Source organism: Lepidochelys kempii, chromosome 8 (genome assembly GCF_965140285.1).
Source record: "Lepidochelys kempii isolate rLepKem1 chromosome 8, rLepKem1.hap1, whole genome shotgun sequence".
NCBI lineage: Eukaryota > Metazoa > Chordata > Testudines > Cheloniidae > Lepidochelys > Lepidochelys kempii.
The window spans coordinates 108,345,526-108,565,403 of NC_136387.1; the positions used below are offsets into that span (position 1 = coordinate 108,345,526).

A 219,878-nucleotide genomic window follows, 5' to 3' on the forward strand; every position below is an offset into this window, starting at 1 on the left:
CCTGCTATGCCTTAGCATTCCCAAGCCTCATACATCTAAGTTACATGGAAAGGGATTTGAGTAGCACAGCCCTTTTTTCTGGCCAGCAGAGCCTCCGCTTGCTTCCTGCTTCCTCTGGGAACACTAACAGAGTATTAGCAGCCATTAAGGAGGCATTTGCTAAGTGACTTATAAGTTGCCTTGAGTAGTCACTGTGCTCACTCTGAGGCAGAGAACAGTCAAGTGCTTACTTTGCCAGCGAGGAGGCCTAGAGAATTTTTGACACCTCTGTGGATCAGAGATTATATCGGGATTTGAGGAAAGTTAAAAATTAACTCTTTAATCCAAAATCCACTTTGTTCCTTCCCACTGGATTCATTTCCAAACACATGATTAAAGAACTGCTGTTTTGCCTGCGGGGGGTGTTGAACAGATTTGGGATAAACGCCATGGAAGATTATGTGCAATAGTGTAGCAAGTCACTAGTGAACAAGTCACTGATATTTTATCCATGCACATTTTCTGCTCTAGGAAAAGCAAATGTGAAAGACAAAAGTAAAGCGAGTGGGAGTGCATGACTCTGGGATTATGTCTCATACATGCTGGATAATGTGTATTTGCACTGCTGTGCTCTAGGAGCTGACGGAAGTACTGTTTCTACCAGCAGGTTCTTTAGCTTACCAGGTAGAGGCTTTCATCTGCAGAGAAAGATCCCTATTTCTATCCCCAGTACTGTATGTTTGCAGTACAGCTGATGCATAGGGTGGGACAGGTGCAATCATAAATAAGGCTAAGATTTTGTCATGCATATTTTTAGTAAAAGTCACAGGTCATGGGCAATAAAGAAAAACTAACGGAAGCCCGTGTGTGACATTTACTAAAAATATGCATAACAGCTCAGAGCTGTGAGGCCCCCCCCACTGCCCGTGGCTCCCAGTGTGGGGCACCCCAGCTGCCCGTGACTCAGAGCTCTGGGGCACTGCCCCCTTCCCCACCCCCTAGCAGCTGGGAGCTTGGGGCACCTGCAGTTTCCAGCCACCATGGGCTGTGGGGGGACACTGCAGCTCCCAGGAACCACGGGGTCAAGTTATGCATTCCATGACCTCTGACAAAATTGCAGCCCTAATTGTGAGCTGGTTCTAGTCTCACTTGGGGGCAACACATGCCCTGGTAGGGCTCAGCCTCGGAGGCTCAGGAAAAGGGCTGGTATTCGTAGCAGCATAGGACTGAAAGGGACCTCGACAGGTCGTCTAGTCCAGTCCCTGGCACTCCTGGCAGGACTAGATATTAGCTAGACCATCCCTGACAGGGGTTTGTCCAACCTGCTCTTAAAAATCCCCAATGATGGAGATTCCACAGCCTCCCTGGGCAATTTATTCCAGTGCTTAACCACCCTGACAGGACATTTTTCCTAATGTCCAACCTAAACCGCCCTTGCTGCAATTTAAGCCTTTTGCTGCTTGTCCTGTCCTCAGAGGTTAAGGACAATTCTTTTCCCTCCTCCTTGTAACAACCTTTTATGTACTTGAAAACTGTTATCATGGCCCCTCTTAGTCTTCTCTTCTCCAGACTAAACAAACCCAGTTTTTTTCAATCTTCCCACATAGGTCATGTTTTCTTGACCTTTTAATCATTTTTGTTGCTCTTCTCTGGACTTTCTCCAGTTTCTGCACATCTTTCTTGAAATGTGGCACCCAGAACTGAACACAATACTCCAGTTGAGGCCTAATCAGCATGGAGTAGAGTGGAAGAATTACTTCTCATGTCTTGCTTACAACACTCCTACTACTACATCCCAGAATGATGTTGATTTTTTTGAACAGTATTACACTGTTGACTCATATTTAGCTTATGGTCAGAGATTCCTTTCCGCAGTACTCCTTCCTTGGCAGTCATTTGCCAGTTTGTGTATGTGCAACTGATTGTTCCTTCCTAAATGGAGTACTTTGCACTTGTCTTTATTGAATTTCATCCTGTTTACTTCAGACCATTTCTCCAGTTTGTCCAAATTATTTTGAACTTTAATCCTGTCCTCCAAAGCACTTGCGACCCCTCTCAGCTTAGTATCGTCCACAAACTTTATGTGTGTACTCTCTATATCATTATTTAAATCATTGCTGAAGATATTGAACAGAACCAGACCCAGAACTGATTCCTGCAAGACCCCACTTGTTATGCTCTTCCAGCATGACTGTGAACCACTGATAACTACTCTCTTGGAACGGCTTTCCAATCAGTTTTGCACTCACCTTTTTGTAGCTCCATCTAGATTGCATTTCCTTGGTTTATGGGATGGTCATGTGAGACAGTATCACAGGCTTTACTAAAGTCAAGATATACCATGTCTAGCGCTTCCCTCCCCCCCACCCCCCACACAAGGCTTGTTACCCTGTCAAAGAAAGCTATCAGGTTAGTTTGGCATGATTTGTTCTTGAAAAATCCATGCTGACTGTTATTTATCACCTTATTATCTTATAGATGTTTGCAAATTGATTGCTTAATTATTTGCTCCATTATCTTTCTGGGTACAGAAGTTAAGCTGACTGGTCTGTAATGCCCCGGGTTGTCCTTATTTCCCTTTTTATAGATTGTCACTATATTTGCCCTTTTCCAGTCTTCTGGAATCCCGTCTTCCAGCACTTTTCAAAGCTAATTGCTAACGGCTCAGATATCTCCTCAGTCAGCTCATTGAGTATTCTAGGATGTATTCCATCAGCTCCTGGTGATGTGAAGACATCTAACTTGTCTAAGTAATTTTTAACCTGTTCTTTTCCTATTTCAGCCTCTGATCCTACCTCATTTTCACTGGCATTCACTATGTTAGCCGTCCAATCACCACTTCCCTTTTTGGTGAAAACCCTATTTATACAGAAACCCTGAGGTTAAAATCACATATAGGAACACAGGCTGCTTTGCATCATTCTTGTGAGCTCCCTTGGGGACCAGGGCAAGGTGTCATGGGTGAAGCGGACGCAGAGTGCGCCCAGGTTAATGGAAGATGAAACCTGATATACACAGGCCTGCATTACATGAAGGAGGGCATGTACACAGATGAAATGGGGAGGGAGCATGTGGGGGGAACAAGTCCATGTGTTTGAGGGAGAGGGGAGACAGGTCTGTCAGCAGGGCTGCCACGCCCTATTCAGACTTTCCTGTATCATGCTTACCCCTCCAGGAGACTGACTTGAAACTGCTGCCAGATTAAACTGAAGCCTGCTAGACTCGGCCATAAATCATCCCAGCTCATGCTTCTCATTCAGGCTGACTCTGGTGCAGAAGCGTGCAGCCCCTGGGCTGAGCCCTCTCATGCAGGAATCCAGCACATAGTCCCAGACTGCAACATGCAGTTTCAGTACCACTTTATTATCTTTCTATTCACACAACACAGGGGCGGAAAAACCCGAAGTGAATGAAACAGTAACACTGATGCCCTAGGAGGGGGTCTGTTGCTGACTCAGGGATGCCTGCCCCCAAGTCAGATGTGTCCAGGGAAACAGCGTCTCACTATCTTTTGTGAGTGGCCTGTTCAGTTCTTAGTGCACATGCGAAATGTACAACTGTTATATGGCCCCCTGACTTCCAGTGGGATCGTCACAGACACGTGTATGGAGAGATTGGGTGCCGCAAGCAGGGGCAGACTTGAGTGTTCATGCAGGTGTGAATGCAAGTAGAGACACAGACCCGTATGCACACAGGTGCAACTGCATGGGTATACCGATGGGTAGAACCATGCACAAGCAGGAAGACATATGCACACACATGCATTCATACACAAACCATAATAAGCAGAGCGTAGAGAGACATGTGGCTATGGCTCAGCTGCAGTGTGGATGTTTTTATAAATAATAGATCTTGCCAGACAAATGGCCAAGATTCTATTCCCAGCTGTGTCATGAGCTCTGTGTGACCTTGAGCAAGTCATTGCTGCACTGGGCCTCTGTTTCCCTTCCTGCCCTTTGTCGTGTCTATGCAGACTAAGCTCTTTGGGCCCAGACTGTCTCACTACAGTATGTACAGCATTTGGCACAACAGGGCCCCAAGCTCACCTGAGGTCTCTGAGTGCTAAGCTAACAAAATGGCTTGCTTTTTTTGACAGACGTACATTGGTGGATGAAGGGAAGGCAGCATCTGGTGGGAGCATGCAAAAGGTGAGTTTTAGGACTTGTCTTAATTAGTGACGAAGAAGAGGGAAGAAACAATATCTTAATAAAAGGTGCAGATGATCCTAACCTGGAAAGAACTGCAAGCCCCAGGCAGGCTGGAGAAATGACTGAGAGGGACTTGCAGCGCTTAGACTCAGACAGAGACTAACAAAATGAGAGTTTGCCTGGATACGTGCAAGTAATTAAACTGGCAAAACATCACAGAGTGGTTCAGTGGCAGGGAGAGAGCTGGGAGAGGCCAAGTGATACAGGAGTTTTCATTAGGAGCTCGCGGCATTATGAGCCAGCATGGTTTGGGGTTGTACCCAGAAGTATCGTTCCAAAGTAAAGCGGGAATAGTGCTCCTCTATACATGTGTATATGGCTCTGGTACAATTACTCCTGAAATGCCACACTCAGTTCCAGGAACCACAACCCCCACAAAGAGTGCCTGCAAACTGAAGAGATTTCAAAGAGCATCAGTGATCAGGGCAGAGGGGACAAGTTTGGGGGAGCAATTGAGACAGCTAAATCTGTCTTGTTTAGCTGCTGGGGGAAAGGGGATCCTGCTTAAGGGCTGCAAATATACCTCACTGTAATCAAGCCGTACATGTCAGGGCATGTGCTTACTACACAGCTATAATTTGCAGACAGGTCACACATCCCCTCAAACACAAAAAGACATCACACATACAGATGCATTTTTGCACATATTCAGCACTTGGACTCATCTGTGCCACTCACATCAATGTATCCACCCCATCTGCACTGCTATCTACATGCACAATCCCTCCCCAGTGCCAGCTCCCCACAGTAGGGTGACCAGATGTCCCGATTTTATAGGGACAGTCCCGATTTTTGAGGCTTTTTCTTATATAGGCACCTATTACCCCCCAGCCCGTCCCGATTTTTCACACTTGCTATCTGGTCACCCTACTCCACAGTCACGCATTGGGATATGCACATGCACACAGCGCTGCACGCACACCCAGCAGGCAACAGGGTGCTTGGGCCCACGTCCCCCTCTTTGTTAGATATCAACGCTTGCAGCAGGCTGCTCACCCTTCTAGCGGTGGGGACATGGCTCCATGCTCAGCTGCTGGAGGGAAGCTTGGGACAGGTCACCCAGCAGGCTTGGTGTCTCAGGGACACGTGCACAAACTCACAGTGGCACAACTTGTTTGGAAACAATCCGTGCTAGGACTTGGATCCCCAAGGAGCAGCTCTACCCCAGAGCTGTAGGAGACTCCTCCACCACCAGCAGTCAGAGCCCTGCCAGCCAGTAGAGTGCAAGACTCTTACATGAGAAACAGATTATTTTAGCAGCAAACACTTCAGGATCTCCCCAGAGCAGCAAGGGCTTCTCAACAGGGCCAGGCCCAGGACATGCACACTTCCTCTTCGTCTTTCAGAGCAGGGATCCTGGTGTGTCAGAGGGATGGACAGCAAATGCCACAGAAGACTTTGCTGAGGTAAAAAATAAAATAGGACCAGTGTCCTACTTGTAAAGTTCCAGTTAAATCAACTCAGGAACTGCCTTGTCTTTGCCAGGGTTCAGGCCGATTGGCCTGAGTAAAGTGCAAATGCCAGTCTGCTTTCAATGATAACTGCAGTCGGGTCAAGGCAACACTCAAATTTCAGCTCTTCCCCAGGTTAAGATTAGCTTGACCCTGCTGAAAGGGTGGCGGGCATGGGCTTGCCCTGCCCCAGGGTTAGTGCACATTTGCCATACTGAAGGGCATGTTGGCTCTGCCCAGGCCTTAGATCAGGTTGGCCATGCTGGAGGTGGTGGCGAGCCGGCGGTTCACAGCGAGTCGGCTGGAGATGGTGAAGATGCTAATGTCACCTGTGCCCAGTCTCCTGGGAGCAACTGGGCAGCAGGAGGTGCTGAGCACATAAAGCAGGAGGCAGAGTAGAATGGCAGCCCCAGCAGTCATGAGGATGACTCCACTGGAGAACATGCTGGCCAGAGGCCGTGAGGGGCTGAGCTGCATGGTCGTAGTGGAGAGGACAGTGAGGACCACGCCACAGACCAGCAGAACCAGAGCGCTAAGCAGCATCATCACACAGTCCGAAAAGCCACCACTCTTCAGCAGCTCAATTTGGTTCCGGCTCCGGATGCAATTCATGTCCTGGATAGCAGAGCTCAGCAGCTGCTTCAGCAGCACTAGCAAGGCCAGGAGGCAGAGCGTGGTGCCCACAGCCAGCCGCCACTCCCCGGACCGGCTACTGGTGCTATAGAGGAGGACAATGCCCCCTGTCCCGCAGGCCAGAATTAGCACCACGGCCACCCCATAGCACAAGATGGATTTCTTAGGGTCCTTGAACCACCACAGCTCGACATGCTCCTCAAGGATGTTCCTCTGAATACGGCCAGCATCCGCAGGGGGCCGGGGCACACTGAGTTGCTCCAGCTCAGGCATGGTGGGTCCTGAGGGGCCTCTAGGCTGGGCAGGATGTGCTGCGATGATCACACAGATGGCGCCAGGTCCGTGGCCGGGGAGGTCAAAGTCACAGCAGCTGTGAAGGCTGTGGCATTTCCTTGTGAGGCAGACAGCTTGTGTTCTTGCCCTCTGATGCCCTGTGGCCACTGAATGTCAGAGCTCCAATACAGCAGGGATGCCCATCACTGCATCCCCTAGTGAGTTACGGGCTGCACGCCAGGGGAAGTGCCAGGAAAGACTCTGGCTGAAGGGCAGGACAATAGAGCCTGATCTGCGGTGTCCACTGTAGTGAGCTGATGCACCTCCAGAGTGTCATGGGGAGTGGCTGGTACTGAGTCCTCCAGCCCCCTCCTTGTCCTAGTTACTTCATCTGAAAAAGGCCAGAAAAGAACAAAGTGTAATTGACCAAAGCCCCTGCTCCCAAATACCCCCCACCTCACCCCCGTCCCCAGTTCCCAGGGCTGGGGGTCAGAGACCTTCCTCACTGAAACCCACGCTCTGTGGCACAGGCCAGGGGACCTCCCCCCGTGCTGAGGCTCCACTCACTGATGCATCTGGGCATCCCTGTTCAGTGAAGCTTGTCTCAGGTGATACTGCCGCTTTGGGTCTTCTGTCTCTCCAGACTCAGTGGCTGCAGCGCTGCTGAGCCCAGAGACTGCTCAAGTGTCCCTGTGCGTTCCTCGGCAGGACTGCAACTGCAGCTGGGCACCGGCAGCACGGACAGAGGCAGGTCCCATGCTGTGATAAAGCCCCATTCACTGCCCCAGCCTCACATGCTCTCTCATCAGCAGCTGCCTCTTGTCACCAACTGGCTCTCCAGCCCAGACTGTCAGCAAAGGGTTGGGTCCTGGGCTTAACTCTTACAGTCTAGTCCCAACCAATGGAGGAAAAATGAAACAATGAATAGTAACTGCTGAATTGGCTGTGCCTTTCCGTCACCCCAATCCTTGGGCTGAGCCACCAACACACTTCCCTTGGATCATTGTCTCAGGCCATTAGCCCAGCCTGGATTACTGCCCAGGATGACAGTAAAGGCGCTCACGTTTCCCCAGACACTGCACCACATACAATTCATGGTTATTTCTCATGTTTCCACTCCCCACATCCCTGCAGTTTCCCTGGAGAGAGCTCCCTCTGCCTGACAGACAGGTTTGCAATGTGCGCACGACGGGAAGACTCAGCAATTCTGCATGCATTTTCTAGAGTCTTGGTGCGCCCCCGCCTACTTGAACACACACTTAAAGCATGTGGGGTGCAGAGGGGAAGCTACGTAATCTTATGGACTTGACTATGCAAATAAGCCCTCAGCTCCTCCCTGCCTTGCCCTTCCCTGACACCTCACAGCCTTTCCCAGTGGCTAGGGACATCTGTTGAGCAGAGTCTGCACTGTAAGCAGAAACCACCTTCATTACTCCAGCAGCAGATTCCCAGCCTGTTAGAGGCCTCAGTGGGTGTAAAAACCAGCATGGGGGTGCGCCTACGCTACCCACCATACGAGGTGTGCTGGGAAACGGAGGGGCATGCCAGAGCTGTGGAGAAGAGGATGCCAGGTATGTGTTATGCTATGGCCACTGTTCCCGCTAAGTTGTGCGCATCCTAAACCCCATGCACACGGTGAAACACCGCGTGCACAAAAATTTGCACAGAAGCACAACAGTTTGCACAGAAGAAATTTTTTGCACACACGGCCTGTCAAAAATTAGAGGGAACATTAGCTATGACTATGCTCAGTTGTGGTTAACAACTTGGGATCCATGTTCAAGTTCCACTTACACAGGTTAGCGCAGTCCCAGGGGACCATCCAGCACTTTAGGGAGCCGTAACTGGACTCCCAGCTAGCCCCCTCTTTCCTACTTAATTGACACAGAGACTCTGGCTCATGGTATCTAAACATCTCAGAGACAGTAATGGAGACACCCTCGCAACCCCTGTAAGGCTGGGCATTATTAGCTCCATTTTACAGGTAGGGAACTGAAACCTGAGAACCTTGTGACATTTCCCAGTCAAACACAGGGAATTTATATCAGCGACAGGACCCGAAGCTACAATGCCAGGGATCTAGCTGGGAAACTTACCCATAAACCCAGCCTTCATTCCCAATTACAAATTCTCCTTCCACCCAGCCTTTTCACCAACTGTGAAAGGTCCTTGTACCCCCCTACCCCTGGGTCCTTGCACTGGGCGTTGTCCAGTTAGCTGTGTCTGGCTGGGACTGAAGGGGACGGCCACATAGAAACTAGTCAAGCATCAGCTATAGAGCAGCAAGGAATCATCTCACATAGCACTCTGCCTGTTATACAAATAGCACTAAGACCATATGACTTGGTGCTGTGTGTGCTCCACTGGCTCCTATTTTCAGTCTCAAATACAATTCAAGGCTCCAGTCCCAGTTTTGAGGACCCTTATAGAACAGAGGGCTGAGCACATGGTTGGGTCTGCAGGCTGAGCTCACTGCACACACTAGAGGCTCCTGGCAGCTCTCCATTCTCCCCCACAAGCTCCCAGTGCGCCACCCTGCCATCCCCTTCCATGTCTGGGCCTCTCTACAATCCTCCTCCCTACCCCACCTGCATGCCAGGGGCTCTGTGTAGCCCCCACCCTCCCCTACCAATGTGCCCCATTCTCCCTCCAAAGCTTGGGCTCTATGTACACTCTATTCACCCCTTACCATCCCAGACTCGTGCCAGGAGATGGGTGAGGGGGCTGCACCATTCTGGATGCAAGAAGTGATTTCCTTGGCATCTTAAACAGTGGCCACGTGAAGCATCTCTTCAGCTAGGCCAGGTGGGCAGGGAGTGGGGGGTGCTGGAGCCAGACACTGCCTGACAGTGTCAGGGCAAACGCTTCCACGTTCCGGCCCTGGCTGTGATGGAGCATGAGATCACTGTTAAAGCGATAAGCACAACAGCCATTGTTCAAGGCTCTATACCAGCTGGTCACATGGCAGGGCGGATTCTGAGCGCTGTTCTGCTTACAGGCATGTAGCTAGTTGCGCTGCATGACCTTTGCTCTGTGATAATCCTCTGCTGCAGCTGTGGAGTTTGGACTCTCCTGTGAGTGACTGGATCCAGAACACAGAAATTCCTAGTCTGAGAATTTTTGCTTGGTCTGGAGGCATGTAGTATTCTTGATCAGACTCACAGTCTGGCTGTATTCAAAACAATTACAATCCTCCAGTTAGTGGCCAGCGAAGCAGCTGTGCCTGCCTGGGACCAGCTCTGCTATTCGCAAACACAGCAACAGAAAAGACATGTGCTGCCTGCCCCTATACGCTGTATGTTGCTGGGATGCATGCACCCTGCAAGGTAAATGCACTCAGCCCTGCAAGGGCCTGTTTGACTCCAGGGGACATTTCTGAGCTGGTTAGTTTAGATGGGGGCTGAGCTGTGCAGGGTTAGGGGTGAGCTCTGGGCTTCTGTCTGAGAGCCCCCTTGCAGTTTCAATATTATTCTAACATCCAGTCTCATAGAGCCCAACTACACCAGCACCATAACTGCATGTCCGCATCAAAAGCACAGCACCCTTTTCCCCTCACATTGTGCTCTAGGCACAGAACTATGCTGTCTCACCATTACGCCTTTCACACAGCTTCCTTGAGGCCTTTGGACTGCAGGAGTTGCAGGAGTTGAACTCTTTACATTTTATTTTTCTCCTTTGTTGTCTCACTCATCACATCAGAATAGTCTGCTTGAGCACGGGGGGGGGCGGGGGGTGGGGATGGGGATGTGAATCTCCACACCTCCATACAGGAGGACAGCTTCTTTCCACAATAGACTGGAAATGCTGAAAAGCTCTTTCTCTTTGCAGCAATTCCCCGCTTCCTCCAAACTTAGCATGGAATAAATAGGGACACAGACACTCTTCAGAAAGTCATAGATTTTAAGGCCAGAAGGAACCATTAGACCATCTATTCTGTCCTCCTCTCACAGACCATTAAATGTCACGCCCCTCCCTTGTATTGAGCCCAGTAACTTGTGTTTGAGTGAAGACTTTTGACTTCAGTGTTTCCGGCTGTTATACATGGGACAGGAAGAACCAGGGGCCCAGACCCCATAGAGTGAAAGAGATTTCAGCTCAGCTGCCACAGATGGCTCAGTTGTTAAAATACTTCCACACACTCTCCTGTTGTATGGTGTCAGGTCAGCCCAGGAGACATTCAGAGGTGCTTTCCGCCCCTCCCCAACCCAATGTACCAGAGGAGAGAGACTACTAGGTTATGGGATTGTTTCCAGTGCTGCTGTTGGCTTTTGGACTCTTTTGTACAGTTTTATGTGCCTGATAAGGAATATAGGAGTGTGTAGGGATGCATAGTTATTCTAGCTCAGAATCCCAGAGGAATTTGTTGCATAAAATTCTTATTTTGCAACATCCTACCATTTTCTAAGCTGCAGGAAGTTGCACCAGTTATTTTTAAGCTTCCAGTCATCATGGTGTCAGTCCTTAAATATGGCCCCTCCTCCCTCCCCGCCCCATATAAAATTTTTCCTTCTTGGTCAGGGCTGGGTACAGCACATATGGGGATGGCAGTCATGACCCCTGGTCACACATACACACACTTTGTGGATTGATCATGCCCGAGGTGGGGCTTAGAGTGGAGGGCTCATGGTGATGGGGCTCAGTATGTGGCAGCCTTCTATAGCCAAGTAGATTAGGTTTGTTTCACTTAATCAAAAAGGTTCATGATTGCTCTGCTGAGCGCTTGAACAGACCCCACCATCATGATGCCAGAGCACCTATTCCAGTGCAGATCTTGCTGAATGAGGCCCATTAAGCAACAAGAACCACCTGAAGCTGAAGTGTCAGGCAGAAAAGGGTGAGGCAGGATAGAGGCTACTCCGGACAATCGGCGGTCCTAGGCAGACTTCAGTACGCAGAGCCCCGCCCCGCTGCAATCCCATAGCCATCATTTAAGATAGATGAATTGACCATAAATCGTCTACATGAAACGGGCCTAGATCAAAGCACACTAAGGACCTGTTAGTGTGGGCAAGCAGGGGTACACCCTGCATAAATTCCTTACCACAGGCAGGGGCAGAAGAGCCTTCCCAAAAGTGGGGGACCCAGGGGCCTGCTGTGGTCCTAGCCCTGCCCCTCCTTTTCCCCCTGAGGCCCTGACCTGGGCCTGGCCGGGGAGCCCCAGACCCTCCACCTGCTGAGGGATGGGGGGACGGCGAAAGCAGCCCCCCCAGCCCATGTCCCTGACTCCTGGGTCCCTCACCCAGGGCAGGTGGAGGGTCTGCAGCTCCCCACAGCTGCAGGGGCTCCCCGGCCAGGCTCCAGCTGCTGGCCTGGCCAGGAGGCGGAGCCTCAGAGGGAAGAGGAGGGGGAGGGCTGAGGCCCATGATGAAAAGTGGATGGGCCAGGCCCATCCAATGGCAAAAAGTGGGAGGGCCATTGGCCCTTGCCCTCCCCCCCTCTGTTCTGGTGTCCCTGACCATAGGTGCTGGTTTGTAACATATTTGGTACAGCCCTGTAGTGAGTCTGGGGAGGAGTGAAGCCCCTCAGGTAAAAGAAAAATTTGAATTTGATTGGCCATAGAAAAGGAGGACTTGTGGCACCTTAGAGACTAACCCATTTATTTGAGCATGAGCTTTCATGAGCTACAGCTCACTTCATCGGAGGCTCATGCTCAAATAAATGGGTTAGTCTCTAAGGTGCCACAAGTCCTCCTTTTCTTTTTGCGAATACAGACTAACACGGCTGCTACTCTGAAAATTGGCCATAGACTGGCTCGAACTGTTATACTAAACATGGCTACAGCCCTGACCTGAGTGGGTCAGTGACCCCTCCCGGACCTGGAAAGGCTATATGGGATCTAAGCAGCTTCTTTAAAACAGCACCCACAGGTCAAATGGGACGCTCCATGGGACAGGAGTGATCTCATTCAGCACTCCCTCCCACATCGGTCAGTCCCCCTTTTGGCGTGACAATGCAGCAAATATATCAGCATGCTCCTCCATAATCAGATGTCCCTGGAAGGATGACACCCCTCCCAGTGGGGTCCCCCACCCCGAGGAGACAGCAGCCATGCCCAGCCCCGACATTGGGGTCTATCCCCAGGTGCACCATTTGACCTGTGCTGTGGGGCTCTATCTTCCCTCCCCAATCCCAAGTGAGCCCCTCTGGGTGTCAAGGTCAGGGGTTGGTCCCTAACATAAAGCTGCGAGGGAAGGGGGTGGGAAAGCCATGCATCACATGGATGTTTTTCTAAAAAATCTGCTCTAGGAATTATTTTGGGGACGTTCACTGACCTGTGCTATACAGGATGTCAGACTGATCACAATAGTCCCTGTCGGCCTGGATGCCATGAATCTAAGATTGAAAGAATGAAGTGTGTGTGTGTGGGAAATCATACAGTGGGACTGGAGTCTGCACGGGGTGGGACTAGGGGCAAGGACCTGGGAAGAGACCAGGACCCAAATGAGAGATGGGGTGGGGGTTCAGGCCTCAGGACCCAAGAGAGAGATGGGGTGGGGGTTCAGGCCTCAGGCCCCCAAGTAGTAGCTGGGCTAGGACACAGGCAGAGATGGGAGGGGGGCAGGCAGACTAGGGCAGGGGTGTTAGGACATGTGGGAATGGGAGGCAGGAACAGATGGGGTGTGGGAAGAACACAGGGGAGCTGAGAAGGGAAGGTGGGTTAGGTCAGGGGATGGGGGGGCGGCAAGGGGGTGCCACTTACCTGGTTGCCACTCACCTGGGGGGGAGGGGCCCTGCTGGGTCCCTCATTGTTCAGCTTTTCTAGAGGGAGGCTACTGTGGGCTGGGCCAGGCTGTGGGTTCCCCACCTTGGGGCTGCCTGTGCTAAGCTGGGCACATGGTCCCTGTCGAGGCCGCTGCGCACACCCTGCTGATGTGCATTAACCGTTCATTAAAGTACTTTGATCTAGTCCTGGTTCAAAGCGGCCTACGGCAAAGTGCATTAAGGAACGGTTAATATGTGCAGGGTAAACACGGCAAGTTAGACTGCACCGCAGCAGGTGAGTACAGACTAGAACACACCCAGCTTGCAATTAATCTACCACACCAGGGCCCTGTACTGCAGGAGGCAGCTGCCTAGCTTGCCTATGCCTAGAACAGTCTATGCGTGTGAGAGGGGCAGACCACAGCATCAGTTTGGCTAGCTTTCATGAAGCAGCCCATAGCCCCACACACCCGCAAGTGGGGATGATTATGAGCTATGTGAGAGACAGAGCTTGACACAAACAGCTCGCGTGCAGCTACAGATTTTACTCACCCACAGCTGACAAGTAATCACCAACTTGAGGCACAATTCAGCCACCTCTCCGCCTTTGCCTGAGTTCCTAGCTGGCAGCTGAGGTTGTGCCACACTCTCCTTCCATTGGAATCAGGCTGACATGGCAGGTCCTGGGATATGGCCGAAGGGTAAAATCTTCCAACAGCAACGACCTGCCAGGCAACAGGTGTAACTTCCAGCTCTCCTTCCTTGGCCTGTTCAGCCAGCTACCAGCTTCTGATAGGCTGCAGCAAGCACAACCCTTTCACTTGGACTGGACAGGTACATTCCCCAGCAGGGAGGGGTCTGATACAACCTGTTGTCCTGGAAGAGATTCCAAGGCTGTAACTGTGGTGTGTGGGTGTCGCCCTCCCCACTCAGAGCAGGATGTCTCATTTCACATTTCCTCCCTGGCTCAGGTGACAGAAGCGGTGGGGAGTGGTGAAGAGGTGGAACAAGACTTCTGGCTGAGCTGGCAGAGCCAAGCAGGATTACCAGAGATGCTGGCTGAGCAGAAGACATTTGACCCCTTCAGGACTGGCCCTTTACAGAGTGCTCTGGAGTCAATCTGGGAGTGCTGTGATAGGCAGGAAGCAAAGCCAGGCCCAGAGACACTGAGCCATTCCCAGCATGTCCTTTTCTCCCTTGCTGCAGATGGCTTCTTCTTTGGGCAGCCTGCCTGCTCAGCCCCCTCTTGGGACAGAACAGCAGGTGGTTGGGGCCGCCTGGCGTGCAGCCCAGCAGATCCCATGTTGAACAACAGGCAGGTAGGGAACAGGAGACATCTCTGCCTGTTCAGTTGGGAAAGGGGGCTGCTCTGTTGTTTGCAGAGGTCAGGGAACCAGAAGAGTTTGTTCAAGAGAGGGCACAGGAAGAGATGGGGCTGCTGCCAGGCAGGAGGGAGTATAAAGCATACACTCCTTTATACTCACACAGCACTGCTGCAGCTGTTATCAGCCCTTTTGCTCCAGGTTATCTTATTCTTCTTTGTTGTTTCTATGTGTTTGTGAGCATAATAAAACGTAACGAGAAAAGGCTCTTTATCCATTCAGCACACTGTGGTTAGTGATGGTGGCGTTTACAGGGGAGAAAATGCAATAAAGGGACAGCTCGGTAAGGAACAACACAGGTAAGTGTCACATTACTGTGGGTCATTGCTGAAACTGGTTTTCAAAGCCTCACACACATGCAGAGCCTCTCAGTGTGCTCTTCTTATTGCCCTGGTGTCTGGCTGCTCAATATTGGCTGCCAGGTGATCTGCCTCAACCTCCCCACCCCACCGGAAAGTTTTCTCCTTTTGTTTCACAGAGATTATAGAGCAAAGAGCAAGCAGCAATAACAATGGGAATATTGCTTTCACTGAGGTCTAACCTAGTAAGCAAACAATGCAAGCAGTTTCAGAGTAACAGCCGTGTTAGTCTGTATTCGCAAAAAGAAAAGGAGTACTTGTGGCACCTTAGAGACTAACCAATTTATTTGAGCATGAGCTTTCGTGAGCTACAGCTCACTTCATCGGATGCGTAATCCGATGAAGTGAGCTGTAGCTCACGAAAGCTCATGCTCAAATAAATTGGTTAGTCTCTAAGGTGCCACAAGTACTCCTTTTCTTAATGCAAGCAGTCTTTTAAGTGCCCAAAGGCACATTCCACCACCATTCTGCACTTGCTTAGCCTATGGTTGATCCACGCCTTACTGCTGTCCAGGCTGCCCGTATACAGCTTAATGAGCCATGGGAACAAGGGGTATCCCATGGGAAACTGGCATTTCAACGTAACAGCCGTGTTAGTCTGTATTCGCAAAAAGAAAAGGAGGACTTGTGGCACCTTAGAGACTAACCAATTTATTAGAGCATAAGCTTTCGTGAGCTACAGCTGTAGCTCACGAAAGCTTATGCTCTAATAAATTGGTTAGTCTCTAAGGTGCCACAAGTCCTCCTTTTCTTTTGGCATTTCAACATCACCAATGTTTTTTTTTGCAGTCTGGAAAGAAAGTCCTTGTTTGCAGCTTTCTGAACAGACTGGAGTTCCTAAAGATGCATGCGTCATGCACTTTTCCCAACCATCCCATGTTGATGTCAGTGAAAGGGCCCGTGATTCACCAGCGTTTGCAACACCATTGAGAATTACCCCTTTCGGTTTATGTACTCTTTGGCAAAGTGGTCTGGTGCCAAGATAGAGATATGCATTCTGTCTATAACCCCACTGCAGTTAGGGAACTGCATCGTGGCAAAACCATCCATTATGTCCTACACGTTGCCCAGAGTCACTACCCTTCTTAGCAGAAGTCTATTGATTGCCCTGCAAACTTGGATCACAACAGATCCCCCCAGTAGATTTACCCGCTCTGAATTAATTCCCCATTGACCGGTAGCATTCTTGCATCGCAAGCTTCCACAGGGCTATCGCTACTCACTTCTCAACTGTCAGAGCAGCTCTCATTTTAGTATTGCTGCACTTCAGGGCGGGGGAAAGCTCTTCACACAGTTCCATGAAAGTGGCCTTACACATTTGAAAGTTCTGCAGCCACTGCTTTATCCCATAGTTGCATAATGATAGGGTCACCAGTCACTGCTTGTTTCCCGGGCCCAAAAGCGGCACTCCACCATGTTAAGGTGATGCACAACTGTTGCCAACAACTGCGAATTGCTCCTCTCTATGGCATCCAGCTTGCATGGTATCACATTGTTCCGTGCAATGGCTCTTGCTTCAGCTGAGTAAATACTGCAGGATAAGGCGTGAGGTGTTTGTAATGCTCATAACAGTGTACAGCTGAGGAGGGTCCATGCTTACCATGCTATGGCATCTGTGCGGGTAACCCAGGCTTAGGAAAAAAGGCGTGAAAAAGGCTTGGTTTGTTTGCCATTGATTTCAGGGAGGGAGGGAGGGAGAGCGGCAAGTGCAGCATGGGAGGCTAAAACCATGTTCCCATAACCACCTGCGCAAATGTTTTGGTCCCATAAGGCATTGCAAGACCAACCTACAATTCCACATAGCTACCCACAGTGCAGCGCTTTGTGCATCGATGCAAGCCCTGCTAGTGAAGATGCACAACACCAACACAATAAGCATAGTAGGGACATGCAAGATTGACTTGCTTAAATTGGAGGCTCAATGTCAACTTACATAAAGTTGACTTAACTTTGTATCGTAGACATGTCCTGAGGCAGGTATTTGTGTGCAGTTTGTTGTTTTTCAATAGATCTGTACGCTGTCTAAGAGTAAAGTGTGGTTATGTTTTAGAAAGCCCTTTGCAGAGTTTGTGTGTGTAACTTTAGTGCCCTCAGGGCCAAGATGGAGTGTACTCTGCAGGCAGCTCTGGTCAGCAAAAGGGGTGCACAGGAATGCAGCAGGGAAAGACCCTTCTACCCAAGCGGCATCTGTTCCAAACCCCTCCCCCCCAAGTGAACACACACACACACCAGAAGAATGCAATGAATATAAGAACCTAAGAAGGGCCATACTGGATCAGACTAAAGGTCCATATAACCCAATATCCTGTCTTCCAACAATGGCCAATGCCAGGTGCCCTAGAGGGAATGAACAGAACAAGTAATCATTAATTGATCCATCCCTTGTTGCCCATTCCCAGCTTCTGACAAACAGAGTCTAGGGACACCATTTCTGCCCACACTGGCTAATAGCCATTGATGGACCTATCCTCCATAAATTTATCTAGTTCTTTTTTGAACCCTGTTATAGTCTTGGCCTTACAACATCCTCTGGCAAGGAGTTCCACAGGTTGACTGTGTGTTGTGTGAAAAAATACTTCCTTTTGTTTGTTTTAAACCTGCTGCCTATTAATTTCATTTGGTGACCCCTAGTTCTTGTGTTATGAGGAGTAAATAACATTCCCTATTTGCTTCTCCACACCAGTCATGATTTTATAGACCTCTATCATATCCCCCTTTAGTCTTTTTTGAAAGCTGAAAAGTCCCAGTCTTATTAATCTCTCCTTATATGGTAGATGTTACAGCACCAAAAGTAAAATCCCTGAAAACTGCATGGAAACTTTTTAAAGACACCATAATACAGGCTCAACTTAAATTTATACCTGAAATTAAAAAACATCGTAAAAGAACCAAAACAGTGCCACTGTGGCTGAACAACAAAGTATAAGAGGCAGTGATAGGCAAAAAGGCATCCTTTAAAAAGTGGAAGTTAAATCTTAATGAGGAAAATAGAAAGGAACATAAACTCTGACAAATCCATTTTGAAGCACTTGTAGGAGAGGAAGGTGATCAGGAACAGTCAACATGGATTCACCAAGGGCAAGTCATGCCTGACAAACCTGATTGCCTTCTATGACGAGATAACTGGCTCTGTGGATAAGGGGAAACTGGTGGATGCGATAGAGCTTGACTTTAGCAAAGCTTTTGATACAGTCTCCCACAGTATTCTTCCCAGCAAATTAAAGTCTGGATTGGATGAATGGACTATAAGGTGGATAGAAAAGTGGCTAGATCGTCAGGCTGAGCGGGTAGCAATCAACGGCTCGATGTCTGGTTGGCACCTGGTATCAAGCGAAGGGCCCCAGAGGTTGGTCCTGGGGCCAGTTTTGTTCAACAGCTTCATTAATGATCTGGATGATGGGATGGATTGCACCCTCAGCAAGTTTGCAGAGGATACTAAACTGGGGGGACAGATAGATACGTGGATGATGCTAGACAAATTGGAGGATTGGGCCAAAAAAAATCTGATGAGGTTCAACAAGGACAAGTGCAGAGTCTTGCACTTAGGATGGAAGAATCCCATGCACCGCTCCAGGCTGGGGACCAACTGGCTAAGCAGCAGTTCTGCAGAAAAGGACCTGGGGATTACAGTGGATGAGAAGCTGGATATGTGTCAACAGTGTGCCCTTGTTGCCAAGAAGGCAAATGGCATATTGGGCTGCATTAGTAGGAGCATTGCCAGCAGATCGAAGGAAATGATTATTCCCCTCTATTCGGCACTGGTGAGGCCACATCTGGAGTATTGTGTCCAGTTTTGGGTCCCCCACTACAGAAAGGATGTGGACAAATTGGAGAGAGTCCAGCGGAGGGCAACGAAAATGATTAGGGGGCTGGGGCACATGACTTATGAGGAGAGGCTGAAAGAACTGGGCTTATTTAGTCTCCAGAAGGAAGAGTGAGGGGGGATTTGATAGCAGCCTTCAACTACCTGAAGGTGGGTTCCAAAGAGGATGGAGCTAGGCTGTTCCAGTGGTGGCAGGTGATAAAACAAGAAGCAATGGTCTCAAGTTGCAGTGGGAGAGGTCTAGGTTGGATATTAGGAAACACTATTTCACTTGGAGGGTGGAGAAGCACAGGAATGGGTTACCTAGGGAGGTGATGGAATCTCCATCCTTAGAGGTTTTTAAGGTCCAGCTTGACAAAACCCTGGCTGGGATGATTTAGTTGGTGTTGGTCCTGCTTTGAGCAGGGGGTTGGACTTGATGACCTCCTGAGGTCTCTTCCAACTCTAATCTTCTATGATGGTGTCTAACTTATCTGTTACCACTCAAGAAAGAGATCTTGGAGTCATTGTGGATAGTTCTCTAAAAACATCCACTTAATGTGCAGCGGCAGTCAAAAACGCAAACAGAACGTTGGGAATAATTAAGAAAGGGATAGATAATAAGACAGAAAATATAATATTGCCTCTATATCAATCAATGGTACGCCCACTTCTTGAATACCACATGCAGATGTGGTCACTCCATCTCAGAAAATATATATTGGAATTGGAAATCAATATAGGAAAGAGAAATATTTACTTACAGAGGAATGAAAAGAAAAAACAACCGGGCAAAAGCTAAGGGGAGCAGTAAAACAGGGTAGCATTCAACATAAGGCCCCTCAACCCCAGTGGTACCACAGTCTGACAGGGCAGACACCAAGCAATGTGTCTGTACTCAGGGTTCAGGAGTCCTGGGAAGAGTTCCAGTCCAGTGATGAGTCTTGGGTGCCCCTAGTCGTCTTTGGTGGCAGTGAACTTTCCCCAACAAACCCCTCTGGTGCCCTCTTCTGCTGCTCTCTGCAAAGGCACAAAGAGCCACAACATCCCCAGTTAACTAGCTAACAGCCTCCCTCCTTATTCCCAATGCAAAGTCACAAGCCCCAGTACTCAGAGCCCCATACAGCTCTGGGTGTCAGTGATACTGGGTCCAGCTCTAGTTTGTCCTTCTCCCTGGTACAGTGCCTCTTCTGACTCCTGTCCTGGAGGGTCTCCGATCTGTCCCTCCCAGGCTTCAGGCAGGTTCTCAGCTGCTTCACTCTGTGAAGACCTGCTTGCTGCAGCCCTCTTGTCTGAAGCTCTCTCTGTTCCTCCCCACCTCCAACAGCTCTTCCTCTTCCTGGAACAATCAGCACTTCCCCCCTCCGGAGAGAGATTTAAAGGGGCCATGCTGTCTAAACCCCAAAGAGGTTACACGTGTTACTTGATCACACTGTCACATGCCCCTGAAGGGTTTAACTATCAAAACGGTGTAACCCCAACAGTGGAGCTCTGGGGAAGGTATGCTTAAGTCACTGGGGAGATTTTGAGGTCCAGAACTGGTTGAGGGGCCTACGTCAGCTACCATCTGTACCCAGAAGTGAGCCTGAGAGGCCAAAGTCTGAGTCTGAAAGGCCAAAGTGTCTGGATGTTGCTCAGACACTGTGGGCTTAGAAGCACACAAGATCCAGTGCTGGGATCCAAACAGTGGCCTGATGTGTGCTCAGCAGAGGACGCTCATCCAGGTCTGATGCATTGTAATCACAGGTTGTTAGCTATCCTTTTCTCAGTGGATCCTTTTTGAGAAATCAAGGCTGGCCACTATCAACTTGCAGGGGACTTACTAATTTCTCTTGTGTACAGTGTGGTAAAGAGGGTGCCAAGTTCAATAGCCTTTAAAAGGAACAGGAAAATGGTACTTCTCAAACATCGCAGTTCCTCAAAAACTGTTACCCAAGTGCACAACTCTATAAGGCTGTGTCCATTCAGCAAGAATTAGTCTTTGACTACAGTCACAGCTTTTAAGAACCAGAGCTTTTCATGAGATATTACAGCACCTAACGGGCTGGTATTGTCAAAGGTGGTAGACTCAACAGTGTTCAGAAGTATATCTCCATGCAAAACAAAGTAGAGCACTAATATAACTTCATCACAAAGAGTACATACCTCAGGGCACTTCAATAGCATATGCACAAAAGACTAGCTTGCTGTTTTGCATTCCCAGTACTCGTCTGAGGATGTCAGTACAACTATTTTGGATTTACTAAGTATCTGGTGTGCTAAACAGTCTCCACTATAAACACTTCAGGTGCAAAGTCCCACCCAATATCTGACTCCAACACCCACCCTAAATACGATGTCTTGATTTCCCTGAGTGTTCACTGTTTACATCAGAATCATGTGGTAGGCTTTATATTACCTTTGGAAATCGTATCTTTCCAGAGAGGCTGACTCATAAGACATGCCCTTAAGTTTCTTCATCACCACTGTGAGACAGCTCTTCAGCTGGAAATACTTCTTACTCTGAGCAGGATGAGATCCTTTTTCTTTGTAAAGATTTTGATTCAATCTCGCTAAATGATGCCCCCCAAATGGCATTTTCTTCTATCACTCCATTTATACCAGCCAAAGGGAGGGCAGAACTACAGCATAGTGGGCCCCAGCAAACCAGAACGTGTATGTTCCGAAGACCGTCAGAAAGAAGCTAGTTTCAAAAACACCTTCAGTCAGCAGCCACCACTCTCCAGCCACCCAGCTGGTCTTTTGTGTGTTTTTACCTATACTACACAGATTTCACGGGGGAGACCAGTGTTTCTCTAATTGGAGGTCCTGACCCAAAAGGGAGTTGCAGCGGGGTTGCAAGGTTATTTTAGGGGGTCACAATAGTGCCACCCTTACTTCTGCACTGCCTACAGAGCTGTGTGGCCAGAGAGCAGTAGATGTTGTTGCGGATGATACTAAACTGGGAGGAGTGGTAGATACGCTGGAGGGGAGGGATAGGATACAGAAGGACCTAGACCAATTGGAAGATTGGGCCAAAAGGAATCTGATGAGGTTCAATAAGGATAAGTGCAGGGTCCTGCACTTAGGACGGAAGAACCCAATGCACAGCTACAGACTAGGGACCGAATGGCTAGGCAGCAGTTCTGCGGAAAAGGACCTAGGGGTGACAGTGGACGAGAAGCTGGATATGAGTCAGCAGTGTGCCCTTGTTGCCAAGAAGGCCAATGGCATTTTGGGATGTATAAGTAGGGGCATAGCGAGCAGATCGAGGGACGTGATCGTTCCCCTCTATTCGACATTGGTGAGGCCTCATCTGGAGTACTGTGTCCAGTTTTGGGCCCCACACTTCAAGAAGGATGTGGATAAATTGGAGAGAGTCCAGCGAAGGGCAACAAAAATGATTAGGGGACTGGAACACATGAGTTATGAGGAGAGGCTGAGGGAGCTGGGATTGTTTAGCCTGCAGAAGAGAAGAATGAGGGGGGATTTGATAGCTGCTTTCAACTACCTGAAAGGGGGTTCCAAAGAGGATGGCTCTAGACTGTTCTCAATGGTAGCAGATGACAGAACGAGGAGTAATGGTCTCAAGTTGCAGTGGGGGAGGTTTAGATTGGATATTAGGAAAAACTTTTTCACTAAGAGGGTGGTGAAACACTGGAATGCGTTACCTAGGGAGGTGGTAGAATCTCCTTCCTTAGAGGTTTTTAAGGTCAGGCTTGACAAAGCCCTGGCTGGGATGATTTAACTGGGAATTGGTCCTGCTTTGAGCAGGGGGTTGGACTAGATGACCTTCTGGGGTCCCTTCCAACCCTGATATTCTATGATTCTATGATTCTATGTTGTCTGGGCACCCAGCTGTGAAGGCAGTGCCCCGCCAGCAGCAGCGCAGAAGTAAGGGTGGCAACACCCTACCATGTCATGTCACCCTTACCTCTGCGTTGCTGCCTTCAGAGCTGGGTGGCTGGAGAGTGGCGGCTGCTGACTGAAGGCCCAGCTCTGCAGGCAGCAGTGCACAATTAAGGGTGACAATCCCATACCCCATCCTTACTTGTCTTCAGAGCTGGGCTCCTGTTCAACAGCTGCTGCTCTGCAGATGCCCAGCTCTGAAGGCAGTGCCGCTGCCAGCAGCAGTGCAGAAGTAAGGGTAACAGTACTGCAATCCCCATAGCTTTGAGAGCCCCTCACAACACCTTTTTGGGTCAGGACCCCTACAATTACAACACCGTGAAATTCCAGATTTAAATAGCTAAAATCATGACATTTGTGATTTTTAAAATCCTATGATCTGGAGAAAGGGGTAAACAGTGAGGTGACGAAGTTTGCAGACAATACTAAACTGCTCAAGATAGTTAAGACCAAAGCAGACTGTGAAGAACTTCAAAAAGATCTCACAAAACTAAGTGACTGGGCAACAAAATGGCAAATGAAATTTAATGTGGATAAATGTAAAGTAATGCACATTGGAAAAAATAACCCCAATTATACATACAATATGATGGGGGCTAATTTAGCTACAACTGATCAGGAGAAAGATCTTGGAGTCATCGTGGATAGTTCTCTAAAGACGTCCACGCAGTGTGCAGTGGCAGTCAAAAAAGCAAACGGGATGTTAGGAATCATTAAAAAAGGGACAGAGAGTAAGACGGAGAATATCTTATTGCCCTTATATAAATCCATGGTACGCCCACATCTTGAATACTGTGTACAGATGTGGTCCCCTCATCTCGAAAAAGATATATTGGCATTAGAAAAGGTTCAGAAAAGGGTAACTAAAATTATTAGGGGTTTGGAACGGGTCTCATAAGAGGAGAGATTAAAGAGGCTAATACTTTTCATCTTGGAAAAGAGGAGACTAAGGGGGAATATGATAGAGGTATATAAAATCATGAGTGGTGTGGAAAAAATGAATAAGGAAGTTATTTACTTGTTCCCATAATATAAGAACTAGGAGCCACCAAATGAAATTAATGGGTAGCAGGTTTTAAACAAATAAAAGGAAGTTCTTCTTCACTCAGCGCACAGTCAACTTGTGGAACTCCTTGCCTGAGGAGGTTGTGAAGGCTAGGACTATAACAGGTTTAAAAGAGAACTGGATAAATCCATGGAGGTTAAGTCCATTAATGGCTATTAGCCAGGATGGGTAAGGAATGGTGTCCCTAGCCTCTGTTTGTCAGAGGGTGGAGATGGATGGCAGGAGAGCAATCACTTGATCATTACCTGTTAGGTTCACTCCCTCTGGGGCACCTGGCATTGGCCAGTAGACAGGATACTGGGCTGGATGGACCTTTAGTCTGACCCAGTATGGCCATTCTTACGTTCTTATGACTGTGAAATTGACCAAAATGGATCGTGAATTTGATAGGCCCCTATTTATTGCCTATGCACTGACTGAACCATTCAACCTTAGCAGGAATAGCATTCTAGTCCATAGGCACACCCGCAGTAAATTATCTAAAGAAGTATTGGTCTGGTACAGATTATGGTTCCTCTAAAAAGTAGCAAGCCTAATAAGTAAATCAGTTTGGGCATCATATTCATCCTTAAAGATATTATTATTAGTATTACAAGTATTTAGGGGGCACCTGCCTCTTCTCATTTCCATTTCCTGTCTTGAATTGTTATGCACTAACTCTCAGGACACTGACTAGGCCCCCAGATGCAGCTCCCCCAAACCCCTGTAACTCCTTGCCCCAAAACCTCATAAAAATACCTGCCACCCTTCCAATCCACACTGCTCTTCAGCTAGTGTAGGCACTGCAAGTCAGACATCATGCACTGAGGAGATCTGAAAATGTAGAAATCTTGTGGTTTTTATTCATTGTTAGGTTTGTGACGGAACTTTAAAAAAAAGGGTTACATTGAGAAGTGACTCTTCAAGAACAGTTTGAAAAAAGCAAGAGTGGTTGCCCTGTATATTTGTGACAAAAGGGAGCTTTAGATGTTAGCAGGAAGGCATGGAGATAAGCAGGAGATCAATGTAACAGAAGAGGTGAAACAAGAGGCTTGGGTTGAGATGCAGATTTTGTACGCTGATACTGGGGCTCTTTCCTGACTCACGGCATATTTTGTGGATGATGACTGCTCTGCAGTGAGTGAGCTGATACATTTATAGGAGGTACCAGACCATACAGACTGTTGGCTGATTTTGTCTGACCACTAGCTAAAGACCATCTTTACAGGGCGATACATTTTTGCCAGTAATTTGGGAAGTTGCTTAGAACAGATTTCACTGTTCTTATTCCCATCTCTCTTATGTCCTATGTGGATGTCACTGCGCATTAACTAGTCATTCAGCATTTCAGAATAAAGGGCTCTGGAGAACCTGCCAACACTATATCACACTAAACCAAAAGAAGTTTACCGTATTTATCTAACCCCTCTGAACTGTGGCATCTAATTTTTCAGTGACCCTTGCTTCCCCAGAGATCTGCACACACACCAGTCAGATGGCACTATCTGCATTTGCATGTTTATTATTTTCGTTCCTCTCAGCTCAGCTTCTGTTCAGAGGGGAGAGTGCAGCAAAGCGTATGTGTGTGTGCGGGGAGCCTCCTGTTCAGAGGGGTGATTGCAGCACAGAGAAGGTGTGTGTCCATGTTTGGGGTGTCTCTTTCTCAGAGGGGAGGAGATTAAGGCACAGAGTGTGTTTAGTGGGGGAGTATTTGGTTAACAGAGAAGGTTACAGGACAGAACAGGCAAAAATAGTCTGATCTGGTTCCAGGATTTCTAATCCTGTCAGTAGAAAGCAATCTTGTAGAATTTCCTTAGATTGCATCACTGTGGCTGTGTCCCATGGCTGCTTTCAATCTCCAGCGTGGGAAGCCTCCCACCTGACAGAGGCCGAAGAGCAATGGCTTGCTCCTGCCCTTGGATTTGGTCTCGAAGGCGTTTGATTTCCAGCCGTTGCATTTCTATGATTCTTTCTGTTTCCTCCTCTACATTCAACCTCAGCACACTGGGACTGGGCAGCAGTTCACGGGAAGGAACTAGAGAAAACAGTAGCCAGAGTGTATAACAATGAGAGTTCCAGCTGTGACGTTGCACTCTATATGATTTTATGAAAATATGCTAACGAGTGTGAATATAATGTAAGTGGAATATGCTTCATGCAAAACGTCTCTTGTAAGGTATCATTATAAAACTTATAATCTACTGAGTGTGGTCATCCTATTTGTATAAACGTATCACTCTTGTATCTGAAACTAGAAATATGAAATATAACTCTGAGGGCCTATTGTAATTATGCAAAGTGTGGGCCATTAATGGTAGTTTGGAATCTTGATGGCTCCCATCAAACAGGACAATTGACTGCAGATGGCTCTGTTTTACTTGTAAGTCTTCCTGTATACGTGTGTGCTGGCAAATGGGTAATGAAGTCTTACAGTGACCTGTGATCATGTCACCTGAACTGGAATCCATCTTTAACCTGGTGCTTTTCCACTGAGAAGGAGGGGTGGGAACCCAGAGGGACAAAGGATTCCCGCCTTATGCAAAGGATATATAAGTGGGTGGAACAGAACAAGGTGAGACAGTCATCATGAGGAATCCCCTAGCTACCACCTGAACTGGAACAAGGGCTGTACCAGGGGAAAGGATTGTGCCCAGACTAGAAAGGTGTCCAGTCTGTGAAAGAAACTTATTGAAACATCTCTGAGGGTGAGATTTTATCTGTATTCAGTTTTATTACTGTATTAGGCTTAGATTTGTGTGTTTTATTTCATTTTGCTTGGTAATTCACTTTGTTCTGTCTGTTACTACTTGGAACCACTTTAAAGCCTACGTTCTGTATTTAATAAAATCACTTTTTACTTATTAATTAACCAAGAGTATGTATTAATAGTTGGGGGGGCAAACAGCTGTACATATGTCTCCATCAGTGTTATAGAGGGCGAATAATTGATGAGTTTCCCTGTATAAGCTTTATATAGGGTAAAACGGATTTATTTAGGGTTTGGACCCCATTGGGAGTTGGGCATCTGAATGTTAAAGGCAGGAACACTTCCTAAGTTGCTTTCTATTACGCCTGCAGCTGTTAGGGGATGTGGTTCAGACCTGGGTCTGGTTTGCAGCAGGCTAGCGGGTCTGGCTCAAACCAGGCAGGGCACTGAAGTCCTAAGCTGACAGGGCAAGCAAGCAGGAGCAGAAGTAGTCTTGGCACATCAGGTAGCAACCCCCAGGGGGTTTCTGTGATCCAACCCGTCACACCAGCTAGCCAGGCTCTATTTACTCTTGAAGAAAGAGCTAGGACATGCATCTCTTGGGACAAGGGAGAGAGATCTAAAGGAGAAGGCTCTGAAGTGCTTAATAAGTGAATAGTTGAATACCACTGTACATTGTATAGGCATCTTCCAGGCAACCAGAGAGTTTAATGACTAATACCAGCCAAAGGGAGAGAAACTCACATGCTGGCAAAGGGAGACAGGAGGCTTTAAGATGAAAGCTGATAATATGGAGAGATACAGGGAGAACTGTAATAATCACCTGTGTCTGGGATCCCTTGCTTCTTGTTTTTTCTGTTTAGTCCTAGTGCTGATTGGAGATCATGCACGTGGGTGCGTGTCACCTTCAGTTCCCTCCGCAATTCATTAATTTCCTTAATCAGGCTCACATTTTCCTGTAGCAACAATATGCTCAGATTTTCAATTGACATATTTGTATCACACTATCACTGTGGGAAAGGGCACTAGGTACCTTCTGATTAGGAAGACCAGATGTCCCGATTTTATAGGGACAGTCCCAATAGTTGGGGCTTTGTCTTATATAGACATCTATACCCCCGCAACCCTCTGTCCCAATTTTTCACACTAGCTATCTGGTCACCCTACTTGTTTTCTTGTCTTGTCTGGTCACCCTACATCTGGGTCAACAGTCCGTAGCACCATACCCATGGAGGAAGGAATACTGGGTATCATATGGGTCAGAGCTGTAACTGAAACATAGGGATTGCTATACTGGATCAGACCTGAGAGTCATCTAATTTAGACGTCTTTCTCAGTGAGTAGGCAGTACCAGATGCTTCAGGGGAAGGCACAAAAACCCTTGCAATAGTCAGGTATGAGATAATTTGTCCCCCCATATTAGGGCTCATCCGGATCCCCAATAGTTAGAGATTGGTTTAGGGCCTGAAGCATGACATTTTTGTTATAAAAATAACTCTGGATATTCTTGTTCTTCACGTAAATGTCTGATCCCTTTTTAAATATTGCTAAGTTCTTGGTCTCAGCAACTTCCTGTGGCAGTCAGTACCAGTCTAATTACACATTCAATGAAAATGTATTTCCTTTTATCAGTTTTGTAGTGGCCATCTTTTGTAGTTTCAATAAATGTCGTCTTGTGTTACAAAACAAGGAGAATTGTAGTTCTTGATCTACCTCCTCTAGATTGTTCATTACTTTATATACTGCTGTGTCTCCTGTTATTCCTCTCCTAAGATAATTCAAACCCCATCTTTTCAATTTCTTCTGGTGGGAATTTTCTAGGCCCTTCATCATTCTTATCACTCTTCACTGAACCCCCTCTAATTCTGCAATATTCTTTTTGAGATGGGGTGACAGTCCTGCACACAGTATACAGATTAGGCCACATCACTGGTTTATATAAAGGCATTATAATATTCTCTGTACTATTCACTACCGCATTCCTTATGCATCAACATGTGGAACTCTTTGCTAGAGGATGTTGTGAAGACCAAGACTATAATAGGGTTCTAAAAAGAACTAGATAAATTCATGGAGGATAGGTCCATCAATGGCTATTAGCCAAGATGGGCAGGGTTGGTGTCCCTAGCCTCGGTTTGCCAGAAGCTGGGAATGGGGAACAGGGGATGGATCACTTGATGGTTACTGTTCTGTTCATTCCCTCTGGAGCACCTGGCATTAGCCACTGTTGGAAGACAGGATACTGAGCTAGATGGACCTTTGGTCTGACCCAGTATGACCATTCTTATGTTCTTATCCTAACATCTGTTTTGTTTTTTTGACCACGGCTATACATTGAGCAGAGGTCTCCATTGACCCAACTACAGTGGTCCAGGTCCTTTTCTGGAGTTGATACAGTTAATTTAGAACCATGCCCCGTGTATGAAAAATTCATTTTTTCGCCTGCAATGTATATTATTTTGCATTTATGAACAATGAATGTCGTTTGCCACTGTGTTGCCCACTCACCTATATTATTTAGGTCTCTCTAATGTTCCTCATAGTTCTCTCTGATCTCGACTAACTTAATTAGCATTGTAGAATCTGCAAATTTTGCTACCTCATTACTCACCTCCACCTTTCAAACTCATTAATACATATATTTAACACAGGACCTAGTACGGAAGCTTGAGACACCTGGTGTTAACCTTTGCCATGATGAAAACTGATAGATTATTTCTATTCTTTTGTTTCCTTCTCTTGGCCAGTTTTTGATCAATGACAATGCTTTAGCTCTTACCCTCCTGACTACTTAGTTTCTTTAGTAGCCTCTTGTAAGGCATTCAAGTAGCCTCTTGTAAGGGAAGATGTTAAAAAGCAACTATTAAAGTTAAACATTTTTAAATCAGCAGGACTGGATAACTTGCACCCAAGAGTATTTAAAGAATTGGCAAAGGAGCTCTATCAACCATTAGTGCTGATTTTAAACAAGAACAGTAGGGAAATTCCAGAGAGGGGTTAAAAAGCTACCACATGCCGATCAAAGGTAACACTGGGCTGGTTAGTCTGACATGCATTCGAGGCAAAATCATGTAAAGCAGTGGTTCTCAAAGCCGGTCCACCGTTTGTTCAGGGAAAGCCCCTGGCGGGCCAGACTGGTTTGTTTACCTGCTGCGTCCGCAGGTTCGGCTGATTGTGGCTCCCACTGGCTGTGATTCGCCGCTCCAGGCCAATGGGGGCTGCGGGAAGTGGCGTGGGCCAAGGGACATGCTGGCCACCCTTCCCGCAGCCCCCATTGGTTTGGAGCGGCGAACCGCGGTCAGTGGGAGCCGCAATTGGCCAAACCTGCAGATGTGGCAGGTAAACAAACTGGTCCGGCCTGCCAAGGGCTTTCCCTGAAGAAGCGGTGGACCGGCTTTGAGAACCACTGATGTAAACGATGATCTGGGACACAATCAAGAAAGAAGAAAAGGAGTACTTGTGGCACCTTAGAGACTAACCAATTTATTTGAGCATGAGCTTTCGTGAAATACAGCTCACTTCATCGGATGCATACCGTGGTATGCATCTGATGAAGTGAGCTGTAGCTCACGAAAGCTCATGCTCAAATAAATTGGTTAGTCTCTAAGGTGCCACAAGTACTCCTTTTCTTTTTGCGAATACAGACTAACACAGCTGTTACTCTGAAACCAATCAAGAAAGAATAAGGGTGGTGGCATAAACAGATCCAAGCAGTATGACTGCATGGAGAACAGGTCACAGATTCATAGATTCCAAGGTCAGAAGGGAACATTGTGATAATCTAGTCTGACCTCCTCTATAGCACAGGCAAGAGAACTTCCCCAAAATAATTCCTAGAGCAGATCTTTTTGAAAAACATCAAATCTTGACCTAAAAATTGTCAGTAATGGAGAATCCACCGTGACACTTGGTAAGTTGGTTCAGTGGTTAATTACCCTCACCGTTAACATTTACACCTTATTTCCTGTCTGAATTTGGCTAGCTTCAATTTCAAACCATTGGATCATGTTATACCTTTCTCTGCTAGACTGAAGAGCCAGTGAGTAAATATTTGTTGCCATATAGCTATTCATAGATTGTAATCAAGTCAGCCCTTACCCTTCTATTTGAGTCTATCACTATAAAGCATATTTTCTAATATTTTAGTCATTCTCGTGGCTCTTCTCTGAACCCTCTCTAATTTATCAACATCCTTCTTGACTTGTGGACACCAAATCGGCACAGTATTCCACAGCAGGATCAGTTCCAAATACAGAGGTAAAATAACCTCTCTACTCCTACTCAAGATTCCCCTGTTTATGGATCCCAGGATTGCATTAGCTCTTTTGACCACAGCCTCACACTGGGAGCTCCTATTTATCTGATTATTCATCATGACCCCCAAATCTTTTTCAGAGTCACTGCTTCCCAGGACAGTTTCCCATCCTGTAAGTATGGCCGACATTCTTTGTTCCTAGACGTAAACGTTTACATGTAGCCATATTAAAACACTGTTTGCTTGTACCCAGTTAACCAAGTGATTCAGATTGCTCTGTAACAGTGACCTCTCCACTTCATTATTTACCAGTCCCCTAATTTTTGTGTCATCTGCAAACTTTATCAGTGATGATTTTGTTTTTTCTTCTAGGCCATTAATAGCACAGGGCCAAGAATGGGATCCCACTACAAACATATGCATATGTTGATGATTCCCCATTTTCAGTTACATTTTGAGACCTATCAGTTAGCCAGCTTTTAATCCATTTAATGTGTGCCATGTTAATTTTATATCATTCCAGTTTTTTTAATCAAAATGTCATGCAGTATCAAGTCAAACCAAGGTGTTGTCAAGCAAATTTGATATTGTTTTTGATAAGATTACAAGTTTGATTGATAAAATCTAATAGCGTTTACATAATATACTTAGACTTCTGTAAGGCATTTGACTTTGTCCCAACATGACATACTGATGAACAAAGTAGCACTATATAAAAAGCAGTGTTGTTCAGATGAGATGGATTAAAAACTGGTTAATTGATAAATCTCAAAAAGTAATTATAAATGACTAACCATAATTGCTAGTAGGATCCTGCAGGAATCTGTCTTTGGAATAATGCTATTCAATATCTTTATCAATGATCTGGAAGAAAATATAAAAACATGGCTAGTAAAGTTTACAAATGACAATAAGATTGGCAGAGTGGCAATAATGATGGGGACAGGGCAGGTGTACAGAACAATCTGAATCAGTTGGCAAGGTGTGCTCACTTAAATATGTATTTTAATACAGCCAAATGCAATGTCATACATCTAGGAACAAAGAATGCAGGTCATACTGTATCTTGAAAAGGAATTAGGAGTTAAATTGGACAAACAACTGAACAAGAGCTCCAAGTACAAAGCTGAAGTTAGACATATTCAGACTAAAAATACAGCACAATTTTTTAACTGTCAGGGTAATTAACCTTTGGAACAACTTACGTAGGGATGTGGGTGGCTTCCCCATCATTTGAAGACTTTAAATCAAGCCTCCATCTTTCTAAAAGATCTGCTTTAACTCAACCAGAAGTGACTGCATGAGGCTCTGTGGCCTGTGTTATGCAGAAGGTCAGACTAGATGATCATAACAGTCCCTTCTGGCCTTAAAATCTATGAATTCTAATAGAATAATGAGACATTTTCCTTTGCAGAGATCAAGCTGGTTACACCCTATCATATCATGATCTTTCAGATGTTTTACTATTCTGTTTTTATCATTTCAACCAATTTATCTAGTACAGAGGTAAGGCTTACTGAACTGGGATGCCATCTGGGTCAGCACCATCTTTCACTGTATATCTGTCAGGAGGGGCACAGGGTACCGTTTGAAATGATTTATTCCTGTGCCAGAAGAAAACCTCTAGCTTTCTCCAGACAGGGGAAAAGGAAATAGCAACAGTGCCTGGAAAGATAAGAAAGCTGCCTGGGGCTGCAGGAGGATTACTATAAAAGGGCTAAAAACAAAGGAGTTAATGGAATGGAGAAGGGCCACAAGGAAAGGGATTGGGGTATATGGAACCTGACGAAGCAGGTTGAAGTGATAGTGGGGAAAGTACTATTGGGGGGAGGGGTGAGGTTTGAGGAAGAAGATCAAGTGGCAGGGCTGCGCTAAGGAGGTAGTGTCTCTCAAGTTGCTGCTATGGGGCACTGGACACTCTAACTTAGGAGGACATGAGGAATTTGGTTCCATTGGCCCTAGGTTTATTTTGTTTTAGACAGCACAAAGATTCCTCATAAACAAGATTTTGCAACCAAGGGGCAAATTCACCAGCTGTTACCGAACATCCTGAGAAAATCTGGATGCAGATTTTAAATAAATAAACACCATAGAGTTAGTATAGCTTGGTATTCAGGCTTGTGAAACTTTGCTACCATGGAAATCACAAATGCTGTTTGTTTTATTATAAATTGAAGGTTATTTACCTGTAACCAGAGCTCTTTGAGATGGACTCTGCATATTCACACTCCTGGGATGCTCTGACCAGTGCAGCTGGACAGTAGAACCTTAGCTAGCAGTGCCTGTTGGAGCACTTATGTACCTCCCTCACCGCTCCCCTCAGTGATTGTGAACAAAACTTAGCATTTGATCTAGACTCTAAGTCTAACGGATAGTGCTTAGTAAACATCTGAACTGAACTCCATGGAGCTGCTACGCAAATCTCCACTAGAGGAATGTGTTTAGTAAAAACCATTGAGAATGCCTTTGCTGTAGAAGACAGGTTTCAGAGTAACAGCCGTGTTAGTCTGTATTCGCAAAAAGAAAAGGAGTACTTGTGGCACCTTAGAGACTAACCAATTTATTTGAGCATGAGCTTTCGTGAGCTACAGCTCACTTCATCGGATGCATGCCGTGGAAACTGCAGCAGACTTTATTTATACACAGAGAATATGAAAAAATACCTCCTCCCACCCCACTGTCCTGCTGGTAATAGCTTATCTAAAGTGATCATCAGGTGGGCCATTTCCAGCACAAATCCAGGTTTTCTCACCCTCCACCCCCCCACACAAATTCACTCTCCTGCTGGTGATAGCCCATCCAAAGTGACAACTCTTTACACAATGTGCATGATAATAAAGTTGGGCCATTTCTGGATTTGTGCTGGAAATGGCCCACCTTAATTATGCACATTGTAGGGAGAATGGTCACTTTGGATGAGCTATTACCAGCAGGATAGTGAGTTTGTGTGTGTGGTTTTTGGGAGGGGGGTGAGGGGGTGAGAGAACCTGGATTTGTGCAGGAAATAGCCCAACTTTATTATCATGCACATTGTGTAAAGAGTTGTCACTTTGGATGGGCTATCACCAGCAGGAGAGTGAATCTGTGTGGGGGGTGGAGGGTGAGAAAACCTGGATTTGTGCTGGAAATGGCCCACCTGATGATCATAGAATCATAGAATCATAGAATATCAGGGTTGGAAGGGACCCCAGAAGGTCATCTAGTCCAACCCCCTGCTCAAAGCAGGACCAATTCCCAGTTAAATCATCCCAGCCAGGGCTTTGTCAAGCCTGACCTTAAAAACCTCTAAGGAAGGAGATTCTACCACCTCCCTAGGTAACGCATTGCAGTGTTTCACCACCCTCTTAGTGAAAAAGTTTTTCCTAATATCCAATCTAAACCTCCCCCACTGCAACTTGAGACCATTACTCCTCGTTCTGTCATCTGCTACCATTGAGAACAGTCTAGAGCCATCCTCTTTGGAACCCCCTTTCAGGTAGTTGAAAGCAGCTATCAAATCCCCCCTCATTCTTCTCTTCTGCAGGCTAAACAATCCCAGCTCCCTCAGCCTCTCCTCATAACTCATGTGTTCCAGTCCCCTAATCATTTTTGTTGCCCTTCGCTGGACTCTCTCCAATTTATCCACATCCTTCTTGAAGTGTGGGGCCCAAAACTGGACACAGTACTCCAGATGAGGCCTCACCAATGTCGAATAGAGGGGAACGATCACGTCCCTCGATCTGCTCGCTATGCCCCTACTTATACATCCCAAAATGCCATTGGCCTTCTTGGCAACAAGGGCACACTGCTGACTCATATCCAGCTTCTCGTCCACTGTCACCCCTAGGTCCTTTTCTGCAGAACTGCTGCCTAGCCATTCGGTCCCTAGTCTGTAGCTGTGCATTGGGTTCTTCCGTCCTAAGTGCAGGACCCTGCACTTATCCTTATTGAACCTCATCAGATTCCTTTTGGCCCAATCTTCCAATTGGTCTAGGTCCTTCTGTATCCTATCCCTCCCCTCCAGCGTATCTACCACTCCTCCGAGTTTAGTATCATCCGCAAATTTGCTGAGAGTGCAATCCACACCATCCTCCAGATCATTTATGAAGATATTGAATAAAACCGGCCCCAGGACCGACCCTTGGGGCACTCCACTTGATACCGATCACTTGATCACTGTAGATAAGCTATTACCAGCAGGACAGTGGGGTGGGAGGAGGTATTTTTTCATATTCTCTGTGTATAAATAAAGTCTGCTGCAGTTTCCACGGCATGCATCCGATGAAGTGAGCTGTAGCTCACGAAAGCTCATGCTCAAATAAATTGGTAGGTCTCTAAGGTGCCACAAGTACTCCTTTTCTTTTTGCTGTAGAAGAGTGTGCTCTAACTGCTTCAGGAAGTGGGACAGTCATTAGTGTATACACTTCTTTAATATAGAGTCTCACTCATTTAAATAGAGTTTGAACAATAACAGCTCGGCCTTTGTTTCTTTCCTTATAAGAGATTACCTTACTGGGTGATTGTCTGAAATGATTAGTTCTGTCCAAATAGCATGCTAAAACCCTCTGGCATCTAATATATGCAGTTTAGCCTCACCCATATAGGTATGAGATTTGGCAAAAAACACCAATAAATTAATCGATTAATATAAAAATCAGATATCACCGTAAGCAAAAGCCTTGGGTGAGTATGCAATGTTACTTTGTCTTTATAAAGGACAGTAAAAAGGTGGCTCTGCCATTAACACATGTAACTTGCTTATTCATCTTGCTGAGGGCACTATCTATTAAACAAAGCTTTTATAATAGGTAAATGGAAAAATGTGCAATCCTGCGAGTTCAAATGGTGTTGCATCCATTGTATAAAAACTAAATTAGAGCCAAAGAAGGTACAGGGTCTCTCACCAGTGGATACAGATTATTAAGACCTTTAAAGAATTTCTTAATTACAACATGAACAAACACTCATTTATTGTCTACAGGAACACAGTATGCTGAAGTTACACACAGATGGACCTTAACAGAGGGCAATGAGTGACCCTTCCTCTTGAGATATAATAAATATTCTAGGATATAGTTTTTAGGTGCTATATAAGAATCTACGTTACTGATATTAATCCATAATAAAGTTGTTTTCTATTTATGAGCATAACATTCGTACATTCTTGAATTAACTGAAACATTTTGCACTTCTAATGAAAAAGATGGCTTAAAAAGTCCCAGAGTCCTATTACCCAAGCACTGATGTGAGGAAACTGAGGAACTCAGTGATACATCTTCCCTTGCTTTTGTGACAAGAAGTCCAGAGAAAAGCCTATATATTCCCCTGGACAGGTGATAAATCCAGACACCACTGTTTTTTGGTTCAAGGTAGTACTATTAAGATCATTTGGGATCTCTTCTGTTAATTATTTTATCACTCTCTTGGAGAGAGGAAATTGTGGAAATACATACATGAGACCTTGATGCCAATTTATCAAAAAAGCATCCGATATTGACTCCTTGTCTCTCCCTGCCCTTCATCAAAACCTCAAACATTTTTTGTTGTGCTTGGATGCAAATAGTTTTCCACTGCATGCATCCGATGAAGTGAGCTGTAGCTCACAAAAGCTTGTGCTCAAATAAATTGGTTAGTCTCTAAGATGCCACAAGTACTCCTTTTCTTTTTGCAGATACAGACTAACATGGCTGCTACTCAGAAACCAGTTTTATTATGGATTACCCCACAGTTTGAAGATTTAAATCACCAAGAAATCCTCCAGGGACCAGTCGTGGATTGAGAGATTATCCTGCTCAAGTTATTTGTGAGGTGGTTGTTTTCCCAGACCATGTGAATTGTCACTGGGTGAATGTCCTGCTCTATACAGTATTCCTAAAGAGACACTGCTTTCCTGCACAACTGAGAGAAATAAGTCTCTCCCTGTTTGCTCAACTAGTACAATGAGTGCTGTCATATTGTCTGTTGCCACCCAAACCACTATGTGTCTGATCTAAATTAAGAACTATTTTAGAGGCCACTTTATGGTCCTCAGTTCTAGTATATTAATGTGCAATGTCCTTTCTGCTGGTGATCAGTGATCTCTTATCACCAAACTGTTGTCCAAATGAGGCCTCAGGCCTGGACAGGATGCAACTGAAGTGACTATTATTGAGGGCATAGGAGAGTTCAAGGATATACCCGCCCCATCACCTGCCAGGGAATCACTAACTTCCTACACATGTTCTCTATACTAGGTTTGTACTCGTGCACTAACTAATGTCGCAACACTCTCATTCAAAGACGAACATATAGTATTACAGAGGTGGTTGATGTAAGAGCCCTTAGAAGACCATATGTTCTGGAGAATGATGGAGGAGAAGTACAGACAACCTTATTTTCATAAAGCTTTCCTGTGGCAGAAAGACTGTGCTGATAACTCAGTCCAATTTGGCCCCTGTGAAAGGAATCCATTGTGTGGGTTCCAGAAGTGACTTTCTCCATGGTATTCATACTCCAGATTGGCAAAAACTATCAGCCTTATGTCCAACAACACCTAACATAAGAATGGCCATACTGAGTCAAACCAAAGGTCCATCTAGCCCAGTACCCCATCTTCCAACAGTGGCCAATGCCAGGTGCTTCAGAGGGAATGAACAGAACAGGTAATCATCAAGCGATCCATCCCCTGTTGCCCATTCCCAGCTTCTGACGAACAGAGTCTAGGGACCCCATTTCTGCCCACCCTGGCTAATAACCATTGATAGACCTATCCTCCATGAATTTATCTAGTTCTTTTTTGAACACTGTTATAGTCTTGGCATTCACAACATTCTCTGGCAAAAAGTTCCATAGGTTGACTGTGCATTGTGTGAAGAAATACTTCCTTTTGTTTGCTTTAAACTTGCTGTCTATTAATTTCATTTGTTGACCCCTAGTTCTTGTGTCATGAGAAGGAGTCAATAACACTTCCTTCCTTCCTTCCTCCATACCAGTCATGATTTTATAGACATCTATCATATCCTACCTCAGTCGTCTCTTTTCCAAGCTTAAAAGTCCCAGTCCTATTAATCTCTCCTCATATGGAAGCTGTTCCATACCCCTAATCATATTTGCTGCCCTTTTATGAACCTTCTCCAATTCCAATATATCTTTTTTGAGATGGGGCAACGAAATCTGCATGCAGTATTCAAGATGTGGGTGTACCATGGATTGACATAGAGGCAATATGATATTTTCTGTCTCATTATCTATTCCTTTCTTAATGATTCCAAAACATTCTGTTCACTTTTTTGACTGCCGCTGCACCTTGAGTGGATGTTTTCAGAGAACTATCCACAATGACTTCAAGATCTCTTTCTTGAGTGATAACATAGACTCATAGATATTAAGGTCAGAAGGGACCATTATGATCATCTAGTCTGACCTCCTGCACAATGCAGGCCACAGAATCTCACCCACCCACTCCTGCAATAAACCTCTCACCTATGTCTGAGCTGCAGAAGTCCTCAAATCATGGTTTAAAGACTTCAAGGTACAGAGAATCCTCCAGCAAGTGACCCATGCCCCATGCTACAGAGGAAGGCGAAAACCCCCCAGAGCCTCTTCCAATCTGCCCTGGAGGAAAATTCCTTCCCAACCCCAAATATGGCGACCAGCTGAACCCTGAGCATGTGGGCAAGATTCACCAGCCAGATACCCAGGAAAGAATTCTCTGTAGTAACTCAGATCCCACCCCATCTAACATCCCATCACAGGCCATTGGGCCTATTTACCATGAATAGTTAAAGATCAATTAATGCCAAAATCATGTTATCCCATCATACCATCTCCTCCATAAACTTATCGACTTTATTTTTGTTAGGCTAAACAAGGCAAGCTCCTTGAGTCTCCTTTCATAAGACACGTTTTCCATTCCTCGGATCATCCTAGAAGCCCTTCTCTGTACCTGTTCCAGTTTGAATTCATCCTTCTTAAACATGGGAGACCAGAACTGCACACAGTATTCCAGATGAGGTCTCACCAGTGCCTTGTATAACAGTACTAACACCTCCTTATCCCTACTGGAAATACCTCGCCTGATGCATCCAAAGACCGCATTAGCTTTTTTCACGGCCATATCACATTGGCAGCTTATAGTCATCCTGTGGTCAACCAATACTCCAAGGCCCTTCTCCTCCTCCGTTACTTCTAATTGATGCATCCCCAGTTTATAACTAAAATTCTTGTTATTAATCCCTAAATGCATGACCTTACACTTCTCACTATTAAATTTCATCCTTTTACTATTAGTCCAATTTACAAGGTCATCCAGATCCTCCTATATGATAGCCTGGTCCTTCTCTAAATTGGCAATACCTCCCAGCTTTGTATCATCCGCAAACTTTATTAGCGCACACTCACTTTTTGTGCCGAGGTCAGTAATAAAAAGATTAAATAAGATTGGTCCCAAAACCGATCCCTGAGGAACTCCACTGGTAACCTCCCTCCAGCCTGACAGTTCACCTTTCAGTATGACCCGCTGTAGTCTCCCCTTTAACCAATTCCTTATCCGCCTTTCAATTTTCATACTGATCCCCACCTTTTCCAATTTAACTAATAATTCCCCATGTGGCACGGTATCAAACGCTTTACTGAAATCTAGGTAAATTAGATCCACTGCATTTCCTTTCTCTAAAAATCTGTTACTTTCTCAAAGAAGGAGATCAGGTTGGTTTGGCACGATCTACCTTTTGTAAAACCATGTTGTATTTTGTCCCATTTACCATTGACCTCAATGTCCTTAACTACTTTCTCCTTCAAAATTTTTTCCAAGACCTTGCATACTGCAGATGTCAAACTAACAGGCCTGTAGTTACCCGGATCACTTTTTTTCGCTTTCTTAAAAATAGGAACTATGTTAGCAATTCTCCAGTCATACGGTACAACCCCTGAGTTTACAGATTCATTAAAAATTCTTGCTAATGATCTTGCAATTTCATGTGCCAATTCCTTTAATATTCGTGGATGAAGATTATCTGGGCCCCCCAATTTAGTCCCATTAAGCTGTTCGAGTTTCGCTTCCACCTCAGATATGGTAATATCTACCTCCATATCCTCACTCCCATTTGTCATGTTACCATTTTCCCTAAGATCCTCATTAGCCTCATTAAAGACTGAGGCAAAGTATTTGTTTAGATATTGGGCCATGCCTAGATTATCCTTAACCTCTACTCCATCCTCAGTGTTTAGCAGTCCCACTTCTTCTTTCCTTGTTTTCTTCTTATTTATACGGCTGTAGAACCTTTTACTATTGCTTTTAATTCCCTTTGCAAGGTCCAACTCTACTTGACTTTTAGCCTCTCTCACTTTATTTCTACATGTTGTGACCTCAAAAAGGTAGCTTTCCTTGCTGATCCCTCCCATCTTCCACTCGCTGTAAACTTTCTGCTTTTTCTTAATCACCTCTCTGAGACGCTTGCTCATCCAGCTTGGTCTACAACTCCTGCCTATGAATTTTTTCCCCTTTCTTGGGATGCAGGTTTCCGATAGCTTCTGCAGCTTTGACTTGAAGTAATCCCAGGCCTCCTCTGCCTTTAGATCCATAAATTCTTCAGTCCAATCCACTTCCATAACTAATTTCCTTAATTTTCGAAAGTCAGCCCTTTTGAAATCAAAAACCCTAGTCACAGCATCCAATGAAGTGAGCTGTAGCTCACGAAAGCTTATGCTCAAATAAATTGGTTAGTCTCTAAGGTGCCACAAGTACTCCTTTTCTTTTTGCGAATACAGACTAACACGGCTGTTACTCTGAAACCAGATTTATTTTTGTTTATCCTTCCATTCAGTTTGAACTGAATTAGCTCATGATCACTTGAACCAAGGTTGTCCCCTACAACCATTTCTTCTATGAGGTCCTCACTACTCACCAAAACCAAATCTAAAATGGCATCCCCTCTTGTCGGTTCAGGAACTACTTGATGAAGGAATCCATCAGCTATCGCATCTAGGAAAATCTGAGCCCTATTATTATTACTAGCACTTGTCCTCCCAGTCTATATCTGGGAAGTTAAAGTCTCCCATGATCAAGCAGTTTCCATTAGCATTTACTTCATTAAAAACATTAAAGAGGGCTCTATCCATATCAAAATTAGTGAGCTATTAGCTATAGCTATTAGCTATCTTCCAGTCATTTGGTACAGAAGCTGATTTAAGTGATGGGTTACAGACAACATTTAGTAGTTCTGCAATTTCACATTTGAGTTCCTTCAGAACTCTTGGGTGAATAACATCTGGTCATGGTGACTTATTACTGTTTAGTTTATCAATTTGTTCCAAAACTTCCTCTAATGACACCTCAATCTGGGACAGTTTCTCAGATTTGTCACCTAAAAAGAATGGCTTAGGTTTCGGAATCTCCCTCACATCCTCAGCTGTGAAGACTGATGCAAAGAATTCATTTAATTTCTCTGCAATGGCCTTTAGCATCTTGATCGTCCAGTGGCCCCCAGTGGTTGTTTAGCAGGCTTCCTGCTTCTGAGGTAGTTAAAAACAATTTTGCTACTACTTTTTGAGTCTTTGGGTGGCTGTTCCTCAAATTCTTTTTTGGCCTTTCTAATTATATTTTTATGTTTCATTTGCCAGAGTTTATGCTCCTTTCTGTTCTCCACACTAGGATTTAACTTCCACTTTTTAAAGGATGCCTTTTTGCCTTTCACTGATTCCTTTACTTTGTTGTTTAGGCACAGCGGCACTTTTTTGGTTCTCTATGTTTTTTAATTTGGGGTATACATCTAAGTTGAGCCTGTATTATGATGTCTTTAAAAAGTTTCCATGCACCTTGCAGAGATTTCACTTTTGGCACTGTACTTTTTAATTTCTGTTTAACTAAGTTTCTCAATTTTGTGTTGTCCCCCTTTCTGAAATTAATTGCTACAGTGTTGGGCTGCTGTGGTGTTTTCCCTGCCACAAGGGATGTTACATTTAATTATATTATGGTCATTATTACTAAGCGGTTCAGATATATTCACCTATTGGACCAGATCCTGCACTCCAGTTAGGACTAAATCAAGAATTGCCTCTCTTCTTGTGGGTTCCAGGACTAACTGCTCCAAGAAGCAGTCATTTAAGGTCGCAAGAAACTTTATCTCTGCATCCCATTCTGAGGTGACATGTACCCAGTCAATAGGGGGATAGTTGAAATCCCCCATTATTATTATTGAGTTTTTTATTTTTATAGCCTCTCTAATCTCCCTGAGCATTTCACAGTCACTACCACCATTCTGGTCAGGTGGTCAGTAATAGATCTCTACTGCTTATTATTAGAGCATGGAATTACTATCCATAGAGATTCTATGGTACAGTTTGGTTCATTTAAGATTTTTACGTCATTTGATTCTACGCTTTCTTTCACATATAGTGCCACTCCCCCACAAGCACGACCTGTTCTGTCCTTCTGATATATTTTATACCCTGGTATTACTATGTTCCATTGACTATCCTCATTCCACCAAGTTTTTGTGATGCCTATTATATTAATATCCACAGGCACTCTAGTTCACCCATCTTATTATTTAGACTTCTAGCATTTGTATATAAGCACTTTAAAAACTTGTCACTTTTTAGCTGTCTGCCATTACATGATGTAATTGAATGGGACTCCTTTTCATTTGACTGTTTCTCATCAGATCCTACCAGTATTTTATCATCTTCCATCCTCTCCTCCTTATTAGGACACAGAGAATCTCCATTAATAGATGCTCCACTAAGGGATGTATCTGTCCAAACCACATGGTCCTCCACACCTCTCGGCTTTCCCCCAGCCCTTAGTTTAAAAACTGCTTTACGACCTTTTTAATTTTAAGTGCCAGCAATCTGGTTCCATTTTGGTTTAGGTGGAGCCCATCCTTCCTGTATAGACTCCCCCTTTCCCAAAAGTTTCCCCAGTTCCTAATAAATCTAAACCCCTCCTCCCTACACCATTGCCTCATCCACGCATTGAGACCCTGAAGTTCTGCCTGTCTAACTGACCCTGCACGTGGAACTGGAAGCATTTCAGAGAATTCTACCATGGAGGTCCTGGACATCAATCTCTTACCTAGAAGCCTAAATTTGGCCTGCAGGACCTCTCTCCTATCCTTCCCTATGTCACTGGTTCCTACATGTACCATGACCACCGGTTCCTCCCCAGAACTACACATAAGTCTATCTAGATGTCTCAAGAGATCCGTAACCTTTGCACCAGGTAGGCAAGTCACCATGCGTTCTCCTGGTCATTGCAAACTCAGTTATCTATGTTTGTAATGATCAAATAGCCCATTACTAATACCTGTCTCTTCCTAATAACTGGAATTCCCTCTCCCAGAGTGCAAGAGGATACCACGACATCATCTGGAAGGAGGGTCCCAACTATGTGATCGTTTCCCTCTGCTCCTGTTGGATGTTCTCCTTCCCTGAGCCTTTCATCTTCCTTAACAGTGCAGGGGCTGTCTGACCAGAGGTGGGACAAATCTACAGTGTCCCAGAAAGCCTCATCAGCATAGCTCTCTGCCTCCCTTAGCTCCTCCAGTTCTGCCACCCTGGCCTCCAAAGCCCATACACGGTCTCTGAGGGCCAGGAGCTCCTTGCACCGAATGCACACATACACCACCTGCTCATAGCGCAGGTAATCATACATGCTGCACTGGGTGCAATAAACTGGATAGCCCCCACTCTGTTGCTGGACTTCTGTCTGCATTCTCTTTTTACTCCTGCAGCTTATTCCTTTGTTGATGTTTTGTTTTTATCAGAGGGTGTTTTTGGCTTTAAGTGTCAAGAATGTTAAATGTACCTAGCCCCCCTTCACACTTCCCCTCTAAACACGCACACTACAGACAACACTTACCCCAAGGGTCACGTAATCATTCCTCCTTCACTGGAGAACTCCCTTGCAAAACTCCTGTGTTATCCGCTCCTATTCACTAGCTCCTCTGGTCGCTTAGGAGTGGGCTTTTTAAAGCCCTGGTCTTCCTGAGTAGTCCCACCCCCTGGCTAAGGGTTGATGGGTGCTAAAGGGCTTAGGGATCAAAACCTCGTTAAGAAGCTCTCAGCCTTGCCTAGCAGGCCCCTAGGCTTGGCACACGGTCCCCCAAACAAACAGACCACACGGTATATTTCAATCAAACAGCAAGCACATCACAAACAGCAATAATGACACTGTGTCATGGCATATCTTGCAGATAATAGATGACTTCAGGGAAGTTGTAAGTGTACAGAAGAATGTCTAAGTGATCTTCTTGGAGATCCTTCCTGTCCCACAAATAAAGGAAGACAGAAGGCAGAAATTCTGGAATATCTGACTAGTAAGTGGTGTAGGGCATAGGGTTTTGGTTTTGTGGAGCACTGGTCCACTTTCTAAAGGGAGAGGGAGCTGTATAATTTGGATGACCTCAGTAAGAGGAGGGATCAATTTCCTTGGGCTAGAGTAGTTAGGAGCGGGTTAAACTAATAGCAAAAGTGGAGGGTAAAAAGAGAAGATATGAGAACTCAGCAAAAAATCAAGATATTGAGAACAAAATTAATCAAGGAGTCAAAGGACATGAAGAGAAGAAATTCTTGAAGGGTTAGAGCCTGGCAGCCTTTGGCAAGGCAGCCTGCTTACTCAGAGCCTACACCACATACATAGAGAACAACAAACAGTCAACCAAACTATGCTCAGACAGGCCAAACACACCACTCACCAAGTCCCATTACCACCCAACACAGAGTCTGCAGCTAGTCCCTCCAAAACTCTCCTTTTAGCTGCCTCTATTTGCCTGCAGGCTATTTTGCCTCTCCTTCACTTGTGTCATGAACACAGAGCATACTGAGCATTTTGATGGAGAATGACCTCTTCCCAAACACAGAAGATATCTAGTATGAGTATCGCCTGCCAGGAACCTGATGGACAGGAAACCTATTTCTTAAAGCACAGCTTCTTAGTCTTCATTTCTGTCATCCTGGTACTAACAGAATTTATCTAGAACTATTCAGAACTACTTAAATTTTAAACTAACTATGACTGAATTAACTAGAGTAAAACTAATCTAACTAGGCACTTGAAGTACAGATCCAGGACAATCCCAGAGCAGTTCCTAATCCATCAGATGGTCATGGCTGGAAGGAATTGAGGTGAGGAACTGAGGAACATCTTTTATACCCTCAACCTCACAATCACTGAGGGGAGGAGCAAGGAAGGCACTTGACGGCTCTAGTGGGCACTGTTAGCTAAGATTCCATCACCCAGGCTGCACCAGTTGGAGCATCCCATGACTGGGAATATGCAGAGGATACTTGAAGAAGAATTACATTATACAAAGAAAACCCTGATATTCACATATAGCGGAGACCCCTTCCTCCTGCAATTTACACCGTGAAAGTGTAAACTTTCACACAGAGACTGGAAATAGCAACTGTTCCAGCCATCTCTTCCCTTACAGATCCCACTCCACCCCATCCATCACTTTGAGAAAACACGGCACTTTTAAACACCTTCTCTTCAGCAACTTAGAAAACTTCCAGAGTTCCAGTCTAAGTGGAATTCTGGGAGGGTATCAAACAGAAATCTTCTCAGACTCCTGAGAATCTACTGCAGCAAGGAAGCCTGAGAAAGAGGAATTCTCTGGTGTGCAGCTTCTCCCTCCATCTGCCCCTGCCAGGAGCAAAGAAAATGGGCCATGTACCTGCATGATCCGCACATTATCAGCTCGGTGGATCTCACTTTCCTTCACCACCTTCTTCTTCAGCGTTGCCAGATTTCTCTCAAGATGCTCTCTCTGCCGGGTGTACTCCTGCTGCAGATCTGTGTCAACCCCCACAATCTCCACCTGACGAGAGACAATACACAGGCTCAGAAGATGTGACACCAGAGATGCGCTCATCTACCATGGAGAGGAAAGACCCTTAACTCACCATGTCTGCCTGCTGCACGTATTTGCCGTAGAGTTCCCGGATCCCCTCCTTCAGTTTTTTGGGCTCCTGGATGAAGCCCACACAATTATGAAGATCCGTTTTAAACCGCTTCACAAGAGCTTCCATGTCTCGCTCCTGCAAGAATTATACATGAACAACCACTCAGGGAACACTGTCATGCATGAGGACCTCCTGGAAGCTCTAGCTGAATTGTTGAGAATCCTCATGTGTTCTTATTTTTTGTTTTTAAGAATGTGCCATCTGGACATCTCCCAGTTGGAGAGAGAACCTTCTTGGCCTTTGAGTGCTGTCACACTTAAGACAGTAACAAACCTTGCCAATAACTAACACTTCTCACCCCATGGGAATTGCATTGTTACTTGTACTGCACTAGTACTTGGAGGCCCCATTCAGGTTAAGGATCCTATTATCTTGGACACTGCACAAACACTAGGGTGACCAGACAGCAAATGTGAAAAATCGGGATGGGGTGGGGGTAATAGGAGCCTATATAAGAAAAAGCCCCCAAAATCGGGACTGTCCCTATAAAATTGGGACATCTGGTCACCCTAACAAACACATAGGCAGATGTAGTTCCTGCCCAAAGAGCTTACAATCTTACTAGAAACAAGATGCAACAAGTAAATGTAACAGGTGACAGGACAGAAAAACAGGTGCCGATGGTAGCTATGTTCTTAACTTGATGGCTTCATATCAACACCCTCTCCTCATTCTCTCTGGCGCAAAGTTTCTTATTTGCTCACTCTATACACGGATGGGTAGGATCTCCTGGAGGACTAACATGAAGGGGAAAGGAGTCCAGGAGAGCCGGCTGTATTTCAAGGAATCCCTGTTGAGGTTACAGGGACAAACCATCCCGATGTGTCGAAAGAATAGTAAATATGGCAGGCGACCAGCTTGGCTTAACCATGAAATCCTAGCGGATCTTAAACATAAAAAAAGAAGCTTACAAGAAGTGGAAGGTTGGACATATGACCAGGGAAGAGTATAAAAATATTGCTCGGGCATGTAGGAATGAAATCAGGAGGGCCAAATCGCACCTGGAGCTGCAGCTAGGAAGAGATGTCAAGAGTAACAAGAAGGGTTTCTTCAGGTATGTTGGCAACAAGAAGAAAGCCAAGGAAAGTGTGGGCCCCTTAATGAATGAGGGAGGGAACCTAGTGACAGGGGATGTGGAAAAAGCTAATGTACTCAATGCTTTTTTTGCCTCTGTCTTCACGAACAAGGTCAGCTCCCAGACTGCTGCACTGGGCATCACAACATGGGGAATAGATGGCCAGCCCTCTGTGGAGAAAGAGGTGGTTAGGGACTATTTAGAAAAGCTGGACGTGAACAAGTCCATGGGGCCGGACGAGTTGCATCCGAGAGTGCTAAAGGAATTGGCAGCTGTGATTGCAGAGCTATTGGCCATTGTCTTTGAAAACTCGTGGCGAGCGGGGGAAGTCCCGATGACTGGAGAGAGGCTGGTGTGGTGCCAATCTTTGAAAAGGGGAAGGAGGAGGATCCTGGGAGCTGCAGGCCAGTCAGCCTCACCTCAGTCCCCGGAGGGACCATGGAATCATAGAATCATAGAATATCAGGGTTGGAAGGGACCTCAGGAGGTCATCTAGTCCAACCCCCCCGCTCAAAAGCAGGACCCATCCCCAAAGAATCCTCAAAGATTCAATCCTGAAGCACTTACATGAGAGGAAAGTGATCAGGAACAGTCAGCATGGATTCACCAAGGGAAGGTCATGCCTGACTAATCTAATCGCCTTCTATGATGAGACTACTGGTTCTGTGGATGAAGGAAAGGCGGTGGATGTATTGTTTCTTGACTTTGGCGGGGCTTTTGACATGGTCTCCCACAGTGTTCTTGTCAGCAGGTTGAAGAAGTATGGGCTGGATGAGTGCACTGTAGGGTGGGTAGAGTGTTGGCTAGATTGTCGGGTTTGGCGGGTGGCGATCAGTGGCTCCATGTCTGGTTGGCAGCCGGTGTCGAGTGGAGTGCCCCGGGGGTCGGTCCTGGGGCCGGTTTTGTTCAATATCTTCATAAATGATCTGGAGGATGGTGTGGATTGCACTCTCAGCAGGTTTGCAGATGATACTGGACTGGGGGGAGTGGTAGATGCGCTGGAGGGCGGGGCTGGGATGCAGAGGGACCTAGACGGATTGGAGGATTGGGCCGGAAGAAGTCTGATGGGGTTCAATAGGGATAGGTGCAGGGTCCTGTACTTGGAACAGAAGAACCCAATGCGCAGCTGCAGACTGGGGACCGAGTGGCTAGGCAGCAGTTCTGCGGAGGGGGACCTGGGGGTGGCAGTGGACGAGAGGCTGGATGTGGGTCAGCAGTGTGCCCTTGTTGCCAAGAGGGCCGGTGGCATTTTGAGATGTGTGGGTGGGGGCGTGGCGAGCGGATCGAGGGGCGTGGTCGTCCCCCTCTATTCGACATTGGTCGGGCCTTGTCTGGAGTGCTGTGTCCGGTTTTGGGCCCCTCACTGCAGGAGGGATGTCGGTGGACTGGAGAGAGTCCAGTGAAGGGCAACAGAGATGATTGGGGGTCTGGAGCACATGGCTTGTGGGGGGAGGCTGGGGGAACTGGGATTGTTTGGTCTGCGGAGGAGAGGAATGGGGGGGGATTTGGTGGGTGCTTTCGGCTACCTGGGAGGTGGTTCCGGAGGGGATGGTTCTGGACTGTTCTCAGTGGTGGAGGAGGACAGGACAAGGAGTGGTGGTCCCGGGTTGCAGTGGGGGAGGTTTAGGTTGGATATTGGGAAAAACTTTTTCACTGGGAGGTGAAACACTGGAGTGCGTTGCCTGGGGAGGTGGTGGAATCTCCTTCCTTGGAGGTTTTTGGGGTCAGGCTTGACGGGGCCCTGGCTGGGATGATTTGGTTGGGATTGGTCCTGCTTTGGGCAGGGGGTTGGACTGGATGGCCTCCTGGGGTCCCTTCCAACCCTGATATTCTATGATTCTATGATACCCTGCCTGCTTCCCCAATCCTATCCTTGGCTACTAAATTCCTTCATGCCCACTTTCAAACCTCTTGCTTCTTCCTCTCTGACCTTTCATACACCTCTGACATGGTTCCTTCCACTATAAGTATGCTTTGATATCCATCCACAACTCCTTCCCCGTACCTTTCCTGACTAATTACTGCATGTCATTGCAGAGGTCCAGCCCAGATGGTACTCTTGGGAGGGAATAGGTTGCTGAGGCCATATATTCCCAAACTCTCTGCCTTGGGTGTGGCAGAGAGGTTCGTTTAGCCCTCTCCCCAACTACTCTATGAATCCTAAGTGAATACACAGATCTTGCAGCATATCCAGAAGGACAATGCACACAGGCTCTGTTAGACCAAATGGCTGGAGCTTCGGTACTATCTACCTCTCTGTAATATCCAACTCTCCCACAAGCCTTCATACTTGGAATGCTTGTGTCTCTGATCCCTCCTGCCAGAGCCTCTCTTCCCCTTCACTTCTGCACAGTACCCAAGAAGGGAAACTCTGACCCCAAAGCCATGCATCTATACTATCCATGTTCCTGACAGCTTGCATTTTGAATGACTTGAGATCTCTGCCATCAAGGTTGTGCCCCATACCTTCTGCTGCTCCTTGTGCATCTCACGGTCAGTGGCCTTTAGCTTCTGTCGTAGCTCTGTGATGTTCAGTTCCAGCTGCATGTTCTGCTGGTGGAAACGTTCCAGTTCTCCCTCCATCTGCAAGGAAGCAAAAGAAGGGGATTGGGACTGTGAAAGAGACATGAGTGAAGGAAAAACACAGATTACAAAACCGAAGGGATCTAATACACAGGCCACAGAACTTCCCCAAAATAATTCCTACAACATATCTTTTATACAAACATCCAATCTTGATTTTAAAATCGTCAGTGGTGGATAATCTATCATGACTCTTGGCAAATTGTTCCAATGGTTAATTACCCTCACTGTCAAAAATGTAAGCCTTATTTCCAGTCTGAATTTGTCTAGCTTCAACTTCCAGCCATTGGACTGTGTTAGACCAGAGATGGGCAAACTACGGCTTGCGGGCCACATCCAGCCTGCGGGACCGTCCTGCCCGGCCCTTGAGCTCCTGGCCAGGGAGGCTAGCACCCGGCCCCTCCCCTGCTGTCCCCTCTCCCCCGCAGTCTCACCTCACCGTGCCACCAGCGCTCTGGATGGTGTGGTTGCGCGCTCCTGCCGAGCAGAGAGGCAGTGTGTCTAGCTCCGGCCAGGGGGTGCGGCTGCCAGACACGCTGCTTTGAGTGGCATGGTAAGGGGGCCGGGGGTTGGATAAGGGGCGAGGGGTCCTGGGGGGCAGTCAGGGGACAGGGAGCGATTGGATGGGGCAGAGGTTCTGCAGGGAGGATGGAGAATAGGGAACAGTGGGGGGTTGGATAGGCATGGGGTCCCGGGGGGGGCCTGTCAGGGGGCGGGGTGTGTGGATAGGGGGCAGAAGACTGGGAGCAGTGGGGATTGGATAAGGGGTGGGACGCTGGGGGGCAGTTAGGGGCGGGGGAACCTGGGAGGGGGTGGTTAGGATGGGTCGGGAGTTCTGAGGAGGGCAGTCAGGGGGCAGGAAGTGGGAGGGGGTGGATAGGGGGTGGGGGCCAGGCTGTTTGGGGAGGCACAGCCTTCTCTACCTGGCCCTCCATACAGTTTTGCAACCCCGATGTGGCCCTCGGGCCAAAAAGTTTGCCCACCCCTGTATTAGACCTTTCTCTGCTAGATTGACGAGCCCATTAGTAAATATTTGTTGCCCCATGGAGATACTTTTAGACTGTAATCAACTCAGCCTTTAACCTTCTCTTTGTTAAGTTAAATAGACTGAGCACTAGAAGGCAGGTTTTCTCATCCTTTAATCATTCTGGTAGCTCTTCTCTGAACCTTCTCCAATTTAGCAACATCCTTCTTTAGCAACGGCAGGCACCAGCACTGGACACGGTATGACAGCAGTAGTTGTAGCAGTGCCAAATATAGAGGTAGAACAACCTCTCTACTGTTATTCACGATTCCCCTGTTCATGCATCCCAGGATCACATTCACTCTTTTGGCCACAGCCTCATACTGGGAGCTCACGTTCATCTGATTATCCACCATGATCTCCAAATCTTTTTTTTAATCCATTAATTTAACATGTGCCATGTTAATTTTATATTGTTCTAGTTTTTTAAATGAAATTAACATGTCACACATTACCCAGACAGTTAGATAGTTAGCTATCCTCATGTTTAAATAAAATGAAGAAAATAATTTTCTTCCCAAATAATCTAATTTTTTCCCTCTTTGTCACTGGGGGTAGAATGTAAATATCCTGTTCTTGATCACTGCAGCTATTACCACAGAATTAGTGGGAGAAGGGAGGTGGAAACAAGAAAAACATTATCAGATCCTGTACGAGGAGTTAACTGTTTTTTTAACAATTGGTGGACAGGAAGTCAGAGTATATACCACACTGATTTTGCTGGCTGTCAGCGACCCTCCAGAAAGGGCAGAGAAACCTTGTAGAGGTATTTCCAAGGATTTAAAAGACAGGATGAGACATTTCCACCAGTAAAACAGGGTAATTTTAAAGTAGAAACCCTTCTGCTAACTAACTCAGAAAGTGAGGAAGCTGAGCCTACTCCCACATTTTCATCTGGAGAGTTCCTGGTCCTGATGCAAAATCTTGATTTCTAGAGGTGTATCACCTTCCTCTGCTTCATCATATAAGATGTTTTGGATCAGTACAAGGGACTTATTGCTTGGTATCAGATCCGAGTGTCCCAGATCTACAGAAACATCATTGCCTCAATGCAGAACCCAGGTCGTACCTCTTGAAGGAGCTCGATATGGAAATCCTGGAGTTGGACAGTATGGCCAAGGCATCAGTGGAGGCCCTTGCCACTCCTGCCAACTTGCCCAGTCTGGTATAATATCATAGTTAGAAGAATGCATGAATTTATGATAGTCTGATTAAAAAAATACCCCTCAAGATTGAGCCTCTGGAAAAACAGTTTTCAGAGTAGCAGCCATGTTAGTCTGTATTCGCAAAAAGAAAAGGAGTACTTGTGGCACCTTAGAGACTAACCAATTTATTTGAGCATAAGCTTTCGTGAGATACAGCTCACTTCATCGGATGCATTCAGTGGAAAATACAGTGAGGAGATTTATATACACACAGAACATGAAAAAATGGGTGTTATCATACACACTGTAATGAGAGTGATCATTTAAGATGAGCTATTACCAACAGGAGAGCGTGGGGGGAGGGGGGGAGAAAACCTTTTATAGTGATAATCAAGGTGGGCCATTTCCAGCAGTTAACAAGAACGTCTGAGGAACAGTGGGGGGGGAGGGGGGGAATAAACATGGGGAAATAGTTTTACTTTGTGTAATGACTCATCCACTCCCAGTCTCTATTCAAGCCTAAGTTAATTGTATCCAGTTTGCAAATTAATTCCAATTCAGCAATCTCTCGTTGGAGTCTGTTTTTGAAGTCTTTTTGTTGTAATATTGTGACTTTTAGGTCTGTAATCGAGTGACCAGAGAGATTGAAGTATTCTCTAACTGGTTTATGAATGTTATAATTCTTGACATCCGATTTGTGTCCATTTATTCTTTTACGTAGAGACTGTCCAGTTTGGCCAATGTACATGGCAGAGGGGCATTGCTGGTACATGATGGCATATATCACATTGGTAGATGTGCAGGTGAACGAGCCTCTGATAGTGTGGCTGATGTGATTAGGCCCTATGATGGTGTCCCCTGAATAGATACAGTTGGCAACGGGCTTTGTTGCAAGGATAGGTTCCTGGGTTAGTGGTTCTGTTGTGTGCTGTGTGGTTGCTGGTGAGTATTTGCTTCAGGTTGGGAGGCTGTCTGTAGGCAAGGACTGGCCAGTCTCCCAAGATTTGTGGGAGTGATGGGTCATCCTTCAGGATAGGTTGTAGATCCTTGATGATGCGTTGGAGAGGTTTTAGTTGGGGGCTGAAGGTGACAGACATTTCACATTTGGGGACAATGTATACCTTCAAATCAGCGGCGCTGCTATGGGTACCCGCATGGCCTCACAGTATGCCAACATTTTTATGGCTGACTTAGAACAATGCTTCCTCAGCTCTCGTCCCCTAATGCCCCTACTCTACTTCCGCTATATTGATGACATCTTCATCATCTGGACCCATGGAAAAGAAGCCCTTGAGGAATTCCACCACGATTTCAACAATTTCCATCACACCATCAACCTCAGCCTGGACTAGTCCACACAAGAGATCCACTTCCTAGACACTACACTGCTAATAAGCAATGGTCACATAAACACCACCCTATACCGGAAACCTACTGACCGCTATTCCTACCTACATGCCTCCAGCTTTCACCCAGACCACACCACACGATCCATCGCCTACAGCCAAGCTCTACGATACAACCACATTTGCTCCAACCCCTCAGACAGAGACAAACACCTACAAGATCTCTATCAAGCATTCTTACAACTACAATACCCACCTGCAGAAGTGAAGAAACAGACTGACAGAGCCAGAAGAGTACCCAGAAGTCACGTACTACAGGACAGGCCCAACAAAGAAAATAACAGAACGCCACTAGCCATCACCTTCAGCCCCCAACTAAAACCTCTCCAACGCATCATCAAGGATCTACAACCTATCCTGAAGGACGACCCATCACTCTCACAAATCTTGGGAGACTGGCCAGTCCTTGCCTACAGACAGCCCCCCAACCTGAAGCAAATACTCACCAGCAACCACATACCACACAACAGAACCACTAACCCAGGAACCTATCCTTGCAACAAAGCCTGTTGCCAATTGTGCCCACATATCTATTCAGGGGACACCATCACAGGGCCTAATAACATCAGCCACGCTATCAGAGGCTCGTTCACCTGCACATCCACCAATGTGATCTATGCCATCATGTGCCAGCAATGCCCCTCTGCCATGTACATTGGTCAAACTGGACAGTCTCTACGTAAAAGAATAAATGGACACAAATCAGATGTCAAGAATTATAACATTCATAAACCAATCGGAGAACACTTCAATCTCTCTGGTCACTCGATTACAGACCTAAAAGTCACAATGTCTCACACATACACACACACTTTGTCTCTCTCTCTCTCTCTCTCTCTCTCTGTCACACACACACACTGTCTTTCACACCAATCTCCCAGCACATACTTGTGGTGGTGGTGTTGTTACTACTTGATACTTCCTGCAATGCACGCACACTCTGTAATTGTATTCTTTCAAAGTGCTGTTGTTTGAGTTTTTTGACTGGTCCATGCCATTTATAATTTCTATTTCTCTCTTACGCTTAAATTTAATTCTTTGAGTAGTGAGTACTAAAATGCCTAACCTGTCGTGGCTGAAGTAATTATCCCTATGGTAAATTTTTAAATATATATATCTAGTTTTTTTGTTTCTGTTGGTGGCACACATCTGCACATTACCACGATAATTTGGTGCACATAACAAAATTCATTCCACATATGGATGGGAAAAATTAGAGGGAACATTGCTAGGTACCACTGAATTTTGGGGAGAAGGGAAAGAAATTATGATGACTGGTGTGTGTTGCCTTCCTGGTTCTTGTTCCTGTTTTGTTGCCCGGTTCCTTCTCCGTGAACTTGGTGTTCCTGTCCCTGTTTCTTTTGCAGTGGGGAAAGCTACTCAGGGTCTATTGCTACATATCTCTTGTTCCGACTGTTATATCTTTGTTCAGGCTGTTGCTGACATAACCAGGGCCAAATCGCACCTGGAGCTGCAGCTAGCCAGAGATGTCAAGAGTAACAAGAAGGGTTTCTTCAGGTATGTTGGCAACAAGAAGAAAGCCAAGGAATGTGTGGGCCCCTTACTGAATGAGGGAGGCAACCTAGTGACAGAGGATGTGGAAAAAGCTAATGTACTCAATGCTTTTTTTGCCTCTGTTTTCACTAACAAGGTCAGCTCCCAGACTGCTGCGCTGGGCATCACAAAATGGGGAAGAGATGGCCAGCCCTCTGTGGAGATAGAGGTGGTTAGGGACTATTTAGAAAAGCTGGACGTGCACAAGTCCATGGGGCCGGACGAGTTGCATCCGAGAGTGCTGAAGGAATTGGCGGCTGTGATTGCAGAGCTATTGGCCATTATCTTTGAAAACTCATGGCGAACCGGGGAAGTCCCGGATGACTGGAAAAAGGCTAATGTAGTGCCAATCTTTAAAAAAGGGAAGAAGGAGGATCCTGGGAACTACAGGCCAGTCAGCCTCACCTCAGTCCCTGGAAAAATCATGGAGCAGGTCCTCAAAGAATCAATCCTGATGCACTTGCATGAGAGGAAAGTGATCAGGAACAGCCAGCATGGATTCACCAAGGGAAGGTCATGCCTGACTAATCTAATCGCCTTTTTTGATGAGATTACTGGTTCTGTGGATGAAGGGAAAGCAGTGGATGTATTGTTTCTTGACTTTAGCAAAGCTTTTGACACGGTCTGCCACAGTATTCTTGTCAGCAAGTTAAGGAAGTATGGGCTGGATGAATGCACTATAAGGTGGGTAGAAAGCTGGCTAGATTGTCGGGCTCAACGGGTAGTGATCAATGGCTCCATGTCTAGTTGGCAGCCGGTGTCAAGTGGAGTACCCCAAGGGTCGGTCCTGGGGCCGGTTTTGTTCAATATCTTCATAAATGATCTGGAGGATGGTGTGGATTGCACTCTCAGCAAATTTGCGGATGATACGAAACTGGGAGGAGTGGTAGATACGCTGGAGGGGAGGGATAGGATACAGAAGGACCTAGACAAATTGGAGGATTGGGCCAAAAGAAATCTGATGAGGTTCAATAAGGATAAGTGCAGGGTCCTGCACTTAGGACGGAAGAACCCAATGCACAGCTACAGACTAGGGACCGAATGGCTAGGCAGCAGTTCTGCGGAAAAGGACCTAGGGGTGACAGTGGACGAGAAGCTGGATATGAGTCAGCAGTGTGCCCTTGTTGCCAAGAAGGCCAATGGCATTTTGGGATGTATAAGTAGGGGCATAGCGAGCAGATCGAGGGACGTGATCGTTCCCCTCTATTCGACATTGGTGAGGCCTCATCTGGAGTACTGTGTCCAGTTTTGGACCCCACACTTCAAGAAGGATGTGGATAAATTGGAGAGAGTCCAGCGAAGGGCAACAAAAATGATTAGGGGACTGGAACACATGAGTTATGAGGAGAGGCTGAGGGAGCTGGGATTGTTTAGCCTGCAGAAGAGAAGAATGAGGGGGGATTTGATAGCTGCTTTCAACTACCTGAAAGGGGGTTCCAAAGAGGATGACTCTAGACTGTTCTCAATGGTAGCAGATGACAGAACGAGGAGTAATGGTCTCAAGTTGCAGTGGGGGAGGTTTAGGTTGGATATTAGGGGAAACTTTTTCACTAAGAGGGTGGTGAAACACTGGAATGCGTTACCTAGGGAGGTGGTAGAATCTCCTTCCTTAGAGGTTTTTAAGGTCAGGCTTGACAAAGCCCTGGCTGGGATGATTTAACTGGGAATTGGTCCTGCTTCGAGCAGGGGGTTGGACTAGATGACCTTCTGGGGTCCCTTCCAGCCCTGATATTCTATGATTCTATGATTCTAACCAGTTCATGGTTATTACATGTTTTGACTGACAATCTATTTGTGTTTCTTACTTCATTTTTTCATCAGGGGATTGCTTTTCTGGGGTGCATCAGAATGTAACCGTCATCTAAGAGAACTCTATCACCTCTGTTGCTGTTGTGGATCTCTACCTGAGTGGTATCCCCAATTTATTTTCTTATCGGATCTGGGCTCAGATCTGCATTGAGAGGAAGAGAGTGATCCAACTGTTCTTCCAAAAAGAAAAGGAGTACTTGTGGCACCTTAGAGACTAACCAATTTATTTGAGCATAAGCTTTCATAAGCTACAGCTCACTTCATCGGAAGCATTCAGTGGAAAATACAGTGAGGAGATTTATATACACACAGAACATGAAAAAATGGGTGTTATCATACACACTGTAAGGAGAGTGTAGCAGATGACAGAACGAGGAGTAATGGTCTCAAGTTGCAGTGGGGGAGGTTTAGATTGGATATTAGGAAAAACTTTTTCACTAAGAGGGTGGTGAAACACTGGAATGCGTTACCTAGGGAGGTGGTAGAATCTCCTTCCTTAGAGGTTTTTAAGGTCAGGCTTGACAAAGCCCTGGCTGGGATGATTTAACTGGGAATTGGTCCTGCTTTGAGCAGGGGGTTGGACTAGATGACCTTCTGGGGTCCCTTCCAACCCTGATATTCTATGATTCTATGATTCTATGAGAGTGATCATTTAAGATGAGCTATTACCAGCAGGAGAGCGGGGGGGAAGAAAACCTTTTGTAGTGATAATCAAGGTGGGCCGTTTCCAGCAGTTAACAAGAACGTCTGAGGAACAGTTGGGGGGCGGGGGGGAATAAACATGGGGAAATAGTTTTACTTTGTGTAATGACGCATCCACTCCCAGTCTTTATTCAAGCCTAAGTTAATTGTATCCAGTTTGCAAATTCATTCCAATTCAGCAGTCACTCGTTGGAGTCTGTTTTTGAAGGCTTTTTGATGTACTAAAATAGGGCATAGGAAGCCCACCTATGTATTGAGAGAGGCCAAAGAATGAACATAAACCATTATGATCAGTGGGTAGGGTAGTGAAGCAACAACTTGCAGCTGTTCAGGTGTCAGTTTCACACCATCATCTGACAGAGAATGTCCTAGAAACGCTACAGCATCTTAACTACACTTGGCTGCATTCAACTTTATGTCAGCTTGTTGGAGTTGGGTTAGTACCTGATCCAGAAAAGAATCATGTTCAGGAAAGGTCTTAGTAAAGATGAGAATGTGATCCAAATAGCAATATGCACCCTGGATATTATCAAAGAGCTGAGAGACAACTCTCTGAAATACCTCCAGAGCAGAGACTAAGCCAGAAGGAAGTCACTGCTAGCAGTACCTCCCAAATGATGTGCTGAAAGTCAATAGTAGCTGCAAACTCTCTGTCACAAGTATTTGCCAATAACTTGATTGGTAGTCCAACAGACAGAAAATTCAAGATCCACTTACCAAGCAAATCTCTTTGAAGATTGGCAGTTGAAACTGCTCACATTTGACATATTTATTAAGTGCCTGTGACACAGTGTACCCGGTACACTGCTGGAGGCCCTACAATCCTACTACATCCAGCCCCAGAAAGGAGTAGCAGAAATGGGTCCTCTAGGCCTGCCTAGAGATGCCTTGTGGAAGCAGCCAATCAGAATGGAAGCAGCCAATGAGCAGGCTCAGCTAAGAGGAGCAGCAGGGCTGTTCTTGGCTGGGACCAGAAGGGCGAGGAACGGTGCTCCTCTCTGGCCAAAGGAGCTTTACAGGCTGCATTTACTGGACCTGGGAGAGAGGACCTGAGAACTTTAGCCCTAAGGTAATGGGAAAAGGTAAAGGGTCCAGGTGGGAAGAGGCCCAGGGAATGCAGCAGCAATTAAAGGAAGCCATACATGGTTGCTGTTTATAGGGTCTCTGGATTGGAATTCAGAATAGTGGGTGGGCCCAGGTTCTCCCAACAGCCACTTGCAAAGTGGCCTAAGCCCTGAGAAGGGTACAAAGCTCTTTCAGAAGCCCAAGAATAGGCTGGATTTAAAGGGCCCGGAGATGGGGCTGAAGACTCTGGTGAGGGCAGACAGTTTAGTGAACTCTTTGCTACCGTGGAAGGGGTATATTTGTGACTCTGTGACTTGAATGGAAGGCTGAGCCATTGAAGATCCACCTAGTGAGGCTGGCAACCTACAGGGAATACCAGGAACAGAAAAAGACTGCAGTACCGCAACAGCCACTAGAGGGCACTTAGGAGGTGAGTGCCGCCTACCACAGTGCCCTAAAATCTGTGCGCAGTTGAATACTGGCATCCTACTTATACAAGATCACTGTGGATGAGCTCCAGTCTGTAGACCCTTCCGTCTCCACCATTATCTTTCATGTGCTGCAGTTCTGCTCAGATCTTGTCCACAAGTGCAAGGAGGTAAACAACGTGCAAGTGGTATACAATGTGCAGGTGGTGCAAAGGGCTTGGCATTCAAAGGTAACGCAGAGAGAACACACACTGTCTCCGTTAAATAATTTCTGGTGTCTCTGAACAATACTTTGGGCATTCCCTTCTATTCTAGCCAACATAGCCACACCTGAGGTGTCCTGTGCAAATTCATGTATAATACCAAGCTGTAAGCACAGATCATACAACAATAATGTGACAGCATTAACAACTGAGCCTTTAACAATGTAAAACTATGACGTCCAGGCTATGACTTTGTAAAGCACAGAGGATACAGCTTCACCCACTGTCTGCAAGGCATACAAATTCCAAGCTTTTATCACCACTGTACTCAGACAATGTCCAAACTGGGAACTAACTCAGAGGGGAGAACGTTAAGTTCAGCACCCATATCCACCATGCACTTGAGTGGTGTACCGTTAATTTCCACAATACAGGATACCAGCTCCAGCACTTTGCCACATGAGAAGACTGTAGTAAAGGAAATATTAGAGTCTCTGGTAACAATAGTCTCATGTGGTTCTACATTCACAGTATGCACTTCAGGCCTCCTATCTCTGTGAACCACTGTACCATGTCACCATAACTTAAAGAGGCCTTCCTTCCCACAAGCCTGGAACACAGTAGTTCTAACTGGGCAGGTAGGGAAACTGGCAAAGTGACCTATACTACCACAGCAGAAACAGTGAGGAACTGACAACTTTAGCTGCTGAGGCCTTGGAGAGAGAGAGTAGGTAGCATTGTATGACTATGGGTGATGGAAGTAGGAGGAGCAGCTGATGGTTTAAATGTAGACACAAAGGTTGCAACAGGCTGAATCATAGAACCCTTTTCAGCTCTAGCCCTCTCAAATGCCTCACTCTTAGCAACCGTGACATTAAAAATTAGCATTCTAACATCTTCTGCCAGTAGCCATTTGCCCAAGCAGTCACTGACTACATCAAATCACAGAAATATTCCTGAACCTGATCATAGAATCATAGAATCATAGAAGATGAGGGTTGGAAGAGACCTCAGGAGATCATCTAGTCCAACCCCCTGCTCAAAGCAGGACCAACACCAACTAAATCATCACAGCCAGGGCTTTGTCAAGCCAGGCCTTAAAAACCTCTAAGGATGGAGATTCCACCACCTCCTTAGGTAACCCATTCCAGTGCCTCATCACCCTCCTGGTGAAAGTGTTTCCTAATATCCAACCTAGACCTCCCCCACTGCAATTTGAGACCATTGCTCCTTGTTCTGTCATCTGCCACCACTGAGAACAGCCAAGCTCCATCCTCTTTGGAACCCCCCCTTCAGGTAACTGAAAGCTGCTATCAAATCCCCCCTCACTCCTCTTCTGCAGACTAAACCACCCCAGTTCCCTCAGCCTCTCCTCGTAAGTCATGTGCTCCAGTCCCCTAATCATTTTCGTTGCCCTCCACTGGACTCTCTCCAATTTGTCCACATCCCTTCTGTAGTGGGGGGACCAAAACTGGACACAGTACTCCAGATGTAGCCTCACCAGTGCCAAATAGAGGGGAATAATCACTTCCCTCGATCTGCTGGCAATGCTCCTACTAATGCAGCCCAATATGCCATTGGCCTTCTTGGCAACAAGGGCACACAGATGACTCATGTCCAGCTTCTCGTCCACTGTCACCCCTAGGTCCTTTTCTGCAAAACTGCCGCTTAGTTGGTCCCCTTCCTATAGCGGTGCATGGGATTCTTCCATCCTAAGTGCAGGACTCTTCACTTGTCCTTGTTGAACCTCATCAGATTTCTTTTAGCCCAATCCTCCAATTTGTCTACCTCACTCTGGACCAACATTCCCTCTAATTTTTGACAGGCCGTGTGTGCAAAAAATTTCTTCTGTGCAAATTATTGTGCGCACAGTGTTTCGCCGTGTGCACGGGGTTTAGGATCTGTGTGCACACGCACAGCTTAGAGGGAACAGTGCACTGGACCCTATCCCTACTCTCCAGCGTATCTACCGCTCCCCCTAGATTGTTGATCTGTGAACTTGCTGAGGGTTCAATTAATCCCATCATCCAGATTCATTAATAAAGATGTTGAACAAAACCAGCCCCAGGACCGACCCCTGAGGCACTCTGCTTGATACCAGCTGCCAACTAGACCGAGCCGTTGATCACTACCCATTGAGCCCGACAATCTAGCCAGCTTTCTATCCACCTTATAGTCCATTCATCCAATCCATACTACTTTAACTTGCTGACAAGAATATTGTGGGAGACCGTATCAAAAGCTTTTCTAAAGTCAAGATATATCACATCCACCGCTCTCCCCATATCCACAAAGCCAGTTATTTAATCATAGAAGGCAATCAGGTTGGTCAGGGATGACTTGCCCTTGGTGAATCCATGTTGACTGTTCCTGATCACCTTCCTCTCATCATGATGTCCTCAAATTCCTGGGTCAACTGCCACAAATGACATGCAAACTCACACAAGGTTTTGTTGGGTGGCTGGTGAGCTTCAAAAAACGTTTTCCTCTTTAACAGAACAGAATTGCCAGTGCCAAAATACTCGTGACACTGAACAGTTACATAAAAGGAGAACCTGGGCTTTGAGAATCCATCATAAATATCAGTGCCATTATGGCGTAAGCAGTTCTGCAACAAGGGTAACCTAGCAACCTCACAGTCAGCACAAGCTGCATATAGTTCAAAAAATTCCTAATAACGTATCAATTCAACAGGCTGCATGGGTTTCAGAATAGATATAGGTTTCAGAGTAGCAGCCGTGTTAGTCTGTATCCGCAAAAAGAAAAGGAATACTTGTGGCACCTTAGAGACTAACCAATTTATTTGAGCATAAGCTTTCGTGAGCTACAGCTCACTTCATCGGTCAGTAGGTTTCCGGTATAGGGTGGTGTTTATGTGACCATCGCTTATTAGCATTGTAATGTAGCACAGCTTATGCTCAAATAAATTGTTAGTCTCTGAGGTGCCACAAAGTACTCCTTTTCTTTTTGAGAATAGATATACTCATCACCATAATGTTACACTCTGATACATCCCAGAGCAGTAATCCCAAAAGCAAAAACAAACAAACTAAGCAAGACACACAGGTAGGTTGTCAATCAAAACATGTAATAACCATAAACTGATTAGGTCAGCAACAATCTCAACAAAACATAACAGTTCAAATAGCAGATATGTAGTAGCAGGTCCTAAGGAGCTTTTCCCTGCAAAAGAAAAAGGAACAGGAACACTGAGTTCAGGGATCAAGAACCAGGAAACAAAACAGAAACAGGAATCAGGAAGACAACACACACACCAGGTTGTCAAGGTGACCCTATAGGTGTCCTGGGAGATGGAGGTAACATAATCAAAGACTCATGTGGTGAGGAAACAGCTTTGTGTCACTTGTGAGAAGGAGAGCTTTGTGACAAATCCTTATCCAAACATCTTTCTTCTTGTCTCAGCGAAGAACCTAGAAGATCCAAGTAACACAGTTACACATGTACCTGTGTGGTAACCACATAAGATGGTGCTGATGGAATACCTGGATCTGCTAATTTCTTAGGAACTAAGCAAAGAAGATAATTTGATGATACTGTCTGTTTTAGATCTCACCTCTGTGGTGCATCGAGGATCCACATACTTACAATCTGGAGGATCCCCAGAATGAGAAACAATGCCACACACCAAAAGATGTTTAGTCTTGGCCTTTTTTCTCAAAACTGAAGGTCCCAGTTCTGCAGAGGCCTCAGGTATAGACTGTCTTTTGTCCAAGACTGTTTCAATTACTGTCTGTACCCTTATTAGAAATGGGTCCAAGGGTTTTGTTACCAAATGCTCAATCTTTTCAAATCTGGAGCTTGGTGCCAAAGTTGATGCTTTGTAAGTAGAAGGTTTCCTGATACCAGAAGGTCCTGAAGTCTATTCAGGCCTCTTATCTCTTTTATCTGGAGCATTAAGAACCTCAGATCCACAGGTTTTAACTGATAAGGCTTCTTCCAGAAAGAGGGCCTCAAGTCTGTTCTGCCTCTCCTTTCTAGCTTGCAGTGTGAAAATCCTGCAGACAGTGCAATGAGAAGGGGGTGCCCTTCTCCTAAGCACCATGCATAGGTGTCTGATGCCTGGAAAACTGCAGGACATGACAAATATCTTTTAAATCTGTATTTCTTGTTCTTCAAATCTGCCATTGCTAACAGTAATACTAATAGTTGTTAATACTTTAAGTGTTAGTAACTATATAATTATTAAAAGAGTAAAGATCTTGACACTGAAGAAGGCTCACATGAATCCATGGTCAGTGGTTGGAACTGAGGCAGCAACTGCTGCCATGCCTGTTTGTATAGCCCCACCCTCAGAATGTGCTTGAACGCTGAGAGTAGGGGTGGGGATGTGTGAGTACTCTAACAGGCATAATTAATAGAAGACTACACCATTCAACAACATCAATGGGCACATATCCCAAGAGTGGCCACTCCAAGAAAAAGGTAGTCTATACCATGGTGGCACTCTCCACTCCAACCAATAATCCACGTGCAGATATGGTTCACTGTAATACAAAGAGTTCTCAGGGACTGTTTGAGAGCCCAAAAGTTTCATCCCAGATGAAGGCTGGAACCAAGTGGTCCGTGATACAATTCCAACTGTTGTTCTAATCTAGGATCTGAAACAGAAATTATGGGTGATAATAAAGGTTCCAGAACTGAAGACAAATATCTAGCTGGGGAACTGGATGGTATCTTAGGACAAGACAGGTAAGTTAACAACTGACTTTCTTCTACTCATCTTCTCATTTCCATAGGGCACATCTCTGTTCAAGGAGAGCTCTCTTTCCAGAGTCAGTAATATTGGAGCCGAATGTATGGGAGACATTGGATCTGAATAATGAATCTGAGAGTGCACTATAACAGAATTGCTTCTCCTTGGGCTGCCACCCTAACGTGGTGGAGAAGCTTGTATGTGCTAAAGGTCCCAAGAACAATGCCATCGGGAGCCTTGTACTCCTGGTAGGGTCACCCAATAACTGAACTCCAGTAGGCAGATGATTGTGCTGTAGTTGCACACTCAAAGGAGGATCTAAATAGCCCTTAACTGCTTCTCTGAAGCTTACAAAAGCCTAGGGCTAACCCTGAACATTGGCAAAACAAAAGTTCTCCACCAGCCGGCTCCCAGTCAATCATCAGACTCGGCAAGGAAGTTCTACATTGACAGAGAAGAACTGGAAGAACTGGAAAAATAACACTTTGCCTACCTTCACAGCCATCTCTCACAGGGGGCAAACACAGACATCGAGATTCAGCAAGCCTTGCCTTTGGCAGACTGTCTCGACAGGAGTTCAATAATCACAACATCAGAACACACACTAGACTTTCAGTTTATAAAGTGATGGTAATCCCAACTCTCCTCTATGGCTGCAAGACTTGGGTGACCTACAGAAAACATCTGAAAAACCTAGAATGCCAGCACCAGCACTTTCTCCGGAAGATCTTCAACAAGAAGTGGGAGGATCACCGCACTAACTTCAGTGTCCTCACGGAGGCCAACACCTTCAGTATTGAGGCCCTGATTATCTAGCATCAGCTGAGATGGAGCGGGCACTGTGTGCACGTGCCTGATGCATGCCTACCAAAACAATTACTGTACCAACTTACCAAAGGAGAAAGGAAAAGGGGAGGCCAAAAGAAATGCTTTAAAGACACCCTTAAGACAAACATCAAGAGATGTGACATTGATAGCATGCACTCGGAGACAGTAGCCCAGAACAGGGCTAACTGGCAAAGACTTGTCAGAGAAGGGATGATCACTTTTGAGGAAAATTGCCTTGCCCTGGTCGCAGAAAAATGACAGAAAAGAAAGGACAGATGACTGTTATGCAGCAATCATGGCCCAACCCTGTCTTCCAACATCACCTGCAATGTTTGCCAGTGAATTTGCGGCGTAAGGATTGGACTCCTCCAGTCACCAAAGGACACGCACAAAAAAACAACCTGTGGAAGAGATCATCCTCGACCCTGAGGGATCACAGACAATGATAACAGAACGGCCAGAGCTGTAGTGGCTCTCTCCTTGTTTCCTCAACTAATGGGTCCAGTACATGAGGATCTGGTATAATGAACAAGTCTGCTGCTGAAAGAGGATGTCTGGAGTCTTTACTGCATGCTTGTCTGCTTGGTTCCAATATAATGGGATCTGGAGAGATCGGCAGTTGTGGGGCAGCTCTGCTAACAAAGGGTCTATCCCCTGAACACTTTTTAGTCTTAGCTCCCTGAGATAAATGTTTTGGGTCCTTTTTCTGTTTCTTTGAAGTTGTGTCCAGCAAACTAGATTGCACCAATGCAAATACCTTGTATTATTTAGTTCCCAACTTTGAGGCATTTGATGCTGGAGCAGGTCTAAGATTTTTTCTGGAGCCACCTGTCTTTTCAGCACTGACAGGTTTTATTGCAAGGGCTTCCTGAAGCAGAATGGCCTTCAGTTTGTTCTGCTTCTCCTTTCTCGTCCTTCTTGTAAAAGCAATATATCTAGAACACCTAGAGAGTGTCACTCTCCAAGACAAGTCAGGCACCAAGTGTGTCAATCTGATGACAGATATGGCACTGGGCTTGAGGCATGCTGATTGAACCCTGATCTCTTTGCTTTTAGATCCACCGTCTCTCTTGGTTCTGAAGATAATTTAAAAGTAATCTAACATCAAAAACTTTAATAATAAAACCAAAAACCTACACTAAAATATCTAAAGTAAAGTGATTTAAACTATTATGTAACCACTAAGCACACTACATAAAAGGGGCCTGGGGTTCTTCCTGGAGCTGTTCCTGATCTGTCGCAACTGGTGGTGGGAAGGAATGAGGTGGTTGCAGTGCCATGCCATTCATTGTAGCTAAACCCCTAGAATGTTCAGGAACAGATGGGGGAGCGGTGCATGAGAGCACCAACCAGCATTATGAATTAAATTCCACCATCTGAACTGCAAGAATCTGCTGCATCCCAAGCATGGAAATATGAGGAAGCCATTTGAAGAACTATATAGGCCTAAGGTCTCCAAAGGCTTCAAAAGTTTAGGTGACTTCCTAAATGTCTTAGTTCTAACCAAAATTTTAAAAACCCCTCAACATCTGGGGACTGGAGACTAGTTTCTGTGGTGAGAGTGAAGATTTGGAAAGAAAACAATGGGATTAACAGTCTGATGTAAGTGGAAGTCAAACATTCATTCATAGAAAATTTTGAATGAAGAATTCCCATAGGTTAGTATTGTACAATTTGATGTCTTATTAAGAAAATGAGTTACACCCTCCTATGCAGAGTTTGGCATTAACCATTGTTTGAAACAGGACACCACACTAGTTGGGTCTGATCTGCTGCGGCAATTCCCATGTAAAAGAAGGTCATCTCAGGGACTTGGTATAAAGGCGAAGGGGTGGCCAATGTGCAGAGATCATTTTATTGGTAACAAAGAAATCAAGTTTGGATTAAGAGTGAGTCAATACTTTATGCTCATTAAAGAAGGCAAATCAAAGGACAAATGTGGTGCAGTCTCCTAGTACATTTGGCCTATCATCCCTTTGAACAGAAGGAGGGCTGGGTGGCAGGGGTCAGAAGATTGCACTGCTCACCTCCTGGATCTGCTCCTTCATTGCTTTGATATCATTCTCACGGGGTTCTATTTGCTTCTTCAGCTCCTTTATTTTATAATCCAGTACAAACTTGAACTTTTCCAGTTCCTGGTTTTTCTTTTTTAGGTCATAAATCCGCTTCTCCTGGGACAAGTAAACATATGTACAAGTCAGTGCTCTCTGCAAAGAATCAAAGCAGGAGGCCAGTGAGAATCAGACACAGACCTCTCAACCAGATCCCTGGAGTGATGTCTGGATGTTGAGGGGAAAAAAGACACCGTAGCCACAGTTCCTCAGAGAAATGGAAATGGAGATGAGACCTTAAGTCACAAATCCCATAGAGAGGGACAAGGAACAAGGGGAAGGCAATGACTATATAAATATCAGTTACAAAATTCAAGGAAGGGGTAAGTAGCTCGAAATCCTGAGCTACAGATCCCCAAGGAAAGATCTCGGGGGAGGGGAGAAACATAGAATATGTCTAATACAGCAACTAGACACCCTTGGCTGGCCTGTGCTAGCCGACTCAGGTTCATGGGGCAGGGCCTGCAGGGCTGTTTCATTGTTATGTAGACTTCTGGGCTTACACTGGAGGTGTAGTGTGAGGGTTCCAGAGCTCAGGCTCCATCTTGAGCCCAGAAGTCTACACAGCAATGAAACAGTCCTGCAGCCCTGCGAGCCCAAGTCGGGTGGCATGGGTCAGCTGCTCTCTTTGCTGTGTAGACATACCCACAGAGTTCTCAACTCTAGGTTGTAAGCTCTTCTTCAAGGCAGGGATTGTGTTCTTGTTCAAGTTTGTTCAGAGCTTAGCAGAATAGGACCCAGATACTAATTAGAGTCTCTGAGTGCTACAACAATACAAATAATTGTTATACCAATAGCAGTGTTTGAGTGAGGGGATGGTGATAAAACTCAGCTACTCAGACTGTCATAGCTCTGCCTCACCTTGTCTTGGATAGTCTCATCTCTTTCTTGAATCTCTCTCTTCAGTCCCACAATATCCTTCTCTAATGACTTAATGACACTTTGCAGCTTCTGCTGTTCCATTCTCATTGTCTCAATGTCATTGCTGCGCTCTTCAATCTCCTTCTGTAAGCTGTTGAACTAGAGACACACAAATACTAACTTTCTGCAACTGCCATTCAATTTAAACATCCTACTTTGGCTGATTTCTTGTAGGCAATGTGGCAGAAGTGAGTTATGAGAAGGGATCTGAAGGATGAGAGACAGTAATGAATTTAAGAATCAGTTCAGGAAGAGCATTTCATGTGATGAGGCAGCATGGAAGAAAGCAAAGGGGGAAAACAAGTAACAAGAAGAGCCTTGAAGGTCAGAAGAAGCTTTGAGTGGATACAATATAGAAGACAGCAGCCAGGAGCAATAGGCAAGGAAGACAATGATCTCAATAGTTGCATTGTGAATGGATTGGAAGGGGGCAAGGTGGTTGTTAGGGAAGCTAGACAGGAGAAGATGTCAATTAACAAGATGGGATGATGACTCTGCATAAGAGTTTTAGTGGCATGAACAGGCAGAACATAATACTTGGGCTACCATTAATTTAGCTAATGCAGCTAAAAATATCAGTGAAGACACAACAGCATGGATCCCAGCATGAGCTAGAAATCCAAGTATATATCCAGGGTTCTGGGTGAGCTTGTACAGTCTGAATTGAAGCCCATGCCACCGTACCTTCATTGCTATTTTTAGCCACACTAGCTAGATTAAAGCTGGGTATGAATACCCAAACTGCAATCGCATCTCTCACTGCAGTATAGAAATACCCTAACTGGCCAGAGTCTTGCTAATTACACATTGGTGGTTCTTGGCAAAGTTTTGAAAACAGGAGAGGCTCCTGAGCCACCTGCAGACTCAGGAAGACCATATCATGCTCTGCTTATCTTCAGATCTTCACAAGAGAAAAGGCTATTTCTTTTCTCTTTTTTAATGAATGCTTAAATTCTATCTCTGGTATAAACACAGAAAATTCAACTCAGATACATAAATTACACCCAGTGAAGGTGCAGTCACAAAGCACTACAGATCTCCTGGGAAACTGTGGTGAAGGCTTTATGGAGCAGTTAGTGTGCTTTTATGGAGGAATATGAATGAAGAGAGGGGATCATTAGGAGTATAAGAAAAGGAGACTGTTCTATGGATAGATTGCAATGTGGAAGGAAGCACAGATGGGAGAAAGAGTAGATACTAAAGATGTACTTGGATTCAAATGCAGGCTCTCTCCAAGCACAGAATCAGTGACCACAAATGACAGGTGAATTTGTGACACACAAAGCACATTCTAACCCTGAGAGGAGCGACTGTGCAGCTAATGTGACAGAAGAGATGGAGACAGAGACACTTTCTACTTCAATGTCCCAAATACAAATAAGAAAGATATTTCCTCATATTACCAGGAACTGGAGAGTGATGTGGAAAAACTACCTGACCCTGGGAGAAAGTAAAGATGACGGAGATGGCTCCATGCTATGTAGCAACCTGCCACTATATCAGGAATGGTAATCAGGACAGAACCTACAAATGGACATAATGGATCAAACCTCAAATACAGTACATAATCTTATCCTGCTTGAGTTGTACCTGCCCCTGAGAGAGATCTGAGAGGGTATGAATTTTCCTTACACTTTGGCAACAATTGTATAGCTTGTCATTCTAATACAGTCATATTTACTTGAAAATTGTTTAAGTGTCACAATGACGACAAACATAACTTTCTACAAATATCTGAGGAGTATAAACACCAAGGAAGGAAAGGAAGTGTTTACTACAAAGGGGTGAAAATTAAGGGAAATGGGATAAAACTGGGCACAAAGTTTGGTTGAATACCAGGAATACTTTCCTGACAATAAGATATATATCAAATTGTGGCAAAGTCTCCTGAGAAGCATGAGAAAGTTTAATTGCAAGAGATGGGACTATCTATTATTGTTACTAATTATTTATATAGTGCCCCAAACTGTACTAGATATTAGTAAACTTAGTAGAGGGAAAAGTTCTGCATTGCCCCTGTGGAGGGGGGAACCTATAATTTCTCTTCTCCCTTTAATCTAGTCACTGTTACACCAGAATGTAGCTTCTTTTTTTGCTCATAATATTGTAAGGTTCCCAAGCTATATTATAGGAAGGAGCAGTTGCCCTTTTATACCTCAGTAAAATGCCGTACATGTCTAGAAATAGACTAGTACTCTCATTGAACACATTCTACACTCAACTCAGCTTTAGTATTCCAGGTGCCAGATCAGATTCTCTTAGAGAATTGAAATTACCTTTTTCCTCATGATTCCTGTCTCTCCTTTCAACCGCAGGTTTGATTCTCTCTCTTCCCGAAGTCGTCTCTCATACTTGATTTTGATTTCCTGGATTTCCCGATCTTCATCTTCTTCAATCTGTTTCTTAGTTTCTTCAAACTCTTGAAGCTGCTGCCTGGCGTCATCCTGTGCCTGGAATCAGGAAAAGAAAATTGGAGACAGAGGTGGGAGGGCAAGGATCTCTAGCATAACTATCAGACTTTGTATTTTGTTCAGTTTCTTCTCAGAGGTGACTGGGAAATAGTAGCAGTGGGTCCATGAAATCTGAGCAAGCTATTGGTGATGGGGAAGAAGAGTTACTTACTTACTTATCTGTAATGATTATTCTCCTCTGAGCATACATATACTTTAATGGATCCCTGAGCTTTGACTGTACTAATACTATTTAAACAAATTCCAATTCTAAGATGATTAAATTTCTTTCAAAAAATTGTTATCAGACTGTCACAGGGTGGTGGGCCCCTGTAAATTAAATACATCCAGCTCTTCTGTGCTGGAAGAGGTGCTCCTAGTTTGACCAGTTAGGAGGGCAGGGAAGTACCTGGATCTATACAATATCAGGGAAAGTCTGAGAGAGCAGAGAGACCTGGTGAGTCAGGACTGCAAGGAACAATCAGGAAGAAGACAAGTGAGAGCTGCCTGGTCAGTCAGGACACGAGAGCTGTCGGAACCCAGAAGTAGTTTTTTGTGGGAAGGCTGAAGGCAGGCAGAGCAAGTGAGATTTGCTGGCTGACCTCCCCAAGCCAGAGACCCAGGGCTCAGAAAGAGCTGAAGGCAGGAAGAGCAGCCGAAGGAGGTTCCTGCTGGCTCTAAGCCAGAAAGCCTGAGTTGAGGGTCGGAGAGGGCTGAAGACAAGGGAACAGTGGAGGGTGTAGTTGGAAGAGGGCCTGAAACATAAGGCCTTGTATCAGAGTCCTAGTGTGAGGCCTGAGGCCAGAGCTAAAGTAGTTAAAACTTTGCTGATATCAAACAAAGTTAAGTTGTGAGCAAGAGGCCCTGGCTCTTTTGGCAAGTATAGGGCTGATATTGCAAAAACATCTATTCCTAAGAGTTGCTAGGCACAAAGCACTCATGCAAGCACATTCCAGAAAGGTGGTACCAGAACACCCCGATACCAAACACATTCCCCAAAGAGAAAAGGAACAAGCTGACCCATCTTAAGGATAAGGTCAGGATGACAGCATGATAGATAGAGATGTTTTGATCGAGTCTACAGGGACAAGGCAATGGGTGGCGCCTTAATACATCAGGGGTGACACATAACTTGTTTGTATTGGTGTATAAATATGTATCTCAGAGGCAATATCTTTGTCTGGCCAAGGGGAGAATGGAAAGTCCTGCCATTCACTGAGTTGGTCCATTGTCACTGGCATACATGTGTTAGTGTACCTGTAACCACTGAGCCTGGGCATTAGCACCGTGCCTTGTCGCCAATAAATCTGACCAAGTTCCATTGCTGAAAACCAAGTCTGTGGATTTATTGGGTAGTATGCTCGAGGTCTGCTGTGCCAGTTGCCTGTGCAGAGCTGGGACAGCACACAGAGCGAACACACACATGCAGCCGAACATCTGACGACAGAGGGGCTTACCTACTTATACCTGCATAATGGAGAGCTGGACCCAGAGGGACAGTGAGAGTGCCAGAGTGCATAAGGGATGCTCCCCTGGTAAAGATGACCTCTCAGTAAGGCTGTGGGGAGTTCCCCCTGGGAATAGCAGGGTTGTGCTTCAGCTAGAAGGGCAGGGGGAGGCTGTTCCACAGAGGGACAAAAAATGACTGACAAAGAGTCTGGGAGTGACAGCTGGAGCACTGAGGGCAGACTTTTAGCATTCTAGCAGCATAGGGACAGAGACACTCCCTACTGGGTTCAGGGATCTAGAACTTTGAAGTGTAGGAGTTCCCACCAAGCCCATGTACACAGGTCTGACTATGGAGATCTATTAAGGTGGGTGTGGCATTATGCCCCGTATTCTTCTTCATAATATTAATATGATAGTAATAGTAATATGATATGAGTATGGCATAATTATAATGTATTTTGTGCAAGATAAGGCATGTGAGATATCACTGAAAAGGTTATAATTTACTGAATCTGATTATCCTACTTGTATACATGTATCATTTTTGTATCTGAAGTTAGGAATATCGACTGTGTATCTGTATTACAAATATGTTTACACCTGGGGAATGCCCACTAGGCAGAATGCAATCAGTCTAGATGGATGGCTGGAAAGGGCCATTAGAGAAAACAACAGGCCTTAGAAGAAGTTTATCTCCCACCTGGGAGCCTTTCTGAGGATGCTACAAACGGAGTCGGAGTCACGGCTGCTGTGACATGGCAGGGTCATGTGACCAGATCACCTGAAACTGGACTGCATCTTGGAATACCAGTGTTTTTCCACTGACTGGGCGTGGGAGCCAAGCTGGAGCCAAAGGGTTCCTGCCATATGCAAAAGCTATTTAAGGCAAGGGAATGACATAACTGAGGTTCTTCACTGACTCCCTGCCCAAAGGAGATTCTTGGAAACACCTGAGGAACAAGGACTGAACTGGGGGGAAGTGCTGGACCCAGGCTAGAGGGATTTCTAGCCTGCGAGAGGATTACCTGGGGTTTTTAAGCTGCAAGCAAGAGCAGCTGGCCCCTTAAGAATCTCTGCAACCAGCTTAAATCATCATTTAGGGTGAGAATTTGCTACTCATATCCAATCTCTTAGTATATTACGCTTAGACTGAGTTTTTGTTTATTTGCTAGGTGTCACGGAGCCCCTGGGCCAATGCTCTGGAACAACTCCATATGAAGCTAGTCAGGACTCTAGGGGAGCATGCCTCCTCTCTCTGAGCATAGGTCGCCAGGGCAAGAAGCTTACACAGCTTTGACCTTCCTGAGTCTGACCTCAGCATTCAGCATCCCCTTCCACACTGTGCACTTCCCCCAGCAAGTCCACCAGGGTGGGGGTCCTGGGGAAGCCAGAGGGCCCTGCAGCCCAACTCTGCAGTCAGACGTGACTCTCAGCCAGCATAAGATGGAAGGTTTATTAGCTGACAGGAACACAGCATTGAACAGAACTTGTTAGCACAGAAATCAGTGACTTTCAGCCAAGTCCATCTTGGGGAGTCCTGGACCAGATGGCCCGGATTCCCCCTCTTCCAGTCCCCAAAAAGGACTGCCCATCTTCCAGTGACCCGACCTCAGACACCCCCATTGCTCCTCGTCCTTCCTTCGTCTCACTTCCCAAGCCAAGAGTCACCTGGTTGCATTCCCCTCCTGGGTCTCGGGTTACGAAGGGCACCGGTCATAGCATATGTGCAGACAGCTGGAGCAGCCTGGCCTGCCCCAGAGGTCTCAGTCAAAGTCACACACCCCTATTCCCACCACCAAGGTATTGGTGCAGCACCCAGGGAAACTGAGGCACACATTCATGCAAAAATGTAAAACTCACATAGGCTCAACAGTAAGATTCACATACAACATAACAAGGGAAAATCCCCACTTTGTCACACTAGGTAATCTGCTTTGATCTGTTTGCTATCCCTTATAATCACTTAAAATCTATCTTTTGTAGTTAATAAATTTGTTTTTGCTTTAGAATCATAGAATCATAGAATATCAGGGTTGGAAGGGACCCCAGAAGGTCATCTAGTCCAACCCCCTGCTCAAAGCAGGACCAATTCCCAGTTAAATCATCCCAGCCAGGGCTTTGTCAAGCCTGACCTTAAAAACCTCTAAGGAAGGAGATTCTACCACCTCCCTAGGTAACGCATTCCAGTATTTCACCACCCTCTTAGTGAAAAAGTTTTTCCTAATATCCAATCTAAACCTCCCCCACTGCAACTTGAGACCATTACTCCTCGTTCTGTCATCTGCTACCATTGAGAACAGTCTAGAGCCATCCTCTTTGGAACCCCCTTTCAGGTAGTTGAAAGCAGCTATCAAATCCCCCCTCATTCTTCTCTTCTGCAGGCTAAACAATCCCAGCTCCCTCAGCCTCTCCTCATAACTCATGTGTTCCAGTCCCCTAATCATTTTTGTTGCCCCTCGCTGGACTCTCTCCAATTTATCCACATCCTTCTTGAAGTGCGGGGCCCAAAACTGGACACAGTACTCCAGATGAGGCCTCACTTTATCACAAACCAGTGCATGGAAGTTATAATTTGGGGTAAAAAGCTGTTGTATATGTCCTCTCCACATTGAGGGAGAGGGCGAATTTCATGAGCTTACGCTGTACAGTTCTCTGTACAGTGCAAGACAGAGAAATTTTGGGTTTACCCTCCAGAGGGGGGTATGAACTTGCATATCTGGGCAGTTCCTTAGCTGAAGCCTTCCCAATCAGATGAGATCAGAGCATCTGTATGTTTCGGCAGCTAGGTGCATCCCTACCTCTGTGTGTGCTGGTGAAGGTGTAGACTGGAGCCTGGGAGAGGGCTTAGCAGGCTGGTCACAGCACTACAGGGTAAAGGGAACCCAGGCTGGTGGGTCAGGTGGGCTCAGTGGTACCTCAGTTCCAGATGGCACCCTGGGGGGAACCCATCACAGTGAGTATCTTGAGAATACCTTGAGAATATCTTGAGAATCTCCAGCAGGAGAGTGAGTTTGTGTGTGTATGGGGGTGGGGGGGATGTGAGAAAACCTTGATCTATGCAGGAAATAGCCCGACTTGATTATGTAAAGAGTTGTCACTTTGGATGGGCTAGCACCAGCAGGAGAGTGAATTTGTGGGGGGGGGGGGGGGTGGAGGGTGAGAAAACCTGGATTTGTGCTGGAAATGGCCCACCTGTTGATCACTTTAGATAAGCTATTACCAGCAGGACAGTGGGGTGGGAGGAGGTATTGTTTCATGATTTCTGTGTGTATATAAAGTCTGCTGCAGTTTCCACGGTAAACATCTGATGAAGTGAGCTGTAGCTCACGAAAGCTCATGCTCAAATAAATTGGTTAGTCTCTAAGGTGCCACAAGTACTCCTTTTCTTTTTGCGAATACAGACTAACACGGCTGTTCCTCTGAAACCTATCTTGAGAATGGGAGACTCTAGGTAAATAACTCTCCCTATAACCATGTTGAACAGTTCCCAGGACAAGCAATGAAGTGGGGATTTCTCAGAAGCACGAAAAACAAGTAATCTTGACAAAGAAGGAGAAAAGGTCAAATTGTTTGGCAGAGAGGGGAAAGAATAAAATTGGAGAAAGTCCAGAAAAGAGCAACAAAAATTATTAAAGTTCAGAAAACATGGCCTATGAGGGAAGACCGAAAAAATTGGGTTTGTTTAGTCTGGAGAACAGAAGAATGAAGAGGGACATGATAACAGTTTTCAAGTACCAAAAAGGTTGTTACAAAGAGGAGGTAGAAAAATTGTTCTTGTTAACCTCTGAGAATAGGACAAGAAGCAATGGGCTTAAATTGCAGCAAGGATGGTTTAGGTTAGACATTAGGAAAAACTTTCTAACTGGTAGGGTGGTTAAGCACTGAAATAAATTGCCTAGGGAGGCTGTGGAATCTCTATCAGTGGAGGTTTATAAGAGCGGTTAGACAAACACCTTTCAGATGTTAATAGCTGATACTTAGATGTTAATAGATAACACTTAGTCCTGCCATGAGTGCAGGGGATTAGATTAGATGACTTCTCAAGGTCCCTTCCAGTCCTATGATTCTATGAATAAAAAAGTCATGCAGACAGGTAGAGATCCTAAGGCACACCCTTCCAAACGGATGGAGAGGCAGGAAGAGAAATATCATGGGCAGACAACTGCCTTAGAATGGTACTTACTGAAGGCATATGCCCCAGCTAACTCAGAAGAGCAGTAAGAAAGCCCCTGCTTCCTGAGCACTCATTTGCCCGCTATCAGGGACAGGGCCCTAGGTGCAGAAGGTACACCTCCCTTGGCTTTGGAAGACGTGTTACTACAATTAGAAATAGGATACAGTCAGCAGCCCAAGGCATGTGTGTAGTTCATACCTCCTCCAGCAAGGTGGTTTTCTCATGCAGTTTGGCCTCATAATATTCTGTCAGCTCCTCCAGGGCCTGGTTCTTGGTCTCCTCCATATCATGTAGCTGCTTCTCGTATTCTTCCTGCATCCGCTGGGATTTCACTTGCAGCTCCTGGTATTTTTCATATTCTAACAAAAGTTTCTGGTTGTTGCCAGATTCTGGGAACAAGATGGAAATGACAATGCTAATGGCAGGAAGATATGTCCTGTTCTTCTATAAAAACGAGGAGTCCGGTGGCATTGTAAAGATGAACAGATGAACAGAACCTGGGCACAATCTTTCGTGGGTAAAAAACCCACTTCTTCAAATGCATGGTGCCCAGGTGCTGCTGTGGAGAGAGAGAGCTGGTCGGGGGGGGGGGGGGTCCTATCTCCCTGCTGTAGCTCTGGGACAGCCTGCACCCCAGAGCCCGCATCCCCAGCCAGAGCCCTCACCCTCCAAACCCAACCCTTTGCCCCAGCCCCATCCCAGAGCCTGCATCCCAACCCTCTACCCCAACCCTGAACTCCTCATCCCTGCTCCCACCCCAGAGCCCTCACAACCCTGCACCCCAACCCTCTGCCCCAACTCTGAGTCCCCTCTCATCCCTCTGAACCCTTTGGCCCCACCCCCCACCACATGAATTTTGCTGTGTGTCACACATCACCTCCATATAGGTGCATATAACAAAATTCATTCTGCACATGTGGGAAAAATTAGAGGGAACACTGATCTTAAATATGACTTTTGGGCCTAGCTACTTCTGTGCTGTGCAGGGTGCACTGCATACTGGTTTCCTCACTGAATGAGAGGTAAGATTGTGTCATTTTTACTCAGTCAGTTTGTAGAGGAGAACTGTACTTGAACAAGCATCACAGTTTCACTCTCCTCTCTCCTTGTGATGTGCTCAATCCCAAAGCATGAACATCTGCTGTTGCCAAATGCCACTGCCTTGCCTTGCCTTTCCCCGTATCTCCAGCGTTTCTTTGAATTCCTCCATTTTCCTGGCACTCATTGTCAAGGTTCCTCCCCCACTCTGAACTCTAGGGTACAGGTGTGGGGACCTGCATGAAAAACCTCCTAAGCTTATCTTTACCAGCTTAGGTCAAAACTTCCCCAAAGTACAAAATATTCCACCCTTTGTCCTTGGATTGGCTGCTACCACCACCAAACTTATACCGGTTACTGGGGAAGAGCTGTTTGGACACGTCTTTCCCCCCAAAATACTTCCCAAAACCTTGCACCCCACTTCCTGGACAAGGTTTGGTAAAAAGCCTCACCAGTTTGCCTAGGTGACTACAGACCCAGACCCTTGGATCTTAAGAACAATGAACAATCCTCCCAACACTTGCACCCCCCCTCTCCTGGGAAATGTTGGATAAAAAGCCTCACCAATTTGCATAGGTGACCACAGACCCAAACCCTTGGATCTGAGAACAATGAAAAAGCATTCAGTTTTCTTACAAGAAGATTTTTAATAAAAATAGAAGTAAATAGAAATAAAGAAATCCCCCCCCCCTGTAAAATCAGGATGGTAGATACCTTACAGGGTAATTAGATTCAAAACATAGAGAACCCCTCTAGGCAAAACCTTAAGTTACAAAAAAGATACACAGACAGAAATAGTTATTCTATTCAGCACAGTTCTTTTCTCAGCCATTTAAAGAAATCATAATCTAACACGTACCTAGCTAGATTACTTACTAAAAGTTCTAAGACTCCATTCCTGGTCTATCCCCGGCAAAGACAGAATATAGACAGACACACAGACCCTTTGTTTCTCTCCCTCCTCCCAGCTTTTGAAAGTATCTTGTCTCCTCATTGGTCATTTTGGTCAGGTGCCAGCGAGGTTACCTTTAGCTTCTTAACCCTTTACAGGTGAGAGGAGCTTTCCCCTGGCCAGGAGGGATTTCAAAGGGGTTTACCCTTCCCTTTATATTTATGACACTCATATACATAGATTTCTCTACTCCGTTGCTGTAGGAGTCTTCTGCCATTCCAGTCTCCCCAGGTGCTACCTAGATGATTCCCCCCAACCTTCTTTACCTGCCTGTCATTCCTTATTGCCCCACCTCTCTGGTTCATACCTGTCCCTTCTTACTCTTTGTTTTTTTTCAAATTGAGATCACATTTTGGGTGTTACCACAATACAACTCAATTAAAATAATTCTAGATAATAACAGCGATACCCGGCGTTCCTTAAGGTTTTGCACCATTTCGCTCATGTGCCGCACATTTTTTAAACGGACTTTCCCTCTCCACTTCATCATTTGCCATGAGTTCAATTCAGTTCCTCCCATTCTGGCTGTACATATTTCTATGTGTCCTAACCTAGGTCCTGCACCTCCCTGGACTGTTTTTCCATCAGCTCAGACAGCTGCTCCTGGTACTGCAGTTCCTGCTTTTCTTTCTCTGCCTTTAACACCTGGAAAAAATATAAACAGATGAAGTTTTCATCTGAAAACAGCAAACCAACCTCCAGATCCCTCAAATGCCTGCCTAGGGGGGGAAATAAATCAAAGAAAGAGTGGACTGTGTAGCTCTGCCCTTTTCAGAGTGAGACTGCAGGGGTCACTAAGATAACACAGCCTTCAGGGCAAATGAATCCAGAAGGGACAGACTAAAAAGCAAAGGAAAACCAAGTTACAGAGTAGTAAATGGAGTTCTTAGAGTATAGCATAAAGCAGTGGTTCTCAACCTATTTACCATTGTGGGCCGCATGCGTGGCCCACAATGGGTCATGTGGGCCACCTCCAATACTACCTGCATGGCCCTGAGGATGTCACATGGGCCACAGCTCTGTGCTGATTGGCCCGCAGGTTGAGAACCACTGGCATAGAGCTACATAGATCTCTATCTACTGAAAAGTTAGAAAAGCTTGTGAGTAACAGGAAACCTACTTTGCAAGTCTTACTCAGGTGAGGCTTATACACTGTCCCTCCATAATGCCACTAGGGACCTCATCTCCTTCTTTGTAAATCGTTTCCTCAGATGCCCAGCATGCCAACTGGTGCAGGATTTTAACATCTTGTCTGCAGAAACCTTTAAGCTCTAAGATCCTGGCATTTGGGGCAGAATAAGATGAACAGAGTACAGTTGGCCCATGAATTCTATATAGTTGAGATATCCTTACAGCTCTAGGAATGCCCACTTAGGATATGTCTACACTGCAATTAAAAACTTGCACCTGGCCTGTGCCAACTGACTCGGGCTTGCAGGGTAAGGCAGAAGGGCTGTTTAGTGTAGACTTCTGGGCTTGGGCTGGAGTCTGAGCTCTAGGGCCTTGTGAGATGGGAGAGCTTCAATGCTCAGGCTGCAGCCTGAGCCTACACTGCAATTAAGTAGCATTGCAGACTGAGCCCTGTGAGCCTTAGTCAGCTGGCATAGGCCAGCCATGAGTGTCTAATTGCAGTGTAGATGTACCCTTATGCTACAACATTCCAAAGGGGTGCTACGGATTGAAATAAAATCATTGGGAGGTTATTTACCCTACATCTTAAGAGGAGTTCTTGAGATGTGTTATCCATATGCCCATTCCACAGATGATGTGCATGCACCTCAAGAGCTCAAGATCAGAGACTTTTCTGGCCAGCTGTATCCATATAATGTGTATGTGTCCTCCTCCCAGTCCTCATGCTCTTCAGCGAGGGCATAAGGATGAAGCATTCACGAATGTGTTGGCCACTACTTGATTCCTTCTTACTGCAGAATCCCCAAAGAGGAAGCTGATGTAGAGGGGATGGAAGGGTGGATTGTGAAATGCGTATATGTACATGTCCTGAAGAATGCCAGTAACTGTAGTGTATATGGTAGTTAACTTCCCATTCTCCTTTATCTATATGCACATTCCACTGATGGCGACTCCTAGGAAATAGTTGCATTAATGAGATAGGAGCTTGGAGGAGTTAAACAATGAGTGAAGAGCTTCTTTACTAAAAAGAAAAGGAGTACTTGTGGCACCTTAGAGACTAAAATTTATTTGAGCATAAGCTTTTGTGAGCTACAGCTCACTTCATTGGAATGCATCCGATGAAGTGAGCTGTAGCTCATGAAAGCTTATGCTCAAATAAATTGGTTAGTCTCTCAGGTGCCACAAGTACTCCTTTTCTTTTTGCGAATACAGACTAACATGGCTGCTACTCTGAAACCTGTCTTTACCAAATGCAGCATCTGGAAGCCTCAGTTAGAGCATAGTGCCTTGTGATCATGTGTACTGATGCCTACCCAGCTGCTTTACAGATATCTAACACTGGTAGATTTTTGCAGTGAGCTGCTGAAGAGTCTTGCGCTCCAGTAGAATGGGTAATGAGTGTGGATAGTGGTTCTACCTTGGCTATGTCATATCATGTTCTGACACAATCAGAAATCCAGTTTTGCAATCTCAGAGATGAAATTGCAGAGCCTTTTGACCTTTCTGCTACATAGACAAGTGGTCTTGATAGATTTTCTAAAGGGTTTCGGCTAGGGCTGTCAAGTGACTTAAAAAAAAAAAAATACACCAATCATGATTAATCACACTGCTAAACAATAGAATACCAATTTATTTAAATATTTTTGGATGTTTTCTAGATTTTCAAATATACTGATTTCAAATACAACACACAATGCAAGTGCAAATTGCTCACTTTATATTTATTTTTGATTAGAAGTATTTGCACTGTAAAAATATTAATATTTTCCAATTCACCTAATACAAGTACTGTAGTGGAATCTCTTTACCATGAAAGTGCAACTTACAAATGTAGAATTATGTACCAAAAAACTGCATTCAAAAATAAAACAATGTAAAATTTTAGAGCCTACAAGTCCACTCAGTCCTAAAACTTGTTTGGCTCAACAAGTTTGTTTACATTTGCAGGAGATAATGCTGCCTGCTTTTTGTTTACAATGTCACCTGAAAGTGAGAACAGGTGTTTGCAAGGCAGTGTTGTAGCCAGCGTTGCAAGATATTTAGTGCCAGATGGGACATAAAAATCTTTAGTGCTTCAGGCTTCAACCACCATTCCAGAGGACATGCCTCCAAGCTGGTGATGGGTTCTGCTTGATAACAATTCAAAGCAGTGTGGTCCGAGGCATGTTCATTTTCATCAGCTGAGTCAGATGCCACCAAAAGAAGGTTGATTTTCTTTTTTGGTGGTTCGGATTCTGTAGTTTCCCTATCGGAGTGTTGCTCTTTTAAGACTTCTGAGAGTATGCTCCACACCTTGTCCCTCTCAGATTTTGGAAGGCACTTCAGCTTCTTAAACATTGGGTCGAGTGCTGTAGCTAGCTTTAGAAATCTCACATTGGTACCTTCTTTGCATTTTGTGAAATCTGCAGTGAAAGTGTTCTTAAAGTGAACAACACGTGCTGGGTCATCATCCGAGATTGCTATAACATGAAATATGGCAGAATGTGGGTAAAACAGAGCAGGGGGACATAGAATTCTCCCCTAAAGAGTTCAGTCACAAATTTAATTAACACTTTTTTTTTTTTTTTTTTTTTTTTAAAAATGAGCGTCATCAGCATGGAAGCATATCCTCCGGAACGGTGGCCAAAGCATGAAGGGGCATGCAAATGTTTAGCATACCTGGCACATAAATATCTTGCAATGCTAGCTACAAAAGTGCCATGCAAATGCCTGTTCTCACTTTCTGGTGACACTGTAAATAATAAGAGGGCAGCATTACCGCCTGTAAATGTAAAACAAACTTCTCTTTCAGCCAATCGCTAAGACAAACAAGTAGGACTGAGTGGACTGTAGGCGCTGAAGTTTTACGTTGTTACGTAACTGCACTCAAAAAGAACAAACAAACAAACAAACGTTTGTCACAATAAAGAGACTGAACTATAGTACCTATGAGGTGAATTGAAAAAAGTATTTCTTTTGTTTATTATTTTTACAGTGCAAATATTTGTAATAAAATATACACTTTGATTTCAATTACAACACAGAATACAATATATGAAAAAGTAGAAAATATCCAAAATATTTAATAAATTTCAATTGGAATTCTATTGTTTAATAGCGCGATTAAAACGGTGATCGATCAAGATTAATTGTTTTGAGTTAACTCACATGATTAACTGATTAATTGACAGCCCTAGTTTCACCCTGTTCAGGTGGTAGGCCAGGACTCTCCTGATGTCAGAATGTGCAATGCTGCCTCAGCTCAGTGAGGTTTTGGGAAGAATGAATGAGAGATGTATTTGTTGATGTAGGTGAAATTCTGTCACTACCTCAGGGAGAAATTTATGGTGGGTCTTCATGGATACACTGTCTAAGCGAACTATTGTAAAAGTCAGATCAGCAGTCAATATCTGAATTTCCCCAACTCTTCTAGCAGAAGTTATAGTAAGCAGAAATGCCACTTTCCTGGAAAGGTGAAGCAGGGAAGAAAAGGCCATGGCTTTAAACACTGGCCTCATGAGGGCTGAAAGTACCAGGCTTGAGTCCTCCAATAGGGATAGTTTCCTTGAGTGAGGAGAATACCTTAACTAGGCTTTTCAGGAACCTAATTACCAATGGATGAGAAAAAAATTGAATGCCCCTGCACCAGTGTATGATAACAGAGATAATTACCAGGTGCACCTTGACAGAACTGAGTGATAGGTTCTTGTATTTCCATTTAATAATTAGTCAAATATTTGAGGAATTGAAAAGTGATGAGGTGCCACTGATTTCTGGTAGCATCTGAGAAAATATCTTCCATTTTGCCATGTAGGTTTGTCTTATTGATTCTTTCTGCTATATATTAGAACTTCACTAACTTGACAAGAGTATGTCTGTTCTGTCATTGACATCCACTCACCTTGCTGTAAGATGCAGGGATGCCAAATTCAGGTGTAGGCTTTGTCTTTGGTTCTGAGACAGCAAATCTGGGTACAGAAGTAAGGTTCTGGGTTGAGATACAGACAGGTTCAGCAGATCTGTGAGCCAGAATTGCCTGGGCCACACTGGAGCTATGAGGATTAGCTTGGGCAAGTCCTATCTGAGTTAGCAGAGTTCTCTGGGAATCACAAGGGTCAGGGTGTTCACATACATCAGGTCTTCCGACCACGGTATCAGCAACACCTCTGCTGTGGATCAAGCCCTCGGACCGCAACCCCTTCCTACTTCTCCACATAGGCACCAATAATAATGCCAAGAATGACCTTGAGCAGGGTCACTGCATACTATGTGGCTCTGGGAAGAAGGATGAAGGAGTTTGAGGTGCATATTGTGTTCTTGTCCATCCTCCCTGTTGAAGGAAAAGGCCCAGGTAGGGACCACTGAATTGTGGAGGTAAATGCGTGGTTACGCTGGTGGTGTCGGAGAGGGCTTTGGATTCTTCGACCATGGGATGTTGTTCCAGGAAGAAGGACCACTAGGAAGAGATGGAATCCATCTAGTGAAGAGAGGGAAGAGCATCTTCATAGGCAGGCTTGCTAACCTAGTGAGGAGGGCTTTAAACTAGGTTCGCCGGGGGATGGAGACCTAAGCCCTGAGGTCAGTGGGGAAGTGGGATACCGGGAGGAAATACAAAGAGGAAGGTGCAACAGGGTAGGCCTCCTGATTCATACTGAGAAAGCAGGGCAATCGGCTAGTTATCTTAGGTGCCTGTTCATGAACGCAAGAAGCCTGGGAAATAAGCAGGAAGAATTGGAAGTTCTGGCACAGTCAAGGAACTATGATGTGATTGGAATAACAGTGGGGTAATTCACATGACTGGAGCACTGTCATGGATGGATAGAAACTGTTCAGGAAGGACATGTGGGGGAGAAAAGGTGGAGGAGTTGCACTGTAAGTAAGAGAGCAGTATGATTGTTCAGCGCTCCAATATGAAACTGGAGAAAAGCCTGTTGAGAGTCTTTGGATTAAGTTTAGAGCAACAAGGGTAATGTTGTGGTGGGCCTCTGCTATAGACCACCAGACCAGGAAGATGAGACTTTCTTCATGCAACTAATAGAAGTTTCCAGATCAGAGGCCCTGGTTCTCATGCGGGACTTCAATCACCCTGACATATGCTGTAAGAGGAATACTGTAGAGCAGTTTTTGGAGTGTTATGGACAACTTCCTGGTGCAAGTCCTGGAGGAACCAACTAGGATCCATGCTCCTCTTGACCTGCTGCTCAAATAGGGAAAAATTGGTAGGAGAAGTAGAAGTGGGTGGCAATCTGGGCAACGGTGGTCATGAGATGTTAGAGTTCAGGATCCTGACAAAAGGAAGAAAGGAGAGCAGCAGAATATGGACCCTGGACTTCAGAAAAGCAGACTTTGAATCCCTCAAGGAACTGATGGGCAGGATCCCCTGGGAGGCGAATATGAATGGGGAAAGGTATCCAGGAGAGCTGGCTGTATTTTAAAGAAGCCTTACTGAGGGTACAGGAACAAACTATCCCAATGTGCAGAAAGAATAGCAAATATGGCAGGTGACCAGCTTGGCTTAACAGAGAAATCTTTGGTGAGCTTAAACACAAAAAGGAAGCTTACAAGAAGTGGAAACTCGGACAGATGACCAGGGAGGAGTATAAAAATATTGCTCGAGCATGTAGGGGTGTAATCAGGAAGCCCAAAGCACAACTGGAGTTGCAGCTAGCAAGGGATGTGAAGAGTAACAAGAATGGTTTCTACAGGTTTGTTAGCAACAAGGTGGTCAGGGAAAGCATGGGACCCTTACTGAATGGGGGAGGCAACCTAGTTACAGATGTGGATAAAGCTGAAGTACTCCATGCTTTTTTGCCTTGGTCTTCACAGACAACGAAAGCATATGCTCAAATAAATTTGTTAGTCTCTAAGGTGCCACAAGTACTTCTCATTCTTTTTTACGAACAAGGTCAGCTCCCAGACTGCTGCATTGGGCAGCATAGTATAGGGAGGAGGTGAGCAGCCTACAGTGGTGAAAGAGCAGATCAAGGACTATTTAGAAAAGCTGGACATGCACAAGTACATGGGGGCAGATGCAGTGCATCTGAGGGTGCTGAGGAAGTTGGCTGATGCGATTGCAAAGCCATTGGCCATTATCTTTGAAAACTCATGGTGATCAGAGGAGGTCCCGGATCATTGGAAAAAGGTAAATATAGTGCCCATCTTTTTAAAAGGGAAGAAGGAGAATCCGGGGAACTACAGACCGGTCAACCTCACTTCAGTCCCCAGCAAAATCATGGAGCAGGTCCTCAAGGAATCCATTTTGAAGCACTTGGAGGAGAGGAAGTTGATCAGGAACAGTCAACATGGATTCACCAAGCGCAAGTCATGTCTGACCAACCTGATTGCTTTCTATGATGAGATAACTGGCTCTGTGGATAGGGGGAAAAGCAGTGGACGTGATATACCTTGACTTTAGCAAAGCTTTTGATATGGTCTCCTACAGTATTCTTGCCAGCAAATTAAAGAAGTATGGATTCGATGAATGGACTACAAAGTGGATAGAAAGCTGGCTAGATAGTCAGGCTCAATGCGTAGTGATCAACGGCTCAATGTCTAGTTGGCAGCTGGGACTATAGGAGGAGGAATTTGATTTTCCTAACAGATTTTGTAGGCACTTCAAATGGAATCCATGGCTGTATAATGCAAGTTGTCATTATAACACTAGCAATAAGAGTAGATATCTTGCTATTTCCTGCTACACAGTGAACAATACCTGATTTTTGGTTTTAAGGGATTCCATCTCCTGGATAAATTTTTCTGTTAATTCCTTCATCTTCTCATTATAGTTCATGTCCTTGAGTCGTAACTGGTACTCGTTTTCCATCTTCAGTTCCTCCACACGAGTCTTCAGTTCTAGCATGACTTGAGTCTGCCATGAAAAAGACAATAAGATTGATAAGAGGTTATTTACTAGTAACTACAATTCCTTGAGGGTACTACTGCTGCAGATAGCACCATGGCACTGAGAGTTTCCAGAACATTTTCAAATATTTTGCCCATTTGGAGGTGAATGTACCACTGAAACGGAAAAAATCTTAATTTTGAACCTTGGCCTTATAAGAGGGTAAATAGAAATCCTGCTTCTGCCCTCTCCACTCAAACTGTTCTCAGAGTCTATAATCAGTTGACCAAGGCATAGGGCCCCTACTCTTCACCCTCACTGAAATGGGAGCTGCTACTACTCTTTGCATATCAATATTGGTAGCACCAGCTGTTTGGGTGTAGCCTCTCCTTCTGAATTATACTGTGGTCAGTCCACTCAGCTATTGTGTAGTGGAGACGGAGCTGGTCACAACATTCTGTAAATGTAGGTCATAATGTCTAGACTGGGAGTCTGAGGAGAGAGTGTAGGATCTGTATTCTTAACTTGTTCATACCTTCTCTTCCATATCTGTTTTTGTGATCAGCACCTCATCAGCATATCCCACTTCCTTCTCCCGTTTCAGACCCCGCCCTTCCTTATCATACACTTTCCAGATAAGCAGGCAGCCATCCTCGGAGACGGTCAGCAGAAATTGGTCATCACATGTTATGGACATCTAAGGAGGGAAGAGACAGCAGAATAAAAAGAGTAGAAAAGATATAGGATAGGGGAGAGATATAGGTTATATCTACACTAGATTTTCCCCCCCTAAGAGTTCCTATCATTATTACTATCAGTGAAGTTGTGGTGAGAATGCAAATGTAGCCCAGCTATTTAACCACCAAGTCTAGACGACAGGGTAGCTAGAACACTAGCAGCCCCTGGGCCCTGTCTATACTAGCACTTTTGTCAGCAGTGGAACTGCACAAATATTACTAGAATGGCAGGAAAAAAATTACAAATCTAGTACAGACAAGATCCTAGGTCAAGGGCCCACTTTTCTGACATTGATACTGTAGCAAGGCACAGCTGGGCCCCTCTTACTTCTGCCTCTTCTGTCCTCACAAAACCAAACAGGGACACCTCAGGTCAATGCAATCACCCATGTATTTTATTTATAGTTCTTTCCCACCACCAGCTTACTATCTCTGTACAGGGTTTTACAGCCAGACTTTACCAGCAACAGCCCAGAACCACCAGTCCTTCTTACCTTTCTCTTTCCCCCTCTGGCTTCCTTCCTCCCAGCCTTTATACCCCTAGCTAATTAAGCTGGCAGCTGTTCCTAGTTGCCAGGCAGGCAGGGCTATTCAGCCAGCCCCAATCCATTCCCGTTGATTGGGGCTGGCATGGCAGGGAGTTTGTGCCCAGCACCCTGTCACAGATACTTAACACAACTAGCCTCTGCAGAGAATTTTAAAGGGGCAAGGATTTGGCTTTTTTTTTTAAACAAAAAGAATCTGAAATTTCTCCAGCTTTGGACAGGGTGAGGCCCCCTTGCCAAACTGGTAAAAGCAATGCCAGAAAACAGCTTGTTCAAAATAGAGTATGATTAATTTAGTCAAAGGAGCATCGCAAGCAGAGACAAGTGGATTAGAAATAACAAAAGCCTGCACATATTTTGTCTTATCTAAACTTTGCCTTTACATGCCAGTTTAATTAGGTTCTGCTTAGGCCAGGTATACCCAAAGCATTGTGCTGGGTCAGAGAGAATGCCCCAGGCAACTGCTGCCTGGTGCCTGCCAGTCAGTCTTATCTTCCCAGTCAGTGAATCTTCCCTCTCAGCTCATGGGCTACCTTTTAGTCCTTCCAAAGGTCCCTTGTTCAATATTTCAAAGTTCTTTCTTCTGATCCTGTTTCTAGTCCAAACTGGTTTATGTGTTTCTCTAGTGAGGGGCTGCAGGATTTAACCCTTATCTACCTTTCAGCCAACAATACCTTAACCAACAAAACCAAGGAGATTTAACATTCATAAAAATTAATACAAATTCTCCTCACATTTTCCACATACAAATGTAGCCTTAACACTAGCAGATCTATAGAGTTGAAGAAAACAGATAAACAAAGAGCAGGGGAGTCCAAATGACTCAGATTTTTGTTGGCTGGAAAAGAAAAAATAAACTCCTTACCTTGGTAACAGGGCCAGCGTGGGCCTGATACTCATTGAACTCTTTGTGCACAGGCAGTGGGTACTTCATAGATCGGATGGTCCCCATTGAAGTGCCTGTGAACACCATGCGCCCAGAATGAGACACGACTATTGCAGTGTAAGTAACATCAAAAGTAGGTACTTCACACAGGATCTAAAAAAAAACAAAAAACAAAAAAACCCAGCATAGAATAAGCTCTATAATACTGCCTAAGTAACATAGTGTAAGAGCAGCTGACACTCCATTCCACTTACAGAAAATAATGACAAAAATAGTAAGAAAAAACTGCCTAGAGGAACCGAACCATGAGCAACAATTAGCATTAGGGTGTGACGAGTTCCCCCCGGGTATTGCCTGGAAATGGGGTACCACTGAGCCCCTCGACCCACCAGCCTTGGCTCCCACTCATGCTGTAATGCTGTGACAAGCTGCAGACACACTCCCAGTCTCACACTTTCACGAGCACACAGGTAGGGACACATCCAGCTGTAATAACACGCAGACAGGCTTTCTGACCAGCCCCTGCATGGGAAGGCTATATAGATAGGGCACTTACCAGCTTCCCAGGCACACAACCCCTCCGGAGGGTAAACCAAAATTAAACTGTCTTGCACTGCACAGAGAAGTGTAAAGCGTAAGCTCATAAAATCTGCCCTCTCCCTCAGTGTGGAGAGAGATATGCAACAGTTTTCTGCCCCAAGTATGATTTCCACACACTGGTTTTAGACAAAACAAAAACAAGTTTATTAACTACAAAAGATAGATTTTAATTGATTATAAGGGATAGCAAACAGATCAAAGCAGATTACTTAACAAATAAACACAAACGCAATCTAAGCTTAATATACTAAAGAGATTGGACATGAGTAGCAAATTCTTACCTTAAATGATGATTAGGGCCCTACCGAATTCAAGGCCATGAAGAATGTGTCACGGACCGAGAAATCTGGTCTTCCCCCGTGAAATCTGGTCTTTTGTGTGCTTTTACCCTATATTAAACAGATTTCATGGGGGAGACCAGCGTTTCTCAAATTGGGGGTCCAGACCCAAAAGAGTTATGGGGGGGGTCGCAAGGTTATTTTAGGGGGGCTGTGGTATTGCCACCCTTACTTCTGCACTGCTGCCTTCAGAGCTGGGCGGCCAGAGAGTGGCAGCTGCTGACTGAGGGCCCAGCTCTACAGGCAACAGCGCAGAAGTAAGGGTGGTAATACCTGTGATGTTGCACTCTATATGATTTTATGAAAATATGCTAATAAGTGTGAATATAATGTAACTGGAATATGCTTCATGCAAAAGGTCTCTTGTAAGGTATCATTATAAAGCTTATAATCTACTGAGTGTGGTCATCCTATTTGTATGTATGTACCATTCTTTTATCTGCAACTAGAAGTGGAAAATATAACTCTGAGGGTCTATTGTAATTATGCAAAGTGTGGGCCATTAATGGTGGATTGGAATCTTGATGGCTCCCATTAACCAGGACAACTGACTGTAGATGGCTCTGTTTACTTGTAAGTCCTCCTGTATACCTGCGTGCTGGCATGTGGGTAATGAAGTCTTACAGTGACATGTGATCATGGCACCTGAACTGGAATTCATCTTTAACCTGGTGCTTTTCCATTTCGAAGGAGGGGTGGGAACCCAGAGAAGGACAAAGGATTCCCGTCTTGTGCAAAAGACATATAAGGGGGTAGAACAGAAAAGGGGGCTGCAGTCATGAGAAATCCCCTCGCTACCGCCTGAGCTGGAACAAGGGCTGTACTAGGCGAAAGGGTTGTGCCCAGTCTAGGAGGGCGTTCAGTCTGTGAAAGAAGCTTATTGGAACATCTCTGAAAGTGAGGTTTCATCTGTATTTAGTTTTCTTACTGTATTAAGCATGGACTTGTGTATTTTATTTTATTTTGCTTGATAATTCACTTTGTTCTGTCTGTTATTACTTGGAACCACTTAAATCCTACTTGTTGTGCTTAATAAAATCACTTTTTACTTATTAATTAACCCAGAGTATGTATTAACACCTAGGGGGTTTCTGTAATCCAACCTGTCACAATACCATATCATGCCACCTTTATTTCTGCATTGCTGCCTTCAGAGCTGCTTGGCTGGAGAGAGAGTGGCGGCTGCTGACTGAGGGCCCAGCTCTGCAGGCAGCTGTGCGGAAGTACGGGTGGCAATACCATACCATGCCACCCTTACTTCTGTGCTGCTGCTGGAGGCGGCTCTGCCTTCAGAGCTGGGCTCCCAGCCAGCAGCCACCACTTTCCAGCTGCCTAGCTCTGAAGGCAGCACCGCTGCTAGCAGCAGTGCAGAAATAAGGGTAGCAGTACCGTAACCCCCCCGTCAATAACCTCGGGACCCCCCACAACTCCTTTTTGGGTCAGGACCCCTACAATTACAACACCATGAAATTTCAGATTTAAATAACTGAAAAAATGAAATTTGCAATTTAAAAAATCCTATGATCGTGAAATTGATCAAAATGGACTGTGAATGTGGTAGGACCCTAATGATGATTTAGGCCGGTTGCAGAGCTTCTTAAAGGGCAAACTGCACTTGCTTGCAGCTTAAAACCCCAGGTATTCCTTTCACAGGCTAGAAATCCCTCTAGCCTGGGTTCAGCCCTTCCCCCAGTTCAGTCCTTCTTCCTCAGGTGTTTTCAGGATTCTCCTTGGGCAAGGAGTCAGTGAAGAACTACGATGATGTCACTCCCCTGCCTTAAATAGCTTTTGCATATGGCAGGAACCCTTTGTCTCCAGGCTTAGTTCTCACACCTTTCAGTGGAAAAAACACTGGTATTCCAAGATGGAGTTCAGTACCAGGTGACTTGGTCACATGTCCCTCTAGGGTCACAGCAGCCATAATTTGGAGGCTGTTTGTAGCATCCTCAAGAAGGCTCCCCAGCAGGAGATTAGCTTCTTCTAAAACCTATTGTTCTCCCTAATGGCCCTTCCCAGCCAGCTATCTAGATTGATTGCATTCTGCCTACTGGGCGTTCCCCAGGTGTAAACACATTTGTAATAGATGCATAGACAATATTCCTAACATCAGATACCAACATGATACATGCATACAAATAGGATAATCATATTCAGCCATATTCAGAAAATCATGACCTTTCAAATGATATCCCACATAACCTATCTTGCATAAAATACAAAATAGTTATGCCATAATCATATCATAACAATTGTGATACAGCATGACTGGAGGGCAGCAGGAGAGTGTTAGAAGGGAGCCTTATTCCCTATAGATTAATTAAAGCACCTGAAGTCAATTAGAGCACCTGAAGCCAGTCACTTGATAAAACCCCCCTGTTCCAGTCAGAGAAGGGAAGGAGTTGAAGCAGAGTGGATTGGTGTTGGAGTAGAGAGCAGTTTGGAGGAGTTGAAGCAGAGTGGATTGATGTTGGAGTAGAGAGCCGTTTGGGGGGAAGCAGAGGAGAGTTTGGAGAAGTGCTGGGTGGGCTAAGAAGACCAAAACCCTAGGTAAGGGACACCTGGTTTGTGCAGAGAGAGGGCAGGAAGCCCCACAAGCTGAAGGGCAGGAGAGGGAAGTAGCCCAGGGGAAGGAACCGCTAGTTCAAGTGGTTTACCACTATCCCTAGGGCCCCTGGGCTGGGACCTGGAGTAGAGGGTGAGCCTGGGTCCCTCCCTCTCCACTCCCCTCCTCTAGAACACTAGTAGGGCAGTTAATACCCCAGTTCAGGGGTGAGAAATGGTGCCCTGAACCCTCCCCAAGAAGAGAAAGCGTGAGACCCATCAAAGTAGTGCTGGCAATTTGCCACACGTGGTATTAGAAGTGGGATCTCTGAGCTGGACACTTAAACCAGGATTAGCCAAAACCCTCCCATCCCTAAAATGGATGACGTGGTCAAGGCCCTAATACAAAACACCGCAGCCCAGCAGGAGGCTACTCTGGTCCAAGCAACTGCCCAACAGGAGGCGACTCGGATGCAGCAGGAGACTAATAGTCTATTGATGAGTCAGGCTGCCCAGGACCGAGCTCTGCTGCAAGAGCTGATGAACCAGATGAAGGCCCTTATGGAGCTGAACCGCAACTATGATGGGACCCGGACCATATGGGACAGCCACTGCCTACGGAAAATGACACGGGAGGATGATGTGGAGGCATACCTCCTGGCTTTTGAAAGAGCAGCCCTGTGGGAGGCCTGGCCCCAAGATCAGTGGTCTGGTATCCTTGCCCCGTTCCTGTGTGGGGAGGCCCAGAAGGTCTACTATGATATGGCCCTGGAGACTGCAGCAGATTACCTACAGCTGAAGGCAGAGATCCTGGCCAGAGATGGAGTAACAACAGCATTGCGAGCCCAGAGGTTCCATGCGTGGCAGTATACAGAGGATAAGACACCCCAATCACAATTGTTTGACCTGATCCACCTGACCCGGAAATGGCTGAGCCCTGAGGCCCTCAGCTCTGAGAAGATGATGGAGCTCCTGGTACTGGACTGGTGTATGAGGGGGATACCACCAGGCCTCCGGGCTTGGGTTGGCCAGAATGACCCCTCCACCTATGATGAGTTGGTCTCCCTTGTGGAAAGACAGCTGGCATGGGGATCAACGTGGCCTAATTGGCGTGGTAGGGGTCGCAATGACCTTGCATGGGTATACAGGATCAGTAAAAATGAATGGAATCAAAACCATAGCATTAGTAGATTTCGGGAATGCTGTCACGCTGGTCTCGGGGAAGTTGGTGGGGCAAGACCAACTAACCTGGGCCAAAACCACAGGGGTAAGGTGCGTTCATAGCACCGGAAATTTCTACCCCGCAATCTCGGTATGGATTGAGATCCAGGGGAATACTACCAGGGTGACTGCAAGGGTGGTCCCCAGGCTCCCCTACCCTGTCTTAATTGGTAGGGACTTCCCCGGGTTTGAGAGCTTACTCCCCCAAATAGAGCCCGGGGAGGGTAGCAACCCCCAGGCTAAGACGGAGGCACCTACAGATAGCCTCACCCCAATGTTTGCCGACTTTGCCCCAGAGTTATTCTCATCCCCCGGAAAACCCTGAAAGTCTAGATGGGAAAGGAGGATAGATAAAAGATTAGGGACCAGGATTCTAGCAGAGAACCAGAAAACCTCCCTTGTTGGTAGGCGAACCCGCTCAGGAGGCCAGGAGATAATTCAGGCCAGTGAGGACTTGGAGGCGGTTCCTAGCCCAAGTAGGAGCAACCTAGGGGGCGGAGTAGAAACAGACCCCCTGGAACTAGGTCAGATTGGTACCGCACGTGAGAATTTTGGGCAGGACCAAGCCAATGACCTGCTATATGCGAATGTGAGGGAGGAGGTAGTGGAAGTAAATGGCGTACCTGTGGAAGGAAAGACCAAAGGCCCAAGGCCATATTATGTGCTCAAACATGATCTGTTGTACAGGATAGCGCAAATACGAGGGGAAGAAGTAGAGCAACTCTTAGTCCCACGGAAACACACAAGGGCAGTTCTAGAGTTAGCTCACAGTCATCTATTTGGGGGACATCTAGGAGTAGACAAGACACTGGATAGAGTCCTAAGAAGGTTTTATTGGCCAGGAATACATGCAGAGGTCCAGCGCTATTGTGCCTCCTGCCCTGAATGCCAGTTGCATAGCCCCCAACCTCACTTGTGGGCCCCATTAGTACCTTTGCCTATTATTGAAGTCCCTTTTGAGGATAGCAATGGACATAGTGGGCCCACTGGAAAGACTGGCACGGGGCCACTGAAACGTACTAGTCAGTCACCTGATAAAACCCCTCTGCTTCAATCAGAGAAGGGAAGGAGTTGAAGCAGAGTGGATTGGTGTTGGAGTAGAGAGCAGTTTGGAGAAGTGCTGCGGTGGGCTAAGAAGACCAAGACCCTAGGTAAAGGGACACCTGGTTTGTGCAGAGGAAGGGCAGGAAGCCCCACAAGCTGAAAGGCAGAAGAAGGAAGTAGCCCAGGGGAAGAAACCGCTAGTTCAAGCGGTTTACTGCTATCCCTAGGGCCCCTGGGCTGGGACCCAGAGTAGAGGGCGGGCCTGGGTCCCTCCCTCTCCACTCCCCTCCTCTAGGACACTAGTGGGGCAGTTAATACCCCAGTTCAGGGGCGAGAAACGAACCCTCCCCAAGAAGAGAAAGCGCGAGACCCATCAAAGTAGTGCTGGCAATTTGCCACACAATATATCTAGGAAGAATATGGGACATAGTGTCACATAGGGTTTATAAATAGATCTTTGTACAATTTTCAAAAGTGTCTAAGTAACTTTTCAAGATGAGACTTTGGTGCTTTTGAAAATTTTAAACACTTGTTACACACATTTAACTGCTTCTGTAAAGAAAAGCTGTGGACAATGGAAACTGCAATAGATGAGATATATTTGAATTTTAGTAAAGCTTTTGATAAATGTAGCTCAAAGTTAATTTGTCATATGCATTGAAAAATTGCTGGAAGTAACATAAATTGAAATGAAATAGCAACAAATGCTCAGGTATCATGGTGAAGGGCACAGTATAAGAACATAGATAAATAACAACATAACATTTCAGGTGGTAGGAGGTGTCAGTGGATGCATACAAAGACAAGGTTCCTTCCTAATTGCTTAAACTGGAAAATGGGAGGTAGGGAGAGGAAAGCACCGGTGCTTTCCCTGGGTAATAACCATCCTTTAAGCTGCCTGTCAGGACCTAGCGAAGTCACAGGTATGTATGTTAGCTGGCTCACCGAAGAATCCGAAATTTCCTTGAGCGTTTGGTCAGATCCAACAGCAAAGATGATTTTGGCATCAGGAGAGATGGCAACACCGCTGTAGCTGCAGGACTTGAGCACACACTCTGACTCCCTCTTACCCGTCAACAAGCTCCACTCATACACTGCACCATCTGTGCCACAGGAAATCAACTTATTGTCATCTGCACTCCATATGACTGAGCGCACCTGGTAAGAGTGGAAACACACCAATCAGACCCACACTTGGTGACTCTATGAGCCCTGGAAGGGAGCTTGTCTTGTTAAATCTGACCATTTTATCTGGTGAACCCCTTCTAGACATGGTTCTGTTTATAGTAATCCCTGTTTTATATGGCACAGCCATGCTTCTAATATAGCTTTTGATCTTTTTAAACAACCAAATATTTTGCAATTAAATTTGTCCTTTTTTCTTTGTGTTTTTTTTGCTTTATTATTTTTTTCTTTTGTTTTTGATTTTTGCTTTAGAAAATGTATAAGAATTACTTATAGAATTAATCACTCTGATAGAAAATGTTAAAATGCTAATCATATTAGTGAGCATAAGGGGAGTTCTGTAACATATCTCCAGGTTCTTTCACCTGTTACTCCACTACCATTACCAACTGTTACCCTTCAGAACAACCTGAGACTATTCAGATACATTATACAAGTTGACAGGTTTCAGAGTAACAGCCGTGTTAGTCTGTATTCGCAAAAAGAAAAGGAGTACTTGTGGCACCTTAGAGACTAACCAATTTATTTGAGCATGAGCTTTCGTGAGCTATTGAGCTCATGCTCAAATAAACTGGTTAGTCTCTAAGGTGCCACAAGTACTCCTTTTCATTATACAAGTTGGCTACCAGTGACTGAGCTCCTACCTAGTGAGAAGCAAGATATTTGCACTACAGCAGATATTACAGAAGATAATACAGAACATATTTGCACTACAGCAATGAACTACAGAAATATTAGAATAAATAATATAAAAAAGGGTTACTGACTTAACTGTTGTTCTTGCTCATGTCCATGCCGCATTAGGTGTGTGCGTGCTGTGGGCACTGTTGCTGGAGATGTTTCTCTCAGTGATATCCATTGGGCTGGCTTTAGCACCCTCTGGTGCAGCGTGCTCAGGTTGTGGTATAAGGGGTGTCACCGGCTATGCACCTTCTCAGTTCCTTCTTGTTGGTCCACTCTGACAGAGGGGCAGGAGGGTGGGTCGTGGAATGGACATGAGCAACACATCTCAAAGAACAATAATTATGGTCAGTAACCATTTTTTTTTCTCGAGTGCTTGGTCATGTCCATTCCATATTAGGTGACTCACAAGTAGTACCTCAGGAGGTGGAATCAGAGTTCATGGACATGCTGATTCTAACACTGCTCTTCTGAACCTGGCGTCGTCTCCGGCCTGTGGGATGATGGTGTAGTGGGATGCAAAGGTATGCACCGATGACCAAGTTGCTGCCCTGCAGTTGTTCTGGATTGGGACTTGTGCAAGGAATGCCCCTGAAGAGACCTTAGCTTTTGTGGAGTGAGCAGTTAGGATGGCCAGAGGCGGTTATCCAGGACAAGATCCTCTGGGATGATACTGATGCCATTTCATCTTTTCTGCTACAAAGAGATATGTGAATTTGTGAAAGGGTTTAGTCCTTTTAATACAGAAGGTGCGGGCATGCCTAATGTCCAATGAGTGAAGCTGCTGCTCCTCAGAGTTTATGTGAGGCTTTGGGAAGAAGACTGTCAGGAAAATAGCCTGGTTGCTATGGAATTTTGAAACCATCTTTGGCAGGAAAGCTGGGTGGGGTGCAGCTGGATCTTGTCCTTGAAGAACACTGTGTACAGTGGTTCTGACATAAGGGCCCTGATTTCAGAAACCCTTCTGGCTGAGGTGATCATCACCAGGAATACAACTTTCCAAGAGAGGAGAATTAGAGGGCGCAATGCTAGGGGTTCAAAGGGACGGCGCATGAACCTTGACAGACCCAGATTTAAGTCACATGGAAGGAGGCCCTGAGGATAGAGTTTCTCCAGTACCTTGAGAAACCAGACCACCATCTTGTGAGAGAACATTGACCTGCCATTCACCAGTGGGTGGAAGGCCAAGATTACTGCCAAGTGCACCTTGATGGACGCAAGGGCCAGACCTTGCTGCTTTAGATGGAGGAAGTAATGGCTATTAGCCAGGATGGGCAGGGATGGTGTCCCTAGCCTCCATTTGCCAGAAGCTGGGAATAGGCAACAGAGGATAGATCACTTGATGATTACCTATTCTATTCATTCCCTCTGGGGCACCTGGCATTGGCCACTGTCGGAAGACAGTATACTGGGCTAGATGGACCTTTGGTCTGACCCAGTATGGCGATTCTTATGTTCTTAAGTAGTCCAAGACAACCTGAAGAGAAGATCGGATCGGAGAGAGACCTCTATGTCATGCCCAAATTGAGAAGCGTTTCCATTTGGCAAGGTAGGTAGCCCTAGTGGACGGCTTTCTACTACCTATCAAAATCTGGAGAACTTGCTCCTAACAGGCCTGCTCCTCCAGGTTCAGCCATCTAACATCCACAGTTATGTGAAGGGAGGCAAGGTTTGGGTGAAGTAACCGCCATAGTCTTCTGAGATCAGGTCCAGACAGAGCAGAAGCAGGAGTGGAATTGCTATTGATAGATCCAGCAGCTTACCAAACTGGTGTTGACGTGGCCACGCTGGGGCTATGAGAATAACTCTCACCTTGTCCTGCTTGATTTTCAGAAGGACGTTGTGAACCAGAGGGACTAGGGGAAAAGCGTACAGCAGCAGCCCTGTCCATGGGAGCAGGAAGGCATAGGAGAGAGAGCCCAGGCTGTGCCCTCACAGTAAGAAAAACTGATGGGACTTTCTGTTCTGCTTGGTCACGAACAGGTCCACCTGGGGAGATCCCCAGGTTTGGAAGATGAACCTGATGATTTCTGGTGAAGGGACCACTTGTGGTGAGAGGAAAAGGACCTGCTGAGGTGATCCGCTCTGGGAAGATGTGAAGCCTCAAGGTGTATGGAGTGCTTAACGCAGAAATACCATAGACGGATGGCCTCCTGACACAGCGTAGAGGATCAAGCTCTTCCCTGCTTGTTGATATAGAACATACCCACGGTATTGTCTGTCAGGACTTGCATCACCTTGCCAGAGATCAGGGAAAGGAACACTTAGCAGGCTAAGCAGACAACACTGAGTTCTCTGATGTTTATGTGCAGGGAGAGTTCTATAGGCCAAGGTCTTCCTGCAGTAAGAAGAAGCAGCCATAATAGGAGAGCAGAAGCAATGAATTAAGAAGCAGGGAGTCATGTTCCATCTAAACGGCATCAAAACCATATAATATTGGATTGTTAAGAAGCATTTCTGCCCTAATAGCACCAACAGCGACCAGACAGACAGACAAATCTTAAGATGTGCAAAGAGAAATTTGCAAGAAAACACTCTGTCCGGCAAAGCCACTTACCAGCAGTTTTGGTTGAAAAGAGACCATTGATTGCTTTTGTCTGTTTTTAATTTGAAATACTTCAGTTTGTTTCGCTATGCAGTAACTCCTCACTTAAGTCGTCCCGGTTAACATTGTTACGTTGCTGATGAATTTATTAGAGAACATGATTCTTTAAAGTTGTGCAATGCTCCCTTAGAACCTTGTTTGGCAGCCGACTGCTTTGTCCACTGCTTGCAGAAAGAGCAGCCAGTTGGAGCTCCCTGGTGGGGGCTTGGAACCAGGATGGGCTGGCAGCCCCCCCCTCTCAACTCCCCTAGGTTAACTGGGCAGCAGCCACCTAGCAGGCTATCAATTGCTGGGCAGTTCAGGTGTCCCCTCCCACACTGCCCTCTGCTGCTCCTGCCCTCTGCCTTGCAGCTGCTCTCGGGAGCCTCCTGCTTGCTGTGCGGGGGTCAGGATGCTGATGTCAGGGTGTCATGTCCCCCCCCCCCGGCTCCTTTACCCCATTCCACAGAGCAGGGTGGGACACAAAGCTTGCTGGTAGCAGCTGCTGTCTCAACTTCCTGATCTACTTAAAAAGGCAAAAAGGAAAGGTTTCAGAGTAGCAGCCGTGTTAGTCTGTATTCGCAAAAAGACAAGGAGGACTTGTGGCACCTTAGACTAACCAATTTATTTGGGCATAAGCTTGCGTGAGCTACAGTTCACTTCATTGGATGCAGTGTACTTAGAGTGGGGTCAGTGCACTTAAAGGGGAAAAACGCATCTCTCTCTCTCTCTCACACACACACAGCATGTGTGTCTCTGTCTCTCTCTGCCATGGTGTGTCTTGTCTCCTCCCACAATTTGTGCTGCCTTGTAGAGCATGAGGCTGCATTAACAACATGTTAATACTTGAGGGCTCAGCTGAGTGCTAGTTCATTTAGCAGTAAGGCATTCCCTGGGAAATATCCCACCCTTTTCCATCCACCCCAAACAAGCTTCACAATCAATCATCATTGCATCATTGTATACCATATTAAATTGTTTCCTAACCCCCCCCATATTTACATTACTTCTTACGGGGAAATTCGATTCGCTTAACATCGTTTCACTCACAGTAGCATTTTCCAGGAATATAACTACAACATAACTACTTACTGAATGGGGGAGGCAACCTAGTGACAGATGATGTGGAAAAAGCTGAAATACTCAATGATTTTTTTTGCCTCAGTCTTCACAGACAAGCTCAGACTGCTGCACTGGGCAACACAGTATGGGGAGGAGGTGAGCAGCCCTCAGTGGTGAAAGAACAGGTTAAAGACTATTTAGAAAAGCTGGACATGCACAAGCCCATGGGTCCAGATCTAATGCATCCAAGGGTGTTGAGGGAGTTGGCTGATGTGATTGCAGAGCCATTGGCCATTATCTTTGAAAATTTGTGGCGACCAGGGGAGGTCCCTGACGATTGGAAAAACACAAATATAGTGCTCATTTTAAAAAAGGGAAGAAAGAGAATCCGGGGAACTACAGACCAGTCAGCCTCACTTCAGTCCCCAGCAAAATCATGGAGCAGGTCCTCAAGGAATCCATTTTGAAGCACTTGGAGGAGAGGAAGGTGATCAGGAATGGTCAACATGGATTCACCAAGGGCAAGTCATGCCTGACAAACCTGATTGCCTTCTATGATGAGATAAGTGGCTCTGTGGATATGGGGAAAACGGTGGATGTGATATATCTTGACTTTAGCAAAGCTTTTGATACAGTCTCCCACGGTATTCTTCCCAGCAAGTTAAAGAAGTATGGCTTGGACGAATGGACTATAAGGTGGACAGAAAGCTGGCTAGATTGTCGGGCTCAACAGGCAGTGATCAATGGCTCGATGCTTAGTTGGCAGCTGGCATCAAGCGGAGTGCCCCAGGGGTTGGTCCTGGGGCTGGTTTTGTTCAACATCTTTATTAATGGTCTGGATGATGGGATGAATTGCATCCTCAGCAAATTCGCAGATGACACTAAACTTGGGGGAGAGGTAGATATGCGAAGGGTAGGGATGGGGTCCAGAGTGACCTAGACAAATTGGAGGATTGGGCCAAAAGAAATCTGATGAGGTTCAACAAGGACAAGTGCAGAGTCCTGCACTTAGGACGGAAGAATCCCATGCACTGCTACAGACTAGGGACTGTGTGGCTAGGCAGCAGTTCTGCAGAAAAAGACCTAAGGGTTACAGTGGATGAGAAGCTAGATATGAGTCAACAGTGTGCCCTTGTTACCAAGAAGGCTAACCGCATTTTGGGCTGTATAAGTAGGAGCATTGCCAGCAGATCGAGGGATGTGATCATTCCCCTCTATTCGGCATTGGTGAGGCCTCATCTGGAGTACTGTCTGGTTTTGGGCCCTACAATACAAGAAGGATGTAGAAAAATTGGAAAGAGCCCAGCGGAGGGCAACAAAAATTATTAGGGGGCTGGAGGACATGACTTATGAGGAGAGGCTGAGGGAACTGGGATTATTTAGTCTGCAGAAGAGAAGAATGAGGGGGGATTTGATAGCTACTTTCAACTACCTGAAAGGGGGTTCCAAAGAGGATGGATCTAGACTATTCTCAGTGGTACCAGATGACAGAACAAGGAGTTATGGTCTCAAGTTGCAGTGGGGGAGGTTTAGGTTGGATACTAGAAGGGTGGCGAAGCACTTGAATGGGTTACCTAGGGAAGTGGTGGAATCTCCTTCCTTAGAGGTTTTTAAGGCCAGGCTTGACAAATGATTTAGTTGGGGATTGGTCCTGCTTTGAGCAGGGGGTTGGACTAGATGACTTCCTGAGGTCCCTTCCAACCCTGATATTCTATGATTCTATGAAGGTGATGGGTGATTACTAGCCATGTCAGGGGGCAGTAACTAACTATGTTAGAGGAGCAGTATGTAACTTGTTTGTATCAGGGTATAAAGATGTATCTCAGAGGGAGTGTCTTTATCTAGCCTAGGGAAGAACAGAGTCTCATCTTTCACTGAGCTGGTCCATTGTTATGGGCATACATGTATTAGTGGTACGATAGAGTCGGCGGGATACTAGAACCATGCTTAATAGACAATAAACCTGGCCTTCGTACCCTAATGAATCTTGTAGTCATTGGGCAGTTCGCTCGAGGTCTGCTGTGCCAATTATCTGCACAGAGCTGGAACAGCACATAGGAAGAACACACACATGCAGCCAAACATCTAACCACAAGCCCACGGTAGGGTAAAGTTGTGGTGCCCTAGATTGTGCAGGTAACACTTGGACCATAAGCTATTGAGGTGGGCTCCCCAACCCAGGTCTGATCGTCCGAAACTAGAGACAATGATGGCTGTGGAGCCACAAAGGGTACCCCCATCATTACCAACCTTGGGTCCTTCCACCAGTCCAGGGAAGTGTGGACCAGGGGTGGAATGGTGAGCACTGAATCCAAGTGGTGTCTGTTCATGGAACACACTCATGCTAGCCACATCTGGAGAGGCCTGAGATGCAGCCTTCCATGCCAAACCACATAAATGCATGCAGCCATGTGCCCCAGTAGCTTGAGGCAAACTTGGGCTGTCGTAATTGGGTGGATCATGACTTTGGATACTAGATCCGACAGTCTGAAATCAGGTCTCCGGAAGGAAGGCTCTGGCCTGGGTCGACTCGAGCAGTGCCCCCAATAAATTCTATTCTCTGAACTGGGACAAGAGTTGACTTCTGCTCATTCATCAACAGGCTCAGCAACCGGAAGGTGGCTTGGACCATGCTAATGCTATTCCATACGTGAGCTTCTAACTGCCCCTTGATCAGCCAGTTGTCAAGGAATGGGTAGACCTGAACACCTCGCCATCTGAGGAAGGCCGCTACTACTGCCATGAACTTTGTGAAAACCCAGGCGACTGCAGACAGGTTGAATGGGAGAGCAGTGAATTGGTAGTGGCATTGGTTTACAATGAATCTGAGAAATCTTCTGTGGCCACAGATGATAGAAATGTGAAAGTAGGCATCCTTTAAGTCGAAGGAAGAATACGAGTGCCCTGGATCCAGGAAGGGAATGATGAAAGCCAGGGAGACTACAAGGAACCTCAATTTCTTGAAATATCTGTTGCGGCGACCCAGGTCCAGAATGGGCCGAAGGCCCCTTTTGGCCTTTAGGATTAGGAAATATTGGGAGTAAACCCCCTTCCCCCTCAAATTTTGAGGAACCTCCTCCACCGCCCCCCTCTGTAAGAGGAACTGCACCTCCTGGGCGACGAGTTGCTCATGATAAGGGTCCATGCAGAGGGACAGAGATTGGGGTGGGAGGGAGGGGTGGATGAAAACTGAAAGGTATAGACGATTGTCACTGTTCTGAACACCTAATGATCTGATATTATGCAGGACCACACTGAGCTGAAGTGGGACAAATGGCCCAAAAATAAAGGGGAGGCAGGATCTGAAGTGAGAACTGCTCTAGGCCCCTTGGGTGCACCTTCAAAAGGGCTGCTTGGGCCCACTGGAGTACCTATGTAACCCCAGCTGGGAGGTTGAGGTGGAGGGGAGCAGTTGATGCCACTTGTAACCTCTCCCTTTCCTTTTATAGGACTCCTGTCTCATAGGTGGAGCCGAGAAACGTGGCAGCTGTTGGGGCCTGAAGTGCTTACAGGAAACCAACAGAGCGTAAAGGCACAGTGACCTGAGGGTGGCCCTTGAGTTCTTCAGGCCATGGAGTGTTATGTCTGTCTGCTCCAAAAATAATGAGGAACCTTCAAAAAGGAGGTCCTGGATGGATTGTTTAGACCTCATGAGGAAGTTCCAAGAACTGGAGCCAAGAGCATCATTTCATGGTGACAGCAGAGGCCATTGTCCTGGCTGCTGTGTTGGCTATATCTATAGCCACCTTGAGAGATGTCCTGGCCACATTCTTACCGTCCTCCAAGATGGCAGAGAACTCCTGCTTTGAGTCCTGAGGCAGAGAGTCTTTAAACTTGGCTAAGGAGTCTCACAGATTGTAGTTGTATCTCCCCACTAAGGCTTGCTAGTTAGATATACAGCTGCAGGCTACCCATTGAATAAGCTTTTCCCCCCAAACAGGTCCAGTTTTTTCATATCCTTTTGTTTCGGGGCAGCGCTCGTCTGGCTCTTCCTGTCCCTCTCATTGGCTGTCAACACACCAAGGGACCCTGGTGGGGGGTGGGAGTATAGGTACTTGTACCCACTTGCTGGCATATAATATTTCTTTTCTGCCTTCTTTGAGGTGTGGGGTAGAAAAGACTGGGTTTACCACAGGTCTTTAACTAGACCCATTACAGCCTTGTTAATGGGTAAGGCCACTTTGGAGAGAGCTGCTGCAGCCAGAATGTCAATAAGGCTGTGGGATGATTCCTAAAAATCCTCAGTCTCTAGCCCCAGGGTAGCTGCTATCTGCTTCAGAAGGTCCTGATGGGCCCTGAAGTCATCCTGCGGAAATGAGTTACTTGGCCTCAAGACAGCCTCATCTCAGGAGCAGGAGGATGCTTGCACCAGAGGAAGGACTCTTTCCTCTTCCTCAATGACATCCATGGTAGCCACATCTTGAACGTTGGAACCAGAGTCGGGGTCCGGTGCCAACAAGGAAGGGGCGGTAGCCCACTCTCAGAAACCAACAGGTATGATTGATAGCAGGGAGGACTCGGTACCAGGGGAAACCTCCCAGGGTTCCAGTATGGCCACTGCATAGGCTACTGACCCATTGGCTAAGTGCTGGGGGCGGGACCCGCACCGAGATCTGGCAGCACATAGACTGGGATCTACAGGAGGATCCTGGGAACTACAGGCCAGTCAGCCTCACCTCAGTCCCTGGAAAAATCATGGAGCAGGTCCTCAAAGAATCAATCCTGAAGCACTTACACGAGAAGAAAGTGATCAGGAACAGTCAGCATGGATTCACCAAGGGAAGGTCATGCCTGACTAATCTAACCGCCTTCTATGATGAGATTACTGGTTCCGTGGATGAAGGGAAAGCAGTGGATGTATTGTTTCTTGACTTTAGCAAAGCTTTTGACACGGTCTCCCACAGTATTCTTGTCAGCAAGTTAAGGAAGTATGGGCTGGATGAATGCACCATAAGGTGGGTAGAAAGTTGGCTAGATTGTCGGGCTCAACGGGTAGTGATCAATGGCTCCATGTCTAGTTGGCAGCCGGTGTCAAGTGGAGTACCCCAGGGGTCGGTCCTGGGGCCGGTTTTGTTCAATATCTTCATAAATGATCTGGAGGATGGTGTGGATTGCACTCTCAGCAAATTTGCGGATGATACGAAACTGGGAGGAGTAGTAGATACGCTGGAGGGCAGGGATAGGATACAGAGGGCCCTAGACAAATTGGAGGATTGGGCCAGAAGAAATCTGATGAGGTTCAATAAGGATAAGTGCAGGGTCCTGCACTTAGGACGGAAGAACCCAATGCACAGCTACAGACTAGGGACCGAATGGCTAGGCAGCAGTTCTGCGGAAAAGGACCTAGGAGTGACAGTGGATGAGAAGCTGGATATGAGTCAGCAGTGTGCCCTTGTTGCCAAGAAGGCCAATGGCATTTTGGGATGCATAAGTAGGGGCATAGCGAGCAGATCGAGGGACGTGATTGTCCCCCTCTATTCGACATTGGTGAGGCCTTATCTGTGTCCAGTTTTGGGCCCCACACTACAAGAAGGATGTGGATAAATTGGAGAGAGTCCAGCGAAGGGCAACAAAAATGATTAGCGGTCTGGAACACATGACTTATGAGGAGAGGCTGAAGGAACTGGGATTGTTTAGTCTGCAGAAGAGAAGAATGAGGGGGGATTTGATAGCTGCTTTCAACTTCCCGAGAGGTGGTTCCAGAGAGGATGGTTCTAGACTATTCTCAGTGGTAGAAGAGGACAGGACAAGGAGTAATGGTCTCAAGTTGCAGTGGGGGAGGTTTAGGTTGGATATTAGGGGAAACTTTTTCACTAGGAGGGTGGTGAAACACTGGAATGCATTACCTAGGGAGGTGGTAGAATCTCCTTCCTTAGAAGTTTTTAAGGTCAGGCTTGACAAAGCCCTGGCTGGGATGATTTAACTGGGGATTGGTCCTGCTTTGAGCAGGGGGTTGGACTAGATGACCTCCTGAGGTCCCTTCCAACCCTGATATTCTATGTTTCTGTGGGTACTGGTGATGGCCCTGAGGCTCAACATAGGGTTCCCTTAGCCTCAGAAGAAGAGTTCTCCTTCAGTCACCACGGTGGAGTGGTACCCCTCTCTGTCTCCATTCAGTGCTGGGGGTCTGGGGACCATCAGCCGACTGGAGATGATAACGACAATGGTATCAGGGTCAGCTTGCCCCTACAAGGTCCTGGGAGGCCTGGTGCTGGAAAGGAGCTTGAAACTCCATGCTACTTCCTGCTCATAGACATCAGAGCCAGCAGCTGTCCCATTGGAGTTGGGAGAGAAAGTAAGATCCTGGCCACTGCAAAGGCCTCTGTGGTCAATGGAACTGTCAGACTGCTGGTGCCACGGTGGCTTCTGGGTGTTGGCGGCGGGTCCGGCACCAGACAGTGTTCTGGGCAGATTTGACGATGCCACAATGTGAGCTGCACTCCGCTGCCTTCCCCATGCTCGTCCTTCTTCTGCACTGGTGAGTGCCCTCTGTTGGTGCACTGCTTTTTGTGCTTCTTCTTCAGCACTGGAGATGGTAAACAGTGCCAGGAAGAGTGTGGTACTGAAGAAGTGCTTCACACCAAGACCAAACTGCTTGTTGCAGAATTGGAGTGGCTTGGCTCTGAGGCTGGTCTTAGAGTGGCTTCCATTAGCATAGCTTTCAGTCTTATTTCTCTAACCCTTTTTTGTGCGGGATCTAAAGTCCCGACAAGTGTGGCACATGTCCCTCACGTGAGTTTCTCACAAGCACTTCAAGTGGCTGGAGTGCAGGTTGCTCACCGGCATAGGTTTTCCGCAGAAGGCACAATGTTTGAGGCCTGGGGACTGGGGCATGCCCAGCTGCTGGGGTGAAAAAAGTCCCCCAAGGATAGGGACTACCTAGTCACACTAACGCTAACTACAATATCTATATACACTAAAACTATACTTAAAACTAATAAACTATGAATCAGAATCCAAAAACCACTGGGAAGAAGCTTTGAAGTAAGAGGGGTTGTTCCAGCAACTGTCACAGACAGTAAAAAGGAACTGAGAGGGTGAGGGGCTGGTGGCGCCCCTTATACCGGCCCATAAGCACGCAGCACCAGAGGTGTTAGAGGCAGCCTGACGGATACCACTGAGGGAAAAAACTCTGGCAGTGGTGCACATGGCGCACACACACCTAACATGGCATGGACAAGAAGAACCAATCTTTTAATTAAATTTTTGTAAAAATATCTATATTTTCCAGGTCATTAATAAATATTAAGCACTGGCTGTAGAACAGAACCTTGTGGCACCTGCTGCCAGCTTTCTGCCATGATGAAAATTTACCATTTATTTCTCTGTATCTCTGCTTCCTGACTGTTAGCCAATCTCTGATCCATTACAGTTCTTTACCTCTCCCCCATGAATACTAAGTTTCCTTTATAGTCCCTGTGACAGACTTGGATACAGGCTTTTTGAAACTTATAATAAATTATATCTACCAGTTCTCCTTTAGCCACTACTGTGGTAGGCATTGCACACTGACCTTTCCATTGTGTCCTTTCAGATTATTAACATTCTCAAAGCTGGTGGTGGAGTAAATATGAATCACATTTCCATTAACTGCAGCGAAAAGATGACCCCCATTACTGAAGGTGCACTGGAGAGAGAGAGTGAGAAAGCACACACAACTATTACAGAATGTATGATGGAAATGCAGGAAGAAACCCACAACACCCAGTCTCTGACTGAAGTTGCAATACAGTCACCAGTGTTTGAAGGTCATGCAAGAAGAAACCTCCATGTATGGACATCATTTTTCATGATGCTCCCTCATCTCCTAGGACCCTCTTCTTAGCTACCCCATGGGTCTGATGCCCCTTTCTCCTGCAAATTCCACTTCCACACTGCTTCTCACCTCTCTGGTGACTCCCAGGTCCCAAGCCCCCATTATGCCCTTTTTCACTCAGGATTCCCTCCTCAGATTCTCATATCTCAGCATTCATACTATTGTTCTCCTCTCCCAACTCAACTCCCACATTGTTCCTCACCATGTCAGTCACTCCACTTCCCAAGCTCCCCTGATCCCAGCTTCTGCATTGCTCCTCACCTCTCTGCACCCTCTCACAGTGAAGTCCTTAAAAGTACGGATGTCATCAATTAGCAGGTTCATAAGCCGTAGTTTGTCAGAAAATCCAGCCAAAACGTAAAGGCCAGTGGGATGAAGAGAAACTGCATATGCTTCTTCCTGGTACTCCTTATACAAGTCCAAAGTGCTGCAAGAATCACCACAGTCAGTAACAATGCTCAAGTCACACACTTACAAATAGCCAGACAGATGTCTAGCCCTGCACTGAAAATTGCTGCAAGACCCCTTGTAGAGATTCAGGGTGCTGCGAAACAATCAGCCATGTCAGTGTCACACAGGTGATACAGTCAGTGAACAAGAATTTGGGCACCTGAGACCCTCTTGTCTATGGGGAAAGGTGAGGCAGAGCTGGTCAGACTAGTACATTTATAAGTAATTTATAATAGGGATGACCCCTTCTGGTGCTCATGCAGTCATTGGTGTTCTGCTAATATTTTTTAAACAAGGGATCTCACAAAAATTTACTTTTCTGCCTCTGAAAAGTTTCATTAAATTACTTGAAAAAAATAAGTTAAAAGAACATTTTAAGGTTGCAAATCAAGCAATGAAAAGCCAGAATTGAGATTGCCTGTCCAACCTTAATTTCGCCCTCTTGTGCGTACACATTATGGTACAGTCTTTAATTACATTATCACATACTATTTTTTCCACAGGAAACCTGCCTCATTCAGTGCACAGAATGGATGGCACTCACTTAATGAGCAGTTATTCAATATTTGTTTTCTCCTTGATCAATATGTGCCCCATTCCTTATTTTACTGCACAGTACTCAAACTTTGGTCTGAAGACAGAATTACTGATTTCCTCACTAATTTTTCTATGATGCTCATTATTATAGTATCTGAGTGTTTCATAAACATTAATCTATGTTCACAAGCCCCTACATTAGATGAGTGGGTATTATTATCCTCATTTTACAGATGGGGAACTGAGACACAGAGAGATTATGGTGAAAAGTATTCACTAATTTGAGACGTAAGTACACAAGAATGGCATACTGGATCAGATTAATGGTCCATCTAGCCCAGTATCTCATCTACTGACAATTGCCAGCCCCAGATACTTCAGAAAAAGTGAACAGAACAAGGCAATTTATCAAGTGATCCATCCCCTGCTATCCGGTCCCAGCATCTGGCTGTCAGAAGTTTAGGGACACTCAAAGCATGGGGCTGCATCCCTGACCGTTGCAGCTGATGCCCATTGACGGACTTGTCCTCCTTGAACTTATCCAATTCTTTTTTGAACCCTGTTATAATTTTGGCCTTCACAACGTTCCCTGGCAATGAGATCCACAAATTGACTGTGTGTTGTGTGAAGAAGTGTTTCCTTATGCTTGTTTTAAACCTGCTACCTGTTAATTTCATCAAGTGACCCCTAGTTTTGTGTTATGTGAAGGGGCAAATAACACTTCCCTATTCACTTTCTCCACACCAGTCAAGTTTTTATAGACTTCTATCATATCCCCCTTTAGTCATCTTTTTTCTAAAATGAACAGTCCCAGTCTTTTTAATCTCTCCTCATATGGAAGCTGTTCCATACTCCTAATAATTTTTGTTGTCCTTCCCTGTACCTTTTTCAATTCTAATTTATCTTTTTTGAGATGGGGCAACTAGAACTACACACAGTATTCAAGTTGTGGATGTACCAGGGATTTATATAGAAGCTGTCATAAATATAAAGGGAAGGATAACCACCTTTCTGTATACAGTGCTATAAAAATCCCTCCTGGCCAGAGGCAACATCATGTTACCTGTAAAGGGTTAAGAAGCTCAGCTAACGGGGCTGGCACCTGACCCAAAGGACCAATAAGGGGACAAGATACTTTCAAATCTTGGGGGTGGGAGGCTTTTGTTTGTGCTCTTTGTCTACGTGGTTGTTCTCTCTTGGGACTGAGAGAGGCCAGACAGAAATCCATTTTCTCCAACCCATCCTAATCCAAGTCTCCAACATTGCAACCAGTATAGGTAAACCAGGCAAGGCGGATTAGTTTATCTTTTGTTTTACGTGAATTTTACCTGTGTTAAGAGTGTGGTTTATTCCTGTTTTCTGTAACTTGAAGGGTTTTGCCCAGAGGGGGATCCTCTGTGTTTTGCATCTGAATACCCTGTAAAGTATTTTCCATCCTGATTTTACAGAGATGATTTTTACCTTTCTTTGTTTTAATAAAATCCTTCTTTTAAAAAGCTGACTGATTTTTCCATTGTTCCAAGATCCAGGGGTTTGGATCTTTGATGATTTTGTACCCAATTGGTTAGGATATTATTCTCAAGCCTCCCCAGAAAGGGGGTGTGTAGGGCTTGGCAGGATATTTTGGGGGGGGAAGATGTCTCCAAGTGGTCTCTTTCCCTGTTCTTTGCTTAAAATGCTTGGTGGTGGCAGCATACTGTTCAAGGACAAGGCAAAGTTTGTACCTTGGGGAAGTTTTTAACCTAAGCTGGTAAGAATAAGCTTAGGGGGTCTTTCATGTGGGTCCCCACATCTGTACTTTAGAGTTCAGAGTGGGGAAGGAACCTTGACAGAGGCATTATATTTTCTGTTTCATTATCTATTTCTTTCCTAATGGTTCCTAACATTCTGTTAACTTCTGCCCATTATCCCCAAGTTTGACTTCTTCTGTGTCTGTCCCAGTCCTGTCTCTATCCCACTGTTGGCTCCTCATATCATCCCACTCTCCTCATCTAGCCAGTCCCAGTCTCCACTCATAGAATCATAGAATCATAGAATATCAGGGTTGGAAGGGACCCCAGAAGGTCATCTAGTCCAACCCCCTGCTCAAAGCAGGACCAATTCCCAGTTAAATCATCCCAGCCAGGGCTTTGTCAAGCCTGACCTTAAAAACCTCTAAGGAAGGAGATTCTACCACCTCCCTAGGTAACGCATTCCAGTGTTTCACCACCCTCTTAGTGAAAAAGTTTTTCCTAATATCCAATCTAAACCTCCCCCACTGCAACTTGAGACCATTACTCCTCGTTCTGTCATCTGCTACCATTGAGAACAGTCTAGAGCCATCCTCTTTGGAACCCCCTTTCAGGTAGTTGAAAGCAGCTATCAAATCCCCCCTCATTCTTCTCTTCTGCAAGCTAAACAATCCCAGCTCCCTCAGCCTCTCCTTATAACTCATGTGTTCCAGTCCCCTAATCATTTTTGTTGCCCTTCGCTGGACTCTCTCCAATTTATCCACATCCTTCTTGAAGTGTGGGGCCCAAAACTGGACACAGTACTCCAGATGAGGCCTCACCAATGTCGAATAGAGGGGAACGATCACGTCCCTCGATCTGCTCGCTATGCCCCTACTTATACATCCCAAAATGCCATTGGCCTTCTTGGCAACAAGGGCACACTGCTGACTCATATCCAGCTTCTCGTCCACTGTCACCCCTAGGTCCTTTTCTGCAGAACTGCTGCCTAGCCATTCGGTCCCTAGTCTGTAGCTGTGCATTGGGTTCTTCCGTCCTAAGTGCAGGACCCTGCACTTATCCTTATTGAACCTCATCAGATTCCTTTTGGCCCAATCTTCCAATTGGTCTAGGTCCTTCTGTATCCTATCCCTCCCCTCCAGCGTATCTACCACTCCTCCCAGTTTAGTATCATCCGCAAATTTGCTGAGAGTGCAATCCACACCATCCTCCAGATCATTTATGAAGATATTGAATAAAACCGGCCCCAGGACCGACCCCTGGGGCACTCCACTTGATACCGGCTGCCAACTAGACATGGAGCCATTGATCACTACCCGTTGAGCCCGACAATTTAGCCAGCTTTCTACCCACCTTATGGTGCATTCATCCAGCCCATACTTCCTTAACTTGCTGACAAGAATACTGTGGGAGACCGTGTCAAAAGCTTTGCTAAAGTCAAGAAACAATACATCCACTGCTTTCCCTTCATCCACAGAACCAGTAATCTCATCATAAAAGGCGATTAGATTAGTCAGGCATGACCTTCCCTTGGTGAATCCATGCTGGCTGTTCCTGATCACTTTCCTCTCATGCAAGTGCTTCAGGATTGATTCTTTGAGGACCTGCTCCATGATTTTTCCAGGGACTGAGGTGAGGCTGACTGGCCTGTAGTTCCCAGGATCTTCCTTCTTCCCTTTTTTAAAGATTGGCACTACATTAGCCTTTTTCCTAAGGCTCCACTCCTAAGGCTTCAGATCCCAGTTCAAGTCCTCTTCTTGGTAGCCCGTCCCAGTCCTCCACCCTATCCCATCTGGTTCCTTGTTCCCCAGTTTCCTTGCCCAGTCAACCCCAGTTCCCTCCCCACCACCACCATCTGTCTCTCTCCCCACCCAGCTCCAGCCTCTCCCTCTACCCCCACAACATTCCCTGTCCCCTCTGGCTCCCAGGCTTCCCATCCAGTCTCAGTGTCCTCACTTCCCCTACCTACTTTTCTCAGTCTCTTTGCCCAGACAAAAAACGGTTACTTACCTTCTAACTTGTTTTTCGAGATGTTTTGCTAATGTCCATTTCAATTAGGTGGGTGTGTGCTGCGTGCACAGCAGTCAGAAAGTTTTTCCCTTAACAGTATTCATCAGGTCAGCTCAGGTGCACCTTGGGGTCGTGCCTTTATGGCGCCCTGCCAACCCACTACCCCTTCAGTTCCCTCTTGCTGGCTGCTCCGACAGAGGCATAGGAGGGTGGGTATTGGAATGGACATGAACACAACACATCTCGAAGAACAGTAGTTATGAGAAGGTAAGTAACTGATTTTTCTTCTTTGAGTGCTTGTTCATGTAAATTCCAATTAGGTGATTACCAAGCCCAAGTTTTGGAGGCGAGGTTGGAGCTCAAAGGTTCCCTGACTGTAGCACTGTTCTACCAAAGGCTGCATCATCTCTGGCCTGCTCGGCAATAGCGTAATGCGAGGTAAAGGTATGTACTGATGACCACGTCGCAGCTCTGCAGATTTCCTGCATCGACATATGGGCCAGGAACGCCGCTGATGATACCTGCACCCTCATGGAGTGCACTGTAAGCGAAGTGGCAGATACCTTCGCCAGGTCGTAGCATGCCTGGATGCAGGACGTGATCCAATGAGATCCTTTGGGAAGAGACTGGAAGCCCCTTCATTCTGTCTGTTATTGCAACAAACAGCTGAATGGATTTCCAGAACGGTTTTGTTCATCGATGTAGAAGGCTAACGCCTGGCGAACATCCAACGAGTGAAGTTTTTGCTCTCTGGTGCTTGAGTGTGGCTTAGGATGGAAAACTGGGAGAAAGATGTCCTGGTTAATGTGGAACTGGGAGACAACCTTAGGGAGGAAAGCCGGATGAGGTCTGAGCTGAACCTTGTTCCAAAAGAACACATTATGGAGGCTCAGAAGTTAGTGCATTGAGCTCCGACACTCCCCTGGTCGAGGTTATTGCTACCAGGAATGCTACCTTGTGAAACAGCAAGGAACATGTCGCCAGCGGTTCAAAGGGCGGCTCCATCAGGCTGGAAAGGACCGGGTTATGGTTCCAGGCTGGAACCGGCTGTTGTATGCGAGGGTAGAGTCTGTCGAGACCCTTTAGCAAATGACTGACCATCAGGTTGGCAATGACTCACTGTCCCTGCATGCCTGGATGGAAGGCCAAGATAGTGGCCAGGTGGACCTTTACTGATGACAGGGTAAGCCCTTGCTGTTTGAGGTGGAGAAGGTAATTCAATATGACAGGTATGGATTCTAGAGTTGGAGACGGAAGGTATTGAGAAGACCAAATTGAGAATCTCTTCCATTTGACCAGGTAGGTAGCCCTAGTGGAAGGTTTCCTACTACCAAGGAGGACTTGTCTGACTGGGTCCAAACAGGCGAGCTCCATCAGATTCAGCCACAGAGCTTCCATACCATGAGGTGCAGCAATTCGAGGTTTGGGTGCTGGAGATGGCTGTGATCCTGAGTTATCAAGTTTAGGAAGAACAATAAGATGATTGGGGCTTCCACGGACATTTCCAGAAGAGAGGTGTACCAGTGCTGATGGGGCCAGGCTGGCGCTATCTATATCATCGAGGCCTCATCCTTCCAAACCTTGAGGAGCACTTTGTGAACAAGAGCTTTGGGAGGAAACGAGTACAAGAGGTGTCCCTTCCAGGGAAGGAGGAACGTGTCGCTGATGGAGCCTGGGCTCTGATTCAGCAAGGAGAAAAACTGCTGGCATTTCCTGTTGCGTTGCGTGGAGAACAAGTCTATCTGGGGAAACCCCAACTGTTGGAAGATAGTGTTTGAGACATCCAGGCATAAGGACAGCTTGTGGCCATGAAAGGATCTGCTGAGATAATCAACCAACTTGTTCTGTACTCCAGGGAGGTACGATCCCTTCAGGTGTATCAAGTGAGCTATGCAGAAGTCCCACAGTCTGTCGGCTTCCTGGCACATGAGAGAGCAGTGTGAATGCCCTTGTCTGTTTATATAAAACATAGCAGTTGTATTGTCCATCATGACCAATATACACTTTCCTTTTAGATGAACTTGGAATGTTTGGCATGCTAGATGGACTGCTCTCAGATCCCTGACATTGATGTGAAGGGAGAGCTCCACCTGAGACCAGAGGCCCTGTGTCCTGAGGTCTCCCAAGTGTGCACCCCTCCCCAACGCTGATGTGTCCGTCACTAGTGAGAGGGCTGGCTGTGGTCTGGCGAAGGGAACCCCTGCACACACCGCCTGTGGGTTGAGCCATCACAGGAGGGAGTTGAGGTCAGGATGAGGTAGAGTGAGGATCTTGTCTAGACTGTCCCAAACTGGTTGATACACCAAGGCCAGTCACACCTGAAGAGGTCAGAGTCTCAACCTGGCGTGCTGTACTACATAGGTACAAGTGGCCATGTGTCCCAGAAGCTTTACGCAATTCCTTGCAGTGGTGGTAGGGAACTGCCTGAGGCTTTGAATGATGTTGCCCAGAGACCAGAATTGTGATTCTGGGAGGTACGCCCTGGTCTGTGTAGAGTCCAATATCGCCCCTTTAAACTCTATCCGCTGCATGGGGAATAAGGTTGACTTTTGTACTTTCAGAAGAAGGCCCAGGTCATCAAAAGTAGCCCTTATGAAGCTCAGTTGTGCCTCCGCTTGAGCCCTGGAGAGGCCCTTGATTAGCAGGCTCATCGAGGTCCATAAACACTTGCACACGACGCTTGCATAGGAACACAACCACAAATGCCATGCACTTGGTAAACACTCAAGGAGCTGCTGACAGGCTGAATGGGAGGACTGTGAACTGGTAATGATCGCGGTTCATCACGAACCTGAGGTACCTTCTGTGGGATGGTACGATTGAAATATGAAAGTAAACATCCTTCAACTTGAGGGCGGCATACCAGTCCCCTGGATCCAAGGAAGGGATAATGGAGGCCAAAGAGACCATGTGGAATGTCAGTTTCTTCATGAACTTATAGATTCATGAACTTGTTGAGATGTTGCAGGTCTAGGATGGGCCTGAGGCCGCCTTTGGCTTTCGGTATTAGGAAATACTGGGAATAGAAGCCCTGGCTCCTCAGCTCCTGAGGAACCTCTTCCACTGCCCCCAGCATTAGGAGTGAGTGCACGTCCTGCACAAGGAGTTGCTCAAGAGAATGGGGATGGGAGGGCAGAAGGGCAGAGAACTGAAGGAAGTAACCCCTTTCTACAATGCAGAGAACCCAGAAATCCGATGTAATATGGGCCCACGCAGGATAGGGGACATTTGGCTCAAGAAGGTAAGGCAGGATGGATCCAGTGTCCAGACTGGTGCATTGCCCCCCCCGGCGCATCTTCAAAAGTTCTGCTTCCAGCCAGAGGACTGCTTTGTCTGACCAGAGCCCTGGCCTGATGAAGGGTGACACCCCTTTCTATTATTTCTATTCCATCTATAGGAGAAGCCTTGCCTATTTTGCAGCTGGTAAAAACGCGGCGGGGGCTGTGGCTTAAAGTGTTTCCTTTGATTAGCTGAAGTACAGAGGCCAAGGGACTTGAAAGTGGCCCTTGAGTCCTTCAGGCTATGAAGCTGGGAATCTGTTTCCTTGGAAAACAGGGCTGAACCCTCAAAGGGGATATCTTGTGTTGTCTGCTGGATGTTGTAAGGAAGTCCAGAGACCTGCAGCCAGGAGCTCCTTCTCATGGCTATCCCAGAGGCCATAGTGCAGGATGGCGAGTCAGCCACATCAAAGGTTGCCAGCAGCGAAGCACAGGCAACCAGTTTCCCTTCCTCCATGAGTGAGGAAAACTCAACCCTAGAGTCCTCTGATAACAGCTCTCCGAACTTGGCCATAGCTCTACAGGTGTTGTAGTTGTACCTGCTGAGGATGGCCTGGTGGTTAGATATATAGAGCTAGAGCCACCCCAGTCAAATAAATTTTCCTCCCAAAGAGGTCCAATTTTTTTGCTTCCCAATTTTTTGAGGACAGGCTGTGGAAGCTTTGGAGCTCCCTCTCCTTCACTGCGGCCACCACTAGGGAGTCTGGCAGGGGGAGAGTATAGAGATCTCGTAGCCTCTAGAGGGAATAAAGTATTTCCACTTACTTCTCTTTGCTGTTGGTGGCAAAAAGGCAGGGGTCTGCCAGAGAGTTATAGTGGTGTCACTAATTGTTTTAATAAGTGGCAGAGCAACGCAGGAGGGGCCCAAAGGGGTGACCATGTCAACCATAGAGTACGATGTCTCCACCACCTCCTCAGTCTGGATTGCCAAGTTCTGTGCTACCTTCCTGAGAAGTTGTTGGAGCACTCTGCTGTTCTCCAGGGCACAGGACGTCAACATTCTGGCCACCGCCTCATCAGACGAGGACGAGGCCCTAGCTACAAGTGGGTCCTGTTCCCTGGCCTCAGCGCTGAGGCGATCTTGGGTGCTCTGTGTTCCGATGCAGCCCCAGGTGCTGGAGTTGGCGCAGTCGATGCTGACTATGTCGGTGCTGGCGTAGTTGATGTGGATGCTAGTATTGGAGTTGGTGGTGTCAGTGCAAATGCGGCGATGCCAGGTGTGTCGGCGCTGGTGCGGTAAGACCCTGGTCCCATTGGGATAGTGGAGGAGCAAAGGTGGCTGACGCCATGGAAGCCAACCCCCAGTAGGACTGTCAAGGCTGCTTCCCCACTCTGGCACTTCGAGTGCAGAAGGCAGGCACCCGCAAGGACTCTAAAAATTAATATTTGTCACTCCAGGCTTGTATTAAACTCCCAAGTTTACAGCTTTTCTCTGACCTTGGATTGGTAGATGCTGCCACCACCCAAGTGCAAAACCCCTTTGAAAACCCAGGAAGGCGCACTTGGGAATTCCTTCCTGTGGGGTACTCGCAAGCCCTTTCACCCCCACCCTCTGGGGAAGAGCTGAGAAAGAAAAGAAAAAAAAAGAAAATCAGCTGCTGCCACCAGCTAATTAAAAATGTGCACAAACCTCTTAAGGCACAAAAATCCAATTCTTAAATTTTATTAATAAAAAAAAGAAGAAAATACATCTGGGAACTTAGGCTTAGGGGCCCTAGGGATAGTGGTAAACCACTTGAACTAGCGGTTCCTTCCCCTGGGCTACTTCGCTCTCCTGCCCTTCAGCTTGTGGGGCTTCCTGCCCTCCCTCTGCACAAACCAGGTGTCCCTTACCTAGGGTCTTGGTCTTCTTAGCCCACCGCAGCACTTCTCCAAACTCTCCTCTGCTTCCCTCCAAACTGCTCTCTACTCCAGCATCAATCCACTCTACTTCAACTCCTCCAAACTGCTCTCTGCTCCAACACCAAACCACTCTGCTTCAACTCCTCCTCTTGTCTGATTGAAGCAGCAGGCTTTTATCAGGTGACTGGCTTCAGGTGCTCTAATTGGCTTCAGGTGCTTTAATTAATCTATAGCAAACTTTCTTCCCTATACAGGGAATAAGGCTCCTTTCTAACACTCTCCTGCTGCCCTCTGGCCATGCTGTATTACACCATAAAGAAATAAAAGGGATAAACCTAATCACATCTTTCTAGACATTTCCTGATCCACTTACATATCTGGGGTTTTAGATGAGTAGTTTCTAGGTATGATACTGATGATTTTTCATACCTGGCCCAAGCTTCTCACAGCATAACTGCTCCCTGTCTGCCTCTCCCTGAGAACAACAACAGACAGACAAAAGGGGAGTCTTGTTTCAATTTTAAAAAGTTCTGGCCTTCCCATTGGCTCTTTTGGCCTGGTGCCCACTCACTTCCTTTTACCTATGCATAGCAGTGAGATTTTTTAACCCTTTACAGGTAGAGCAATTAGAGAACAGCTACTAAGAGGGATTTTATGGCTGGCTGGGTGTCCATAAAAGGGAGCTACCCCCACCCCCCTTCATTTACTACAAGCACTGTTGGCTCTGGCGGAAAGCCTAGGGGGTCCAAGAAGGCCACTGAGCAGGGGATTGCTACTGACTCAGCCACTGTGCCGGCTGAAGGTGGTGTCTCCACCTGTCTGATATGGAGCTCCTGCTCTTCCTGGCTCTAGATTGGAAGGACTCCACTTCCGACTCCAAACTCCATATAGGAAGACCAGGGAGGAGTGGTGCCTCTTGGTGCTGAAGAGCGGCATCTAGGGCTAGAGGACCGGTGCACCTACCCCGCATGTGCACTTGTTGATGACACCGGAGACCAGGGTCGAGGGGATGGCGACCATTGCAGAATCATTGTTGATTTGCCCCTGGATGGCACAGGGGGTCTCACTGGTGCCGCTGAGACCGACATGAGCGTCCTGTCCCGTCTCGGGGGGGAGGGGAGGAGGCAGTGCCGTGAGGGTGATAAGATCTCTCTCTGCCTCAAATGCCTCAGATGAGGATGGCATCCGTAGATCACAGCCCTCACTGACTGGTGAAAGATGGGGGCCCAGACTTGACTGGTCACGTGTAAGGCCAGGAGTCAATGTGAACCTTGAAGCTGAAGTTGCGTGGCCTGATACAGGTCTCATGGCTGCGGGCTCCATTTGCGCCGGTCTGGGCATAGGGGAGCGACCCATTTTGGGTCTCTTTTTCTTATGAGTCACCGGTAAATGTGAGTGGTGCCAGCCCCGGTCCTGTCGGTGCTGAGGGTCTCTACTCAAGTCCTTCCTCTGAGCCGATTCGTGTGCCAGCAGTGCGAATGTGCTCCACACCGATCATGAGATGCTTGGGGTTGCTCTGCTGAACCAGGGTCCGATTGCGGACAGAGAGTTCCCTTTATGAGGATTAACTTGAAGCTCTGATCTCTCTCCTTCTGTGTCCTCGGATGGAAACTCCTGCAAATTTTGCAGCATTCTTTTTGATGAGCTTCCCCTAAATACTTTAAACAAGAAGAATGGAGGTTGCTCTTGGGCATAAGCTTGCCACAAGCTGCCAGGGTTTAAAACCTGGAGACCGAGGCATGCAACAGTACTGGGAAGAAGGGGGGGAATCCCCTACATGAAACTTATATGTAAAAACTACTAACTACTATGTAAACTAACTAACTATATACAAGAATGAAAATTCAACTGCTAGAGAGATTGCTGAAGCAAGAGAAATGAGTGTTCCAGCTAACTGTCACAGGCAGTAAGAAGGAACTGAGCAGGTGGCGGGTTGGCAGGGCTCTATATCCAGAGCCATAAAGACGTAACCCCAGGGGCTGCCTCAGCCAACTTGATGGATACTGCTAGGAGAAAAACTTTCTGGCTGCCGAGTATGCGGTGCGTACACACCTAATTGGAATTGACAGGAACAAGCACTGAAGAATCGTAGTTCTTCCCCACATACTAATTCCTTGTCTGGATCTTCTCCTCTCCCTACCATGCCCTTTACCCCATTCCACTGGTTATCAGTCCCCTCCCCAACTCCGCAACCAATCTCAGTTTCCTCCACCCAGTCTCTGTCTCCCCCACCTCAACCTCCCTTGCTTCCATACTTAGTCTCTACCTCCCTGCCATCCTCCAGTCAAAGTCTCCAACACCTAGGCTCCTTATCATCATCTACTCCCCTGACCCTCCCATGCAACACTCTCGGTCTGGTTCTTATCCCTTTGCATTAGAAGTTCATTGCCTTCTCTTCCACACTGCCTAGGTATCATCCAGGGTGTCACTGAGAGCACAGGAAAGACAAGTGCCCTGAATTCAGTTCCAGTGCCCAGCTCCACCATGCAGCAACTGGAAGCTATGACAGGGAGTCTGGCTTCACCCCTATAGCCCTGGGCTATATGGAGTATGTACAGTTTCTCTGTGGGGATGGTGCATGTGCAGTCTGGCATGTGCTAGGAGCTGAGAGAGGCTTGAGTATGCTCAGTGAGGATCGAATCTTCAGAGATTTTATCTGTTAAGCTCTAGCATGTCCGAACATGTGCAAACTGTGATTTTTCAGAGGCTTAGAACTTGGCCAAATCTGGGCAAATTTTCACTGGGATGGCAAAAGGCACAGCCTTGACACTGCCAAATTTCAAGTCCTTGTTCCAAGGCATGACGGTACTGGTGCTTTCCAAAGAAAATGTTGCCAGAATATTTTTAACATTGAAAAACAACATTTTATTTAGCCTTATTCTCATAAACAACTGAACCATGTAGGCTGAAATATTTTGAAAAATTCATCCTTAAGTGGACATGTAGCATAGAAAATTTCAGCTGGAGCAGTTAGTCTGGGAAAGTTATAATTAACTGAAAACAGGGTCTTATAAGGGGAAGTGTTGGGCATGCTTGATAATAGGCATTGCCATATCCTGCCTATAATATATTGTTTTCTCATAACCATAGCCAATGAAATATGCAACATCATTTGGCAAATAAACTTATATTAGGATCATTTTCTGGAAATTATCATATAATTAGAGTCTGTATTAAAGCCCAAACACAAAGGGGTAGAGATAAGGTTTCACAGCTTGCAAGGTCAGATCATTTAGTCTGAGCTCCTGTATAACACAGGCCAGAGAACTGCCCTAAAATAATTCCTAGAGTATATCTTTTAGAAAAACATCCAATCTTGATTTAAAAAGTGGTGGGAATGGAAAATCCACCACAACCCTTGGTAAATTTGTTCCAGTGGTTAATCATTCTCATTGTTAAAAATGTATGCGTTATTTTCAGTCTGAATTTGTTTAGCTTCAGCTACCAGCCAGTGGATCATTTTATACCCTTTTCTGATAGATTGAAAAGCCCACTACTAAATATTTGTTCTCCATGTAACTACTTATAAACTGTGATCAAGTCACCCCCTAACGTTATCTTTGTTAAGCTAAATAAATTGAGTTTCTTCAGTCTATTGTTATAAGGCAGGTTTTCTAATCCTTTAATCATTCTTGCAACTCTTCTCTGAACCCTCTACAACCCTGAACAACCTTCTTGAATTTTGGGCAACAGCACTGGACACAGGATTCCAACAGTGGTTGCACCGTGCCAAAGACAGAGGTAAAATAACCTCTCAAGATTCCCCTGTTCATGCATCCAAGGATCCCATTAGCTCTTTTGGCCACAGCCTCACACTGGGAGCTCATGTTCAGCTGATTATTCACCATGACCCCCAAATCTTTTTCAGAGTCACTACTTCCCAGGAGAGAGTCCCGCTCTGATAAGTATGGCCTATATTCTTTGTTCCTAGATGTATACGTTTATATGTAGCTGTAGTAAAATCCATATTGTTTGCGTGTGCCCAACATACCAAGTGGATTGCTCTCTGAATCAGTGACCTGTCCTCTTCATTATTTATCATTCGCCCAATTTTTATGTCTTCTGCAAACTTTATCAGTGATGATTTTGTTTTCTTCCAGGTCATTGCATGGATTACTTTAATTATTGCATTGCCTAACATTTGAGTGCTTCATTTTGCAACCTCAATGTTCTTTTAATGTAGCTTTTTGTATGGAATTGGTATTTGTTCCACAGTGGTGGTGATAGCCATGTGATAAATTATATTACCATGCATCTTTGACTACCTCTCTTGAACTCTGCCCACTAATCCACTTCCACCAGGACTATTTCAAATATTTCAGTTCTGTAGGCAGACTCAAACAGATGCCATTTTTAAAAAAAGCCTCTCACAAAAGCATCTCCTTTCTTTCTGCCAACCAACCCCTCTTTCACACTGAGGAATTTCCCCAGCAGTAGCTCAGAGTCAGAATTTTAGGTGGGGCATTTGCCTACAAACTGAAAATACCTTTCAGGGCTGCCAGGCTGTTCAGAAAAGTCCTGGTACTAGAATGGGCACTACATCATTTGGGGCACAAAAGCAACTCCAGGAATAGACTCTTCTCTATACAGAAGAGCTATTTTGTTAATTTAAACAACTGTGGGTGAAACACAGAACTGGAATGACTGTAAAGTTATTTTCTCATCTGCTGAATGGAGCAGTGCCCAAGGCACCCCAATGGTAGAGTCTTTACTGAATTTCCCCTAAAATTACACTGATCTGAGGATTGCAGTCTTGTTGTAAGTACAAAGAAGTGTTGGTCTAATCAAAGGTATTACCTCACCCACCTTGCCTCACTAATCTCAAGTATAGTAAGAGCAATATTAAAATCCTGGCCCAGTGACAGATTTCAAGTCTTATATCTTGCAAGCCATCAGACTATAAATGGTTGCAATATCTCACTGGAGAGCTGGGAATCCCCCTTTCCAGCAGTGTAAAGCATTTATTTCTAGCAGATTTGTTATACAGAATTATTTTAGATCATTTTTAGAGTGTTCTGAAATGTATTAGTTATTTTTCTCTCCCTTTGAGGCCTGAAGATACTACTTCATACATCTGATGAAGTGGGTTCTAGCCCACGAAAGCTTATGCCCAAATAAATTTTTTAGTCTCTAAGGTGCCACAAGGACTCCTAATTTTTTTTAACATACAGAAGCCTTTTGTGAGATGGCCTCATGATATTAACATACAGTAGCCTTTTGTGAGATGTACAAAAAACAGTAATTTTTTTAAAAACAAAGAAAGCTCTCTGAACATTTCTAATACCGTTTTTGGGAAATGTGTGGCATATATGCAATACATGATGGCATATTATGGTATGAAGGTCTTAATGATTATTGGTACTTGTTTTGAATGTATTGCAAATCTATGATGATCCCAAACTCCTGCCAGTAAGGCCACTCTTATTCCACACCATACCGTGACACCGCCAAAACAGACATGCACATGCTAAGACATCTGTAGTCATCCATTACAAGAGACATACAAAGACAGAAAGCAGTAAAAACAAAGATGGTTCTTTACTTGGTTTCATAGTTCCAGATGCGTACAGATCTGTCCAGGGAACAGGTAGCAACGAGAGGCTTACGGATACAGATGTCCAGTCCAGTGATGGCAGCAGAATGTAATGGGAAATTCAGATACTCAAAGTGAGCTGGTTCCCCCTAGAGAAGAGTCACAGAAAATTAAACACCCAGAAAAAAATCATATTGGCTTAGACTGATCAAGAGACAGTAAGCAAAGGACAATGATAAGCAGTAAGCAAAGGAAATGAATGGAATTGGGGAGAGGTATCTTGTGTAGTACTCGACTAAAAAAGCACCAGAAATTTAAAATAGGGAATAATGGTGTTAGGTACATTCTTATTTGGCATCTTTACTACTGATATGGAAGAGTGATGGGATTCAGACACAATACTATATTGTGAAGATTTGTGCACATTAGCAAGTACAGAAAAATAATGCACAAGGGCCTAAAAAGACATGAACAACAACAAAAATGAAAACTGACCTGGAAGATGGCATTTAATGCATATAAGGAAAAATAATCTGAAAAGCAGATACTGAATGGGAAGTAGAAACCTGGGAAGCAAATTAGATAGGAGTTTGCAGTATGATATAGCGGGGGCGGGGGGTGAGGAGAGAAGAAGCCAGTGAGGTTTTGGACTGCATACACAAAAGTATGCCATCATGGAACAGTCCCTATCTGTACAGATGCTCTAGTATGACTCACCTGGAATAAGTATTTAATTCCATCTAGGCATTTATACCAGATTTATCCCCCAGCTCAAGACAATGAGAGTTCTGTCCTTAATTAGCTTGTAAAAGTTCTTTAGTGCAGGAACTATCTTCAACTGCACGTTTGTGCCCAACACATTGGGATTCTGATTTTGACTAAGACTTCTATGTGCTACCATAATATGAATACTACTACTTCCAAATATAATAATCACATGACAGATTCTCAGCTTTAACATCATATTAAAGATTTTTGCATATTAAATTTATTAAACATATACACAGAGCACTTCTCTGCACTACAAGGATAGGATGGGTTCAGTGTCTCACAGGTGGATTTTACAAAAACCTTCCACAGAAAGTGACACTGGAAACCAAGTGCCTTGCTTATATATCGCTTACTGAGTGTTGTGCTTAAAGAATGGTGATCAAATTGAACTTACCTTAATTATCTCAGTTGAGGACATGGTAAAGATGTAGAGCTGATTTTTATTTGTGCTAATGAGTAGCGTTTCCTCTGAGGGACTAAAACACATGCACATAACATCCTGCTTGTCTGACTGATTTGGGTCACTGGTGCGCTGATCCTGGGGAATCTACACAGCAAACCAGACCCATTAGACTATTTCAAATCTCAGTACTCCACATAGCACACACACTTGCAGCGTAATTCTGCTTTGGTAGGGATATGCTTAGAAATCAATTGACTCTAAAGAAGCAGGTGCCTTACCTATACAAAGACAGCAATGCAGACAAGGTGACCCAGATGGAATTTTCCATCTTTAATAGCTATAATTTCAGAACACGTTTTCAACATTTGTCTTAATAGATGTATCACATACAAAAAACGGCAACAAAAGAACACAAAGCGAAGTCAAGCATTCAAGTTAGGAAATGGTAGAATTACGGTTGTCCATGAAAGAACAGTTCCTTACCTTACAGTACTTGCACTTCTTTGAAATGACATGGACTCCAGTCCTAGTGATCATGTTTCCTATGTGCATAGATCCTTTTGGCCAGCAGTGACCATTGGGGATGCACCTGTGCCCCAGTTCTCCTAGTGCTCTCCTACCCAAGGGAATAAAGAGCAGAGTGGGCACAACCAGCTCCTTCACCACTACAGAATATAAGAGGGGTAGGACTCTGTAGTAGGGGGAAGGAAAGCAGGTCATGGAATCCATGCGGACAATATATCTCAAAGAATCACAATTACTGTAAGGTAAGTAACCATTTAGTCTTCGAATGATTGTCCACATGCATTCCACTCTTGGTGACTTACAAGCAGTCATCAGTTTGCTTGAAGGTGGTGTGATGCTGGCAGGCCAGGGGCCAGCTCTTGCCAAGACTGCAGACATTAGCTAAGAAAAAACAGTTACTCACCTCGAAACTGTTGTTCTTCGAGATGTGTTGTTCATGTCCACTCCAATCAGGTGTGTGCGCATGCACATGCACAGCAGCCGGAAGATTTTTCCCCTAGCAATATCCGTTGGTCCCCCTGGAGTGGCGCCATCATGGCGCTCAATATAGGGCCCTACTGACCCACCACCCCCTCAGTTCCTTCTTGCTGGCTACTCCAACAGAGGAGTAGGTGGGTGGATATTGGAATGGACATGAACAACACATATCGAAGAGCAGTTACGAGAAGGTGAGTAACCGTTTTTTCTCCTTCGAGTGCTTGTTCATGTCAATTCCAATCAGGTGACTCCCAAGTCTAAGATCAGGAGGCGGAGTCGGAGCTTTCCACTGACTATAGCACTGCTCTACCAAAGGCCGCATCATCTCTGGCCTGCTGGGTAATTGCATAATTCGCAGTGAAAGTATGTATGGAGGACCATGTCACCGCTCTGCATATTTCCTGGGTCGGAACTTGTGCCAGGAACACTGCTGAAAAAGTCTGCGCCCTAGTGGAGTGCGCTGTGAGCGGAGGGGCAAGCACCTCTGCCAGGTTATAGCATTCATGGATGCAGGACATGATCCACGAGGAAATTCATTCATGAGGAAGACCCTTCATCCTGTCTGCCACAACCACAAACAATTGAATGGACTTCCTAAATGGTTTCGTTCTTTCAATGTAAAAGGCTAGCGCTCTGCGGACAACCAGTGAGTGGAAACTCTGCTCCCTGCCGTTCGAGTGCGGCTTAGGAAAGAACACTGGGAGGAAGATGTCCTGGTTGATGTGAAACTGGAAGACAACCTTCAGGAGGAAAGCTGGATGTGGCCTGTGCTGAACCTTGTCCTTATAGAACTCAGTGTAAGGGGGCTCTGATGTTAGGGCCTTGAGCTCAGACACCCTCCTCCTGGCTGAGGTTATCGCTACCAGAAACACCATCTTGTATGACAGGTAGAGCAGGGAACAAGTCACCAGCGGTTCGAAGGGCAGACCCATCAATTTGGAAAGGACCAGATTGAGGTCCCAAGTTGGGGCCAGTTGTCGGATGTGTGGATATAGCCTGTTGAGACCTTTCAGGAAACGGCTGACCATAGGGTTGGCAAACACCGACTGGCCCTCTGAGCCTGGATGGAAGGCAGAGATGGTGGTCAAGTGAACCGTTATTGATGACCTGCACAGCCCCTGCTGCTTGAGATGGAGAAGGTAGGCTCTCTGCACAGGTACTACTGTGGAGAAGGATTTGGAAGAGCCCTCTGAGGGAAGGGTTCAGAAGGAGACCCCATCAGCTGGAAGGCATGGGATGCATTGTCCTAGGGATGGTGGCTCCATGACCACCATTCCCAAGAGGAGGAGACGGGTGGTGGTGACCGGGAACTCCCTCCTAAGGGGGACAGAGTCACCTGTCTGCCGACCAGACCGGGAAACTCAAGAAGTGTGCTGCTTGCCTGGAGCTAGAATGCAGGATGTGACCGAGTGTCTGCCGAGACTGATCAAGAATTCGGACTGCTACCCCTTCCTACTTTTCCACATGGACACCAAAAATACTGCCAAGAATGACCTTGAGTGGATCACCGCAGACTACTTGGCTCTGGGAAGAAGGATAAAGGAGTTTGAAGCGCAAGTTGTGTTCTTGTCCATCCTCCCTGTTGAAGGAAAAGGCTCAGGTAGGAACCATTGAATTGTGAAGGTGAATGTGTGGTCATGCAGGTGGTGTTGGAGAGAAGGCTTTGGATTCTTCAACCATGGAATGTTGTTCCGGGAAGAAGGATTGCTAGGAAGAGATGGGATCCACCTAACGAAGAGAGGGAAGAGCATCTTTGCAGGCAAGCCTGCTAAACTAGTGAGGAGGGCTTTAAACTAGGTTCGCCGGGGGATGGTGACCTAAGCCCAGAGGTCAGTGGGGAAGTGGGATACCAGGAGGAAACACAAGGAGGAGGGTACAAAATGGGAAGCCTCCTGATTCATAGTGAGAAAGTAGGGCAATCAGCTAGTTATCTTAAGTGCATGTACACGAACGCAAGAAGCCTGGGAAACAAGTGGGAAGAATTGGAAGTCCTGCCACAATCAAGGAACTATGATTGATTGGAATAACAGAAACTTGGTGGGGCAATTCACATGACTGGAGCACTGTCATGGATGGGTATAAAGTTTTCAGGAAGGACAAGGATGGGAGGAAAGGTGGAGGAGTTGCATTTTATGTAAGAGAACGGTATGATTGCTCAGAGCTCCAGTATGAAACTGGAGAAAAGCCTGTTGAGAGTATATGGGTTAAGTTTACAGGCAAGAGCAACAAGCGTGATGTTGTGGTGGGTGTGTGCTATGGACCACCGAATCAGAAGGATAAGGTAGATGAGGCTTTTTTCGGACAACTAACTGAAGTTTCCAGATCACAGGCCCTGGTTCTAATGGGGGACTTCAATCACCCTGACATCTGTTGGGAGAGCAATACAGCAATGCACAGACAATCCAGGAAGTTTTTGGAGAGTGTTGGGGACAACTTCCTGGTACAAGTGCTGGGGGAACCAACTAGGGGCTGTACTCCTCTTGACCTGCTGCTCACAAACAGGGATGACTCGGTAGGGGAAGTAGAAGTGGGTGGCAACCTAGGCAGCAGTGACCATGAGATGGTTGAGTTCAGGATCCTGACAAAAGGAAGAAAGGAGAATAACAAATAAGGACCCTAGACTTCAAAAAAGCAGACTTAGACTCCCTTAGGGAACTGATGGGCAAGATCCCCTGGGAGGCTAATATGAGGGGGAAAGGAGTCCAGGAGAGCTGGCTGTATTTTAAAGAAGCCTTATTGAGGGTGCAGAAACAAACCATACCGATGTGCAGAAATAATAGCAAATTATGGCAGGCGACCAGCTTGGCTTAACAGTGAAATCTTCAGGGAGCTTAAACTGAAAAAGGAAACTTACAAGAAGTGGAAATTTGGACAGATGACTAGGGAGGAGTATAAAAATATTGCTAGAGCATTGCAGGGTTGTAATCAGGAAGGCCTGATTACATAGACAATCCAGGAAGTTTTTGGAAAGCGTAGGGGACAATTTCCTGGTGCAAGTGCTAGAGGAGCCAACTGGGGGGGAGCTTTTCTTGACCTGCTGCTCACAAACCGGGAAGAATTAGTAGGGGAAGCAAAAGTGGATGGGAATCTGGGAGGCAGTGACCATGAGTTGGTTGAGTTCAGGATCCTGACACAGGGAAGAAAGGTAAGTAGCAGGATACGGACCCTGGACTTCAGGAAAGCAGACTTCGACTCCCTCAGGGAACGGATGGATAGGATCCCCTGGGGGACTAACATGAAGGGGAAAGGAGTCCAGGAGAGCTGGCTGTATTTCAAGGAATCCCTGTTGAGGTTACAGGGACAAACCATCCCGATGTGTCGAAAGAATAGTAAATATGGCAGGCGACCAGCTTGGCTTAACGGTGAAATCCTAGCAGATCTTAAACATAAAAAAGAAGCTTACAAGAAGTGGAAGGTTGGACATATGACCAGGGAAGAGTATAAAAATATTGCTCGGGCATGTAGGAATGAAATCAGGAGGGCCAAATCACACCTGGGGCTGCAGCTAGCGAGAGATGTTAAGAGTAACAAGAAGGGTTTCTTCAGGTATGTTGGCAACAAGAAGAAAGCCAAGGAAAGTCTGGGCCCCTTAATGAATGAGGGAGGCAACCCAGTGACAGAGGATGTGGAAAAAGCTAATGTACTCAATGCTTTTTTTGCCTCTGTCTTCACGAACAAGGACAAATTGGAGGATTGGGCCAAAAGAAATCTGATGAGGTTCAATAAGGATAAGTGCAGGGTCCTGCACTTAGGACGGAAGAACCCAATGCACAGCTACAGACTAGGGACCGAATGGCTAGGCAGCAGTTCTGTGGAAAAGGACCTAGGGGTGACAGTGGACGAGAAGCTGGATATGAGTCAGCAGTGTGCCCTTGTTGCCAAGAAGGCCAATGGCATTTTGGGATGTATAAGTAGGGGCATAGCGAGCAGATCGAGGGACGTGATCGTCCCCCTCTATTCGACATTGGTGAGTACTCATCTGGAGTACTGTCTCCAGTTTTAGGCCCCACACTACAAGAAGGATGTGGATAAATTGGAAAGAGTCCAGCGAAGGGCATCTAAAATGATTAGGGGTCTGGAACACATGACTTATGAGGAGAGGCTGAGGGAACTGGGATTGTTTAGTCTGCAGAAGAGAAGAATGAGGGGGGATTTGATAGCTGCTTTCAACTACCTGAGAGGTGGTTCCAGAGTGGATGGTTCTAGACTATTCTCAGTGGTAGAAGAGGACAGAACAAGGAGTAATGGTCTCAAGTTGCAGTGGGGGAGGTTTAGGTTGGATATTAGGAAAAACTTTTTCACTAGGAGGGTGGTGAAACACTGGAATGCGTTACCTAGGGAGGTGGTGGAATCTCCTTCCTTAGAAGTTTTTAAGGTCAGGCTTGACAAAGCCCTGGCTGGGATGATTTAATTGGGGATTGGTCCTGCTTTGAGCAGGGGGTTGGACTAGATGACCTCCTGAGGTCCCTTCCAACCCTGATATTCTATGATTCTAAGGCCAAGGAACAACTGGAGTTGCAGCTAGCAAGGGATGTGAAGGGTAACAAATGGGGGAGGCAACCCATTGGTGCCAGCGCCGGAGCACCCACAGGGAAAAATTGGTGGGTGCAGAGCACCTACCGGCAGCTCCCTGCCCGTCCCAGTTCACCTCCGCCTCCGCTCCACCTCCTCCCCTGAGCAGGCTGCCATGTCCTGCTTCTCCCCCTCCATCCCAGTGCTTGCACCGTGAAACAGCTGTTTTGTGCGGCAAGCCTGGGAGGGCGGGAGGAGGGAGGAGGAAGAACGTGGCGTGCTTGGGAAAGAGGTGGGGCCAGGACGGAGATTTGGGGACGGATCCAATAGGGGCAGGGAGGGGGTGGAGTCGGGAGGGGTGGCGCGAGCACCCACCGGCGCCAACGAAAGTTCGCGACTGTAAGGCAACCTAGTGACAGATGATGTGGAAAAAGCTGAAATACTCAATGATTTTTTGCCTCGGTCTTCACAGACAAGGTCAGACTGCTGCACTGGGCACAGTATGGGGAGGAGGTGAGCAGCCCTCAGTGGTGAAAGAACAGGTTAAGGACTATTTAGAAAACCTGGACATGCACAAGCCCATGGGTCCAGATCTAATGCATCCAAGGGTGCTGAGGGAGTTGGCTGATGTGATTGCAGAGCCATTGGCCATTATCTTTAAAAATTCGTGGTTACCAGGGGAGGTCCCTGACGATTAGAAAAAAGGCAAATATAGTGCCCATCTTTAAAAAAGGGAAGAAAGAGAATCCGGGGAACTACAGACCAGTCAGCCTCACTTCAGTCCCCAGCAAAATCATGGAGCAGGTCCTCAAGGAATCCATTTTGAAGCACTTGGAAGAGAGGAAGGTGATCAGGAACAGTCAACATGGATTCATCAAGGGCAAGTCATGCCTGACAAACCTGATTGCCTTCTATGATGAGATAAGTGGCTCTGTGGATATGGGGAAAGCAGTGGATGTGATATATCTTGACTTTAGCAAAACTTTTGATACAGTCTCCCACGGTATTCTTCCCAGCAAGTTAAAGAAGTATGGCTTGGATGAATGGACTATAAGGTGGACAGAAAGCTGGCTAGATTGTCGGGCTCAACGGGTAGTGATCAATGGCTCCATGTCTAGTTGGCAGCTGGTATCAAGCGGAGTGCCACAGGGGTTGGTCCTGGGGCTGGTTTTGTTCAACATCTTTATTAATGATCTGGATGGTGGGATGAATTGCATCCTCAGCAAATTCGCAGATGACACTAAACTCAGGGGAGAGGTAGATATGCTGAAGGGTAGGGATGGGGTCCAGAGTGACCTAGACAAATTGGAGGATTGGGCCAAAAGAAATTTGATGAGGTTCAACAAGGACAAATGCAGAGTCCTGCACTTAGGAAGGAAGAATCCCATACACTGCTACAGGCTGGGGACTGACTGCCTAAGCAGCAGTTCTGCGGAAAAGGACCTGGGGATTACAGTGGACGAGAAGCTGGATATGTGTCAGCAGCGTGCCCTTGTTGCCAAGAAGGCCAACAGCATATTGGCGTGTATTAGTAGGTGCACTGCCAGCAGATAGAGGGAATTGATCGTTCCCCTCTATTCGGCACTGGTGAGGCTACACCTGGAGTATTGCGTCCAGTTTTGTTGCCCGCACTACAGAAAGGAGGTAGACAAATTGGAGAGAGTCCAGTGGAGGGCAACGAAAATGATTAGCGGACTGGGGCACATGACTTACGAGGAGAGGCTGAGGGAACTGGGGTGATTTAGTCTGCAGAAGAGAAGAGAGAGGGGGGATTTGTTAGCAGCCTTCAATTACCTGATGGGAGGTTCCAAAGAGGATGGAGTTAGGCTGTTCTCAGTGGTGGCAGATGACAGAACAAGAAACAATGGTCTCAAGTTGCAGTGGGGGAGGTCTAGTTGGATATTAGAAAACACTATTTCACTAGGAGGGTGGTGAAGCACTGGAATGGGTTACCTAGGGAGGTTGTGGAATCTCCATCCTTAGAGGTTTCTTAAGCCCGACTTGACAAAGCCCTGGCGGGGATGATTTAGTTGGTGTTGGTCCTACTTTGAGCAGGGGATTGGACTAGATGACCTCCTGAGATCTCTTCCAACCGTAATATTCTATGATTCTAAGGTAGCCCAGAATGAGTGGTATAGAGGTGAATGCTGGGGACAAATGATACTGCACTCACCAGTTTGAGAATCTCTTCTACTTGGCAAGGTAGGTAGCCCTGTTGGAGGGTTTCCTACTGCCAAGGAGAAATTGTCTAACTGGGTCCGAGCAGGAAAGCTCCATGGGATTCAGCCATGGAGCTTCCATGTTGTGAGGTGCAACGTCTCAAGATTTGGGTGCTGGAGACGGCCGTGATCCTGAGTTATTAAGTCTGGGAGGAGTGGCAAGATGATTGGGGCTTCCACGGACATTTCCAGGAGAGCTGTGTACCAGTGTTGGTGGGGCCAGGCTGGAGCTAACAATATCACTGAAGCCTCTTCTGTCCGTATCTTAAGGATTACCTTGTGAACGAGAGGGATGGGCAGGAACACGTAGAAAAGATGGCCTCCCTTCAAGTCCCCTCGATCCCAGGAAGGGATGATGGAGGCCAAAGAGACCATGCGGAACTTCAGTTTCCTCATGAACTTGTTGAGCTCTTGCAGGTCCACGATGGGCCTGAGCCCGCCTTTGGCTTTCGGTATTAGGATATACTGGGAATAGAAGCCTTTGCCCTTCAGCTCCTGAGGAACCTCTTACACTGCTCACAGTGAGAGAAGTAAGTGCACCTCCTGTATGAGGAGTTGCTTGTGAGAAGGGTGCCTGAAGAGGGATGAGGAACGGGGGTGGAAGGGCAGGAGGGCCGAGAATTGGAAGGAGTATCCCCTCTCCACTGTGCGGAGCACCCAGTGGTCCGAAGTGATACGGGCCCACGCAGGGTAGAAAGGGGATAGTCGGGAAGAGAAGGTAAGGCAGGTTGGATCCATTGCAAGTGTTGGTGCGCCGTCCTTGTTCGCACCTTCAAAAGGCCTGCTTCTGGCTGGCTGAAGGTTTGGACAGGCCAGAGCCCTGGCGTGAGGACAGGTGCGGCCTCTTCCTGCCACTCCTGTTTCTCCTCTGTGAGCCATCCTGCTGGTTCTGTGGTTGGAAGAACTGCGGAGGAGGTTACGACCTAAAATACCTCTGCTGTGTGGCAGGGGTGTGGAGGTCCAGCAATTTGAGGGTGGCTCTCGAGTCTTTTAGGCTATGTAGCTTTTTATCTGTCTTTTCGGAAAACAGAGTTGCACTCTCAAAAGGGAGATCTTGAATGGTCTGCTGGACCTCATATGGCAGACCTGATATCTAGAGCCAGGAGTCCCTTCTCATGGCAATCCCAGTAGACATCACCCGAGTGGCTGCTCTCTTCTCTCCGCGCCCAAGGGGTCCTTCGGTGTTTGGGGATCCTGGGCGCAAATGGTGCCGTGGTCCTTGATACCGGAGCTGTATACGTCGGTTCCAAGGCTGCCAGTGCCGAAGTTGTTGAAGCCAGAACCTATGGTGTTGGGCCTGTCGATGACAAGGCTGTTGGTGCCAAGGACATCAGTGCTGATACCACTGGGGCTGGCGTAGACGACGCTGGTGCCACAGGGGTTGGGATGGTGGCGTCAGTAAGTGATGCAGCTACCCCTGATCCTTCCAATGCTGATGGTGCCAGAGGTGGTACGAAAGTGGCGGAGGCCACCGCTGCCATCCTGGAATGCGACCCTTGGTTCTGACCTTGGCCTTGGTGAAAGGCCCAGGGAGTTCAAAAGGGCCACTGTGCTGGGGGCTGCCACTGCATGGGCCATGGTGCCAGGTAAGGGTGCTGGTCTCGTGATGACCCAGACCATCTACTTCTGCTCCTACGAGATCGATAGGAGTCCAACCCCAACTCCAAGGTCTCCGAAAAGGAGGACCACAGAGGAGTGGTACTCTGAGCGCCAAGGGTCCACACCGAGGGCTTGGGGACCAATGAGGCTGCTGCCCCTGTTCTGGCACCGGGGAGCAGTGCACTGGGGATGGAGACCGCTGGGACATCATTGCAGGCTTTCCCCTTGATGGTGCCGGAGGAGTGACTGGTGCCGATGACCTATTCTGTCTAGGTAGGGAGAATGATGCCGTGAGCTGAAGCAGCTCCCAGGCTGCCTCAAATACCTCCGGGGTCAACGAGAATGGTCCGGACTCAACCGTCCTTCTACGGGGGCAGGAGTTGACGCGACTGTCTCTGGGGCTGAGGTAGTGTGGCCCGACTCGGGTCTCACAACGGCTGGCTCCTTGGGTCTGGCTAGGGTGGGGTGGGGGTGAGGGGCTGTGGGGAAACGACCCCTCTCTGGTCTCCTATTATTCTGTGGCACTGGCGATTGAGACCGGTGCCTACCTGTGGCATGTGAGCCTTGAGTGGAGCCATGACGGTGCCAAGAGTTCTTGTCCTTACTTGGCACTGATCCCCGTGCCAACGGTGCTGGGGCACTGCATACCGAGGAGGAGGTACTTGGTGCCAGGTCCGCCGACCCGGGGTCGGACTGGGGCCGGAGTGCCACTTCCATTAGTAGGACCTTCAGGCGCTGATCTCTATCTATCAGTGTCCTGGGGCAAAACCCCCTGCAGATCTTACAGTGATCCTTTTGATGGCTCTCTCCCAAACACTTCAAACACAAAGTGTGAGGATCGCTTCTGGGCATTTACTTGCTGCTGACCTCACAGGCTTTGAAGCCAGGAGGATGCGGCATGCCCTAGCACTGGGATAGCGCTGGAGGGGAAACCCCTCCAAAGGAAACTTAAGAACTAAGTAAAGTATCTACTAACTACTTAACACTAACTACAAAACTAATGAAGAACTATATACAAACTGCCAAATGCACTTGTCACAACAAGAGCAAGGGGAAGTTCCAGCTAACGATCACTGGCGGTAAGAAGGAACTGAGGGGTTGGTGGATCAGTAGGGCCCTATATTGAGCGCCATGATGGCGCCACTACAGGGGGCACCTGGACTGACCCAACGGATACTGCTAGGGGAAATATCTTCCAGCTGCCATGTACACGCACACACCTGACTAGAATTGACATGAACAAGCATTTGAAGAAGAAGAACTGACAGATTCATAATTGGAAACCAGACCAGTTCACCTGTATGTTAGTTTTGCTCAAAATAGGTATTAGTCTTGTAAGAATGTATTTAGTGTTTAGAATCTACAAAAGGCTTGTAAGTTGCTGCATGCATTAATCTCACTCGTAATGTCTGTATACCATGCCATAAGAAAATATGTACTTTTTGCTTTATAACTTTGAAAATGTTTGCACTAAACTTGTGAATCCAGGCATGGAAATCATCACCCCAGCCCATCCAGGAGAACTATCAAAATTTAACCATTATAAGACAAAAACTTTGTTAATTGCCCTATCCACCACATGCAGAAGGCATCTTCCCATCACTTTGAATGCTGGAAGAGGGAAGTAAAAAGAGCTGATGTGAAGATTTCTCATCTCTTTGCTGTTTGTACTCTCACAGGGCCAGTCACCAAACTGAAGCCAGAGATCCCCAAGGGTTGTCTCCTGGGTCCACTCTGAAAGACACTTTGAATAGACAGCTCTCTACAACTCTGTCACTCTTAGGTTTTAGATAGTAACTCATTTGTGTGTATATGTTTGCTTGTTTTAAGCTGTAAATAACTCTTATTTCTCTTTCCAAGTGAATAAACCTTTAGATAGTTTAACACAGGACTGGCTACAGGCATTGTATTTCGCATACGATATAGGATACCAATTGATCTAGGCTAAGTAAGTGGTCTCTTGGGACTGGAAGCAATCTGCATATTGTGTGATTTTTGGTGTAGGTGACCATTTAACGCTAAGTCCAGTTGTATGGGATGGCCAGATAGACTGGAGAGTCTAAGGGGACTGTCTGGGACTCCATGGTAAGATTTTTATAGAGATCCAGGAGTTCACATTTGTTACTGACTTGGTAAAATCTAATTATAGAACATACCTCAAGCTGGTTGTATCTGCCCTGTTTTTGACAGTCTGCCCCGAGGTAGGCACTCACTGTCGTGAGCCACTCAAGACAGCATGACAGGTGGGAAGTAGTTCTGCTAAAACAGTAACTATAAGACAACCCTAAATAAAACGGCATTCAATCTGGAAGCCTTTATCAAAGAGTAATGACTAGTAAATATGTGGACTGAGTGGCAGGTAGCTACCCTACAGATTTCAGAAATAGGGACATTCTTCAAACAGGCAGCAGAGGCTTCTTGAGCTCTAAGGTGGATCTAAACTGACTAACTCAGGGCATGTCCTGATACGGATGGAGACTCAGTTAGATAATCCCTGAGTGGATATTGCCTGACCCTTAATCCTCTCTGCAAAGGCCATAAACAGTCTAGGTGTGTTCCTGCATAATTTTGTCCTGTCAATGTAAAGACACAATGGTCTTAACTATATCAAGTGTGTGAAGATTGGCTTCCCCAAGGAAAAATGAGGCTTGGGGAAGAAACCTGGGAAATAAATACATCGGTACATATATAATTCTAAAAAATATATATATATTTCAGCAGGAACTTGGGACCTTGAGACCTGAGAGTGATCCTGTCCTTAACAATCAGAGGCAGGAGGTCACGGCAGCATGCTGCACTGCTGGAAACAGATAAGCATGGGAAGGCTGGGGCCACCAGAGAGAAGAGAAGCAGGAGGAATTCCACTCATCTAGAAATTTCAAATCAATACCAGGTTCTCAACATGGAAACTCTGGAAGATACCTCTCAAGATCCAGCAGGTCCAAGGAAACAGAGAGATGTATGGGACACATATGTGGATGGCAGCTCAGCCCAACGAGTAAGAAAATCAAGCCTGCATACAAAGAGTTCTCTACCCATCCAAAGAAGACAGACAATTCTCGTTGGAAATTCAATACAGTACTCAGAAGAATCAAAAGAACATTCTGCAAAGGACAGGTGGACAACTGGACAATGTGCTGTCTTCTAGGAGCCAAGACACAAGCCATCACTCTAAGATTGGATAGACTTCTGAAGTTGAGAGGCAAGGATTCACTGGTGATGGTTCATATTGGTACTAATGACACTGCATTGCGAGATATCTCACAGATACTAGATGACTCCAGAGAACTCGGAAGTGTGCTGAAGAAGAATGTCCAAGCGATCATCTGAAATCCTTCCTGTTCCATGAGTGAAGAAAGACAGGAGGCAGAAGATTCTGGAAGTAAACCATTGGCTAGGTAAGTGATGGAAGGTAGAGCGTTTTGGTTTTGTGGAACACTGGTACACCTATGGGGAGAGAGGACTGTATAGTTTAGATCTCCTCCTCCTCAGCAGAAGGGGAACCAATCTCCCTGGGACAGGCTGGCTAGAGTAATCAGGATGGGGTTAAACTAATAGCAAAATGGGAAGGTAAAATGAGGGAAGATGTAAGCGCTCAATTAGCACAAAATTGAGATGTTGAGAACAGAATGAATAAAGGGACCAAAGGACATGAAGAGAAGCAATTTTACAATTGCCTATGCACCAATGCTAGGAACCTGGGTAACAAACAAGAGAAACTGGATTTACAAGAAAAATTCAATCTAGCTGGTATTACTGAAAACTGGTGGGATGATTTGCATGATTGAAATGTTAAAATGAATGGTTATAACCTATTTAGGGAGGATCAACTGGGCAAAAGGGGAGGGGGAGTGGCACTTTATGTCAAGAATGGCATTACCTGTTTCTGAGTCACTGATAACTCAGAAGAAAATAATTTTGAATGCTAATGAATCAAAGTCCTAACAGAGAAAGCATAAGATGAGGTATTGATTGGTGCCTGCTACAAACCACCAAATCACAAGAAGGAACAGGATGACTGCCTCCTTACACATATATCTATAAGGTGTAGGGAAAAAATGTTTGATCATGAGGGACTTCAATTTGAGTGACGCATGCTGGAGGTCTCATGCTGCCATATTATAACATCCTTGGAATTTCTAGACATTATAGATGACAATTTCCTAACTCAAAAAGTGTTGCCGCCAACACAGGGGAATTCTTTATTAGACCTGGTCCTAACAGATAAAGAGGAACTGATCACAGAACTAAGAATTAATGGTAGGTTAGGTACAAGTGGTCATGATCACATTTATAATTTGCAAGCAGAATAAAGTCCAGACCAGTAATATATTTACTCAGTGCTTTGAGAGGGCCAATTTCACAAAGCTGGAAACAATTATAAGCCAAGTCAGCCAGAAGGAAGAATTTAATAAGAAAAATGTGAATCATAATTGGGAATCATTTAAGACTGCTTACTAGATGAAAAAGGCTGTGCTGATTAAAAAACCAGTCTGGTTTAGAGGAGAAGTGAAGGCACCTATAAAAATAACAAAATAATATATAGCAAAAGGAAGAAAGGGGAAATTGATAGGAATGAAATAAGGCGTACATTTTTGAAAGTAAGGATAATTAACCACTGGAACAATTTAACAAGGGTCATGGTGGATTCTCCATCACTCTTAATCTATTTCGGGGAACTTTTATTGCCTGTGTTATACAGGAGGTCAGATTAGATGATCTGAAGTGGTTCGGGACTATTTAGAAAAGCTGGACGAGCACAAGTCCACGGGGCCGGACGCATTGCATCCGAGAGTGCTAAAGGAGTTTGCTGATGTGACTGCAGAGCTATTGGCCATTATCTTTGAAAACTCATGGCGATCGGTGGAGGTCCCAGATGACTGGAAAAAGGCTAATGTAGTGCCCATCTTTAAAAAAGGGAAGAAGGAGGATCCTGGGAACTACAGGTCAGTCAGCCTCACATCAGTCCCTGGAAAAATCATGGAGCAGGTCCTCAAGAAATCAATTCTGAAGCACTTAGAGGAGAGGAAAGTGATCAGGAACAGTCAGCATGGATTCACCAAGGGCAAGTCATGCCTAACTAATCTAATTGCCTTCTCTGACGAGATAACTGGCTCTGTGGATGAAGGGAAAGCAGTGGACATATTGTTCCTTGACTTTAGCAAAGCTTTTGACACAGTCTCCCACAGTATTCTTGTCAGCAAGTTAAAGAAGTATGGGCTGGATGAATGGACGATAAGGTGGTTAGAAAGCTGGCTAGATTGTCGGGCTCAACGGGTAGTGATCAACGGCTCCATGTCTAGTTGGCAGCTGGTATCAAGTGGAGTGCCCCAGGGGTCGGTCCTGGGGCTGGTTTTGTTCAATATCTTCATAAATGATCTGGAGGATGGTGTGGATCGCATCCTCAGCAAGTTTGCAGATGACACTAAACTGGGAGGAGTGGTAGATACGCTGGAGGGTAGGGATAGGATACAGAGGGCCCTAGACAAATTGGAGGATTGGGCCAAAAGAAATCTGATGAGGTTCAATAAGGATAAGTGCAGGGTCCTGCACTTAGGACTGAAGAACCCAATGCACAGCTACAGACTAGGGACCGAATGGCTAGGCAGCAGTTCTGTGGAAAAGGACCTAGGGGTGACAGTGGACGAGAAGCTGGATATAAGTCAGCAGTGTGCCCTTGTTGCCAAGAAGGCCAATGGCATTTTGGGATGTATAAGTAGGGGCATAGCGAGCGGATCGAGGAACGTGATCGTTCCCCTCTATTAGACATTGAGGAGGCCTCATCTGGAGTACTGTGTCCAATTTTGGGCCCCACACTACAAGAAGGATGTGGATAAATTGGAAAGAGTCCAGCGGAGGGCAACAAAAATGATTAGGGGACTGGAACACATGACTTATGAGGAGAGGCTGAGGGAACTGGGGATGTTTAGTCTTCAGAAGAGAAGAATGAGGGGGGATTTGATAGCTGCTGTCAACTACCTGAAAGGAGGTTCCAAAGAAGATGACTCTAGACTGTTCTCAGTGGTAGCAGATGACAGAACAAGGAGTAATGGTCTCAAGTTGCAGTGGGGGAGGTTTAGGTTGGATATTAGGAAAAACTTTTTCACTAGGAGGGTGGTGAAACACTGGAATGCATTACCTAGGGAGGTGGTGGAATCTCCTTCCCTAGAAGTTTTTAAGGTCAGGCTTGACAAAGCCCTGGCTGGGATGATTTAGTCGGGGATTGGTCCTGCTTTGAGCAGGGGGTTGGACTAGATGACCTCCTGAGGTCCCTTCCAATCCTGATATTCTATGATTCTATGATCACAGTGGTCCCTTCTGGCCTGGGAATCCTTGCGAGGCAGAACCAAGACCGCTCATCCTGGGCTATCCTTCCATCCCACTCACTCAGAAAGTGATAACTCTCTGGACTTCCTCCATGGAGAAATGGATCCTTCCAAAGTCACTTACTCTGAGGGCGTCTTCCCTGAAGTCATTACCCCAATCTGGTTCTCCCCAGGCTGGATCCTTATTCCCAGTCTACCTTCAGGCTATTTGCTTGGAGGCTAGCTTTTTCCCAAGTCTGTCATAGGAGACTGCTTCCCCCCTGCTATCCTCTCCTTTCAGGCCCAGTCACAAGAAACAACCTCCCTCCTACAGCTTTCCTCCCCATCTTATTTCTCCCACCCCTTTATGGAAATCGTCCAACTCTCCCCCAGCTGCGTCTGTTAATTGAATGGAGCCACCTGATTGCCAGCCAATCAAGATCAGCTGGGAGGTAACACATCTTTCACAGGTGAAACTGAGACCAACTCCCCTTAAAGGACCAGCCAGCCTGTGACACACATACATAGCAACATGTACATATTTTAAAAATCCTACCAAAACAAAACACTCCATTGCACACACTTCCCACCCCCACAGGGAAAAGATGACAGATGTTAGTCATGTTGCTTAACACACTATTGGAAGGCACTCAGATACTAAACTGATGAATACAACATAAGAACCTATGTAGATTACAACAGGCTTCTCTGGTGCCAAGACAGACTTCAGTATGAAGGAAGGCACAGTTACAGCACTATGCAGAGGCAGCAACAAAGTCCAGGCACAGAGGGAACCCAAGGATCAGCAGACTCCGAGGATGAAGCAAGCCATTCCTGCACAAGAATAGCTAGAGCCAGGCTGCAGAAGATCCTCTGACTTGGGGCTGAATGAAGATGCTGATCCTGTCATCAAAGACTTCCATTTCCCAATTTTAGGGGACTTGGAAGCTGATGAAGACCAACTGATTTCCTACACAGGAACGCAGCCTTGTCCCAATGATCTAGCTTGTAAGGCCTTCTACATAAGGAAGGCCAAAAGCAGAGTATGTCAGTCCTTTCAGGCCCAAAACATAAAGGCCTGATAAAGTGAAAACTGGTCCAGATAAACAGACTTCTGTGTGGTACATAAATTAGTGAATATGTGGGCTAGGAAACACACCACATATACCCAGTCTTTTGCTCTGAGTTGGACATGACCAGTCAGAATCATCCTAAGAACTGGAATCCCCAATAGCACAGGATCTAGTAAGACTACCTATATCTAATACAGCTTTAAATAATAAGCAAAAACTCCGGTGGAAAAAAAACAAAGATCTGCAATTAGCTGAGAAAAGAAAGGAACTGAGGTGGTTGGGAATCATGCCCTCCTCATAACCTTGGCTCTGAATGTTTATATAGTCTCAGGGACCACAGGTTTCTTAGAAGGTTCCTGAAACTCGATTATGTCATGGAGGCTAGTCCCAAAAGCGGGACTATGCAGAGGCTACCTTGACGGAGAATGACTTTGTCATTAATTCTCTGTGTGACCGTGGACAAGTCACTTCCCCTTCTATAAATGCTGACCAACCTCTTATGGAACGGTGAGGATTAATGTCTGTAGAGCGACTGAAAGATGAAGATGACTATAGAAGTATAGAGTATTATTATTACCTGGAGCAGATGTAAAACAAAAGGGCTCTTAAACTGAAACAGTTAAAGTCTGAGAACTGCAGCCTCTTAATTGCTTGGAGAAGCCACTTCTGCCCCATTCACGGTCTCTCACCTACCCGGATTTCTCGGTTCTCCCTGTAACCTTCCTTCTCTTCAGTCTTCTCAAATAGTAGAACAACTCCTGGCCCAGCTGAGCACGCAAAACCTTTGGAATAAGCAGCAATGGCAGAGATTTGAGGCAAGGAAGCCTGCTGTTGGCCAACAGCTTCACAGAGCATCTCACTGGAGAGATCAGGGGAACTGGCAGTAGGAAATTCAATGAGGCTAAAACAGGAAGAAAGTCATTAAAATCAGCAACAACCAGAGAAACCCAATTTAGTCACAATTAGGGCAATATAGAAAAGCCTCCATTCATTCTTTCCCTAATAACACCTGAGGGACCTACTTTCTTCTGTGAAGGATCTTTACGCATGAGATTGACTCTATCAGTAATGACCAGGAAGATTTACCTCTCAGATTCATGTGCCAGCTCATCCTTTTCCACTTCACTGGGACGTTCTTTGCATTCTATACTTGTCTCCCAGCGCAGATCTCCAGACTCAAAGAGAAAGAGTTTGCCTGTGTCAGTGCCGACCATAACCTTGTCCTCGGTGAGCCAGGCATGGGACAAGTAGTTCTGAGGCTCTCCCCTCTGAAAGTTGGTCTGTTTCAAGGTCCCCTCAGTGTATCTGAAAAGTTTAAAAATGCCATTTCCAGTGATACAAACCTGGGTGTTATCCTGGGGATTGAAGCTCACCTGGAAAGCAGAAAAGAGAAAAAACTTATTTTTACACAACTATGTTCATGCATAGTACTGTACCAATAAATAAAGAGACATGATCCCTGCCCTAAAGAGCTTACAAAATAAGATACAGGACCACAAGGAATGACAAAAAAGTCACAGAAATGTATGGGAAGGACAAAGATTACAATAGGAAGAGATAAACTGTTGTACTTGCACATCCTGCATATTCCATTTTCCTCTTTTCTGAGTTGTATGCATAGCTTTTACATATCATAATTATTTTTATTAAATTAACAGTTTTGCTGGATTTTTACTCCCTCAGAGAGCAGAAGAGGTGACCTGCACTGAAAGGCTAACAGAAAGGAGGGGGATTTGAAGGACACAGAGGTATCTCTCCTCAAGGATGAGAGTAGACAGGGAACTGTAAGGATGACAAAAGCTTTTTCCATTTGGTATATTAAATATACCACTCAACAAAACTGTGGGGTAGTGTGCTTCTTGGAGATTGTAAATGGAGAGATTATTAATTGACAGTGATACCAGGCAGAATTTCTGAATCCCAGGAAGTACTATTCCTACACAATGTAGCTCTTTACTTTGCATAGTTATTGTTTATCCTGCTGAACGGTGGAGGAGCAGACAGAGATATTCCTTTGTGGAATTCTCATAGCACGGTTTACCCAGTATGGCTTAGTCTTTTGCACTGCCTCAGTTTCTCCTTCTTCCCCAGTTAATCAGACTTTACATTGCAGTTGTCTCTCTCAATAACCCTCCCCTCTCCAGGTGTTTAGTTTACTAACAAAGTTCAAAACATAAATCTTTCCCCCAATCTTTGTACCTAGCTCACAATCCTTGGTGCAGGGTTCTTATCTTGTCTCTGTTAAAAATGTGATCTCTCCCAGGCCTTCTACTTAGGAACCCTAAAGAGTTATCACCCGCTCCCTCCCTGCCTGCCAGCCAGCCAGCCACTCTTTCTGACTGAACTCAGGCTGCCCTTATATTCCCCAGCAGGTCTGGTTTCCAGTCATATACTCCCATCACATTACCCCTGCTGACATTCCCTTCACCTGGGAAGGTGAATTAAACTTGACACTGAAGAGGCAGAGTGCCGACCCCATGAAAGGGCCAGCTCACCCTGTGATATAGAGCAAAGAGTCTTCAGTCAACTCTTGCTGCACTTCAGTCCCAGAGTTCCCATGCTCCCTGATATTTCATGTTTTACACAAGCTTGCTAAAGTGTTTAGGATAAGCTATATGATTCCATATTTGAAAGTTAATTTTTTGTTAGATTTTTGTAAATATTACAGATGCCAGGGTAAGTCTTAAACATAGTTTTATTGAACACCCTTGCAAAATGTATTATTTATTCATTATTATTATTATTATTTATTTTATTATTAACAACACCGTAGGTATGCATGTCTGTACATGCCAATTAAAATCTGGCAGGATCCATCATGGATCAAATTGTAAGACTGAGGCCCAAATCGGCAAAAACAGATGGAGAGAAAATAACAAAAAAACAAGCTGCAGGTAAGTGAAGGATGAGATTTATGCAGAATACAATCCTAATATTACTTTGTGTTGTGGTGTAACAATCACATTAGTTCCATTTTCTTGTTTCTGAATTTTTAAAAATATTTGTATTGCATTTACTTTTCAAAATTTTTTCATACGCAACTAGATCAGGGATGGGAAAACTTTTTGCCCCGAGGGCCACATCTGGATATGGAAATTGTATGGTGGGCCATGCATGCTCTATGGGGTGTATCATGGGAGAGCTCTTTTAGTGATGTTACCAAGGTGGAGGGAGAGGGGACTCTTGGGGTGTGGCATGGGGGGGGGCTCTACAGGGGTGCTACCAGGGACTCCTAGGGGCCCTGCTGGCAGTGACACCAAGGTGGCCGTACCCAGCACCGCCATGGGCCAAGGCACCCTAGGTGGGACGGGTGCGGTCCCTTGGCAGTTTCGAGGCTCTTGAGGGTGGGGCGGTAGGAAACCAGGAGAGGATTGGGCGCGCTGCCACATGGGGGTAGGGGACTGCCATGTAGGGGCTGGTTCCCATCCCGGAAACAGTGCGGTGAAGTCGTGCCTGCACAGTGCGGCTCTGCGTGCTGGAAGACGGTGCTCATCAAGGAAATTGTGAGTCACGGGCTGGGGAGTGCCGGGTGGGCAGAGCGGGGCAAGCCCCCGACCCCACTTTCCAGCGGGAGCTAGAGAACTGGATAAAAACGTCGGACGGGCCGCAAGCGGCCCGCAGGCCATAGTTCATCTGTTCTCCGCTAAGGTCAATATACAAGAACATACCTGGCTCATTTACACTCATGTACACTCCAGAGAGTGTACAGAGCATTTTAAATCATGAAATTTTTAATCATGAATAAAATCAGCAAACAGGAATATAAGAACATAAGAATGGCCCTATTGGGTCAGACCAAAGGTCCATTTAGCCCAGTATCCTGTCTTCTGACAGTTGCCAGTGCCAGGTGCCCCAGAGGGACCGAACAGAACAGGTAATGATCAAGTGATCCATCCCCAGTCGCTCATTCCCAGCTTCTGGCAAATATAGGCTAGGAACACCATTCGTGCCCATCCTGGCTAATAGCCATTGATGGACATATCCTCCATGAATGTATCTAGTTCTTTTTTGAACCCTGTTATGGTTCAGAAACCTGATTTAAATAATCAGTTTTAATCTTGTATTGAATTTGTACTTTTTATTGATTCTCATTGGTTGATAACCATTAAACCATGTTGCTTTGCAACTAAATATACCCTTACACTAAATTTGGTACTTCTTTTTGCTAATCAGAACAATACCCTATAACTATCTCTATCAACATTTAAGTAGTTTCAAAAAGTGTGAGAGCTATGGCCCCTCTGCCCCGCCCTCCGGTTCAGGCGCCACTGCTCTAAGATATGAATACATCATCCTGCTTCTTTCCAAATACATAACAGAAATATTAATTGAATACTTATGCCTGTTCTGCATAATGATTGACAATTTCACTATCGTTGTCTAGTATTAGACATAAACAATTGCTAAGATTTAGCTTAGCTGATAACTTTAGCTTTCCTTATCAATTGCCTGCATTTCCTAATTTCAGGTTTGTACTCATTGCTCTAAACTGCTCCATTTTTCCAACAGTTATATATCTCTATGTAAATTTATATTTCATTGCTGTTTTCCCTTATCCTCTCTTTTAAACTTATTTCATTATTGTAGCATGAGGATATGGGGGCATCTTATACAGCATTTTTTAAACCTCCCAATTATCATTCACATTTTTATGCTTACATTTTCCCTTCCACTCAGTTTTTCCCATGGTTGTTTTCAGATTTGAGAAATTGGCAATTTTAAAGCACTAAGTATATATATATATATTGCTGGCTAGGATTGAATTGTTTGCACATAACCAATGAAATTAGATAGCAATCACCTGCAGCAAGGCAACCATCAATTTTTATGACAGTGATTAGTTCATCTTTATCCATCAGAATGAGGTCTAATATAAAATTACCTTTTTGTGTTAGAAAGCCAGCATCTATTATTTTTAGAACTCCAAGAATGTTTTACTAGAGGTAAAATGAGACCTCCAACATGTCCTCCAGCCTGAAATTCCTCATGACAATGCATTTTTTCTTTCTAACATTATAGATAAATGTTTAAGGAGCTGCTTATCCTGTTCCCTTGTCTGATGTGGTCTCTATAACAAATCCCCACCATATTCCATCTTGTGATTTAATCAGTTAGAACATTTATCCATAAGCCTTTCAGGTCCTGTTCTTCTGAAATGTCAATAACTCTAAAGCAGGTAATTGGATCTTTGATGTAGAGTACCACCACCCCCTTCTGTCCACTTTATCTTTCCTAATTATAGACTATCACTATTTTATGTTAGTTTTTCCCCTTGCTTGGAGGCTTACATGTGGGACATACCAGATGATTGTCTGAGGCTTTTGTTTCTAGTTAGTTTTTTCCTTTTGGGTTTTTACCCCTCTCTGACATGGTCTGAGTGGTTCCTCTACTGTTCTGAAAACTGATTTATTACTTTATTATTTACAAAATTTTAAAAAACAAATTATAGAGACATTTTCAGGAGAAGAAGGTGTTGCCTAACCTCAGTTATCATAGAGAAAGTTAGCTTATGTAAACTATACATTATCTGGTGTAGAATGCTTCTATTCTCATCTGTCCCAGGATGTCACCCAGTTAGGTGAAAGTAGTGGTGGTGTGTTCATACAGGGACAACTGGAAGAAACGGTTTATTTTACAGGACAGTGATTTTGTTACGCTTATGCACTCTAACAGAGGTTACCAGAAGAGGGGGTTCCAGTTATAGGACAGCGTTTTTTCTCTGCCCAGGCAATTCCTCCAATGTTACCTGATAGACAGGGTTGTTCTGGATGTCAGCTTTGACAATTGCCATCGTTCTCTGCTTCTCCCACATCCAATAGGCAAGATTTGACTCAGGGGGTCCAGTCTGGGCCACCAAATACTTAGAATCAGGAGAAAAGGCTAGGCTGACAAATTCCTGAACAGGGAAGTCAAAGACACTAAGTACTTTCCGCTTTTTACATGGGACAGATGACAATTCATAAATTGTGATAGTGGGTTTCTCTTGCACTGTCTCAGAGATGGCCAGGTAGCGTCGACTTGGACTCATGGCCAATGCTAACATCCCCTGACTCTTCTCAGATCCTGTCAAGCAGAGAGAGACAGAGAGAGAGATACAAACAGAGACTCTATTAACCCAATTGGGAGGGAAGATGTTGTTGTGCATGAAGTCAAATGTGCATAATTAAATGCCCCACAATATATTAGCGTGCTAAGATTTCATAGATAAACATTCAAAAATCAGGAAATATCAGAGTTAAGGTTGCCCATGCAAAATCTGCCTCTTGTGCGTATGCAACACTGACAGACGGTTGTTGGTGGATGGGATTGAACCTGGAACTTTGGAGCTAAATACATGAGCCTCTACTGCATGAGCTAAAAGCCATATGGCTCTTAGCTAAGATTAATGAGTCTGCTCTATAGCCTATCTCTCTAAGTGTTCTCGGTGCCACTAGAGGGGACAGAACACTACTCCCAAGAGGTGTGTGGGTTACACATATACATGGAGGCTATGTCTACACTTGCGACCTACATGCCTACAAGTGCACTGTTGTGCCATAACCCCTCTATTATCCACATCTGAATTCTTGAATCATGTGTGAGAAAGCTAGCACACATGAAGGATGTGGTTGTGCACACGATTCCACAGTGGCATGGTCCCATATTCCTGCTACACTACAGCGTGGATGAGCATAAGGGATGTGTTACAGTTTCAGAAGTCTGCCAGGCCCATTCCCCTAATGCATTGAAGCCTTTCTTGCCTAACCCTTACTCAATGTATAAAGATCCAGGGCCCTCTGTTAACATGGACCATGTTCCCAGAGCAGCTGCCTGGTCCACCAAGCACATCCAGGTGCTCATCAAACTGTGGTCAGAGTATAACATACTCCACAACTTCATCTGGAGCAGCTAGAAGATTCCCCTGTACCAGAAAATTTCGTAGAAGCTGGAGGAGGTGGGCATTCACTAGACTCCATTCCTGAGGTTCCTGTACTGGAAGGTGAAGGACTCGAACAGTCACTTGATGAGAGACCCTTGTGCACACCAGATGCTCTCCAGGGCTCCCAGTGCAGAGCCTGAAATGGTTCATGACTCCCAGGGTGAGGAGACAGCAGGGACCTCAGAGGAAGCATAGGAGACCCAGAAGAAGAGAATCAAGTTATTTTAAACCTCTTCCTCACGGAGCCAGTAGAACAAACCCCACCCCCCCAAGCCGAAGAGCCAAAGGAGGACCCCAACCTGCAGCAGGAATCAGAATACAAGGCTGGTAAGTTTTACAACAGACCCCAACCCTCCCTGACAATAACTCCTCTTGCTCTGAAACTGAATGCCTGAACTCAATGCCTGAAACTGCCTGGGAAGAAGGATAAAGGAGTTTGAGGCGCAAGTGGTGTTCTCGTCCATCCTCCCCATGGAAGGAAAAGGCCGGGGTAGGGACCGTCGAATTGTGGAAGTCAACGAATGGCTACGCAGATGGTGTCGGAGAGAAGGCTTTGGATTCTTTGACCATGGGATGGTGTTCCAAGAAGGAGGAGTGCTGGGCAGAGATGGGCTCCACCTAACGAAGAGAGGGAAGAGCATCTTTGCGAGCAGGCTGGCTAACCTAGTGAGGAGGGCTTTAAACTAGGTTCACTGGGGAAAGGAGACCAAAGCCCTGAGGTAAGTGGGAAAGCGGGATACCGGGAGGAAGCACAGGCAGGAACGTCTGTGAGGGGAGAGCTCCTACCTCATACTGAGAATGGGGGATGATCAGCAGGTTATCTCACGTGCCTATATACAAATGCACAAAGCCTTGGAAACAAGCAGGGAGAACTGGAGGTCCGGGTGATGTCAAGGAATTATGATGTCATTGGAATAACAGAGACTTGGTGGGATAACTCACATGACTGGAGTATTGTCATGGATGGTTATAAACTGTTCAGGAAGGACAGGCAGGGCAGAAAAGGTGGGGGAGTAGCACTGTATGTAAGGGAGCAGTATGACTGCTCAGAGCTCCGGTATGAAACTGAAGAAAAACCTGAGTGTCTCTGGATTAAGTTTAGAAGCGTGAGTAACAAGGGTGATGTAGTGGTGGGAGTCTGCTATAGACCACCGGACCAGGGGGATGAGGCTTTCTTCCGGCAACTCGCAGAAGCTACTAGATCACACACCCTGGTTCTCATGGGCGACTTTAATCTTCCTGATATCTGCTGGGAGAGCACTACAGCGGTGCATAGACAATCCAGGAAGTTTTTGGAAAATGTAGGGGACAATTTCCTGGTACAAGTGCTAGAGGAGCCAACTAGGGGGGGAGCTTTTCTTGACCTGCTGCTCACAAACCAGGAAGAATTAGTGGGGGAAGCAAAAGTGGATGGGAATCTGGGAGGCAGTGACCATGAGTTGGTTGAGTTCAGGATCCTGACACAGGGAAGAAAGGTAAGCAGCAGAATATGGACCCTGGACTTCAGGAAAGCAGACTTCGACTCCCTCAGGGAACGGATGGCCAGGATCCCCTGGGGGACTAACTTGAAGGGGAAAGGAGTCCAGGAGAGCTGGCTGTATTTCAAGGAATCCCTATTGAGGTTACAGGGACAAACCATCCCGATGTGTCGAAAGAATAGTAAATATGGCAGGCAACCAGCTTGGCTTAACGGTGAAATCCTTGCGGATCTTAAACATAAAAAAGAAGCTTACAAGAAGTGGAAGGTTGGACATATGACCAGGGAAGAGTATAAAAATATTGCTCGGGCATGTAGGAATGAAATCAGGAGGGCCAAATCACACCTGGGGCTGCAGCTAGCAAGAGATGTCAAGAGTAACAAGAAGGGTTTCTTCAGGTATGTTGGCAACAAGAAGAAAGCGAAGGAAAGTGTGGGCCCCTTACTGAATGAGGGAGGCAACCTAGTAACAGAGGATGTGGAAAAAGCTAATGTACTCAATGCTTTTTTTGCCTCTGTCTTCACTAACAACGTCAGCTCCCAGACTGCTGCGCTGGTCATCACAGCATGGGGAGTAGGTGGCCACCCCTCTGTGGAGAAAGAGGTGGTTAGGGACTATTTAGAAAAGCTGGACGTGCACAAGTCCATAGGGCCGGATGCGTTGCATCCGAGAGTGCTAAAGGAATTGGCGGCTGTGATTGCAGAGCCATTGGTCATTATCTTTGAAAACTCATGTCGAACGGGGGAAGTCCCGGATGACTGGAAAAAGGCTAATGTAGTGCCAATCTTTAAAAAAGGGAAGAAGGAGGATCCTGGGAACTACAGGCCAGTCAGTCTCACCTCAGTCCCCAGAAAAATCATGGAGCAGGTCCTCAAGGAATCAATCCTGAAGCACTTACACGAGAAGAAAGTGATCAGGAACAGTCAGCATGGATTCACCAAGGGAAGGTCATGCCCGACTAATCTAATCACCTTTTATGATGAGATTACTGGTTCTGTGGATGAAGGGAAAGCAGTGGATGTATTGTTTCTTGACTTTAGCAAAGCTTTTGACACGGTCTCCCACAGTATTCTTGTCAGCAAGTTAAAGAAGTATGGGCTGGATGAATGCACTATAAGGTGGATAGAAAGTTGGCTAGATTGTCAGGCTCAACGGGTAGTGATCAATGGCTCCATGTCTAGTTGGCAGCCGGTATCAAGTGGAGTGCCCCAAGGGTCGGTCCTGGGGCTGGTTTTGTTCAATATCTTCATAAATGATCTGGAGGATGGTGTGGATTGCACTCTCAGCAAATTTGCGGATGATACTAAACTAGGAGGAGTGGTAGATATGCTGGAGGGCAGGGATAGGATACAGAGAGACCTAGACAAATTGGAGGATTGGGCCAAAAGAAATCTGATAAGGTTCAACAAGGATAAGTGCAGAGTCCTGCACTTAGGATGGAAGAACCCAATGCACTGCTACAGACTAGGGACCGAATGGATAGGCAGCAGTTCTGCGGAAAAGGACCTAGGGGTGACAGTGGACGAGAAGCTGGATATGAGTCAACAGTGTGCCCTTGTTGCCAAGAAGGCCAATGGCATTTTGGGATGTATAAATAGGGGCATTGCCAGCAGATCGAGGGACGTGATCGTTCCCCTCTATTCGACATTGGTGAGGCCTCATCTGGAGTACTGTGTCCAGTTTTGGGCCCCACACTACAAGAAGGATGTGGAAAAATTGGAAAGAGTCCAGCGAAGGGCAACAAAAATGATTAGGGGTCTGGAACACATAACTTATGAGAAAGGCTGAGGGAACTGGGATTGTTTAGTCTGCAGAAGAGAAGAATGAGGGGGGATTTGATAGCTGCTTTCAACTACCTGAGAGGTGGTTCCAAAGAGGATGGTTCTAGACTATTCTCAGTGGTAAAAGAGGACAGAACAAGGAGTAATGGTCTCAAGTTGCAGTGGGGGAGGTTTAGGTTGGATATTAGGAAAAACTTTTTCACTAGGAGGGTGGTGAAACACTGGAATGCATTATTTAGGGAGGTGGTAGAATCTCCTTCCTTAGAAGTTTTTAAGGTCAGGCTTGACAAAGCCCTGGCTGGGATGATTTAATTGGGGATTGGTCCTGCTTTGAGCAGGGGGTTGGACTAGATGAGCTCCTGAGGTCCCTTCCGACCCTGATATTCTATGATTCTATGAAACTCAGTCCCCACAGTGTGCCACCCTGAAAGCAAGACAGGGCAATAAAGCAATGATTTTATTGAAATTCCATTAACCACTCCTACAAATTTAGCTGAAGCTATACCAAAGATTATTAATAAACTGTCATTATGCCTCTGTGTCTGTTCATTTCTCAGCCAGCATGCTGTCAGTGATAGTCCTGGGCCATGTGGACCAGGTGAAAGGAAGGAAAGATCTGGGTTTGGAAAGGGCCCATTGGGGATAGGACAGTTGTAGAAAACATGGTTGTTCAAAGATTAAAAAAACAACCACCAACCCTCCCCTTCCCCTTGCCTTCCTGTCCCTTTACAATGGGATATGTGCAGAAGGCTGGTGTGGGAGGGGGTGAATGGGTTAGGTGTGAGCCTGCTTAGGTAAATGAACCCTTTGGTTCTCTGAGGAACGTCACAGAAGTCCTTTGTCCCTGTGAACATTAGAAATGTCTTTTACCATTTGCAGTTCCTGGTGTCTGGATACTCCCTGCTCTAAGCTATGCTGCAGAAGAAACGGGGGTGGATCAAGGATCAGCTCTGGCAGTTGCACAAACACAGGGCCATGTCTCTTTGCAGTGGAGAGTGGCTTTCCATGTTTACTGGAAAGTTCAGGGAACAAAATAAAGTTTCAGTGTGACTCTTTCTTTCCCTGTCCCTCCCCCTGCTCTTTGCTGGACACAGAGGCCAGATTTTCTGGCAATGCAGGGTGGGGAAGGTTACGGGGTGGGTGGGCATTCTTAGTGGTTTGCTTTTCCATTTTCACGGGAACTCCATCTGCTAGCTTAGAATACAATACATTTCCTCTTGAATTGCATCCCAATCCTGTAAGCATATTTCAGCAAGTTTTTGGTGTAGCAGAAATTCAAACTGGTTCTTCAGGTTCAACAGCAGTGCAAATATGCTTAGTCCACCTTCATTCAGCAATATGTAGAGGGGTGACCATTACCAGAAATAGCTCTCTGTCATGGACTGCCAGCTCTCCCCCACATGACTGGAAAGCCAACCCTCTTCTCCATTCTAGAACTTTGAAAATGGCTATGTTCTCCAAAAGATGGCCCACCTTTAAGAAATAAATTGGTAACATAGCCCCTGGAAGGACTGAACCATACTGGCCCCTTGATACAGTGCAAGCATTATAATTTTTTAAAAAACATTACCACAGGTATTTTACTATTATTAACCTTTGCTCCTTCCTCAGGTGCTGCAAAAGTTGCCTGACAACGAAGAAGGCATCAGAAGTCTTATTTTCTGAAATGTTAAAATTATCAATATTGTGGCCATTGGCAGCATAGCTATGTTATGTGCAGGGATTTTTTCCCATCCTTCAAAGGAAAAAAGTAGTATAATGGTACCCTTGTGTTTGAATTGGCAGGACCTTCTGCTGTAAAGAGGAAAACCATTCTACCAGGAGGTCAGAAGCAGCACTCCAGAGACAGCAGAGGCAGATGGAGAAGGACCTGCTTATTGCCATGGACAGAAAGAACCAAGCACAATTTGAGTTCAGAGCATAGAAGGTTTAGGTTCTTAGGCAGGAGGCACTGATGAACCAGTTCCTGGAGCAGGATGCATGCCATGGGGAATGGGAGTATGCCCAAAAGAAATTGGCTCATGCCCTAATAAAATCACTCATTCAACTGGAGGTGGAAAGCATTCAGGACCTGCCTGCCACCTTGGTTGCTGCTCTTTTTTGAGAAAACCAGCTATAATTTCTGCTACATGGCTTATGGCAACCACCTGTGGATAGAGGACAGTACTGATTGCCTGGCAAGCCTGTACAGTCACCACCCCAAGAGTGGACTCCCCAACCTCAAACTGGTTTGCAACTGACTAATAGCTGTCAGATGTTCCTAGCTTCCAAAGGCATAGCCAATAATTTCTGCATACATATGGGTTTCTGAAAACGAGTGGTCTGGCACTGGAGGGTGGGTGTAAGCTCCTCGCACAGCTTCATGAAGGCCTAGATCCTCATTTGGAAGTTCTGAAGCCATTAGTCATTAGCCAAAGTTTTCAAAATGATATTCTCCCACCACACCATGCTGATTCTCCTGGATTGGAAATGGGGCATACTGTGGCAATACTGGCAGTGAAAATATCTGTTCCATGGGACTACAGTGAATTATCACTCACCCTCTTGATCAGCCATCTTTGGCGTGTCAGAAAGCTCTGGCCTGATTCCATCAAGTATCTAGTGAATTCAGTACTGCACCTCATGAACATTTTTCCCCATGACAAGTAGCAGGAGAAGAACCACATCAACCAGGACTTGCTTCTGGTTTTCCAGCAGAAGGGAGAGGTGAGTGGGACCTGCCATCACAAAATGTGTGAAGGCGGGAGACAGTTCCAGCAACACACAGAAAGGGAATTCCTAGAGTGTCTCCTGTTGTGCACAATACTCAGGGATATTGTCCCTGAAATGGCAGCTCTAATATGGCAAACCCACAAGTGGAAGTGTGGATGAGGGTACACATGTGCACCCATGCCAAGCACAGCATATGTGGACACTCGGTCCAGCTATGGAGTACATGCACTAGCAGTACATCGACAACTACCTGTGAATGCTTGCAAGTGTAGACGTAACCTAAGATACAGACTTTGACTACACAATCACATACTAATTTCTCAAATAATACTCTATATCATCACATTTTTTCTATAACCTTAGATACACATATATAGCATCTTGTAACATTGCTTTCTTTCCTATATACTAATGTTATTTTTATCTTTCATGTTTTTATTTGTGTTGTTATTATCATTTTGTATTGTATAAAAGTTTTCCATTTTATCTTTGACTTAGGGTAAAACTCTCATTAACTCCGATGGGGTCAGGATTTCACCCTTAGGCTTTTTACAAACATGACCTCTTTAAGCATTTGTTTTAGTAATTTGGTCAGCATGCATTTTACAAGGTATTTTTCCTCCTTTGAGACAAATATACTTCTGGACACTAATTTATTTTAGAGACACAACACTCTCTCCTTCGTTAAGGTTTCAACTAGGTCCCATAATAAACCTTAACTTTTGTACATCCATTGTTAGAGGTTGTCTACAAGATTCATTCATTTGTCTGCACTAGTGAGGTGTAAACTTTAGTGAGCACTAGGGTGTCGTGCATTAACTTGCCCATGTGGACTCTACCAGCACGCAGTAAAAGTTTTCTAGTGTGCGTTAATGCAGTCCTGTTTCAAACAGCACTACAAGCACGTAGAGATAAAATCAGAAAGGCTTAAACAGAAAATGAATTTCACCTGGCAAGGGACATAAAAGGCAGTAAGAAGAGGTTCTTTAAATATATTAGGAGCAAAAGGAAGATGAAGGAACGTGTTGGTCCTCAGTCTACTTAACGGGAAGGAGAGCTAATAACGGATGACATCAGGAAGGCAGAGGTGTTTAAAGCTTATTTCGCTTTTTTGCTTATTTGTCTTCAGTAAAAAGGTTAATGGTGACCAGATACTCAACACTGTTAATATTAACAAGGGGGAAAGAACACAAGCCAAAATAGAGAAAGAAGAGGTTAAAGAATATTTAGATACGTTAGATGTATTTAAGTTGGCAGGACTTGATGACATTCATGCTAGATTTCTTAAGGAAGTAGCTGAAGTAATTCTGACACCATTAGCAATTATCTGTGGGAGTTCATGGAGAACAGGTGAGGTCTCAGAGAACTGGAGAAGGGCAAACATAGTACCTAGCTTCAAAAAAGGGAATAAAGAGGGAAATTATAGATCAGTCATCTTAACTTCAATACCTAGAAAGATACTGGAACAAATAATTAAACAATCTGTGAACAACTACAAGTCAACATGGTTATAAGGAATAGCCAGCATGGATTGGTCATGTTAAACCAACTGTCATGAATCGGGACATTGATTGTCAGGTCTACTGGCTGAAGTGAAGTCAAGCACAGTGGTCAGAACAGGATCCAGGCTTAGTGGTTGGAGCTGAAATTTAGAATCAGGAGTCAGAGCTAGAGCCAGAAGGTCAGTATCTAGAGCCAAAGGGTCTGAACCAGAGTTAGGAACCAAAGCCAGAAGTCAGTGCCAGACTCAGGAACCCAGTAGGATAGCAGGGCTGGAGTGGCCAGGGGCAGTGCAGAAGCAGGAATGGAGATTAGCTGGGAACAAGATAAGCAAAGGAATGATCGCAGCTGCAAGTATAAGTGTTGAGCAGCCAGAGACCAGTTGTTGCTGCTGAGCTTAAGAGCAGGCTTGCTGACTTACTTGGCCAATTAGGCAGCGTGGTCATTCAGGCTGTCCGGCTGTGGCTCAGTTGTGCTCATAGGCTGCCTGGAGACTGAGCAGGTGCAGCTACAAGTCCTCATTCCTGAGAGAAGCTACTTCCTCAAGGGCACCTCCTAGGGCCTCTGGACACAGCTTCTAGGGATGAGCTCAGGAGAATATTTATACCAGCTTGGGGGCATGGATATTTTCTGCTAGTTCCCACAACTGGTCATCAGAGCCATATCCCTCCCAGTCCACTAAATGGTGGAACTTTCCCCAAACTTGATTAGAGTCAAGAATTGATTGGACAAGGTATTCTTCTTGTCATTGGACCATAATGGGTGTTGACAGTGGGTTGGATCAACCTGAGAAGGGGTTCTTGATGTAGGATTTCAGGAGGGAAGCCTGGAACATGGGGTGGATTTTCACTGACTCAGGCAGATGAAGCCTGCATGTCACTGGATTGACCTGTTTGATGATCTTGAACAGCCCCATGTATTGGTGATCTAACTTGGCTGTAAGCTGGAGGTTTCAAGTTCACATCATGACCTTGTCCCCATAGGTAGGCTAGGTGTGGCTTATTTGCATACTGCTTATAGACCTTTTTAGTACTTCTAGATGTTCTATGAGCTCTTGTTGTATATAATGCAGATGAGTGACCAGGTCCATTTCTGCAGGGACTGAGCAGTTTGTAGGCAGCCCCAGATGGAAGCAAGGATGTAAGCCATAACTGGCACAGAAGGGCTTCTGCCAAGTGGAGGCATGAATCACATTGTTACAAGCAAATTTGGCATATGGGAGCAGGGAGATCCAGTCATCCTGGTGGTAATTTAGAGAGCACTGGAGGCATTGTTCAAGAATCTAGTTCACCCGGTCCATCTGTGTACGATATGCAGTGGAGGTAAAAAGTTCTACCCTTAGGAGTCTGAAGACCTCTCACCAGACACAAGAGACAAACCATGGGCCTCAGTCCAACACAATGCCGGTCGATAGTCCGTGGAGCATTCAAGAAAGAGGCAGACCGTTTCCAGGGCAGTGGGAACCATGCAAAAGGGGATAAAGTGTGCCATCTTGTGTAAGTACATCCAGAGGAGCAGTGTAGTTCTACTGTGAAACCCAAGGACACAGTAAACCATGGGCTGAGATGGAGCGAATGGGGTGAAGGAGTCCAAATGCCCTTCTGAGGGGGTTCTTAGTCCAGGAACACTGATCACAGGAGTCAGTGTATTTCCTGAGAGACAAGGTGGGTGAGGTAATTGTGACATTGCACCCCATACTCTTCATAGTGAAATTATTATAATATGATTATGGCATAATGATAATGTATTTTATGCAAGATAAGTCATGTGAAGTATCATTGTAAAGGTTATGACTTACTGAATATGATTATCCTACTTGTATGCATCTATCATTTTTGTTTCTCATGTTAGGACTATTGTCTATGTATCTATTACAAATGGGTTTACGTATCGAAATGCCCACTAGGCAGAATGCACTCAGCCTAGATGGCTGGCTGGGAAGGGCCCATTCAAGTTAATGAACAATTAGGGAGAACAATAGGCCTTAGAAGCAGCTTATCTCCCACTTGGGGAGGGAGGGGCTCCCTGAGGATGCTACAAACAGCCTCTTACTCATGGCTGCTAGGTCACTCCAGGCACAAGTGTCAGGTCACCGGATACTGGACTCCATCTTGGGATACTAGTGTTTTTCCACTGACTGGTGTGGGAACCAAGCTTTGAAACAAAGGGTTCCCACCATATGCAAAAGCTACATAAGGCAGGGGAGTGACATCACTGTAGTTCTTCACTGACTCCCCGCCCAAAGAGACTCCTGGAAACACCTGAGGAACAAAGACTGAACTGGGGGGAAGTGCTGGATGCCCCAATCTGCTGTCCCCTCCCGCACCCTAACTCCCTCCCAGAGCCTGCGCCCCGCACCTCCTCCCGCATCCCAATCCCCAGCCTCACACCCCCTCCCGCACCCAAACTCCCTCCCTCTTAGTTAACTGGCATTTTTCACTTACCAGCACCATGCCGGATAAAACAGTTTTTACTGTAGTATATCAAGCTTAGTTTGTGTGTTTTATTTATTTGCTAGGTAATCTTCTTTGATCCGTTTGCTATCCCTTATAATCAATTAAAATGTTTTTGTAGTTAATAAACTTGTTTTTGTTTTGTCTAAAATCAGTGTGTGTGGAAATCATAATTTGGGGCAGAAAGCTGTTGTATATTTCCTCTCCACACTGAGGGAGGAGGCGAATTTTATGAACTTACTCTGTACACATGTACACTCCAGAGAGGAAGTGCATGCCTTAGGAACTGGGAGGTGCCCTAGCTGTGCCCCCCCCCCATACAGAGCTGATCACAGCTTCTATACGCAACTGGGTGTGTCCCTACCTGATTCTGTGCTGGTGAAGTGCAGGCTGGTGCCTGGGAGAGGGCTTGGCAGGCTGGTCACAGCAGTACAGTGTAAAGAGAGCCCAAGCTGGTGGGTCAGGGGGGTTCAGTGGTACCCCAGTTCCAGGTAGCACCCCGGCGGGGAACCCATCACAGTAATATCTTTTATTGGACCAATGTTTATTGGAGAAAGAGACAAGCTTTCAAGTGCCACAGAGCTCTTCTTGAGGTCTGTGAAAGGTAATCAAAGTGCCACAGCTAAACATAAGATGGAACAGATTGTTAGGCATAACAAAGTACTCTACTTAGGAAGGAACAATCAGTTGCACATATACAAAATGGGAAATGACTGCCTTGGAATGAGTACTGCAGAAAGGAATCTGGGGGTCCTAGTGGATCAAAAGCTAAATATGAGTGAGCAATGTAACACTGTTGCAAAAAAAGCAAACATAATTCTGGGATGTATTAGTGAGAGTATTGTAAGCAAGACATGAGAAGTAATTCTTCTGCTCTGCTCCTCGCTGGTTAGGCTTCAACTGGAGTATTGTGTCTGGTTCTGGGTGCCACATTTCAGGGAAGATGTGGACAAATTGGAGAAAGTCCAGAGAAGAGCAACAAAAATGATTAAAGGTCTAGAAAACATGACCTGTCAGGGAAGACTGAAAAAATTGGGTTTATTTAGTCTGGAGAAGAGAAGACTGAGTGGGGGACATGATAACAGTTTTCAAGTACATAAAAGGTTGTTACAAGCAGGAGGGTTCTCATTAACCTCTGAGGATAGGACAAGAAGCAATGGTCTTAAATTGGAGCAAGGGCAGTTTAAGTTGGACATTAGGAAGAACTTCCTGACTGTCAGGGTGGTTAACCACTGGAATAAATTGCCTATTGGAGATTTTTAAGAGCAGATTAGACAAACACCTGTCAGGGATGGTCTAGATAATAATTAGTCCTGCCATGAGTACAGGGAATTGGACTAGATGAACTCTCAAGGTCCCTTCCAGTCCTACAATTCTATGATATTAGGAAATACTTTCTAACTGTAAGAGTAGTTAAATTCTGAAGTAGACTTCCAAAGGACATTGTTGAATCCCCATCACTGAAGGTTTTTTAGAACAAGTTAGACAAATACCTGTTAGGAATGGTCTAGATGTACTTGGTCCTACCTCAGCACAGAGGGCTGAACCTGAGGACCTCTTGAGGTTCCTTCCAGCCCTACATTTCCATGGTTAACATACACTAGGGAACTTTTAGGGCATACCAGCAGGGTCCACATAGACCAGTTACCAGTCGGAGAACACTTCAATCTCTCTGGTCACTCGATCTCAGAGCTAAAGGTCGCAATATTAGAACAAAAAGACTGCAAAAACAGACTCCAACGAGAGACTGCTGAATTGGAATTAATTTGCAAACTGGATACAATTAACTTAGGCTTGAATGGAGACTGGGAGTGGATGTGTGATTACACAAAGTAAAACTATTTCCCCATGTTTATTCCCCACCCACCCCCCACTGCTCCTCAGATGTTCCTGTTAACTGCTGGAAATGGCCCACGTTGATTATCACCACAAAAGGTTTTCTCCCCCTGCTCTCCTGCTAGTAATAGCTCATCTTAAGTGATCATTCTCCTTACAGTGTGTATGATAACACCCATTTTTTCATGTTCTGTGTGTATATAAATCTCCTCACTGTATTTTCCATTGAATGCATCTGATGAAGTGATCTGTAGCTCACGAAAGCTTATGCTCAAATAAATTGGTTAGTCTCTAAGGTGCCACTAGTACTCCTTTTCTTTTTATGGACCAGTTAGTGCATGACACATTAATGCACATTAGAATTACACCCCTCTGGTGCACACTAGTGCTTACCATGTAGACAAGTCCTTAGCTTCTCACACAAACATTTTTGTGGCTTCTTCCATGCTGCTCCTTTTACACTGAATACCCTCCCTGAAGTCACTTGCATTCCCTTTTGATCCCTCCTCAAGACCCACCTTTGCTGTCATGACTACAAGAAATGAGGCAATTAATGATGAGTAGATTGGGGACAGCTGACTTCTTATGTATAATATTTTAAAAATTCTAATATGTCTGTATTGCTATGCAATGGTCTGCCTATTAATTGGTACTTCCCAGTGGCAGCACAACACTGGTGGTTCAAGACCTGCACTACCTATTAGAACTGATTTTGAAGGAAAGAATAATAAAGAACCATGGAGATAAATGGAAAATGGGATAAAATGCAATATTTTTACCAAAGGTAGATCATGCCAAACTAACTTGATACATTTCTTTAATAATAGATTTTTTAGACAAGGATCAGAATATCAAACAAGAATTGGATGACCTAGAGGACTGGAGTAATAGAAATGGCATGACATTTAATAATACAAAGTGCAAGGTCATGCCTTTGGGACTAATAGAGTAATACAAAAAAAATCAGTTATAAATTGGGGGAACCTCAGTTGCAAACAACAGAGGAGGAGAAAGACCTGAGCGTATTAGTTGATCACAGGAGGACTATGAGCCACCGATATAATAGGGCAGTGGAAAAGGCAAATGAGATCTTCAGATGCACCAGATGAGGTATCTCTAATAAAGATAAGGAAGTAACACCATTGTACTAGGCACTTGTAAGACCTCATCTGGAATTCTGTGTGCAATTCTCGTCACTCATGTTCCAAAGAGATTAATTCAAACTGGAACAGGAGCAGAGAAGGGCTACTAAGAGGATCAGAGGAATGGGGAGTCTTTCTTAAGGAGCGGAAGCTAAAAAAGCTTGTTTTGTTTTGTTTAGTCTATCAAAATGAAGATGGGTTTCAGAGTAACAGCCGTGTTAGTCTGTATTCGCAAAAAGAAAAGGAGTACTTGTGGCACCTTAGAGATTGGTTAGTCTCTAAGGTGCCACAAGTACTCCTTTTCTTTTTTTAAAATGAAGATGGAAAGGAGATATGATTAAGGCTACGATTATGTCACAGAGGTCATGGAATCTGTGACTTCCATTGACCTCTGTGACATTTTCTGGCCCCGGGCTGGAGCTCCAAGCTCCCCTCCCACCCCCAGCAGCTTCCAGCCCCCACCCTGGTGGGGGGACCCTGCAGTTGCCCAACCGGAGGGAGCAGCAGGAAAAACCCCCACAGCTGCCCAGCCGCACTGAGCAGTGTGGGGATCCTGCAGCTCCCAGATTTTGTACACTGAATGAGGTAAGGATGCTGTAGAACAAATAGAATGTGAACATGTAATTAAAGAGTGTATCATGCTCTGTATGCACAATGGGGACTGAATTAAGTTTGCACAAGCAACGTTAATTCTGGCATGTCCTAACTTATGAATGCTTCACTTTGTAATCTTATTTTTTTTAACATTGTTGTATGGGTATGTCATATACATATATATTGATTGCACCCCTCTTCCCACTCTTTGTATATTCCCTGTCCTCTTAGGCCCAACTCTGCAAACATTTCAGCACAGATCAAAGGGAAACCAAATCAACAGGATTACTCATGTAAATAATTTACATGAGTGTAAAAAGCTCCAACGGCTACCCAGTGTGTGAGATACACTCCATCTGTGCGAGTAGAGACAGCAGCACTGTGTCTGTGAGAGGGAAGGGGTGTTACCTGGGATGAATTTCTGCCATTTCTGCTCTAGGTGGTATTTCACACAGCTGTTCCCCGAGGGGTATATTATGATCTGTTCATCAAAGTAACAAACGTTGTTTGCGACTCGAGAGCGGAGCCCAAAGATGTGGAGAGACTGAGCCACAATCACGGACATGGTGTCCCCGATGCTGCGGGTTCTGCTGGGAGAAAGATACAGGGCATAACACAGACCCCACCACCCGTGCCAACGGCTCCCCGTTCTCCCGCTTCGCCCCACCACGCCAGGCTCCCTTCTTCGGCGCCGGCTCCGCGCCTCAGCCCCCTCCTCCCGTCAGCCGCCCCTCCTCGCGCCCCGCCCGCTCCCCACACACCGCAGCGCTCCCCGCGATCCTCCGCGCCTCAAGAGCCTCTCGGCTTGTTGCCATGGAGACCGAGTCCCACAAGCGAGAGTTTGACCCGGAAGCGGAACTGAGTAGGCCTCGGCGGCGGAGGCCGGAAGTGAGTGTCTCACGAGCCGCCTGTCTTTGGTGCTGAGGGTCCGCGTGGCAGGGAAAGGAACTGGCTGCTGAGGTAAGAGCGGGACCCAGCGCCTCTCTCCCCGCGCTGGGCTGTTGCCACGTGGACTGCGGGACTGCCCCCGTGCTGCCCCGTTCTCGGCCAGACCCGGGCTTCTGGGTTCTCGCCCTGCCCTGCCCGCTGCTGGTACGGGGCTGCGGCTCGTCTCCCTGGGCCCGGGTGGAGCGTATTTCGGTGCCGAGTTAGTCCTGGCGTCGGGGGAGACTCCTCACCCCCACTGGGTTCACTCTGCTGCTAACAGACCGACCGGCCCTTGGGCGCCCCTTCACAGCTCCCCCCTCGGCTTCCCGCCGGCGCGGTGACCGCACGGCCTGGTCCTGGTGTTCAGAACGGGCACTTGGTGTAGCGGCGCTTGTACGGTGCTTTAACGGGACGATGACTACTTAAAAATCACACTTCTATTTGGAAACCTTTGCTGTTACAGGAGATGCCTAAGGCTCCATCCTATAAGCACTTACGTGAATACCTGTGTGCGCTTCAGTAGCCCCACTGATTTCAGTTGACTACTCGTGTGTTAAATGATGTCTGCATGAGTGCTTGCAGTGTTGCGGGCTAAAATTTCTATAATGGAAAGAGATTAGAAAGGAGGTGTTGTGAACCTGAGCTGTAGGTAACTTTAATAAGGCGTGTAAAAAGGTTACCTCTCCCTGTCTTTGAGTCCACCTGGCAGCTTTTGTGGTTGTACAATAATGTTTTCCTTCCTTTATGCTGTGTGGAAAACATGAGAACAGCCATACAGGGTCAGGCCAAAAGTCCATCTAGCTTCAGAGGGAATGAACAACTCGTACAAACAGGGAACATGAATTCAGTGTTACTCCTGAGGGAATTCTGTGCTAAAACATTAAAAATTCTGCACACAATATTTCAAAATTCTGCATATTTTATTTGTCAAAATAACACTATAATTACAACTATTTTGGTAATTTATTTCAAAATATCTGTCAGCAGGGATGTCTGCAGCAATACAGAGCAGAAAAGAAAATTGCTGGTCATTTTTTTTTTTTTTGCAAATTGATTCCTTTACTAGGCATATTAATACAGAACTTTGTGTAATTCTTTTAAATTACGATACAGAACTATTTCCTGCACCTGTCAGAAGCATGTAAAGGAGGAGCTGAGAGATAGCAAAGGCCCCTGGGAGTGAACCTGGGTGTAGGTGAGAGGTTTTTCTTGGGGGGGGGGGGGGGATTGTTATGGTGTTGGGAAGTCTCCCCCATGTAGACCCTGACTGACCCCAAGCCTCTCCCATTCAGTCAGGCACGTCTGCTCCTGTCCCCACACCCCCCATCCCCATGAATCTCTGCAGCCACCCTCCCCTATCCACAGGCTCAATGCTGTCACCCCACTGGCTCCTGAGCTCATGCTCCAGTCTGTCCCCCTCACTAGCCATTCTGAACCTCAGTCTGTGACGCACACCCCCCGCCCAGCAGTCCTGTGTGCCCCACTCTGTCCTAACCTGGCTCTGCAGGCAGAGTGCTGTGATGAACTCTGCTCCTACAGGAATTCTGCCACACTGAGTGTAGAATTTTATATTTTCCCACATGAAACGCATTTTGCCAAATAAGTGCTGCAGTTCTGCCTTTTGCACACCAGAGGCCACTGTGGCGCTAGAACAGACGCATGAATGTGTCAGGCTGCTCTGGCGCCACAGCGGCCTCTGGTGGGCAAAAGGTGGAACTGATGCACTTATTATGACCGAAAAGAAAAGGAGTACTTGTGGCACCTTAGAGACTAACCAATTTATTTGAGCATAAGCTTTCGTGAGCTACAGCTCACTTCATCAGATGCTCACGAAAGCTTATGCTCAAATAAATTGGTTAGTCTCTAAGGTGCCACAAGTACTCCTTTTCTTATTAGGACCTATCACTCTCACAGATCTTGGGAGACAGGCCCCCTGTCTGCTTACAGACAGCCCCCCTACCTGAAGCAATTACTCACTAGCAACCACACAACAGAACCACTAACCCAGGAACCTATCCTTGCAACAAAGCCCGTTGCCAACTGTGTCCACATCTATTCAGGGGACACCATCATAGGGCCTAATCACATCAGCCACGCTATCAGAGGCTCGTTCACCTGCTCATCTACCAATGTGATATATGCCATCATGTGCCAGCAATGCCCCTCTGCCATGTACATTGACCAAACTGGACAATCTCTATGTAAAAGAATAAATGGACACAAATCAGACGTTAAGAATTATAACATTCAAAAACCAGTCGGAGAACACTTCAATCTCTTTGGTCACTCGATTACAGACCTAAAAGTGGCAATTCTCCAACAAAAAGACTTCAAAAACAGACTCCAACGAGAGACTGCTGAATTGGAATTAATTTGCAAACTGGATACAATTAATGTAACTTAAATTAACTGGATGAATGCACTATAAGGTGGGTAGAAAGTTGGCTAGATTGTCGGGCTCAACGGGTAGTGATCAATGGCTCCATGTCTAGTTGGCAGCTGGTGTCAAGTGGAGTGCCCCAGGGGTCGGTCCTGGGGCCGGTTTTGTTCAATATCTTCATAAATGATCTGGAGGATGGTGTGGATTGCACTCTCAGCAAATTTGCGGATGATACGAAACTGGGAGGAGTGGTAGATATGCTGGAGGGCAGGGATAGGATACAGAGGGCCCTAGACAAATTGGAGGATTGGGCCAAAAGGAATCTGATGAGGTTCAATAAGGATAAGTGCAGGGTCCTGCATTTAGGACGGAAGAACCCAATGCACAGCTACAGACTAGGGACCGAATGGCTAGGCAGCAGTTCTGTGGAAAAGGACCTAGGGGTGACAGTGGACGAGAAGCTGGATATGAGTCAGCAGTGTGCCTTTGTTGCCAAGAAGGCCAGTGGCATTTTGGGATGTATAAGTAGGGGCATAGCGAGCAGATCGAGGAACGTGATCGTCCCCCTCTATTTGACATTGGTGAGGCCTCATCCGGAGTACTGTGTCCAGTTTTGGGCCCCACACTACAAGAAGGATGTGGATAAATTGGAGAGAGTCCAGCGAAGGGCAACAAAAATGATTAGGGGTCTGGAACACATGACTTATGAGGAGGCTGAGGGAACTGGGATTGTTTAGTCTGCAGAAGAGAAGAATGAGGGGGGATTTGATAGCTGCTTTCAACTACCTGAGAGGTGGTTCCAGAGTGGATGGTTCTAGACTATTCTCAGTGGTGGAAGAGGACAGGACAAGGAGTAATGGTCTCAAGTTGCAGTGGGGGAGGTTTAGGTTGGATATTAGGAAAAACTTTTTCACTAGGAGGGTGGTGAAACACTGGGATGCGTTGGCTAGGGAGGTGGTGGAATCTCCTTCCTTAGAAGTTTTTAAGGTCAGGTTTGACAAAGCCCTGGCTGGGATGATTTAATTGGGGATTGGTTCTGCTTTTGAGCAGGGGGTTGGACTAGATGACCTCCTGAGGTCCCTTCCAACTCTGATATTCTATGATTCTGTGAACTTAGGCTTGAATAGAGACTGGGAGTGGATGGGTCATTACACAAAGTAAAACTATTTCCCCATGTTTATCCGCGCCCCCCTCCCCCTTCCTCAGACATTCTTGTCAATTGCTGGAAATGGCCCACCTTGATTATCACTACAAAAGGGTTCCCCCGCTCTCCTGCTGGTAATAGCTAACCTTACCTGATCATTCTCCGTACAGCGTGTATGGTAACACCCATTGTTTCATGTTCTCTGTGTATATAGATCTCCCCACTGTATTTTCCACTGAATGCATCCGATGAAGTGAGCTGTAGCTCACGAAAGCTTATGCTCAAATAAATTGGTTAGTCTCTAAGGTGCCATAAGTCCTCCTTTTCTTTTTGCGGATACAGACTAACACGGCTGCTACTCTGAAACTAGGCAAAATGTGTTCTTTATGCGAGACAGATTAATTCTGCGTGTCTGCAGATATGCAGAATTCCCCCAGGAGTAGAACGTGCAGGGAACAGAATGAAACTGACTTAAGCTTAAAGTGCTGTCAAGTGTAGTAAGTAAATACAATAGAACCTGAGAGTTACAAACACTTCAGGAATGAAGGTTGTTCTTAACTCTGAAATGTTTGTAACTCTGAATAAAATGTTTTGGTTGTTCTTTCAAAAGTTTACAACTGACCATTGACTTAATACAGCTTTGAAACTTTACTATGCAGAAAAAAATACTGCTTCCCTTAATTTTTTTAGTAGTTTGCATTTAACACAGTACTGTACTGTATTTGTATGGGTGGGGGGAGTTGTATCTCTGCTGCTGCCTGATTGCATACTTCCAGTTCCAAATAAGGTGTGTGGTTAACTGGTCAGTTTGTAACTCTGAGGTTCTACTGTAGAGAAAATGGAGAATTATTTCCTCTAGATTTCATTTATAGCAACTTGAAGGATTATTTGTAGTAACAAGCAAAAAGAAAAAAAAATTAGTGTTGCACACAATTTTACCTCAGTCTTTAATAAGTGCAGCATTATAATAGCCTTTATGACATAGGGTTTTATATGGAACATATACACAGCAGAATAGTATTTTCATCCTCATACAGATGAAAAATTGGTTGAATTAATATTACTCAAACTTTCAAAAGGAAAAAATATATTTGGGTTGAGACCCAGCATTTAAAAAATGAGAATTTCTGGACAGCTGTGTGTCTGAAAACAGGGCTGTGAACACTATCTGTGAACACTGCAGTAAAAATCCATTGGAGGAGGAATTTTCAATCTCAGCACTTCAGAACTAGCAACATCAGACAGCAATCCCCTGTTAGGGGAACAAAGCACATGTGCACACTCCCTCTATGCATCTAGCATCATATTCCTGCACAGGGAACATGACTCATCCACTCTGCAACCAACCATTTCTTTTGAGCCAGGCTGGGTACAAGTCAGACTCTCATCCATCCTTATGCAGTTCTGTAGATACAGAGATGAACATAGTATGAGAAACCAAATAGAACAGAGTACACATGACCTTCATCTGTTTCTTTCTCCAAGTTAAAGATGGCAGACTATGAAAATCAGTCGTTGTCAGAGTCCGAGTCAGAAGAATCGGTCATCACTGACAAAGAGGTAAACTTAATCCCAAGGAGCTTGAGCAAGATTTCCCCAATGCTGTGTGGGGAGAAGGAGTGCAGATTCCCCTGGATGAGAACACCTAACCCTACACAATGAAGGGGGTTGCGGAGGAGGCATCAGTTAGAACATCAAGCTTCCCCAATTATACTAAAATGTTTCACCACTGCCTATTGTGTGTGGGAGGGGTGTCAGCAGAAAAAGATCATAGAATATCAGGGTTGGAAGGGACCTCAGGAGGTCATCTAGTCCAACCCCCTGCTCAAAGCAGGGCCAATCCCCAGTTTTTGCCCCAGATCCCTAAATGGCCCCCTCAAGGATTGAACTCACAACCCTGGGTTTAGTAGGCCAATGCTTAAACCACTGAGCTATGCGTCCCGCCTTTCTTCCCCCCGAGAGCTCTTCTCTCTTGTGGCCTGTTGTGGATAGGATTTCACATTTTTTATCTGAGTTCTTATCCTCTATCCATCAATGTGGTGTGTGAGCCCCTGACATGTTCTGCCTTTATCCCCTCCCCTTAGTCGGCTGGCTTTCCTGATTATGGATGTGCTTATGAGTGATAAGTTCCTGCTTTGGCCCAAGTGTTCAGCCCCTGGCAAGGGACATAATCTATCTTCTCTGGACCAATCTGTGACCAATCTCCTTCTGTGCAGCTCCAGGCAGCATTTTCCAGGGGTGCCCTGAAGCCAGGGCTGAATGTTGTGCTTGAGGGGCACAAGAAGACTCTTAACAATGTGGTGAGTACTGTGTCTGTGTAGGCTGTGACTCTGGTGTGTGCATGCAAGTGCTTATATGGGAAGAGTTTGCTTTTGAAGGTTGGGCTTGTTCATGTGGCTACCTATAGGAATCACAGAGGTTAGTGAATTAAAAACTCTTAGAGCATTTATTCAGTTATCGCATACATCTTTGGTGGGGAACACTGCAGTGGTAAAGGCTGGGTTTGTTATGGAACTAGTACTGTCATACCAATTTCCTTTTTACACTATGAAGTCCTTAAGTGAGTTGATCATGTTCTTCGCTGCTTTAATGCTGAGACACCACGGTCGATATTACTCATTGACTTTAGCTTCCATGTAGATTACAGGATTTGTTCGTTTACGATTTTATGGCCTGTGGCAACTATCAGGTTATCTCAAGTTGTTGAAGACTCAGCTGGCCATACTGAGGTTTAGGCATTTGGGTTATGATTAAACAGTAGAAGGTTGGATAGTCAATCCATATCAGGGACCAATGGTTAGAGCCCTGCACTGATACAAAATTTGAATCTGCATCCATCTGCAAATATTGTCCGGGGATGCGCATATAAAGTGGATATTGGCAGATTTGCTGGGCTCTACCAATTGTTGCCTCCTCCCCAGGATCCTGGGAAGTAGATCCCAGCTGAAGGAGTCCAGTAAAGTAACTTTTCTTTGCCTTTTTGGGTTTTAATTTAGTGTTTGGTTCACTTCAGATTTTATAGAAAATGTTTTACCTTTGCCACAAGGCTAACCTACCAAGTTTGAAGCCATTATATGTCTTTTTTGTGAACCTTTAGGTGGGTGGATCCAAAATCAGAAACTGAGCTTCCATTAGTTCATCATAACTATGGTTTGACTGCCATTACTACATAATGCAGTTCCCTAGTGCATACTCGCTGTCCCAGAACAGCTTTTGACGTACCAAAACACTTTCTGGAGTGGTCTTGTGGGGACACAGAACTGGTGTGTGGCAGGCACGTGTTTAGGGAATAAAATACCTTGCTGGAGGAAGATTTTTAGCTTGTGGAGAGCTTAATAATTGGGCTGGGCCCAGTTTGTTCCAAAATGCACTTGCAAAAGGTCAGTAGAATTACTGGCTGGTTGGTGTGTATGCCTGCCTGGCAGTATTAGACCACTGCTCCCAACACTCACTCTGCACAGCTCAACGCTATCGTAGGGTATGTCTGCACTGCTGTTGGAAGGTTTGATCTAGATAAATCAAAGCTAGCTTGAGTAATAATAGCAGTGAAGCTGCTGCAGTATGGGCAGCTTCACGGATTTACTCTTCCCACCCAGACCCTAGGTACATACTTGCTGCAGCAGCGCGGGCAGAGGCTGCTCTTCACTCCTATTGTTACTTGAGCTAGCTTTAATCTAGCTAGATCAGAGCTAGCTCGGGTATGTCTAGACTTGCTTCAGTCACACCTCCCAGTTGCAGTGTAGATATACCCGTAGAAGCACACTCATTTGCTGTCATATTAACTTTAGATTCTTTAACAGCAGTGTTATTTTTGCGTGCCCAAAAGTGTACTGAGTACTTTCCACAATCTAAAATCAAGGTTGCTGTTGCATGAAAGAGTGGGAAGCAAGGAAGGAACAAAATTATAAGATCACACAATCACTCGTTTAAATCATGGACCTGATCTGGTGTTTGATCCTGCCTCATTTCCCTTTCTCGGGGTTCTCAAACTACACCCAGATTCTTGAGTCAAACACCCCTTCTTGAGGTCTGGTTTATTAAAACATCATCACAGTTAAATGTCAGGTTAAGTCAAAACAAGTCTGTCCCCACTCTGCAATTTTTTCCTCCAAAACTCCATTCATGCTGCCTGGCATTTCCTCAAGCTGCTTCTTAAGGCTTTTCATCTCCTGCTCCTCATTGCAGCTAGCCTTTGCATTTAGCTGGTATGGAGCGCTCCTTCTCTGGTCCTCTTTGACCCTACCTCTCCACAGGAATCTTGCTGCTCTCTTAAATTGAATTCAGCAGACAGTCTTATCTGCCTCAAAGGCCATCACCTGGGGAGGCAGCTAACAAGTCAAGGGTGGGGTTGAGCCCAACTCCCTTAAAGGGGCAGCCCATCCTAATATGGAGATATAGAATTGCTAGCCTTCAAAAGACAAACTTGTTTTGTGTCTTGCTGTTAATAGAACTGTCCTTCTTTTTCTAGGATGGCTTGAAGCAATGTTTGTGTGAATTCAAGCAGCAGCTTGCCTGGGTGGAAAGGCTGGATGTGACCTTGGGTCAGGCACCAAACGTCATGAGTCCAACCTCATATCACACACCTGACAAAGCCACCGTCGACCCTGAGGATGACTTCCAGCGAGAGATGAGCTTGTGAGAGGGGGCGACGTTCTCCTATGGGGCCCCAGAGTCATACCACACACATGGCCTATCCACATACACAACCTAGTGTTGCATCACTATCACATCTTGCCATGCTCTGCACGCCATCAGTGTCGTGCCTTCCATCCACATGCCGATGTCACATCACTTTCGATCCTTAATGCATATACATGTGTAACAACTCGACACCCATGTGTCATGCTGCTATAAACCCTAAAAATATATTCCAGAATAGAACAAGACATCTTGAAGCTTGAAATCCTTCCCTGTTTTGGATTCTGAGATTTTGTGCTTTACCCTCTTTTGGCAGGCCTGGATTATAAAACGATCAATCATGAGAAAATATTTTAGTAATATAAATCTTGGTTTTTACTTAAAATAGACTCTCTTAAAAAATTGTGCTTTATATTCAGATAATTTAAATCTTGGGTAGATTAAAAAAACTTTGAATTTAAGTATGAAATAAGTGTTGAATTTTCTTGTCAAGAAAATTCTTTTTTTTAATTAAATTCAAATATATTAAGTTCTCTTTAGAGAACTGCTTCCTTACAAATCTAAACTTCAAGGGGAAAAAAAATATATTAACGCATATCAGGCTGTATTTTGTGTGGAAGGCACTCAGGTACTTTAGTAATGGTTGGCAGTAGAAAATCCTAAAATTGATGGGGGGGGGTTTGTATCTGTGACCTCCTACCCAGAGGTCTTGAGGTGGTCTCTATTTTCATGTGGGATATTATCTCGTTGAAACAAATACAATGAAATCCTTCAGACTGTCTTAATTTCCAGGACACGAGAAAATCACGGGCACTGCAATTTTTTTTGTACATGGTGGTATTCTGTACATTCTAAACCTATATTAAACTTGCCAAGGTAGTTGCACAATGTAAAAAAAATTGCTGCCCTGTTAAACCAGTCTTATAGAAAACTGTCTCCAATGAAATAGCAGGAGCTGCAAAGGTGGTAACTAATTTCCATGCCTAATTAAACAGATCATTTCTTTTAAAAATACCTGTAGCACACCACTAAGGTTCCAAAGTGAAAATGGAAGTTCCTGTAGCATCTTGGTGTCATTGCAATTCTGCCTATTTTATGGTTTGCATTTTACAGTACAATTTGTAAAATTGTAAACTGCATGTTAACCAGAAAAACAGGAATAGAAATACAACGTGAGCTATGTGTCTCGGTTAATGTTGTTGGCACCTTAATTTCTGGGCTCTTTGCATTTTTAATGTTGCTCTGATATAGTTTTGGGATTTTATGTAAATTGTATTTATCTTGCATGAAATAGCTAATATGAACTGAGTTCCTGATGTCCATGCCCAGTGTGCTTTAGACCTTACTGTTAACTTTAACTTGCTGTCCCATTGTTTTCCCAGTTACCGTCAGGCCCAGGCAGCGGTGCTGAAGGCCCTTCCTTGGCTACATCACCAAAAAGTCCCCACAAGGAGGCCAGATGATTACTTTGCAGAGATGGCCAAATCTGACCAACAGATGCAGAAGGTATTAAACTTGATTTGGCATTGGATGTCTTTTCTTCCCTCAGATTCCCGAGTGTAGGTCTTAGACTACGTAAAGCACAGACTTTAGGATTGAACAATGATACATGAGTGAAACATGGTCAGACTTGAAGTCTGTCAGCACATATGGAATCCAGACTAGTGATCTACTCTGTCTTCAGGAGTGCCCTGTAATAGATGCTTCAGAGGAGGGTGCAAAAAAACACATATAATGGACAATTTTGAAATAGTCTGCTCTCAGGGGAATTGTAAAGTGAAATAGAAATGATTATAATAGGGAATTGGGAGTTAGGAGTGAATTGGATCCATCACATATTTTAATCCAGAGTCTGTTAGGTTCATATTACAGAATTTGTTTTTTATAATATTAAAAACACAGGACTTTTTCCTAATGTTCTCATGACCTGACAGAATCTTGCTGAAGCCCTGACCATTATCCCCAGGGAATTATGGCTTGTTGTGAAGCACTTCACTATGGAACAAGTTTTTCTTACTGTTAGTGTTGGTTGTCTTTGAAGAGCAGAGGTTTATTCTTATGCTTCAGTTGTTACCTCCACATATTGCAGAACTTTCCAGTAAGAATCTCTCTAATCTTTGGATTGATTGTATAATTGCATTCTTTCTTAAAGTCCAGTAAAAGCTTTTAATTGTTTGGGGGCGAGGAGGAAGGGGAAAGATTGAATTCTGTCACAGGGAGAGGCCAGTGATTTCACTAACATTATCCAAGATTCAGGTCCCTTCTAGGGGAACTGCTCAATCTCGTCTATAAATCCAAAAGGATTGGGCAAAAGTGATAGCTTTGTCTCAATCTGTTCAGTAAGAGCTTGTTCTGTTGAGGCTGCACTTGATCTCTGTACATGCCATTAATCTTCTGGCCAAATCTGGGTTGAAGAAAACCAGAAGACCGGGAGTTTCTGCAGTGAGCATTCCCAAACTTGAGTTATCTGACCCTATTAGAGAGAGGAAGCTGTATCTAAAAATCACTACATGCAATAGAGAATGTGGCACTGGGTCTAGGCAGCAGCTTTAGGAGGACCTTAGGGATTTAATAAATATAGACTACATTTAGTGCATAGTGTAAAGATTTACAGCATGTTTTATTTTTATACCTGAGTAATGGCCCTACCCATATGGCTTATCCATCTCATGGTTCGCATAGCCACATCTTCCTTTGCATAACAAGAACATTTATTTTGTTTCCTAATAAGATTCGACACAAGCTCAAGAGTAAACAGGCAGCAATGGAGAAGTCTGAGAAAGCAAAACAGCTTCGTGCATTGAGAAAATATGGCAAAAAGGTGAGGAGGTGGAGAAACTTATCGGGCAAGAAGGAAACCCATCGGTGGCAAGACCCTGGAGCCTGTGGGTGGTGATCCCAGATATTGTTTGGGAACCCAGAGAGTGAAACCTCTTGGACAGCATTTCCAGCTGTTGTTTGGGGACACTGCGAAGGAGGGCCTTGAACATGACCCTGTTTGGCCAGTTTACTATGCCTGTTTGGGGGTGTGGAGGGGGAAAATATAAAGACAGTGGCACCCCTTGGGAGCGTTTGTAGTACAGTAGGGAGAAAAACCCATATTATCTCTTGTTACAGGTACAAACAGAGGTTCTGCAGAAGAGGCAAAAGGAAAAAGCAACTGTGCTGAATGCAATCAAGAAATACCAGAAAGGTGAAGTCATCAGTCTCGCCACAAGAGAGTGCTGAGGGAACAGGAAGAGGACAGTGAGATAAGAGCACTGCAGCATGTGGGGTGTCATTAGCCAAAACTGGAGAGGAGTGAGTTGGAAAAGGGCACTGCTGAACGTAGAGATACACAGAGCAGCAGTAGTGGTAGCACAAAGACTCTTAAATAGGCAGAGCCTAGTGGGCGATAAAACTGCCATTGACTAATGCTGTAGCTCTTACATTGGAAATTCTTCTGTCTGATTCAGTGGTAGCAGCTCCACAAATGTTCTGCTCTTGCAGGTCTCTCTGACAAGCTGGATTTCCTGGATGGGGAACAGCCACCACCACATCAAGGGAAGAAGGAAGGAGATGGTGGTCAACGAATAAAGAAAGGGTGAGATGGGGAAGTTTGAGGCATTGCAGCTGGAGCCAGTATATCCCCATCTGAGTCTACAAAGCTATTTTTCAGGATAGTACCAGACCCAAGCTATCCCTGAGATGGCAGCAGATAATTCCCAGCTCTTAATGCTAATGTTCAATCTTATGCACCTCAGAGAGGAGTTGCAGCTCATAGCATACACTTGCAGAGAGGAAAGGTTGGTTATAAACAAGGTGGGGCAGAGAGTGGAGTGTCTTAAATATTTTTGACAGGTTTCAGAGTAGCAGCCGTGTTAATCTGTATTCGCAAAAAGAAAAGGAGTACTTGTGGCACCTTAGAGACTAACAAATTTATTTGAGCATAAGCTTTCGTGAGGTACAGCTCACTTCATCAGATGCATTCAGTGGAAAATACAGTGGGGAGATTTATGTACACAGAGAACATGAAACAATGGGTGTTATCATACACACTGTAAGGAGAGCGATCACTTAAGATGATATAATACCAGCAGGAGAGCGGGGCGGAGGGGAGGAAAACCTTTTGTAGTGATGATCAAGTTGGGCCATTTCCAGCAGTTGACAAGAACGTCTGAGGAACAGTGGGGTGGGGGGGAATAAACATGGGGAAATAGTTTTACTTTGTGTAATGACCCATCCACTCCCAGTCTCTATTCAAGCCTAAGTTAATTTTATCCAGTTTGCAAATTAATTCCAATTCAGCAGTCTCTCGCAGGAGTCTGTTTTTGAAGTTTTGTTGTTGAAAAATTGCCATTTTTAGGTATGTAATCGAGTGACCAGAGAGATTGAAGTGTTCTCCGACTGGTTTATGAATGTTATAATTCTTGACATCTGATTTGTGTCCATTTATTCTTTTACGTAGAGACTGTCCAGTTTGACCAATGTACATGGCAGAGGGGCATTGCTGGCACATGATGGCATATATCACATTGGTAGATGTGCAGGTGAACGAGCCTCTGATAGTGTGGCTGATGTGATTAGGCCCTATGATGGTGTCCCCTGAATAGATATGTGGACACAGTTGGCAACGGGCTTTGTTGCAAGGATAGGTTCCTGGGTTACTGGTTCTGTTGTGTGGTACGTGGTTGCTGGTGAGTATTTGCTTCAGGTTGGGGGGCTGTCTGTAAGTAAGGACTTGTCTGTCTCCCAAGATCTGTGAGAGTGATGGGTCGTCCTTCAGGATAGGCTGTAGATCCTTGATGATGCGTTGGAGAGGTTTTAGTTGGGGGCTGAAGGTGATGGCTAGTGGCATTCTGTTATTTTCTTTGTTGGGTTTGTCCTGTAGTAGGTGACTTCTGGGTACTCTTCTGGCTCTGTCAGTCTGTTTCTTCACTTCTGCAGGTGCATATTGTAGTTGTAAGAATGCTTGATAGAGATCTTGTAGGTGTTTGTCTCTGTCTGAGGGGTTGGAGCAAATGCGGTTGTATCGTAGAGCTTGGCTGTAGACAATGGATCGCGTGGTGTGATCTGGGTGAAAGCTGGAGGCATGTAGGTAGGAATAGGGGTCAGTAGGTTTCCGGTATAGGGTGGTGTTTATGTGACCATCGCTTATTAGCACCGTAGTGTCCAGGAAGTGGATCTCTTGTGTGGACTGGTTCAGGCTGAGGTTGATGATGGGATGGAAATTGTTGAAATCATGGTGGAATTCCTCAAGGGCTTCTTTTCCATGGGTCCAGATGATGAAGTTGTCATCAATATAGCACAAGTAGAGTAGGGGCATTAGGGGATGAGAGCTGAGGAAGTGTTGTTCTAAGTCAGCCATAAAAATGTTGGCATACTGTGGGGCCATGCGGGTACCCATAGCAATGCCGCTGGTTTGAAGGTATACATTGTCCCCAAATGTGAAATAGTTATGGGTGAGGACAAAGTCACAAAGTTCAGCCACCAGGTTTGCCCTGACATTATCGGGGATACTGTTCCTGATGGTTTGTAGTCCATCTTTGTGTGGAATGTTGGTGTAGAGGGCTTCTACATCCATAGTGGTGTTTTCAGGAAGATCACCGATGAATTGTAGTTTCCTCAGGAAGTCAGTGGTGTCTCAAAGATAGCTGGGAGTGCTGGTAGCGTAAGGTCTGAGGAGGGAGTCTACATAGCCAGACAATCCTGCTGGCAGGGTGCCAATGCCTGAGATGATGGGGCGTCCAGGATTTCCAGGTTTATGGATCTTGAGTAGCAGATAGAATACTCCAGGTCGGGGTTTGCAGGGGTGTGTCTGTGTGGATTTGTTCTTGTGCTTTTTCAGGGAGTTTCTTGAGCAAATGCTGTAGTTTCTTTTGGTAACTCTCAGTGGGATCAGAGGGTAATGGCTTGTAGCAAGTGGTGTTGGAGAGCTGCCTAGCAGCCTCTTGTTCGTATTCCGACCTATTCATGATGACGAAGCACCTCCTTTGTCAGCCTTTTTGATTATGATGTCAGAGTTGTTTCTGAGGCTGTGGATGGCATTGTGTTTTGCACGGCTGAGGTTATGGGGCAACTGATGCTGCTTTTCCACAGTTTCAGCCTGTGCACGTCGGCGGCCATCTCCAGTGAGAGGGAGACAAATGGGTCTTTTTTGACAGCCGGAAATAAATCTGATGTAATCTAGCGTGACATGAGCATCACCTAGGAGGAGCTGGTTGGGAGCTTCCCACATCGCACATGTGCTTTCAAGCGAGTTCACTGAGGGAGGGTAGTGGGAACCTAGCAGAGATGACTGGTTGTTTCTGTTTCAGACCAAACGCAAAGCGACGTTACAAGAATCAGAAGTTTGGCTTTGGTGGGAAGAAGAAAGGCTCAAAATGGAACACACGGGAGAGTCACAATGACGTATCCAGCTTCCGGGCTAGCGTGGCCCACAACAAGGGCCCTGGGAAAGCAGGGAAAAAAGGTTCCAATGTGAGTGAGAAGTGTGTCCTACACATTACCAACCCTGTGCATTAGTGGGAGATGGGCCCTGGCCACAGAGGGAAGAGCTATATGTGTGTTAGGAGTGGCACATGACCCCTGTGTATAGGGGGCTATGGGCTTCGTATTTGGAGACCAAGACTAATTAGGTGGTGGGCAAGGCTGAGCAGGTTGGTTTGATATGAATGGGGGAAAACAAGTTCCATGCCAAAAGGAATGCTTTGCAGGTGAGTCAGAAAATACCATGTTTATCTCTACCAGCGTCCTGAACCCCTGCATCAGAAAAACTGGAAGGTGAGCATCATTGCTCTGACAAGGCCACTTCTTTCCCATTGTATAAGGCCAGAAGCAGGGGGTGGGGCTCAAAACCAGAGATCTAAATTTGTCACTCTTTTTACAGAAGAGACCGGGCAAAAAGATGAGGCAGAAAATGAAGAGTCGAACCTGATAAGGATTGAGTGGATGGACCCTGCTCCCCAGTGGTTTTGGTTTAGTTTCTATGTCTGTATGAATTGCAGGTGGTGGTCCTCCTGACACTGGAGTCTTCAGGCAGTTCTAACTCCTGTAGACCAAGCTGGATGGTGCCATTTGATGCAAATGGTTGCAGTGGAAGTGCATATACAGTCACTAATTAATTCCTTTTTACTGTTAATTTTCCTCCAAGATTTTTTTCTGCTTCTCAAGCCTTGGGCCTGGCATATGTGAACTTATTAAATAGTTTGGACAGAGCTCATTTGGTTCTCCTATCTTCAGTGTTGTGTTGAAGGAGGGACCTGAAATCTGTCCCTCATTGTGACTGGGATTGGAGGATCCCCATGGCTCTTTCCACAGCTGCCTTTGGTAAAAGTGGGGAATTTAGCCTCCAGGTCAGACTTGTTAAATACTGGCTTTGCTACAGTCACAAGCCTGGAGCCTGTCAAAAAGGTAAAGCCTTTTGCAGGTTTTTAGTACATCCACTTGGATGAGAACAGTAAGAGACAAAAGCAGAACTTTCACATGGGTTTATTTCTGTAACAGCTGTCAGCTTCCAGGAGGTATGGCCCAGCTAGGGCGTCCTCCTCCCTTGCTTAGAAATCGACAGGGCTACCCATGGCAATGAAGAGATGGCAACATTGTTTAGAAACTCCAAACCACACAACTCTGCCTCGCACAGCAATGTTGCTACTACCACCCTACTACATGTTCTCGCTCTGCTCCTTCAGGCGCCACATGGCAGCCATGTACTTGGTGATCTCACTGTTCCGACATGGGAAGTACAGTCTGCGGTCAGTGCGGTCCACACTAGTCTGTGGAAGAGAAAATGGTCAAAGTGTGAGGAGTGTCTCCAGGAGATGTTCTCTTTGAGATCAAAGATGCAAGGAGTCAGTTGCTGCAATTCACTGCTGCATGACTGGATGACTATATGATTGATAAGGTAACTGAATCTCATATTTCATGTTATTGGCTGATCGCCACTAAGGTAAAAGTAATAGGATTTACCATACTGGCCATTGGTCCATCATATCTTCACTGTTGGATTACTACTGTACCCAGGTGCTCATATAAAGGAACCTTCATTTGTCTTTTGGTAACTGTACTTCTAAAGTAGTTTTGTAAAAATGGTCCTGAGAGTTCCTAGGTTTGTCTCTAACTCCAATTTAGATGTGCTCAATTCTAGATGTAATTTCTTTCCCCTTGCCCATTGCTGCTAGTCCTCCAACCTCAATCAACCACCTGAAAGTCACGCTGAGCTCTTTCTAGCTCAGGCATTGTCACCAGTGACTCTAACTCACCCGAGACACACCATAGCATTAATGTTTCTGGAGCTGGTACTAGTTGACAATTGTTTGATGCAGGAATGAGATCCCTCACCCCTTAGCTGCGTTTGTTGCCGAGCTAATGGTATAAAGGATAAAAACATGTCACTAAAGCCATCAGGAATGTGTGGAGGTCTTTGGAGTAAAGACTAAACTTTTTTTTTTTGTGGCTGGTTGGAAGTACATTACCAATCAAGCCAGGAGTCAGTAGCAAGAAGCGATGAGTTGCACAGGGATGCAAGTTAGAGGTCAGCGTTTCTGTTGGCAGGGAGGCAGTGCAAGTCATGACGTGCTCTATATAAATCTCTGCAGGCAGAAATTGTTTCCCCTTGGTGCACTGTTTAGTGATAGCCTGTTTGCAGGTGTTATCCATCTAGGAACTAGCTAATTTTTGAAAGACTAAAGCACTCTACCCTACCCCATTGACTGCCTATCTGCTCTTTTCCCTTCTGAGTAGAAGGAGCGCTAAGAAATTGACCTATGGCAATCCTGTCTCTATTTTGAAACAAATACAATTATATCAGTTCTATGTTCCCTCAACTAAGTGGTTTCCAAGAAATTTATCAGAATTCTTCAGGCACTCTTGCTTTAGTGGAACCTCAGAAATCTCTGCTGGATCAGTCATGATTACTACTATCATTTGTCAGACGTTTTTAATTAACCCTTGTGTCACAAAATCTACATCTCTTCTCCAAGTATTTCCATGTTGATTCCTTATCATAAATCAGACTATATTTTCTGATTGGGATACACCTCTAATTTATTAGTAGTTTCATGATTCTTTCTTCCCACTTACCTAAAGGATACAGTCATACCACATTTACCTACAAACATTTGTAGCCTTATCTCCCATTAAATGTCACTTCATTAGTTGTTGCTCTTCAGTGAACTCCCGCCAACTTTATTAGCATCTGATACTTACGTTAGCAGAACTGAATGCAAATATTCTGGGTATGATTGCAGCAGATTGAGAGAGGGGGACTATCACTTCACCTCTGTACTCTGCAGTGCCTATGCCAGTTGGACCATACGCGTGGGCTCCGTGTGTGTTTTGGGGTGGAGCACTCACGGGGGGGGAAAATACTGGGTGCTCAGCATCCACCAGAAGCCCTGTGGACCAGCTCCTTCCCTGTCCTCCCAGTGATTCCTGCCCCCATGGCGATCAGCTGTTCAGCAGCATGCAGGAGGTGCTTAGGGGGGTGGGGAGGAAGAGCAAGTGCAGGAAGGGGTGGAGTGGGGGGGCGGAGCCTGAGGTGGAGCAGGGGTTGAGTGCCCCCTGAACTTGGAAAGTTGGCGCCTCTGAGTTGGACTGTATACTCCATCATATTCTACTAAACATTAATGTTCAATTTGCTACCCACTAGCACCTCAGTTCTTTCCCAACCATTCCAGTTTCCCAGGATGTTCTGTTCCATTGGTTATATTTGTTTCAAGTTTGTTCCGGGTTTATTCCTCAACCAGAGAAATGAGTTCAAAGGCTTACATTGAGCTGCTCCTTTTTATACTCTAGATCAGTGGTTCTTAACCTGGGGTGCAAGACATACCAGATTTTTTTAGAGGGTAAATCATCAAAAACACAAATTAAGCACAGGCACATAAGTACAACTATTTTGTTTCATCAAACCTATGTATTTATTAACATACATTTTTTAACAATTACTGTAATATCCAAACAAAAAATATATCTAGGTTTAAAGAACTGACCTACTTCAACGATTTTTTATAAGGGGTGCAAGAACATACGATTTTTGATAATGGGTACAGGCTGCAGTAAAGATTAAGAACCACTGCTCTGGATAAAGCGTTTAGGGATCCTACTCACCAAGGGAGTATTGTTCCAGCCAATTTCCTGGCTCTCTGTCTGTGGCTCTGTATATTTCTTGGTTGGCTCCAGTGCAGCATGGTGAATAAGATTCAGAAACTTGGCTGTTGGATTGTGGGGGGGGGAAACAGGTATGGGGAGAGGGCAGTATTTTAAACCAGAATAAAGGAACTAGATCAAATAATTAAGTGTTATGACACAAGGGAAGATTTGAACCTTATCCTGAGGAACTCATACTCTAAAAGAAATAGATGAGGCCAACAGTGAAGTCAGCTCTCTGTTTCTGCGCTTCTGTGAACGACCCTGTGAGGTGTCATGGTATATCTACTGTTTTTGTCAAACATACCCATACATCTTTCTAATTCTGTCATCCTTGTCTCCTGTACAACAGCCCCCTATCCTCACTCAGTCTGCTGCCAGCTACCACTCCCTATCCTGCCAATTGACATTGCTTAAGTTACTTACTTGTAACCTGGTCCCTTACTATTCCAGTTCTTATTTCCTGATCTGTGACTTCAGGAAACCAGTTCCTACTTCTATTAACTTTTGTCTGTTTGTAAACTTGCCAGTGTCTTTTTTTCCCCCAGGCTGCTCTCACTCTGTGTAAAGGCATGTGCATAGAGAGTTCTAGAATCATAGAAATGTGGGGCTGGAAGGGACCTCAAGAGGTCATCAAGGCTGGCCTCCTGGAGATGGCAATAGTGACTGAAAAGTGCAAAACTCCCCTTTAACTAAAGTGGGGCTTGATTCTTCACTAGTCATCCCGTCATGTTATTTTTTGAGAGAAGTTACCATAGACGACAAAGGAGAAAGGATGCAGATCGGGATAAGTAAAGAACATGTCAGAGATCTTCTGACTAATATGAATGAATTAGTCAGCAAGGCCTGATGCTGTTCACCCCAGGCTGCTGAAGGAATTAGCTGAAGAAATCTCAGAGCTGCTTGCAATAATATTTGCAAACTCATTGATGATAGAAGTCCTGGAAGATTTGAGAAAGGCTAACATAGTTTTAATCTTTAAAAGGGGAAAAAGGAGGATCCAGGGAACTACAGACCAGTCAGCCTGACCTTGATCCCTGGAAACCTACTAGAGCAATGTATAAAACATTCAATTTGTGAATACCTGGAGGATGAAGGGGTAGCATCCAGCATGGATTTACTAAGAACAAATCATGGCAAACCAGCTTGATTTGCTTCTTTGACAGGTTAACTGATTTGGTGGATGGGGGAATGCGGTGGACATAATATACCTAGACTTTAGCAAGGCTTTTAACACAGTCCCACATGACATTCTGATAAGTAAGCTGGAGAAATGGGGGCTTGGCGGAACTACCATAAAGTGGATACATAATTGGCAAAGCAACCACAAACAGAGTATCAATGAAATTTTTAGATTGGAAGGAGGTCACAGGCATCTGTTCTGGGTCCAGTGTTATTTAACATCTTTATTAATGAACTGGAGGTAGGAATAGAGAGCACTACTGAGAGGGATCTGGGAGTTGTGGTGGATCACAGCCTCAACATGAGTTGTCAATGCAATGCTGTTGTAGTTTTAGATTGCATTTGCTTTTTTGCATTAACAGAGGCAAAGCATGCAAGTCACAGGAGGTGGTAGTAATGCTTTACTTGGCACTGGTTTGGCCTCAGCTGGAGTACTATGTCCAATTTTGGTCACCAATGTATAGAAAGAAGGTAGAGAAACTGGAAAGGATTCAGAGGTGATTGACAAAGATGATTAAAAGGATGGAATGCAAACCATATGAGCAAAGGCTGAAGGACCTGGGAGTGTTTAGTTTGGAAAAGAGGAGATTAAGGGGCAACATGTTAGGGTTCCCTCCCCACTCTGAATTCTAGGGTACAGATGAGGGGACCTGCATGAAAGACCCCCTAAGCTTATTTCTACCAGCTTAGGTTAAAAACTTCTCCAAGGTACAAATCCTTCCTTGTCTTTGGATGTGTACTGCTACCACCACCAAGTGAGTTAGACAAAGATTCAAGAAAAGGACCACTTGGAGTTTCTGTTTCCCCAAAATATTCCCCCCAAACTCCTTCACCCCCTTTCCTGGGGAGGCTTGAGAATAATCTACCAACCAGATAGGTAAACAAGGTGAGCGCAGACCAGACCCTTGCATTTTTAGGACACTAAAAACCAATCAGATTCTTAAAAAACAGAACTTTATTATAAAGGAAAAAAAAGTAAAAGAAGCACCTCTGTAAATCAAGATGGAAGGTAATAAGACTTAACACAGAGGATTCCTCCCTAGGCAAAACTTCAAAGTTACAAAAAACAGGGATAAACCTCCCTCTTAGAGCAGGGAAAATTCACAAGCTAAAACAAAAGATAATCTAATGCATTCCTTGCTATTACAACTAATATTACAGCAATAGTAAGTATCAGTTCAGTAGGAGCTACATTACTTGCTTGAAGAAAGAAAAGGAGGACTTGTGGCACCTTAGAGACTAACCAATTTATTAGAGCATAAGCTTTCGTGAGCTACAGCTCACTTCTTCAGATGCATATCGTGGAGGCTGCAGTTTCCACGATATGCATCTGAAGAAGTGAGCTGTAGCTCACGAAAGCTTATGCTCTAATAAATTGGTTAGTCTCTAAGGTGCCACAAGTCCTCCTTTTCTTTTTGCGAATACAGACTAACACGGCTGTTACTCTGAAACCTGTCATTACTTGCTTGGTCTGTCTCAGAGAGAACACACACAGAGCACAAAAACAAAGCCTCCCCCCCAGCTTTGAAAGTATCTTCTTTCCCCATTGATCTTTCTGGTCAGGTGCCAACTAAGTTAATTGAAGGGCTTTTGTATTACTGCATACATAAAGGTTGTTACCCTTCCCTTTATATTTATGACACAACATGATAGCAGTCTTCAAATACTTGAAACAGTGCCATAAAAGAGAGAGAAAAGTTATTCTGTTTTGCCACAGAGGGTAGGACAAGAAGCAATGGACTCAAATTAGGGCTGTCAAACAATTAAAAAATCATGATTGATCAGTTTTTATGGCATTGTTTAAATAAATGATATTCTATTAATACTTTGGATATTTTCTACATTTTCAAATATATTGATTTCAATTACAACATAGAATAAAGTATACATGGCTCACTACATTTTATTACAAATAGTTGTACTGCAAAGATAAAATCGTATTTTTCAATTCACCTCCTGCAAGTACTGTAGTGCAATCTCTTTATCGTGATGGTGAAACTTACAAATGTTTAAAAAAAAAAAATCTACAAAACTGCACTAAAAAATAAAGCAATGTAAAACTTTAGCGCCTACAAGTCCATTCAGTCCTAAGTCCTGTTCACTCCCTAAGACCAATAAGTTTGTTCACATTTACAGGGAATAATGCTGCCCACCTCTTATTTACAATGTCATCTGAAAGTGTGAACAAGCGTTTGCATAGCTTTGTTGTAGCTGGCGGTGCAAGGTATTTACATGCCAGATATGCTAAACATTTGTATGCCCTTTCATGCTTTAACCACCCTTCCAGAGAACATGCTTCCATGCATGACTGTCATTAAAAAAAGTGTGTTTTTAATTAAATTTGTGACTGAACTCCTTGAGGGAGAATTAGGTCTCCTGCTCCATTGTTTTACCTGCATTCTGCCATATGGTCTCAGATGACAACCAAGCATATGTTGTTCAATTTAAGAACAATCACTGCAGATCTGACAAAATGCAAAGAAGGTACCAATATGAGATTTCTAAAGATAGCTACAGCACTCGACCCAAGGTTTAAGAATCTGAAGTGCCTTCCAAAATCTGAGAGGGATGAGGTGTGGAACATGCTGTCAGAAGACGTAAAAAAGCAACACTCTGATGCAGAAACTACAGAACCACCAAAAAAAGAAAATCAGCCTTCTGCTTGGTGGCATCTGACTCAGATGATGAAAATGAATATGAGTCAGTCTGGACTGCTTTGGACTGTTATTGACCAGAATCTGTCATCAGCGTGAAAGCATGTCCCCTGAAATGGAGGTTGAAGCATGAATGTTTAGCATATCTGGCATGTAAATACCTCGCAACCCTGATGGAATTGGCATCGTTAGCACTACAAAAAGTAATTTTTATTCTGACATTCACACCTTCTTGTCAACTGTTGGGAATGGGGCACATCCACCCTGACTGAATCATTGACCCCCCACTTGGTAAGGGCAAGTCCCATCTTTTCTTGTGCTGTATATTTATGCCTGCCTACTGTAATTTTCACTCCATATATCTGAAGAAGTGGGTCATAGCCCATGAAAGTTATGCTCTAATAAATTTGTTAGTCTTTAAGGTGCCACAAGACTCCTCATTGTTTTTACTAAGAAAAGTGTGTTAGTGCTTAACGGCCAAAGTCTTTCAAATGAAAATGAATCTACTGAATTTGCTTTGGAAAAATCCAGTGTGGATAGCTTAAAGGAGGCTTCTTTGTTAACTGATATTGGAAGTGAACAGTTTGTGTCTCAAGTTCAAGAGAGAGGCTGGAATCCTGGCTTTACACAGCAGAGCAACCTTGTAAATAAACCCATAGACACTTTGGATATATCTTATCTCTTAGAGCAGGTCTACACTACAGCGGGGATCGACACTCTAAGACAGATCCACCAGCACTAGATTTAGCACAGAGGTGGGCAAACTATGGCCTGTGGGACACATCCAGCCCACAGGACCCTCCTGCCCGGCCCCTGAGCTCCTGGCCTGCTGCCCGGCCCCTGAGCTCCTGGCCTGGAAGGCTAGCCCCTCCCCTGCTGTTCCACTCCCCCACAGCCTCAGCTCTCTGTGCCACAAGCACAATGCACTGGGCGACAGGGATGCAAGCTCTTGCTGGGCAATGCAGCTGAAGAGCTGCAGCCCAACCCAGCGCTCTGGGCTGCACGGTGGTGTGGCTGGCTCCAGCCAGGCAGCACAGCCGCCTGTCCTGGTGCTCTGTAGCGCCACCAGCCACCGGTGCTCCAGGCAGCACAGTAAGGAGGCAGGGAGCAGGGGGGGTTGGATAGAGGGCAGGGGAGTTTGGAATGGTGGTCAGGGGGCAGGGGTGTGGATAGGGGGCGGGGCGGTCAGAGGCCAAGGAACAGGGGGGTTGAATGGGGGTAGGGCCCCAGGGGGGCAGTCAGGAAAGAGATGGGGGGTTGGATGGGGCAGTCAGGGGCAGGGGTTCAGCCTCCCCTAACCAGCTCCATACAATTTCGGAAACTCGATATGGCCCTCAGGCCAAAAAGTTTGCCTGCCCCTGATTTAGTGGGTCTAGTAAAGACCTGCCAAATTGACAGCAGATCACTCTCCAGTCGACCTCTGTACTTCACCCTTGACGAGAAGAGTAAGAATCATAGAATATTAAGGTTGGAAGGGACCTCAGGAGGTCATCTGGTCCAACCCCCTGTTCAAAGCAGGACCAATCCCCAACTAAATCTTCCCAGATTTAAAAAAGCAAAACTGCAATGATGATAGAAAACAATTATGTTTCTTTAAGGTGTGGTGTTCATGCAAACTACCTAGCTGACAAGGGAGGAAGAAAGTTGCCCATAGCTGCTGCCAGTAAGAACATAGCCAGCCAGACCATAGATTTTGGTATAACAGAAATTTCAAATTTCAACCCTCTAAATAGAGGAAAGGAGGAAAGCAAGTTAACCCTTGAAAAGTAAAATGCCCTTACAGACTTGCCTAACTCATCTCTAAAATACTAAAGTCCTGAGGATGTGGTTAAACTACAAGTCTACGTTAAGAAAAACCCTGAGGTAAAGAAAGAGCTAAAGGTTCAAAAGGGGTATTGAACAAACTGTCCTAAGAAACGATCAATCTAAACAAAAGGCTCGGCATGACAAAAATAATTGTGATTGTACAATTTGAGATAGATTATTTGTTAATATTAATGCTAATGTTAACTCTTGTAACTAGTTCATGGCTGATGCCAAAAACTGTAAAAATGTCTGTGTATGACTGATGGGAAAAATCCTCAAAACATACTGGAAATGTACATTATGATTATAATGTTTTGGTCAATAAGAACACACTTTGTATTAGCCTACTACTGTTGAGGTTTCACAGGTAATGCCTATACACAATCCTAAAACATTCCACAGCAGAAAAACTATTACAAGTTTGCAAAAAGAAAAGGAGTACTTGTGGCACCTTAGAGACTAACCAATTTATTTGAGCATGAGCTTTCGTGAGCTAGAGCTTTCGTGAGCTCATCGAAGTGAGCTGTAGCTCACGAAAGCTCATGCTCAAATAAATTGGTTAGTCTCTAAGGTGCCACAAGTACTCCTTTTCTTTTTGCGAATACAGACTAACACGGCTGTTACTCTGAAACCTATTACAAGTTTGGACTGCTGTGCAAGAAAGGAACTGCGGTACAACGCCTCACAGCCTTCATGGCTAAATAAAGTAAGTGCTCTCTGAAAAACATTGAGGTCTTTGTTAAGTTAACAGATAGGCTCAACCCTGAAATCACTAAAGTGTTTCACAAAGTATGGACTAAGTTGTCAGCTTGGGCCAAGGCATGTATCAATAATAATGGGGGAGGTTTAGATTGGATATTAGGAAAAACTTTTTCACTAAGAGGGTGGTGAAACACTGGAATGAGTTACCTAGGGAGGTGGTAGAATCTCCTTCCTTAGAGGTTTTTAAGGTCAGGCTTGACAAAGCCCTGGCTGGGATGATTTAACTGGGAATTGGTCCTGCTTTGAGCAGGGGGTTGGACTAGATGACCTTCTGGGGTCCCTTCCAACCCTGATATTCTATGATTCTATGAATTTGGCCTTTCAAAGAACTCAATATAAACACAGCTCATATCAATATGGGACTCCCATGCACAGCATGGTGAGTTGGCACTCAGGGTTCCAGCCCTACTGGGGGGAAACGAAGCTCAGGGCTTCTGACCTGCAGCGCCGAGATTTGCCGCAGGACGGATGAAATTAAGCAACGGGCTAGATCTGGCCCATATGTTCTCCACCCCTGCCATAACCCATCCACCCACACCTGAACCTCCTGCCCCTGCATCAGTCCAGCTTCCCCAACCATGCCCTAGGCCCACCCAGGTTGCCCTCCTCCATACAAGGGACTCTTCCCCCCCACCATATGCACGATGGCCAACCCCATACAGGGGTGATGTGTACCTTAACTATTCACTTCCTGCATTTCTGATGTTTAAATCTGCATTACCTTCAGGCTCTGTCCCCAGATCCCAGCTCACACGTTAAGTAAGATGGGGCTCGGACACCTGCTGAGGGAAGGGCCCCTCATATTCCAGCTCCCGTGGAGGGGCAGGGTGGGGAACTTGGACAAAGCAAGAGGGACAGGGCTCCCCAGATCCCAGAGGCCAGGGAGAGGAGCTCAGATCTTTGCAGAGGGATAAGGCTCCCCTAGATCTCAGCACCCGTGGAAGGGGAGAATTCAGAGCTAACAAGCCACTCCCTAACCCCCGCCCCAACTTCCTCTGCTACTCCTCACGTTGCCCAATCCTTTCTATCCTCTCCTTTTTCCCACTCCTTCTTCCCCGAGTTCCCCAACCTCTTTTCTCTCCCCTATCACCTATCTCCATAATATCCCTGTCAAGGTTCCTCCCCCACTCTGAACTCTAGGGTACAGATGTGGGGACCTGCATGAAAAACCTCCTAAGCTTATCTTTACCAGCTTAGGTCAAAACTTCCCCAAGGTACAAAATATTCCACCCGTTGTCCTTGGACTGGCCGCTACCACCACCAAACTAATACTGGTTACTGGGGAAGAGCTGTTTGGACACGTCTTTCCCCCCAAAATACTTCCCAAAACCTTGCACCCCACTTCCTGGACAAGGTTTGGTAAAAAGCCTCACCTATTTGCCTAGGTGACTACAGACCCAGACCCTTGGATCTTAAGAACAATGAACAATCCTCCCAACACTTGCACCCCCCTCTTTCCTGGGAAATGTTGGATAAAAAGCCTCACCAATTTGCATAGGTGACCACAGACCCAAACCCTTGGATCTGAGAACAATGAAAAAGCATTCAGTTTCTTACAAGAAGACTTTTAATAAAAATAGAAGTAAATAGAAATGAAGAAATCCCCCCTGCAAAATCAGGATGGTAGATATCTTACAGGGTAATTAGATTCAAAAACATAGAGAACCCCTCTAGGCAAAACCTTAAGTTACAAAAAAGATATACAGACAGAAATAGTTATTCTATTCAGCACAATTCTTTCTCAGCCATTTAAAGAAATCATAATCTAACACATACCTAGCTAGATTACTTACTAAAAGTTCTAAGACTCCATTCCTGGTCTATCCCCGGCAGAAAACCAGCATATAGACAGACACGCAGACCCTTTGTTTCTCTCCCTCCTCCCAGCTTTTGAAAGTATCTTGTCTCCTCATTGGTCATTTTGGTCAGGTGCCAGCGAGGTTACCTTTAGCTTCTTAACCCTTTACAGGTGAGAGGAGCTTTCCCCTGGCCAGGAGGGATTTCAAGGGGGTTTACCCTTCCCTTTATATTTATGACAATCCCCATCCCTCAACACAGACCCAAAGTCCTCTCCCCCTATTCCAGACTACTCTTCCCACACCTAATCACCTTCCCTTCCCAGCAAGCATTCACATGTGTAATTTATTTTCTTTTCAGGAATAGTTAAAGCACATTCTGAATTATATGCTATACTAAGATTACATGTCTCCAACATTCAAACAAACAAACAAAAAAACCACTTGACAGAGAGGACTTTACCAGAATGTTTACAGTTCATTCTCAGATTTCTGTCCAGAGTAGGTTTCAAACTTCAAAGTTGCAAGAATCTGTGCACTATGAAATGCTTTTTTTCAGGGGGCTTTATCTTGGGAATACCTTGCTCAATCCCCAGTTTGGACCACTAACCCTACATTATACTCCTATGCGGCATAGCAAATTTCAAGACAGTCCATTTAAAGGTGGATTTTAGAGCACTTGGAAAAGTCATCCTTTAAAAACAAAGCATTCTCTAACCTTAATTATAGAAGAGGTGGTGCACTGCTATAGTATTGTATAAAATTAATCATCAGCAACTACTGCTGTATCCAGATCCCTAGCACAGGATAATGCTGATGTGGGGCACTTTTTCTTTTGTTTTTTTTAAAAAGGAAAGACAGATGGAAGGGGCTCTACACATCCATCTGCAGCATGAGAGGTTTGGAGAGGTGTGAAGTTGCCCATCATCTTGGAGCTTGTCTATTGTGCGCGTTTTCATGCCATAGAGGGTGTAATTTCTAAAGTACACCATGGAAATGAATGCAGCCTGAAACAAATAGCTCTAAGATATGTGAACTGCCCCTCCAGCCCCCAGCACACACCCAGGAGGGGAGAATGTAGGGCTGACAGGTGCTCCGTGCTTCAATCTCTCTCACATGCCCTACCACCATGTCATCCTTCATCGCTGCCTTACACACACACCTTACCTGAGCCTTCAACTCCTTCCCCTCCTGCCCTTTATTCCCCTCCCTTTAATCCACATTTTCCTCAGTTGGGCTCCAAGCTCCTGTTCTTTCCCACCCCTCTGCTCTAAGCATATGCATGTGTAATTTGTTGTCTTTTCAAAAATAGTTTGATCACCTTCTGAATTTCATTACATTCTTTCCCACACAGCTCCCCTCCCTCCCACCCCTCCCCAAAAGCATGTTTTTATTTCTGATGTCTGCCCAAGGGTGGATTTGGATTTACAGTGGCTGTGTGTTGCTCAAGTTCAATGGCCACAACATTTGCCCTTAAGTCACATGGGTCCTGTGAGTTGTGGCTGGCTGTGAAGCCTCTTGTGCTCTCTGCCCATATGCAGTGTAATCAATTCAGTGTATTAGCTTTAGGAATGTTAAGCCTGAACTTAAATTGAGAGCCTTACTCTGTCTGATTTTCTGAATTTTGCTCCCCCAAAGGCTTAGGGGAGGAATGCATTCTCTACAGGGTAACTCACAAGCAAGTGAGACCATTCTGCCAGGCTTCCAGTTGAAACTAGACAAATTCAGATGGAAAGAATGATTTTTGACAGAGAGAGAAATTAACCGTTGGAACAATTTACCAAGGGTCGAAGGATTTTCCATCACTGACAATTTTCAAATCAAGATTGGCTGAAAAGACCTGCTCTAGAAATTATTCCTGCCTTATACAGGAGTTCAGAATAAATTATCACATGGTCCCTTCTGGCCTTAGAATCTATGAATAATAATTAGTCCATAAAAATGTTAAACATTACCACATACATAGTTAAGCAATCAAGTCAGGATATAGCAGTTAGTTGCATATAAACATCTTAATTCTGTACCCTTGTGCATAGGCTTTGACAAACTAATCACATGCTATTTATGTGTATATAAATCTCCCCATTGTGTTTTCCACTGAATGCATCCGATGAAGTGAGCTGTAGCTCACGAAAGCTTATGCTCAAATAAATTTGTTAGTCTCTAAGGTGCCACGAGTACTCCTTTTCTTTTTGTCAATCTAGTTCACCCAAATAAGAATTTTGACTATCAGCATTGATTAAGTTATACAGTAACAACATACCCACCAAATTTCTCTGACTGGCATTTTAAAGCTATACCTTGATACTGACCTTAGCAACATTCCCATCTATGTGCAATCGTTAGCGGTGTTATATGTACATGTGGAAAGTCTGAGGTTAGCAAGTCTGCCAAAAGATACACCTTTCCTGGCCAAATGTGGCTCTGCTGAGGCCTGCCTCAGTTTCACCTTAATTTGGTCTCCCTTTAAAAATGTCAACACAGGCCAGCTATTCAAAACATTTCCGCTTCTTAGGTACAATTTATTATATCTTTCAAAAGAAAAAAGATGATGATGTTGTGAGCTGTAGCTCACGAAAGCTCATGCTCAAATAAATTGGTTAGTCTCTAAGGTGCCACAAGTACTCCTTTTCTTTTTGCGAATACAGACTAACACGGCTGTTACTCTGAAACCTTTCAAAAGAAAGTCTTTCCAAAGAAAACTCAAACCTTCAAAGTCATCATCCCTGTTTCAACTGGGCCCAGTTCCTCTTCCTCTCTTTAATAATTAATTTCTTTCACCCCAGTCCCAACCTAGGCACAGCCTCTCCTCTCTGAGGGTCTGTCTTCCTGCTTTCCCAGCACCGCTTGCCTAAAGACTGGACTTCTCCACAGGCCTTCCCAGCTGGTGCTTTCCCTCTGCTGACTCAAGGCCCTGTGGTGCCCTCCTTAGTCTCTGAAGTTCAAACTTCTCAAAGGCAGCACTATATGGAAAAAAAATAAAGGGAGTTGTGACACTTGTCTCATGTCTGCTGGGCTCTTAAAGACAGAGAGGTGCATCAGAAAGTTCACCAAGACATCATGAATGCCTGGTAGGGGAGGAGGACTGTATGGGGTGTAGCATGGGAGGGCTCTATAAGGGATGTTACCGAGGTGGGGAGAGGGGGCTCTAAGGGGTGGTACTGGGGACTCCTAGGGGCCCTGCTGGCAGTGACACCAAGGCAGGAGTACCAGATACCGCCACGGGTGGAGGCATTCTAGCTGGGATGGGTGTAGCCCCTGGGTGGTTTCGAGGCTCGGTGGGGCCGTAGGAGACCAGGAGGGGACTGGGTGCGCTGCCGTGTGTGTGTGGGGGGGTGTTCTGATCCCAGAAACAGCACAGCGAAGTCGCACAGTCGCAGTGTGGCTCTGCGTGCCAGAAGATGATGCTCATCAAGGGAACTGTGAGTCAGGGGCTGGGGAGTGCCGTGCAAGTGAAGAGGGGCAAGCCTCCAACCCTGCTCCCCAGTGGGTGGAACAAGCCCCTGACCCCGCTCCCCAGTGGGAGCTTAAGGGCCGGATAAAAGTGGCTCACGGGCCAGAAGCAGCCCGCGGGCCATAGTTTTCCCACTCCTGTGCTAAACTATTTGGGGGTAAAATATCCAAAGGCGCACACATTAGCCGCTATTATACTGCTTGGATAATTCCTTTGTCCTGGGCCCAGGGTCATACAATCTTCTCCTCCGCACCACTTCAAGGCACTAAAATGTTATGCAACATTATCCTTTCCAGTTAATCCAACTGGAAAATAAGAACTGTTACAGGTACACTGTCTTGTTCATAGGTTTCAGAGTAGCAACCATGTTAGTCTGTAGCTGCAAAAAGAAAAGGAGGACTTGTGGCACCTTAGAGACTAACCAATTTATTTGAGCATAAGCTTTTGTGAGCTACAGCTCACTTCATCGGATACGTGTAGCTTTTGACACGGTCTCCCACAATATTCTTGCGAGCAGGTTAAAGAAGCATGGGCTGGATGAATGGACTATAAGGTGGATAGAAAGTTGGCTAGATTGTCGGGCTCAACAGGTAGTGATCAATGGCTCCATGTCTAGTTGGCAGCTGGTATCAAGTGGAGTGCCCCAAGGGTCGGTCCTCGGGCTGGTTTTGTTCAATGTCTTCATAAATGACCTGGAGGATGGTGTGGATTGTACCCTCAGCAAGTTTGCAGATGACACTAAACTGAAAGGAGAGGTAGATGTGCTGGAGGGTAGGGATCGGATACAGAGGGCCCTAGACAAATTGGAGGATTGGGCCAAAAGAAATCTGATGAGGTTCAACAAGCACAAGTGCAGAGTCCTGCAATTAGGACGGAAGAATCCCATGCACCGCTATAGACTAGGGACCGAATGGCTCAGCAGCAGTTCTGCAGAAAAGGACCTAGGGGTTACAGTGGAGGAGAAGCTGGATATGAGTCAACAGTGTGCCCTTGTTGCCAAGAAGGCCAATGCATTTTGGGATGTATAGGTAGGGGCATTGCCAGCAGATCGAGGGATGTGATCATTCCCCTCTATTCGACATTGGTGAGGCCTCATCTGGAGTACTGTGTCCAGTTTTGGGCCCCACACTACAAGAAGGATGTGAAAAAATTGGAAAGAGTCCAGCGGAGGGCAACAAAAATGATTAGGGGACTGGAACACATGACTTATGAGGAGAGGCTGAGGGAGCTGGGATTGTTTAGCCTGCAGAAGAGAAGAATGAGGGGGGATTTGATAGCTGCTTTCAACTACCTGAAAGGGGGTTCCAAAGAGGATGGCTCTAGACTGTTCTTAGTGGTAGCTGATGACAGAACAAGGAGTAATGGTCTCAAGTTGCAGTGGGGGAGATTTAGGTTGGATATTAGGAAAAACTTTTTCACTAGGAGGGTGGTGAAACACTGGAATGCGTTACCTAGGGAGGTGGTGGAATCTCCATCCTTAGATATTTTTAAGGTCAGGCTTGACAAAGCCCTGGCTGGGATGATTTAGTTGTGGATTGGTCCTGCTTTGAGCAGGGGGTTGGACTAGATGACCTCCTGAGATCCCTTCTACCCCTGATATTCTATGATTCTCTGAAATAAATTGGTTAGTCTCTAAGGTGCCACAAGAATCCTTTTCTGTCTTGTTCATAGTTGCTGTGCAGCTACCACCTTGCATTTCCAGTGTTTCTAATCTTTTTCAGGAGTCTTTTTTAACTGCCCAATAAAGTTCAATTTTTTTCACATACATGCTTTATTTTATTTTACAAAATGGAAATGATTTCTAATCGGTCTCATTTATCTGATAATTACTTCCTTATCTAATTATCTCAACAGCTGTTCAGAAGCTACTTACCATCCGCAGGCTCTTCTATGTTATCATGCCAAGACATTGGCTTCCTGGTGATAGTGTGAACTGGGGAGAAATGTGATGATGCAGGTGAGTTGGTATTATGGAATCAATATTACAGGCAGTTTCAGGTAAAGCACTAGCTCCCGCTATCCTGTCTTCTGCCAGCTCACTTAGGCTGTTAAGGAGAAGAGAGACTACAGATTGGAAAAGGAGCACTGGTTAATGTCGTCACAATTCCTGGGAACTGAAGGGAATCAGCTTTGGCACCATGGGACCCTGGCACTAGGTGTTTGTGAGCAGAGAGCAGAGTTCATCCACCGATTTGTCAGGTTCCTAAACTGTGACCTGCAGGCCGCTTGCTGGAAGAGCACAGAGTTCTGGCTGACTACATGGGGCTAGTTCCTCCTTGTTTCTAGCTGCTAAATAGCATTTAAACCCCAACACATATACAAATCCAAACATTACTTTCCCATGTCAGTATGGGCAGTGGGTATAAGAGGCTTGGGGAGACTAAGCCTCTCCAAACGGGGCAAGAAATGCCAGACACAGTGCACCTCCCCTTGGAGGAGCAGTGACCCACTGCCTTTGGAGCACTGCCTCTGGAAGCTCCAGAGAAGTGGGGGAGCCATTGGTGCTCTGACTATGACCCCACCCACATGCTGCCCCGAAGCCCCACTCCCATGGGGCCTCTTTGCCCTGAGGCCCTGCGCTCGCCCCCCTCTGCCCCCCCCCGCACCTGCTGCTTGCACCTCTCCATGGGAGGAGGTGGAGACGTGCGGGCGGGGCAGGAGGCAGGGCCACAGTCCAGGCACCCTCACACTTCTAGGGAGCTTCTGGCACTTGCACCCAGCCTCCCCAAACACAAGAGTCACGCACTACTTATGCATGTCAACAATTGCTGTAGTTGCCACAAGGATATTACATGACTGTGAATAGGAGGAAACTGGAGCCTGGCTAGCTGATAGGGAGGACCTTCTGTCTAGGGCCTCCATCCCATCTTGCCCCAGTTTTGTGACCCCAGGCCACCACTGCCAGTTCCAGACCTGCTCCCATATACCCCAATCTTAAACTGGCCACGTGGGCTGCCTCACAACTTCAAGTTATCCATACCCTGGGCCCTGTCTCTCGTGTCTGAGTGAGTCGGCCATGTTCACCAAGCACTGTCTACCCCAAGAGAGCAGACTGGCCCCCCCGACCCCCCGATCCACTTGGTGGAGTCAATCCCTTACTCTGTCATGGCCCTCCTACATGTTGCCCCGTTGCCTCCCCCCTCCCGTCTCGCCTCGTTTGAGGGGGTGGCCCCCTTGCCTCCCCCCTCCCGTCTCGCCTCGTTTGAGGGGGTGGCCCCCTTGCCTCCCCCCTCCCGTCTCGCCTCGTTTGAGGGGGTGGCCCCCTTGCCTCCCCCCTCCCGTCTCGCCTCGTTTGAGGGGGTGGCCCCCTTGCCTCCCCCCTCCCGTCTCGCCTCGTTTGAGGGGGTGGCCCCCTTGCCTCCCCCCTCCCGTCTCGCCTCGTTTGAGGGGGTGGCCCCCTTGCCTCCCCCCGTTCTCAAAGGGGATTTGTACTCCCCCATCCGGTCTCACTCTGTTTCAGCGGGTAGGCCGCTTTCTCCCGCCTCACCCCGTTTGAGGGGGTTGACCCCGTACTCCGTGTGCAGTTTCTGGCACCGTAGCTCCTTCCGGACGGTCTCGCAGAAAATCTGGTTTTGATGCACCAGGTCGGGCGGCTCCTTCTCGCGGCCCCGCGCCGCCATGGCCGGCCCCGCTCCCGGGAAGCTGGGAACGCGGCGCGGCGAATTCTCAGCGACTACGTTTGTTTCATTCTTGTTTCCTAGCAACGGCGCTTCGCCCCGATCCTTGGTCGGACGCAGAGGACTCGCTGATTAGTACGGTTCAGACCACGCCCCTGGATCAGCAAAGCCCCGCCCCCAGTCCCAATTGGCTCTCGAGTTAAAAGTCCCGTTGCTGATTGGCTATGTTCCCCGCCGGCATTTTTTAATCTCCGTCTGGCTGATGTAGAGCCCGCAGCCGCGACTAGGGAGCTGGGGGAACCGCAGCTGCGGCGTCGGGTCCCGGGCGTGGCCCGCTCGGCCTCCCGCTCCTCCGCCAGCGCCTGGCAGCCCCGCCGCGCCAGCATCCTGCCCTCGCAGGGAGCCCGGCCCCGGGGCCTGCGCCCCGGCCAACGGGTGGAGCTGGCGCGGCTGGACGCGGGCTGCTCGTGGCGGCGGGGCCCCTGGCAGGGCGGACGCCGGTCTCCGGCCGGGCTGAGCGCTGCGCTGCTCGCTTCGGGGAGGCGATGCCGGGCGCGGAGCTGGACGCTCGGATCCGCTGCAGTGTCACCATCGAGCGCCTGAGCCCGGGCGGCCCGGCCGCGAGGCGCCGGCTGATCCGCGACGCCGCCCTCGCCCTGGGCCGGGACGAGCTCCGGCAGCTGGTGCTGCAAGTGAGCGACGGCAGCGTGGCGCAGAGCTTCGCGCTGCGCGGGGAGGTGCGGCTCTTCACGCGCTTCGTGCGCGACGGGAAAAGCGGCCTGCAGCTGGGCGCCGCGCAAGTGCAGCTGCTGATCGCCAACTGCGCCCCCGACCGCCTCAGGCGCTTCCTCCGGCTGCTGCGCATCAAGCGCCAGGCGGCGGGGAAGGGGCCGAAGGCCGTCACGGAGCGGGCGCGGCTGCTGTCCAGCCTTCCGCGCACCTTCGACACCATCAGCCCAGTCCAGGCCCGGGACGTGCAGCAGGCCTGCGCTCAGCGGGCCCGCGCGAGCTGCGAGGCAACGCCTGTGAAAGGGCAGGCCCCGAGGGACCGAGGGAACAACGGGCTGCGCAGCAAGCCGCGGAAAAGAGCCAGGACAGAATCGGCTGAAGCAAGCGCTGTAAGAGCTCTCGAAGTAGGCATGGGGTGGGGGTGGAAGCCCGCTTTGGGATATGGCTTAAGTAGGAGACTTGCGGGAGGGGGAGTTGCTGAGTGCGCTCATGGTTTGGGGAGGGGGGATCTTTTGTGGATCCATGGTACCCCACCTCTTGAATTGTGTGCAGCAGATGTGGTCGCCCCATCTCAAAAACGGTATATTGGAATTGAGAAAGGTTCAGAAAAGGGCAACAAAAATTATTAGGGGTATGGAACGGCTTCCTTATGAAGAGAGATGAATAAGACTAGGGCTTTTTAGCTTGGAAGAAAGATGGCTAAGGGGAGATCTGACTGAGGTCTATAAAATCATGACTGGTGTAGAATAAGCAGATAAGGAAGTAGGGGTCACCAGATGAAATTAATAGGCAGCAGGTTTAAAACAAATGAAAGTAAGTATTTCTTCATACAGTCAACCTGTGGAACTCCTTGCCAGAGGATGTTGTGAAGGCCAAGACCATAACAGGGTTCAAAAAAGAACTAGATAAATTCATGGAGGATAGGTCTGTCAATGGCTATTAGTCAGGATGGGCACGAATGGTGCCCCCAGCCTCTGTTTGCCAGAAGCTGGGAATGAGCGACAGGGGATGGATCACTTGATCATTACCTGTTCTGTTCATTCCCTCTGGGGCACCTGGCAACTGACAGGATACTGGGCTAGATGGACCTTTGGCCTGACCCAGTAGGGCCATACTTATGCTCTTATGACTGCAAGACTGGGACACTACATTAAGCAGCAAAGAGTCTTGTGGCACCTTCAGGACTCTTTGCTGCTCTTACAGATCCAGACTAACGTGGCTACTCTTCTGATACATTAAGCAGGTAGTTAACAATAGACTAAATATTTTGTAGGTGGTTCCATCTGTTTCTGAATAAAATCTGTCCTTTATGGTGGCAAAGAAAGCCTGGAGTGCTGGGCACTCCACAATCTGCAGGCCGCCTGCATCAGTCGTTTGGAGGCCTCCTCATTATCTAGACTAGAAAAATAGGATGTGTCTGTCAACTACATTGACAAATGTGTTAATTAACATGCTTTTAAGCACAAGGTACTACCTAGAGTAGAAAGACAGTGGTGTTCAAAAAATGTTTGCTGGGTGTGTTCAGTGGAAAGGTTCACCCAAAGTCGTGGTTAAAAATGAATTCCTAAATATTTTCCTAATCTAGTCAGGGTCTGAGAGAAGTCAGTTGTTCCATTTCATGTAAATAACACATGGACTCTGAACACTAACAATGACCAAATGTTGCAAAAGATTAATATCTTTTTTTATTGGACCAACTTTCAGCTGGTGAAAGAGACAAGCTTTTGAGCTACACAGAGCTCTTCTGGTCTCTCTCAGCAACAGAAGTTGGTCCAATAAAAGGTATTACCTTACCCACCTTGTCTCTCTAATATGCTGGAACCAACATCGCAAACAAATTGCAATGCAGTTATTTCACTGGAGCTCATTTTAGCAGTTGACATTAGCGTGACACCTATTTTCCATTCTAATCCCCATGGGGAAAAGGTATACAGGAGAAATTTTCCTCCAAAAGTTTTAAGATCCATAAGTATGTGCTGCTGTTAACAATTTTGGTTAGTGCACAAGTGTGACTTCTTTCTTTTAGGCGGCTGACGTGAAATGCTCAAAGAAGCTATCTTTGCTAATGCACTCACGGATGAGACTCTCGCAGGAACAGTCCATTGTGCTGAGTGCAGTGCTGACTGGGAAGAACGTCTTCTTTACAGGCAGTGCTGGTGAGAAACTTTATAGCTGAAGTGAAGCAAGGTTACCCCACATGTCCTAACTGCACTCAAATTAGGGCTGAAAAGCTTTAGTCTGTGGTATTGTGAGCGCCAGGAAAACTTTGGGCCTATCCCGCATGGAACACTTTTAGCAAAAGTTTCACACCTGTGCTCCCACTGGCTTATGAAGAGGCTGTGTGCAAAAGGGCTTGTCCCATCAGTTTGAATTGTGGAAGAATTAAATAAAAGTTAAGAAAATGTTTAATCTCTTTTGTTGTTTGGACTCTCTGAGGGCCAAAACTATGAAACCAAAGCAGAGAGACCCAGTTTTAACCTGTTACCCCTAAAATTCACTCAGAGCTGACAGATTATTACAACTGTCACCTTTTGAAACCGTAGACTGCAACTCATTTGTGTGTTTTCCTGCTTTAACCTTTCAATAATTCTCTCATTTCTTTTCTTAATTACTAAATCTTTAAGGCTTAGATAGTTTACTATAGGATTGGATACAAGCATTGTCTTTGGTGTGAGATCTAAGGTATGAATTGACCTGGCATAAGTGACTGGCCCTTTACGACTGGGGGTAACCTGAATATCCTAAGTCTATCTTCTCTGTGTGGTAAGAGACACTGGGATGTCCATGGGGACTGTTTGTGACTCCATGGTAAGACTAAAACAACAAGGTGTCCTTGTGGCACCTTAGAGTAACAAATTTATTTGGGCATAAGCTTTCATGGGCTATAACCCACTTCATCAGATGCATGGAGTGAAAAATACAGTAGGCAGGCATAAATATACAGCACATGAAAAGATGGAAGTTGTTTTACCAAGTGGGGAGTCAGTGCAAACAAGGCCAATTCAATCAGGGTGGATGTGGCCCATTCCCAACAGTTGACAAGAAGGGATGAGTATCAGAGGGGAGAAGTACTACAAAAAGTAATACAAAAACCTGAGTCTTCATTAATCCGTGCTGATGTGCCCCTGCCTACAGCAGTAGGGAGGCCTAGGGGGGAGGGCGTAGCTAAGCACCTCTTTAACATGATGAGGTTCATGGCCCTGTATCTTTAAATATGCCCTTTCTCATGCCTGCCACCCCTCCCCCCTTTTTAAGCCATATTGTCTTGTAAGGGAGCAGAGGTTTTTGGGTTGTTGTCTTATGGCTTGTCAAAGTAGGGCATCACAATCTTACTTACACCAGTGTTGCCAATTCTTGTGATTTTTATCACAAGTCTTATGTTTTTTTTGTTTTAAAATATCCAGCCCCTGGAGTCATGTGAAAATCTAATTTAATTTTAAGTGAAGTTTCTGGTTCTCATAGTTGCTGAGCAAATCATCAAATGAGAATCCTAAAGATTCTTAAACCAGAAGGCAATTAAGAGAACTCACTTGTTTTTTTTCTTTTTAAATCCAGTAGGTTTTGTTTTGTTTGGTTTTTTTGTCATGATTTTGGGGGCTTGATTAATAATTTTTTAACACTTGGAATTGGCACTGTTGCAACCTGCACTGTTGCAACCTACACATTCTGCAACGCTTAGTGCAGATGCACAATGTGTCAAGCCTTTTGTTTAAGTGTAGCTGTATCTAGCGATGTTTAAGAGTTCCCTTTTGGTATAAGGGATAAACTCTAATCAAAGATGCACATTAAAAAGTTGAATGAGGGAAAGAACAATTCAACTTTAGCAAAAAGTGAAATCTTTTAAATCATCCATGTTGGGGAGAGGTTTAGCCAATATAAATGATGACACTAACTAAGATGCTCTTATAGCTACCATGGTTTCTCCTCCATGACTGGGTTCCAGTGTGGGGAGTTTATGGAACCCTAAATGGGAGGGGGTCAAATAACCCCTAAACTGCATCTTCTCTAAATGGTCAAACAGAGCTAATCCTTTCCTGACATGGTTGGCTTTTACAACTACCTGAGCTCTATGTGGTCAGGCTGTTCTTGTCTTTTGTTCCTAGCGTTTTCTGACCTATGAGGTTTTGAATGAGCAGAGTGGAGGGTGGTATTAGGAGGAATTTGGGACTGGAATTCAAACCACATGTATTTTTGGGGATATATCTCTAATGGTGTCAGGGGAAAGCTTCTTTCTGAAATAAATTTTATACTCTTCTAAAAGGGACTGGGAAGTCATATCTGCTGAAAAAGATTGTGGGCTCACTCCCCCCAAAGAGCACCTATGCTACAGCCAGTACAGGAGTAGCAGCTTGTCATATTGGTGGCATCACGCTCCATGCTTTTGCAGGTAAGGAGGATAACTTTCTGCTTGAGAACCTTCCCTGGCTTGCTGTGCTCTGGGGAAGATGAGTGGAAGGGACCTGGGAACTCTTGGCATTTTGGTAAAGATGATACTAACTCTGGATTCTCTCCTTTCATTAGGTATTGGTTCTGGGAAAGCTCCACTAGATCAGTGTATTGAGTTGGCTCAAAGAACTGGAGTGCGTCAACATTGGTTGAGCTGCCAACACTTAATTATTGATGAGATTTCAATGGTGGAGGGCAAGTTTTTTGATAAGCTGGAGGCAGTAGCCAGGTGAGGGTCATGCAGCAAAGAGTCTTTATAACTGATCAAGTTCCCTGGATCACTTTGCTAGGAATGCCTTCCCCCTACCTCCTGTGGCTGTATTGGGAGGTAAGGTTTGCTAATGGCTAGAGTAGTTGGGAGTCTCTGGATTATGGAATCCTAGAAAGGGACCTCAAGAGGTAATCTAGTCCAACCCCTTGCCTTGACATAAGACCACATAGGCAGAGACCATCCCTGACAGGTGTTTGTACAACCTGTCCTTAAAATGAAGGAGATTCCACAACATTCCTTGACAGCCTAATTCAGTACTTAACTATCATTATAGTTAGATTTTTCCAATCTCTAATCTAATGCTCTCTGCTGCAGATTAAACTGATTACTACTTGTCCTACCTTCAATAGACATGGAGAACAATTGAATGCAATCCTCTTTATGACAGCTCTTTATCACATTTGAAGTCTGTAATCAGGTCCACCCTCAGTTTTTATTTCTCAAAACTAAATTTGCCCAGATTTTTTAAACTTTCCTCATAGGTGAGGTTTTCTAAACCTTTTATTATTTTTGTTCCTCTCCTCTGGGCTCTCTCCAATTTGTCTCCATCTTTCTTAACATGCGACAACCAAAACTGGACTGAGGCCTCCGACTGAGGCCTTAACAGCGCCAAGTAGAGCGGGACAATTACCTTTCATGTCTTGCGTACAACACACCTCTTAATACACCCCAGAATTAAATTAGCCTTTTTCACAACTGCATCACATTGACTCCTATTCAATTTGTGATCCACTATAACCTCCACATCCTTCTTGGCAGTACAACCATCTAGCCAATTGTTTTACATTTTGTAGATGTGCATTTGTGGTTTTTTTGGTTTTTTCTTAGTATAGTATTTTGCACTTCTTTATTGTCTTATTTGTTGATTTCAGACCAATTCTCCAATTTATTAATGTCCTTTTGAATTCTAATCCTGTCCTCCAAAGCATTAGCAACTCCTTTCAGCTTGATGTCATTCATAAATTGTATATTCTATGTAAGCAGGGGTGAAAATGGGCCAGTACAGTGTACTGGTAAGAAGCCGGTACTGTCCCATGCACAGCTGACGTTAGTGTTGCCGCAGCAGTGCTATAATGTTGCTGCCCCTTTTTGCCCCCTCCTGTTTGGTGCGGGGGAGGGAAGGGGTAGCTGCCCCAAGGCCAGCAATTTAAAAGGGCCCAGGGCTCCTGGCTGCAGCAGCTGGACCCCAGGCCCTTTTAAATTGCTGCCAGAGCCCCAGGCAGCGCAGATGGGCTAGCTGCGGGAGGCTGACCCTCCAGCCCTGCCCCTTCTGCCCAAGGCCCTGCCCCAGGTCCTGCAGCCTGCTCCCTGTACTGGTAAGTGTTTAATATTACTTTCACCCCTGTATGTAAGAATACTCTCCACTCCAGCACTTAAGTCCTTAATGAAAATATTGAATAGTATTGGGCCCTGGACAGATAGATCCACTCAGTTTGACACTGAACCATTGATAACTACTCTTCCAGTAAGGACTTTTCAATCAGTTTTGCACCCACCTTTATAGTAATGTTATCTAGACCACATTTCCCCAGTTAGCTTGTGGGAATGCCATGTGGGGATGTGCCAAAAGCCTTTCTAAAATCAAGATGTCATGTCTGCTACTTCCCTACATATGCTAGGCCAGTACACCTGTCAAAGAAGGAAATTAGGCTGGTTTGGTATGGCTTGTTCTTGACCAATCCTCTGTATCGATGAGGACTCCCAGCAAATTTCATGAGACCACTCCTATTTTTTGTGCCAAGGTAATTAATGAAAATATTAAATTCACTCCCCTTACAGAGCTGTCAGGAAACGGGATGACCCATTTGGAGGAATACAGCTGATCATCTGTGGGGACTTCTTACAACTGCCACCAGTCAGCAAAGGCAATGAGGAAACCAAGTTCTGCTTCCAGGTGTGAAGCCATCCCTACCCACTACTTCAGACTTTGTTCATGGCTGTCTCATAATGAATGAACAACTTATTCACAGGCGAAGAGCTGGAGGAAATGCATCCACGTGAACATGGAGCTGACAGAAGTCTGGAGACAGACTGAAAAGAGCTTCATCTCACTCCTGCGTACAGTCCGCCTGGGCAGGTGAGGAGGAACCTCTTTCCTCCTTCCCACAGATGCCGAGTGTAGGGGTTGTCACTTGGCTACCTCCCCAACATCCTCTAAAGGTGGTATAGCTGGGTAGAGGCTGTTAAGGCACCTGAACACATCTTTGCCTCACCCACTCCCAAGCACCACTGCTTCTCAACTCCTTCTCCAACTAATGGAAGCAGTAACACTAGTTGCTCCTTGCCCAGTTAAGCAGGCTGCCTGCATTGTGATCGCTCATAGTCTCTGCTCCATGGTGTCCAGTTCACCTGCTGTGCTGACTGCTGATGGATCTCATGGTCTTGAGACACATGAACAATATGACAATGCTGGTATAAAATTAACAAATTAAACCTGATGTTCAATTCCTTGGAACCTAACCCTACACCTGGAAGTGTCCTTCCCTGTCTCTGTATAAGGTTGTGTGGGTGATTGAGCTGCTCTAGCAGGTGGGCATTAGGGAATGAGGAGGAGATGGTGTGGAGGGGGCAAGAATGTGCTTGTCACATGTATCCACCTTGTGAATAAATCATCTGAGGGGTAAAAAGTTTTGGTGATATCTCATGAAATCCCCATATGTTTGCTTTCAGTGACACTGAAAGCATTCAATGTTATCAATCTCTTATTGTTACATTTAGTGCAGCTCCTTTGATAGGACCAGTAGAGTAGATCTAGCAGTCAGCACAAGTCTGGAACAACACAATGAATTCAATGTAATGGCCTGTCTACATTTGTGCTCCCACTATGGCTAGTCCCAGAGATGCTCCATTAGAGCAGTAGTGGGAGACCTTAAGAACCTTAATGAGATAAGGCTATGGGGTGTGGGGAGAGCAGGGCTTGTATGCACAAGTTGAAATAACTCACCCTTCCAATAGGGGTAGTGACTTCGTGGTGGTTGCCCAGGGTGTACAATAGATATCACTATTCTTGGCATTTCTCACCTGAGATCTCCTGTTGGAGACTTTAAATCTTTATTCCTTGTTATATTATTACGGTACTTATTTGCCACCCCAATCTCCACCAGGTGCACAGATGAGGTTACCAAGCAGCTGATGCAAACAGCTACCAACAGGGTCGAGAGAGATGGGATCCTTGCAACTCGTCTCTGCACCCACAGGGATGATGTGGAACTAACAAATGAGAGACGATTGCAACAGTTACCAGGTAAACACATGGGGCGAGAAAGCTGTTAATTTCAGCAGGAGGAGAGGACACTGTAGATAATGAGGAATGAAGAACTGGCATTGTGGAGCTCAAGCTGCTCTACCAGCGGGCATTGTGGATATGAGGCATTATTGTAGGGTCAGACCTGCCTAGGGTTTTAAAATACATACATTATATATGTAATCTATATAATGTAAAATTGGCATAAACTATGCCTAACAAATGTCCCATTACACATGCACTCACTCCAACCAGCTGTAGACCAGACCTGCCCCTTAATTTGTTTATTTCCCCCATTTCTAGTCTCCCCTCCCATCCAATACCTCATGCAGGCCTGGCCCTTCTCAGGAGGTCTGCTGCTTCACTGCAAGTTAAGTGTTTCATGCCCAGAGAGTCTTCCCCAGCTGTCTCTGGGTGGTCTTGCTGGAAAAACTAGAGGGGGGTGGGGAGGTCTTGCATTCATCCATTGGCAAAGGCATGAAAGGGAGGAGACTGCCATTGTTCTAACAACTGACCTGAAGCCAGAGACTTATCAGGGAGGTAGGTGCTGGAATGGGGGTCTACCAGCTGGAGACTCCTGGGACACATAGGTCCATTATAAAAACTGTTTCATCTTGGAGCACAAACTGCGGACTCCAAAGCCTCTCTGTGCTAAACTTCCTTTCATGATAGCTTTGATTGTGAGGGGGAAATGGAGCAAGAAGGTGGCAATTGAAGTCTGACTGCTCAGTGCCTGGCCTCTCGGGGCATATCTGTGCTGCAATGTAAACTCCTGCTTGACCCCAGGCTCAAGCCCTCCCACCCCCACTTGACTCTACACTGTAATTGCATTAACCCAGGACTCAGACCCAGCATCCCAGGATGCTGCTGGGCTGGAGGGTCCAAGCTCCAGTTAAGCCACACCTGACTTGGGTCCCAGGAATTGGCCAGAAGTATCCCATGGAACTATGGGATAACTTCCTTAGTCTCTATCCCAGTAATCTGCAATCCACACTACTAAAAACAGACCTTTTTGTGGGACGGAAAACAGGGCCAAAACATCCACGAGTGCCTCATGGATGGTCTGTTAGTTTCCTGACACAGGAGTGAAAGTGCAAGCAAGAGAAGTTCATCAAAAGGCACCTTCTCCATGTTGCTCCAGTAGCAGACCAAAAATGACTGCTCAGCAGTCTGGGTTGGTGGACTGTTCAACCTTCCTGTAACATGCAGGGCAGGCAGTAAAGTTTTCCCACAGTACACCATGGTCCTGGGGCTAGAGTGGCCACACTATTTTGTGGGTAGGAGAAGAGAGCACACTAGGGACTCTGGGATGTGGTTACTTTGACTCAGGTCTGCACTCTGCAGTGTGCATTCCAGCGCCCTAGATTCAAGCATGGGTTAGAAAAGCCTTAACAAAGGGTTAAACTACAATGTAGATGCTCCAGCCCAGGGTTCCCTAACATGGGTCAACTGACTTGAGTCCCACTAATCCTGGGCTTACATTCCAGTGTAGACATACCTTCAGATTCACAAACTCTGGAAGGCATAAATTGGAGCAGGAGGTAGGGGAGGGCCAGCAGGGGCTTTCTCCTGTTGGAAGCTACTGGAAGAGATCCTTTCTGGGGTGTACAAGAGTTGTGTGTGGAGAGCTGGATTTCTGGGCCTGAGTTCAGAATAGGAAGTAAGAACCCTTCTGGCTCAGTCTGGAGAAACCTGCTGTGTGGAGTGAGTGCCAAGCCTTCCCCATGTTTAGGGACTTTGTGTGATAACTCTGATGGTAAGTCCATGTTTGTATTGCTTCTTCCTCACCAGGAGAAATGCACTCCTATGAGGCTGTGGATAGTGATCCCATGCTAGTGAAAGCAATTGATGCTCAGTGTCCAGTAAGTCGCTGTATTCAGTTGAAACCAGGAGCCCAGGTGAGCATGTGCATATTCTATGGGGAGTAACGGCCAACGGAAGGATTAGAGTCAGTATTTGGGGAAAGATTTTAAAGATAACAGCACAGGGATGTGGAGTGGGTGTGAAATGGAAGCACCCCTCAGACCCCAGTCTGTTCTAAAGAAACAGGCTATTACATTAATTTATAAGATGTCCTTCCCCACTTGATGAAAGTGATGAAAGCCACTTGGTTTAAATTCAAAGTCTCAATCTCTGCTTGGAGACTGATTGACCAAGGTGACTGCTTGCTCTGTATCCAATGGAGAAGAGACATTGGATGCACAGCACAGAATCACACTAAGTACAGATGGGGTGGGGACTGGAGGAAAAGGCACTTTAAAGCCACTTTTGTGCTGCCTGGATTCTAGGCTGCTCAGCTGTTAGCATAAATTAGAGCTAGGCTTCTTATGGACTATGGCACAGCTCAGAATCCCTGCAGTACCATGTGTTAAGGCTCTGGCCTCCCATCACCAGTACACCCTGTACACCAGGGCTTGGGGGTGAGGGGCACAATAGGGCTGCTTACAATGGCCCTACACTGTCTGCATTGGAGAATTGTTCCCTGGCCACTTTCAGTTTCTTTAAAGTCCCTGTAAACTGCTGGAGTGTGGGGAGGAATCTTCCCAGAGATCCAAGTGTCACTATTATGTGACTTTGGTTGTAGACAGAAACAATTCACAATCTTCCCAAAGCAATTTCACAGAGTAAAGGGGTGATGGGATCTGTGCCCTGTGAGGCTCAACAGCTGAGAGCCCTGGGGAGGAAGGAGCTCTGGGATGGCTTCACTGTGAGGTGATTCCACCTACTGTTGCTAGGTCCCACAGTAACATTAACAGTATCAGCCAATTATTCTGACTCCTCTGAGTTAGGAGCAGAACTGGGGCAAGGCAGGTGAATGAATAGGGCTGTAAGGCAGGGGCACCAAACAAATCTAGGCATTTTTCCCCTCCACTATAGGTAATTCTTACTAAGAACCTGGATGTGTCCCGGGGTCTGGTGAATGGGGCAAGAGGGGTTGTGGTTGAATTTGAAGCTGACGGGAAGGGTGAGTATATAATGTTAAGGTTGCCAGTTTTGGTTGGCTGTATTCCAGGAGACTTCATCACATGACATAATCTGTAATTAAAGATTAATCTTTAATTTCTGGAGACGCCAGGACAATTCTGGAGGGTTGGCAGCCCTATATGATGTGCTTATGACTGCCAGTAGCAGCTGTTAGTTTTACTGCAATTCCTTGGTGGGGGGGAGTAATCATTTCTGCAACATCAAGTTCTCCCTGCCTGTGAGAACCAAGAATCAGGCCAAGCCCCCAGATATAGCTGCTTAAGGGTTTTCTGTGTGTGCTTTTCATCATTCTCTGGCTCTGCATGCTTGCTTGCTCTTATCTGGTTTCTGACCATGTCCACTCATGCTCTCTCCTTGCAGCAGTACATCTTTCCAATAGCAAGAACAAATGTAGCTTTTTGGCAATGCAGTGTTCCAACCCTCCACCGCACTATTTCATGTTTTCTCTGCTCTGTTTCTGGCCTGGTAAATAGTTCTGTTCATTCTCCTGCTTAAGGGTGCCTTCTCTGAATGCTTTACAGTGTCATCTCACTCCAGCAAGAACCACTGTGCTAGAGGAGCAGCAGAACTGAGTTGTGCTTTTATAAATAGAGCCCCAAGGTCCATGGAAGAATTGGTCTGAAATGGGAAGGGATAGGGAAGGGAAAAGGGTAAACTTAGGCTCCTGCTTCCTGGGAACACTGGTACCAGAGGGACACTCCTTATTCTGACCTGCTCTTCTCTCCCAGGACTGCCCCAAGTGAGGTTTCTTTGTGGGGTCACAGAGTTAATCAGGCTGGAGCGCTGGGTCTTCAAAGGTCCATCTGGAATTTATCTGAGTCGTCAACAGTTGCCTCTAAAATTGGCATGGGCCATATCCATCCACAAGAGCCAGGTTAGTACTTTTATAGAGACTGCCACAAAAAGTATTCTCCTTTACCTTCATGTTCTTAGCATGCTTATGCCACTGGGAGTAGTGGGAGAGGGGAGCACTAGGGCACCTGTGTGGGTTGGGGGAAGTGGAGGTTTTGGGGGCAGGGTTGCCTAAAGATGCTTGCACTGCTGATGACAGGGAAGAAGGAAACTGCCTTATCTTCCTCCCTTTGCTTTGGTTAAGGTATGTTGGCTCAAAGGGTACTACCATTCATGGTTCTGGAGCAACAGGCCTGAAAACATTACCCAGTCTCTTGGAGTTAAATCCTCTTCCTTTTTTACTCTGTAGGCACGTATTTAGGCACAGCAGAGTCAATGTTCAACAGTTTGTTACTTTAACTGGAGTTACCAAATGGTTCAGTTTAAGCAGAGCACTGGATTGGTTTAAGTTAAAAAATTAAAACCTGTTTATTAACAAAAGAAAAGATTAAGTGAATTCAAATATGAGAAAGTTAGAAATACATCTAAAAGGCTAAAACTTAATCTAGCAAATTTTGGTTTAAGGCTCTGTTTGCTCACCAACAGTCTTCCAGCAAGGTAGTGATTGACCTTTCCTTGGTCATTATCTCTCCCAGAGATCCAAAGGTGCTGGTGCCTTTGTCTTATGTGAAAGATACCTTGGAGTTTTCTGTCCCTTTCTTTTATAGTCCAATGAACCTCTGAAGTGGATTCTTCTCATGTTATCCTTCCAAGTATAGTTTATTCAAGCAGTAGGTGGTGACATGGAGTCCAGTGGTGAAGGAGATAAAATCCAAATTGTTCTGTTCCCTGTCATCTCTTCCCCCTGCTGTCTTGAGGACGCTGTTTACTACATATATGTAAATTGTGGTAAACACATTCTTTGAATGATGGTCCATACTGTATTCCACTGGGATTATGCCCAGAGATGGAGCTTTTGAAAGTAGTATTGGATGGCAGTCCATGTATGCACCTGCACCACCTTGTGGTTTCAGATGAGGTGATTAAAGGGTGCAGCAGGCCACAAGCATCTCCAGTCCTTTCTTGCTGATCCAAGTCAGAGCTTCTCCTATCCTCTTGTCCTTCATAGAATCATAGAATATCAGGGTTGGAAGGGACCCCTGAAGGTCATCTAGTCCAACCCCCTGCTCGAAGCAGGACCAATTCCCAGTTAAATCATCCCAGCCAGGGCTTTGTCAAGCCTGACCTTAACCTCTAAGGAAGGAGATTCTACCACCTCCCTAGGTAACGCATTCCAGTGTTTCACCACCCTCCTAGTGAAAAAGTTTTTCCTAATATCCAATCTAAACCTCCCCCACTGCAATTTGAGACCATTACTCCTCGTTCTGTCATCTGCTACCATTGAGAACAGTCTAGAGCCATCCTCTTTGGAACCCCCTTTCAGGTAGTTGAAAGCAGCTATCAAATCCCCCCTCATTCTTCTCTTCTGCAGGCTAAACAATCCCAGCTCCCTCAGCCTCTCCTCATAACTCATGTGTTCCAGTCCCCTAATCATTTTTGTTGCCCTTCGCTGGACTCTCTCCAATTTATCCACATCCTTCTTGTAGTGTGGGGCCCAAAACTGGACACAGTACTCCAGATGAGGCCTCACCAATGTCGAATAGAGGGGAACGATCACATCCCTCGATCTGCTCGCTATGCCCCTACTTATACATCCCAAAATGCCATTGGCCTTCTTGGCAACAAGGGCACACTGCTGACTCCTATCCAGCTTCTCGTCCACTGTCACCCCTAGGTCCTTTTCTGCAGAACTGCTGCCTAGCCATTCGGTCCCTAGTCTGTAGCGGTGCATTGGATTCTTCCGTCCTAAGTGCAGGACCCTGCACTTATCCTTATTGAACCTCATCAGATTTCTTTTGGCCCAATCCTCCAATTTGTCTAGGTCCTTCTGTATCCTATCCCTCCCCTCCAGCATATCTACCACTCCTCCCAGTTTAGTATCATCCGCAAATTTGCTGAGTGCAATCCACACCATCCTCCAGATCATTTATGAAGATATTGAACAAAACCAGCCCCAGGACCGACCCTTGGGGCACTCCACTTGATACCGGCTGCCAACTAGACATGGAGCCATTGATCACTACCCGTTGAGCCCGACAATCTAGCCAGCTTTCTACCCACCTTATAGTGCATTCATCCAGCCCATACTTCCTTAACTTGCTGACAAGAATACTGTGGGAGACCGTGTCAAAAGCTTTGCTAAAGTCAAGAAACAATACATCCACTGCTTTCCCTTCATCCACAGAACCAGTAATCTCATCATAGAAGGCGGTTAGATTAGTCAGGCATGACCTTCCCTTGGTGAATCCATGCTGGCTGTTCCTGATCACTTTCCTCTCATGCAAGTGCATCAGGATTGATTCTTTGAGGACCTGCTCCATGATTTTTCCAGGGACTGAGGTGAGGCTGACTGGCCTGTAGTTCCCAGGATCCTCCTTCTTCCCTTTTTTAAAGATTGGCACTACATTAGCCTTTTTCCAGTCATCCGGGACTTCCCCGGTTCGCCACGAGTTTTCAAAGATAATGGCCAATGGCTCTGCAATCACAGCTGCCAATTCCTTCAGCACTCTCGGATGCAACTCGTCCGGCCCCATGGACTTGTGCACATCCAGCTTTTCTAACTAGTCCCTAACCACCTCTATCTCCACAGAGGGCTGGCCATCTCTTCCCCATTTTGTGATGCCCAGCGCAGCAGTCTGGGAGCTGACCTTGTTAGTGAAGACAGAGGCAAAAAAAGCATTGAGTACATTAGCTTTTTCCACATCCTCTGTCACTAGGTTGCCTCCCTCATTCAGTAAGGGGCCCACACTTTCCTTGGCTTTCTTCTTGTTGCCAACATACCTGAAGAAACCCTTCTTGTTACTCTTGACATCTCTTGCTAGCTGCAGCTCCAGGTGCGATTTGGCCCTCCTGATATCATTCCTACATGCCCGAGCAATATTTTTATACTCTTCCCTGGTCATATGTCCAACCTTCCACTTCTTATAAGCTTCTTTTTTATGTTTAAGATCCGCTAGGATTTCACCATTAAGCCAAGCTGGTCGCCTGCCATATTTACTATTCTTTCGACTTGTCGGGATGGTTTGTCCCTGTAACCTCAACAGGGATTCCTTGAAATACAGCCAGCTCTCCTGGACTCCTTTCCCCTTCAAGTTAGTCCCCCAGGGGATCCTGGCCATCCGTTCCCTGAGGGAGTCGAAGTCTGCTTTCCTGAAGTCCAGGGTCCGTATTCTGCTGCTTACCTTTCTTCCCTGCGTCAGGATCCTGAACTCAACCAACTCATGGTCACTGCCTCCCAGATTCCCATCCACTTTTGCTTCCCCCACTAATTCTACCCAGTTTGTGAGCAGCAGGTCACGAAAAGCACCCCCCCTAGTTGGCTCCTCTAGCACTTGCGCCAGGAAATTGTCCCCTACGCTTTCCAAAAACTTCCTGGATTGTCTATGCACCGCTGTATTGCTCTTCCCAGCAGATATCAGGAAAATTAGTCACCCATGAGAATCAGGGCATGCGATCTAGTAGCTTCCGTGAGCTGCCAGAAGAAAGCCTCATCTACCTCATCCCCCTGGTCTGGTGGTCTATAGCAGACTCCCACCACTACATCACTCTTGTTGCACACACTTCTAAACTTAATCCAGAGACACTCAGGTTTTTCTATAGTTTCATACCGGAGCTCTGAGCAGTCATACTGCTCCCTTACATACAGTGCTACTCCCCCACCTTTTCTGCCCTGCCTGTCCTTCTTGAACCGTTTATAACCATCCATGACAGTACTCCAGTCATGTGAGTTATCCCACCAAGTCTCTGTTATTCCAATCACGTCATAGTTCCTTGACATCACCAGGACCTCCAGTTCTCCCTGCTTGTTTCCAAGGCTTTGTGCATTTGTATATAAGCACTTGAGATAACCTGTTGATCGCCCCTCATTCCCAGTATGAGGCAGGAGCCCTCCCCTCACAGATATTTCTGCCTGTGCTTCCTCCCGGTATCCCGCTTTCCCACTTACCTCAGGGCTTTGGTCTCCTTCCCCCCGGTGAACCTAGTTTAAAGCCCTCCTCACTAGGTTAGCCAGCCTGCTCACAAAGATGCTCTTCCCTCTCTTCGTAAGATGGAGCCCGTCTCTGCCCAGCACTCCTCCTTCATGGAACACCATCCCATGGTCAAAGAATCCAAAGCCTTCTCTCTGACACCACCTGCGTAGCCATTCGTTGACTTCCACGATTCGACAGTCCCTACCCAGGCCTTTTCCTTCCACGGAGAGGATGGACAAGAACACCACTTGCACCTCCAACTCCTTTATCCTTCTTCCCAGAGCCACGTAGTCCGCAGTGATCCGCTCAAGGTCATTCTTGGCAGTATCATTGGTGCCCACGTGGAGAAGCAGGAAGGGGTAGCGATCCAAGGGCTTGATGAGTCTTGGCAGTCTCTCCGTCACATCGTGAATCTTAGCCCCCAGCAAGCAGCAGACTTCTCGGTTTTCCCAGTCAGGACGGCAGATAGATGACTCAGTCCCCCGGAGGAGAGAGTCCCCGACCACCACCACCCACCTTCTCCTCTTGGGAGTGGTGGTCGTGGAACCCCCAACCTCAGGACATCGCATCTCATGCCTTCCAACCAGCGGAGTCTCCTTCTGCTTTCTCGCCCCAGACATATCATCTGGTCCACTCTCCGCAACGGTACCTGTGGAGAGAACATGAAAGCGGTTAGTTACCTGTGTCTCTGTTACTGGAACCCGGACATTCCGCTTACCTCTTCTGGAGGTCACATGTTGCCAAGCTTCTTCACTGGCCTCTTGGCTCCTCTGTGCAACCTGCTCTATATCTTTAGAGCTTTGTTCCCCTAGAAGCCTATCCTTAGTTTTGTCCAGAAAATCCTCAGTTTCTCGTATGCAACGCAGGGTCGTTATCTGTTGCTCCAGACCTTCAATCTTCTCTTCCAATATGGAGACCAGCTTGCACTTTGTACAGACAAAGTCGTTTCTGTCCTGTGGAAGAAAGACAAACATAGCACATCCAGTGCAGGTCACAACAGCTGAACCCCCCCCTTCCATATCACCTTCCTACTATGAGCTTCCTCAGAGCAGTTTGCAAGACGTAAGCCTCACTGGGCTCACTCCAGGCGAACTCCCAGGCAAACTCCTGCTGTGAGCTGCTCTGCTGTCCCCTGCTGCTCTGCTGGTTCGCCGCCGCTCAGCTGGTTCGCGAAGCTCTGGCTATTTTTAAATAGCCTTGTGATGCACTTTGCAAAACCTTTAGGAAAAAGCTGTAGGTTTTTTTTGTTTTACATTTTCTAATTTAAATTTGTTCCCTTTTTTTCTTGGGAAGCTGCTTCAGTTGCCCTCCCCCCAAATGTTCCCCCCCCTTTCCCAACACACACACAGTACCCAGATCTGTGTATTGGATTATGCTGAAGATGCCAGGGTTCAAAATCAGTGCTTCCTGTCCCCACTTGTTTTCAATCTGTGACGAGCACCAGTACAGTGCTTTTTGTACTGCCTGGGGGAATGCCACATTGCATCCAGGTGCAGTATCTGCCTCACTTTCTCTGCCCATACTTGAGATAACTGGGCTCTCTGCCTCAAAAGCACCTCCATAGAGGCTGCCACGGGACCTGTGTTAGATCCTGGCCAGGGAAACATCCCCACTCCTACATCAGCCTCAGCAGGCAAAGAGTGCTCAACCCTAATGCAGAGCCTCCTTTCAGAGCAATGGATACCATTGACCCATGGGAGATTTGGAAGCACACTGCATCCCCATGAACTCTTTGCATTAGAAGGGCTGTGATTGCCACAAACCACAATCCAGTCATCTGTTCACTGGGTCTCTTACCTTGCTATGTTCCTGCCACCTCCTGTTCCAGCAGCACCACCATTTGTAGAGGTCTCTGATTCAGATGATATGGATATCCAACACAATCAACCATTCCCATTCCAGGAGCATGACTATTGCAAGGTTCTGACAGCACTGTGGCAGTTCCTTAACATATAATATTCTAGGATAGCTATATATATAATAAATTAAAGCTATATTATATATATATTTATAACATATAATATTCTATGATTCTATTCTAGGATAGCTTTAAATGTTTGTAAGTTCCTACCCTGCCAAGAGAGCCTGCCTGGGGTGCCAGAGTATACCTGGATCCTGGGGATTTAAGCAGTGTGCTACAAGCCCATGCCAGTTAGTGACCGGCACAATAGCTGCTGGAAGTTCCTGGGGAAAGGTCGTGTTCAGGAACAGTGTTGGATTTGTAAAAACTTTAAACCCAGAACCAGGAAGAAGAGAGATAATAGATTCAAATCCCTTCTCATGGGGGCAGCACTTTGCCCCTCGTCGGAGCATCAACCCCATCCGGCACCAAGTACCTCCTTGGTTATGAGTGTTCTGGCCTCCTTTAGAGGGGCTCAGCATGGCCCAAGATCCCTAGCACCAACTACCACCTGGTACCAACATACTTCTCCAGCTAAGAAGTCAGCACTATCCACACAGCACTGCTCTCCATCGCCGGTGCCACAGAAGATGGAAAAAGTCAGACATGGGGTGCTCCCCACTGAAGAAGATGCCTGAGAGAGTGAGAGTGGCCCAGCACAGGTCTCAAACAGACATTGAACTGTTGACACCATTGGCTTCGGTACCAGGAGGAAGTCCATTGTGTCTGGTGCCCATGGATTCCCCATCTAGAGTGAGCAATAGAAGGGATACAGCCCTGGCTGCACCACTGACACCCTGGGGCATATGAGGCAGCGAGGAGCCTCCTGGCCCTTCCAGCACTGCCATGTTCCCCAAATCATGGCCAATAAGGGACAGGTCCGGCATCGCAGGACTCCATTCCACAAAGGCAGGTACCGGCCTAGGGCAGGCTAGCAATGATGGCGAGACACCATCCACCATAACGTTCATGTTTGCGGGGCTCGTCCCCCACGGTGTCACTCGTCACAGCAGCACTCACACATCAGCACTCACCATCCTGGCACCCCGCACCATCACAGCACCACTACCCAGCACCACCGTGGTCTCCCAGGAGTGGGTCATTGGGCACCGAATCACAGGTAGACTTGTACACCTCACAAAGAAGCTGACATCAGGCAGGCCCTAGGTGCCTGGTAGCCATGACTAAAGGGCTCGTCCCATCAGCCTGGCCTCTTAGCCAGTGGCAGATGTCACTCCAGTGGCCAGTCTGGACCCCTTGGGTAGCTCAACTGTTCCAGGGCTCCCACTCAGGGCAATCTTGCTCAGCGCCATCAGAGGCAAGAGCGCCTCCACCTCCCCCCCCACCCCCTTGGAGAGGGGCTCCATTCCAGGGGCAGAAGTCAGCGATGCCCAGGATACCCCAGCGGGACACTGGCCAGCAATGGCAGACATACAAACCTGGTGCCAGTCCAAGCCTCCTTGTCCTTTTTCCCTGATGAGGGGGTGGTGGGTATGGCTATAGCATCTATACAAAACAACTACAAGGCTCCCCAGGAGCTCTTGTCAGGTGGCACAGAACCTGGGCATTAAAGTGGAGATCACGGAGTCAGCCCCAGCCTTGGTGGACATATTGGCACCCTCAGGACTGGCAAGGGTTGGCCTTATCATTGAACAAGGCTATCTTGCATCCCATGAGGGCTCTGTGGCAAACCCCCCACATCCCTCTAGCCCATTGCAAAGCAGGTGTAGAGAAAGTATTTTTTGCCCCCGAAGGGGTATGAGTATTTGTACACCCAACCCCCACCAAGATCCCTGGTTGCAGCCGCTGCTAATGAGCAGGAAAGATAAGGGCAGCAAGGACCCTCCACCTAAGGCAAAGGAAGACAGGAAACTGGACCTGTTGGGGAGGAAAGTATACTCAATGGGAGGGCCTCCAGTTGAGAATCTGCAACCACCAGGCACTGCTAAGCCACGATGCCTGTTGTTCCTGGTCCACTAGGCTAAAATTCAAGGAACTCTTGCCATCACTCAAAGAAGAAAACAAGGTTACTTACCTGTAACTGGAGGCGCTTTGAGATGCATGGTCCCTATCTGTATTACACTGCCTGCCCTACATCCCCTCTGCTGTGGATCCCATAGGTCTGCATTGGAGAAGGAACTGGAGATGCTGGCAGCCTGCCACACCCTTTAGTGCCTTGGACAAAACCACAAGGCAGTGCAGGGTGCATGTGCAGACCACCAAACAGTACTACTTTCAAAAGCTCCAGCTCCAGGCGCATGTGTAAAACCCACAGTGGAATACAGATAGGGACCACACAGAGTTGACGGTGAGTAACCTCATTTTCCTTTTATTTAGGATAGACTTGTTTAACAACTTTTGCCTAGGCACCGTTGTCTTGTTTTGAACATGTGAAACATCATATCAGGACAATTCATAACTTCAGACAATATTGCTGCATGCATTTCACCATATTATTGATTAGCAAATTATTAGTTTTCAAATGATACCTCACAAAGCCTATTTTGTTCAAAGATTATTACAATAGTCAGTGTGTAGGGTCACAGCATTCTTGTGCCAGCATTAACCCTTAACTTCTCCCGCTCTCTACTGTTTATCCCTCTGATGTACTTAGAGACCAATGATCTCTCCCCTCAGCCTTCATTTTGTTAGGCTAAACATGCCAAGTCTCTTCTCAAAAGTAGGTTCTCTATTCCTCTAATCATCCTAGTAGCCCTTCTCTGCACCTGTTCCAGTTTTGAATTAATCTTTCTTAACCATGGGAGATCAGAATTCTCAGAAGTGTCTAAAAGGAAGTTAGAGGGACTAAGAACAATCCTACTCCATTTCATCTAAATGTCCCCAGGAAGTCCTTTTTCAATCCCATTGATCTACTTCCTGCCAAGTTCATAGAGAAGTTCCCTTTGCATTGAGAAGGGGTAGATGTTAATAGGAGCAGTGTTTTCCTGACATTCATACCTTCATCACTATATTGTGGATGGGACAATTGGGTCCCATATGAAGATGTGTGGGATGGCTTTTGTGTTGCAAGCTCACTGGCTTTTACCTGTGTCTTCCATGCACTAGGGTATGTCATTAGACTGTGTGGAGATCTCCCTGTCTCGAGTCTTTGAAAGTGGTCAGGCTTATGTAGCCCTTTCCCGAGCCCGTAGCCTTGAGGGCCTCCGGGTTCTGGATTTTGATCCCAACGTTGTGAGAGCCAATCCATACGTGCTACAGTTCTACAATCACTTGCAGAAAGAACAACTTCTATCTCAGGTAAATTCAGCAATTGATTTCCATTAGCCTGTTGCAAGCCGAGACGGGCACCGAAACTCGGAATCCCCCCCCAAAAAGCAAAGGAGCAGCAGGTAGTGATGAGAGGGACAGGATTGGGGAAAGTCAGGGAAGAGTAGACGGGGAAGCATGTGATAGAAGAAGGATGTTTAGTCTAAGAGTCCTATTCAGATTACAGCCCACTAACTGATCCGCTGCACAGAATGGAAGTGAGTTCCCTAGGCCCAATCCTTCCCCTTCCATAGAAAGGCTAAATGAGAAATGATTCACTGGAAATCTCTTGGTTTTTTCCCCTAGGCTTCTCTACACAGATACATTGAAGCAGAAGAAAAGGAGAATTGGAAATCTAGCTGAGGATCCACTGGGCTACATCTGCAAGGCACAAGCACAGGCTGATCTGGTTTCAGCAGCGCAGCTGTTGGGTACATCTTATACCACTGGTGAAATTTTGCTTTGTGTTTCTGCTTCATTGGCTCAAAGGCCACACCTGCCCACTGTGACAACACTAGCTGTTCAGGCACTTAACTTTTTGGGGAAAATTCTTCCTCTGTTTACGTCCTGCTGGTTTAGGGTGGAGGATAGCATCAGACCCCATCCTCTCTTCCTGACCTATACATACTTGTGTAATGTTTGACTTCTCCTCCAGCTTGCCAAGGACAAATGAGATGTAGCTCTTCCCCTTCCTCTGCTGAACTGGAGCCTGCTAGCTGTGGCTTTCATCACACAGAAAGGATACTGAAGAGCAATTGGAATGCTGGTGCTGAAAGTATACTATTTCCAGCTGGTGAAGTGCTAACAATCAGGATGTCACTCTGCAGGTGCACCCTGCCTTTAGAACCATTTTATGCTATCCATGTGTCACCTGTTGATATAGAGGGTTCACTAGTTTTACTGCTGGGTGAAGTTATGTGAAGTCATAACTGTCCTCTTAATTTTGGTGGTACTTTATGGCAATAAAAGGATGTATCCACTGCAATCTGTCATACCAAGTTCTAGAAGTAGAGGGGATTATGGGATGTCATCAATTCACAGGCTCTGGGTCTCTGATCTGATATGGTGGCTTAAAATGCTTCAAACAGTTTCCTAGGAGTATTTCTTTAGTTTACTGGACCCAAAGGATCCACCATTTTCTGTAAAGGCAGGCCTGGGGCCTCAGGAACTCCAAGGCTGAGCCTATGGGCTCCAGAAATCCTTATTTCTATCCTGGGCTCTCTGCAGCATGTCAAGCTGAAGTCCAACTCAGAGACAGACTTCACCATAGGGAGCAATGCACTCCAGTAAGTATTTGCAGTGATACTAGACAGCCTTTTCAAGGCAAGGTAACATTTTAGTCACCTGGAATGCACCACCTTTATCATGTTAAGTTGGAGAGAATGACTTAAGGCCTGTTCTTAAAGTGCTTGGTCATGTCCATTCTATGTCAGGTGTGTGTGCTTGCTACATGCACCAGTGCCAGAATATTTCCCCTAGTGGTAACCATAGGGCCAGCTCTGGTGCCCTCTTGAGTGGCACACATATGCGCCAGTATAAGTTCCTTCTTACTGCCAGTGTTGATGCTGGAACATCCTCGTGCTCTAGCAAACTGTTCCAATGTGGTGTTCGGTAGCTTTTTATTTATAAAAATTTTGTTATAGAAGGTGTAGTTTTAGTAGCTCTTAGTATAGGTTGTTAGTCCCTTTTTGTGGGTTAGGGGAGGGGGTAGGGTTAGGTTGGGGTCAGGGTTGTTAGGGGAGGGGTTAGGGGGCACAGGTGAGGGTTAGGGTGGTTCAGAGTTGAGGGATAGGGTTCAGGGGCAGGTTAGGGTGTTAAAGGGCTCAGGTTAGGGGTTTAGTGTTGGGAGTAGGCTTAGGTGAGGGTTGGGGAGGTTTAGGGTTTAAGGTCAGGGGGTGGGGGGAGGGTTAAGGGGTTTGGGGTTAGGGTTAAACCCCTCCAGTTTATATCTGGGAAGTTAGTCTACTACGATCACACAATTCCCATTAGTATTTACTTCATTGAAAACATTAGAGGTCTCTCTCCATATCCAGATCAGCTCCCAGCAGTCTATAGCGCATCCCAAGCACTATCCCAGGGGAGGCTCTAGTAGCTTTCTTCCCCAATGTGATTTTTGCCCGGACAGACTCTTATCCATTCCATCCCTGATTTCTTTACAGTCTACCTCATCGTTGATGTATACGATGCTATTCTACCACCTTTGCCTTTATTTCTGTCTTCCCTAAACAGCACAGACCCTTCACTACCTATAGTCCAGTCATGACGACTACTCCACCCTGTTTCTGTTCCCCCTAGAATAGCTGGTTTCCCTTCCTGCACCAGTAGCTCTAGTTCCTCCATTTTGTTACCTCGGCTCCTCCATATTCGTGTACAAACATCTTAATTTTTGCTGTTTGGCTTCGCTCACCTTCTTTACCCGATTAGGCACAGATATTCTACCGCCAGTATCCCCTATAAGACTGGTATGTACACTACCCTTCCTCATTATGTCCATTCCGCTACCCACAGCTGTATCCTTTTTTACTTTGTTTTCTTCCCTCTCAATGTTAAAATCCAGCTTGGAGATTACCTGGACATCTCCCCCAGATTCCTAGTTTAAAGCTCTCTTGATCAGTTGTGCCATCCTAGGAGTCTATTTCCCTCCTTACTCAGGTGAAGTCTATCCTACAAGAACAGTCCTCTGTCCCTGAATACTTCCCCGTGGCCATACATCCCAAAGCCCTCCTTATAGCACCAGTGCCTGAGCCATCTGTTGAGCATCATAATCTTGTCACATCTTTGTTGCCCTTCTCTAGGAACAGGCACAATCCCACTGAAAATCACCTGAGCCTTGATTTCCTTAAGCATCTTCCCCAGCCTGGCATAGTCTCCCTTGACACTCTAGCAAGAATCAATATCTATGTACTGCTTCTGTCACTTGTGTTCTCATATGGAACTCTACTTTTCCCTGTTGCAAGTTCCCTCCCACTGTAGCTATCCTGAAGGACCTAGGTTCCCCTGTGGTGATGCACTCATTTAGGGTTAGGGTTTGTTATGGTTTTAGGGGTCAAGGGGTGAGGGTTAAAGGGTTTAGGGTCAGGGTTAGGGGTGAGGGTTGGGGTTAGGGTTTAGGGGTTGGGGTCAGAGTCTAGGGTTAGGGGGTTGGGGCTAGGGTTAGAGGGTTAGGGTTTAGGGTTAGAGTTTAGGGGTAGGGTCGGTTTAGGGTTAGGGGTTTAAGGGTTAGGGTTAAGGGTTTTAGGGGTTGGGGTTAGGGGGGAGGGGGAGGGTGAGGGCTTGTTAGGGTTAGGGGGTTAGGTTTAGGATTTAGGGGTTATGGTGCAGGGGTTAGGGGGTAGGGTTAGGGGTTAAGGGTTAGGGTGTTAGGGGGTAGGGCTTGGGGTTAGGGTTAGAGGTTAGGGGGTTAGGGGTTGGGGTTACGGGTTAGGTTTAGGGGTTAGGGTTTCGTTTTAGGGTTAGGGTTGTTGGGGTTAGGGTTAGGGGAAGGGTTCAGGGTTTAGGGTCGTTAGGGTTAGGGGTTAGGGG

General features: G+C 46.0%; 5 protein-coding genes across 14 annotated transcripts; 2 read left to right on the forward strand and 3 right to left on the reverse strand.

Moving 5' to 3' along the window:
• Window positions 1–3,327: 3,327 nt before the first annotated feature.
• On the reverse strand, window positions 3,328–6,546 carry TMEM125 (transmembrane protein 125). Its single transcript, XM_073358051.1, has one exon. The coding sequence runs from the start codon at window positions 6,542–6,544 to the stop codon at window positions 5,882–5,884; it is 663 nt and encodes a 220-aa protein (XP_073214152.1). The 5' UTR covers window positions 6,545–6,546; the 3' UTR covers window positions 3,328–5,881.
• Window positions 6,547–6,869: 323 nt separating this feature from the next.
• Window positions 6,870–160,947, reverse strand: CFAP57 (cilia and flagella associated protein 57). Of its 7 annotated transcripts, XM_073358036.1 has the most exons (23): window positions 160,869–160,947; window positions 160,516–160,694; window positions 145,439–145,755; window positions 140,779–141,065; window positions 140,386–140,593; window positions 122,974–123,126; window positions 121,818–121,957; window positions 106,690–106,855; window positions 106,126–106,239; window positions 94,046–94,258; window positions 87,336–87,509; window positions 85,724–85,885; window positions 85,060–85,215; window positions 77,789–77,882; window positions 75,446–75,636; window positions 69,451–69,624; window positions 67,115–67,273; window positions 66,170–66,313; window positions 49,148–49,264; window positions 45,547–45,681; window positions 45,318–45,461; window positions 27,253–27,385; window positions 24,528–25,757 (listed from the first exon to the last, which is right to left on the reverse strand). In XM_073358036.1, exons 2-23 carry the CDS (start codon window positions 160,670–160,672, stop codon window positions 25,546–25,548), a joined length of 3,750 nt encoding a protein of 1,249 aa, XP_073214137.1. In that variant the 5' UTR covers window positions 160,673–160,694; window positions 160,869–160,947; the 3' UTR covers window positions 24,528–25,545. The 7 variants fall into 7 exon arrangements, with proteins under 7 accessions (XP_078710277.1, XP_073214137.1, XP_078710275.1 ...); XM_078854151.1 differs by lacking the exons at window positions 24,528–25,757; window positions 27,253–27,385 and adding an exon at window positions 6,870–6,935; XM_078854149.1 differs by lacking the exon at window positions 94,046–94,258.
• A 26-nt stretch (window positions 160,948–160,973) lies between these two features.
• On the forward strand, window positions 160,974–180,305 carry EBNA1BP2 (EBNA1 binding protein 2). 2 transcript variants are annotated; one of them, XM_073358055.1, is made up of 11 exons: window positions 160,974–161,067; window positions 162,148–162,229; window positions 166,044–166,118; window positions 166,775–166,858; window positions 169,027–169,193; window positions 170,579–170,702; window positions 171,928–172,017; window positions 172,314–172,389; window positions 172,686–172,779; window positions 175,493–175,655; window positions 176,065–180,305. In XM_073358055.1, the coding sequence occupies exons 3-11, from the start codon at window positions 166,050–166,052 to the stop codon at window positions 176,110–176,112; spliced, it is 915 nt and encodes a 304-aa protein (XP_073214156.1). In that variant the 5' UTR covers window positions 160,974–161,067; window positions 162,148–162,229; window positions 166,044–166,049; the 3' UTR covers window positions 176,113–180,305. The 2 variants fall into 2 exon arrangements, with proteins under 2 accessions (XP_073214156.1, XP_073214157.1); XM_073358056.1 differs by lacking the exon at window positions 162,148–162,229.
• CFAP144 (cilia and flagella associated protein 144) lies at window positions 175,556–194,822 on the reverse strand. Its single transcript, XM_073358057.2, has 4 exons — window positions 194,463–194,822; window positions 192,849–192,908; window positions 179,283–179,386; window positions 175,556–176,950 (listed from the first exon to the last, which is right to left on the reverse strand). Exons 1-4 carry the CDS (start codon window positions 194,593–194,595, stop codon window positions 176,840–176,842), a joined length of 408 nt encoding a protein of 135 aa, XP_073214158.1. The 5' UTR covers window positions 194,596–194,822; the 3' UTR covers window positions 175,556–176,839.
• A 16-nt stretch (window positions 194,823–194,838) lies between these two features.
• Window positions 194,839–218,022, forward strand: PIF1 (PIF1 5'-to-3' DNA helicase). 3 transcript variants are annotated; one of them, XM_073358052.1, is made up of 12 exons: window positions 194,842–195,725; window positions 197,348–197,477; window positions 199,583–199,708; window positions 199,843–199,996; window positions 201,818–201,932; window positions 202,009–202,115; window positions 203,143–203,282; window positions 205,074–205,180; window positions 206,160–206,247; window positions 206,996–207,141; window positions 216,156–216,347; window positions 216,663–218,022. In XM_073358052.1, the coding sequence occupies exons 1-12, from the start codon at window positions 195,138–195,140 to the stop codon at window positions 216,717–216,719; spliced, it is 1,950 nt and encodes a 649-aa protein (XP_073214153.1). In that variant the 5' UTR covers window positions 194,842–195,137; the 3' UTR covers window positions 216,720–218,022. The 3 variants fall into 3 exon arrangements, with proteins under 3 accessions (XP_073214155.1, XP_073214153.1, XP_073214154.1); XM_073358053.1 differs by having other exon boundaries at window positions 194,843–195,710; XM_073358054.1 differs by lacking the exon at window positions 216,156–216,347 and having other exon boundaries at window positions 194,839–195,725.
• Window positions 218,023–219,878: the final 1,856 nt, after the last annotated feature.

Excerpts from the sequence above, each read along its gene's own strand:
- TMEM125 (XM_073358051.1), bottom strand. The coding sequence starts at position 6,544 with ATGCCTGAGCTGGAGCAACTCAGTGTGCCCCGGCCCCCTGCGGATGCT.
- CFAP57 (XM_073358036.1), bottom strand. The coding sequence starts at position 160,672 with ATGTCCGTGATTGTGGCTCAGTCTCTCCACATCTTTGGGCTCCGCTCT. Across the intron at positions 45,682-49,147 it reads TGCACAAGGAGCAGCAGAAG|GAGCGAGACATGGAAGCTCT; the intron begins GTATGGGGCACA and ends TAATTCTTGCAG. Across the intron at positions 25,758-27,252 it reads GCAAGGGATCCCAGACACAG|TTCCTTCCCGTGAACTGCTG; the intron begins GTGATTATTACA and ends TGTTTTCTCTAG.
- EBNA1BP2 (XM_073358055.1), top strand. The coding sequence starts at position 166,050 with ATGGCAGACTATGAAAATCAGTCGTTGTCAGAGTCCGAGTCAGAAGAA. Across the intron at positions 169,194-170,578 it reads TTCCAGCGAGAGATGAGCTT|TTACCGTCAGGCCCAGGCAG; the intron begins GTGAGAGGGGGC and ends TTGTTTTCCCAG. Across the intron at positions 175,656-176,064 it reads CAGGGAAAAAAGGTTCCAAT|AAGAGACCGGGCAAAAAGAT; the intron begins GTGAGTGAGAAG and ends CTCTTTTTACAG.
- CFAP144 (XM_073358057.2), bottom strand. The coding sequence starts at position 194,595 with ATGGCGGCGCGGGGCCGCGAGAAGGAGCCGCCCGACCTGGTGCATCAA. Across the intron at positions 192,909-194,462 it reads GGTCAACCCCCTCAAACGGG|TTCACACTATCACCAGGAAG; the intron begins GTGAGGCGGGAG and ends ATTTCTCCCCAG. Across the intron at positions 179,387-192,848 it reads CATAGAAGAGCCTGCGGATG|CCAAGTTTCTGAATCTTATT; the intron begins GTAAGTAGCTTC and ends ACAATCCAACAG.
- PIF1 (XM_073358052.1), top strand. The coding sequence starts at position 195,138 with ATGCCGGGCGCGGAGCTGGACGCTCGGATCCGCTGCAGTGTCACCATC. Across the intron at positions 207,142-216,155 it reads TATCCATCCACAAGAGCCAG|GGTATGTCATTAGACTGTGT; the intron begins GTTAGTACTTTT and ends TCCATGCACTAG. Across the intron at positions 216,348-216,662 it reads AAGAACAACTTCTATCTCAG|GCTTCTCTACACAGATACAT; the intron begins GTAAATTCAGCA and ends TTTTTCCCCTAG.